We start from the raw sequence: 280,248 nt of genomic DNA on the forward strand, positions 1-280,248 counted from the left end.
GCGGAACTGCTTGAGCTGCAACAAGGGTGTGAAGGACCCTTTGGAAGTTCCAGTGTTTAGATGTGATTAGCCTCGAGAAGCCTCATCGGAAATGGGCCTCATCTCGCCTGGAAGGCAAAACCTCCTGGATTTTCTCGAGTTGCGGCAGGTGCTCTCGACTTACGACGGGGAACTCAGGGACCCGCCCTGGTGGCCTCAGGAAAGGCCAGTCCCCATGCGAGTTCCTCGGGGGCCTCTCGGGATTCCTCTCCCTTCGATGCCGTGGCCTAAGACCTTGTGTGGAGTCGGGGCCGGAACGTGAGGATTCCTCTCCAGGGCTGACATGGATCTTGGGGTACTTCTGGAGTCTCCCCAGGGGAGTCAGTCCTCGTCTCGAATGCAGGCATGCACTTGCGCTTTCCTCCAGAGCGGTAGCAGCAGTATCACGCAGTCCGCCGCGTGGATCAAAGGATCTATGGTTTTCCCTCGAGTCTTTCCCATGAGGCTTTCCCACGAGGCTTTCCCACAGGGCTGTCCCACGTGCACACGTGGTGGGAGTTGATCCTCGGCTTGAACGTCAAGGCAGTGCAGGGAAAACAGGTTCCTCTGTAATGGACTGACACATTTGGGGGTCTCTTGGAATGGTGACACGACCCTGGAGTTCCTCTCCCCTTTCCTGTGGAGAGCGCCTCCTCTTGAGATGCGACGGGAACGCCGGGAATTCTTTCCCTACGAAACAGGGTAAGGATCCCTCATCTCGAGCTAGGAGGCGGAAACGGGGCTCCCCTGGATGTGTGCGGGACCCCACGTGCTTCCTCTCGAGTGGAGACGGGTATGTCGGGGAACTTCTTGAGTTGCAGCAAGGGTGTGAAGGACCCTTAGGAAGTTCCAGTGGTTAGACGTGATTAGCATCGAGAAGCCTCAGCGGAAATGGGCCTCATCTCGCCTGGAGGGCAAAACCTCCTGGATTTTCTCGAGTTGCGGCAGGTGCTCTCGACTTACGACGGGGACCTCATGGACCCGCTCTGGTGGCCTCAGGAAAGGCCAGTCCCCATGCGAGTTCCTCGGGGGCCTCTCGGGATTCCTCTCCCGTCGATGCCGGGGCCTAAGACCTTGTGTGGAGTCGGGGCCGGAACCTGAGGATTCCTCTCCAGTGCTGACATGGATCTTGGGGTAATTCTGGAGTCTCCCCAGGGGAGTCAGTCCTCGTCTCGAATGCGGGCATGCACTTGCGCTTTCCTCCAGAGGGGTAGCAGCAGTGTCACGCAGTCCGCCGAGTTGGTCAAAGGATCTATGGTTTTCCCTCGAGTCTTTCCCACGAGGCTTTCCCACGAAGCTTTCCCACAGGGCTGTCCCACGTGCACACGTGGTGGGAGTCGATCCTCGGCTTGAACGTCAAGGCAGTGCAGGGAAAACAGGTTCCTCTGGAATGGACTGACACATCTGGAGGTCTGTTGGAATGGTGCCACGACCCTGGAGTTCCTCTGTCCTTTCCTGTGGAGAGCGCCTCCTCTTGAGATGCGACGGGAACGCCGGGAATTCGTTCCCTACTAAACAGGGAAATGATCCCTCATTTCGAACTAGGAGGCGGAAACGGGGCTCCCCTGGATGTGTGCGGGACCTCACGTGCTTCCTCTCGAGTGGAGACGGGTATGTCGCAGAACTGCTTGAGTTGCAGCAAGGGTGTGAAGGACCCTTTGGAAGTTCCAGTGGTTAGATGTGATTAGCCTCGAGAAGCCTCAGCGGAAATGGGCCTCATCTCGCCTGGAGGGCAAAACCTCCTGGATTTTCTCGAGTTGCGGCAGGTGCTCTCCACTTACGACGGGGACCACAGGGACCCGCTCTGGTGGCCTCAGGAAAGGCCAGTCCCCATGCGAGTTCCTCGGGGGCCTCACGGGATTCCTCTCCCGTCGATGCCGGGGCCTAAGACCTTGTGTGGAGTCGGGGCTGGAACCTGAAGATTCCTCTCCAGTGCTGACATGGATCTTGGGGTACTTCTGGAGTCTCCCCAGGGGAGTCAGTCCTCGTCTCGAATGCGGGCATGCACTTGCGCTTTCCTCCAGAGCGGTAGCAGCAGTGTCACGCAGTCCGCCGCGTGGATCAAAGGATCTATGGTTTTCCCTCGAGTCTTTCCCACGAGGCTTTCCCACGAGGCTTTCCCACAGGGCTGTCCCACGTGAACACGTGGTGGGAGTCGATCCTCGGCTTGAACGTCAAGGCAGTGCAGGGAAAACAGGTTCCTCTGGAATGGACTGACACATCTGGGGGTCTCTTGGAATGGTGCCACGACCCTGGAGTTCCTCTCGCCTTTCCTGTGGAGAGCGCCTCCTCTTGAGATGCGACGGGAACGCCGGGAATTCTTTCCCTACGAAACAGGGAAAGGATCCCTCATCTCGAGCTAGGAGGTGGAAACGGGGCTCCCCTGCATGTGTGCGGGACCCACGTGCTTCCTCTCGAGTGGAGACGGGTATGTCGGGGAACTTCTTGAGTTGCAGCAAGGGTGTGAAGGACCCTTGGGAAGTTCCAGTGGTTAGATGTGATTAGCCTCGAGAACCTCAGCGGAAATGGGCCTCATCTCGCCTGGAAAGCAAAACCTCCTGGATTTTCTCGAGTTGCGGCAGGTGCTCTCGACTTACGACGGGGACCTCAGGGACCCGCTCTGGTGGCCCCAGGAAAGGCCAGTCCCCATGCGAGTTCCTCGGGGGCCTCTCGGGATTCCTCTCCCGTGGATGCCCGGGCCTAAGACCTTATGTGGAGTCGGGGCCGGAACCTGAGGATTCCTCTCCAGTGCTGACATGGATCTTGGGGTAATTCTGGAGTCTCCCCAGGGGAGTCAGGCCTCGTCTCGAATGCGGGCATGCACTGTGCTTTCCTCCAGAGCGGTAGCAGCAATGTCACACAGTCCGCTGCGTGGATCAAAGGATCTATGGTTTTCCCTCGAGTCTTTCCCACGAGGCTGTCCCACGAGGCTTTCCCAAAGGGCTGTCCCACGTGCACACGTGGTGGGAGTCGATCCTCGGCTTGAACGTCAAGGCAGTGCAGGGAAAACAGGTTCCTCTGGAATGGACTGACACAACTGGGGGTCTCTTGGAATGGTGGCACGACCCTGGAGTTCCTCTCGCCTTTCCTGTGGAGAGCGCCTCCTCTTGAGATGCGACGGGAACGCCGGGAATTCTTTCCCTACGAAACAGGGATAGGATCCCTCATCTCGAACTAGGAGGAGGAAACGGGGCTCCCCTGGATGTGTGCGGCACACCACGTGCTTCCTCTCGAGTGGAGACGGGTATGTAGCGGAACTGCTTGAGCTGCAACAAGGGTGTGAAGGACCCTTTGGAAGTTCCAGTGGTTAGATGTGATTAGCCTCGAGAAGCCTCAGCGGAAATGGGCCTCATCTCGCCTGGAGGGCAAAACCTCCTGGATTTTCTCGAGTTGCGGCAGGTGCTCTCGACTTACGACGGGGACCTCAGGGACCCGCTCTGGTGGCCCCAGGAAAGGCCAGTCCCCATGCGAGTTCCTCGGGGGCCTCTCGGGATTCCTCTCCCGTCGATGCCCGGGCCTAAGACCTTGTGTGGAGTCGGGGCCGGAACCTGAGGATTCCTCTCCAGTGCTGACATGGATCTTGGGGTAATTCTGGAGTCTCCCCGGGGGAGTCAGTCCTCGTCTCGAATGCGGGCATGCACTTGCGCTTTCCTCCAGAGCGGTAGCAGCAGTGTCACGCAGTCCGCCGCGTGGATCAAAGGATCTATGGTTTTCCCTCGAGTCTTTCCCACGAGGCTTTCCCACGAGGCTTTCCCACAGGGCTGTCCCACGTGAACACGTGGTGGGAGTCGATCCTCGGCTTGAACGTCAAGGCAGTGCAGGGAAAACAGGTTCCTCTGGAATGGACTGACACATCTGGGGGTCTCTTGGAATGGTGCCACGACCCTGGAGTTCCTCTCGCCTTTCCTGTGGAGAGCGCCTCCTCTTGAGATGCGACGGGAACGCCGGGAATTCTTTCCCTACGAAACAGGGAAAGGATCCCTCATCTCGAGCTAGGAGGTGGAAACGGGGCTCCCCTGCATGTGTGCGGGACCCACGTGCTTCCTCTCGAGTGGAGACGGGTATGTCGGGGAACTTCTTGAGTTGCAGCAAGGGTGTGAAGGACCCTTGGGAAGTTCCAGTGGTTAGATGTGATTAGCCTCGAGAAGCCTCAGCGGAAATGGGCCTCATCTCGCCTGGAAAGCAAAACCTCCTGGATTTTCTCGAGTTGCGGCAGGTGCTCTCGACTTACGACGGGGACCTCAGGGACCCGCTCTGGTGGCCCCAGGAAAGGCCAGTCCCCATGCGAGTTCCTCGGGGGCCTCTCGGGATTCCTCTCCCGTGGATGCCCGGGCCTAAGACCTTATGTGGAGTCGGGGCCGGAACCTGAGGATTCCTCTCCAGTGCTGACATGGATCTTGGGGTAATTCTGGAGTCTCCCCAGGGGAGTCAGGCCTCGTCTCGAATGCGGGCATGCACTGTGCTTTCCTCCATAGCGGTAGCAGCAATGTCACACAGTCCGCTGCGTGGATCAAAGGATCTATGGTTTTCCCTCGAGTCTTTCCCACGAGGCTGTCCCACGAGGCTTTCCCAAAGGGCTGTCCCACGTGCACACGTGGTGGGAGTCGATCCTCGGCTTGAACGTCAAGGCAGTGCAGGGAAAACAGGTTCCTCTGGAATGGACTGACACAACTGGGGGTCTCTTGGAATGGTGGCACGACCCTGGAGTTCCTCTCGCCTTTCCTGTGGAGAGCGCCTCCTCTTGAGATGCGACGGGAACGCCGGGAATTCTTTCCCTACGAAACAGGGATAGGATCCCTCATCTCGAACTAGGAGGAGGAAACGGGGCTCCCCTGGATGTGTGCGGCACACCACGTGCTTCCTCTCGAGTGGAGACGGGTATGTAGCGGAACTGCTTGAGCTGCAACAAGGGTGTGAAGGACCCTTTGGAAGTTCCAGTGGTTAGATGTGATTAGCCTCGAGAAGCCTCAGCGGAAATGGGCCTCATCTCGCCTGGAGGGCAAAACCTCCTGGATTTTCTCGAGTTGCGGCAGGTGCTCTCGACTTACGACGGGGACCTCAGGGACCCGCTCTGGTGGCCCCAGGAAAGGCCAGTCCCCATGCGAGTTCCTCGGGGGCCTCTCGGGATTCCTCTCCCGTCGATGCCCGGGCCTAAGACCTTGTGTGGAGTCGGGGCCGGAACCTGAGGATTCCTCTCCAGTGCTGACATGGATCTTGGGGTAATTCTGGAGTCTCCCCAGGGGAGTCAGGCCTCGTCTCGAATGCGGGCTTGCACTTGTGCTTTCCTCCAGAGCGGTAGCAGCAATGTCACGCAGTCCGCCGCGTGGATCAAAGGATCTATGGTTTTCCCTCGAGTCTTTCCCACGAGGCTGTCCCACAAGGCTTTCCCAAAGGGCTGTCCCACGTGCACACGTGGTGGGAGTCGATCCTCGGCTTGAAGGTCAAGGCAGTGCAGGGAAAACAGGTTCCTCTGGAATGGACTGACACAACTGGGGGTCTCTTGGAATGGTGGCACGACCCTGGAGTTCCTCTCGCCTTTCCTGTGGAGAGCGCCTCCTCTTGAGATGCGACGGGAACGCCGGGAATTCTTTCCCTACGAAACAGGGAAAGGATCCCTCATCTCGAGCTAGGAGGCGGAAACGGGGCTCCCCTGGATGTGTGCGGCACACCATGTGCTTCCTCTCGAGTGGAGACGGGTATGTCGGGGAACTTCTTGAGTTGCAGCAAGGGTGTGAAGGACCCTTAGGAAGTTCCAGTGGTTAGACGTGATTAGCATCGAGAAGCCTCAGCGGAAATGGGCCTCATCTCGCCTGGAGGGCAAAACCTCCTGGATTTTCTCGAGTTGCGGCAGGTGCTCTCGACTTACGACGGGGACCTCATGGACCCGCTCTGGTGGCCTCAGGAAAGGCCAGTCCCCATGCGAGTTCCTCGGGGGCCTCTCGGGATTCCTCTCCCGTCGATGCCGGGGCCTAAGACCTTGTGTGGAGTCGGGGCCGGAACCTGAGGATTCCTCTCCAGTGCTGACATGGATCTTGGGGTAATTCTGGAGTCTCCCCAGGGGAGTCAGTCCTCGTCTCGAATGCGGGCATGCACTTGCGCTTTCCTCCAGAGCGGTAGCAGCAGTGTCACGCAGTCCGCCGAGTTGGTCAAAGGATCTATGGTTTTCCCTCGAGTCTTTCCCACGAGGCTTTCCCACGATGCTTTCCCACAGGGCTGTCCCACGGGCACACGTGGTGGGAGTCGATCCTCGGCTTGAACGTCAAGGCAGTGCAGGGAAAACAGGTTCCTCTGGAATGGACTGACACATCTGGGGGTCTGTTGGAATGGTGCCACGACCCTGGAGTTCCTCTGTCCTTTCCTGTGGAGAGCGCCTCCTCTTGAGATGCGACGGGAACGCCGGGAATTCGTTCCCTACTAAACAGGGAAATGATCCCTCATTTCGAGCTAGGAGGCGGAAACGGGGCTCCCCTGGATGTGTGCGGGACCTCACGTGCTTCCTCTCGAGTGGAGACGGGTATGTCGCAGAACTGCTTGAGTTGCAGCAAGGGTGTGAAGGACCCTTTGGAAGTTCCAGTGGTTAGATGTGATTAGCCTCGAGAAGCCTCAGCGGAAATGGGCCTCATCTCGCCTGGAGGGCAAAACCTCCTGGATTTTCTCGAGTTGCGGCAGGTGCTCTCCACTTACGACGGGGACCACAGGGACCCGCTCTGGTGGCCTCAGGAAAGGCCAGTCCCCATGCGAGTTCCTCGGGGGCCTCACGGGATTCCTCTCCCGTCGATGCCGGGGCCTAAGACCTTGTGTGGAGTCGGGGCCGGAACCTGAAGATTCCTCTCCAGTGCTGACATGGATCTTGGGGTACTTCTGGAGTCTCCCCAGGGGAGTCAGTCCTCGTCTCGAATGCGGGCATGCACTTGCGCTTTCCTCCAGAGCGGTAGCAGCAGTGTCACGCAGTCCGCCGCGTGGATCAAAGGATCTATGGTTTTCCCTCGAGTCTTTCCCACGAGGCTTTCCCACGAGGCTTTCCCACAGGGCTGTCCCACGTGAACACGTGGTGGGAGTCGATCCTCGGCTTGAACGTCAAGGCAGTGCAGGGAAAACAGGTTCCTCTGGAATGGACTGACACATCTGGGGGTCTCTTGGAATGGTGCCACGACCCTGGAGTTCCTCTCGCCTTTCCTGTGGAGAGCGCCTCCTCTTGAGATGCGACGGGAACGCCGGGAATTCTTTCCCTACGAAACAGGGAAAGGATCCCTCATCTCGAGCTAGGAGGTGGAAACGGGGCTCCCCTGCATGTGTGCGGGACCCACGTGCTTCCTCTCGAGTGGAGACGGGTATGTCGGGGAACTTCTTGAGTTGCAGCAAGGGTGTGAAGGACCCTTGGGAAGTTCCAGTGGTTAGATGTGATTAGCCTCGAGAAGCCTCAGCGGAAATGGGCCTCATCTCGCCTGGAAGGCAAAACCTCCTGGATTTTCTCGAGTTGCGGCAGGTGCTCTCGAATTACGACGGGGACCTCAGGGACCCGCTCTGGTGGCCCCAGGAAAGGCCAGTCCCCATGCGAGTTCCTCGGGGGCCTCTCGGGATTCCTCTCCCGTGGATGCCCGGGCCTAAGACCTTATGTGGAGTCGAGGCCGGAACCTGAGGATTCCTCTCCAGTGCTGACATGGATCTTGGGGTAATTCTGGAGTCTCCCCAGGGGAGTCAGTCCTCGTCTCGAATGCGGGCATGCACTGTGCTTTCCTCCAGAGCGGTAGCAGCAATGTCACGCAGTCCGCCGCGTGGATCAAAGGATCTATGGTTTTCCCTCGAGTCTTTCCCTCGAGGCTGTCCCACGAGGCTTTCCCAAAGGGCTGTCCCACGTGCACACGTGGTGGGAGTCGATCCTCGGCTTGAACGTCAAGGCAGTGCAGGGAAAACAGGTTCCTCTGGAATGGACTGACACAACTGGGGGTCTCTTGGAATGGTGGCACGACCCTGGAGTTCCTCTCGCCTTTCCTGTGGAGAGCGCCTCCTCTTGAGATGCGACGGGAACGCCGGAAATTCTTTCCCTACGAAACAGGGATAGGATCCCTCATCTCGAACTAGGAGGAGGAAACGGGGCTCCCCTGGATGTGTGCGGCACACCACGTGCTTCCTCTCGAGTGGAGACGGGTATGTAGCGGAACTGCTTGAGCTGCAACAAGGTGTGAAGGACCCTTTGGAAGTTCCAGTGGTTAGATGTGATTAGCCTCGAGAAGCCTCAGCGGAAATGGGCCTCATCTCGCCTGGAGGGCAAAACCTCCTGGATTTTCTCGAGTTGCGGCAGGTGCTCTCGACTTACGACGGGGACCTCAGGGACCCGCTCTGGTAGCCTCAGGAAAGGCCAGTCCCCATGCGAGTTCCTCGGGGGCCTCTCGGGATTCCTCTCCCGTCGATGCCGGGGCCTAAGACCTTGTGTGGAGTCGGGGCCGGAAACTGAGGATTCCTCTCCAGTGCTGACATGGATCTTGGGGTACTTCTGGAGTCTCCCCAGGGGAGTCAGTCCTCGTCTCGAATGCGGGCATGCACTTGCGCTTTCCTCCAGGGCGGTAGCAGCAGTGTCACGCAGTCCGACGCGTGGATCAAAGGATCTATGGTTTTCCCTCGAGTCTTTCCCAGGAGGCTTTCCCACGAGGCTTTCCCACAGGGCTGTCCCACGTGCACACTTGGTGGGAGTCGATCCTCGGCTTGAACGTCAAGGCAGTGCAGGGAAAACAGGTTCCTCTGGAATGGACTGACACATCTGGGGGACTCTTGGAATGGTGGCACGACCCTGGAGTTCCTCTCGCCTTTCCTGTGGAGAGCGCCTCCTCTTGAGATGCGACGGGAACGCCGGGAATTCTTTCCCTACGAAACAGGGAAAGGATCCCTCATTTCGAGCTAGCAGGCGGAAACGGGGCTCCTCTGGATGTGTGCGGGACCCTCGTGCTTCCTCTCGAGTGGAGACGGGTATGTCGGGGAACTTCTTGAGTTGCAGCAAGGGTGTGAAGGACCCTTTGGAAGTTCCAGTGGTTAGATGTGATTAGTCTCGAGAAGCCTCAGCGGAAATGGGCCTCATCTCGCCTGGAGGGCAAAACCTCCTGGATTTTCTCGAGTTGCGGCAGGTGCTCTCGACTTACGACGGGGACCTCAGGGACCCGCTCTGGTGGCCTCAGGAAAGGCCAGTCCCCATGCGTGTTCCTCGGGGGCCTCTCGGGATTCCTCTCCCGTCGATGCCGGGGCCTAAGACCTTGTGTGGAGTCGGGGCCGGAACCTGAGGATTCCTCTCCAGTGCTGACATGGATCTTGGGGTACTTCTGGAGTCTCCCCAGGGGAGTCAGTCCTCGTCTCGAATGCGGGCATGCACTTGCGCTTTCCTCCATAGCGGTAGCAGCAGTTTCACGCAGTCCGCCGCGTGGATCAAAGGATCTATGGTTTTCCCTCGAGTCTTTCCCACAAGGCTTTCCCACGAGGCTTTCCCAGAGGGCTGTCCCACGTGCACACGTGGTGGGAGTCGATCCTCGGCTTGAACGTCAAGGCAGTGCAGGGAAAACAGGTTCCTCTGGAATGGACTGACCCATCTGGGGGACTCTTGGAGTGGTGGCACGACCCTGGAGTTGCTCTCGACTTTCCTGTGGAGAGCGCCTCCTCTTGAGATGCGACGGGAACGCCGGGAATTCTTTCCCTACAAAACAGGGAAAGGATCCCTCATCTCGAGCTAGGAGGCGGAAACGGGGCTCCCTTGGATGTGTGCGGGACCCCACGTGCTTCCTCTCGAGTGGAGACGGGTATGTCGCGGAACTGCTTGAGTTGCAGCAAGGGTGTGAAGGACCCTTTGGAAGTTCCAGTGGTTAGATGTGATTAGCCTCGAGAAGCCTCAGCGGAAATGGGCCTCATCTCGCCTGGAGGGCAAAACCTCGTGGAATTTCTCGAGTTGCGGCAGGTGCTCTCGACTTACGACGGGGACCTCAGGGACCCGCTCTGGTGGCCTCAGGAAAGGCCAGTCCCCATGCGAGCTCTTCGGGGGCCTCTCGGGATTCCTCTCCCTTCGATGCCGGGGCCTAAGACCTTGTGTGGAGTCGAGGCCGGAACCTGAGGATTCCTCTCCAGTGCTGACATGGATCTTGGGGTACTTCTGGAGTCTCCCCAGGGGAGTCATACCTCGTCTCGAATGCGGGCATGCACTTGCGCTTTCCTCCAGAGCGGTGGCAGCAGTGTCACGTAGTCCGCCGCGTGGATCAAAGGATCTATGGTTTTCCCTCGAGTCTTTCCCACGAGGCTTTCCCACGAGGCTTTCCCACAGGGCTGTAACACGTGCACACGTGTGGGAGTCGATCCTCGGCTTGAACGTCAAGGCAGTGCAGGGAAAACAGGTTCCTCTGTAATGGACTGACACATCTGGGGGATTCATGGAATGGTGGCACGACCCTGGAGTTCCTCTCGCCTTTCCTGTGGAGAGGGCCTCCTCTTGAGATGCGACGGGAACGCCTGGAATCTTTCCCTACGAAACAGGGAAAGGATCCCTCATCTCCAGCTAGGAGGCAGAAACGGAGCTCCCCTCGATGTGTGCGGCACCCTCGTGCTTCCTCTCGAGTGGAGACGGGTATGTCGGGGAACTTCTTGAGTTGCAGCAAGGGTGTGAAGGACCCTTTGAAAGTTCCAGTGGTTAGATGTGATTAGCCTCGAGAAGCCTCAGCGGAATTGGGCCTCATCTCGGCTGGAGGGCAAAACCTCCTGGATTTTCTCGAGTTGCGGCAGGTGCTCTCGACTTACGACGGGGACCTCAGGGACCCGCTCTGGTGGCCTCAGGAAAGGCCAGTCCCCATGCGAGTTCCTCGGGGGCCTCTCGGGATTCCTCTCCCGTCGATGCCGGGGCCTAAGACCTTGTGTGGAGTCGGGGCCGGAACCTGAGGATTCCTCTCCAGTGCTGACATGGATCTTGGGGTACTTCTGGAGTCTCCCCAGGGGAGTCAGTCCTCGTCTCGAATGCGGGCATGCACTTGCGCTTTCCTCCAGAGCGGTAGCAGCAGTGTCACGCAGTCCGCCGCGTGGATCAAAGGATCTATGTTTTTCCCTCGAGTCTTTCCCACGAGGCTTTCCCACGAGGCTTTTCCACAGGGCTGTCCCACGTGCACACGTGGTGGGAGTCGATCCTCAGCTTGAACGTTAAGGCAGTGCAGGGAAAACAGGTTCCTCTGGAATGGACTGACCCATCTGGGGGACTCTTGGAATTGTGGCACGACCCTGGAGTTCCTCTCGGCTTTCATGTGGAGAGCGCCTCCTCTTGAGATGCGACGGGAACGCCGGGAATTCTTTCCCTACGAAACAGGGAAAGGATCCCTCATCTCGAGCTAGGAGGCGGAAACGGGGCTCCCCTGGATGTGTGCGGGACCCTCGTGCTTCCTCTCGAGTGGAGACGGGTATGTCGGGGAACTTCTTGAGTTGCAGCAAGGGTGTGAAGGACCCTTTGGAAGTTCCAGTGGTTAGACGTGATTAGCCTCGAGAAGCCTCAGCGGAAATGGGCCTCATCTCGCCTGGAGGGCAAAACCTCCTGGATTTTCTCGAGTTGCGGCAGGTGCTCTCGACTTACGACGGGGACCTCAGGGACCCGCTCTGGTGGCCTCAGGAAAGGCCAGTCCCCATGCGAGTTCCTCGGGGGCCTCTCGGGATTCCTCTCCCGTGGATGCCGGGGCCTAAGACCTTGTGTGGAGTCAGGCCCGGAACCTGAGGATTCCTCTCCAGTGCTGACGTGGATCTTGGGGTACTTCTGGAGTCTCCCCAGGGGAGTCAGTCCTCGTCTCGAATGCGGGCATGCACTTGCGCTTTCCTCCAGAGCGGTAGCAGCAGTGTCACGCAGTCCGCCGCGTGGATCAAAGGATCTATGGTTTTCCCTCGAGTCTTTCCCACGAGGCTTTCCCACGAGGCTTTCCCACAGGGCTGTCCCACGTGCACACGTGGTGGGAGTCGATCCTCGGCTTGAACGTCAAGGCAGTGCAGGGAAAACAGGTTCCTCTGGAATGGACTGACACATCTGGGGGACTCTTGGAATGGTGGCACGACCCTGGAGTTCCTCTCGCCTTTCCTGTGGAGAGCGCCTCCTCTTGAGATGCGACAGGAACGCCGGGAATTCTTTCCCTACGAAACAGGGAAAGGATCCCTCATCTCGACCTAGGAGGCGGAAACGGGGCTCCCCTGGATGTGTGCGGGACCCTCGTGCTTCCTCTCGAGTGGAGACGTGTATGTCCGGGAACTTCTTGAGTTGCAGCAAGGGTGAGAAGGACCCTTTGGATGTTCCAGTGTTTAGATGTGATTAGCCTCGAGAAGCCTCAGCGGAAATGGGCCTCATCTCGCCTGGAGGGCAAAACCTCCTGGATTTTCTCGAGTTGCGGCAGGTGCTCTCGACTTACGAAGGGGACCTCAGGGACCCGCTCTGGTGGCCTCAGGAAAGGCCAGTCCCCATGCGAGTTCCTCGGGGGCCTCTCGGGTTTCCTCTCCAGTCGATGCCGGGGCCTAAGACCTTGTGTGGAGTCGGGGCCGGAACCTGAGGATTCCTCTCCACTGCTGACATGGATCTTGGGGTACTTCTGGAGTCTCCCCAGGGGAGTCAGTCCTTGTCTCGAATGCGGGCATGCACTTGCGCTTTCCTCCAGAGCTGTAGCAGCAGTGTCACGCAGTCCGCCGCGTGGATCAAAGGATCTATGGTTTTCCCTCGAGTCTTTCCCACAAGGCTTTCCCACGAGGCTTTCCCACAGGGCTGTCCCACGTGCACACGTGGTGGGAGTCGATCCTCGGCTTGAACGTCAAGGCAGTGCGGGGAAAACATGTTCCTCTGGAATGGACTGACCCATCTGGGGGACTCTTGGAGTGGTGGCACGACCCTGGAGTTCCTCTCGCCTTTCCTGTGGAGAGCGCCTCCTCTTGAGATGCGATGGGAACGCCGGGAATTCTTTCCCTACGAAACTGGGAAAGGATCCCTCATCTCGAGATAGGAGGCGGAAACGGGGCTCCCTTGGATGTGTGCGGGACCCCACGTGCTTCCTCTCGAGTGGAGACGGGTATGTCGCGAAACTGCTTGAGTTGCAGCAAGGGTGTGAAGGACCCTTTGGAAGTTCCAGTGGTTAGATGTTATTAGCCTCGAGAAGCCTCAGCGGAAATGGGCCTCATCTCGCCTGGAGGGCAAAACCTCGTGGAATTTCTCGAGTTGCGGCAGGTGCTCTCGACTTACGACGGGGACCTCAGGGACCCGCTCTGGTGGCCTCAGGAAAGGCCAGTCCCCATGCGAGTTCTTCGGGGGCCTCTCGGGATTCCTCTCCCTTCGATGCCGGGGCCTAAGACCTTGTGTGGAGTCGAGGCCGGAACCTGAGGATTCCTCTCCAGTGCTGACATGGATCTTGGGGTACTTCTGGAGTCTCCCCAGGGGAGTCATACCTCGTCTCGAATGCGGGCATGCACTTGCGCTTTCCTCCAGATCGGTGGCAGCAGTGTCACGCAGTACGCCGCGTGGATCAAAGGATCTATGTTTTTCCCTCGAGTCTTTCCCACGAGGCTTTCCCACGAGGCTTTCCCACAGGGCTGTCCCACGTGCACACGTGGTGGGAGTCGATCCTCGGCTTGAACGTCAAGGCAGTGCAGGGAAAACAGGTTCCTCTGTAATGGACTGACACATCTGGGGGATTCATGGAATGGTGGCACGACCATGGAGTTCCTCTCGCCTTTCCTGTGGAGAGGGCCTCCTCTTGAGATGCGACGGGAATGCCAGGAATCTTTCCCTACGAAACAGGGAAAGGATCCCTCATCTCGAGCTAGGAGGCAGAACGGAGCTCCCCTCGATGTGTGCGGCACCCTCGTGCTTCCTCTCGAGTGGAGACGGGTATGCCGGGGAACTTCTTGAGTTGCAGCAACGGTGTAAAGGACCCTTTGAAAGTTCCAGTGGTTAGATGTGATTAGCCTCGAGAAGCCTCAGCGGAATTGGGCCTCATCTCGGCTGGAGGGCAAAACCTCGTGGAATTTCTCGAGTTGCGGCAGGTGCTCTCGACTTACGACGGGGACCTCAGGGACCCGCTCTTTTGGCCTCAGGAAAGGCCAGTCCCCATGCGAGTTCCTCGGGGGCCTCTTGGGATTCCTCTCCCGTCGATGCCGGGGCCTAAGACCTTGTGTGAAGTCGGGGCCGGAACCTGAGGATTCCTGTCCAGTGCTGACATGGATCTTGGGGTACTTCTGGAGTCTCCCCAGGGGAGTCAGTCCTCGTCTCGAATGCGGGCATGCACTTGCGCTTTCCTCCAGAGCGGGAGCAGCAGTGTCACGCAGTCCGCCGCGTGGATCAAAGTATCTATGGTTTTCCCTCGAGTCTTTCCCACGAGGCTTTCCCACGAGGCTTTCCCACAGGGCTGTCCCACGTGCACACGTGGTGGGAGTCGATCCTCGGCTTGAACGTCAAGGCAGTGCAGGGAAAACAGGTTCCTCTGGAATGGACTGACCCATCTCGGGACTCTTGGAATGGTGGCACGACCCTGGAGTTCCTCTCGCCTTTCCTGTGGAGAGCGCCTCCTCTTGAGATGCGACGGGAACGCCGGGAATTCTTTCCCTAGGAAACATGGAAAGGATCCCTCATCTCGAGCTAGGAGGCGGAAACGGGGCTCCCCTGGATGTGTGCGGGACCCCACGTGCTTCCTCTCGAGTGGAGACGGATATGACGGGGAACTTCTTGAGTTGCAGCAAGGGTGTGAAGGACCCTTTGGAAGTTCCAGTGGTTAGATGTGATTAGCCTCTAGAAGCCTCAGCGGAAATGGGCCTCATCTTGCCTGGAGGGCAAAACCTCCTGGATTTTCTCGAGTTGGGGCAGGTGCTCTCGACTTACGACGGGGACCTCAGGGACCCGCTCTGGTGGCCTCAGGAAAGGGCAGTCCCCATGCGAGTTCCTCGGGGGCCTCTCGGGATTCCTCTCCCGTCGATGCCGGGGCCTAAGACCTTGTGTGGAGTCGGGGCCGGAACCTGAGGATTCCTCTCCAGTGCTGACATGGATCTTGGGGTACTTCTGGAGTCTCCCCAGGGGAGTCAGTCCTCGTCTCGAATGTGGGCATGCACTTGCGCTTTCCTCCAGAGCGGTAGCAGCAGTGTCACGCAGTCCGCCGCGTGGATCAAAGGATCTATGGTTTTCCCTCGAGTCTTTCCCACGAGGCTTTCCCACGAGGCTTTCCCACAGGGCTGTCCCACGTGCACACGTGGTGGGAGTCGATCCTCGGCTTGAACGTCAAGGCAGTGCGGGGAAAACATGTTCCTCTGGAATGGACTGACCCATCTGGGGGACTCTTGGAGTGGTGGCACGACCCTGGAGTTCCTCTCGCCTTTCCTGTGGAGAGCGCCTCCTCTTGAGATGCGATGGGAACGCCGGGAATTCTTTCCCTACGAAACAGGGAAAGGATCCCTCATCTCGAGATAGGAGGCGGAAACGGGGCTCCCTTGGATGTGTGCGGGACCCCACGTGCTTCCTCTCGAGTGGAGACGGGTATGTCGCGAAACTGCTTGAGTTGCAGCAAGGGTGTGAAGGACCCTTTGGAAGTTCCAGTGGTTAGATGTTATTAGCCTCGAGAAGCCTCAGCGGAAATGGGCCTCATCTCGCCTGGAGGGCAAAACCTCGTGGAATTTCTCGAGTTGCGGCAGGTGCTCTCGACTTACGACGGGGACCTCAGGGACCCGCTCTGGTGGCCTCAGGAAAGGCCAGTCCCCATGCGAGTTCTTCGGGGGCCTCTCGGGATTCCTCTCCCTTCGATGCCGGGGCCTAAGACCTTGTGTGGAGTCGAGGCCGGAACCTGAGGATTCCTCTCCAGTGCTGACATGGATCTTGGGGTACTTCTGGAGTCTCCCCAGGGGAGTCATACCTCGTCTGGAATGCGGGCATGCACTTGCGCTTTCCTCCAGAGCGGTGGCAGCAGTGTCACGCAGTCCGCCGCGTGGATCAAAGGATCTATGTTTTTCCCTCGAGTCTTTCCCACGAGGCTTTCCCACGAGGCTTTCCCACAGGGCTGTCCCACGTGCACACGTGGTGGGAGTCGATCCTCGGCTTGAACGTCAAGGCAGTGCAGGGAAAACAGGTTCCTCTGTAATGGACTGACACATCTGGGGGATTCATGGAATGGTGGCACGACCATGGAGTTCCTCTCGCCTTTCCTGTGGAGAGGGCCTCCTCTTGAGATGCGACGGGAACGCCAGGAATCTTTCCCTACGAAACAGGGAAAGGATCCCTCATCTCGAGCTAGGAGGCAGAAACGGAGCTCCCCTCGATGTGTGCGGCACCCTCGTGCTTCCTCTCGAGTGGAGACGGGTATGCCGGGGAACTTCTTGAGTTGCAGCAACGGTGTAAAGGACCCTTTGAAAGTTCCAGTGGTTAGATGTGATTAGCCTCGAGAAGCCTCAGCGGAATTGGGCCTCATCTCGGCTGGAGGGCAAAACCTCCTGGATTTTCTCGAGTTACGGCAGGTGCTCTCGACTTACGACGGGGAACTCAGGGACCCGCTCTGGTGGCCTCAGGAAAGGCCAGTCCCCATGCGAGTTCCTCGGGGGGCTCTCGGGATTCCTCTCCCGTCGATGCCGGGGCCTAAGACCTTGTGTGGAGTCGGGGCCGGAACCTGAGGATTCCTCTCCAGTGCTGACATGGATCTTGGGGTACTTCTGGAGTCTCCCCAGGGGAGTCAGTCCTCGTCTCGAATGCGGGCATGCACTTGCGCTTTCCTCCAGAGCGGTAGCAGCAGTGTCACGCAGTCCGCCGCGTGGATCAAAGGATCTATGTTTTTCCCTCGAGTGTTTCCCACGAGGCTTTCCCACGAGGCTTTTCCACAGGGCTGTCCCACGTGCACACGTGGTGGGAGTCGATCCTCAGCTTGAACGTCAAGGCAGTGCAGGGAAAACAGGTTCCTCTGGAATGGACTGACCCATCTGGGGGACTCTTGGAATTGTGGCACGACCCTGGAGTTCCTCTCGGCTTTCCTGTGAAGAGCGCCTCCTCTTGAGATGCGACGGGAACGCCGGGAATTCTTTCCCTACGAAACAGGGAAAGGATCCCTCATCTCGAGCTAGGAGGCGGAAACGGGGCTCCCCTGGATGTGTGCGTGACCCTCGTGCTTCCTCTCGAGTGGAGACGGGTATATCAGGGAACTTCCGGAGTTGCAGCAAGGGTGTGAAGGACCCTTTGGATGTTCCAGTGGTTAGATGTGATTAGCCTCGAGAAGCCTCAGCGGAAATGGGCCTCATCTCGCCTGGAGGGCAAAACCTCCTGGATTTTCTCGAGTTGCGGCAGGTGCTCTCGACTTACGACGGGGACCTCAGGGACCCGCTCTGGTAGCCTCAGGAAAGGCCAGTCCCCATGCGAGTTCCTCGGGGGCCTCTCGGAATTCCTCTCCCGTCGATGCCGGGGCCTAAGACCTTGTGTGGAGTCGGGGCCGGAATCTGAGGATTCCTCTCCAGTGCTGACATGGATCTTGGGGTACTTCTGGAGTCTCCCCAGGGGAGTCAGTCCTCGTCTCGAATGCGGGCATGCACTTGCGCTTTCCTCCAGGGCGGTAGCAGCAGTGTCACGCAGTCCACCGCGTGGATCAAAGGATCTATGGTTTTCCCTCGAGTCTTTCCCACGAGGCTTTCCCACGAGGCTTTCCCACAGGGCTGTCCCAGGTGCACACTTGGTGGGAGTCGATCCTCGGCTTGAACGTCAAGGCAGTGCAGGGAAAACAGGTTCCTCTGGAATGGACTGACACATCTGGGGGACTCTTGGAATGGTGGCACGACCCTGGAGTTCCTCTCGCCTTTCCTGTGGAGAGCGCCTCCTCTTGAGATGCGACGGGAACGCCGGGAATTCTTTCCCTACGAAACAGGGAAAGGATCCCTCATTTCGGGCTAGCAGGCGGAAACGGGGCTCCTCTGGATGTGTGCGGGACCCTCGTGCTTCCTCTCGAGTGGAGACGGGTATGTCGGGGAACTTCTTGAGTTGCAGCAAGGGTGTGAAGGACCCTTTGGAAGTTCCAGTGGTTAGATGTGATTAGTCTCGAGAAGCCTCAGCGGAAATGGGCCTCATCTCGCCTGGAGGGCAAAACCTCCTGGATTTTCTCGAGTTGCGGCAGGTGCTCTCGACTTACGACGGGGACCTCAGGGACCCGCTCTGGTGGCCTCAGGAAAGGCCAGTCCCCATGCGTGTTCCTCGGGGGCCTCTCGGGATTCCTCTCCCGTCGATGCCGGGGCCTAAGTCCTTGTGTGGAGTCGGGGCCGGAACCTGAGGATTCCTCTCCAGTGCTGACATGGATCTTGGGGTACTTCTGGAGTCTCCCCAGGGGAGTCAGTCCTCGTCTCGAATGCGGGCATGCACTTGCGCTTTCCTCCAGAGCGGTAGCAGCAGTGTCACGCAGTCCGCCGCGTGGATCAAAGGATCTATGTTTTTCCCTCGAGTCTTTCCCACGAGGCTTTCCCACGAGGCTTTTCCACAGGGCTGTCCCACGTGCACACGTGGTGGGAGTCGATCCTCAGCTTGAACGTCAAGGCAGTGCAGGGAAAACAGGTTCCTCTGGAATGGACTGACCCATCTGGGGGACTCTTGGAATTGTGGCACGACCCTGGAGTTCCTCTCGGCTTTCCTGTGAAGAGCGCCTCCTCTTGAGATGCGACGGGAACGCCGGGAATTCTTTCCCTACGAAACAGGGAAAGGATCCCTCATCTCGAGCTAGGAGGCGGAAACGGGGCTCCCCTGGATGTGTGCGTGACCCTCGTGCTTCCACTCGAGTGGAGACGGGTATATCGGGGAACTTCTTGAGTTGCAGCAAGGGTGTGAAGGACCCTTTGGATGTTCCAGTGGTTAGATGTGATTAGCCTCGAGAAGCCTCATCGGAAATGGGCCTCATCTCGCCTGGAGGGCAAAACCTCCTGGATTTTCTCGAGTTGCGGCAGGTGCTCTCGACTTACGACGGGGACCTCAGGGACCCGCTCTGGTAGCCTCAGGAAAGGCCAGTCCCCATGCGATTTCCTCGGGGGCCTCTCGGGATTCCTCTCCCGTCGATGCCGGGGCCTAAGACCTTGTGTGGAGTCGGGGCCGGAAACTGAGGATTCCTCTCCAGTGCTGACATGGATCTTGGGGTACTTCTGGAGTCTCCCCAGGGGAGTCAGTCCTCGTCTCGAATGCGGGCATGCACTTGCGCTTTCCTCCAGGGCGGTAGCAGCAGTGTCACGCAGTCCGCCTCGTGGATCAAAGGATCTATGGTTTTCCCTCGAGTCTTTCCCACGAGGCTTTCCCACGAGGCTTTCCCACAGGGCTGTCCCACGTGCACACTTGGTGGGAGTCGATCCTCGGCTTGAACGTCAAGGCAGTGCAGGGAAAACAGGTTCCTCTGGAATGGACTGACACATCTGGGGGACTCTTGGAATGGTGGCACGACCCTGGAGTTCCTCTCGCCTTTCCTGTGGAGAGCGCCTCCTCTTGAGATGCGACGGGAACGCCGGGAATTCTTTCCCTATGAAACAGGGAAAGGATCCCTCATTTCGAGCTAGCAGGCTGAAACGGGGCTCCTCTGGATGTGTGCGGGACCCTCGTGCTTCCTCTCGAGTGGAGACGGGTATGTCGGGGAACTTCTTGAGTTGCAGCAAGGGTGTGAAGGACCCTTTGGAAGTTCCAGTGGTTAGATGTGATTAGTCTCGAGAAGCCTCAGCGGAAATGGGCCTCATCTCGCCTGGAGGGCAAAACCTCCTGGATTTTCTCGAGTTGCGGCAGGTGCTCTCGACTTACGACGGGGACCTCAGGGACCCGCTCTGGTGGCCTCAGGAAAGGCCAGTCCCCATGCGTGTTCCTCGGGGGCCTCTCGGGATTCCTCTCCCGTCGATGCCGGGGCCTAAGACCTTGTGTGGAGTCGGGGCCGGAACCTGAGGATTCCTCTCCAGTGCTGACATGGATCTTGGGGTACTTCTGGAGTCTCCCCAGGGGAGTCAGTCCTCGTCTCGAATGCGGGCATGCACTTGCGCTTTCCTCCATAGCGGTAGCAGCAGTTTCACGCAGTCCGCCGCGTGGATCAAAGGATCTATGGTTTTCCCTCGAGTCTTTCCCACAAGGCTTTCCCACGAGGCTTTCCCAGAGGGCTGTCCCACGTGCACACGTGGTGGGAGTCGATCCTCGGCTTGAACGTCAAGGCAGTGCAGGGAAAACAGGTTCCTCTGGAATGGACTGACCCATCTGGGGGACTCTTGGAGTGGTGGCACGACCCTGGAGTTCCTCTCGACTTTCCTGTGGAGAGCGCCTCCTCTTGAGATGCGACGGGAACGCCGGGAATTCTTTCCCTACAAAACAGGGAAAGGATCCCTCATCTCGAGCTAGGAGGCGGAAACGGGGCTCCCTTGGATGTGTGCGGGACCCCACGTGCTTCCTCTCGAGTGGAGACGGGTATGTCGCGGAACTGCTTGAGTTGCAGCAAGGGTGTGAAGGACCCATTGGAAGTTCCAGTGGTTAGATGTGATTAGCCTCGAGAAGCCTCAGCGGAAATGGGCCTCATCTCGCCTGGAGGGCAAAACCTCGTGGAATTTCTCGAGTTGCGGCAGGTGCTCTCGACTTACGACGGGGACCTCAGGGACCCGCTCTGGTGGCCTCAGGAAAGGCCAGTCCCCATGCGAGTTCTTCGGGGGCCTCTCGGGATTCCTCTCCCTTCGATGCCGGGGCCTAAGACCTTGTGTGGAGTCGAGGCCGGAACCTGAGGATTCCTCTCCAGTGCTGACATGGATCTTGGGGTACTTCTGGAGTCTCCCCAGGGGAGTCATACCTCGTCTCGAATGCGGGCATGCACTTGCGCTTTCCTCCAGAGCGGTGGCAGCAGTGTCACGCAGTCCGCCGCGTGGATCAAAGGATCTATGGTTTTCCCTCGAGTCTTTCCCACGAGGCTTTCCCACGAGGCTTTCCCACAGGGCTGTAACACGTGCACACGTGTGGGAGTCGATCCTCGGCTTGAACGTCAAGGCAGTGCAGGGAAAACAGGTTCCTCTGTAATGGACTGACACATCTGGGGGATTCATGGAATGGTGGCACGACCCTGGAGTTCCTCTCGCCTTTCCTGTGGAGAGGGCCTCCTCTTGAGATGCGACGGGAACGCCAGGAATCTTTCCCTACGAAACAGGGAAAGGATCCCTCATCTCCAGCTAGGAGGCAGAAACGGAGCTCCCCTCGATGTGTGCGGCACCCTCGTGCTTCCTCTCGAGTGGAGACGGGTATGTCGGGGAACTTCTTGAGTTGCAGCAAGGGTGTGAAGGACCCTTTGAAAGTTCCAGTGGTTAGATGTGATTAGCCTCGAGAAGCCTCAGCGGAATTGGGCCTCATCTCGACTGGAGGGCAAAACCTCCTGGATTTTCTCGAGTTGCGGCAGGTGCTCTCGACTTACGACGGGGACCTCAGGGACCCGCTCTGGTGGCCTCAGGAAAGGCCAGTCCCCATGCGAGTTCCTCGGGGGCCTCTCGGGATTCCTCTCCCGTCGATGCCGGGGCCTAAGACCTTGTGTGGAGTCGGGGCCGGAACCTGAGGATTCCTCTCCAGTGCTGACATGGATCTTGGGGTACTTCTGGAGTCTCCCCAGGGGAGTCAGTCCTTGTCTCGAATGCGGGCATGCACTTGCGCTTTCCTCCAGAGCGGTAGCAGCAGTGTCACGCAGTCCGCCGCGTGGATCAAAGGATCTATGTTTTTCCCTCGAGTCTTTCCCACGAGGCTTTCCCACGAGGCTTTTCCACAGGGCTGTCCCACGTGCACACGTGGTGGGAGTCGATCCTCAGCTTGAACGTTAAGGCAGTGCAGGGAAAACAGGTTCCTCTGGAATGGACTGACCCATCTGGGGGACTCTTGGAATTGTGGCACGACCCTGGAGTTCCTCTCGGCTTTCATGTGGAGAGCGCCTCCTCTTGAGATGCGACGGGAACGCCGGGAATTCTTTCCCTACGAAACAGGGAAAGGATCCCTCATCTCGAGCTAGGAGGCGGAAACGGGGCTCCCCTGGATGTGTGCGGGACCCTCGTGCTTCCTCTCGAGTGGAGACGGGTATGTCGGGGAACTTCTTGAGTTGCAGCAAGGGTGTGAAGGACCCTTTGGAAGTTCCAGTGGTTAGACGTGATTAGCCTCGAGAAGCCTCAGCGGAAATGGGCCTCATCTCGCCTGGAGGGCAAAACCTCCTGGATTTTCTCGAGTTGCGGCAGGTGCTCTCGACTTACGACGGGGACCTCAGGGACCCGCTCTGGTGGCCTCAGGAAAGGCCAGTCCCCATGCGAGTTCTTCGGGGGCCTCTCGGGATTCCTCTCCCTTCGATGCCGGGGCCTAAGACCTTGTGTGGAGTCGAGGCCGGAACCTGAGGATTCCTCTCCAGTGCTGACATGGATCTTGGGGTACTTCTGGAGTCTCCCCAGGGGAGTCATACCTCGTCTCGAATGCGGGCATGCACTTGCGCTTTCCTCCAAAGCGGTGGCAGCAGTGTCACGCAGTCCGCCGCGTGGATCAAAGGATCTATGTTTTTCCCTCGAGTCTTTCCCACGAGGCTTTCCCACGAGGCTTTCCCACAGGGCTGTCCCACGTGCACACGTGGTGGGAGTCGATCCTCGGCTTGAACGTCAAGGCAGTGCAGGGAAAACAGGTTCCTCTGGAATGGACTGACACATCTGGGGGATTCATGGAATGGTGGCACGACCCTGGAGTTCCTCTCGCCTTTCCTGTGGAGAGGGCCTCCTCTTGAGATGCGACGGGAACGCCAGGAATCTTTCCCTACGAAACAGGGAAAGGATCCCTCATCTCGAGCTAGGAGGCGGAAACAGGGCTCCCCTGGATGTGTGCGTGACCCTCGTGCTTCCACTCGAGTGGAGACGGGTATATCGGGGAACTTCTTGAGTTGCAGCAAGGGTGTGAAGGACCCTTTGGATGTTCCAGTGGTTAGATGTGATTAGCCTCGAGAAGCCTCAGCGGAAATGGGCCTCATCTCGCCTGGAGGGCAAAACCTCCTGGATTTTCTCGAGTTGCGGCAGGTGCTCTCGACTTACGACGGGGACCTCAGGGACCCGCTCTGGTAGCCTCAGGAAAGGCCAGTCCCCATGCGAGTTCCTCGGGGGCCTCTCGGGATTCCTCTCCCGTCGATGCCGGGGCCTAAGACCTTGTGTGGAGTCGGGGCCGGAAACTGAGGATTCCTCTCCAGTGCTGACATGGATCTTGGGGTACTTCTGGAGTCTCCCCAGGGGAGTCAGGCCTCGTCTCGAATGCGGGCATGCACTTGCGCTTTCCTCCAGGGCGGTAGCAGCAGTGTCACGCAGTCCGCCGCGTGGATCAAAGGATCTATGGTTTTCCCTCGAGTCTTTCCCACGAGGCTTTCCCACGAGGCTTTCCCACAGGTCTGTCCCACGTGCACACTTGGTGGGAGTCGATCCTCGGCTTGAACGTCAAGGCAGTGCAGGGAAAACAGGTTCCTCTGGAATGGACTGACACATCTGGGGGACTCTTGGAATGGTGGCACGACCCTGGAGTTCCTCTCGCCTTTCCTGTGGAGAGCGCCTCCTCTTGAGATGCGACGGGAACGCCGGGAATTCTTTCCCTACGAAACAGGGAAAGGATCCCTCATTTCGAGCTAGCAGGCTGAAACGGGGCTCCTCTGGATGTGTGCGGGACCCTCGTGCTTCCTCTCGAGTGGAGACGGGTATGTCGGGGAACTTCTTGAGTTGCAGCAAGGGTGTGAAGGACCCTTTGGAAGTTCCAGTGGTTAGATGTGATTAGTCTCGAGAAGCCTCAGCGGAAATGGGCCTCATCTCGCCTGGAGGGCAAAACCTCCTGGATTTTCTCGAGTTGCGGCAGGTGCTCTCGACTTACGACGGGGACCTCAGGGACCCGCTCTGGTGGCCTCAGGAAAGGCCAGTCCCCATGCGTGTTCCTCGGGGGCCTCTCGGGATTCCTCTCCCGTCGATGCCGGGGCCTAAGACCTTGTGTGGAGTCGGGGCCGGAACCTGAGGATTCCTCTCCAGTGCTGACATGGATCTTGGGGTACTTCTGGAGTCTCCCCAGGGGAGTCAGTCCTCGTCTCGAATGCGGGCATGCACTTGCGCTTTCCTCCATAGCGGTAGCAGCAGTTTCACGCAGTCCGCCGCGTGGATCAAAGGATCTATGGTTTTCCCTCGAGTCTTTCCCACAAGGCTTTCCCACGAGGCTTTCCCAGAGGGCTGTCCCACGTGCACACGTGGTGGGAGTCGATCCTCGGCTTGAACGTCAAGGCAGTGCAGGGAAAACAGGTTCCTCTGGAATGGACTGACCCATCTGGGGGACTCTTGGAGTGGTGGCACGACCCTGGAGTTCCTCTCGACTTTCCTGTGGAGAGCGCCTCCTCTTGAGATGCGACGGGAACGCCGGGAATTCTTTCCCTACAAAACAGGGAAAGGATCCCTCATCTCGAGCTAGGAGGCGGAAACGGGGCTCCCTTGGATGTGTGCGGGACCCCACGTGCTTCCTCTCGAGTGGAGACGGGTATGTCGCGGAACTGCTTGAGTTGCAGCAAGGGTGTGAAGGACCCTTTGGAAGTTCCAGTGGTTAGATATGATTAGCCTCGAGAAGCCTCAGCGGAAATGGGCCTCATCTCGCCTGGAGGGCAAAACCTCGTGGAATTTCTCGAGTTGCGGCAGGTGCTCTCGACTTACGACGGGGACCTCAGGGACCCGCTCTGGTGGCCTCAGGAAAGGCCAGTCCCCATGCGAGTTCTTCGGGGGCCTCTCGGGATTCCTCTCCCTTCGATGCCGGGGCCTAAGACCTTGTGTGGAGTCGAGGCCGGAACCTGAGGATTCCTCTCCAGTGCTGACATGGATCTTGGGGTACTTCTGGAGTCTCCCCAGGGGAGTCATACCTCGTCTCGAATGCGGGCATGCACTTGCGCTTTCCTCCAGAGCGGTGGCAGCAGTGTGACGCAGTCCGCCGCGTGGATCAAAGGATCTATGGTTTTCCCTCGAGTCTTTCCCACGAGGCTTTCCCACGAGGCTTTCCCACAGGGCTGTAACACGTGCACACGTGTGGGAGTCGATCCTCGGCTTGAACGTCAAGGCAGTGCAGGGAAAACAGGTTCCTCTGTAATGGACTGACACATCTGGGGGATTCATGGAATGGTGGCACGACCCTGGAGTTCCTCTCGCCTTTCCTGTGGAGAGGGCCTCCTCTTGAGATGCGACGGGAACGCCAGGAATCTTTCCCTACGAAACAGGGAAAGGATCCCTCATCTCCAGCTAGGAGGCAGAAACGGAGCTCCCCTCGATGTGTGCGGCACCCTCGTGCTTCCTCTCGAGTGGAGACGGGTATGTCGGGGAACTTCTTGAGTTGCAGCAAGGGTGTGAAGGACCCTTTGAAAGTTCCAGTGGTTAGATGTGATTAGCCTCGAGAAGCCTCAGCGGAATTGGGCCTCATCTCGGCTGGAGGGCAAAACCTCCTGGATTTTCTCGAGTTGCGGCAGGTGCTCTCGACTTACGACGGGGACCTCAGGGACCCGCTCTGGTGGCCTCAGGAAAGGCCAGTCCCCATGCGAGTTCCTCGGGGGCCTCTCGGGATTCCTCTCCCGTCGATGCCGGGGCCTAAGACCTTGTGTGGAGTCGGGGCCGGAACCTGAGGATTCCTCTCCAGTGCTGACATGGATCTTGGGGTACTTCTGGAGTCTCCCCAGGGGAGTCAGGCCTCGTCTCGAATGCGGGCATGCACTTGCGCTTTCCTCCAGAGCGGTAGCAGCAGTGTCACGCAGTCCGCCGCGTGGATCAAAGGATCTATGTTTTTCCCTCGAGTCTTTCCCACGAGGCTTTCCCACGAGGCTTTTCCACAGGGCTGTCCCACGTGCACACGTGGTGGGAGTCGATCCTCAGCTTGAACGTTAAGGCAGTGCAGGGAAAACAGGTTCCTCTGGAATGGACTGACCCATCTGGGGGACTCTTGGAATTGTGGCACGACCCTGGAGTTCCTCTCGGCTTTCATGTGGAGAGCGCCTCCTCTTGAGATGCGACGGGAACGCCGGGAATTCTTTCCCTACGAAACAGGGAAAGGATCCCTCATCTCGAGCTAGGAGGCGGAAACGGGGCTCCCCTGGATGTGTGCGTGACCCTCGTGCTTCCTCTCGAGTGGAGACGGGTATGTCGGGGAACTTCTTGAGTTGCAGCAAGGGTGTGAAGGACCCTTTGGAAGTTCCAGTGGTTAGACGTGATTAGCCTCGAGAAGCCTCAGCGGAAATGGGCCTCATCTCGCCTGGAGGGCAAAACCTCCTGGATTTTCTCGAGTTGCGGCAGGTGCTCTCGACTTACGACGGGGACCTCAGGGACCCGCTCTGGTGGCCTCAGGAAAGGCCAGTCCCCATGCGAGGTCCTCGGGGGCCTCTCGGGATTCCTCTCCCGTGGATGCCGGGGCCTAAGACCTTGTGTGGAGTCGGGCCCGGAACCTGAGGATTCCTCTCCAGTGCTGACGTGGATCTTGGGGTACTTCTGGAGTCTCCCCAGGGGAGTCAGTCCTCGTCTCGAATGCGGGCATGCACTTGCGCTTTCCTCCAGAGCGGTAGCAGCAGTGTCACGCAGTCCGCCGCGTGGATCAAAGGATCTATGGTTTTCCCTCGAGTCTTTCCCACGAGGCTTTCCCACGAGGCTTTCCCACAGGGCTGTCCCACGTGCACACGTGGTGGGAGTCGATCCTCGGCTTGAACGTCAAGGCAGTGCAGGGAAAACAGGTTCCTCTGGAATGGACTGACACATCTGGGGGACTCTTGGAATGGTGGCACGACCCTGGAGTTCCTCTCGCCTTTCCTGTGGAGAGCGCCTCCTCTTGAGATGCGACAGGAACGCCGGGAATTCTTTCCCTACGAAACAGGGAAAGGATCCCTCATCTCGACCTAGGAGGCGGAAACGGGGCTCCCCTGGATGTGTGCGGGACCCTCGTGCTTCCTCTCGAGTGGAGACGTGTATGTCCGGGAACTTCTTGAGTTGCAGCAAGGGTGAGAAGGACCCTTTGGATGTTCCAGTGTTTAGATGTGATTAGCCTCGAGAAGCCTCAGCGGAAATGGGCCTCATCTCGCCTGGAGGGCAAAACCTCCTGGATTTTCTCGAGTTGCGGCAGGTGCTCTCGACTTACGAAGGGGACCTCAGGGACCCGCTCTGGTGGCCTCAGGAAAGGCCAGTCCCCATGCGAGTTCCTCCGGGGCCTCTCGGGTTTCCTCTCCAGTCGATGCCGGGGCCTAAGACCTTGTGTGGAGTCGGGGCCGGAACCTGAGGATTCCTCTCCACTGCTGACATGGATCTTGGGGTACTTCTGGAGTCTCCCCAGGGGAGTCAGTCCTTGTCTCGAATGCGGGCATGCACTTGCGCTTTCCTCCAGAGCTGTAGCAGCAGTGTCACGCAGTCCGCCGCGTGGATCAAAGGATCTATGGTTTTCCCTCGAGTCTTTCCCACAAGGCTTTCCCACGAGGCTTTCCCACAGGGCTGTCCCACGTGCACACGTGGTGGGAGTCGATCCTCGGCTTGAACGTCAAGGCAGTGCGGGGAAAACATGTTCCTCTGGAATGGACTGACCCATCTGGGGGACTCTTGGAGTGGTGGCACGACCCTGGAGTTCCTCTCGCCTTTCCTGTGGAGAGCGCCTCCTCTTGAGATGCGATGGGAACGCCGGGAATTCTTTCCCTACGAAACTGGGAAAGGATCCCTCATCTCGAGATAGGAGGCGGAAACGGGGCTCCCTTGGATGTGTGCGGGACCCCACGTGCTTCCTCTCGAGTGGAGACGGGTATGTCGCGAAACTGCTTGAGTTGCAGCAAGGGTGTGAAGGACCCTTTGGAAGTTCCAGTGGTTAGATGTTATTAGCCTCGAGAAGCCTCAGCGGAAATGGGCCTCATCTCGCCTGGAGGGCAAAACCTCGTGGAATTTCTCGAGTTGCGGCAGGTGCTCTCGACTTACGACGGGGACCTCAGGGACCCGCTCTGGTGGCCTCAGGAAAGGCCAGTCCCCATGCGAGTTCTTCGGGGGCCTCTCGGGATTCCTCTCCCTTCGATGCCGGGGCCTAAGACCTTGTGTGGAGTCGAGGCCGGAACCTGAGGATTCCTCTCCAGTGCTGACATGGATCTTGGGGTACTTCTGGAGTCTCCCCAGGGGAGTCATACCTCGTCTCGAATGCGGGCATGCACTTGCGCTTTCCTCCAGATCGGTGGCAGCAGTGTCACGCAGTACGCCGCGTGGATCAAAGGATCTATGTTTTTCCCTCTAGTCTTTCCCACGAGGCTTTCCCACGAGGCTTTCCCACAGGGCTGTCCCACGTGCACACGTGGTGGGAGTCGATCCTCGGCTTGAACGTCAAGGCAGTGCAGGGAAAACAGGTTCTTCTGTAATGGACTGACACATCTGGGGGATTCATGGAATGGTGGCACGACCATGGAGTTCCTCTCGCCTTTCCTGTGGAGAGGGCCTCCTCTTGAGATGCGACGGGAATGCCAGGAATCTTTCCCTACGAAACAGGGAAAGGATCCCTCATCTCGAGCTAGGAGGCAGAACGGAGCTCCCCTCGATGTGTGCGGCACCCTCGTGCTTCCTCTCGAGTGGAGACGGGTATGCCGGGGAACTTCTTGAGTTGCAGCAACGGTGTAAAGGACCCTTTGAAAGTTCCAGTGGTTAGATGTGATTAGCCTCGAGAAGCCTCAGCGGAATTGGGCCTCATCTCGGCTGGAGGGCAAAACCTCCTGGATTTTCTCGAGTTGCGGCAGGTGCTCTCGACTTACGACGGGGACCTCAGGGACCCGCTCTTTTGGCCTCAGGAAAGGCCAGTCCCCATGCGAGTTCCTCGGGGGGCTCTCGGGATTCCTCTCCCGTCGATGCCGGGGCCTAAGACCTTGTGTGGAGTCGGGGCCGGAACCTGAGGATTCCTCTCCAGTGCTGACATGGATCTTGGGGTACTTCTGGAGTCTCCCCAGGGGAGTCAGTCCTCGTCTCGAATGCGGGCATGCACTTGCGCTTTCCTCCAGAGCGGTAGCAGCAGTGTCACGCAGTCCGCCGCGTGGATCAAAGGATCTATGTTTTTCCCTCGAGTCTTTCCCACGAGGCTTTCCCACGAGGCTTTTCCACAGGGCTGTCCCACGTGCACACGTGGTGGGAGTCGATCCTCAGCTTGAACGTCAAGGCAGTGCAGGGAAAACAGGTTCCTCTGGAATGGACTGACCCATCTGGGGGACTCTTGGAATTGTGGCACGACCCTGGAGTTCCTCTCGGCTTTCCTGTGAAGAGCGCCTCCTCTTGAGATGCGACGGGAACGCCGGGAATTCTTTCCCTACGAAACAGGGAAAGGATCCCTCATCTCGAGCTGGGAGGCGGAAACGGGGCTCCCCTGGATGTGTGCGTGACCCTCGTGCTTCCTCTCGAGTGGAGACGGGTATATCGGGGAACTTCCTGAGTTGCAGCAAGGGTGTGAAGGACCCTTTGGATGTTCCAGTGGTTAGATGTGATTAGCCTCGAGAAGCCTCAGTGGAAATGGGCCTCATCTCGCCTGGAGGGCAAAACCTCCTGGATTTTCTCGAGTTGCGGCAGGTGCTCTCGACTTACGACGGGGACCTCAGGGACCCGCTCTGGTAGCCTCAGGAAAGGCCAGTCCCCATGCGAGTTCCTCGGGGGCCTCTCGGAATTCCTCTCCCGTCGATGCCGGGGCCTAAGACCTTGTGTGGAGTCGGGGCCGGAATCTGAGGATTCCTCTCCAGTGCTGACATGGATCCTGGGGTACTTCTGGAGTCTCCCCAGGGGAGTCAGTCCTCGTCTCGAATGCGGGCATGCACTTGCGCTTTCCTCCAGGGCGGTAGCAGCAGTGTCACGCAGTCCACCGCGTGGATCAAAGGATCTATGGTTTTCCCTCGAGTCTTTCCCACGAGGCTTTCCCACGAGGCTTTCCCACAGGGCTGTCCCACGTGCACACTTGGTGGGAGTCGATCCTCGGCTTGAACGTCAAGGCAGTGCAGGGAAAACAGGTTCCTCTGGAATGGACTGACACATCTGGGGGACTCTTGGAATGGTGGCACGACCCTGGAGTTCCTCTCGCCTTTCCTGTGGAGAGCGCCTCCTCTTGAGATGCGACGGGAACGCCGGGAATTCTTTCCCTACGAAACAGGGAAAGGATCCCTCATTTCGGGCTAGCAGGCGGAAACGGGGCTCCTCTGGATGTGTGCGGGACCCTCGTGCTTCCTCTCGAGTGGAGACGGGTATGTCGGGGAACTTCTTGAGTTGCAGCAAGGGTGTGAAGGACCCTTTGGAAGTTCCAGTGGTTAGATGTGATTAGTCTCGAGAAGCCTCAGCGGAAATGGGCCTCATCTCGCCTGGAGGGCAAAACCTCCTGGATTTTCTCGAGTTGCGGCAGGTGCTCTCGACTTACGACGGGGACCTCAGGGACCCGCTCTGGTGGCCTCAGGAAAGGCCAGTCCCCATGCGTGTTCCTCGGGGGCCTCTCGGGATTCCTCTCCCGTCGATGCCGGGGCCTAAGACCTTGTGTGGAGTCGGGGCCGGAACCTGAGGATTCCTCTCCAGTGCTGACATGGATCTTGGGGTACTTCTGGAGTCTCCCCAGGGGAGTCAGTCCTCGTCTCGAATGCGGGCATGCACTTGCGCTTTCCTCCAGGGCGGTAGCAGCAGTGTCACGCAGTCCGCCTCGTGGATCAAAGGATCTATGGTTTTCCCTCGAGTCTTTCCCACGAGGCTTTCCCACGAGGCTTTCCCGCAGGGCTGTCCCACGTGCACACTTGGTGGGAGTCGATCCTCGGCTTGAACGTCAAGGCAGTGCAGGGAAAACAGGTTCCTCTGGAATGGACTGACACATCTGGGGGACTCTTGGAATGGTGGCACGACCCTGGAGTTCCTCTCGCCTTTCCTGTGGAGAGCGCCTCCTCTTGAGATGCGACGGGAACGCCGGGAATTCTTTCCCTACGAAACAGGGAAAGGATCCCTCATTTCGAGCTAGCAGGCTGAAACGGGGCTCCTCTGGATGTGTGCGGGACCCTCGTGCTTCCTCTCGAGTGGAGACGGGTATGTCGGGGAACTTCTTGAGTTGCAGCAAGGGTGTGAAGGACCCTTTGGAAGTTCCAGTGGTTAGATGTGATTAGTCTCGAGAAGCCTCAGCGGAAATGGGCCTCATCTCGCCTGGAGGGCAAAACCTCCTGGATTTTCTCGAGTTGCGGCAGGTGCTCTCGACTTACGACGGGGACCTCAGGGACCCGCTCTGGTGGCCTCAGGAAAGGCCAGTCCCCATGCGTGTTCCTCGGGGGCCTCTCGGGATTCCTCTCCCGTCGATGCCGGGGCGTAAGACCTTGTGTGGAGTCGGGGCCGGAACCTGAGGATTCCTCTCCAGTGCTGACATGGATCTTGGGGTACTTCTGGAGTCTCCCCAGGGGAGTCAGTCCTCGTCTCGAATGCGGGCATGCACTTGCGCTTTCCTCCATAGCGGTAGCAGCAGTTTCACGCAGTCCGCCGCGTGGATCAAAGGATCTATGGTTTTCCCTCGAGTCTTTCCCACAAGGCTTTCCCACGAGGCTTTCCCAGAGGGCTGTCCCACGTGCACACGTGGTGGGAGTCGATCCTCGGCTTGAACGTCAAGGCAGTGCAGGGAAAACAGGTTCCTCTGGAATGGACTGACCCATCTGGGGGACTCTTGGAGTGGTGGCACGACCCTGGAGTTCCTCTCGACTTTCCTGTGGAGAGCGCCTCCTCTTGAGATGCGACGGGAACGCCGGGAATTCTTTCCCTACAAAACAGGGAAAGGATCCCTCATCTCGAGCTAGGAGGCGGAAACGGGGCTCCCTTGGATGTGTGCGGGACCCCACGTGCTTCCTCTCGAGTGGAGACGGGTATGTCGCGGAACTGCTTGAGTTGCAGCAAGGGTGTGAAGGACCCTTTGGAAGTTCCAGTGGTTAGATATGATTAGCCTCGAGAAGCCTCAGCGGAAATGGGCCTCATCTCGCCTGGAGGGCAAAACCTCGTGGAATTTCTCGAGTTGCGGCAGGTGCTCTCGACTTACGACGGGGACCTCAGGGACCCGCTCTGGTGGCCTCAGGAAAGGCCAGTCCCCATGCGAGTTCTTCGGGGGCCTCTCGGGATTCCTCTCCCTTCGATGCCGGGGCCTAAGACCTTGTGTGGAGTGGAGGCCGGAACCTGAGGATTCCTCTCCAGTGCTGACATGGATCTTGGGGTACTTCTGGAGTCTCCCCAGGGGAGTCATACCTCGTCTCGAATGCGGGCATGCACTTGCGCTTTCCTCCAGAGCGGTGGCAGCAGTGTCACGCAGTCCGCCGCGTGGATCAAAGGATCTATGGTTTTCCCTCGAGTCTTTCCCACGAGGCTTTCCCACGAGGCTTTCCCACAGGGCTGTAACACGTGCACACGTGTGGGAGTCGATCCTCGGCTTGAACGTCAAGGCAGTGCAGGGAAAACAGGTTCCTCTGTAATGGACTGACACATCTGGGGGATTCATGGAATGGTGGCACGACCCTGGAGTTCCTCTCGCCTTTCCTGTGGAGAGGGCCTCCTCTTGAGATGCGACGGGAACGCCAGGAATCTTTCCCTACGAAACAGGGAAAGGATCCCTCATCTCCAGCTAGGAGGCAGAAACGGAGCTCCCCTCGATGTGTGCGGCACCCTCGTGCTTCCTCTCGAGTGGAGACGGGTATGTCGGGGAACTTCTTGAGTTGCAGCAAGGGTGTGAAGGACCCTTTGAAAGTTCCAGTGGTTAGATGTGATTAGCCTCGAGAAGCCTCAGCGGAATTGGGCCTCATCTCGGCTGGAGGGCAAAACCTCCTGGATTTTCTCGAGTTGCGGCAGGTGCTCTCGACTTACGACGGGGACCTCAGGGACCCGCTCTGGTGGCCTCAGGAAAGGCCAGTCCCCATGCGAGTTCCTCGGGGGCCTCTCGGGATTCCTCTCCCGTCGATGCCGGGGCCTAAGACCTTGTGTGGAGTCGGGGCCGGAACCTGAGGATTCCTCTCCAGTGCTGACATGGATCTTGGGGTACTTCTGGAGTCTCCCCAGGGGAGTCAGGCCTCGTCTCGAATGCGGGCATGCACTTGCGCTTTCCTCCAGAGCGGTAGCAGCAGTGTCACGCAGTCCGCCGCGTGGATCAAAGGATCTATGTTTTTCCCTCGAGTCTTTCCCACGAGGCTTTCCCACGAGGCTTTTCCACAGGGCTGTCCCACGTGCACACGTGGTGGGAGTCGATCCTCAGCTTGAACGTTAAGGCAGTGCAGGGAAAACAGGTTCCTCTGGAATGGACTGACCCATCTGGGGGACTCTTGGAATTGTGGCACGACCCTGGAGTTCCTCTCGGCTTTCATGTGGAGAGCGCCTCCTCTTGAGATGCGACGGGAACGCCGGGAATTCTTTCCCTACGAAACAGGGAAAGGATCCCTCATCTCGAGCTAGGAGGCGGAAACGGGGCTCCCCTGGATGTGTGCGTGACCCTCGTGCTTCCTCTCGAGTGGAGACGGGTATGTCGGGGAACTTCTTGAGTTGCAGCAAGGGTGTGAAGGACCCTTTGGAAGTTCCAGTGGTTAGACGTGATTAGCCTCGAGAAGCCTCAGCGGAAATGGGCCTCATCTCGCCTGGAGGGCAAAACCTCCTGGATTTTCTCGAGTTGCGGCAGGTGCTCTCGACTTACGACGGGGACCTCAGGGACCCGCTCTGGTGGCCTCAGGAAAGGCCAGTCCCCATGCGAGTTCCTCGGGGGCCTCTCGGGATTCCTCTCCCGTGGATGCCGGGGCCTAAGACCTTGTGTGGAGTCGGGCCCGGAACCTGAGGATTCCTCTCCAGTGCTGACGTGGATCTTGGGGTACTTCTGGAGTCTCCCCAGGGGAGTCAGTCCTCGTCTCGAATGCGGGCATGCACTTGCGCTTTCCTCCAGAGCGGTAGCAGCAGTGTCACGCAGTCCGCCGCGTGGATCAAAGGATCTATGGTTTTCCCTCGAGTCTTTCCCACGAGGCTTTCCCACGAGGCTTTCCCACAGGGCTGTCCCACGTGCACACGTGGTGGGAGTCGATCCTCGGCTTGAACGTCAAGGCAGTGCAGGGAAAACAGGTTCCTCTGGAATGGACTGACACATCTGGGGGACTCTTGGAATGGTGGCACGACCCTGGAGTTCCTCTCGCCTTTCCTGTGGAGAGCGCCTCCTCTTGAGATGCGACAGGAACGCCGGGAATTCTTTCCCTACGAAACAGGGAAAGGATCCCTCATCTCGACCTAGGAGGCGGAAACGGGGCTCCCCTGGATGTGTGCGGGACCCTCGTGCTTCCTCTCGAGTGGAGACGTGTATGTCCGGGAACTTCTTGAGTTGCAGCAAGGGTGAGAAGGACCCTTTGGATGTTCCAGTGTTTAGATGTGATTAGCCTCGAGAAGCCTCAGCGGAAATGGGCCTCATCTCGCCTGGAGGGCAAAACCTCCTGGATTTTCTCGAGTTGCGGCAGGTGCTCTCGACTTACGAAGGGGACCTCAGGGACCCGCTCTGGTGGCCTCAGGAAAGGCCAGTCCCCATGCGAGTTCCTCGGGGGCCTCTCGGGATTCCTCTCCAGTCGATGCCGGGGCCTAAGACCTTGTGTGGAGTCGGGGCCGGAACCTGAGGATTCCTCTCCACTGCTGACATGGATCTTGGGGTACTTCTGGAGTCTCCCCAGGGGAGTCAGTCCTTGTCTCGAATGCGGGCATGCACTTGCGCTTTCCTCCAGAGCTGTAGCAGCAGTGTCACGCAGTCCGCCGCGTGGATCAAAGGATCTATGGTTTTCCCTCGAGTCTTTCCCACAAGGCTTTCCCACGAGGCTTTCCCACAGGGCTGTCCCACGTGCACACGTGGTGGGAGTCGATCCTCGGCTTGAACGTCAAGGCAGTGCGGGGAAAACATGTTCCCCTGGAATGGACTGACCCATCTGGGGGACTCTTGGAGTGGTGGCACGACCCTGGAGTTCCTCTCGCCTTTCCTGTGGAGAGCGCCTCCTCTTGAGATGCGATGGGAACGCCGGGAATTCTTTCCCTACGAAACTGGGAAAGGATCCCTCATCTCGAGATAGGAGGCGGAAACGGGGCTCCCTTGGATGTGTGCGGGACCCCACGTGCTTCCTCTCGAGTGGAGACGGGTATGTCGCGAAACTGCTTGAGTTGCAGCAAGGGTGTGAAGGACCCTTTGGAAGTTCCAGTGGTTAGATGTTATTAGCCTCGAGAAGCCTCAGCGGAAATGGGCCTCATCTCGCCTGGAGGGCAAAACCTCGTGGAATTTCTCGAGTTGCGGCAGGTGCTCTCGACTTACGACGGGGACCTCAGGGACCCGCTCTGGTGGCCTCAGGAAAGGCCAGTCCCCATGCGAGTTCTTCGGGGGCCTCTCGGGATTCCTCTCCCTTCGATGCCGGGGCCTAAGACCTTGTGTGGAGTCGAGGCCGGAACCTGAGGATTCCTCTCCAGTGCTGACATGGATCTTGGGGTACTTCTGGAGTCTCCCCAGGGGAGTCATACCTCGTCTCGAATGCGGGCATGCACTTGCGCTTTCCTCCAGATCGGTGGCAGCAGTGTCACGCAGTACGCCGCGTGGATCAAAGGATCTATGTTTTTCCCTCGAGTCTTTCCCACGAGGCTTTCCCACGAGGCTTTCCCACAGGGCTGTCCCACGTGCACACGTGGTGGGAGTCGATCCTCGGCTTGAACGTCAAGGCAGTGCAGGGAAAACAGGTTCCTCTGTAATGGACTGACACATCTGGGGGATTCATGGAATGGTGGCACGACCATGGAGTTCCTCTCGCCTTTCCTGTGGAGAGGGCCTCCTCTTGAGATGCGACGGGAATGCCAGGAATCTTTCCCTACGAAACAGGGAAAGGATCCCTCATCTCGAGCTAGGAGGCAGAACGGAGCTCCCCTCGATGTGTGCGGCACCCTCGTGCTTCCTCTCGAGTGGAGACGGGTATGCCGGGGAACTTCTTGAGTTGCAGCAACGGTGTAAAGGACCCTTTGAAAGTTCCAGTGGTTAGATGTGATTAGCCTCGAGAAGCCTCAGCGGAATTGGGCCTCATCTCGGCTGGAGGGCAAAACCTCCTGGATTTTCTCGAGTTGCGGCAGGTGCTCTCGACTTACGACGGGGACCTCAGGGACCCACTCTTTTGGCCTCAGGAAAGGCCAGTCCCCATGCGAGTTCCTCGGGGGGCTCTCGGGATTCCTCTCCCGTCGATGCCGGGGCCTAAGACCTTGTGTGGAGTCGGGGCCGGAACCTGAGGATTCCTCTCCAGTGCTGACATGGATCTTGGGGTACTTCTGGAGTCTCCCCAGGGGAGTCAGTCCTCGTCTCGAATGCGGGCATGCACTTGCGCTTTCCTCCAGAGCGGTAGCAGCAGTGTCACGCAGTCCGCCGCGTGGATCAAAGGATCTATGTTTTTCCCTCGAGTCTTTCCCACGAGGCTTTCCCACGAGGCTTTTCCACAGGGCTGTCCCACGTGCACACGTGGTGGGAGTCGATCCTCAGCTTGAACGTCAAGGCAGTGCAGGGAAAACAGGTTCCTCTGGAATGGACTGACCCATCTGGGGGACTCTTGGAATTGTGGCACGACCCTGGAGTTCCTCTCGGCTTTCCTGTGAAGAGCGCCTCCTCTTGAGATGCGACGGGAACGCCGGGAATTCTTTCCCTACGAAACAGGGAAAGGATCCCTCATCTCGAGCTAGGAGGCGGAAACGGGGCTCCCCTGGATGTGTGCGTGACCCTCGTGCTTCCTCTCGAGTGGAGACGGGTATATCGGGGAACTTCCTGAGTTGCAGCAAGGGTGTGAAGGACCCTTTGGATGTTCCAGTGGTTAGATGTGATTAGCCTCGAGAAGCCTCAGTGGAAATGGGCCTCATCTCGCCTGGAGGGCAAAACCTCCTGGATTTTCTCGAGTTGCGGCAGGTGCTCTCGACTTACGACGGGGACCTCAGGGACCCGCTCTGGTAGCCTCAGGAAAGGCCAGTCCCCATGCGAGTTCCTCGGGGGCCTCTCGGAATTCCTCTCCCGTCGATGCCGGGGCCTAAGACCTTGTGTGGAGTCGGGGCCGGAATCTGAGGATTCCTCTCCAGTGCTGACATGGATCTTGGGGTACTTCTGGAGTCTCCCCAGGGGAGTCAGTCCTCGTCTCGAATGCGGGCATGCACTTGCGCTTTCCTCCAGGGCGGTAGCAGCAGTGTCACGCAGTCCACCGCGTGGATCAAAGGATCTATGGTTTTCCCTCGAGTCTTTCCCACGAGGCTTTCCCACGAGGCTTTCCCACAGGGCTGTCCCACGTGCACACTTGGTGGGAGTCGATCCTCGGCTTGAACGTCAAGGCAGTGCAGGGAAAACAGGTTCCTCTGGAATGGACTGACACATCTGGGGGACTCTTGGAATGGTGGCACGACCCTGGAGTTCCTCTCGCCTTTCCTGTGGAGAGCGCCTCCTCTTGAGATGCGACGGGAACGCCGGGAATTCTTTCCCTACGAAACAGGGAAAGGATCCCTCATTTCGGGCTAGCAGGCGGAAACGGGGCTCCTCTGGATGTGTGCGGGACCCTCGTGCTTCCTCTCGAGTGGAGACGGGTATGTCGGGGAACTTCTTGAGTTGCAGCAAGGGTGTGAAGGACCCTTTGGAAGTTCCAGTGGTTAGATGTGATTAGTCTCGAGAAGCCTCAGCGGAAATGGGCCTCATCTCGCCTGGAGGGCAAAACCTCCTGGATTTTCTCGAGTTGCGGCAGGTGCTCTCGACTTACGACGGGGACCTCAGGGACCCGCTCTGGTGGCCTCAGGAAAGGCCAGTCCCCATGCGTGTTCCTCGGGGGCCTCTCGGGATTCCTCTCCCGTCGATGCCGGGGCCTAAGACCTTGTGTGGAGTCGGGGCCGGAACCTGAGGATTCCTCTCCAGTGCTGACATGGATCTTGGGGTACTTCTGGAGTCTCCCCAGGGGAGTCAGTCCTCGTCTCGAATGCGGGCATGCACTTGCGCTTTCCTCCAGAGCGGTAGCAGCAGTGTCACGCAGTCCGCCGCGTGGATCAAAGGATCTATGGTTTTCCCTCGAGTCTTTCCCACAAGGCTTTCCCACGAGGCTTTCCCAGAGGGCTGTCCCACGTGCACACGTGGTGGGAGTCGATCCTCGGCTTGAACGTCAAGGCAGTGCAGGGAAAACAGGTTCCTCTGGAATGGACTGACCCATCTGGGGGACTCTTGGAGTGGTGGCACGACCCTGGAGTTCCTCTCGACTTTCCTGTGGAGAGCGCCTCCTCTTGAGATGCGACGGGAACGCCGGGAATTCTTTCCCTACAAAACAGGGAAAGGATCCCTCATCTCGAGCTAGGAGGCGGAAACGGGGCTCCCTTGGATGTGTGCGGGACCCCACGTGCTTCCTCTCGAGTGGAGACGGGTATGTCGCGGAACTGCTTGAGTTGCAGCAAGGGTGTGAAGGACCCTTTGTAAGTTCCAGTGGTTAGATGTGATTAGCCTCGAGAAGCCTTAGCGGAAATGGGCCTCATCTCGCCTGGAGGGCAAAACCTCGTGGAATTTCTCGAGTTGCGGCAGGTGCTCTCGACTTACGACGGGGACCTCAGGGACCCGCTCTGGTGGCCTCAGGAAAGGCCAGTCCCCATGCGAGTTCTTCGGGGGCCTCTCGGGATTCCTCTCCCGTCGATGCCGGGGCCTAAGACCTTGTGTGGAGTCGAGGCCGGAACCTGAGGATTCCTCTCCAGTGCTGACATGGATCTTGGGGTACTTCTGGAGTCTCCCCAGGGGAGTCATACCTCGTCTCGAATGCGGGCATGCACTTGCGCTTTCCTCCAGAGCGGTGGCAGCAGTGTCACGCAGTCCGCCGCGTGGATCAAAGGATCTATGGTTTTCCCTCGAGTATTTCCCACGAGGCTTTCCCACGAGGCTTTCCCACAGGGCTGTAACACGTGCACACGTGGTGGGAGTCGATCCTCGGCTTGAACGTCAAGGCAGTGCAGGGAAAACAGGTTCCTCTGTAATGGACTGACACATCTGGGGGATTCATGGAATGGTGGCACGACCCTGGAGTTCCTCTCGCCTTTCCTGTGGAGAGGGCCTCCTCTTGAGATGCGACGGGAACGCCGGGAATCTTTCCCTACGAAACAGGGAAAGGATCCCTCATCTCCAGCTAGGAGGCAGAAACGGAGCTCCCCTCGATGTGTGCGGCACCCTCGTGCTTCCTCTCGAGTGGAGACGGGTATGTCGGGGAACTTCTTGAGTTGCAGCAAGGGTGTGAAGGACCCTTTTAAAGTTCCAGTGGTTAGATGTGATTAGCCTCGAGAAGCCTCAGCGGAATTGGGCCTCATCTCGGCTGGAGGGCAAAAACTCCTGGATTTTCTCGAGTTGCGGCAGGTGCTCTCGACTTACGACGGGGACCTCAGGGACCCGCTCTGGTGGCCTCAGGAAAGGCCAGTCCCCATGCGAGTTCCTCGGGGGCCTCTCGGGATTCCTCTCCCGTCGATGCCAGGGCCTAAGACCTTGTGTGGAGTCGGGGCCGGAACCTGAGGATTCCTCTCCAGTGCTGACATGGATCTTGGGGTACTTCTGGAGTCTCCCCAGGGGAGTCAGTCCTCGTCTCGAATGCGGGCATGCACTTGCGCTTTCCTCCAGAGCGGTAGCAGCAGTGTCACGCAGTCCGCCGCGTGGATCAAAGGATCTATGTTTTTCCCTCGAGTCTTTCCCACGAGGCTTTCCCACGAGGCTTTTCCACAGGGCTGTCCCACGTGCAAACGTGGTGGGAGTCGATTCTCAGCTTGAACGTTAAGGCAGTGCAGGGAAAACAGGTTCCTCTGGAATGGACTGACCCATCTGGGGGACTCTTGGAATTGTGGCACGACCCTGGAGTTCCTCTCGGCTTTCATGTGGAGAGCGCCTCCTCTTGAGATGCGATGGGAACGCCGGGAATTCTTTCCCTACGAAACAGGGAAAGGATCCCACATCTCGAGCTAGGAGGCGGAAACGGGGCTCCCCTGGATGTGTGCGGGACCCTCGTGCTTCCTCTCGAGTGGAGACGGGTATGTCGGGGAACTTCTTGAGTTGCAGCAAGGGTGTGAAGGACCCTTTGGAAGTTCCAGTGGTTAGACGTGATTAGCCTCGAGAAGCCTCAGCGGAAATGGGCCTCATCTCGCCTGGAGGGCAAAACCTCCTGGATTTTCTCGAGTTGCGGCAGGTGCTCTCGACTTACGACGGGGACCTCAGGGACCCGCTCTGGTGGCCTCAGGAAAGGCCAGTCCCCATGCGAGTTCCTCGGGGGCCTCTCGGGATTCCTCTCCCGTGGATGCCGGGGCCTAAGACCTTGTGTGGAGTCGGGCCCGGAACCTGAGGATTCCTCTCCAGTGCTGACGTGGATCTTGGGGTACTTCTGGAGTCTCCCCAGGGGAGTCAGTCCTCGTCTCGAATGCGGGCATGCACTTGCGCTTTCCTCCAGAGCGGTGGCAGCAGTGTCACGCAGTCCGCCGCGTGGATCAAAGGATCTATGTTTTTCCCTCGAGTCTTTCCCACGAGGCTTTCCCACGAGGCTTTCCCACAGGGTTGTCCCACGTGCACACGTGGTGGGAGTCGATCCTCGGCTTGAACTCTAGGCAGTGCAGGGAAAACAGGTTCCTCTGGAATGGACTGACCCATCTGGGGGTCTCTTGGAATGGTGGCACGACCCTGGAGTTCCTCTCGCCTTTCCTGTGGAGAGCGCCTCCTCTTGAGATGCGACGGGAACGCCGGGAATTCTTTCCCTACGAAACAGGGAAAGGATCCCTCATCTCGAGCTAGGAGGTGGAAACGGGGCGCCCCTGGCTGTGTGCGGGACCCCACGTGCTTCCTCTCGAGTGGAGACGGGTATGTCGGGGAACTTCTTGAGTTGCAGCAAGGGTGTGAAGGACACTTTGCAAGTTCCAGTGGTTAGACGTGATTAGCCTCGAAAAGCCTCAGCGGAAATGGGCCTCATCTCGCCTGGAGGGCAAAACCTCCTGGATTTTCCCGAGTTGCGGCAGGTGCTCTCGACTTACGACGGGGACCTCAGGGACCCGCTCTGGTGGCCTCAGGAAAGGCCAGTCCCCATGCGAGTTCCTCGGGTGCCTCTCGGGATTCCTCACCCGTCGATGCCGGGACCTAAGACCTTGTGTGGAGTCGCGGCCGGAACCTGAGGATTCCTCTCCAGTGCTGACATGGATCTTGGGGTACTTCTGGAGTCTCCCCAGGGGAGTCAGTCCTCGTCTCGAATGCGGGCATGCACTTGCGCTTTCCTCCAGAGCGGTAGCAGCAGTGTTACGCAGTCCGCCGCGCGGATCAAAGGATCTATGGTTTTCCCTCGAGTCTTTCCCACGAGGCTTTCCCACGAGGCTTTCCCACAGGGCTGTCCCACGTGCACACGTGGTGGGAGTCGATCCTCGGCTTGAACGTCAAGGCAGTGCAGGGAAAACAGGTTCCTCTGTAATGGACTGACACATCTGGGGGTCTCTCGGAATGGTGCCACGACCCTGGAGTTCCTCTCCTCATTCCTGTGGAGAGCGCCTCCTCTTGAGATGCGACGGGATCGCCGGGAATTCTTTCCCTGCGAAACAGGGAAAGGATCCCTCATCTCGAGCTAGGAGGCCGAAACGGGGCTCCCCTGGATGTGTGCGGGTCCCTCGTGCTTCCTCTCGAGTGGAGACGGGTATGTCGGGGAACATCTTGAGTTGCAGCAAGGGTGTGAAGGACCCTTTGAAAGTTCCAGTGGTTAGATGTGATTAGCCTCGAGAAGACTCAGCGGAAATGGGCCTCATCTCGGCTGGAGGGCAAAACCTCCTGGATTTTCTCGAGTTGCGGCAGGTGCTCTCGTCTTACGACGGGGACCTCACGGACCCGCTCTGGTGGCCTCAGGAAAGGCCAGTCCCCATGTGAGTTCCTCGGGGGCCTCTTGGGATTCCTCTCCCGTCGATGCCGGGGCCTAAGACCTTGTGTGGAGTCGGGGCCGGAACCTGAGGATTCCTCTCCAGTGCTGACATGGATCTTGGGGTACTTCTGGAGTCTCCCCAGGGGAGTCAGTCCTCGTCTCGAATGCGGGCATGCACTTGCGCTTTCCTCCAGAGCGGTAGCAGCAGTGTCACGCAGTCCGCCGCGCGGATCAAAGGATCTATGGTTTTCCCTCGAGTCTTTCCCACGAGGCTTTCCCACGAGGCTTTCCCACAGGGCTGTCCCACGTGCACACGTGGTGGGAGTCGATCCTCGGCTTGAACGTCAAGGCAGTGCAGGGAAAACAGGTTCCTCTGTAATGGACTGACACATCTGGGGGTCTCTCGGAATGGTGCCACGACCCTGGAGTTCCTCTCCTCTTTCCTGTGGAGAGCGCCTCCTCTTGAGATGCGACGGGATCGCCGGGAATTCTTTCCCTGCGAAACAGGGAAAGGATCCCTCATCTCGAGCTAGGAGGCGGAAACGGGTCTCCCCTGGATGTGTGCGGGACCCTCGTGCTTCCTCTCGAGTGGAGACGGGTATGTCGGGGAACATCTTGAGTTGCAGCAAGGGTGTGAAGGACCCTTTGAAAGTTCCAGTGGTTAGATGTGATTAGCCTCGAGAAGCCTCAGCGGAAATGGGCCTCATCTCGCCTGGAGGGCAAAACCTCCTGGATTTTCTCGAGTTGCGGCAGGTGCTCTCGACTTACGACGGGGACCTCAGGGACCCGCTCTGGTGGCCTCAGGAAAGGCCAGTCCCCATGCGAGTTCCTCGGGGGCCTCTCGGGATTCCTCTCCCGTCGATGCCGGGGCCTAAGACCTTGTGTGGAGTCGGGGTCGGAACCTGAGGATTCCTCTCCAGTGCTGACATGGATCTTGGGGTACTTCTGGAGTCTGCCCAGGGGAGTCAGTCCTCGTCTCGAATGCGGGCATGCACTTGCGCTTTCCTCCAGAGCGGTAGCAGCAGTGTCACGCAGTCCGTCGCGTGGATCAAAGGATCTATGGTTTTCCCTCGAGTCTTTCCCACGAGGCTTTCCCACGAGGCTTTCCCACAGGGCTGTCCCTCGTGCACACGTGGTGGGCGTCGATCCTCGGCTTGAACGTCAAGGCAGTGCAGGGAAAACAGGTTCCTCTGGAATGGACTGACCCATCTGCGGGATTCGTGGAATCGTGGCACGACCCTGGAGTTCCTCTCGCCTTTCCTGTGGAGAGGGCCTCCTCTTGAGATGCGACGGGAACGCCGGGAATTCTTTCCCTACTAAACAGGGAAAGGATCCCTCTTCTCGAGCTAGGAGTCGGAAACGGGGCTCCCCTGGATGTGTGCGGGACCCCACGTGCTTCCTCTCGAGTGGAGATGGGTATGTCGGGGAACTTCTTGAGTTGCAGCAAGGATGTGAAGGACCCTTTGGAAGTTCCAGTGGTTAGATGTGATTAGCCTCGAGAAGCCTCAGCGGAAATGGGCCTCATCTTGCCTGGAGGGCAAAACCTCCTGGATTTTCTCGAGTTGCGGCAGGTGCTCTCGACTTACGACGGGGACCTCAGGGACCCGCTCTGGTGGCCTCAGGAAAGGCCAGTCCCCATGCGAGTTCCTCGGGGGCTTCTCGGGATTCCTCTCCCGTCGATGCCGGGGCCTAAGACCTTGTGTGGAGTCGGGGCCGGAACCTGAGGATTCCTCTCCAGTGCTGACATGGATCTTGGGCTACTTCTGGAGTCTCCCCAGGGGAGTCAGTCCTCGTCTCGAATGCGGGCATGCACTTGCGCTTTCCTCCAGAGCGGTAGCAGCAGTGTCACGCAGTCCTCCGCGTGGATCAAAGGATCTATGGTTTTCCCTCGAGTCTTTCCCACGAGGCTTTCCCACGGGGCTTTCCCACAGGGCTGTCCCACGTGCACACGTGGTGGGAGTCGATCCTCGGCTTGAACGTCAAGGCAGTGCAGGGAAAACAGGTTCCTCTGGAATGGACTGACACATCTGGGGGTCTCTTTGAATGGTGGCACAACCCTGGAGTTAATCTCCCCTTTCCTGTGGAGAGCGCCTCCTCTTGAGATGCGACGGGAACACCGGGAATTCTTTCCCTACGAAACAGGGAAAGAATCCCTCATCTCGAGCTAGGAGGCGGAAACGGGGCTCCCCTGGATGTGTGCGGGACCCCATGTGCTTCCTCTCGAGTGGAGACGGGTATGTCGGGGAACTTCTTGAGTTGCAGCAAGGGTGTGAAGGACCCTTTGAAAGTTCCAGTGGTTAGATGTGATTAGCCTCTAGAAGCCTCAGTTTAAATGGGCCTCATCTCGCCTGGAGGGCAAAACCTCCTGGATTTTCTCGAGTTGCGGCAGGTGCTCTCGACTTACGACGGGGACCTCAGGGACCCGCTCTGGTGGCCTCAGGAAAGGCCAGTCCCCATGCGAGTTCCTCGGGGCCTCTCGGGATTCCTCTCCCGTGGATGCCGGGGCCTAAGACCTTGTGTGGAGTCGGGGCCGGAACCTGAGGATTCCTCTCCAGTGCTGACATGGATCTTGGGGTACTTCTGGAGTCTGCCCAGGGGAGTCAGTCCTCGTCTCGAATGCGGGCATGCACTTGCGCTTTCCTCCAGAGCGGTAGCAGCAGTGTCACACAGTCCGCCGCGTGGATCAAAGGATCTATGGTTTTCCCTCGAGTCTTTCCCACGAGGCTGTCCCACGAGGCTTTCCCACAGGTCTGTCCCACGTGCACACGTGGTGGGAGTCGATCCTCGGCTTGAACGTCAAGGCAGTTCAGGGAAAACAGGTTCATCTGGAATGGACTGACACATCTGGGGGTCTCTTGTAATGGTGGCACGACCCTGGAGTTCCTCTCGCCTTTCCTGTGGAGAGCGCCTCCTCTTGAGATGCGACGGGAACGCCGGGAATTCTTTCCCTACGAAACAGGGATAGGATCCCTCATCTCGAACTAGGAGGCGGAAACGGGGCTCCCCTGGATGTGTGCGGCACCCCACGTGCTTCCTCTCGAGTGGAGACGGGTATGTCGCGGAACTGCTTGAGTTGCAGCAAGGGTGTGAAGGACCCTTTGGAAGTTCCAGTGGTTAGATGTGATTAGCCTCGAGAAGCCTCAGCGGAAATGGGCCTCATCTCGCCTGGAGGGCAAAACCTCCTGGAATTTCTCGAGTTGCGGCAGGTGCTCTCGACTTACGACGGGGACCTCAGGGACCCGCTCTGGTGGCCTCAGGAAGGCCAGTCCCCATGCGAGTTCTTCGGGGGCCTCTCGGGATTCCTCTCCCGTCGATGCCGGGGCCTAAGACCTTGTGTGGTGTCGAGGCCGGAACCTGAGGTTTCCTCTCCAGTGCTGACATGGATCTTGGGGTAATTCTGGAGTCTCCCCAGGGGAGTCAGTCCTCGTCTCGAATGCGGGCATGCACTTGCGCTTTCCTCCAGAGCGGTAGCAGCAGTGTCACGCAGTCTTCCGCGTGGATCAAAGGATCTATGGTTTTCCCTCTAGTCTTTCCCACGAGGCTTTCCCACAGGGCTGTCCCACGTGCACACGTGGTGGGAGTCGATCCTCGGCTTGAACGTCAAGGCAGTGCAGGGAAAACAGGTTCCTCTGTAATGGACTGACACATCTGGGGGATTCGTGGAATGGTGGCCCGACCCTGGAGTTCCTCTCGCCTTTCCTGTGGAGAGCGCCTCCTCTTGAGATGCGACGGGAACGCCGGGAATTCTTTCCCTACGAAACAGGGAAAGGATCCCACATCTCGAGCTAGGAGGCGGAAACGGGGCTCCCCTGGATGTGTGCGGGACCTCATGCTTCCTCTCGAGTGGAGACGGGTATGTCGGGGAACTTCTTGAGTTGCAGCAAGGGTGTGAAGGACCCTTTGAAAGTTCCAGTGGTTAGATGTGATTAGCCTCGAAAAGCCTCAGTGGAAATGGGCCTCATCTCGCCTGGAGGGCAAAATCTCCTGGATTTTCTCGAGTTGCGGCGGGTGCTCTCGACTTACGACGGGGACCTCAGGGACCCGCTCTGGTGTCCTCAGGAAAGGCCAGTCCCCATGCGAGTTCATCGGGGCCTCTCGGGATTCCTCTCCCGTGGATGCCGGGGCCTAAGACCTTGTGTGGAGTCGGGGTCGGAACCTGAGGATTCCTCTCCAGTGCTGACATGGATCTTGGGGTACTTCTGGAGTCTCCCCAGGGGAGTCAGTGCTCGTCTCGAATGCGGGCATGCACTTGCGCTTTCCTCCAGAGCGGTAGCAGCAGTGTCACGCAGTCCGTCGCGTGGATCAAAGGATCTATGGTTTTCCCTCGAGTCTTTCCAACGAGGCTTTCCCACGAGGCTTTCCCACAGGGCTGTCCCACGTGCACACGTGGTGGGAGTCGATCCTCGGCTTGAACGTCAAGGCAGTGCAGGGAAAACAGGTTCCTCTGGAATGGACTGACCCATCTGCGGGATTCGTGGAATCGTGGCACGACCCTGGAGTTCCTCTCGCCTTTCCTGTGGAGAGCGCCTCCTCTTGAGATGCGACGGGAACGCCGTGAATTCTTTCCCTACGAAACAGGGAAAGGATCCCTCATCTCGAGCTAGGAGGCGGAAACGGGGCTACCCTGGATGTGTGCGGGACCCTCGTGCTTCCTCTCGAGTGGAGACGGGTATGTCGGGGAACTTCTGGACTTGCAGCAAGGGTGTGAAGGACCCTTTGGAATTTCCAGTGGTTAGATGTGATTAGCCTCGAGAAGCCTCAGCGGAAATGGGCCTCATCTTGCCTGGAGGGCAAAACCTCCTGGATTTTCTCGAGTTGCAGCAGGTGCTCTCGACTTACGACGGGGACCTCAGGGACCCGCTCTGGTGGCCTCAGGAAAGGCCAGTCCCCATGCGAGTTCCTCGGGGGCCTCTCGGGATTCCTCTCCCGTCGATCCCGGGGCCTAAGACCTTGTGTGGAGTCGGGGCCGGAACCTGAGGATTCCTCTCCAGTGCTGACATGGATCTTGGGCTACTTCTGGAGTCTCCCCAGGGGAGTCAGTCCTCGTCTCGAATGCGGGCATGCACTTGCGCTTTCCTCCAGAGCGGTAGCAGCAGTGTCACGCAGTCCTCCGCGTGGATCAAAGGATCTATGGTTTTCCCTCGAGTCTTTCCCACGAGGCTTTCCCACGAGGCTTTCCCACAGGGCTGTCCCACGTGCACACGTGGTGGGAGTCGATCCTCGGCTTGAACGTCAAGGCAGTGCAGGGAAAACAGGTTCCTCTGGAATGGACTGACACATCTGGGGGTCTATTGGAATGGTGGCACAACCCTGGAGTTCCTCTCCCCTTTCCTGTGGAGAGCGCCTCCTCTTGAGATGCGACGGGAACACCGGGAATTCTTTCCCTACGAAACAGGGAAAGAATCCCTCATCTCGAGCTAGGAGGCGGAAACGGGGCTCCCCTGGATGTGTGCGGGACCCCATGTGCTTCCTCTCGAGTGGAGACGGGTATGTCGGGGAACTTCTTGAGTTGCAGCAAGGGTGTGAAGGACCCTTTGAAAGTTCCAGTGGTTAGATGTGATTAGCCTCGAGAAGCCTCAGCGGAAATGGGCCTCATCTCGCCTGGAGGGCAAAACCTCCTGGATTTTCTCGAGTTGCGGCAGGTGCTCTCGACTTACGACGGGGACCTCAGGGACCCGCTCTGGTGGCCTCAGGAAAGGCCAGTCCCCATGCGAGTTCCTCGGGGGCCTCTCGGGATTCCTCTCCCGTCGATGCCGGGGCCTAAGACCTTGTGTGGAGTCGGGGCCGGAACCTGAGGATTCCTCTCCAGTGCTGACATGGATCTTGGGGTGCTTCTGGAGTCTGCCCAGGGGAGTCAGTCCTCGTCTCGAATGCGGGCATGCACTTGCGCTTTCCTCCAGAGCGGTAGCAGCAGTGTCACACAGTCCGCCGCGTGGATCAAAGGATCTATGGTTTTCCCTCGAGTCTTTCCCACGAGGCTGTCCCACGAGGCTTTCCCACAGGGCTGTCCCACGTGCACACGTGGTGGGAGTCGATCCTCGGCTTGAACGTCAAGGCAGTGCAGGGAAAACAGGTTCCTCTGGAATGGACTGACACATCTGGGGGTCTATTGGAATGGTGGCACGACCCTGGAGTTCCTCTCGCCTTTCCTGTGGAGAGCGCCTCCTCTTGAGATGCGACGGGAACGCCGGGAATTCTTTCCCTACGAAACAGGGAAAGGATCCCTCATCTCGAGTTAGGAGGCGGAAACGGGGCTCCCATGGATGTGTGCGGCACCCCACGTGCTTCCTCTCGAGTGGAGACGGGTATGTCGGGGAACTGCTTGAGTTGCAGCAAGGGTGTGAAGGACCCTTTGGAAGTTCCAGTGTTTAGATGTGATTAGCCTCGAGAAGCCTCAGTGGAAATGGGCCTCATCTCGCCTGAAGGGCAAAATCTCCTGGATTTTCTCGAGTTGCGTCGGGTGCTCTCGACTTACGACGGGGACCTCACGGACCCTCTCTGGTGTCCTCAGGAAAGGCCAGTCCCCATGCGAGTTCCTCGGGGCCTCTCGGGATTCCTCTCCCGTGGATGCCGGGGACTAAGACCTTGTGTGGAGTTGGGGTCAGAACCTGAGGATTCCTCTCCAGTGCTGACATGGATCTTGGGGTACTTCTGGAGTCTCCCCAGGGAAGTCAGTCCTCGTCTCGAATGCGGGCATGCACTTGCGCTTTCCTCCAGAGCGGTAGCAGCAGTGTCACGCAGTCCGCCACGTGGATCAAAGGATCTATGGTTTTCCCTCGAGTCTTTCCCACGAGGCTTTCCCACGAGGCTTTCCCACAGGGCTGTCCCACGTTCACACGTGGTGGGAGTCGATCCTCGGCTTGAACGTCAAGGCAGTGCAGGGAAAACAGGTTCCTCTGGAATGGACTGACCCATCTGGGGGACTCTTGGAATGGTGGCACGACCCTGGAGTTCCTCTCGCCTTTCCTGTGGAGAGAGCCTCCTCTTGAGAGGCGACGGGAACGCTGGGAATTCTTTCCCTACGAAAGAGGGAAAGGATCCCTCATCTCGAGCTAGGAGGCGGAAACGGGGCTCCTCTGGATGTGTGCGGGACCCCACGTGCTTCCTCTCGAGTGGAGACGGGTATGTCGCGGAACTGCTTGAGTTGCAGCAAGGGTGTGAAGGACCCTTTGGAAGTAACAGTGGTTAGATGTGATTAGCCTCGAGAAGCCTCAGCGGAAATGGGCCTCATCTCGCCTGGAGGGCAAAACCTCCTGGATTTTCTCGAGTTGCGGCAGGTGCTCTCGACTTCCGACGGGGACCTCAGGGACCCGCTCTGGTGGCCTCAGGAACGGCCAGTCCCCATGCGAGTTCCTCGGGGGCCTCTCGGGATTCCTCTCCCGTCGATGCCGGGGCCTAAGATCTTGTGTGGATTCGGGGCCGGAACCTGAGGATTCCTCTCCAGTGCTGACATGGATCTTGGGGTATTTCTGGAGTCTCCCCAGGGATGTCAGTCCTCGTCTCGAATGCGGGCATGCACTTGCGCTTTCCTCCAGAGCGGTAGCAGCAGTATCACGCAGTCCGCCGCGTGGATCAAAGGACCTATGGTTTTCCCTCGAGTCTTTCCCACGAGGCTTTCCCACGAGGCTTTCCCACAGGGCTGTCCCACGTGCACACGTGGTGGGAGTTGATCCTCGGCTTGAACGTCAAGGCAGTGCAGGGAAACAGGTTCCTCTGGAATGGACTGACAGATCTGGGGGTCTCTTGGAATGCTGGCAAGACCCTGGAGTTCCTCTCCCCTTTCCTGTGGAGAGCGCCTCCTCTTGAGATGCGACGGGAACGCCGGGAATTCTTTCCCTAGGAAACAGGGAAAGGATCCCTCATTTCGGGCTAGGAGGCGGAAACGGGGTTCCTCTGGATGTGTGCGGGACCCTCGTGCTTCCTCTCGAGTGGAGACGGGTATGTCGGGGAACTTCTTGAGTTGCACCAAGGGTGTGAAGGACCCTTTGGAAGTTCCATTGGTTAGATGTGATTAGTCTCGAGAATCTCAGCGGAAATGGGCCTCATCTCGCCTGGAGGGCAAAACCTCCTGGATTTTCTCGAGTTGCGGCAGGTGCTCTCGACTTACGACGGGGACCTCAGGGACCCGCTCTGGTGGCCTCAGGAAAGGCCAGTTCCCATGCGAGTTCCTCGGGGGCCTCTCGGGATTCCTCTCCCGTCGATGCCGGGGCCTAAGACCTTGTGTGGAGTCGGGGCCGGAACCTGAGGATTCCTCTCCAGTGCTGACATGGATCTTGGGGTACTTCTGGAGTCTCCCTAGGGGAGTCAGTCCTCGTCTCGAATGCGGGCATGCACTTGCGCTTTCCTCCAGAGCGGTAGCAGCAGTGTCACGCAGTCCGCCGCGTGGATCAAAGGATCTATGGTTTTCCCTCGAGTCTTTCCCACGAGGCTTTCCCACAGGGCTGTCCCACGTGCACTCGTGGTGGGAATCGAACCTAGGCTTGAACGTCAAGGCAGTGCAGGGAAAACAGGTTCCTCTGGAATGGACTGACCCATTTGGGGGACTCTTGGAATGGTGGCACGACCCTGGTGTTACTCTCGTCTTTCCTGTGGAGAGCGCCTCCTCTTGAGATGCGACGGAAACGCCGGGAATTCTTTCCCTACGAAACAGGGAAAGAATCCCTCATCTCGAGCTAGGAGGCGGAAACGGGGCTCCCCTGGATGTGTGCGGGACCCCATGTGCTTCCTCTCGAGTGGAGACGGGTATGTCGGGGAACTTCTTGAGTTGCAGCAAGGGTGTGAAGGACCCTTTGAAAGTTCCAGTGGTTAGATGTGATTAGCCTCGAGAAGCCTCAGTGGAAATGGGCCTCATCTCGCCTGGAGGGCAAAACCTCCTGGATTTTCTCGAGTTGCGGCAGGTGCTCTCGACTTAGGACGGGGACCTCAGGGACCCGCTCTGGTGGCCTCAGGAAAGGCCATTCCCCATGCGAGTTCCTCGGGGGCCTCTCGGGATTCCTCTCCCGTCGATGCCGGGGCCTAAGACCTTGTGTGGAGTCGGGGCCGGAACCTGAGGATTCCTCTCCAGTGCTGACATGGATCTTGGGGTAATTCTGGAGTCTCCCCAGGGGAGTCAGTCCTCGTCTCGAATGCGGGCATGCACTTGCGCTTTCCTCCAGAGCGGTAGCAGCAGTGTCACGCAGTCCGTCGCGTGGATCAAAGGATCTATGGTTTTCCCTCGAGTCTTTCCCACGAGGCTTTCCCACGAGGCTTTCCCACAGGGCTGTCCCACGTGCACACGTGGTGGGAGTCGATCCTCGGCTTGAACGTCAAGGCAGTGCAGGGAAAACAGGTTCCTCTGGAATGGACTGACCCATCTGCGGGATTCGTGGAATCGTGGCACGACCCTGGAGTTCCTCTCGCCTTTCCTGTGGAGAGCGCCTCCTCTTGAGATGCGACGGGAACGCCGGGAATTCTTTCCCTACGAAACAGGGAAAGGATCCCTCATCTCGAGCTAGGAGGCGGAAACGGGGCTCCCCTGGATGTGTGCGGGACCCCACGTGCTTCCTCTCGAGTGGAGACGGGTATGTCGCGGAACTGCTTGAGTTGCAGCAAGGGTGTGAAGGACCCTTTGGAAGTTCCAGTGGTTAGATGTGATTAGCCTCGAGAAGCCTCAGCGGAAATGGGCCTCATCTCGCCTGGAGGGCAAAATCTCCTGGATTTTCTCGAGTTGCGGCAGGTGCTCTCGACTTACGACGGGGACCTCAGGGACCCGCTCTGGAGTCCTCAGGAAAGGCCAGGCCCTATGCGAGTTCCTCCAGGGCCTCTCGGGATTCCTCTCCCGTGGATGCCGGGGCCTAAGACCTTGTGTGGAGTCGGGGCCGGAACCTGAGGATTCCTCTCCAGTGCTGACATGGATCTTGGGGTACTTCTGGAGTCTCCCCAGGGGAGTCAGTCCTCGTCTCGAATGCGGGCATGCACTTGCGCTTTCCTCCAGGGCGGTAGCAGCAGTGTCACGCAGTCTGCCGCGTGGATAAAAGGATCTATGGTTTTCCCTCGAGTCTTTCCCACGAGGCTTTCCCACGAGGCTTTCCCACAGGGCTGTCCCACGTGCACACGTGGTGGGAGTCGATCATCGGCTTGAACGTCAAGGCAGTGCAGGGAAAAAAGGTTCCTCTGGAATGGACTGACACATCTGGGGGACTCCTGGAATGGTGGCACGACCCTGGAGTTCCTCTCGCCTTTCCTGTGGAGAGCGCCTCCTCTTGAGTTGCGACGGGAACGCCGGGAATTCTTTCCCTACGAAACAGGGAAAGGATCCCTCATCTCGAGCTAGGAGGCGGAAACGGGGCTCCCCTGGATGTGTGCGGGACCCCACGTGCTTCCTCTCGAGTGGAGATGGGTATGTCGGGGAACTTCTTGAGTTGCAGCAAGGATGTGAAGGACCCTTTGGAAGTTCCAGTGGTTAGATGTGATTAGCCTCGAGAAGCCTCAGCGGAAATGGGCCTCATCTTGCCTGGAGGGCAAAACCTCCTGGATTTTCTCGAGTTGCGGCAGGTGCTCTCGACTTACGACGGGGACCTCAGGGACCCGCTCTGGTGGCCTCAGGAAAGGCCAGTCCCCATGCGAGTTCCTCCGGGGCCTCTCGGGATTCCTCTCCCGTCGATGCCGGGGCCTAAGACCTTGTGTGGAGTCGGGGCCGGAACCTGAGGATTCCTCTCCAGTGCTGACATGGATCTTGGGCTACTTCTGGAGTCTCCCCAGGGGAGTCAGTCCTCGTCTCGAATGCGGGCATGCACTTGCGCTTTCCTCCAGAGCGGTAGCAGCAGTGTCACGCAGTCCTCCGCGTGGATCAAAGGATCTATGGTTTTCCCTCGAGTCTTTCCCACGAGGCTTTCCCACGAGGCTTTCCCACAGGGCTGTCCCACGTGCACACGTGGTGGGAGTCGATCCTCGGCTTGAACGTCAAGGCAGTGCAGGGAAAACAGGTTCCTCTGGAATGGACTGACACATCTGGGGGTCTATTGGAATGGTGGCACAACCCTGGAGTTCCTCTCCCCTTTCCTGTGCAGAGCGCCTCCTCTTGAGATGCGACAGGAACACCGGGAATTCTTTCCCTACGAAACAGGGAAAGAATCCCTCATCTCGAGCTAGGAGGCGGAAACGGGGCTCCCCTGGATGTGTGCGGGACCCCATGTGCTTCCTCTCGAGTGGAGACGGGTATGTCGGGGAACTTCTTGAGGTGCAGCAAGGGTGTGAAGGACCCTTTGAAAGTTCCAGTGGTTAGATGTGATTAGCCTCGAGAAGCCTCAGCGGAAATGGGCCTCATCTCGCCTGGAGGGCAAAACCTCCTGGATTTTCTCGAGTTGCGGCAGGTGCTCTCGACTTACGACGGGGACCTCAGGGACCCGCTCTGGTGGCCTCAGGAAAGGCCAGTCCCCATGCGAGTTCCTCGGGGGCCTCTCGGGATTCCTCTCCCGTCGATGCCGGGGCCTAAGACCTTGTGTGGAGTTGGGGCCGGAACCTGAGGATTCCTCTCCACTGCTGACATGGATCTTGGGGTACTTCTGGAGTCTCCCCAGGGGAGTCAGTCCTCGTCTCGAATGCGGGCATGCACTTGCGCTTTCCTCCAGAGCGGTAGCAGCAGTGTCACACAGTCCGCCGCGTGGATCAAAGGATCTATGGTTTTCCCTCGAGTCTTTCCCACGAGGCTGTCCCACGAGGCTTTCCCAAAGGGCTGTCCCACGTGCACACATGGTGGGAGTCGATCCTCGGCTTGAACGTCAAGGCAGTTCAGGGAAAACAGGTTCCTCTGGAATGGACTGACACATCTGGGGGACTCTTGTAATGGTGGCACGACCCTGGAGTTCCTCTCGCCTTTCCTGTGGAGAGCGCCTCCTCTTGAGATGCGACGGGAACGCCGGGAATTCTTTCCCTACGAAACAGGGATAGGATCCCTCATCTCGAACTAGGAGGCGGAAACGGGGCTCCCCTGGATGTGTGCGGCACCCCACGTGCTTCCTCTCGAGTGGAGACGGGTATGTCGCGGAACTGCTTGAGTTGCAGCAAGGGTGTGAAGGACCCTTTGGAAGTTCCTGTGGTTAGATGTGATTAGCCTCGAGAAGCCTCAGCGGAAATGGGCCTCATCTCGCCTGGAGGGCAAAACCTCCTGGAATTTCTCGAGTTGCGGCAGGTGCTCTCGACTTACGACGGGGACCTCAGGGACCCGCTCTGGTGGCCTCAGGAAGGCCAGTCCCCATGCGAGTTCTTCTTGGGCCTCTCGGGATTCCTCTCCCGTCGATGCCGGGGCCTAAGACCTTGTGTGGTGTCGAGGACGGAACCTGAGGTTTCCTCTCCAGTGCTGACATGGATCTTGGGGTAATTCTGGAGTCTCCCCAGCGGAGTCAGTCCTCGTCTCGAATGCGGGCATGCACTTGCGCTTTCCTCCAGAGCGGTGGCAGCAGTGTCACGCAGTCCGCCGCGTGGATCAAAGGATCTATGGTTTTCCCTCGAGTCTTTCCCACGAGGCTTTCCCACGAGGCTTTCCCACAGGGCTGTTCCAGGTGCACACGTGGTGGGAGAAGATCCTCGGCTTGAACGTCAAGGCAGTGCAGGGAAAACAGGTTCCTCTGTAATGGAATGACACATCTGTGGGATTCGTGGAATGGTGGCACGACCCTGGAGTTCCTCTCGCCTTTCCTGTGGAGAGCGCCTCCTCTTGAGATGTGACGGGAACGCCGGGAATTCTTTCCCTACGAAACAGGGAAAGGATCCCTCATCTCGAGCTAGGAGGCGGAAACGGGGCTCCCCTGGATGTGTGCGGCACCCCACGTGCTTCCTCTCGAGTGGAGACGGGTATGTCGGGGAACTTCTTGAGTTGCAGCAAGGGTGTGAAGGACCCTTTGGAAGTTCCAGTGGTTAGATGTGATTAGCCTCGAGAAGCCTCAGCGGAAATGGGCCTCATCTCGCCTGGAGGGCAAAACCTCCTAGATTTTCTCGAGTTGCGGCAGGTGCTCTCGACTTACGACGGGGACCTCAGGGACCCGCTCTGGAGTCCTCAGGAAAGGCCAGTCCCCATGCGACTTCCTCGGGGGCCTCTCGGGATTCTTCTCCCGTCGATTCCGGGGCCTAAGACCTTGTGTGGAGTCGGGGCCGGAACCTGAGGATTCCTCTCCAGTGCTGACATGGATCTTGGGGTACTTCTGGATTCTCCCCAGGGGAGTCAGTCCTCGTCTCGAATGCGGGCATGCACTGGCGCTTTCCTCCAGAGCGGTAGCAGCAGTGTCACGCAGTCCGCCGCGTGGATCAAAGGATCTATGGTTTTCCCTCGAGTCTTTCCCACGAGGCTTTCCCACGGGGCTTTCCCACAGGGCTGTCCCACGTGCACACGTGGTGGGAGTCGATCCTCGGCTTGAATGTCAAGGCAGTGCAGGGAAAACAGGTTCCTCTGGAATGGACTGACACATCTGGTGGACTCTGGAATGGTGGCACGACCCTGGAGTTCCTCTCGCCTTTCCTGTGGAGAGCGCCTCCTCTTGAGATGCGACGGGAACGCAGGGAATTCTTTCCCTACGAAACAGGGAAAGGATCCCTCATCTCGAGCTAGGAGGCGGAAACGGGGCTCCCCTGGATGTGTGCGGGACCCTCGTGCTTCCTCTCGAGTGGAGACGGGTATGTCGGGGAACTTCTTGAGTTGCAGCAAGGGTGTGAAGGACCCTTTGAAAGTTCCAGTGGTTAGATGTGATTAGCCTCGAGAAGCCTCAGCGGAAATGGGCCTCATCTCGCCTGGAGGGCAAAACCTCCTGGATTTTCTCGAGTTGCGGCAGGTGCTCTCGACTTACGACGGGGACCTCAGGGACCCGCTCTGGTGGCCTCAGGAAAGGCCAGTCCCCATGCGAGTTCCTCGGGGGCCTCTCGGGATTCCTCTCCCGTCGATGCCGGGGCCTAAGACCTTGTGTGGAGTCGGGGCCGGAACCTGAGGATTCCTCTCCAGCGCTGACATGGATCTTGGGGTACTTCTGGAGTCTCCCCAGGGGAGTCAGTCCTCGTCTCGAATGCGGGCATGCACTTGCGCTTTCCTCCAGAGCGGTAGCAGCAGTGTCACGCAGTCCGCCGCGTGGATCAAAGGATCCATGGTTTTCACTCGAGTCTTTCCCACGAGGCTTTCCGACGAGGCTTCCCCACAGGGCTGTCCCACGTGCACACGTGGTGGGAGTCGATCATCGGCTTGAACGTCAAGGCAGTGCAGGGAAAACAGGTTCCTCTGGAATGGACTGACCCATCTGGGGGACTCTTGGAATGGTGCCACGACCCTGGAGTTCCTCTCGCCTTTCCTGTGGAGAGCGCCTCCTCTTGAGATGCGACGGGAACGCCGGGAATTCTTTCCCTACGAAACAGGGAAAGGATCCCTCATCTCGAGCTAGGAGGCGGAAACGGGGCTCCCCTGGATATGTGCTGGACCCCACGTGCTTCCTCTCGAGTGGATACTGTTATGTCGGGGAACTTCTTGAGTTGCAGCAAGGGTGTGAAGGACCCTTTGGAAGTTCCAGTGGTCAGATGTGATTAGCCTCGAGAAGCCTCAGCGGAAATGGGCCTCATCTCGCCTGGAGGGCAAAACCTCCTGGATTTTCTCGAGTTGCGGCAGGTGCTCTCGAGTTACGACGGGGACCTCAGGGACCCGCTCTGGTGGCCTCAGGAAAGGCCAGTCCCCATGCCAGTTCCTTGGGGGCCTCTCGGGATTCCTCTCCCGTCGATGCCGGGGCCTAAGACCTTGTGTGGAGTCGGGGCCGGAACCTGAGGATTCCTCTCCAGTGCTGACATGGATCTTGGGGTACTTCTGGAGTCTCCCCAGGGGAGTCAGTCCTCGTCTCGAATGCGGGCATGCACTTGCGCTTTCCTCCAGAGTGGTAGCAGCAGTGTCACACAGTCCGCCGCGTGGATCAAAGGATCTATGGTTTTCCCTCGAGTCTTTCCCACGAGGCTTTCCCACGAGGCTTTCCCACAGGGCTGTCCCACGTTCACACGTGGTGGGAGTCGATCCTCGGCTTGAACATCAAGGCAGTGCAGGGAAAACAGGTTCCTCTGGAATGGACTGACACATCTGGGCGACTCTTGGATAGGTGGCACGACCCTGGAGTTCCTCTCTCCTTTCCAAGGAGAGCGCCTCCTCTTGAGATGCGACGGGAACGCCGGGAATTCTTTCCCTATGAAACAAGGAAAGGATCCCTCATCTCGAGCTAGGAGGCGGAAACGGGGCTCCCCTGGATGTGTGCGGGACCCGACGTGCTTCCTCTCGAGTGGAGACGGGTATGTCGGGGAACTTCTTGAGTTGCAGCAAGGGTGTGAAGGACCCTTTGGAAGTTCCAGTGGTTAGATGTGATTAGCCTCGACAAGCCTCAGCGGAAATGGTCCTCATCTCGCCTGGAGGGCAAAACCTCCTGGATTTTCTCGAGTTGCGGCAGGTGCTCTCGACTTACGACGGGGATCTCAGGGACCCGCTCTGTTGGCCTCAGGAAAGGCCAGTCCCCATGCGAGTTCCTCGGGGGCCTCTCGGGATTCCTCTCCCGTCGATGCCGGGGACTAGGACCTAGTGTGGAGTCGGGGCCGGAACCTGAATATTCCTCTCCAGTGCTGACATGGATCTTGGGGTACTTCTGGAGTCTCCCCAGGGGAGTCAGTCCTCGTCTCGAATGCGGGAATGCACTTGCGCTTTCCTCCAGAGCGGTAGCAGCAGTGTCACACAGTCCGCCTCGTGGATCAAAGGATCTATGGTTTTCCCTCGAGTCTTTCCCACGAGGCTTTCCCACGAGGCTTTTCCACAGGGTTGTACCACGTACACACTTTGTGGGACTCGATCTTCGGCTTGAACGTCAAGGCAGTGCAGGGAAATCAGGTTCCTCTGGAATGGACTGACACATCTGGGGGTCTCTTGGAATGGTGACACGACCCTGGATTTCCTCTCGCCTTTCCTGTTGAGAGTGCCTCCTCTTGAGATGCGACGGGAACGCCGGGAATTCTTTCCCTACGAAACAGGGAAAGGATCCCTCATCTCGAGCTAGGAGGCGGAAACGGGGCTCCCCTGGATATGTGCGGGACCCCATGTGCTTCCTCTCGAGTGGAGACGGGTATGTCGGGGAACTTGTTGAGTTGCAGCAAGGGTGTGAAGGACCCTTTGGAAGTTCCAGTGGTTAGATGTGATTAGCCTCGAGAAGCCTCAGCGGAAATGGGCCTCATCTCGCCTGGAGGGCAAAACCTCCTGGATTTTCTCGATTTGCGGCAGGTGCTCTCGACTCACGACGGGGACCTCAGGGACCCGCTCTGGTGGCCTCAGGAAAGGCCAGTCCCCATGCGAGTTCCTCGGGGGCCTCTCGGGATTCCTCTCCCGTCGATGCCGGGGCCTAAGACCTTGTGTGGAGTCGGGGCCGGAACCTGAGGATTCCTCTCCAGTGCTGACATGGATCTTGGGGTACTTCTGGAGTCTCCCCAGGGGAGTCAGTCCTCGTCTCGAATGCGGGCATGCACTTGCGCTTTCCTCCAGAGAGGTAGCAGCAGTGTCACGCAGTCCGCCGCGTGGATCAAAGGATCTATGGTTTTCCCTCGAGTCTTTCCCACGAGGCTTTCCCACGAGGCTTTCCCACAGGGCTGTCCCACGTGCACACGAGGTGGGAGTCTATCCTCGGCTTGAACGTCAAGGCAGTGCAGGGAAAACAGGTTCCTCTGGAATGGACTGACACATCTGGGGGACTCGTGGAATGGTGGCACGACCCTGGAGTTCCTCTCGCCTTTCCTGTGGAGAGTGCCTCCTCTTGAGATGCGACGGGAACGCCGGGAATTCTTTCCCTACGAAACAGGGAAAGGATCCCTCATCTCGAGCTAGGAGGCGGAAACGGGGCTCCCCTGGATGTGTGCGGGACCCTCGTGCTTCCTCTCGAGTGGAGACGGGTATGTCGGGGAACTTCTTGAGTTGCAGCAAGGGTGTGAGGACCCTTTGAAAGTTCCAGTGGTTAGATGTGATTAGCCTCGAGAAGCCTCAGCGGAAATGGGCCTCATCTCGCCTGGAGGGCAAAACCTCCTGGATTTTCTCGAGTTGCGGCAGGTGCTCTCGACTAACGACGGGGACCTCAGGGACCCGCTCTGGAGGCCTCAGGAAAGGCCAGTCCCCATGCGAGTTCCTCGGGGGCCTCTCGGGATTCCTCTCCCGTCGATGCCGAGGCCTAAGACCTTGTGTGGAGTCGGGGCCGGAACCTGAGGATTCCTCTCCAGTGCTGACATGGATCTTGGGGTACTTCTGGAGTCTCCCCAGGGGAGTCAGTCCTCGTCTCGAATGCGGGCATGCACTTGCGCTTTCCTCCAGAGCGGTAGCAGCAGTGTCACGCAGTCCGCCGCGTGGATCAAAGGATCCATGGTTTTCACTCGAGTCTTTCCCACGAGGCTTTCCGACGAGGCTTCTCCACAGGGCTGTCCCACGTGCACACGTGGTGGGAGTCGATTATCGGCTTCAACGTCAAGGCAGTGCAGGGAAAACAGGTTCCTCTGGAATGGACTGACCCATCTGGGCGACTCTTGGAATGGTGGCACGACCCTGGAGTTCCTCTCGCCTTTCCTGTGGAGAGCGCCTCCTCTTGAGATGCGACGGGAACGCCGGGAATTCTTTCCCTACGAAACAGGGAAAGGATCCCTCATCTCGAGCTAGGAGGCGGATACGGGGCTCCCTTGGATGTGTGCGGGACCCCACGTGCTTCCTCTCGAGTGGAGACGGGTATGTCGCGGAACTGCTTGAGTTGCAGCAAGGGTGTGAAGGACCCTTTGGAAGTTCCAGTGGTTAGATGTGATTAGCCTCGAGAAGCCTCAGCGGAAATGGGCCTCATCTCGCCTGGAGGGCAAAACCTCCTGGATTTTCCCGAGTTGCGGCAGGTGCACTCGACTTACGACGGGGACCTCAGGGACCCGCTCTGGTGGCCTCAGGAAAGGCCGGTCCCCATGCGAGTTCCTCGGGGGCCTCTCAGGATTCCTCTCCCGTCGATGCCGGGGCCTAAGACCTTGTGTGGAGTCGGGGCCGGAACCTGAGGATTCCTCTCCAGTGCTGACATGGATCTTGGGGTACTTCTGGAGTCTCCCCAGGGGAGTCAGTCCTCGTCTCTAATGCGGGCATGCACTTGCGCTTTCCTCCAGAGCGGTAGCAGCAGTGTCACACAGTCCGCCGCGTGGATCAAAGGATCTATGGTTTTCCCTCGAGTCTTTCCCACGAGGATTTCCCACGAGGCTTTCCCACAGGGCTGTCCCACGTGCACACGTGGTGGGAGTCGATCCTCGGCTTGAACGTCAAGGCAGTGCAGGGAAAACAGGTTCCTCTGGAATGGACTGACACATCTGGGGGACTCTTGGAATGGTTGCACGGCCCTGGAGTTCCTCTCGCCTTTCCTGTGGAGAGCGCCTCCTCTTGAGATGCGACGGGAACGCCGGGAATTCTTTCCCTACAAAACAGGGATAGGATCCCTCATCTCGAACTAGGAGGCGGAAACGGGGCTCCACAGGATGTGTGCGGCACCCCACGTGCTTCCTCTCGAGTGGAGACGGGTATGTCGCGGAACTGCTTATGTTGAAGCAAGGGTGTGAAGGACCCTTTGGAAGTTCCAGTGGTTAGATGTGATTAGCCTCGAAAAACCTCAGCGTAAATGGGCCTCATCTCGCCTGGAGCGAAAAATCTCATGGATTTTCTCGAGTTGCGGCAGGTGCTCTCGACTTAAGACGGGGACCTCAGGGACTCGCTCTGGTGGCCTCAGGAAAGGCCAGTCCCCATGCGAGTTCCTCGGGGGCCTCTCGGGATTCCTCTCCCGTCGATGCCGGGGCCTAAGACCTTGTGTGGAGTCGGGGCCGGAACCTGAGGATTCCTCTCCAGTGCTGACATGGATCTTGGGCTATTTCTGGAGTCTCCCCAGGGGAGTCAGTCCTCGTCTCGAATGCGGGCATGCACTTGCGCTTTCCTCCAGAGCGGTAGCAGCAGTGTCACGCAGTCCGCCACGTGGATCAAAGGATCTATGGTTTTCCCTCGAGTCTTTCCCACGAGGCTTTCCCACGAGGCTTTCCCACAGGGCTGTCCCACGTGCACACGTGGTGGGAGTCGATCCTCGGCTTGAACGTCAAGGCAGTGCAGGGAAAACAGGTTCCTCTGTAATGGACTGACACATCTGGGGGACTCTTGGAATGGTGGCAAGACCCTGGAGTTCCTCTCGCCTTTCCTGTGGAGAGCGCCTCCTCTTGAGATGCGACGGGAACGCCGGGAATTCTTTCCCTACGAAACAGGGAAAGGATCCCTCATCTCGAGCTAGGAGGCGGAAACGGGGCTACCCTGGATGTGTGCGGGACCCTCGAGCTTCCTCTCGAGTGGAGACGGGTATGTCGGGGAACTTCTTGAGTTGCAGCAAGGGTGTGAAGGACCCTTTGGAAGTTCCAGTGTTTAGATGTGATTAGCCTCGAGAAGCCTCAGCGGAAATGGGTCTCATCTCGCCTGGAGGGCAAAACCTCCTGGATTTTCTCGAGTTGCGGCAGGTGCTCTCGACTTACGACGGGGACCTCAGGGACCCGCTCTGGTGGCCTCAGGAAAGGCCAGTCCCCATGCGAGTTCCTCGGGGGCCTCTCGGGATTCCTCTCCCGTCGATGCCGTGGCCTAAGACCTTGTGTGGAGTCGGGGCCGGAACCTGAGGATTCCTCTCCAGTGCTGACATGGATCTTGGGGTACTTCTGGAGTCTCCCCAGGGGAGTCAGTCCTCGTCTCGAATGCGGGCATGCACTTGTGCTTTCCTCCAGAGCGGTAGCAGCAGAGTCACACAGTCCGCCGCGTGGATCAAAGGATCTATGGTTTTCCCTCGAGTCTTTCCCACGAGGCTTTCCCACGAGGCTTTCCCACAGGGCTGTCCCACGTGCACACGTGGTGGGAGTCGATCCTCGGCTTGAACGTCAAGGCAGTACAGGGAAAACAGGTTCCTCTGGAATGGACTGACACATCTGGGGTCTCTTGGAATGGTGGTACGACCCTGGAGTTCCTCTCGCCTTTCCTGTGGAGAGCTTCTCCTCTTGAGATGCGACGGGAACGCCGGGAATTCTTTCCCTACGAAACAGGGAAAGGATCCCTCATCTCGAGCTAGGAGGCGGAAACGGGGCTCCCCTGGATGTGTGCGGGACCCACGTGCTTCCTCTCGAGTGGAGACGGGTATGTCGGGGAACTTCTTGAGTTGCAGCAAGGGTGTGAAGGACCCTTTGGAAGTTCCAGTGGTTAGATGTGATTAGCCTCGAGAGCCTCAGCGGAAATGGGCCTCATCTCGCCTGGAGGGCAAAACCTCCTGGATTTTCTCGAGTTGCGGCAGGTGCTCTCGACTTATGACGGGGACCTCAGGGACCCGCTCTGGTGGCCTCAGGAAAGGCCAGTCCCCATGCGAGTTCCTCGGGGGCCTCTCGGGATTCCTCTCCCGTCGATGCCGGGGCCTAAGACCTTGTGTGGAGTCGGGGCCTGAACCTGAGGATTCCTCTCCAGTGCTGACATGGATCTTGGGGTACTTCTGGAGTCTCCCCAGGGGAGTCAGTCCTCGTCTCGAATGCGGGCATGCACTTGCGCTTTCCTCCAGAGCGGTAGCAGCAGTGTCACGCAGTCCACCGCGTGGATCAAAGGATCTATGGTTTTCCCTCGAGTTTTTCCCACGAGGCTTTCCCACAGGGCTGTCCCACGTGCACACGTGGTGAGAGTCGATCCTCGGCTTGAACGTCAAGGCAGTACAGGGAAAACAGGTTCCTCTGGAATGGACGGACACATCTGGGGTCTCTTGGAATGGTGGCACGACCCTGGAGTTCCTCTCGCCTTTCCTGTGGAGAGCGCCTCCTCTTGAGATGCGACGGGAACGCCGGGAATTCTTTCCCTACGAAACAGGGATAGGATCCCTCATCTCGAACTAGGAGGCGGAAACGGGGCTCAACTGGATGTGTGCGGCACCCCACGTGCTTCCTCTCGAGTGGATACGGGTATGTCGCGGAACTGCTTGAGTTGCAGCAAGGGTGTGAAGGACCCTTTGGAAGTTCCAGTGGTTAGATGTGATTAGCCTCGAGAAGCCTCAGCGGAAATGAGCCTCATCTCGCCGGGAGGGCAAAACCTCATGGATTTTCTCGAGTTGCGGCAGGTGCTCTCGAGTTACAATGGGGACCTCAGGGACCCGCTCTGGTGGCCTCAGGAAAGGCCAGTCCCCATGCGAGTTCCTCGGGGGCCTCTCGGGATTCCTCTCCCGTCGATGCCGGGGCCTAAGACCTTGTGTGGAGTCGGCGCCGGAACATGAGGATTCCTCTCCAGTGCTGACATGGATCTTGGGGTACTTCTGGAGTCTCCCCAGGGGAGTCAGTCCTCGTCTCGAATGCGGGCATGCACTTGCGCTTTCCTCCAGAGCGGTAGCAGCAGTGTCACGCAGTCCGCCACGTAGATCAAAGGATCTATGGTTTTCCCTCGAGTCTTTCCCACGAGGCTTTCCCACGAGGCTTTCCCACAGGGCTGTCCCACGTGCACACGTGGTGGGAGTCGATCCTCGGCTTGAACGTCAAGGCAGTGCAGGGAAAACAGGTTCCTCTGTAATGGACTGACACATCTGGGGGACTCTTGGAATGGTGGCACGAGCCTGGAGTTCCTCTCGCCTTTCCTGTGGAGAGCGCCTCCTCTTGAGATGCGACGGGAACGCCGGGAATTCTTTCCCTACGAAACAGGGAAAGGATCCCTCATCTCGAGCTAGGAGGCGGAAACGGGGCTACCCTGGATGTGTGCGGGACCCTCGTGCTTCCTCTCGAGTGGAGACGGGTATGTCGGGGAACTTCTGGACTTGCAGCAAGGGTGTGAAGGACCCTTTGGAAGTTCCAGTGGTTAGATGTGATTAGCCTCGAGAAGCCTCAGCGGAAATGGGTCTCATCTCGCCTGGAGGGCAAAACCTCCTGGATTTTCTCGAGTTGCGGCAGGTGCTCTCGACTTACGACGGGGACCTCAGGCACCCGCTCTGGTGGCCTCAGGAAAGGCCAGTCCCCATGCGAGTTCCTCGGGGGCCTCTCGGGATTCCTCTCCCGTCGATGCCGGGGCCTAAGTCCTTGTGTGGAGTCGGGGCCGGAACCTGAGGATTCCTCTCCAGTGCTGACATGGATCTTGGGGTACTTCTGGAGTCTCCCCAGGGGAGTCAGTCCTCGTCTCGAATGCGGGCATGCACTTGCGCTTTCCTCCAGAGCGGTAGCAGCAGTGTCACGCAGTCCGCCGCGTGGATCAAAGGATCTATGGTTTTCCCTCGAGTCTTTCCCACGAGGCTTTTCCACGAGGCTTTCCCAAAGGGCTGTACCACGTGCACACGTGGTGGGACTCGATCCTCGGCTTGAACGTCAAGGCAGTGCAGGAAAAACAGGTTCCTCTGGAATGGACTGACACATCTGGGGTCTCTTGGAATGGTGACACGACCCTGGAGTTCCTCTCGCCTTTCCTGTGGAGAGTGCCTCCTCTTGAGATGCGACGGGAACGCCGGGAATTCTTTCCCTACGAAACAGGGAAAGGATCCCTCATCTCGAGCTAGGAGGCGGAAACGGGGCTCCCCTGGATGTGTGCGGGACCCCACGTGCTTCTTCTCGAGTGGAGACGGGTATGTCGGGGAACTTCTGGACTTGCAGCAAGGGTGTGAAGGACCCTTTGTAAGTTCCAGTGGTTAGATGTGATTAGCCTCCAGAAGCCTCAGTGGAAATGGGCCTCATCTCGCCTGGAGGGCAAAACCTCCTGGATTTTCTCGAGTTGTGGCAGGTGCCCTCGACTTACGTCGGGGACCTCAGGGACCCGCACTGGTGGCCTCAGGAAAGGCCAGTCCCCATGCGAGTTCCTCGGGGGCCTCTCGGAATTCCTCTCCCGTTGATGCCGGGGCCTAAGACCTTGTGTGGAGTCGGGGCCGGAACCTGAGGATTCCTCTCCAGTGCTGACATGGATCTTGGGGTACTTCTGGAGTCTCCCCAGGGGAGTCAGTCCTCGGCTCGAATGCGGGCATGCACTTGCGCTTTCCTCCAGAGCGGTAGCAGCAGTGTCACGCAGTCCGCCGCGTGGATCAAAGGATCTATGGTTTTCCCTCGAGTCTTTCCCACGAGGCTTTCCTACGAGGCTTTCCCACAGGGCTGTCCCACGTGCTAACGTGGTGGGAGTCTATCTTCGGCTTGAACGTCAAGGCAGTAGAGGGAAAACAGGTTCCTCTGGAATGGACTGACACATCTGGGGTCTCTTGGAATGGTGGCACGACCCTGGAGTTCCTCTCGCCTTTCCTGTGGAGAGTGCCTCCACTTGAGATGCGACGGGAACGCCGGGAATTCTTTCCCTACGAAACAGGGAAAGGATCCCTCATCTCGAGATAGGAGGCGGAAACGGGGCTCCCCTGAATGTGTGCGGGACACTCGTGCTTCCTCTCGAGTGGAGACGGGTATGTTGGGGAACTTCTTGAGTTGCAGCAAGGGTGTGAAGGACCCTTTGGAAGTTCCATTGGTTAGATGTGATAAGCGTCGAGAAGGCTCAGCGGAAATGGGCCTCATCTCGCCTGGAGGGTAAAACCTCCTGGATTTTCTCGAGTTGCGGCAGGTGCTCTCGACTTACGACGGGGACCTCAGGGACCCGCTCTGGTGGCCTCAGGAAAGGCCAGTCCCCATGCGACTTCCTCGGGCGCCTCTCGGGATTCCTCTCCCGTCGATGACGGGGCCTAAGACCTTGTGTGGAGTCGGGGCCGGAACCTGAGGATTCCTCTCCAGTGCTGACATGGATCTTGGGGTACTTCTGGAGTCTCCCCAGGGGAGTCAGTCCTCGTCTCGAATGCGGGCATGCACTTGCGCTTTCCTCCAGAGCGGTAGCAGCAGTGTCACGCAGTCCGCCGCGTGGATCAAAGGATCTATGGTTTTCCCTCGAGTCTTTCCCACGAGGCTTTCCCACGGGGCTTTCCCACAGGGCTGTCCCATGTGCACACGTGGTGGGAGTCGATCCTCGGCTTGAACGTCAAGGCAGTGCAGGGAAAACAGGTTCCTCTGGAATGGACTGACACATCTGGGGGACTCTTGGAATGGTGGCACGACCCTGGAGTTCCTCTCGCCTTTCCTGTGGAGAGCGCCTCCTCTTGAGATGCGACGGGAACGCCGGGAATTCTTTCCCTTCTAAACAGGGAAAGGATCCCTCATCTCGAGCTAGGAGGCGTAACGGGGCACCCCTGGATGTGTGCATGACCCCACGTGCTTCCTCTCGAGTGGATACGGGTTTGTCGCGGAACTGCTTGAGTCGCAGCAAGGGTGTGAAGGACCCTTTGGAAGTTCCAGTGGTTAGATGTGATTAGCCTCGAGAAGCCTCAGCGGAAATGGGCCTCATCTCCCCTGGAGGGCAAAACCTCCTGGATTTCCTCGAGTTGTGGCAGGTGCTCTCGACTTACGTCGGGGACCTCAGGGACCCGCTCTGGTGGCCTCAGGAAAGGCCAGTCCCCATGCGAGTTCGTCGGGGGCCTCTCGGGATTCCTCTCCCGTCGATGCCGGGGCCTAAGTCCTTGTGTGGAGTCGGGGCCGGAACCTGAGGATTCCTCTCCAGTGCTGACATGGATCTTGGGGTAATTCTGGAGTCTCCCCAGGGGAGTCAGTCCTCGTCTCGAATGCGGGCATGCACTTGTGCTTTCCTCCAGAGTGGTAGCAGCAGTGTCACGCAGTCCGCCGCGTGGATCAAAGGATCTATGGTTTTCCCTCGAGTCTTTCCCACGAGGCTTTCCCACAGGGCTGTCCCACGTGCACACGTGGTGGGAGTCGATCCTCGGCTTGAACGTCAAAGCAGTGCAGGGAAAACAGGTTCCTCTGGAATGGACTGACACATCTGGGGTCTCTTGGAATGGTGCCACGACCCTGGAGTTCCTTTCGCCTTTCCTGTGGAGAGCGCCTGCTCTTGAGATGCGACGGGAACGCCGGGAATTCTTTCCCTGCGAAACAGGGAAAGGATCCCTCATCTCGAGCTAGGAGGCGGAAACGGGGCTCCCCTGGATGTGTGCGGGACCCTCGTGCTTCCTCTCGAGTGGAGACGGGTATGTCGGGGAACTTCTTGAGTTGCAGCAAGGGTGTGAAGGACTCTTTGGAAGTTCCAGTGGTTAGATGTGATTAGCCTCGGGAAGCCTCAGCGGAAATGGGCCTCATCTCGCCTGGAGGGCAAAACCTCCTGGATTTTCTCGAGTTGCGGCAGGTGCTCTCGACTTACGACGGGAACCTCAGGGACCCGCTCTGGTGGCCTCAGGAAAGGCCGGTCCCCATGCGAGTTCCTCGGGGGCCTCTCGGCATTCCTCTCTCGTCGATGCCGGGGCCTAAGACCTTGTGTGGAGTCGGGGCCGGAACCTGAGGATTCCTCTCCAGTGCTGACATGGATCTTGGGCGACTTCTGGAGTCTCCCCAGGGGAGTCAGTCCTCGTCTCGAATGCGGGCATGCACTTGCGCTTTCCTCCAGAGCAGTAGCAGCAGTGTCACGCAGTCCGCCACGTGGATCAAAGGATCTATGGTTTTCCCTCGAGTCTTTCCCACGAGGCTGTCCCACGAGGCTTTCCCACAGGGCTGTCCCACGTGCACACTTGGTGGGAGTCGATCCTCGGCTTGAACGTCAGGGCAGTGAAGGGAAAACAGGTTCCTCTGGAATGGACTGACACATCTGTGGGTCTCTTGGAATGGTGCCACGACCCTGGAGTTCCTCTCGCCTTTCCTGTGGAGAGCGCCTCCTCTTGAGATGCGACGGGAACGCCGGTAATTCTTTCCCAACTAAACAGGGAAAGGATCCCTCATCTCGAGCTAGGAGGCCGAAACGGGGCTCCCCTGGATGTGTGCGCGACCCCACGTGCTTCCTCTCTAGTGGAGACTGGTATGTCGGGGAACTGCTTGAGTTGCAGCAAGGGTGTGAAGGACCCTTTGAAAGTTCCAGTGGTTAGATGTGATTAGCCTCCAGAAGCCTCAGCGGAAATGGGCCTCATCTCGCCTGGAGGGCAAAACCTCCTGGATTTTCTCGAGTTGTGGCAGGTGCTCTCGACTTACGTCGGGGACCTCAGGGACCCGCTCTGGTGGCCTCAGGAAAGGCCAGTCCCCATGCGAGTTCGTCGGGGGCCTCTCGGGATTCCTCTCCCGTCGATGCCGGGGCCTAAGTCCTTGTGTGGAGTCGGGGCCGGAACCTGAGGATTCCTCTCCAGTGCTGACATGGATCTTGGGGTAATTCTGGAGTCTCCCCAGGGGAGTCAGTCCTCGTCTCGAATGCGGGCATGCACTTGTGCTTTCCTCCAGAGTGGTAGCAGCAGTGTCACACAGTCCGCCGCGTGGATCAAAGGATCTATGGTTTTCCCTCGAGTCTTTCCCACGAGGCTTTCCCACGAGGCTTTCCCACAGGGCTGTCCCACGTGCACACGTGGTGGGAGTCGATCCTCGGCTTCAACGTCAAGGCAGTGCAGGGAAAACATGTTCCTCTGGAATGGACTGACACAACTGGGGGTCTCTTGGAATGGTGGCACGACCCTGGAGTTCCTCTCGCCTTTCCTGTGGAGAGCGCCTCCTCTTGAGATGCGACGGGAACGCCGGGAATTCTTTCCCTACGAAACAGGGAAAGGATCCCTCATCTCGAACTAGGAGGCGGAAACGGGGCTCCCCTGGATGTGTGCGGGACCCCACATGGTTCCTCTCGAGTGAAGACGGGTATGTCGTGGAACTGCCTGAGTTGCAGCAAGGGTGTGAAGGACCCTTTGGAAGTTCCAGTGGTTAGATGTGATTGGCCTCGAGAAGCTTCAGCGGAAATGGGCCTCATCTCGCCTGGAGGGCAAAACCTCCTGGATTTTCTCGAGTTGCGGCAGGTGCTCTCGACTTACGACGGGGACCTCGGGGACCCGCTCTGGTGGCCTCAGGAAAGGCCAGTCCCCATGCGAGTTCCTCGGGGGCCTCTCGGGATTCCTCTCCCGTCGATGCCGGGGCCTAAGACCTTGTGTGGATTCGGGGCCAGAACCTGAGGATTCCTCTCAAGTGATGATATGGATATTGGGGTAATTCTGGAGTCTTCCCAGGGGAGTCAGTCCTCGTCTCGAATGCGGGCATGCACTTGCGCTTTCCTCCAGAGCGGTAGCAGCAGTGTCACGCAGTCCGCCGCGTGGATCAAAGGATCTATGGTTTTCCCTCGAGTCTTTCCCTCGAGTCTTTCCCTCGAGTCTTTCCCACGAGGCTTTCCCTTGAGGCTTTCCCACAGGGCTGTCCCACGTGCACACTTGGTGGGAGTCGATCCTCGGCTTGAACGTCAAGGCAGTGCAGGGAAAACAGGTACCTCTGGAATGGACTGACACATCTGGGGGTCTGTTGGAATGGGGGCACGACCCTGGAGTTCCTCTCGCCTTTCCTGTGGAGAGACCCTCCTCTTGAGATGCGACGGAAACGCCGGGAATTCTTTCCCTACTAAACAGGGAAATGATCCCTCATCTCGAGCTAGGAGGCGGAAACGGGGCTCCCCTGGATGTGTGCGGGACCCCACGTGCTTCCTCTCGAGTGGAGACGGGTATGTCGCCGAACTGCTTGTGTTTCAGCAAGGGTGTGAAGGACCCTTTGGAAGTTCAAGTGGTTAGATGTGATTAGCCTCGAGAAGCCTCAGCGGAAATGGGCCTCATCTCGCCTGGAGGGCAAAACCTCCTGGATTTTCTCGAGTTGCGGCAGGTGCTCTCGACTTACGACGGGGACCACAGGGACCCGCTCTGGTGGCCTCAGGAAAGGCCAGTCCCCATGCGAGTACTTCGGGGGCCTCTCGGGATTCCTCTCCCGTCGATTCCGGGGCCTAAGACCTTGTGTTTAATCGGGGTCGGAACCTGAGGATTCCTCTCCAGTGCTGACATGGATCTTGGGGTACTTCTGGATTCTCCCCAGGGGAGTCAGTCCTCGTCTCGAATGCGGGCATGCACTTGCGCTTTCCTCCAGAGCGGTAGCAGCAGTGTCACGCAGTCCGCCGCGTGGATCAAAGGATCTATGGTTTTCCCTCGAGTCTTTCCCACGAGGCTTTCCCACGAGGCTTTCCCACAGGGCTGTCCCACGTGCACACGTGGTGGGAGTCGATCCTCGGCTTGAACGTCAAGGCAGTGCAGGGAAAACAGGTTCCTCTGGAATGGACTGACACATCTGGGGGACTCTTGGAATGGTGGCACGACCCTGGAGTTCCTCTCGCCTTTCCTGTGGAGAGCGCCTCCTCTTGAGATGCGACGGGAACGCCGGGAATTCTTTCCCAACGAAACAGGGAAAGGATCCCTCATTTCGAGCTAGGAGACGGAAACGGGGCTCCCCTGGATGTGTGCGGGACCCTCGTGCTTCCTCTCGAGTGGAGACAGGTATGTCGGGGAACTTCTTGAGTTGCAGCAAGGGTGTGAAGGTCCCTTTGGAAGTTCCAGTGGTTAGATGTGATTAGCCTCGAGAAGCCTCAGCGGAAATGGGCCTCATCTCGCCTGGAGGGCAAAACCTTCTGGATTTTCTCGAGTTGCGGCAAGTGCTCTCGACTTACGACGGGGACCTCAGGGACCCGCTCTGGTGGCCTCAGGAAAGACCAGTCCCCATGCGAGTTCCTCGGGTGCCTCTTGGGATTCCTCTCCCGTCGATGCCGGGGCCTAAGAACTTGTGTGGAGTCAGGGCCGGAACCTGAAGATTCCTCTCCAGTGATGACATGGATCTTGGGGTACTTCTGGAGTCTCCCCAGGGGAGTCAGTCCTCGTCTCGAATGCGGGCATGCACTTGCGCTTTCCTCCAGAGCGGTAGCAGCAGTGTCACGCATTCTGCCGCGTGGATCAAAGGATCTATGGTTTTCCCTCGAGTCTTTCCCACTAGGCTTTCCCACGAGGCTTTCCCACAGGGCTGTCCCACGTGCACACGTGGTGGGAGTCGATCCTCGGCTTGAACGTCAAGGCAGTGCAGGGAAAACAGGTTCCTCTTGAATGGACTGACACATCTGGGGTCACTAGGAATGGTGGCAAGAGCCTGGAGTTCCTCTCGCCTTTCCTGTGGAGAGCGCCTCCTCTTGAGATGCGACGGGAACGCTGGGAATTCTTTCCCTACGAAACAGGGAAAGGATCCATCATCTCGAGCTAGTAGGCGGAAACGGGGCTCCCCTGGATGTGTGCGGGACCCTCGTGCTTCCTCTCGAGTGGAGTCGGGTATGTTGGGGAACTTCTTGAGTTGCAGCAAGGGTGTGAAGGACCCTTTGGAAGTTCCAGTGGTTAGATGTGATTAGCCTCGAGAAGCCTCAGCGGAAACGGGCCTCATCTCGCCTGGAGGGCAAAACCTCCTGGATTTTCTCGAGTTGCGGCAGGTGCTCTCGAATTACGACGGGGACCACAGGGACCCGCTCTGGTGGCCTCAGGAAAGGCCAGTCCCCATGCGAGTTCCTCGGGGGCCTCTCGGGATTCCTCTCCCGTCGATGCCGGGGCCTAAGACCTTGTGTGTAGTCGGGGTCGGAACCCGAGGATTCCTCTCCAGTGCTGACATGGATCTTGGGGAACTTCTGGAGTCTCCCCAGGGGAGTCAGTCCTCGTCTCCAATGCGGGCATGCACTTGCGCTTTCCTCCAGAGCGGTAGCAGCAGTGTCACGCAGTCCGCCGCGTGGATCAAAGGATCTATGGTTTTCCCTCGAGTCTTTCCCACGAGGCTTTCCCACGAGTCTTTCCCACAGGGCTGTCCCACGTGCACACGTGGTGGGAGTCGATCCTCGGCTTGAACGTCAAGGCAGTGCAGGGAAAACAGGTTCCTCTGGAATGGACTGACACATCTGGAGGACTCTTGGAATGGTGGCACGACCCTGGAGTTCCTCTCGCCTTTCCTGTGGAGAGCGCCTCCTCCTGAGATGCGTCGGGAACGCCGGGAATTCTTTCCCTACGAAACAGGGAAAGGATCCCTCATCTCGAGCTAGGAGGCGGAAACGGGGCTCCCCTGGATGTGTGCGGGACCCTCGTGCTTCCTCTTGAGTGGAGACAGGTATGTCGGGGAACTTCTTGAGTTGCAGGAAGGGTGTGAAGGACCCTTTGGAAGTTCCAGTGGTTAGACGTGATTAGCCTCGAGAAGCCTCAGCGGAAATGGGCCTCATCTCGCTTGGAGGGCAAAACCTCCTGGATTTTCTCGAGTTGCGGCAGGTGCTCTCGACTTACGCCGGGGACCTCAGGGACCCGCTCTGGTGGCCTCAGGAAAGGCCAGTCCCCATGCGAGTTCCTCGGGGGCCTCTCGGGATTCCTCTCCCGTCGATGCCGGGGCCTAAGACCTTGTGTGGAGTCGGGGCCGGAACCTGAGGATTCCTCTCCAGTGCTGACATGGATCTTGGGGTACTTCTGGAGTCTCCCCAGGGGAGTCAGTCCTCGTCTCGAATGCGGGCATGCACTTGCGCTTTCCTCCAGAGAGGTAGCAGCAGTGTCACGCAGTCCGCCGCGTGGATCAAAGATCTATGGTTTTCCCTCGAGTCTTTCCCACGAGGCTTTCCCACGAGGCTTTCCCACAGGGCTGTCCCACGTGCACACGTGGTGGGAGTCGATCCTCGGCTTGAACGTCAAGGCAGTGCAGGGAAAACAGGTTCCTCTGGAATGGACTGACACATCTGGGGGACTCTTGGAATGGTGGCACGACCCTGGAGTTCCTCTCGCCTTTCCTGTGGAGAACGCCTCCTCTTGAGATGCGACGGGAACGCCGGGAAACCTTTCCCTATGAAACAGGGAAAGGATCCCTCATCTCGAGCTAGGAGGCGGAAACGGGGCTCCCCTGGATGTGTGCGGGACACTCGTGCTTCCTCTCGAGTGGAGACGGGTATGTCGGGGAACTTCTTGAGTTGCAGCAAGGGTGTGAAGGACCCTTTGGAAGTTCCAGTGGTTAGACGTGATTAGCCTCGAGAAGCCTCAGCGGAAATGGGCCTCATCTCGCCTGGAGGGCAAACCTCCTGGATATTCTCGAGTTGCGGCAGGTGCTCTCGACTTACGACGGGGACCTCAGGGACCCGCTCTGGTGGCCTCAGGAAAGGCCAGTCCCCATGCGAGTTCCTCGGGTGCCTCTCGGGATTCCTCTCCCGTCGATGCCGGGGCCTAAGACCTTGTGTGGAGTCGGGGCCGGAACCTGAGGATTCCTCTCCAGTGCTGACATGGATCTTGGGGTACTTCTGGAGTCTCCCCAGGGGAGTCAGTCCTCGTCTCGAATGCGGGCATGCACTTGCGCTTTCCTCCAGAGAGGTAGCAGCAGTGTCACGCAGTCCGCCGCGTGGATCAAAGGATCTATGGTTTTCCCTCGAGTCTATCCCACGAGGCTTTCCCACGAGGCTTTCCCACAGGGCTGTCCCACGTGCACACGTGGTGGGAGTCGATCCTCGGCTTGAACGTCAAGGCAGTGCAGGGAAAACAGGTTCCTCTGGAATGGACTGAAACATGTGGGGGTTCATGGAATGGTGGCACGACCCTGGAGTTGCTCTCGCCTTTCCTGTGGAGAGCGCCTCCTCTTGAGATGCGACGGGAACGCCGGGAATTCTTTCCCTATGAAACAAGTTAAGGATCCCTCATCTCGATCTAGGCGGCGGAAACGGGGCTCCCCTGGATGTGTGCGCGACCCTCGTGCTTCCTCTCGAGTGGAGACGGGTATGTCGGGGAACTTCTTGAGTTGCAGCAAGGGTGTGAAGGACTCTTAGGAAGTTCCAGTGGTTAGACGTGATTAGCCTCGAGAAGCCTCAGCGGAAATGGGCCTCATCTCGCCTGGAGGGCAAAACCTCCTGTATTTTCTCGAGTTGCGGCAGGTGCTCTCGACTTACGACGGGGACCTCGGGGACCCGCTCTGGTGGCCTCAGGAAAGGCCAGTCCCCATGCGAGTTCCTCGGGGGCCTCTCGGGATTCCTCTCCCGTCGATGCCGGGGCCTAAGACCTTGTGTGGAGTCGGGGCCGGAACCTGAGGATTCCTCTCCAGTGCTGACATGGATCCTGGGGTACTTCTGGAGTCTCCCCAGGGGAGTCAGTCCTCGTCTCGAATGCGGGCATGCACTTGCGCTTTCCTCCAGAGCGGTAGCAGCAGTGTCACGCAGTCCGCCGCGTGGATCAAAGATCTATGGTTTTCCCTCGAGTCTTTCCCACGAGGCTTTCCCACGAGGCTTTCCCACAGGGCTGTCCCACGTGCACACGTGGTGGGAGTCGATCCTCGGCTTGAACGTCAAGGCAGTGCAGGGAAAACAGGTTCCTCTGGAAAGGACTGACACATCTGGGGGAATCTTGGAATGGTGGCACGACCCTGGAGTTCCTCTCGCCTTTCCTGTGGAGAGCGCCTCCTCTTGAGATGCGTCGGGAACGCCGGGAATTCTTTCCCTACGAAACAGGGAAAGGATCCCTCATCTCGAGCTAGGAGGCCGAAATGGGGCTCCCCAGGATGTGTGCGGGACCCTCGTGCTTCCTCTTGAGTGGAGACAGGAATGTCGGGGAACTTCTTGAGTTGCAGCAAGGGTGTGAAGGACCCTTTGGATGTTCCAGTGGTTAGATGTGATTAGCCTCGAGAAGCCTCAGCGGAAATGGGCCTCATCTCGCCTGGAGGGCAAAACCTCCTGGATTTTCTCGAGTTGCGGCAGGTGCTCTCGACTTACGACGGGGACCACAGGGACCCGCTCTGGTGGCCTCAGGAAAGGCCAGTCCCCATGCGAGTTCCTCGGGGGCCTCTCGGGATTCCTCTCCCGTCGATGCCGTGGCCTAAGACCTTGTGTGGAGTCAGGGCCGGAACCTGAGGATTCCTCTCCAGTGCTGACATGGATCTTGGGGTACTTCTGGAGTCTCCCCAGGGGAGTCAGTCCTCGTCTCGAATGCGGGCATGCACTTGCGCTTTCCTCCAGAGCGGTAGCAGCAGTGTCACTCAGTCTGCCGCGTGGATCAAAGGATCTATGGTTTTCCCTCGAGTCTTTCCCACGAGGCTTTCCCACGAGGCTTTCCCACAGGGCTGTCCCACGTGCACACGAGGTGGGAGTCGATCCTCGGCTTGAACGTCAAGGCAGTGCAGGGAAAACAGGATCCTCTGGAATGGACTGACACATCTGGGGGACTCTTGGAATGGTGGCACGACCCTGGAGTTCCTCTCGCCTTTCCTGTGGAGAGCGCCTCCTCTTGATATGCGACGGGAACGCCGGGAATTCTTTCCCTACGAAACAGGGAAAGGATCCCTCATCTCGAACTAGGAGGCGGAAACGGGGCTCCCCTAGATGTGTGCGGGACCCCACGTGCTTCCTCTCGAGTGGAGACGGGTATGTCGTGGAACTTCTTGAGTTGCAGCAAGGGTGTGAAGGACCCTTTGGAAGTTCCAGTGGTTAGATGTGATTGGCCTCGAGAAGCTTCAGCGGAAATGGGCCTCATCTCGCCTGGAGGGCAAAACCTCCTGGATTTTCTCGAGTTGCGGCAGGTGCTCTCGACTTACGACAGGGACCTCGGGGACCCGCTCTGGTGGCCTCAGGAAAGGCCAGTCCCCATGCGAGTTCCTCGGGGGCCTCTCGGGATTCCTCTCCCGTCGTTTCCGGGGCCTAAGACCTTGTGTGGATTCGGGGCCGGAAACTGAGGATTCCTCTCAAGTGCTGACATGGATCTTGGGGTACTTGTGGAGTCTGCCCAGGGGAGTCAGTCCTCGTCTCGAATGCGGGCATGCACTTGCGCTTTCCTCCAGAGCAGTAGCAGCAGTTTCACGCAGTCCGCCGCGTGGATCAAAGGATCTATGGTTTTCCCTCGAGTCTTTCCCACGAGGCTTTCCCACGAGGCTTTCCCACAGGGCTGTCTCACGTGCACACGTGTTAGGAGTCGATCCTCGGCTTGAACGTCAAGGCAGTGCAGGGAAAACAGGTTCCTCTGGAATGGACTGACACATCTGGGGGTCTCTTGGAATGGTGCCACGACCCTGGAGTTCCTCTCGCCTTTCCTGTGGAGAGTGCCTCCTCTTGAGATGCGACGGGAACGCCGGGAATTCTTTCCCTACTAAACAGGGAAAGCATCCCTCATCTCGAGCTAGGAGGCGGAAACGGGGCTCCCCTGGATGTGTGAGGGACCCCACGTGCTTCCTATCGAGTGGAGACGGGTATGTCGCGGAACTTCTTGAGTTGCAGCAAGGGTGTGAAGGACCCTTTGGAAGTTCCAGTGGTTAGATGTGATTAGCCTCGAGAAGCCTCAGCGGAAATGGGCCTCATCTCGCCTGGAGGGCAAAACCTCCTGGATTTTCTCGAGTTGCGGCAGGTGCTCTCGACTTACGACGGGGACCTCAGGGACCCGCTCTGGAGTCCTCAGGAAAGGCCAGTCCCCATGCGAGTTCCTCCAGGGCCTCTCGGGATTCCTCTCCCGTGGATGCCGAGGCCTAAGACCTTGTGTGGAGTCGGGGCCGGAACCTGAGGATTCCTCTCCAGTGCTGACATGGATCTTGGGGTACTTCTGGAGTTCCCCAGGGGAGTCAGTCCTCGTCTCGAATGCGGGCATGCACTTGCGCTTTCCTCCAGAGCGGTGGCAGCAGTGTCACGCAGTCCGCCGCATGGATCAAAGGATCTATGGTTTTCCCTCGAGTCTTTCCCACGAGGCTTTCCCACGAGGCTTTCCCACAGGGCTGTCCCACGTGCACACGTGGTGGGAGTCGATCCTCGGCTTGAACGTCAAGGCAGTGCAGGGAAAACAGGTTCCTCTGTAATGGAATGACACATCTGGGGGATTCGTGGAATGGTGGCACGACCCTGGAGTTCCTCTCGCCTTTCCTGTGGAGAGCGCCTCCTCTTGAGATGCGACGGGAACGCCGGGAATTCTTTCCCTACGAAACAGGGAAAGGATCCCTCACCTCGAGCTAGGAGGCGGAAACGGGGCTCCCCTGGATGTGTGCGGGACCCTCGTGCTTCCTCTCGAGTGGAGACGGGTATGTCGGGGAACTTCTTGAGTTGCAGCAAGGGTGTGAAGGACCCTTTGAAAGTTCCAGTGGTTAGATGTGATTAGCCTCGAGAAGCCTCAGCGGAAATGGGCCTCATCTCGGCTGGAGGGCAAAACCTCCTGGATTTTCTCGAGTTGCGGCAGGTGCCCTCGTCTTACGACGGGGACCTCACGGACCCGCTCTGGTGGCCTCAGGAAAGGCCAGTCCCCATGTGAGTTCCTCGGGGGCCTCTTGGGATTCCTCTCCCGTCGATGCCGGGGCCTAAGACCTTGTGTGGAGTCGGGGCCGGAACCTGAGGATTCCTCTCCAGTGCTGACATGGATCTTGGGGTACTTCTGGAGTCTCCCCAGGGGAGTCAGTCCTCGTCTCGAATGCGGGCATGCACTTGCGCTTTCCTCCAGAGCGGTAGCAGCAGTGTCACGCAGTCCGCCGCGTGGATTAAAGGATCTATGGTTTTCCCTCGAGTCTTTCCCAGGAGGCTTTCCCACGAGGCTTTCCCACAGGGCTGTCCCACGTGCACACGTGGTGGGAGTCGATCCTCGGCTTGAACGTCAAGGCAGTGCAGGGAAAACAGGTTCCTCTGGAATGGACTGACACATCTCGGGGACTCTTGGAATGGTGGCACGACCCTGGAGTTCCTCTCGCCTTTCCTGTGGAAAGCGCCTCCTCTTGAGATGCGACGGGAACGCCGGGAATTCTTTCCCTAGGAAACATGGAAAGGATCCCTCATCTCGAGCTAGGAGGCGGAAACGGGGCTCCCCTGGATGTGTGCGGGACCCCACGTGCTTCCTCTCGAGTGGAGACGGGTATGACGGGGAACTTCTTGAGTTGCAGCAAGGGTGTGAAGGACCCTTTGGAAGTTCCAGTGGTTAGATGTGATTAGCCTCTAGAAGCCTCAGCGGAAATGGGCCTCATCTTGCCTGGAGGGCAAAACCTCCTGGATTTTCTCGAGTTGCGGCAGGTGCTCTCGACTTACGACGGGGACCTCAGGGACCCGCTCTGGTGGCCTCAGGAAAGGGCAGTCCCCATGCGAGTTCCTCGGGGGCCTCTCGGGATTCCTCTCCCGTCAATGCCGGGGCCTAAGACCTTGTGTGGAGTCGGGGCCGGAACCTGAGGATTCCTCTCCAGTGCTGACATGGATCTTGGGGTACTTCTGGAGTCTCCCCAGGGGAGTCAGTCCTCGTCTCGAATGCGGGCATGCACTTGCGCTTTCCTCCAGAGCGGTAGCAGCAGTGTCACGCAGTCCGCCGCGTGGATCAAAGGATGTATGGTTTTCCTTCGAGTCTTTCCCACGAGGCTTTCACACGAGGCTTTCCCACAGGGATGTACCACGTGCACACGTGGTGGGAGTCGATCCTCGGCTTGAACGTCAAGGCAGTGCAGGGAAAATAGGTTCCTCTGGAATGGACTGACACATCTGGGGGTCTCTTGGAATGGTGGCACGACCCTGGAGTTCCTCTCGCCTTTCCTGTGGAGAGTGCCTCCTTTTGAGATGCGACGGGAACGCCGGGAAATCTTTCCCTATGAAACAGGGAAAGGATCCCTCATCTCGAGCTAGGAGGCGGAAACGGGGCTCCCCTGGATGTGTGCGGGACCCCGTGTGCTTCCTCTCAAGTGGAGACGGGTATGTCGGGGAACTTCTTGAGTTGCACCAAGGGTGTGAAGGACCCTTTGGAAGTTCCAGTGGTTAGATGTGATTAGCCTCGAGAAGCCTCAGCGGAAATGGGCCTCATCTCGCCTGGAGGGCAAAACCTCCTGGATTTTCACGAGTTGCGGCACGTGCTCTCGACTTACGACTGGGACCTCAGGGACCCGCTCTGGTGGCCTCAGGAAAGGCCAGTCCCCATGCGAGTTCCGCGAGGGCCTCTTGGGATTCCTCTCCCGTCGATGCCGGGGCCTAAGACCTTGTGTGGAGTCGGGGCCGGAACCTGAGGATTCCTCTCCAGTGCTGACATAGATCTTGGGGTACTTCTGGAGTCTCCCCAGGGGAGTCAGTCCTCGTCTCGAATGCGGGCATGCACTTGCGCATTCCTCCAGAGCGGTAGCAGCAGTGTCACGCAGTCCGCCGCGTGGATCAAAGGATCTATGGTTTTCCCTCGAGTCTTTCCCACGAGGCTTTCCCACGAGGCTTTCCCACAGGGCTGTCCCACGTGCACACGTGGTGGGAGTCGATCCTCGGCTTGAACGTCAAGGCAGTTCAGGGAAAACAGGTTCCTCTGGAATGGACTGACACATCTGGGGGACTCTTGTAATGGTGGCACGACCCTGGAGTTCCTCTCGACTTTCCTGTGGAGAGCGCCTCCTCTTGAGATGCGACGGGAACGCCGGGAATTCTTTACCTACGAAACAGGGATAGGATCCCTCATCTCGAACTAGGAGGCGGAAACGGGGCTCCCCTGGATGTGTGCGGCACCCCACGTGCTTCCTCTCGAGTGGAGACGGGTATGTCGGGGAACTGCTTGAGTTGCAGCAAGGGTGTGAAGGACCCTTTGGAAGTTCCAGTGGTTAGATGTGATTAGCCTCGAGAAGCCTCAGCGGAAATGGGCCTCATCTCGCCTGGAGGGCAAAACCTCCTGGAATTTTTCGAGTTGCGGCAGGTGCTCTCGACTTACGACGGGGACCACAGGGACCCGCTCTGGTGGCCTCAGGAAAGGCCAGTCCCAATGCGAGTTCCTTGGGGGCCTCTCGGGATTCCTCTCCCGTCGATGCCGTGGCCTAAGACCTTGTGTGGTGTCGAGGCCGGAACCTGAGGTTTCCTCTCCAGTGCTGACATGGATCTTGGGGTACTTCTGGAGTCTCCCCAGGGGAGTCAGTCCTCGTCTCGAATGCGGGCATGCACTTGCGCTTTCCTCCAGATCGGTGGCAGCAGTGTCACGCAGTCCGCCGCGTGGATCAAAGGATCTATGGTTTTCCCTCGAGTCTTTCCCACGAGGCTTTCCCACGAGGCTTTCCCACAGGGCTGTCCCACGTGCACACGTGGTGGGAGTCGATCCTCGGCTTGAACGTCAAGGCAGTGCAGGGAAAACAGGTTCCTCTGGAATGGACTGACACATCTGGGGGTCTCTTGGAATGGTGGCACGACCCTGGAGTTCCTCTCGACTTTCCTGTGGAGAGTGCCTCCTCTTGAGATGCGACGGGAACGCCGGGAATTCTTTCCCTACGAAACAGGGAAAGGATCCCTCATCTCGAGCTAGGAGGCGGAAACGGGGCTCCCCTGGATGTGTGCGGGACTCCATGTGCTTCCTCTCGAGTGGAGACGGGTATGTCAGGGAACTTCTTGAGTTGCAGCAAGGGTGTGAAGGACCCTTTTGAAGTTCCAGTGGTTAGATGTGATTAGCCTCGAGAAGCCTCAGCGGAAATGGGCCTCATCTCGCTTGGAGGGCAAAACCTCCTGGATTTTCTCGAGTTGCGGCAGGTGCTCTCGACTTACGACGGGGACCTCAGGGACCCGCTCTGGAGGCCTCAGGAAAGGCCAGTCCCCATGCGAGTTCCTCCAGGGCCTCTCGGGATTCTTCTCCCGTGGATGCCGGGGCCTAAGACCTTGTGTGGAGTCGAGGCCGGAACCTGAGGATTCCTCTCCAGTGCTGACATGGATCTTGGGGTACTTCTGGAGTCTCCCCAGGGGAGTCAGTCCTCGTCTCGAATGCGGGCATGCACTTGCGCTTTCCTCCAGGGCGGTAGCAGCAGTGTCACGCAGTCCGCCGCATGGATCAAAGGATCTATGGTTTTCCCTCGAGTCTTTCCCACGAGGCTTTCCCACGAGGCTTTCCCACAGGGCTGTCCCACGTGCACACGTGGTGGGAGTCGATCCTCGGCTTGAACGTCAAGGCAGTGCAGGGAAAACTGGTTCCTCTGTAATGGACTGACACATCTGGGGGATTCGTGGAATGGTGGCCCGACCCTGGAGTTCCTCTCGCCTTTCCTGTGGAGAGCGCCTCCTCTTGAGATGCGACGGGAACGCCGGGAATTCTTTCCCTACGAAACAGGGAAAGGATCCCACATCTCGAGCTAGGAGGCGGAAACGGGGCTCCCCTGGATGTGTGCGGGACCCTCGTGCTTCCTCTCGAGTGGAGACGGGTATGTCGGGGAACTTCTTGAGTTGCAGCAAGGGTGTGAAGGACCCTTTGAAAGTTCCAGTGGTTAGATGTGATTAGCCTCGAGAAGCCTCAGTGGAAATGGGCCTCATCTCGCCTGGAGGGCAAAATCTCCTGGATTTTCTCGAGTTGCGGCGGGTGCTCTCGACTTACGACGGGGACCTCAGGGACCCGCTCTGCTGGCCTCAGGAAAGGCCAGTCCCCATGCGAGTTCCTCGGGGCCTCTCGGGATTCCTCTCCCGTCGATGCCGGGGCCTAAGACCTTGTGTGGAGTCGGGGTCGGAACCTGAAGATTCCTCTCCAGTGCTGACATGGATCTTGGGGTACTTCTGGAGTCTCCCCAGGGGAGTCAGTCCTCGTCTCGAATGCGGGCATGCACTTGCGCTTTCCTCCAGAGCGGTAGCAGCAGTGTCACGCAGTCCGTCGCGTGGATCAAAGGATCTATGGTTTCCCCTCGAGTCTTTCCCACGAGGCTTTCCCACGAGGCTTTCCCACAGGGCTGTCCCACGTGCACACGTGGTGGGAGTCGATCCTCGGCTTGAACGTCAAGGCAGTGCAGGGAAAACAGGTTCCTCTGGAATGGACTGACCCATCTGTGGGATTCGTGGAATCGTGGCACGACCCTGGAGTTCCTCTCGCCTTTCCTGTGGAGAGCGCCTCCTCTTGAGATGCGACGGGAACGCTGGGAATTCTTTCCCTACTAAACAGGGAAAGGATCCCTCATCTAGAGCTAGGAGGCGGAAACGGGGCTCCCCTGGATGTGTGCGGCACCCCACGTGCTTCCTCTCGAGTGGAGACGGGTATGTCGCGGAACTGCTTGAGTTGCAGCAAGGGTGTGAAGGACCCTTTGGAAGTTCCAGTGGTTAGATGTGATTAGCCTCGAGAAGCCTCAGCGGAAATGGGCCTCATCTGGCCTGGAGGGCAAAATCTCCTGGATTTTCTCGAGTTGCGGCAGGTGCTCTCGACTTACGACGGGGACCTCAGGGACCCGCTCTGGAGTCCTCAGGAAAGGCCAGGCCCCATGCGAGTTCCTCCAAGGCCTCTCGGGATTCCTCTCCCGTCGATGCCGGGGCCTAAGACCTTGTGTGGAGTCGGGGACGGAACCTGAGGATTCCTCTCCAGTGCTGACATGGATCTTGGGGTACTTCTGGAGTCTCCCCAGGGGAGTCAGTCCTCGTCTCGAATGCGGGCATGCACTTGCGCTTTCCTCCAGAGCGGTAGCAGCAGTGTCACGCAGTCCGCCGCGTGGATCAAAGGATCTATGGTTTTCCCTCGAGTCTTTCCCACGAGGCTTTCCCACGAGGCTTTCCCACAGGGCTGTCCAACGTGCACACGTGGTGGGAGTCGATCATCGGCTTGAACGTCAAGGCAGTGCAGGGAAAAAAGGTTCCTCTGGAATGGACTGACACATCTGGGGGACTCCTCGAATGGTGGCACGACCCTGGAGTTCCTCTCGCCTTTCCTATGGAGAGCGCCTCCTCTTGAGATGCGACGGGTACGCCGGGAATTCTTTCCCTACGAAACAGGGAAAGGATCCCTCATCTCGAGCTAGGAGGCGGAAACGGGGCTCCCCTGGATGTGTGCGGGACCCCACGTGCTTCCTCTCGAGTGGAGATGGGTATGTCGGGGAACTTCTTGAGTTGCAGCAAGGATGTGAAGGACCCTTTGTAAGTTCCAGTGGTTAGATGTGATTAGCCTCGAGAAGCCTCAGCGGAAATGGGCCTCATCTTGCCTGGAGGGCAAAACCTCCTGGATTTTCTCGAGTTGCGGCAGGTGCTCTCGACTTACGACGGGGACCTCAGGGACCCGCTCTGGTGGCCTCAGGAAAGGCCAGTCCCCATGCGAGTTCCTCGGGGGCCTCTCGGGATTCCTCTCCCGTCGATGCCGGGGCCTAAGACCTTGTGTGGAGTCGGGGCCGGAACCTGAGGATTCCTCTCCAGTGCTGACATGGATCTTGGGCTACTTCTGGAGTCTCCCCAGGGGAGTCAGTCCTCGTCTCGAATGCGGGCATGCACTTGCGCTTTCCTCCAGAGCGGTAGCAGCAGTGTCACGCAGTCCTCCGCGTGGATCAAAGGATCTATGGTTTTCCCTCGAGTCTTTCCCACGAGGCTTTCCCACGAGGCTTTCCCACAGGGCTGTCCCACGTGCACACGTGGTGGGAGTCGATCCTCGGCTTGAACGTCAAGGCAGTGCAGGGAAAACAGGTTCCTCTGGAATGGACTGACACATCTGGGGGTCTCTTGGAATGGTGGCACAACCCTGGAGTTCCTCTCCCCTTTCCTGTGGAGAGCGCCTCCTCTTGAGATGCGACGGGAACACCGGGAATTCTTTCCCTACGAAACAGGGAAAGAATCCCTCATCTCGAGCTAGGAGGCGGAAACGGGGCTCCCCTGGATGTGTGCGGGGCCCCATGTGCTTCCTCTCGAGTGGAGACGGGTATGTCGGGGAACTTCTTGAGTTGCAGCAAGGGTGTGAAGGACCCTTTGAAAGTTCCAGTGGTTAGATGTGATTAGCCTCGAGAAGCCTCAGCGGAAATGGGCCTCATCTCGCCTGGAGGGCAAAACCTCCTGGATTTTCTCGAGTTGCGGCAGGTGCTCTCGACTTACGACGGGGACCTCAGGGACCCGCTCTGGTGGCCTCAGGAAAGGCCAGTCCCCATGCGAGTTCCTCGGGGGCCTCTCGGGATTCCTCTCCCATCGATGCCGGGGCCTAAGACCTTGTGTGGAGTCGGGGCCGGAACCTGAGGATTCCTCTCCAGTGCTGACATGGATCTTGGGGTACTTGTGGAGTCTGCCCAGGGGAGTCAGTCCTCGTCTCGAATGCGGGCATGCACTTGCGCTTTCCTCCAGAGCGGTAGCAGCAGTGTCACACAGTCCGCCGCTTGGATCAAAGGATCTATGGTTTTCCCTCGAGTCTTTCCCACGAGGCTGTCCCACGAGGCTTTCCCACAGGGCTGTCCCACGTGCACACGTGGTGGGAGTCGATCCTCCGCTTGAACGTCAAGGCAGTTCAGGGAAAACAGGTTCCTCTGGAATGGACTGACACATCTGGGGGACTCTTGTAATGGTGGCACGACCCTGGAGTTCCTCTCGACTTTCCTGTGGAGAGCGCCTCCTCTTGAGATGCGACGGGAACGCCGGGAATTCTTTCCCTACGAAACAGGGATAGGATCCCTCATCTCGAACTAGGAGGCGGAAACGGGGATCCCCTGGATGTGTGCGGCACCCCACGTGCTTCCTCTCGAGTGGAGACGGGTATGTCGCGGAACTGCTTGAGTTGCAGCAAGGGTGTGAAGGACCCTTTGGAAGTTCCAGTGGTTAGATGTGATTAGCCTCGAGAAGCCTCAGCGGAAATGGGCCTCATCTCGCCTGGAGGGCAAAACCTCCTGGAATTTCTCGAGTTGCGGCAGGTGCTCTCGACTTACGACGGGGACCTCAGGGACCCGCTCTGGTGGCCTCAGGAAGGCCAGTCCCCATGCGAGTTCTTCGGGGGCCTCTCGGGATTCCTCTCCCGTCGATGCCGGGGCCTAAGACCTTGTGTGGTGTCGAGGCCGGAACCTGAGGTTTCCTCTCCAGTGCTGACATGGATCTTGGGGTACTTCTGGAGTCTCCCCAGGGGAGTCAGTCCTCGTCTCGAATGCGGGCATGCACTTGCGCTTTCCTCCAGAGCGGTAGCAGCAGTGTCACGCAGTCCGCCACGTGGATCAAAGGATCTATGGTTTTCCCTCGAGTCTTTCCCACGAGGCTTTCCCACGAGGCTTTCCCACAGGGCTGTCCCACGTGCACACGTGGTGGGAGTCGATCCTCGGCTTTAACGTGAAGGCAGTGCAGGGAAAACAGGTTCCTCTGCAATGGACTGTCACATCTGGGGGTCTCTTGGAATGGTGGCACGACCCTGGAGTTCCTCTCGCCTTTCCTGTGGAGAGCGCCTCCTCTTGAGATGCGACGGGAACGCCGGGAATTCTTTCCCTACGAAACAGGGAAAGGATCCCTCATCTCGAGCTAGGAGGCGGAAACGGGGCTCCCCTGGATGTGTGCGGGACCCCATGTGCTTCCTCTCGAGTGGAGACGGGTATGTCGGGGAACTTCTTGAGTTGCAGCAAGGGTGTGAAGGACCCTTTTGAAGTTCCAGTGGTTAGATGTGATTAGCCTCGAGAAGCCTCAGCGGAAATGGGCCTCATCTCGCTTGGAGGGCAAAACCTCCTGGATTTTCTCGAGTTGCAGCAGGTGCTCTCGACTTACGACGGGGACCTCAGTGACCCGCTCTGGAGGCCTCAGGAAAGGCCAGTCCCCATGCGAGTTCCTCCAGGGCCTCTCGGGATTCTTCTCCCGTGGATGCCGGGGCCTAAGACCTTGTGTGGAGTCGGGGCCTGAACCTGAGGATTCCTCTCCAGTGCTGACATGGATCTTGGGGTACTTCTGGAGTCTCCCCAGGGGAGTCAGTCCTCGTCTCGAATGCGGGCATGCACTTGCGCTTTCCTCCAGGGCGGTAGCAGCAGTGTCACGCAGTCCGCCGCATGGATCAAAGGATCTATGGTTTTCCCTCGAGTCTTTCCCACGAGGCTTTCCCACGAGGCTTTCCCACAGGGCTGTCCCACGTGCACACGTGGTGGGAGTCGATCCTCGGCTTGAACGTCAAGGCAGTGCAGGGAAAACAGGTTCCTCTGGAATGGACTGACACATCTGGGGTCTCTTAGAATGTTGCCACGACCCTGGAGTTCCTTTCGCCTTTCCTGTGGAGAGCGCCTCCTCTTGAGATGCGACGGGAACGCCGGGAATTCTTTCCCTACGAAACAGGGAAAGGATCCCTCATCTCGAGCTAGGAGGCGGAAACGGGGCTCCCCTGGATGTGTGCGGGACCCCACGTGCTTCCTCTCGAGTGGAGATGGGTATGTCGGGGAACTTCTTGAGTTGCAGCAAGGATGTGAAGGACCCTTTGTAAGTTCCAGTGGTTAGATGTGATTAGCCTCGAGAAGCCTCAGCGGAAATGGGCCTCATCTTGCCTGGAGGGCAAAACCTCCTGGATTTTCTCGAGTTGCGGCAGGTGCTCTCGACTTACGACGGGGACCTCAGGGACCCGCTCTGGTGGCCTCAGGAAAGGCCAGTCCCCATGCGAGTTCCTCGGGGGCCTCTCGGGATTCCTCTCCCGTCGATGCCGGGGCCTAAGACCTTGTGTGGAGTCGGGGCCGGAACCTGAGGATTCCTCTCCAGTGCTGACATGGATCTTGGGCTACTTCTGGAGTCTCCCCAGGGGAGTCAGTCCTCGTCTCGAATGCGGGCATGCACTTGCGCTTTCCTCCAGAGCGGTAGCAGCAGTGTCACGCAGTCCTCCGCGTGGATCAAAGGATCTATGGTTTTCCCTCGAGTCTTTCCCACGAGGCTTTCCCACGAGGCTTTCCCACAGGGCTGTCCCACGTGCACACGTGGTGGGAGTCGATCCTCGGCTTGAACGTCAAGGCAGTGCAGGGAAAACAGGTTCCTCTGGAATGGACTGACACATCTGGGGGTCTCTTGGAATGGTGGCACAACCCTGGAGTTCCTCTCCCCTTTCCTGTGGAGAGCGCCTCCTCTTGAGATGCGACGGGAACACCGGGAATTCTTTCCCTACGAAACAGGGAAAGAATCCCTCATCTCGAGCTAGGAGGCGGAAACGGGGCTCCCCTGGATGTGTGCGGGGCCCCATGTGCTTCCTCTCGAGTGGAGACGGGTATGTCGGGGAACTTCTTGAGTTGCAGCAAGGGTGTGAAGGACCCTTTGAAAGTTCCAGTGGTTAGATGTGATTAGCCTCGAGAAGCCTCAGCGGAAATGGGCCTCATCTCGCCTGGAGGGCAAAACCTCCTGGATTTTCTCGAGTTGCGGCAGGTGCTCTCGACTTACGACGGGGACCTCAGGGACCCGCTCTGGTGGCCTCAGGAAAGGCCAGTCCCCATGCGAGTTCCTCGGGGGCCTCTCGGGATTCCTCTCCCGTCGATGCCGGGGCCTAAGACCTTGTGTGGAGTCGGGGCCGGAACCTGAGGATTCCTCTCCAGTGCTGACATGGATCTTGGGGTACTTGTGGAGTCTGCCCAGGGGAGTCAGTCCTCGTCTCGAATGCGGGCATGCACTTGCGCTTTCCTCCAGAGCGGTAGCAGCAGTGTCACACAGTCCGCCGCGTGGATCAAAGGATCTATGGTTTTCCCTCGAGTCTTTCCCACGAGGCTGTCCCACGAGGCTTTCCCACAGGGCTGTCCCACGTGCACACGTGGTGGGAGTCGATCCTCCGCTTGAACGTCAAGGCAGTTCAGGGAAAACAGGTTCCTCTGGAATGGACTGACACATCTGGGGGACTCTTGTAATGGTGGCACGACCCTGGAGTTCCTCTCGACTTTCCTGTGGAGAGCGCCTCCTCTTGAGATGCGACGGGAACGCCGGGAATTCTTTCCCTACGAAACAGGGATAGGATCCCTCATCTCGAACTAGGAGGCGGAAACGGGGATCCCCTGGATGTGTGCGGCACCCCACGTGCTTCCTCTCGAGTGGAGACGGGTATGTCGCGGAACTGCTTGAGTTGCAGCAAGGGTGTGAAGGACCCTTTGGAAGTTCCAGTGGTTAGATGTGATTAGCCTCGAGAAGCCTCAGCGGAAATGGGCCTCATCTCGCCTGGAGGGCAAAACCTCCTGGAATTTCTCGAGTTGCGGCAGGTGCTCTCGACTTACGACGGGGACCTCAGGGACCCGCTCTGGTGGCCTCAGGAAGGCCAGTCCCCATGCGAGTTCTTCGGGGGCCTCTCGGGATTCCTCTCCCGTCGATGCCGGGGCCTAAGACCTTGTGTGGTGTCGAGGCCGGAACCTGAGGTTTCCTCTCCAGTGCTGACATGGATCTTGGGGTACTTCTGGAGTCTCCCCAGGGGAGTCAGTCCTCGTCTCGAATGCGGGCATGCACTTGCGCTTTCCTCCAGAGCGGTAGCAGCAGTGTCACGCAGTCCGCCACGTGGATCAAAGGATCTATGGTTTTCCCTCGAGTCTTTCCCACGAGGCTTTCCCACGAGGCTTTCCCACAGGGCTGTCCCACGTGCACACGTGGTGGGAGTCGATCCTCGGCTTGAACGTCAAGGCAGTGCAGGGAAAACAGGTTCCTCTGCAATGGACTGTCACATCTGGGGGTCTCTTGGAATGGTGGCACGACCCTGGAGTTCCTCTCGCCTTTCCTGTGGAGAGCGCCTCCTCTTGAGATGCGACGGGAACGCCGGGAATTCTTTCCCTACGAAACAGGGAAAGGATCCCTCATCTCGAGCTAGGAGGCGGAAACGGGGCTCCCCTGGATGTGTGCGGGACCCCATGTGCTTCCTCTCGAGTGGAGACGGGTATGTCGGGGAACTTCTTGAGTTGCAGCAAGGGTGTGAAGGACCCTTTTGAAGTTCCAGTGGTTAGATGTGATTAGCCTCGAGAAGCCTCAGCGGAAATGGGCCTCATCTCGCTTGGAGGGCAAAACCTCCTGGATTTTCTCGAGTTGCAGCAGGTGCGCTCGACTTACGACGGGGACCTCAGTGACCCGCTCTGGAGGCCTCAGGAAAGGCCAGTCCCCATGCGAGTTCCTCCAGGGCCTCTCGGGATTCTTCTCCCGTGGATGCCGGGGCCTAAGACCTTGTGTGGAATCGGGGCCGGAACCTGAGGATTCCTCTCCAGTGCTGACATGGATCTTGGGGTACTTCTGGAGTCTCCCCAGGGGAGTCAGTCCTCGTCTCGAATGCGGGCATGCACTTGCGCTTTCCTCCAGGGCGGTAGCAGCAGTGTCACGCAGTCCGCCGCATGGATCAAAGGATCTATGGTTTTCCCTCGAGTCTTTCCCAGGAGGCTTTCCCACGAGGCTTTCCCACAGGGCTGTCCCACGTGCACACGTGTTGGGAGTCGATCCTCGGCTTGAACGTCAAGGCAGTGCAGGGAAAACAGGTTCCTCTGGAATGGACTGACACATCTGGGGTCTCTTAGAATGTTGCCACGACCCTGGAGTTCCTTTCGCCTTTCCTGTGGAGAGCGCCTCCTCTTGAGATGCGACGGGAACGCCGGGAATTCTTTCCCTACGAAACAGGGAAAGGATCCCTCATCTCGAGCTAGGAGGCGGAAACGGGGCTCCCCTGGATGTGTGCGGGACCCCACGTGCTTCCTCTCGAGTGGAGACGGGTATGTCGCGGAACTACTTGAGTTGCATCAAGGGTGTGAAGGTCCCTTTGGAAGTTCCAGTGGTTAGATGTGATTAGCCTCGGGAAGCCTCAGCGGAAATGGGCCTCATCTCTCCTCGAGGGCAAAACCTCCTGGATTTCCTCCAGTTGTGGCAGGTGCTCTCGACTTACGACTTGGACCTCAGGGACCCGCTCTGGTGGCCTCAGGAAAGGCCACTCCCCATGCGAGTTCCTCAGGGGCCTTTCGGGATTCCTCTCCCGTCGATGCCGGGGCCTAAGACCTTGTGTGGAGTCGGGGCCGGAACCTGAGGATTCCTCTCCAGTGCTGACATGGATCTTGGGGTACTTCTGGAGTCTCCCCAGGGGAGGTAGTCCTCGTCACGAATGCCGTCATGCACTTGCGCTTTCCTCCAGAGCGGTAGCAGCAGTGTCACACAGTCCGCCGCGTGGATCAAAGGATCTATGGTTTTCCCTCGAGTCTTTCCCAGGAGGCTTTCCCACGAGGCTTTCCCACAGGGCTGTCCCACGTGCACACGTGTTGGGAGTCGATCCTCGGCTTGAACGTCAAGGCAGTGCAGGGAAAACAGGTTCCTCTGGAATGGACTGACACATCTGGGGGACTCTTGGAATGGTGGCACGACCCTGGAGTTCCTCTCGCCTTTCCTGTGGAGAGCGCCTCCTCTTGAGATGCGACGGGAACGCCGGGAATTCTTTCCCTAGGAAACAGGGAAAGGATCCCTCATCTCGAGCTAGGAGGCGGAAACGGGGCTCCCCTGGATGTGTGCGGGACCCCACGTTCTTCCTCTCGAGTGGAGACGGGTATGTCGGGGAACTTCTTGAGTTACATCAAGGGTGTGAAGGACCCTTTGGAAGTTCCAGTGGTTAGACGTGATTAGCCTCGAGAAGCCTCAGCGGAAATGGGCCTCATCTCGCCTGGAGGGCAAAACCTCCTGGATTTTCTCGAGTTGCGGCAGGTGCTCTCGAGTTACGACGGGGACCTCAGGGACCCGCTCTGGTGGCCTCAGCAAAGGCCAGTCCCCATGCCAGTTCCTCGGGGGCCTCTCGGGATTCCTCTCCCGTCGATGCCGGGGCCTAAGCCCTTGTGTGGAGTCGGGGCCGGAACCTGAGGATTCCTCTCCAGTGCTGACATGGATCTTGGGGTACTTCTGGAGTCTCCCCAGGGGAGTCAGTCCTCGTCTCGAATGCGGGCATGCACTTGCGCTTTCCTCCAGAGCGGTGCAGCAGTGTCACGCAGTCCGCCGCGTGGATCAAAGGATCTATGGTTTTCCCTCGAGTCTTTCCCACGAGGCTTTCCCACGAGGCTTTCCCACAGGGCTGTCCCACGTGCACACGTGGTGGGAGTCGATCCTCGGCTTGAACGTCAAGGCAGTGCAGGGAAAACAGGTTCCTCTGGAATGGACTGACACATCTGGGGGACTCTTGGAATGGTGGCACGACCCTGGAGTTCCTCTCGCCTTTCCTGTGGAGAGCGCCTCCTCTTGAGATGCGACGGGAACGCCGGGAATTCCTTCCCTAGGAAACAGGGAAAGGATCCCTCATCTCGAGCTAGGAGGCGGAAACGGGGCTCCCCTGGATGTGTGTGGGACCCCACGTGCTTCCTCTCGAGTGGAGACGGGTATGTCGGGGAACTTCTGGACTTGCAGCAAGGGTGTGAAGGACCCTTTGGAAGTTCCAGTGGTTAGACGTGATTAGCCTCGAGAAGCCTCAGCGGAAATGGGCCTCATCTCGCCTGGAGGGCAAAACCTCCTGGATTTTCTCGAGTTGCGGCAGGTGCTCTCGACTTACGACGGGGACCTCAGGGACCCGCTCTGGTGGCCTCAGGAAAGGCCAGTCCCCATGCGAGTTCCTCGGGGGCCTCTCGGGATTCCTCTCCCGTCGATGCCGGGGCCTAAGACCTTGTGAGGAGTCGGGGCCGGAACCTGAGGATTCCTCTCCAGTGCTGACATGGATCTTGGGGTACTTCTGGAGCCTCCCCAGGGGAGTCAGTGCTCGTCTCGAATGCGGGCATGCACTTGCGCTTTCCTCCAGAGCGGTAGCAGCAGTGTCACGCAGTCCGCCGCGTGGATCAAAGGATCTATGGTTTTCCCTGGAGTCTTTCCCACGAGGCTTTCCCACGAGGCTTTCCCACAGGGCTGTCCCACGTGTACACGTGGTGGGAGTCGATCCTCGGCTTGAACGTCAAGGCAGTGCAGGGAAAACAGGTTCCTCTGGAATGGACTGACCCATCTTGGGGACTCTTGGAATGGTGGCACGACCCTAGAGTTCCTCTCGCCTTTCCTGTGGAAAGCGCCTCCTTTTGAGATGCGACGGGAACGCCGGGAATTCTTTCCCTACAATAGAGGGAAAGGATCCCTCATCTCGAGCTAGGAGGCCGAAACGGGGCTCCCCTGGATGTGTGCGGGACCCCACGTGCTTCCTCTCGAGTGGAGACGGGTATGTCGCGGAACTACTTGAGTTGCATCAAGGGTATGAAGGTCCCTTTGGAAGTTCCAGTGGATAGATGTGATTAGCCTCGGGAAGCCTCAGCGGAAATGGGCCTCATCTCTCCTAGAGGGCAAAACCTCCTGGATTTCCTCCAGTTGTGGCAGGTGCTCTCGACTTACGACTTGGACCTCAGGGACCCGCTCTGGTGGCCTCAGGAAAGGCCACTCCCCATGCGAGTTCCTCGGGGGCCTTTCGGGATTCCTCTCCCGTCGATGCCGGGGCCTAAGACCTTGTGTGGAGTCGGGGCCGGAACCTGAGGATTCCTCTCCAGTGCTGACATGGATCTTGGGGTACTTCTGGAGTCTCCCCAGGGGAGGTAGTCCTCGTCTCGAATGCGGTCATGCACTTGCGCTTTCCTCCAGAGCGGTAGCAGCAGTGTCACACAGTCCGCCGCGTGGATCAAAGGATCTATGGTTTTCCCTCGAGTCTTTCCCAGGAGGCTTTCCCACGAGGCTTTCCCACAGGGCTGTCCCACGTGCACACGTGTTGGGAGTCGATCCTCGGCTTGAACGTCAAGGCAGTGCAGGGAAAACAGGTTCCTCTGGAATGGACTGACACATCTGGGGGACTCTTGGAATGGTGGCACGACCCTGGAGTTCCTCTCGCCTTTCCTGTGGAGAGCGCCTCCTCTTGAGATGCGACGGGAACGCCGGGAATTCTTTCCCTAGGAAACAGGGAAAGGATCCCTCATCTCGAGCTAGGAGGCGGAAACGGGGCTCCCCTGGATGTGTGCGGGACCCCACGTTCTTCCTCTCGAGTGGAGACGGGTATGTCGGGGAACTTCTTGAGTTACATCAAGGGTGTGAAGGACCCTTTGGAAGTTCCAGTGGTTAGACGTGATTAGCCTCGAGAAGCCTCAGCGGATATGTGCCTCATCTCGCCTGGAGGGCAAAACCTCCTGGATTTTCTCGAGTTGCGGCAGGTGCTCTCGACTTACGACGGGGACCTCAGGGACCCGCTCTGGTGGCCTCAGGAAAGGCCAGTCCCCATGCGAGTTCCTCGGGGGCCTCTCGGGATTCCTCTCCGTCGATGCCGGGGCCTAAGACCTTGTGTGGAGTCGGGACCGGAACCTGAGGATTCCTCTCCAGTGCTGACATGGATCTTGGGGTACTTCTGGAGTCTCCCCAGGGGAGTCAGTCCTCGTCTCGAATGCGGGCATGCACTTGCGCTTTCCTCCAGAGCGGTTGCAGCAGTGTCACGCAGTCCGCCGCGTGGATCAAAGGATCTATGGTTTTCCCTCGAGTCTTTCCCACGAGGCTTTCCCACGAGGCTTTCCCACAGGGCTGTCCCACGTGCACACGTGGTGGGAGTCGATCCTCGGCTTGAACGTCAAGGCAGTGCAGGGAAAACAGGTTCCTCTGGAATGGACTGACACATCTGGGGGACTCTTGGAATGGTAGCACGACCCTGGAGTTCCTCTCGCCTTTCCTGTGGAGAGCGCCTCCTCTTGAGATGCGACGGGAACGCCGGGAATTCTTTCCCTAGGAAACAGGGAAAGGATCCCTCATCTCGAGCTAGGAGGCGGAAACGGGGCTCCCCTGGATGTGTGCGGGACCCCACGTGCTTCCTCTCGAGTGGAGACGGGTATGTCGGGGAACTTCTTGAGTTGCAGCAAGGGTGTGAAGGACCCTTTGGAAGTTCCAGTGGTTAGACGTGATTAGCCTCGAGAAGCCTCAGCGGAAATGGGCCTCATCTCGCCTGGAGGGCAAAACCTCCTGGATTTTCTCGAGTTGCGGCAGGTGCTCTCGACTTACGACGGGGACCTCAGGGACCCGCTCTGGTGGCCTCAGGAAAGGCCAGTCCCCATGCGAGTTCCTCGGGGGCCTCTCGGGATTCCTCACCCGGCGATGCCGGGGCCTAAGACCTTGTGTGGTGTCGGGCCGGAACCTGAGGATTCCTCTCCAGTGCTGACATGGATCTTGGGGTACTTCTGGAGTCTCCCCAGGGTAGTCAGTCCTCGTCTCGAATGCGGGCATGCACTTGCACTTTCCTCCAGAGCGGTAGCAGCAGTGTCACGCAGTCCGCCGCGTGGATCAAAGGATCTATGGTTTTCCCTGGAGTCTTTCCCACGAGGCTTTCCCACGAGGCTTTCCCCAGGGCTGTCCCACGTGCACATGTGGTGGGAGTCGATACTCGGCTTGAACGTCAAGGCAGTGCAGGGAAAACAGGTTCCTCTGGAATGGACTGACACATCTGGGCGACTCTTGGAATGGTGGCACGTCCCTGGAGTTCCTCTCGCCTTTCCTGTGGAGAGCGCCTCCTCTTGAGATGCGACGGGAACGCCGGGAATTCTTTCCCTACGAAACAGGGAAAGGATCCCTCATCTCGAGCTAGGAGGCGGAAACGGGGCTCCCCTGGATGTGTGCGGGACCCTCGTGCTTCCTCTCGAGTGGAGACGGGTATGTCGGGAACTTCTTGAGTTGCAGCATGGGTGTGAAGGACCCTTAGGAAGTTCCAGTGGTTAGACGTGAATAGTCTCGAGAAGCCTCAGCGGAAATGGGCCTCATCTCGCCTGGAGGGCAAAACCTCCTGGATTTTCTCGAGTTGCGGCAGGTGCTCTCGACTTACGACGGGGACCTCAGGGACCCGCTCTGGTGGCCTCAGGAAAGGCCAGTCCCCATGCGAGTTCCTCGGGGGCCTCTCGGGATTCCTCTCCCGTCGATGCCGGGGCCTAAGACCTTGTGTGGAGTCGGGGCCGGAACCTGAGAATTCCTCTCCAGTGCTGACATGGATCTTGGGGTACTTCTGGAGTCTCCCCAGGGGAGTCAGTCCTCGTCTCGAATGTGGGCATGCACTTGCGATTTCCTCCAGAGCGGTAGCAGCATTGTCACGTAGTCCGCCGCGTGGATCAAAGGATCTATGGTTTTCCCTCGAGTCTTTCCCACGAGGCTTTCCCACGAGGCTTTCCCACAGAGCTGTCCCAAGTGCACACGTGGTGGGAGTCGATCCTTGGCTTGAACGTCAAGGCAGTGCAGGGAAAACAGGTTCCTCTGGAATGGACTGACATATCTGGGGGTCTCTTGGAATGGTGCCACGATCCTGGAGTTCCTCTCGCCTTTCCTGTGGAGAGCGCCTCCTCTTGAGATGCGACGGGAACGCCGGGAATTCTTTCCCTAGGAAACAGGGAAAGGATCCCTCATCTCGAGCTAGGAGGCGGAAACGGGGCTCCCCTGGATGTGTGCGGGACCCCACGTGCTTCCTCTCGAGTGGAGACGGGTATGTCGCGGAACTGCTTGAGTTACATCAAGGGTGTGAAGGACCCTTTGGAAGTTCCAGTGGTTAGACGTGATTAGCCTCGAGAAGCCTCAGCGGATATGTGCCTCATTTCGCCTGGAGGGCAAAACCTCCTGGATTTTCTCGAGTTGCGGCAGGTGCTCTCGACTTACGACGGGGACCTCAGGGACCCGCTCTGGTGGCCTCAGGAAAGGCCAGTCCCCATGCGAGTTCCTCGGGGGCCTCTCGGGATTCCTCTCCCGTCGATGCCGGGGCCTAAGACCTTGTGTGGAGTCGGGACCGGAACCTGAGGATTCCTCTCCAGTGCTGACATGGATCTTCGGGTACTTCTGGAGTCTCCCCAGGGGAGTCAGTCCTCGTCTCTTATGCGGGCATGCACTTGCGCTTTCCTCCAGAGCGGTAGCAGCAGTGTCACGCAGTCCGCCGCGTGGATCAAAGGATCTATGGTTTTCCCTCGAGTCTTTCCCACGAGGCTTTCCCACGAGGCTTTCCCACAGGGCTGTCCCACGTGCACACGTGGTGGGAGTCGATCCTCGGCTTGAACGTCAAGGCACTGCAGGGAAAACAGGTTCCTCTGGAATGGACTGACCCATCTGGGGGACTCTTGGAATGGTGGCACGACCCTGGAGTTCCTCTCGACTTTCCTGTGGAGAGCGCCTCCTCTTGAGATGCGACGGGAACGCCGGGAATTCTTTCCCTACGAAACAGGGAAAGGATCCCTCATCTCGAGCTAGGAGGCGGAAACGGGGCTCCCCTGGATGTGTGCGGGACCCCACGTGCTTCCTCTCGAGTGGAGACGGGTATGTCGGGGAACTTCTTGAGTTGCAGCAAGGGTGTGAAGGACCCTTTGGAAGTTCCAGTGGTTAGACGTGATTAGCCTCGAGAAGCCTCAGTGGAAATGGGCCTCATCTCGCCTGGAGGGCAAAACCTCCTGGATTTTCTCGAGTTGCGGCAGGTGCTCTCGACATACGACGGGGACCTCAGGGACCCGCTCTGGTGGCCTCAGGAAAGGCCAGTCCCCATGCGAGTTCCTCGGGGGCCTCTCGGGATTCCTCTCCCGTCGATGCCGGGGCCTAAGACCTTGTGAGGAGTCGGGGCCGGAACCTGAGGATTCCTCTCCAGTGCTGACATGGATCTTGGGGTACTTCTGGAGCCTCACCAGGGGAGTCAGTGCTCGTCTCGAATGCGGGCATGCACTTGCGCTTTCCTCCAGAGCGGTAGCAGCAGTGTCACGCAGTCCGCCGCGTGGATCAAAGGATCTATGGTTTTCCCTGGAGTCTTTCCCACGAGGCTTTCCCACGAGGCTTTCCCACAGGGCTGTCCCACGTGCACACGTGGTGGGAGTCGATCCTCGGCTTGAACGTCAAGGCAGTGCAGGGAAAACAGGTTCCTCTGGAATGGACTGACCCATCTGGGGGACTCTTGGAATGGTGGCACGACCCTAGAGTTCCTCTCGCCTTTCCTGTGGAAAGCGCCTCCTTTTGAGATGCGACGGGAACGCCGGGAATTCTTTCCCTACAATAGAGGGAAAGGATCCCTCATCTCGAGCTAGGAGGCGGAAACGGGGCTCCCCTGGATGTGTGCGGGAACCCACGTGCTTCCTCTCGAGTGGAGACGGGTATGTCGGGGAACTTCTTTAGTTGCCGCAAGGGTGTGAAGGACCCTTTGGAAGTTCCAGTGGTTAGACGTGATTAGCCTCGAGAAGCCTCAGCGGAAATGGGCCTCATCTCGCCTGGAGGGCAAAACCTCCTGGATTTTCTCGAGTTGCGGCAGGTGCTCTCGACTTACGACGGGGACCTCAGGGACCCGCTCTGGTGGCCTCAGGAAAGGCCAGTCCCCATGCGAGTTCCTCGGGGGCCTCTCGGGATTCCTCACCCGGCGATGCCGGGGCCTAAGACCTTGTGTGGAGTCGGGGCCGGAACCTGAGGATTCCTCTCCAGTGCTGACATGGATCTTGGGGTAATTCTGGAGTCTCCCCAGGGTAGTCAGTCCTCGTCTCGAATGCGGGCATGCACTTGAGCTTTCCTCCAGAGCGGTAGCAGCAGTGTCACGCAGTCCGCCGCGTGGATCAAAGGATCTATGGTTTTCCCTGGAGTCTTTCCCACGAGGCTTTCCCACGAGGCTTTCCCCAGGGCTGTCCCACGTGCACATGTGGTGGGAGTCGATACTCGGCTTGAACGTCAAGGCAGTGCAGGGAAAACAGGTTCCTCTGGAATGGACTGACCCATCTGGGGGACTCTTGGAATGGTGGCACGACCCTGGAGTTCCTCTCGCCTTTCCTGTGGAGAGCGCCTCCTCTTGAGATGCGACGGGAACGCCGGGAATTCTTTCCCTACGAAACAGGGAAAGGATCCCTCATCTCGAGCTAGGAGGCGGAAACGGGGCTCCCCTGGATGTGTGCGGGACCCCACGTGCTTCCTCTCGAGTGGAGACTGGTATGTCGGGGAACTTCTTGAGTTGCAGCAAGGGTGTGAAGGACCCTTTGGAAGTTCCAGTGGTTAGACGTGATTAGCCTCGAGAAGCCTCAGTGGAAATGGGCCTCATCTCGCCTGGAGGGCAAAACCTCCTGGATTTTCTCGAGTTGCGGCAGGTGCTCTCGACTTACGACGGGGACCTCAGGGACCCGCTCTGGTGGCCTCAGGAAAGGCCAGTCCCCATGCGAGTTCCTCGGGGGCCTCTCGGGATTCCTCTCCCGTCGATGCCGGGGCCTAAGACCTTGTGTGGAGTCGGGGCCGGAACCTGAGGATTCCTCTCCAGTGCTGACATGGATCTTGGGGGTACTTCTGGAGTCTCCCCAGGGGAGTCAGTCCTCCTCTCGAATGCGGGCATGCACTTGCGCTTTCCTCCAGAGCGGTAGCAGCAGTGTCACTCAGTCTGCCGCGTGGATCAAAGGATCTATGGTCTTCCCTCGAGTCTTTCCCACGAGGCTTTCCCACGAGGCTTTCCCCAGGGATGTCCCACGTGCACATGTGGTGGGAGTCGATCCTCGGCTTGAACGTCAAGGCAGTGCAGGGAAAACAGGTTCCTCTGGAATGGACTGACACATCTGGGGGACTCTTGGAATGGTGGCACGACCCTGGAGTTCCTCTCGCCTTTCCTGTGGAGAGCGCCTCCTCTTGAGATGCGACGGGAACGCCGGGAATTCTTTCCCTACGAAACAGGGAAAGGATCCCTCATCTCGAGCTAGGAGGCGGAAACGGGGCTCCCCTGGATGTGTGCGGGACCCTCGTGCTTCCTCTCGAGTGGAGACGGGTATGTCGGGGAACTTCTTGAGTTGCAGCAAGGGTGAGAAGGACCCTTTGGATATTCCAGTGGTTAGATGTGATTAGCCTCGAGAAGCCTCAGCGGAAATGGGCCTCATCTCGCCTGGAGGGCAAAACCTCCTGGATTTTCTCGAGTTGCGGCAGGTGCTCTCGACTTACGACGGGGACCTCAGGGACCCGCTCTGGTGGCCTCAGGAAAGGCCAGTCCCCATGCGAGTTCCTCGGGGGCCTCTCGGGATTCCTCTCCCGTCGATGCCGGGGCCTAAGACCTTGTGTGGAGTCGGGGCCTGAACCTGAGGATTCCTCTCCAGTGCTGACATGGATCTTGGGGTACTTCTGGAGTCTCCCCAGGGGAGTCAGTCCTCGTCTCGAATGCGGGCATGCACTTGCGCTTTCCTGCAGAGCGGTAGCAGCAGTGTCACGCAGTCCGCCGCGTGGATCAAAGGATCTATGGTTTTCCCTCGAGTCTTTCCTACGAGGTTTCCCACGAGGCTTTCCCACAGGGCTGTCCCACGTGCACACGTTGTGGGAGTCGATCATCGGCTTGAACGTCAAGGCAGTGCAGGGAAAACAGCTTACTCTGTAATGGACTGACACATCTGGGGGTCTCATGGTATGGTGGCACGACCCTGGAGTTCCTCTCGCCTTTCCTGTGGAGAGCGCCTCCTCTTGAGATGCGACGGGAACGCCGGGAATTCTTTCCCTACGAAACAGGGAAAGGATCCCTCATCTCGAGCTAGGAGGCGGAAACGGGGCTCCCCTGGATGTGTGCGGGACCCCACGTGCTTCCTCTCGAGTGGAGACTGGTATGTCGGGGAACTTCTTGAGTTGCAGCAAGGGTGAGAAGGACCCTTTGGATGTTCCAGTGGTTAGATGTGATTAGCCTCGAGAAGCCTCAGCGGAAATGGGCCTCATCTCGCCTGGAGGGCAAAACCTCCTGGATTTTCTCGAGTTGCGGCAGGTGCTCTCGACTTATGACGGGGCCCTAGGTACCCGCTCTTGTGGCCTCAGGAAAGGCCAGTCCCCATGCGAGTTCCTCGGGGGCCTCCTGGGATTCCTCTCCCGTCGATGCCGGGGCCTAAGACCTTGTGTGGAATCGGGGCCGGAACCTGAGGATTCCTCTCCAGTGCTGACATGGATCTTGGGGTACTTCTGGAGTCTCCCCAGGGGAGTCAGTCCTCGTCTCGAATGCGGGCATGCACTTGCGCTTTCCTCCAGAGCGGTAGCAGCAGTGTCACGCAGTCCGCCGCGTGGATCAAAGGATCTATGGTTTTCCCTCGAGTCTTTCCCACGAGGCTTTCCCACGAGGCTTTCCCCAGGGCTGTCCCACGTGCACACGTGGTGGGAGTCGATCCTCGGCTTGAACGTCAAGGCAGTGCAGGGAAAATAGGTTCCTCTGCAATGGACTGACACATCTGGGGGACTCTTGGAATGGTGGCACGACCCTGGAGTTCCTCTCGCCTTTCCTGTGGAGAGCGCCTCCTCTTGAGATGCGACGGGAACGCCGGGAATTCTTTCCCTACGAAACAGGGAAAGGATCCCTCATCTCAAGCTAGGAGCCGGAAACGGGGCTCCCCTGGATGTGTGCCGGACCCCACGAGCTTCCTCTCGAGTGGAGACGGGTATGTCGGGGAACTTCTTGAGTTGCAGCATGGGTGTGAAGGACCCTTAGGAAGTTCCAGTGGTTAGACGTGATTAGTCTCGAGAAGCCTCAGCAGAAATGGGCCTCATCTCGCCTGGAGGGCAAAACCTCCTGGATTTTCTCGAGTTGCGGCAGGTGCTCTCGACTTACGACGGGGACCTCAGGGACCCTCTCTGGTGGCCTCAGGAAAGGCCAGTCCCCATGCGAGTTCCTCGGGGGCCTCTCCGGATTCCTCTCCCATCGATGCCGGGGCCTAAGACCTTGTGTGGAATCGGGGCCGGAACCTGAGGATTCCTCTCCAGTGCTGACATGGATCTTGGGTTACTTCTGGAGTCTCCCCAGGGGAGTCAGTCCTCGTCTCGAATGCGGGCATGCACTTGCCCTTTCCTCCAGAGCGGTGGCAGCAGTGTCACGCAGTCCGCCCCGTGGATCAAAGGATCTATGGTTTTCCCTCGAGTCTTTCCCACGAGGCTTTCCCACGAGGCTTTCCCACAGGGCTGTCCCACGTGCACACGTGGTGGGAGTCGATCCTCGGCTTGAACGTCAAGGCAGTGCAGGGAAAACAACTTCCTCTGGAATGGACTGACCCATCTGGGGGACTCTTGGAATGGTGGCACGACCCTGGTGTTCCTCTCGCCTTTCCTGTGGAGAGCGCCTCCTCTTGAGACGCGACGGGAACGCCGGGAATTCTTTCCCTACGAAAGAGGGAAAGGATCCCTCATCTCGAGCTAGGAGGCGGAAACGGGGCTCCCCTGGATGTGTGCGAGACCCCACGTGCTTCCTCTCGAGTGGAGACGGTTATGTCGGGGAACTTCTTGAGTTGCAGCAAGGGTGTGAAGGACCCTTTGGAAGTTCCAGTGGTTAGATATGATTAGCCTCGAGAAGCCTCAGCGGAAATGGGCCTCATCTCGCCTGGAGGGCAAAACCTCCTGGATTTTCTCGAGTTGCCGCAGGTGCTCTCGACTTACGACGGGGACCTCAGAGACCCGCTCTGGTGGCCTCAGGAAAGGCCAGTCCCCATGTGAGTTCCTCGGGGGCCTCTCGGGATTCCTCTCCCGTCGATGCCGGGGCCTAAGACCTTGTGTGGAGTCGGGGCCGGAACCTGAGGATTCCTCTCCAGTGCTGACATGGATCTTGGGGGTACTTCTGGAGTCTCCCCAGGGGAGTCAGTCCTCGTCTCGAATGCGGGCATGCACTTGCGCTTTCCTCCAGAGCGGTAGCAGCAGTGTCACTCAGTCTGCCGCGTGGATCAAAGGATCTATGGTTTTCCCTCGAGTCTTTCCCACGAGGCTTTCCCACGAGGCTTTCCCACAGGGCTTTCCCACGTGCACACGTGGTGGGAGTCGATCCTCGGCTTGAACGTCAAGGCAGTGCAGGGAAAACAGGTTCCTCTGGAATGGACTGACACATCTGGGGGACTCTTGGAATGGTGGCACGACCCTGGAGTTCCTCTCCCCTTTCCTGTGGAGAGCGCCTCCTCTTGAGATGCGACGGGAACGCCGAAAATTCTTTCCCTACGAAACAGGGAAAGGATCCCTCATCTCGAGCTAGGAGGCGGAAACGGGGCTCCCCTGGATGTGTGCGGGAACCCACGTGCTTCCTCTCGAGTGGAGACGGGTATGTCGGGGAACTTCTTTAGTTGCAGCAAGGGTGTGAAGGACCCTTTGGAAGTTCCAGTGGTTAGACGTGATTAGCCTCGAGAAGCCTCAGCGGAAATGGGCCTCATCTCGCCTGGAGGGCAAAACCTCCTGGATTTTCTCGAGTTGCGGCAGGTGCTCTCGACTTACGACGGGGACCTCAGGGACCCGCTCTGGTGGCCTCAGGAAAGGCCAGTCCCCATGCGAGTTCCTCGGGGGCCTCTCGGGATTCCTCACCCGTCGATGCCGGGGCCTAAGACCTTGTGTGGAGTCGGGGCCGGAACCTGAGGATTCCTCTCCAGTGCTGACATGGATCTTGGGGTAATTCTGGAGTCTCCCCAGGGGAGTCAGTCCTCGTCTCGAATGCGGGCATGCACTTGCGCTTTCCTGCAGAGCGGTAGCAGCAGTGTCACGCAGTCCGCCGCGTGGATCAAAGGATCTATGGTTTTCCCTCGAGTCTTTCCTACGAGGTTTCCCACGAGGCTTTCCCACAGGGCTGTCCCACGTGCACACGTGGTGGGAGTCGATCATCGGCTTGAACGTCAAGGCAGTGCAGGGAAAACAGCTTACTCTGTAATGGACTGACACATCTGGGGGTCTCTTGGTATGGTGGCACGACCCTGGAGTTCCTCTCGCCTTTCCTGTGGAGAGCGCCTCCTCTTGAGATGCGACGGGAACGCCGGGAATTCTTTCCCTACGAAACAGGGAAAGGATCCCTCATCTCGAGCTAGGAGGCGGAAACGGGGCTCCCCTGGATGTGTGCGGGACCCCACGTGCTTCCTCTCGAGTGGAGACTGGTATGTCGGGGAACTTCTTGAGTTGCAGCAAGGGTGAGAAGGACCCTTTGGATGTTCCAGTGGTTAGATGTGATTAGCCTCGAGAAGCCTCAGCGGAAATGGGCCTCATCTCGCCTGGAGGGCAAAACCTCCTGGATTTTCTCGAGTTGCGGCAGGTGCTCTCGACTTATGACGGGGCCCTAGGTACCCGCTCTTGTGGCCTCAGGAAAGGCCAGTCCCCATGCGAGTTCCTCGGGGGCCTCTCCGGATTCCTCTCCCATCGATGCCGGGGCCTAAGACCTTGTGTGGAATCGGGGCCGGAACCTGAGGATTCCTCTCCAGTGCTGACATGGATCTTGGGTTACTTCTGGAGTCTCCCCAGGGGAGTCAGTCCTCGTCTCGAATGCGGGCATGCACTTGCGCTTTCCTCCAGAGCGGTAGCAGCAGTGTCACGCAGTCCGCCGCGTGGATCAAAGGATCTATGGTTTTCCCTCGAGTCTTTCCCACGAGGCTTTCCCACGAGGCTTTCCCACAGGGCTGTCCCACGTGCACACGTGGTGGGAGTCGATCCTCGGCTTGAACGTCAAGGCAGTGCAGGGAAAACAACTTCCTCTGGAATGGACTGACCCATCTGGGGGACTCTTGGAATGGTGGCACGACCCTGGTGTTCCTCTCGCCTTTCCTGTGGAGAGCGCCTCCTCTTGAGACGCGACGGGAACGCCGGGAATTCTTTCCCTACGAAAGAGGGAAAGGATCCCTCATCTCGAGCTAGGAGGCGGAAACGGGGCTCCCCTGGATGTGTGCGAGACCCCACGTGCTTCCTCTCGAGTGGAGACGGGTATGTCGGGGAACTTCTTGAGTTGCAGCAAGGGTGTGAAGGACCCTTTGGAAGTTCCAGTGGTTAGATATGATTAGCCTCGAGAAGCCTCAGCGGAAATGGGCCTCATCTCGCCTGGAGGGCAAAACCTCCTGGATTTTCTCGAGTTGCGGCAGGTGATCTCGACTTACGACGGGGACCTCAGAGACCCGCTCTGGTGGCCTCAGGAAAGGCCAGTCCCCATGTGAGTTCCTCGGGGGCCTCTCGGGATTCCTCTCCCGTCGATGCTGGGGCCTAAGACCTTGTGTGGAGTCGGGGCCGGAACCTGAGAATTCCTCTCCATTGCTGACATGGATCTTGGGGTACTTCTGGAGTCTCCCCAGGGGAGTCAGTCCTCGTCTCGAATGTGGGCATGCACTTGCGATTTCCTCCAGAGCGGTAGCAGCATTGTCACGCAGTCCGCCGCGTGGATCAAAGGATCTATGGTTTTCCCTCGAGTCTTTCCCACGAGGCTTTCCCACGAGGCTTTCCCACAGGGCTGTCCCACGTGCACACGTGGTGGGAGTCGATCCTCGGCTTGAACGTCAAGGCAGTGCAGGGAAAACAGGTTCCTCTGGAATGGACTGACATATCTGGGGGTCTCTTGGAATGGTGCCACGACCCTGGAGTTACTCTCGCCTTTCCTGTGGAGAGCGCCTCCTCTTGAGATGCGACGGGAACGCCGGGAATTCTTTCCCTACGAAACAGGGAAAGGATCCATCATCTCGAGCTAGGAGGCGGAAACGGGGCTCCCCTGGATGTGTGCGGGACCCCACGAGCTTCCTCTCGAGTGGAGACGGGTATGTCGGGGAACTTCTTGAGTTGCAGCAAGGGTGTGAAGGACCCTTTGGAAGTTCCAGTGGTTAGATGTGATTAGCCTCGAGAAGCCTCAGCGGAAATGGGCCTCATCTTGCCTGGAGGGCAAAACCTCCTGGATTTTCTCGAGTTGCGGCAGGTGCTCTCGACTTACGACTGAGACCTCAGGGACCCGCTCTGGTGGCCTCAGGAAAGGCCAGTCCCCATGCGAGTTCCTCGGGGGCCTCTCGGGATTCCTCTCCCGTTGATGCCGGGGACTAAGACCTTGTGTGGAGTCGGGGCCGGAACCTGAGGATTCCTCTCCAGTGCTGACATGGATCTTGGGGTACTTCTGGAGTCTCCCCAGGGGAGTCAGTCCTTGTCTCGAATGCGGGCATGCACTTGCGCTTTCCTCCAGAGCGGTGGCAGCAGTGTCACGCAGTCCGCCGCGTGGATCAAAGGATCTATGGTTTTCCCTCGAGTCTTTCCCACTAGGCTTTCCCACGAGGCTTTCCCACAGGGCTGTCCAACGTGCACACGTGGTGGGAGTCGATCCTCGGCTTGAACATCAAGGCAGTGCAGGGAAAAAAGGTTCCTCTGTAATGGACTGACACATCTGGGGGATTCGTGGAATGGTGGCACGACCCTGGAGTTCCTCTCGCCTTTCCTGTGGAGAGCGCCTCCTCTTGAGATGCGAAGGGAACGCCGGGAATTCTTTCCCTACGAAACAGGGAAAGGATCCCTCATCTCAAGCTAGGAGGCGGAAACGGGGCTCCCGTGGATGTGTGCGGGACCCTCGTGCTTCCTCTCGAGTGGAGACGGGTATATCGGGGAACTTCTTGAGTTGCAGCAAGGGTGTGAAGGACCCTTTGGAAGTTCCAGTGGTTAGATGTGATTAGCCTCGAGAAGCCTCAGCGGAAATGGGCCTCGTCTCGCCTGGAGGGCAACACCTCCTGGATTTTCTCGAGTTGCGACAGGTGCTCTCGACTTACGACGGGGACCTCAGGGACCCGCTCTGGTGGCCTCAGGAAAGGCCAGTCCCCATGCGACTTCCTCTGGGGCCTCTTGGGATTCCTCTCCCGTCGATGCCGGGGCCTAAGACCTTGTGTGGAGTCGGTCCCGGAACCTGAGGATTCCTCTCCAGTGCTGACATGGATCTTGGGGTACTTCTGGAGTCTCCCCAGGTGAGTCAGTCCTCGTCTCGAATGCGGGCATGCACTTGCGCTTTCCTCCAGAGCGGTAGCAGCAGTGTCACGCAGTCCGCTGTGTGGATCAAAAGATCTATGGTTTTCCCTCGAGTCTTTCACACGAGGCTTTCCTACGAGGCTTTCCCACAGGGCTGTCCCACGTGCACACGTGGTGGGAGTCTATCTTCGGCTTGAACGTCAAGGCAGTACATGGAAATCAGGTTCCTCTGGAATGGACTGACACATCTGGGGTCTCTTGGAATGGTGGCACGACCCTGGAGTTCCTCTCGCCTTTCCTGTGGAGAGCGCCTCCTCTTGAGATGCGACGGGAACGCCGGGAATTCTTTCCCTACGAAACAGGGAAAGGATCCCTCATCTCGACCTAGGAGGCGGAAACGGGGCTCCCCTGGATGTGTGCGGGAACCCACGGGCTTCCTCTCGAGTGGAGACGGGTATGTCGGGGAACTTCTTGAGTTGCAGCAAGGGTGTGAAGGACCCTTAGGAAGTTCCAGTGGTTAGACGTGATTAGCCTCGAGAAGCCTCAGGGGAAATGGGCCTCATCTCGCCTGGAGGGCAAAACCTCCTGGATTTTCTCGAGTTGCGGCAGGTGCTCTCGACTTACGACGGGGACCTCAGGGACCCGCTCTGGTGGCCTCAGGAAAGGCCAGTCCCCATGCGAGTTCCTCGGGGGCTTCTCGGATTCCTCTCCCGTCGATGAAGGGGACTAAGACCTTGTGTGAATTCGGGGCCGGAACCTGAGGATTCCTCTCCAGTGCTGACATGGATCTTGGGGTACTTCTGAAGTCTCCCCAGGGGAGTCAGTCCTCGTCTCGAATGCGGGCCTCCACTTGCGCTTTCCTCCAGAGCGGTAGCAGCACTGTCACGCAGTCCGCCGCGTGGATCATAGGATCTATGGTTTTCCCTCGAGTCTTTCCCACGAGGCTTTCCCACGAGGCTTTCCCACAGGGCTGTCCCACGTGCACACGTGGTGGGAGTCGATCCTCGGCTTGAACGTCAAGGCAGTGCAGGAAAACAGGTTCCTCTGGAATGGACTGACACATCTGGGGGTCTCTTGGAATGGTGGCACGACTCTGGAGTTCCTCTCCCCTTTCCTGTGGAGAGCGCCTCCTCTTGAGATGCGACTGGAACGCCGGGAATTCTTTCCCTACGAAACAGGGAAAGGATCCCTCATCTCGAGCTAGGAGGCGGAAACGGGGCTCCCCTGGATGTGTGCGGGACCCTCGTGCTTCCTCTCGAGTGGAGACGGGTATGTCGGGGAACTTCTTGAGTTGCAGCAAGGGTGTGAAGGACCCTTTGGAAGTTCCAGTTGTTAGATGTGATTAGCCTCCAGAAGCCTCAGCGGAAATGGGCCTCATCTCGCCTGGAGGACAAAACCTCCTGGATTTTCTCGAGTTGCGGCAGGTGCTCTCGACTTACGACGGGGACCTCAGGGACCCGCTCTGGAGGCCTCAGGAAAGGCCAGTCCCCATGCGAGTTTCCGGGGGCCTCTCGGGATTCATCTCCCGTCGATGCCGGGGCCTAAGACCTTGTGTGGAGTCGGGGGCGGAACCTGAGGATTCCTCTCCAGTGCTGACATGGATCTTGGGGTACTTCTGGAGTCTCCCCAGGGGAGTCAGTCCTCGTCTCGCATGCGGGCATGCACTTGCGCTTTCCTCCAGAGCGGTAGCGGCAGTGTCACGCAGTCCGCCGCGTGGATCAAAGGATCTATGGTTTTCCCTCGATTCTTTCCCACGAGGCTTTCCCACGAGGCTTTCCCACAGGGCTGTCCCACGTGCACACGTGGTGAGAGTCGATCCTCGGCTTGAACGTCAAGGCAGTGCAGGGAAAACAGGTTCCTCTGGAATGGACTGACACATCTGGGGTCTCTTGGAATGGTGGTACGACCCTGGAGTTCCTCTCGCCTTTCCTGTGGAGAGCGCCTCCTTTTGAGATGCGACGGGAACGCCGGGAATTCTTTCCCTACGAAACAGGGAAAGGATCCCTCATCTCGAGCTAGGAGGCGGAAACGGGGCTCCCCTGGATGTGTGCGGGACCCTCGTGCTTCCTCTCGAGTGGACACGGGTATGTCGGGGAACTTCTTGAGTTGCAGCAAGGGTGTGAAGGACCCTTTGGAAGTTCGAGTGGTTAGATGTGATTAGCCTCGAGAAGCCTCAGCGGAAATGAACCTCATCTCGCCTGGAGGGCAAAACCTCCTGGATTTTCTCGAGTTGTGTCAGGTGCTCTCGACTTACGTCGGGGACCTCAGGGACCCGCTTTGGTGGCCTCAGGAAAGGCCAGTCCCCATGCGAGTTCCTCGGGGGCCTCTCGGGATTCCTCTCCCGTCGATGCCGGGGCCTAAGACCTTGTGTGGAGTCGGGGCCGGAACCTGAGGATTCCTCTCCAGTGCTGACATGGATCTTGGGGTACTTCTGGAGTCTCCCCAGGGGAGTCAGTCCTCGTCTCGAATGCGGGCATGCACTTGCGCTTTCTTCCAGAGCGGTAGCAGCAGTGTCACGCAGTCCGCCGCGTGGATCAAAGGATCTATGGTTTTCCCTCGCGTCTTTCCCACGAGGCTTTCCCACAGGGCTGTCCCACGTGCACACGTGGTGGGAGTCGATCCTCGGCTTGAACGTCAATGCAGTGCAGGGAAAACAGGTTCCTCTGGAATGGAATGACACATCTGGGGTCTCTTGGAATGGTGGTACGACCCTGGAGTTCCTCTCGCCTTTCCTGTGGAGAGCGCCTCCTCTTGAGATGCGACGGGAACGCCGGGAATTCTTTCCCTACGAAACAGGGAAAGGATCCCTCATCTCGAGCTAGGAGGCGGAAACGGGGCTCCCCTGGATGTGTGCTGGACCCTCGTGCTTCCTCTCGAGTGGAGACGGGTATGTCGCGGAACTGCTTGAGTTGCAGCAAGGGTGTGAAGGACCCTTTGGAAGTTCCAGTGGTTAGATGTGATTAGCCTCGAGAAGCCTCAGCGGAAATGGGCCTCATCTCGCCTGGAGGGAAAAACCTCCTGAATTTTCTCGAATTGCGGCAGGTGCTCTCGACTTACGACGGCTACCTCAGCGACCCGCTCTGGAGGCCTCAGGAAAGGCCAGTCCCCGTGCGAGTTCCTCGGGGGCCCCTCGGGATTCCTCTCCCGTCGATGCCGGGGCCTAAGACCTTGTGTGGATTCGGGGCCGGAACCTGAGGATTCCTCTCCATTGCTGACATCGATCTTGGGGTAATTCTGGAGTCTCCCCAGGGGAGTCAGTCCTCGTCTCGAATGCGGGCATGCACTTGCGCTTTCCTCCAGAGCGGTAGCAGCAGTGTCACACAGTCCGCCGCGTGTATCAAAGGATCTATGGTTTTCCCTCGAGTCGTTCCCACGAGGCTTTCTCACGAGGCTTTCCCTCAGGGCTGTCCCACGTGCACACGTGGTTGGAGTCGATCCTCGGCTTGAACGTCAAGGCAGTGCAGGGAAAACAGGTTCCTCTGAAATGGACTGACACATCTGGGGGACTCTTGGAATGGTGGCACGACCCTAGAGTTCCACTCGCCTTTCCTGTGGAGAGCGCCTCCTCTTGAGATGCCTCGGGAACGCCGGGAATTCTTTCCCTACGAAACAGGGAAAGGATCCCTCATCTCGAGCTAGGTGGCGGCAACGGGGTTTCCCTGGATGTGTGCGGGACCCCCGTGCTTCCTCTCGAGTGGAGACGGGTATGTCGGGGAACTTCTTGAGTTGCAGCAAGGGTGTGAAGGACCCTTTGGAAGTTCGAGTGGTTAGATGTGATTAGCCTCGAGAAGCCTCAGCGGAAATGGGCCTCATCTCGCCTGGAGGGCAAAACCTCCTGGATTTTCTCGAGTTGCGGCAGGTGATCTCGACTTACGACGGGGACCTCGGGGACCCGCTCTGGTGGCCTCAGGAAAGGCCAGTCCCCATGCGAGTTCCTCGGGGGCCTCTCAGGTTTCCTCTCCCGGCGATGCCAGAGCCTAAGACCTTGTGTGGAGTCGGGGCCGGAACCTGAGGATTCCTCTCCAGTGCTGACATGGATCTTGGGGTACTTTTGGAGTCTCCCCAGGGGAGTCAGTCCTCGTCTCGAATTCGGGCATGCACTTGCGCTTTCCCCCAGAGCGGTAGCAGCAGTGTCACGCAGTCCGCCGCGTGGATCAAAGGATCTATGGTTTTCCCTCGAGTCTTTCCCACGAGGCTTTCCCACAGGGCTGTCCCACGTGCACACGTGGTGGGAGTCGATCCTCGGCTTGAACGTCAAGGCAGTGCAGGGAAAACAGGTTCCTCTGGAATGGACTGACACATCTGGGGGACTCTTGGAATGGTGGCACGACCCTGGAGTTCCTCTCGCCTTTCCTGTGGAGTGCGCCTCCTCTTGAGATGCGACGGGAACGCCGGGAATTCTTTCCCTACGAAACAGGGAAAGGATCACTCATCTCGAGCTAGGAGGCGGAAACGGGGCTCCCCTGGATGTGTGCGGGACCCCACGTGCTTCCTCTCGAGTGGAGACGGGTATGTCGGGGAACTTCTGGACTTGCAGGAAGGGTGTGAAGGACCCTTTGGAAGTTCCAGTGGTTAGATGTGATTAGCCTCGAGAAGCCTCAGCGGAAATGGGCCTCATCTCCCCTGGAGGGCAAAACCTCCTTGATTTTGTCGAGTTGCGGCAGGTGCTCTCGACTTACGACGGGGACCTCAGGGACCCGCTCTGGTGGCCTCAGGAAAGGCCAGTCCCCATGCGAGTTCCTCGGGGGCCTCTCGGGATTCCTCTCCCGTCGATGCTGGGGCCTATGACCTTGTGTGGAGTCGAGGCCGGAACCTGAGGATTCCTCTCCAATGCTGACATGGATCTTGGGGTACTTCTGGAGTCTCCCCAGGGGAGTCAGTCCTCGTCTCGAATACGGGCATGCACTTGCGCTTTCCTCCAGAGCGGTAGCAGCAGTGTCACGCAGTCCGCCGCGTGGATCAAAGGATCCATGGTTTTCCCTCGAGTCTTTCCCACGAGGCTTCCCACGAGGCTTTCCCACAGGGCTGTCCCACGTGCACACGTGGTGGGAGTCGATCCTCGGCTTGAACGTCAAGGAAGTGCAGGGAAAACAGGTTCCTCTGTAATGGACTGACACATCTGGGGGACTCGTGGAATGGTGGAACGACCCTGGAGTTCCTCTCGCCTTTCCTGTGGAGAGCGCCTCCTCTTGAGATGCGACGGGAACGCCGGGAATTCTTTCCCTACGAAACAGGGAAAGGATCCCTCATCTCGAGCTAGGAGGCGGATACGGGGCTCCCCTGGATGTGTGCTGGACCCTCGTGCTTCCTCTCGAGTGGAGACGGGTATGTCGGGGAACTTCTTGAGTTGCAGCAAGGGTGTGAAGGACCCTTTGGAAGTTCCAGTGGTTAGATGTGATTAGCCTCGAGAAGCCTCAGCGGAAATGGGCCTCATCTCGCCTGGAGGACAAAACCTCCTGGATTTTCTCGAGTTGCGGCAGGTGCTCTCGACTTACGACGGGGACCTCAGGGACCCGCTCTGGAGGCCTCAGGAAAGGCCAGTCCCCATGCGAGTTTCCGGGGGCCTCTCGGGATTCCTCTCCCGTCGATGCCGGGGCCTAAGACCTTGTGTGGAGTCGGGGCCGGAACCTGAGGATTCCTCTCCAGTGCTGACATGGATCTTGGGGTACTTCTGGAGTCTCCCCAGGGGAGTCAGTCCTCGTCTCGAATGCGGGCATGCACTTGCGCTTTCCTCCAGAGCGGTAGCAGCAGTGTCAGGCAGTCCGCCGCGTGGATCAAAGGATCTATGGTTTTCCCTCGAGTCTTTCCCACGAGGCTTTCCCAAGAGGATTTCCCACAGGGCTGTCCCACGTGCACACGTGGTGAGAGTCGATCCTCGGCTTGAACGTCAAGGCAGTACAGGGAAAACAGGTTCCTCTGGAATGGACTGACACATCTGGGGTCTCTTGGAATGGTGGCACGACCCTGGAGTTCCTCTCGCCTTTCCTGTGGAGAGCGCCTCCTCTTGAGATGCGACGCTAACGCCGGGAATTCTTTCCCTACGAAACAGGGATAGGATCCCTCATCTCGAACTAGGAGGCGGAAACGGGGCTCCCCTGGATGTGTGCGGCACCCCACGTGCTTCCTCTCGAGTGGACACGGGTATGTCGGGGAACTTCTTGAGTTGCAGCAAGGGTGTGAAGGACCCTTTGGAAGTTCGAGTGGTTAGATGTGATTAGCCTCGAGAAGCCTCAGCGGAAATGGGCCTCATCTCGCCTGGAGGTCAAAACCTCCTGGATTTTCTCGAGTTGCGGCAGGTGATCTCGACTTACGACGCGGACCTCGGGGACCCGCTCTGGTGGCCTCAGGAAAGGCCAGTCCCCATGCGAGTTCCTCGGGGGCCTCTCAGGTTTCCTCTCCCGGCGATGCCGGGGCCTAAGACCTTGTGTGGAGTCGGGGCCGGAACCTGAGGATTCCTCTCCAGTGCTGACATGGATCTTGGGGTACTTCTGGAGTCTCCCCAGGGGAGTCAGTCCTCGTCTCGAATGCGGGCATGCACTTGCGCTTTCCCCCAGAGCGGTAGCAGCAGTTTCACGCATTCCGCCGCTTGGTCAAAGGATCTATGGTTTTCCCTCGAGTCTTTCACACGAGGCTTTCCCACGAGGCTTTCCCACAGGGCTGTCCCACGTGCACAAGTGTTGGGAGTCGATCCTCGGCTTGAACGTCAAGGCAGCGCAGGGAAAACAGGTTCCTCAGGAATGGACTGACACATCTGGGGGACTCTTGGAATGGTGGCATGACCCTGGAGTTCCTCTCGCCTTTCCTGTGGAGAGCGCCTCCTCTTGAGATGCGACGGGAACGCCGGGAATTCTTTCCCTACGAAACAGGGAAAGGATCCCTCATCTCGAGCTAGGAGGCGGAAACGGGGCTCCCCTGGATGTGTGCGGGACCCTCGTGCTTCCTCTCGAGTGGAGACGGGTATGTCGGGGAACCTCTTGAGTTGCAGCAAGGGTGTGAAGGACCTTTTGGAAGTTCCAGTGGTTAGATGTGATTAGCCACGAGAAGCCTCAGCGGAAATGGGCCTCATCTCGCCTGGAGGGCAAACCTCCTGGATTTTCTCGAGTTGGGGCAGGTGCTCTCGACTTACGACGGGGACCTCAGGGACCCGCTCTGGTGGCCTCAGGAAAGGCCAGTCCCCATGCGAGTTCCTCGGGGGCCTCTCGGGATTCCTCTCCCGTCGATGCCGGGGCCTAAGACCTTGTGTGGAGTCGGGGCCGGAACCTGAGGATTCCATTCCAGTGCTGACATGGATCTTGGGGTACTTCTGGAGTCTCCCCAGGGGAGTCAGTCCTCGTCTCGAATGCGGCATGCACTTGCGCTTTCCTCCAGAGCGGTAGCAGCAGTGTCAGGCAGTCCGCCTCTTAGATCAAAGGATCTATGGTTTTCCCTCGAGTCTTTCCCACGATGCTTTCCCACGAGGCTTTCCCACAGGGCTGTCCCACGTTCACACGTGGTGGGAGTCGATCCTCGGCTTGAACGTCAAGGCAGTGCAGGGAAAACAGGTTCCTCTGGAATGGACTGACACATCTGGGGGACTCTTGGAATGGTGGCAGGACCCTGGAGTTCCTCTCGCCTTTCCTGTGGAGTGCGCCTCCTCTTGAGATGCGACGGGAACGCCGGAAATTCTTTCCCTACGAAACAGGGAAAGGATCACTCATCTCGAGCTAGGAGGCGGAAACGGGGCTCCCCTGGATGTGTGCGGGACCCCACGGGCTTCCTCTCGAGTGGAGACGAGTATGTCGGGGAACTTCTTGAGTTGCAGCAAGGGTGTGAAGGACCCTTAGGAAGTTCCAGTGGTTAGATGTGATTAGCCTCGAGAAGCCTCAGCAGAAATGGGCCTCATCTCGCCTGGAGGGAAAAAAATTCCTGGATTTTCTCGAGTTGCGGCAGGTGCTCTCGACTTACAACGGGGACCTCAGGGACCCGCTCTGGTGGACTCAGGAAAGGCCAGTCCCCATGCGAGTTCCTCGGGGGCCGCTCGGGATTCCTCTCCCGTCGATGCCGGGGCCTAAGACCTTGTGTGGAGTCGGGGCCGGAACCTGAGGATTCCTCTCCAGTGCTGACATGGATCTTGGGGTACTTCTGGAGTCTCCCCAGGGGAGTCAGTCCTCGTCTCGAATGCGGGCATGCACTTGCGCTTTCCTCCAGAGCGGTAGCAGCAGTGTCACGCAGTCCGCCGCGTGGATCAAAGGATCTATGGTTTTCCCTCGAGTCTTTCCCACGAGGCTTTCCCACGAGGCTTTCCCACAGGGCTGTCCCACGTGCACACGTGGTGGGAGTCGATCCTCGGCTTGAACGTCAAGGCAGTGCAGGGAAAACAGGTTCCTCTGGAATGGACTGACACATCTGGGGGACTCTTGGAATGGTGGCACGACCCTGGAGTTCCTCTCGCCTTTCCTGTGGAGAGCGCCTCCGCTTGAGATGCGACGGGAACGCCGGGAATCTTTCCCTAGGAATCAGGGAAAGGATCCGTCATCCGGAGCTAGGAGGCGGAAACGGGGCTCCCTTAGATGTGTGCGGGACTCCACGTGTTTCCTCTCGAGTGGAGACGGGTAGGTCGGGGAACTTCTTGAATTGCAGTAAGGGTGTGAAGGACCCTTTGGAAGTTCCAGTGGTTAGACGTGATTGGCCTCGAGAAGCCTCAGGGAAAATGGGCCTCATCTCGCCTGGAGGGCAAAACCTCCTGGATTTTCTCGAGTTGCGGCAGGTGCTCTCGACTTACGACGGGGACCTCAGGGACCCGCTCTGGTGGCCTCAAGAAAGGCCAGTCCCCATGCCAGTTTCTCGGGGGCCTCTCCGGATTCCTCTCCCATCGATGCCGGGGCCTAAGACCTTGTGTGGAGTGAGGGCCGAAACCTGAGTATTCCTCTCCAGTGCTGAAATGGATCTTGGGGTACTTCTGGAGTCTCCCCAGGGGAGTCAGTCCTCGTCTCGAATGCGGGCATGCACTTGCGCTTTCCTCCAGAGCGGTAGCAGCAGTGTCACGCAGTCCGCCGCGTGGATCAAAGGATCTATGGATTTCCCTCGAGTCTTTCCCACGAGGCTTTCCCACGAGCCTTTCCACAGGGCTGTCCCACGTGCACACGTGGTGGGAGTCGATCCTCGGCTTGAACGTCAAGGCAGTGCAGGGAAAACAGGTTCCTCTGGAATGGACTGACACATCAGGGGGACTCTTTGAATGGTGGCACGACCCAGGAATTCCTCTCGCCTTTCCTGTGGAGAGCGCCTCCTCTTGAGATGCGACGGGAACACCGGGAATTCTTTCCCTACGAAAGAGAGAAGGATCCCTCATCTCGAGCTAGGCGGCGGAAACGGTGCTCCCCTGGATGTGTGCGGGACCCTCGTGCTTCCTCTCGAGTGGAGACGGGTATGTCGGGGAACTTCGTGAGTTGCAGCAAGGGTGTGAAGGACCCTTTGGAAGTTCCAGTGGTTAGATGTGATTAGCCTCGAGAAGCCTCAGCGGAAATGGGCCTCATCTCGCCTGAAGGGCAAAACCTCCTGGATTTTCTCGAGTTGCGGCAGGTGCTCTCGACTTACGACGGGGACCAGAGGGACCCGCTCTGGAGGCCTCAGGAAAGGGCAGTCCCCATGCGAGTTCCTCGGGGGCCTCTCGGGATTCCTCTCCCGTCGATGCCGGGGCCTAAGACCTTGTGTGGAGTCGGGGCCGGAACCTGAGGATTCCTCTCCAGTGCTGACATGGATCTTGGGGTACTTCTGGAGTCTCCCCAGGGGAGTCAGTCCTCGTCTCGAATGCGGGCATGCACTTGCGCTTTCCTCCAGAGCGGTAGCAGCAGTGTCACGCAGTCCGCCGCGTGCATCAAAGGATCTATGGTTTTCCCTCGAGTCTTTCCCACGAGGCTTTCCCACGAGGCTTTCCCACAGGGCTGTCCCACGTGCACACGTGGTGGGAGTCGATCCTCGGCTTGAACGTCAAGGCAGTGCAGGGAAAACAGGTTCCTCTGGAATGGACTGACACATCTGGGGGACTCTTGGAATGGTGGCACGACCCTGGAGTTCCTCTCGCCTTTCCTGTGGAGAGCGCCTCCTCTTGAGATGCGACGGGAACGCCGGGAATCTTTCCCTAGGAATCAGGGAAAGGATCCGTCATCCGGAGCTAGGAGGCGGAAACGGGGCTCCCCTGGATGTGTGCGGGACTCCACGTGTTTCCTCTCGAGTGGAGACGGGTAGGTCGGGGAACTTCTTGAATTGCAGCAAGGGTGTGAAGGACCCTTTGGAAGTTCCAGTGGTTAGACGTGATTGGCCTCGAGAAGCCTCAGCGGAAATGGGCCTCATCTCGCCTGGAGGGCAAAACCTCCTGGATTTTCTCGAGTTGCGGCAGGTGCTCTCGACTTACGACGGGGACCTCAGGGACCCGCTCTGGTGGCCTCAGGAAAGGCCAGTCCCCATGCCAATTCCTCGGGGGCCTCTCGGGATTCCTTTCCCGTCGATGCCGGGGCCTAAGACCTTGTGTGGTGTCGGGGCCGGAACCTGAGGATTCCTCTCCAGTGCTGACATGGATCTTGGGGTACTTCTGGAGTCTCCCCAGGGGAGTCAGTCCTCGTCTCGAATGCGGGCATGCACTTGCGCTTTCCTCAAGAGCGGTAGCAGCAGTGTCACGCAGTCCGCCGCGTGGATCAAAGAATCTATGGATTTCCCTCGAGTCTTTCCCACGAGGCTTTCCCACAGGGCTGTCCCACGTGCACACGTGGTGGGAGTCGATCCTCGGCTTGAACGTCAAGGCAGTGCAGGGAAAACAGGTTCCTCTGGAATGGACTGACACATCTGGGGGACTCTTGGAATGGTGGCACGACCCTGGAGTTCCTCTCGCCTTTCCTGTGGAGAGCGCCTCCTCTTGAGATGCGACGGGAACGCCGGGAATTCTTTCCCTACGAAACAGGGAAAGGATCCCTCATCTCGAGCTAGGAGGCGGAAACGGGGCTCCCCTGGATGTGTGCGGGACCCCACGTGCTTCCTCTCGAGTGGAGACGGGTATGTCGGGGAACTTCTTGAGTTGCAGCAAGGGTGTGAACGACCCTTTGGAAGTTCCAGTGGTTAGACGTGATTAGCCTCGAGAAGCCTCAGCGGAAATGGGCCTCATCTCGCCTGGAGGGCAAAACCTCCTGGATTTTCTCGAGTTGCGGCAGGTGCTCTCGACTTACGACGGGGACCTCAGGGACCCTTTCTGGTGGCCTCAGGAAAGGCCAGTCCCCATGCGAGTTCCTCAGGGGCCTCTCGGGATTCCTCTCCCGTCGATGCCGGGCCCTAAGACCTTGTGTGGAGTCGGGGCCGGAACCTGAGGATTCCTTTCCAGTGCTGACATGGATCTTGGGGTACTTCTGGAGTCTCCCCAGGGGAGTCAGTCCTCGTCTCGAATGCGGCATGCACTTGCGCTTTCCTCCAAGCGGTAGCAGCAGTGTCAGGCAGTCCGCCTCTTAGATCAAAGGATCTATGGTTTCCCCTCGAGTCTTTCCCACGATGCTTTCCCACGAGGCTTTCCCACAAGGCTGTCCCACGTGCACACGTGGTGGGAGTCGATCCTCGGCTTGAACGTCAAGGCAGTGCAGGGAAAACAGGTTCCTCTGGAATGGACTGACACATCTGGGGGACTCTTGGAATGGTGGCAGGACCCTGGAGTTCCTCTCGCCTTTCCTGTGGAGAGCGCCTCCTCTTGAGATGCGACGGGAACGCCGGGAATTCTTTCCCTACGAAACAGGGAAAGGATCACTCATCTCGAGCTAGGAGGCGGAAACGGAGCTCCCCTGGATGTGTGCGGGACCCCACGGGCTTCCTCTCGAGTGGAGACGAGTATGTCGGGGAACTTCTTTAGTTGCAGCTAGGGTGTGAAGGACCCTTTGGAAGTTCCAGTGGTTAGATGTGATTAGCCTCGAGAAGCCTCAGCGGAAATGGGCCTCATCTCGCCTGGAGGGCAAAACCTCCTGGATTTCCTCGAGTTGGGGCAGGTGCTCTCGACTTACGACGGGGACCTCAGGGACCCGCTCTGGTGGCCTCAGGAAAGGCCAGTCCCCATGCGAGTTCCTCGGGGGCCTCTCGGGATTCCTCTCCCGTCGATGCCGGGGCCTAAGACCTTGTGTGGAGTCGGGGCCGGAACCTGAGGATTCCTCTCCAGTGCTGACATGGATCTTGGGCTACTTCTGGAGTCTCCCCAGGGGAGTCAGTCCTCGTCTCGAATGCGGGCATGCACTTGCGCTTTCCTCCAGAGCGGTAGCAGCAGTGTCACGCAGTCCGCCGCGTGGATCAAAGGATCTATGGTTTTCCCTCGAGTCTTTCCCACGAGGCTTTCCCACGAGGCTTTCCCACAGGGCTGTCCCACGTGCACACGTGGTGGGAGTCGATCCTCGGCTTGAACGTCAAGGCAGTGCAGGGAAAACAGGTTCCTCTGGAATGGACTGACACATCTGGGGGACTCTTGGAATGGTGGAACGACCCTGGAGTTCCTCTCGCCTTTCCTGTGGAAAGCGCCTCCACTTGAGATGCGACGGGAACGCCGGGAATTCTTTCCCTACGAAACAGGGAAAGGATCCCTCATCTCGAGCTAGGAGGCGGAAACGGGGCTCCCCTGGATGTGTGCGGACCCTCTTGCTTCCTCTCGAGTGGAGACGGGTATGTCGGGGAACTTCTTGAGTTGCAGCAAGGGTGTGAAGGACACTTTGGAAGTTCCAGTGGTTAGATTTGATTAGCCTCGAGAAGCCTCAGCGGAAATGGGCCTCATCTCGCCTGGAGGGCAAAACCTCCTGGATTTTCTCGAGTTGCGGCAGGTGCTCTCGACATACGACGGGGACCTCAGGGACCCGCTCTGGTGGCCTCAGGAAAGGCCAGTCCCCATGCGAGTTCCTCGGGGGCCTCTCGGGATTCCTCTCCCTTCGATGCCGGGGCCTAAGACCTTGTGTGGAGTCGGGGCCGGAACCTGAGGATTCCTCTCCAGTGCTGACATGGATCTTGGGGTACTTCTGGAGTCTCCCCAGGGGAGTCAGTCCTCGTCTCGAATGCGGGCATGCACTTGCACTTTCCTCCAGAGCGGTAGCAGCAGTGTCACGCAATCCGCCGCGTGGATCAAAGGATCTATGGTTTTCCCTCGAGTCTTTCCCACGAGGCTTTCCCACGAGGCTTTCCCACAGGGCTGTCCCACGTGCACACGTGGTGGGAGTCGATCCTCATCTTGAACGTCAAGGCAGTGCAGGGAAAACAGGTTCCTCTGGAATGGACTGACACATCTGGGGGACTCTTGGAATGGTGGCACGACCCTGGAGTTCCTCTCCACTTTCCTGTGGAGAGCGCCTCCTCTTGAGATGCGACGGGAACGCCGGGAATTCTTTCCCTACGAAACAGGGAAAGGATCCCTCATCTCGAGCTAGGAGGCGGAAACGGGGCTCCCCTGGATGTGTGCGGGACCCTCGTGCTTCCTCTCGAGTGGAGACGGGTATGTCGGGGAACTTCTTGAGTTGCAGCAAGGGTGAGAAGGACCCTTTGGATGTTCCAGTGGTTAGATGTGATTAGCCTCGAGAAGCCTCAGCGGAAATGGGCCTCATCTCGCCTGGAGGGCAAAACCTCCTGGATTTTCTCGAGTTGCGGCAGGTGCTCTCGACTTACGACGGGGACCTCAGGGACCCGCTCTGGTGGACTCAGGAAAGGCCAGTCCCCATGCGAGTTCCTCGGGGGCCTCTCGGGATTCCTCTCCCGTCGATGCCGGGGCCTAAGACCTTGTGTGGAGTCGGGGCCGGAACCTGAGGATTGCTCTCCAGTGCTGACATGGATCTTGGGGTACTTCTGGAGTCTCCCCAGGGGAGTCAGTCCTCGTCTCGAATGTGGGCATGCACTTGCGCTTTCCTCCAGAGCGGTAGCAGCAGTGTCACGCAGTCCGCCGCGTGGATCAAAGGATCTATGGTTTTCCCTCGAGTCTTTCCCACGAGGCTTTCCCACGAGGCTTTCCCACAGGGCTGTCCCACGTGCACACGTAGTGGGAGTCGATCCTCGGCTTGAACTCAAGGCAGTGCAGGGAAAACAGGTTCCTCTGGAATGGACTGACACATCTGGGGGACTCTTGGAATGGTGGCACGACCCTGGAGTTCCTCTCGCCTTTCCTGTGGAGAGCGCCTCCTCTTGAGATGCGACAGGAACGCCGGGAATTCTTTCCCTACGAAACAGGGAAAGGATCCCTCATCTCGACCTAGGAGGCGGAAACGGGGCTCCCCTGGATGTGTGCGGGACCCTCGTGCTTCCTCTCGAGTGGAGATGGGTATGTCGCGGAACTGCTTGAGTTGCAGCAAGGGTGTGAAGGACCCTTTGGAAGTTCCAGTGGTTAGATGTGATTAGGCTCGAGAAGCCTCAGCGGAAATGGGCCTCATCTCGCCTGAAGGGCAAAACCTCCTGGATTTTCTCGAGTTGCGGCAGGTGCTCTCGACTTACGACGGGGACCTCAGGGACCCGCTCTGGAGGCCTCAGGAAAGGCCAGTCCCCATACGAGTTCCTCGGGGGCCTCTCGGGATTCCTCTCCCGTCGATTCCGGGGCCTAAGACCTTGTGTGGAGTCGGGGCCGGAACCTGAGGATTCCTCTCCAGTGCTGACATGGATCTTGGGGTACTTCTGGAGTCTCCCCAGGGGAGTCAGTCCTCGTCTCAAATGCGGGCATGCACTTGCGCTTTGCTCCAGAGCGGTAGCAGCAGTGTCACGCAGTCCGCCGCGTGGATCAAAGGATCTATGGTTTTCCCTCGAGTCTTTCCCACGAGGCTGTCCCACGCGGTTTTCCCAAGGGCTGTCCCACGTACACACGTGGTGGGAGTCGATCCTCGGCTAGAACGTCAAGGCAGTTTAGGGAAAACAGGTTCCTCTGGAATGGACTGACACATCTGGGGTACTCTTGGAATGGTGGCACGACCCTGGAGTTCCTGTCGCCTTTCCTGTGGAGAGCGCCTCCTCTTGAGATGCGATGGGAACCCCGGGAATTCTTTCCCTACGAAACAGGGATAGGATCCTTCACCTCGAACTAGGAGGCGGATACGGGGCTCCCCTGGATGTGTGCGGCACCCCACGTGCTTCCTTTCGAGTGGAGACGGGTATGTCGCGGAACTGCTTGCAGCTAGGGTGTGAAGGACCCTTTGGAAGTTCCAGTGGTTAGATGTGATTAGCCTCGAGAAGCCTCAGCGGAAATGGGCATCATCTCGCCTGGAGGGCAAAACCTCCTGGATTTTCTCGAGTTGGGGCAGGTGCTCTCGACTTACGACGGGGACCTCAGGGACCCGCTCTGGTGGCCTCAGGAAAGGCCAGTCCCCATGCGAGTTCCTCGGGGGCCTCTCGGGATTCCTCTCCCGTCGATGCCGGGGCCTAAGACCTTGTGTGGAGTCGGGGCCGGAACCTGAGGATTCCTCTCCAGTGCTGACATGGATCTTGGGCTACTTCTGGAGTCTCCCCAGGGGAGTCAGTCCTCGTCTCGAATGCGGGCATGCACTTGCGCTTTCCTCCAGAGCGGTAGCAGCAGTGTCACGCAGTCCGCCGCGTGGATCAAAGGATCTATGGTTTTCCCTCGAGTCTTTCCCACGAGGCTTTCCCACGAGGCTTTCCCACAGGGCTGTCCCACGTGCACACGTGGTGGGAGTCGATCCTCGGCTTGAACGTCAAGGCAGTGCAGGGAAAACAGGTTCCTCTGGAATGGACTGACACATCTGGGGGACTCTTGGAATGGTGGAACGACCCTGGAGTTCCTCTCGCCTTTCCTGTGGAAAGCGCCTCCACTTGAGATGCGACGGGAACGCCGGGAATTCTTTCCCTACGAAACAGGGAAAGGATCCCTCATCTCGAGCTAGGAGGCGGAAACGGGGCTCCCCTGGATGTGTGCGGACCCTCTTGCTTCCTCTCGAGTGGAGACGGGTATGTCGGGGAACTTCTTGAGTTGCAGCAAGGGTGTGAAGGACACTTTGGAAGTTCCAGTGGTTAGATTTGATTAGCCTCGAGAAGCCTCAGCGGAAATGGGCCTCATCTCGCCTGGAGGGCAAAACCTCCTGGATTTTCTCGAGTTGCGGCAGGTGCTCTCGACATACGACGGGGACCTCAGGGACCCGCTCTGGTGGCCTCAGGAAAGGCCAGTCCCCATGCGAGTTCCTCGGGGGCCTCTCGGGATTCCTCTCCCTTCGATGCCGGGGCCTAAGACCTTGTGTGGAGTCGGGGCCGGAACCTGAGGATTCCTCTCCAGTGCTGACATGGATCTTGGGGTACTTCTGGAGTCTCCCCAGGGGAGTCAGTCCTCGTCTCGAATGCGGGCATGCACTTGCGCTTTCCTCCAGAGCGGTAGCAGCAGTGTCACGCAATCCGCCGCGTGGATCAAAGGATCTATGGTTTTCCCTCGAGTCTTTCCCACGAGGCTTTCCCACGAGGCTTTCCCACAGGGCTGTCCCACGTGCACACGTGGTGGGAGTCGATCCTCATCTTGAACGTCAAGGCAGTGCAGGGAAAACAGGTTCCTCTGGAATGGACTGACACATCTGGGGGACTCTTGGAATGGTGGCACGACCCTGGAGTTCCTCTCCACTTTCCTGTGGAGAGCGCCTCCTCTTGAGATGCGACGGGAACGCCGGGAACTCTTTCCCTACGAAACAGGGAAAGGATCCCTCATCTCGAGCTAGGAGGCGGAAACGGGGCTCCCCTGGATGTGTGCGGGACCCTCGTGCTTCCTCTCGAGTGGAGACGGGTATGTCGGGGAACTTCTTGAGTTGCAGCAAGGGTGAGAAGGACCCTTTGGATGTTCCAGTGGTTAGATGTGATTAGCCTCGAGAAGCCTCAGCGGAAATGGGCCTCATCTCGCCTGGAGGGCAAAACCTCCTGGATTTTCTCGAGTTGCGGCAGGTGCTCTCGACTAACGACGGGGACCTCAGGGACCCGCTCTGGTGGCCTCAGGAAAGGCCAGTCCCCATGCGAGTTCCTCGGGGGCCTCTCGGGATTCCTCTCCCGTCGATGCCGGGGCCTAAGACCTTGTGTGGAGTCGGGGCCGGAACCTGAGGATTGCTCTCCAGTGCTGACATGGATCTTGGGGTACTTCTGGAGTCTCCCCAGGGGAGTCAGTCCTCGTCTCGAATGCGGGCATGCACTTGCGCTTTCCTCCAGAGCGGTAGCAGCAGTGTCACGCAGTCCGCCGCGTGGATCAAAGGATCTATGGTTTTCCCTCGAGTCTTTCCCACGAGGCTTTCCCACGAGGCTTTCCCACAGGGCTGTCCCACGTGCACACGTGGTGGGAGTCGATCCTTGGCTTGAACTCAAGGCAGTGCAGGGAAAACAGGTTCCTCTGGAATGGACTGACACATCTGGGGGACTCTTGGAATGGTGCCACGACCCTGGAGTTCCTCTCGCCTTTCCTGTGGAGAGCGCCTCCTCTTGAGATGCGACGGGAACGCCGGGAATTCTTTCCCTACGAAACAGAGAAAGGATCCCTCATCTCGACCTAGGAGGCGGAAACGGGGCTCCCCTGGATGTGTGCGGGACCCTCGTGCTTCCTCTCGAGTGGAGACGGGTATGTCGCGGAACTGCTTGAGTTGCAGCAAGGGTGTGAAGGACCCTTTGTAAGTTCCAGTGGTTAGATGTGATTAGCCTCGAGAAGCCTCAGCGGAAATGGGCCTCATCTCGCCTGGAGGGCAAAACCTCCTGGATTTTCTCGAGTTGCGGCAGGTGCTCTCGACTTACGACGGGGACCTCAGGGACCCGCTCTGGTGGCCTCAGGAAAGGCCAGTCCCCATGCGAGTTCCTCGGGGGCCTCTCGGGATTCCTCTCCCGTCGATGCCGGGGCCTAAGACCTTGTGTGGAGTCGGGGCCGGAACCTGAGGATTGCTCTCCTGTGCTGACATGGATCTTGGGGTACTTCTGGAGTCTCCCCAGGGGTGTCAGTCCTCGTCTCGAATGCGGGCATGCACTTGCGCTTTCCTCCAGAGCGGTAGCAGCAGTGTCACGCAGTCCGCCGTGTGGATCAAAGGATCTATGGTTTTCCCTCGAGTCTTTCCCACGAGGCTTTCCAACGAGGCTTTCCCACAGGGCTGTCCCACGTGCACACGTGGTGGGAGTCGATCCTCGGCTTGAACGTCAAGGCAGTGCAGGGAAAACAGGTTCCTCCGGAATGGACTGACACATCTGGGGGTCTCTTGGAATGGTGGCACGACCCTGGAGTTCCTCTCGCCTTTCCTGTGGAGAGCGCCACCTCTTGAGATGCGACGGGAACGCCGGGAATTCTTTCCCTAGGAAACAGGGAAAGGATCCCTCATCTCGAGCTAGGAGGCGGAAACGGGGCTCCCCTGGATGTGTGCGGGACCCCACGTGCTTCCTCTCGAGTGGAGACGGGTATGTCGGGGAACAACTTGAGTTGCAGCAAGGGTGTGAAGGACCCTTTGGAAGTTCCAGTGGTTAGACGTGATTAGCCTCGAGAAGCCTCAGCGGAAATGGGCCTCATCTCGCCTGGAGGGCAAAACCTCCTGGATTTTCTCGAGTTGCGGCAGGTGCTCTCGACTTACGACGGGGACCTCAGGGACCCGCTCTGGTGGCATCAGGAAAGGCCAGTCCCCATGCGAGTTCCACGGGGGCCTCTCGGGATTCCTCTCCCGTCGATGCCGGGGCCTAAGACCTTGTGTGGAGTCGGGGCCGGAACCTGAGGATTCCTCTCCAGTGCTGACATGGATCTTGGGGTACTTCTGGAGTCTCCCCAGGGGAGTCAGTCCTCGTCTCAAATGCGGGCATGCACTTGCGCTTTCCTCCAGAGCGGTAGCAGCAGTGTCACGCAGTCCGCCGCGTGGATCAAAGGATCTATGGTTTTCCCTCGAGTCTTTCCCACGAGGCTTTCCAACGAGGCTTTCCCACAGGGCTGTCCCACGTGCACACGTGGTGGGAGTGGATCCTCGGCTTGAACGTCATGGCAGTGCAGGGAAAACAGGCTCCTCTGGAATGGACTGACACATCTGGGGGACTCTTGGAATGGTGGCACGACCCTGGAGTTCCTTTCGCCTTTCCTGTGGAGAGCGCCACCTCTTGAGATGCGACGGGAACGCCGGGAATTCTTTCCCTACGAAACAGGGAAAGGATCCCTCATCTCCAACTAGGAGGCGGAAACGGGGCTCCACTGGATGTGTGCGGGACCCCACGTGCTTCCTCTCTATTAGAGACGGGTATGTCGGGGAACATCTTGAGTTGCAGCAAGGGTGTGAAGGACCCTTTGGAAGTTCCAGTGGTTAGACGTGCTTAGCCTCGAGAAGCCTCAGCGGAAGTGTGCCTCATCTCGCCTGGAGGGCAAAACCTCCTGGATTTTCTCGAGTTGCGGCAGGTGCTCTCGACTTACGACGGGGACCTCAGGGACCCGCTCTGGTGGCCTCAGGAAAGGCCAGTCCCCATGCGAGTTCCTCGGGGGCCTCTCGGGATTCCTCTCCCGTCGATGCCGGGGCCTAAGACCTTGTGTGGAGTCGGGGCCGGAACCTGAGGATTCCTCTCCAGTGCTGACATGGATCTTGGGGTACTTCTGGAGTCTCCCCAGGGGAGTCAGTCCTCGTCTCGAATGCGGGCATGCACTTGCACTTTCCTCCAGAGCGGTAGCAACAGTGTCACGCAGTCCGCCGCGTGGATCAAAGGATCTATGGTTTTCCCTCGAGTCTTTCCCACGAGGCTTTCCCACGAGGCTTTCCCACAGGGCTGTCCCACGTGCACACGTGGTGGGAGTCGATCCTCGGCTTGAACGTCAAGGCAGTCCAGGGAAAACAGGTTCCTCTGGAATGGACTGACACATCTGGGGGACTCGTGGAATGGTGGCACGACCCTGGAGTTCCTCTCGCCTTTCCTGTGGAGAGCGCCTCCACTTGAGATGCGACGGGAACGCCGGGAATTCTCTCCCTACGAAACAGGGAAAGGATCCCTCATCTCGAGCTAGGAGGCGGAAACGGGGCTCCCCTGGCTGTGTGCGGGACCCCTCGTGCTTCCTCTCGAGTGGAGACGGGTATGTCGGGGAACAACTTGAGTTGCAGCAAGGGTGTGAAGGACCCTTTGGAAGTTCCAGTGGTTAGACGTGATTAGCCTCGAGAAGCCTCAGCGGAAATGGGCCTCATCTCGCCTGGAGGGCAAAACCTCCTGGATTTTCTCGAGTTGCGGCAGGTGCTCTCGACTTACGACGGGGACCTCAGGGACCCGCTCTGGTGGCCTCAGGAAAGGCCAGTCCCCATGCGAGTTCCTCGGGGGCCTCTCGGGATTCCTCTCCCGTCGATGCCGGGGCCTAAGACCTCGTGTGGAGTCGGGGCCGGAACCTGAGGATTCCTCTCCAGTGCTGACATGGATCTTGGGGTACTTCTGGAGTCTCCCCAGGGGAGTCAGTCCTCGTCTCGAATGCGGGCATGCACTTGCGCTTTCCTCCAGAGCGGTAGCAGCAGTGTCACGCAGTCCGCCGCGTGGATCAAAGGATCTATGGTTTTCCCTCGAGTCTTTCCCACGAGGCTTTCCCACGAGGCTTTCCCACAGGGCTGTCCCACGTGCACACGTGGTGGGAGTCGATCCTCGGCTTGAACGTCAAGGCAGTGCAGGGAAAACAGGTTCCTCTGGAATGGACTGACACATCTGGGGGACTCTTGGAATGGTGGCACGACCCTGGAGTTCCTCCCGCCTTTCCTGTGGAGAGCGCCTCCTCTTGAGATGCGACGGGAACTCCGGGAATTCTTTCCCTACGAAACAGGGAAAGGATCCCTCATCTCGAGCTAGGAGGCGGAAACGGGGCTCCCCTGGATGTGTGCGGGACACCACGTGCTTCCTCTCGAGTGGAGACGGGTATGTCGGGGAACTTCTTGAGTTGCAGCAAGGGTGTGAAGGACCCTTTGGAAGTTCCAGTGGTTAGATGTGATTAACCTCGAGAAGCCTCAGCGGAAATGGGCCTCATCTCGCCTGGAGGGCAAAACCTCCTGGATTTTCTCGAGTTGCGGCAGGTGCTCTCGACTTACGACGGGGACCTCAGGGACCCGCTCTGGTGGCGTCAGGAAAGGCCAGTCCCCATGCGAGTTCCTCGGGGGCCTCTCGGGATTCCTCTCCCGTCGATGCCGGGGCCTAAGACCTTGTGTGGAGTCGGGGCCGGAACCTGAGGATTCCTCTCCAGTGCTGACATGGATCTTGGGGTACTTCTGGAGTCTCCCCAGGGGAGTCAGTCCTCGTCTCGAATGTGGGCATGCACTTGCGCTTTCCTCCAGAGCGGTAGCAGCAGTGTCATGCAGTCCACCGCGTGGATCAAAGGATATATGCTTTTCCCTCGAGTCTTTCCCACGAGGCTTTCCCACGAGGCTTTCCCACAGGGCTGTCCCACGTGCACACGTGGTGGGAGTCGATCCTCGGCTTGAACGTCAAGGCAGTGCAGGGAAAACAGGTTCCTCTGGAATGGACTGACACATCTGGGGGACTCTTGGAATGGTGGCACGACCCTGGAGTTCCTCTCGCCTTTCCTGTGGAGAGCGCCTCCTCTTGAGATGCGACGGGAACGCCGGGAATTCTTTCCCTACGAAACAGGGAAAGGATCCCTCATCTCGAGCTAGGAGGCGGAAACGGGGCTCCCCTGGATGTGTGCGGGACCCCACGTGCTTCCTCTCGAGTGGAGACGGGTATATCGGGGAACTTCTTGAGTTGCAGCAAGGGTGTGAAGGACCCTTTGGAAGTTCCAGTGGTTAGACGTGATTAGCCTCGAGAAGCCTCAGCGGAAATGGGCCTCATCTCGCCTGGAGGGCAAAACCTCCTGGATTTTCTCGAGTTGCGGCAGGTGCTCTCGACTTACGACGGGGACCTCGGGGACCCGCTCTGGTGGCCTCAGGAAAGGCCAGTCCCCATGCGAGTTCCTCGGGGGCCTCTCGGGATTCCTCTCCCGTCGATGCCGGGGCCTAAGACCTTGTGTGGAGTCGGGGCTGGAACCTGAGGATTCCTCTCCAGTGCTGACATGGATCTTGGGGTACTTCTGGAGTCTCCCCAGGGGAGTCAGTCCTCGTCTTGAATGCGGGCATGCACTTGCGCTTTCCTCCAGAGCGGTAGCAGCAGTGTCACGCAGTCCGCCGCGTGGATCAAAGGATCTATGGTTTTCCCTCGAGTCTTTCCCACGAGGCTTTCCAACGAGGCTTTCCCACAGGGCTGTCCCACGTGCACACGTGGTGGGAGTCGATCCTCGGCTTGAACGTCAAGGCAGTGCAGGGAAAACAGGTTCCTCTGGAATGGACTGACACATCTGGGGGACTCTTGGAATGGTGGCACGACCCTGGAGTTCCTCTCGCCTTTCCTGTGGAGAGCGCCACCTCTTGAGATGCGACGGGAACGCCGGGAATTCTTTCCCTACGAAACAGGGAAAGGATCCCTCATCTCGAGCTAGGAGGCGGAAACGGGGTTCCCCTGGATGTGTGCGGGACCCCACGTGCTTCCTCTCGAGTGGAGACGGGTATGTCGGGGAACTTCTTGAGTTGCAGCAAGGGTGTGAAGGACCCTTTGGAAGTTCCAGTGGTTAGACGTGATTAGCCTCGAGAAGCCTCAGCGGAAATGGGCCTCATCTCGCCTGGAGGGCAAATCCTCCTGGATTTTCTCGAGTTGCGGCAGGTGCTCTCGACTTACGACGGGGAACTCACGGACCCGCTCTGGTGGCGTCAGGAAAGGCCAGTCCCCATGCGAGTTCCTCGGGGGCCTCTCGGGATTCCTCTCCCGTCGATGCCGGGGCCTAAGACCTTGTGTGGAGTCGGGGCCGGAACCTGAGGATTCCTCTCCAGTGCTGACATGGATCTTGGGGTACTTCTGGAGTCTCCCCAGGGGAGTCAGTCCTCGTCTCGAATGCGGGCATGCACTTGCGCTTTCCTCCAGAGCGGTAGCAGCAGTGTCACGCAGTCCGCCGCGTGGATCAAAGGATCTATGGTTTTCCCTCGAGTCTTTCCCACGAGGCTTTCCCACGAGGCTTTCCCACAGGGCTGTCCCACGTGCACACGTGGTGGGAGTCGATCCTCGGCTTGAACGTCAAGGCAGTGCAGGGAAAACAGGTTCCTCTGGAATGGACTGACACATCTGGGGGACTCTTGGAATGGTGGCCCGACCCTGGAGTTCCTCTCGCCTTTCCTGTGGAGAGCGCCTCCTCTTGAGATGCGACGGGAACGCCGGGAATTCTTTCCCTAGGAAACAGGGAAAGGATCCCTCATCTCGAGGTAGGAGGCGGAAACGGGGCTCCCCTGGATGTGTGCGGGACCCCACGTGCTTCCTCTCGAGTGGAGACTGGTATGTCGGGGAACAACTTGAGTTGCAGCAAGGGTGTGAAGGACCCTTTGGAAGTTCCAGTGGTTAGACGTGATTAGCCTCGAGAAGCCTCAGCGGAAATGGGCCTCATCTCGCCTGGAGGGCAAAACCTCCTGGATTTTCTCGAGTTGCGGCAGGTGCTCTCGACTTACGACGGGGACCTCAGGGACCCGCTCTGGTGGCCTCAGGAAAGGCCAGTCCCCATGCGAGTTCCTCGGGGGCCTCTCGGGATTCCTCTCCCGTCGATGCCGGGGCCTAAGACCTTGTGTGGAGTCGGGGCCGGAACCTGAGGATTCCTCTCCAGTGCTGACATGGATCTTGGGGTACTTCTGGAGTCTCCCCAGGGGAGTCAGTCCTCGTCTCGAATGCGGGCATGCACTTGCGCTTTCCTCCAGAGCGGTAGCAGCAGTGTCACGCAGTCCCCCGCGTGGATCAAAGGATCTATGGTTTTCCCTCGAGTCTTTCCCACGAGGCTTTCCCACAGGGCTGTCCCACGTGCACACGTGGTGGGAGTCGATCCTCGGCTTGAACGTCAAGGCAGTGCAGGGAAAACAGGTTCCTCTGGAATGGACTGACACATCTGGGGGACTCTTGGAATGGTGCCACGACCCTGGAGTTCCTCTCGCCTTTCCTGTGGAGAGCGCCTCCTCTTGAGATGCGACGGGAACGCCGGGAATTCTTTCCCTACGAAACAGGGAAAGGATCCCTCATCTCGAGCTAGGAGGCGGAAACGGGGCTCCCCTGGATGTGTGCGGGACACCACGTGCCTCCTCTCGAGTGGAGACGGGTATGTCGGGGAACTTCTTGAGTTGCAGCAAGGGTGTGAAGGACCCTTTGGAAGTTCCAGTGGTTAGACGTGATTAGCCTCGAGAAGCCTCAGCGGAAATGGGCCTCATCTCGCCTGGAGGGCAAAACCTCCTGGATTTTCTCGAGTTGCGGCAGGTGCTCTCGACTTACGACGGGGACCTCAGGGACCCGCTCTGGTGGCCTCAGGAAAGGCCAGTCCCCATGCGAGTTCCTCGGGGGCCTCTCGGGATTCCTCTCGCGTCGATGCCGGGGCCTAAGGCCTTGTGTGGAGTCGGGGCAGGAACCTGAGGATTCCTCTCCAGTGCTGACATGGATCTGGGGGTACTTCTGGAGTCTCCCCAGGGGAGTCAGTCCTCGTCTCGAATGCGGGCATGCACTTGCGCTTTCCTCCAGAGCGGTAGCAGCAGTGTCACGCAGTCCGCCGCGTGGATCAAAGGATCTATGGTTTTCCCTCGAGACTTTCCCACGAGGCTTTCCCACGAGGCTTTCCCACAGGGCTGTCCCACGTGCACACGTGGTGGGAGTCGATCCTCGGCTTGAACTCAAGGAAGTGCAGGGAAAACAGGTTCCTCTGGAATGGACTGACAGATCTGGGGGACTCGTGGAATGGTGGCACGACCCTGGAGTTCCTCTCGCCTTTCCTGTGGAGAGCGCCTCCACTTGAGATGCGACGGGAACGCCGGGAATTCTTTCCCTTCGAAACAGGGAAAGGATCCCTCATCTCGAGCTAGGAGGCGGAAACGGGGCTCCCCTGGATGTGTGCGGGACCCCACGTGCTTCCTCTCGAGTGGAGACTGGTATGTCGGGGAACAACTTGACTTGCAGCAAGGGTGTGAAGGACCCTTTGGAAGTTCCAGTGGTTAGACGTGATTAGCCTCGAGAAGCCTCAGCGGAAATGGGCCTCATCTCGCCTGGAGGGCAAAACCTCCTGGATTTTCTCGAGTTGCGGCAGGTGCTCTCGACTTACGACGGGGACCTCAGGGACCCGCTCTGGTGGCCTCAGGAAAGGCCAGTCCCCATGCGAGTTCCTCGGGGGCCTCTCGGGATTCCTCTCCCGTCGATGCCGGGGCCTAAGACCTTGTGTGGAGTCGGGGCCGGAACCTGAGGATTCCTCTCCAGTGCTGACATGGATCTTGGGGTACTTCTGGAGTCTCCCCAGGGGAGTCAGTCCTCGTCTCGAATGCGGGCATGCACTTGCGCTTTCCTCCAGAGCGGTAGCAGCAGTGTCACGCAGTCCGCCGCGTGGATCAAAGGATCTATGGTTTTGCCTCGAGTCTTTCCCACGAGGCTTTCCCACGAGGCTTTCCCACAGGGCTGTCCCACGTGCACACGTGGTGGGAGTCGATCCTCTGCTTGAACTCAAGGCAGTGCAGGGAAAACAGGTTCCTCTGGAATGGACTGACACATCTGGGGGACTCGTGGAATGGTGGCACGAGCCTGGAGTTCCTCTCGCCTTTCCTGTTTAGAGCGCCTCCACTTGAGATGCGACGGGAACGCCGGGAATTCTCTCCCTTCGAAACAGGGAAAGGATCCCTCATCTCGAGCTAGGAGGCGGAAACGGGGCTCCCCTGGATGTGTGCGGGACCCCACGTGCTTCCTCTCGAGTGGAGATGGGTATGTAGGGGAACAACTTGAGTTGCAGCAAGGGTGTGAAGGACCCTTTGAAAGTTCCAGTGGTTAGACGTGATTAGCCTCGAGAAGCCTCAGCGGAAATGGGCCTCATCTCGCCTGGAGGGCAAAACCTCCTGGATTTTCTCGAGTTGCGGCAGGTGCTCTCGACTTACGACGGGGACCTCAGGGACCCGCTCTGGTGGCCTCAGGAAAGGCCAGTCCCCATGCGAGTTCCTCGGGGGCCTCTCGGGATTCCTCTCCCGTCGATGCCGGGGCCTAAGACCTTGTGTGGAGTCGGGGCCGGAACCTGAGGATTCCTCTCCAGTGCTGACATGGATCTTGGGGTACTTCTGGAGTCTCCCCAGGGGAGTCAGTCCTCGTCTCGAATGCGGGCATGCACTTGCGCTTTCCTCCAGAGCGGTAGCAGCAGTGTCACGCAGTCCGCCGCGTGCATCAAAGGATCTATGGTTTTCCCTCGAGTCTTTCCCACGAGGCTTTCCCACGAGGCTTTCCCACAGGGCTGTCCCACGTGCACACGTGGTGGGAGTCGATCCTCGGCTTGAACGTCAAGGCAGTGCAGGGAAAACAGGTTCCTCTGGAATGGACTGACACATCTGGGGGACTCTTGGAATTGTGGCACGACCCTGGAGTTCCTCTCGCCTTTCCTGTGGAGAGCGCCTCCTCTTGAGATGCGACGGGAACGCCGGGAATTCTTTCCCTACGAAACAGGGAAAGGATCCCTCATCTCGAGCTAGGAGGCGGAAACGGGGCTCCCCTGGATGTGTGCGGGACACCACGTGCTTCCTCTCGAGTGGAGACGGGTATGTCGGGGAACTTCTTGAGTTGCAGCAAGGGTGTGAAGGACCCTTTGGAAGTTCCAGTGGTTAGACGTGATTAGCCTCGAGAAGCCTCAGCGGAAATGGGCCTCATCTCGCCTGGAGGGCAAAACCTCCTGGATTTTCTCGAGTTGCGGCAGGTGCTCTCGACTTACGACGGGGACCTCAGGGACCCGCTCTGGTGGCGTCAGGAAAGGCCAGTCCCCATGCGAGTTCCTCGGGGGCCTCTCGGGATTCCTCTCCCGTCGATGCCGGGGCCTAAGACCTTGTGTGGAGTCGGGGCCGGAACCTGAGGATTCCTCTCCAGTGCTGACATGGATCTTGGGGTACTTCTGGAGTCTCCCCAGGGGAGTCAGTCCTCGTCTCGAATGTGGGCATGCACTTGCGCTTTCCTCCAGAGCGGTAGCAGCAGTGTCATGCAGTCCACCGCGTGGATCAAAGGATCTATGCTTTTCCCTCGAGTCTTTCCCACGAGGCTTTCCCACGAGGCTTTCCCACAGGGCTGTCCCACGTGCACACGTGGTGGGAGTCGATCCTCGGCTTGAACGTCAAGGCAGTGCAGGGAAAACAGGTTCCTCTGGAATGGACTGACACATATGGGGGACTCTTGGAATGGTGGCACGACCCTGGAGTTCCTCTCGCCTTTCCTGTGGAGAGCGCCTCCTCTTGAGATGCGACGGGAACGCCGGGAATTCTTTCCCTACGAAACAGGGAAAGGATCCCTCATCTCGAGCCAGGAGGCGGAAACGGGGCTCCCCTGGATGTGTGCGGGACCCCACGTGCTTCCTCTCGAGTGGAGACGGGTATATCGGGGAACTTCTTGAGTTGCAGCAAGGGTGTGAAGGACCCTTTGGAAGTTCCAGTGGTTAGACGTGATTAGCCTCGAGAAGCCTCAGCGGAAATGGGCCTCATCTCGCCTGGAGGGCAAAACCTCCTGGATTTTCTCGAGTTGCGGCAGGTGCTCTCGACTTACGACGGGGACCTCGGGGACCCGCTCTGGTGGCCTCAGGAAAGGCCAGTCCCCATGCGAGTTCCTCGGGGGCCTCTCGGGATTCCTCTCCCGTCGATGCCGGGGCCTAAGACCTTGTGTGGAGTCGGGGCTGGAACCTGAGAATTCCTCTCCAGTGCTGACATGGATCTTGGGGTACTTCTGGAGTCTCCCCAGGGGAGTCAGTCCTCGTCTCGAATGCGGGCATGCACTTGCGCTTTCCTCCAGAGCGGTAGCAGCAGTGTCACGCAGTCCGCCGCGTGGATCAAAGGATCTATGGTTTTCCCTCGAGTCTTTCCCACGAGGCTTTCCAACGAGGCTTTCCCACAGGGCTGTCCCACGTGCACACGTGGTGGGAGTCGATCCTCGGCTTGAACGTCAAGGCAGTGCAGGGAAAACAGGTTCCTCTGGAATGGACTGACACATCTGGGGGACTCTTGGAATGGTGGCACGACCCTGGAGTTCCTCTCGCCTATCCTGTGGAGAGCGCCACCTCTTGAGATGCGACGGGAACGCCGGGAATTCTTTCCCTAGGAAACAGCGAAAGGATCCCTCATCTCGAGCTGGGAGGCGGAAACGGGGCTTCCCTGGATGTGTGCGGGACCCCACGTGCTTCCTCTCGAGTGGAGACGGGTATGTCGGGGAACAACTTGAGTTGCAGCAAGGGTGTGAAGGACCCTTTGGAAGTTCCAGTGGTTAGACGTGATTAGCCTCGAGAAGCCTCAGCGGAAATGGGCCTCATCTCGCCTGGAGGGCAAAACCTCCTGGATTTTCTCGAGTTGCGGCAGGTGCTCTCGACTTACGACGGGGACCTCAGGGACCCGCTCTGGTGGCCTCAGGAAAGGCCAGTCCCCATGCGAGTTCCTCGGGGGCCTCTCGGGATTCCTCTCCCGTCGATGCCGGGGCCTAAGACCTTGTGTGGAGTCGGGGCCGGAACCTGAGGATTCCTCTCCAGTGCTGACATGGATCTTGGGGTACTTCTGGAGTCTCCCCAGGGGAGTCAGTCCTCGTCTCGAATGCGGGCATGCACTTGCGCTTTCCTCCAGAGCGGTAGCAGCAGTGTCACGCAGTCCGCCGCGTGGATCAAAGGATCTATGGTTTTCCCTCGAGTCTTTCCCACGAGGCTTTCCCACAGGGCTGTCCCACGTGCACACGTGGTGGGAGTCGATCCTCGGCTTGAACGTCAAGGCAGTGCAGGGAAAACAGGTTCCTCTGGAATGGACTGACACATCTGGGGGACTCTTGGAATGGTGGCACGAGCCTGGAGTTCCTCTCGCCTTTCCTGTTTAGAGCGCCTCCTCTTGAGATGCGACGGGAACGCCGGGAATTCTTTCCCTACGAAACAGGGAAAGGATCCCTCATCTCGAGCTAGGAGGCGGAAACGGGGCTCCCCTGGATGTGTGCGGGACACCACGTGCTTCCTCTCGAGTGGAGACGGGTATGTCGGGGAACTTCTTGAGTTGCAGCAAGGGTGTGAAGGACCCTTTGGAAGTTCCAGTGGTTAGACGTGATTAGCCTCGAGAAGCCTCAGCGGAAATGGGCCTCATCTCGCCTGGAGGGCAAAACCTCCTGGATTTTCTCGAGTTGCGGCAGGTGCTCTCGACTTACGACGGGGACCTCAGGGACCCGCTCTGGTGGCCTCAGGAAAGGCCAGTCCCCATGCGAGTTCCTCGGGGGCCTCTCGGGATTCCTCTCCCGTCGATGCCGGGGCCTAAGACCTTGTGTGGAGTCGGGGCCGGAACCTGAGGATTCCTCTCCAGTGCTGACATGGATCTTGGGGTACTTCTGGAGTCTCCCCAGGGGAGTCAGTCCTCGTCTCGAATGCGGGCATGCACTGGCGCTTTCCTCCAGAGCGGTAGCAGCAGTGTCATGCAGTCCACCGCGTGGATCAAAGGATCTATGCTTTTCCCTCGAGTCTTTCCCACGAGGCTTTCCCACGAGGCTTTCCCACAGGGCTGTCCCACGTGCACACGTGGTGGGAGTCGATCCTCGGCTTGAACGTCAAGGCAGTGCAGGGAAAACAGGTTCCTCTGGAATGGACTGACACATCTGGGGGACTCTTGGAATGGTGGCACGAGCCTGGAGTTCCTCTCGCCTTTCCTGTTTAGAGCGCCTCCTCTTGAGATGCGACGGGAACGCCAGGAATTCTTTCCCTACGAAACAGGGAAAGGATCCCTCATCTCGAGCTAGGAGGCGGAAACGGGGCTCCCCTGGATGTGTGCGGGACACCACGTGCTTCCTCTCGAGTGGAGACGGGTATGTCGGGGAACTTCTTGAGTTGCAGCAAGGGTGTGAAGGACCCTTTGGAAGTTCCAGTGGTTAGACGTGATTAGCCTCGAGAAGCCTCAGCGGAAATGGGCCTCATCTCGCCTGGAGGGCAAAACCTCCTGGATTTTCTCGAGTTGCGGCAGGTGCTCTCGACTTACGACGGGGACCTCAGGGACCCGCTCTGGTGGCCTCAGGAAAGGCCAGTCCCCATGCGAGTTCCTCGGGGGCCTCTCGGGATTCCTCTCCCGTCGATGCCGGGGCCTAAGACCTTGTGTGGAGTCGGGGCAGGAACCTGAGGATTCCTCTCCAGTGCTGACATGGATCTTGGGGTACTTCTGGAGTCTCCCCAGGGGAGTCAGTCCTCGTCTCGAATGCGGGCATGCACTGGCGCTTTCCTCCAGAGCGGTAGCAGCAGTGTCATGCAGTCCACCGCGTGGATCAAAGGATCTATGGTTTTCCCTCGAGTCTTTCCCACGAGGCTTTCCCACGAGCCTTTCCCACAGGGCTGTCCCACGTGCACACGTGGTGGGAGTCGATCCTCGGCTTGAACGTCAAGGCAGTGCAGGGAAAACAGGTTCCTCTGGAATGGACTGACACATTTGGGGGACTCTTGCAATGGTGGCACGAGCCTGGAGTTCCTCTCGCCTTTCCTGTTTAGAGCGCCTCCTCTTGAGATGCGACGGGAACGCCGGGAATTCTTTCCCTACGAAACAGGGAAAGGATCCCTCATCTCGAGCTAGGAGGCGGAAACGGGGCTCCCCTGGATGTGTGCGGGACCCTCTTGCTTCCTCTCGAGTGGAGACGGGTATGTCGGGGAACTTCTTGAGTTGCAGCAAGGGTGTGAAGGACACTTTGGAAGTTCCAGTGGTTAGATTTGATTAGCCTCGAGAAGCCTCAGCGGAAATGGGCCTCATCTCGCCTGGAGGGCAAAACCTCCTGGATTTTCTCGAGTTGCGGCAGGTGCTCTCGACTTACGACGGGGACCTCAGGGACCCGCTCTGGTGGCCTCAGAAAAGGCCAGTCCCCATGCGAGTTCCACGGGGGCCTCTCGGGATTCCTCTCCCGTCGATGCCGGGGCCTAAGACCTTGTGTGGAGTCGGGGCCGGAACCTGAGGATTCCTCTCCAGTGCTGACATGGATCTTGGGGTACTTCTGGAGTCTCCCCAGGGGAGTCAGTCCTCGTCTCGAATGCGGGCATGCACTTGCGCTTTCCTCCAGAGCGGTAGCAGCAGTGTCACGCAATCCGCCGCGTGGATCAAAGGATCTATGGTTTTCCCTCGAGTCTTTCCCACGAGGCTTTCCCAAGAGGCTTTCCCACAGGGCTGTCCCACGTGCACACGTGGTGGGAGTCGATCCTCAGCTTGAACGTCAAGGCAGTGCAGGGAAAACAGGTTCCTCTGGAATGGACTGACACATCTGGGGGACTCTTGGAATGGTGGCACGACCCTGGAGTTCCTCTCGCCTTTCCTGTGGAGAGCGCCTCCTCTTGAGATGCGACGGGAACGCCGGGAATTCTTTCCCTACGAAACAGGGAAAGGATCCCTCATCTCGAGCTAGGAGGCGGAAACGGGGCTCCCCTGGATGTGTGCGGGACCCTCGTGCTTCCTCTCGAGTGGAGACGGGTATGTCGGGGAATTCTTGAGTTGCAGCAAGGGTGAGAAGGACCCTTTGGATCTTCCAGTGGTTAGATGTTATTAGCCTCGAGAAGCCTAAGCGGGAATGGGCCTCATCTCGCCTGGAGGGCAAAACCTCCTGGATTTTCTCGAGTTGCGGCAGGTGCTCTCGACTTATGACGGGGACCTCAGGGACCCGCTCTGGTGGCCTCAGGAAAGGCCAGTCCCCATGCGAGTTCCTCGGGGGCCTCTCGGGATTCCTCTCCCGTCGATGCCGGGGCCTAAGACCTTGTGTGCAGTCGGGGCTGGAACCTGAGGATTGCTCTCCAGTGCTGACATGGATCTTGGGGTACTTCTGGAGTCTCCCCAGGGGAGTCAGTCCTCGTCTCGAATGCGGGCATGCACTTGCGCTTTCCTCCAGAGCGGTAGCAGCAGTGTCACGCAGTCCGCCGCGTGGATCAAAGGATCTATGGTTTTCCCTCGAGTCTTTCCCACGAGGCTTTCCCACGAGGCTTTCCCACAGGGCTGTCCCACGTGCACACGTGGTGGGAGTCGATCCTCGGCTTGAACGTCAAGGCAGTGCAGGGAAAACAGGTTCCTCTGGAATGGACTGACACATCTGGGGGACTCTTGGAATGGTGGCACGACCCTGGAGTTCCTCTCGCCTTTCCTGTGGAGAGCGCCTCCTCTTGAGATGCGACGGGAACGCCGGGAATTCTTTCCCTACGAAACAGGGAAAGGATCCCTCATCTCGAGCTAGGAGGCGGAAACGGGTCTCCCCTGGATGTGTGCGGGACCCTCGTTCTTCCTCTCGAGTGGAGACGGGTATGTCGGGGAACTTCTTGAGTTGCAGCAAGGGTGTGAAGGACCCTTTGGAAGTTCCAGTGGTTAGACGTGATTAGCCTCGAGAAGCCTCAGCGGAAATGGGCCTCATCTCGCCTGGAGGGCAAAACCTCCTGGATTTTCTCGAGTTGCGGCAGGTGCTCTCGACTTACGACCGGGACCTCAGGGACCCAATCTGGTGGCCTCAGGAAAGGCCAGTCCCCATGCGAGTTCCTCGGGGGCCTCTCGGGATTCCTCTCCCGTCGATGCCGGGGCCTAAGACCTTGTGTGGAGTCGGGGCCGGAACCTGAGGATTCCTCTCCAGTGCTGACATGGATCTTCGGGTACTTCTGGAGTCTCCCCAGGGGAGTCAGTCCTCGTCTCGAATGCGGGCATGCACTTGCGCTTTCCTCCAGAGCGGTAGCAGCAGTGTCACGCAGTCCGCCGCCTGGATCAAAGGATCTATGGTTTTCCCTCGAGTCTTTCCCACGAGGCTTTCCCAAGAGGCTTTCCCACAGGGCTGTCCCACGTGTACACGTGGTGGGAGTCGATCCTCGGCTTGAACGTCAAGGCAGTGCAGGGAAAACAGGTTCCTCTGGAATGGACTGACACATCTGGGGGTCTCTTGGAATGGTGGCACGACCCTGGAGTTCCTCGCCCCTTTCCTGTGGAGAGCGCCTCCTCTTGAGATGCGACGGGAACGCCGGGAATTCTTTCCCTACTAAACAGGGAAAGGATCCCTCATCTCAAGCTAGGAAGCGGAAACGGGGCACACCTGGATGTGTGCGGGACCCCACGTGCTTCCTCACGGGTGGAGACGGGTTGTCGGGGAACTTCTCGACTTGCAGCAAGGGTGTGAAGGACCCTTTGGAAGTTCCAGTGGTTAGATGTGATTGGCCTCGAGAAGCCTCAGCGGAAATGGGCCTCATCTCGCCAGGAGGGCAAAACCTCCTGGATTTTCTCGAGTTGCGGCAGGTGCTCTCGACTTACGACGGGGACCTCAGGGACCCGCTCTGGAGGCCTCAGGAAAGGCCAGTCCCCATGCGAGTTCCTCGGGGGCCTCTCGGGATTCCTCTCCCGTCGATGCCGGGGCCTAAGACCTTGTGTGGAGTCGGGGCCGGAACCTGAGGATTCCTCTCCAGTGCTGACATGGATCTTGGGGTACTTCTGGAGTCTCCCCAGGGGAGTCAGTCCTCGTCTCGAATGCGGGCATGCACTTGCGCTTTCCTCCAGAGCGGTAGCAGCAGTGTCACGCAGTCCGCCGCGTGGATCAAAGGATCTATGGTTTTCCCTCGAGTCTTTCCCACGAGGCTTTCCCACGAGGTTTTCCCACAGGGCTGTCCCACGTGCACACGTGGTGGGAGTCGATCCTCGGCTTGAACGTCAAGGCAGTGCAGGGAAAACAGGTTCCTCTGGAATGGACTGACACATCTGGGGGACTCTTGGAATGGTGGCACGACCCTGGAGTTCCTCTCGCCTTTCCTGTGGAGAGCGCCTCCTCTTGAGATGCGACGGGAACGCCGGGAATTCTTTCCCTACGAAACAGGGAAAGGATCCCTCATCTCGGGTTAGGAGGCGGAAACGGGGCTCCCCTGGATGTGTGCGCGACCCTCGTGCTTCCTCTCGAGTGCAGACGGGTATATCGGGGAACTTCTTGAGTTGCAGCAAGGGTGTGAAGGACCCTTTGGAAGTTCCAGTGGTTAGATGTGATTAGCCTCGAGAAGCCTCAGCGGAAATGTGCCTCATCTCGCCTGGAGGGCAAAACCTCCTGGATTTTCTCGAGTTGCGGCAGGTGCTCTCGACTTACGACGGGGACCTCAGGGACCCGCTCTGTTGGCCTCAGGAAAGGCCAGTCCCCATGCGAGTTCCTCGGGGGCCTCTCGGGATTCCTCTCCCGTCGATGCCGGGGCCTGAGACCTTGTGTGGAGTCGGGGCCGGAACCTGAGGATTCCTCTCCAGTGCTGACATGGATCTTGGGGTACTTCTGGAGTCTCCCCAGGGGAGTCAGTCCTCGTCTCGAATGCGGGCATGCACTGGCGCTTTCCTCCAGAGCGGTAGCAGCAGTGTCATGCAGTCCACCGCGTGGATCAAAGGATCTATGGTTTTCCCTCGAGTCTTTCCCACGAGGCTTTCCCACGAGCCTTTCCCACAGGGCTGTCCCACGTGCACACGTGGTGGGAGTCGATCCTCGGCTTGAACGTCAAGGCAGTGCAGGGAAAACAGGTTCCTCTGGAATGGACTGACACATTTGGGGGACTCTTGGAATGGTGGCACGAGCCTGGAGTTCCTCTCGCCTTTCCTGTTTAGAGCGCCTCCTCTTGAGATGCGACGGGAACGCCAGGAATTCTTTCCCTACGAAACAGGGAAAGGATCCCTCATCTCGAGCTAGGAGGCGGAAACGGGGCTCCCCTGGATGTGTGCGGGACACCACGTGCTTCCTCTCGAGTGGAGACGGGTATGTCGGGGAACTTCTTGAGTTGCAGCAAGGGTGTGAAGGACCCTTTGGAAGTTCCAGTGGTTAGACGTGATTAGCCTCGAGAAGCCTCAGCGGAAATGGGCCTCATCTCGCCTGGAGGGCAAAACCTCCTGGATTTTCTCGAGTTGCGGCAGGTGCTCTCGACTTACGACGGGGACCTCAGGGACCCGCTCTGGTGGCGTCAGGAAAGGCCAGTCCCCATGCGAGTTCCTCGGGGGCCTCTCGGGATTCCTCTCCCGTCGATGCCGGGGCCTAAGACCTTGTGTGGAGTCGGGGCCGGAACCTGAGGATTCCTCTCCAGTGCTGACATGGATCTTGGGGTACTTCTGGAGTCTCCCCAGGGGAGTCAGTCCTCGTCTCGAATGTGGGCATGCACTTGCGCTTTCCTCCAGAGCGGTAGCAGCAGTGTCATGCAGTCCACCGCGTGGATCAAAGGATCTATGCTTTTCCCTCGAGTCTTTCCCACGAGGCTTTCCCACGAGGCTTTCCCACAGGGCTGTCCCACGTGCACACGTGGTGGGAGTCGATCCTCGGCTTGAACGTCAAGGCAGTGCAGGGAAAACAGGTTCCTCTGGAATGGACTGACACATCTGGGGGACTCTTGGAATGGTGGCACGACCCTGGAGTTCCTCTCGCCTTTCCTGTGGAGAGCGCCTCCTCTTGAGATGCGACGGGAACGCCGGGAATTCTTTCCCTACGAAACAGGGAAAGGATCCCTCATCTCGAGCTAGGAGGCGGAAACGGGGCTCCCCTGGATGTGTGCGGGACCCCACGTGCTTCCTCTCGAGTGGAGACGGGTATATCGGGGAACTTCTTGAGTTGCAGCAAGGGTGTGAAGGACCCTTTGGAAGTTCCAGTGGTTAGACGTGATTAGCCTCGAGAAGCCTCAGCGGAAATGGGCCTCATCTCGCCTGGAGGGCAAAACCTCCTGGATTTTCTCGAGTTGCGGCAGGTGCTCTCGACTTACGACGGGGACCTCGGGGACCCGCTCTGGTGGCCTCAGGAAAGGCCAGTCCCCATGCGAGTTCCTCGGGGGCCTCTCGGGATTCCTCTCCCGTCGATGCCGGGGCCTAAGACCTTGTGTGGAGTCGGGGCTGGAACCTGAGGATTCCTCTCCAGTGCTGACATGGATCTTGGGGTACTTCTGGAGTCTCCCCAGGGGAGTCAGTCCTCGTCTCGAATGCGGGCATGCACTTGCGCTTTCCTCCAGAGCGGTAGCAGCAGTGTCACGCAGTCCGCCGCGTGGATCAAAGGATCTATGGTTTTCCCTCGAGTCTTTCCCACGAGGCTTTCCAACGAGGCTTTCCCACAGGGCTGTCCCACGTGCACACGTGGTGGGAGTCGATCCTCGGCTTGAACGTCAAGGCAGTGCAGGGAAAACAGGTTCCTCTGGAATGGACTGACACATCTGGGGGACTCTTGGAATGGTGGCACGACCCTGGAGTTCCTCTCGCCTATCCTGTGGAGAGCGCCACCTCTTGAGATGCGACGGGAACGCCGGGAATTCTTTCCCTAGGAAACAGCGAAAGGATCCCTCATCTCGAGCTAGGAGGCGGAAACGGGGCTTCCCTGGATGTGTGCGGGACCCCACGTGCTCCCTCTCGAGTGGAGACGGGTATGTCGGGGAACAACTTGAGTTGCAGCAAGGGTGTGAAGGACCCTTTGGAAGTTCCAGTGGTTAGACGTGATTAGCCTCGAGAAGCCTCAGCGGAAATGGGCCTCATCTCGCCTGGAGGGCAAAACCTCCTGGATTTTCTCGAGTTGCGGCAGGTGCTCTCGACTTACGACGGGGACCTCAGGGACCCGCTCTGGTGGCCTCAGGAAAGGCCAGTCCCCATGCGAGTTCCTCGGGGGCCTCTCGGGATTCCTCTCCCGTCGATGCCGGGGCCTAAGACCTTGTGTGGAGTCGGGGCCGGAACCTGAGGATTCCTCTCCAGTGCTGACATGGATCTTGGGGTACTTCTGGAGTCTCCCCAGGGGAGTCAGTCCTCGTCTCGAATGCGGGCATGCACTTGCGCTTTCCTCCAGAGCGGTAGCAGCAGTGTCACGCAGTCCGCCGCGTGGATCAAAGGATCTATGGTTTTCCCTCGAGTCTTTCCCACGAGGCTTTCCCACAGGGCTGTCCCACGTGCACACGTGGTGGGAGTCGATCCTCGGCTTGAACGTCAAGGCAGTGCAGGGAAAACAGGTTCCTCTGGAATGGACTGACACATCTGGGGGACTCTTGGAATGGTGGCACGAGCCTGGAGTTCCTCTCGCCTTTCCTGTTTAGAGCGCCTCCTCTTGAGATGCGACGGGAACGCCAGGAATTCTTTCCCTACGAAACAGGGAAAGGATCCCTCATCTCGAGCTAGGAGGCGGAAACGGGGCTCCCCTGGATGTGTGCGGGACACCACGTGCTTCCTCTCGAGTGGAGACGGGTATGTCGGGGAACTTCTTGAGTTGCAGCAAGGGTGTGAAGGACCCTTTGGAAGTTCCAGTGGTTAGACGTGATTAGCCTCGAGAAGCCTCAGCGGAAATGGGCCTCATCTCGCCTGGAGGGCAAAACCTCCTGGATTTTCTCGAGTTGCGGCAGGTGCTCTCGACTTACGACGGGGACCTCAGGGACCCGCTCTGGTGGCCTCAGGAAAGGCCAGTCCCCATGCGAGTTCCTCGGGGGCCTCTCGGGATTCCTCTCCCGTCGATGCCGGGGCCTAAGACCTTGTGTGGAGTCGGGGCCGGAACCTGAGGATTCCTCTCCAGTGCTGACATGGATCTTGGGGTACTTCTGGAGTCTCCCCAGGGGAGTCAGTCCTCGTCTCGAATGCGGGCATGCACTGGCGCTTTCCTCCAGAGCGGTAGCAGCAGTGTCACGCAATCCGCCGCGTGGATCAAAGGATCTATGGTTTTCCCTCGAGTCTTTCCCACGAGGCTTTCCCAAGAGGCTTTCCCACAGGGCTGTCCCACGTGCACACGTGGTGGGAGTCGATCCTCGGCTTGAACGTCAAGGCAGTGCAGGGAAAACAGGTTCCTCTGGAATGGACTGACACATTTGGGGGACTCTTGGAATGGTGGCACGAGCCTGGAGTTCCTCTCGCCTTTCCTGTGGAGAGCGCCTCCTCTTGAGATGCGACGGGAACGCCGGGAATTCTTTCCCTACGAAACAGGGAAAGGATCCCTCATCTCGAGCTAGGAGGCGGAAACGGGGCTCCCCTGGATGTGTGCGGGACCCTCTTGCTTCCTCTCGAGTGGAGACGGGTATGTCGGGGAACTTCTTGAGTTGCAGCAAGGGTGTGAAGGACACTTTGGAAGTTCCAGTGGTTAGATTTGATTAGCCTCGAGAAGCCTCAGCGGAAATGGGCCTCATCTCGCCTGGAGGGCAAAACCTCCTGGATTTTTTCTAGTTGCGGCAGGTGCTCTCGACTTACGACGGGGACCTCAGGGACCCGCTCTGGTGGCCTCAGGAAAGGCCAGTCCCCATGCGAGTTCCACGGGGGCCTCTCGGGATTCCTCTCCCGTCGATGCCGGGGCCTAAGACCTTGTGTGGAGTCGGGGCCGGAACCTGAGGATTCCTCTCCAGTGCTGACATGGATCTTGGGGTACTTCTGGAGTCTCCCCAGGGGAGTCAGTCCTCGTCTCGAATGCGGGCATGCACTTGCGCTTTCCTCCAGAGCGGTAGCAGCAGTGTCACGCAATCCGCCGCGTGGATCAAAGGATCTATGGTTTTCCCTCGAGTCTTTCCCACGAGGCTTTCCCAAGAGGCTTTCCCACAGGGCTGTCCCACGTGCACACGTGGTGGGAGTCGATCCTCAGCTTGAACGTCAAGGCAGTGCAGGGAAAACAGGTTCCTCTGGAATGGACTGACACATCTGGGGGACTCTTGGAATGGTGCCACGACCCTGGAGTTCCTCTCGCCTTTCCTGTGGAGAGCGCCTCCTCTTGAGATGCGACGGGAACGCCGGGAATTCTTTCCCTACGAAACAGGGAAAGGATCCCTCATCTCGAGCTAGGAGGCGGAAACGGGGCTCCCCTGGATGTGTGCGGGACCCTCGTGCTTCCTCTCGAGTGGAGACGGGTATGTCGGGGAATTCTTGAGTTGCAGCAAGGGTGAGAAGGACCCTTTGGAAGTTCCAGTGGTTAGAAGTGATTAGCCTCGAGAAGCCTAAGCGGGAATGGGCCTCATCTCGCCTGGAGGGCAAAACCTCCTGGATTTTCTCGAGTTGCGGCAGGTGCTCTCGACTTACGACGGGGACCTCAGGGACCCGCTCTGGTGGCCTCAGGAAAGGCCAGTCCCCATGCGAGTTCCTCGGGGGCCTCTCGGGATTCCTCTCCCGTCGATGCCGGGGCCTAAGACCTTGTGTGCAGTCGGGGCTGGAACCTGAGGATTGCTCTCCAGTGCTGACATGGATCTTGGGGTACTTCTGGAGTCTCCCCAGGGGAGTCAGTCCTCGTCTCGAATGCGGGCATGCACTTGCGCTTTCCTCCAGAGCGGTAGCAGCAGTGTCACGCAGTCCGCCGCGTGGATCAAAGGATCTATGGTTTTCCCTCGAGTCTTTCCCACGAGGCTTTCCCACGAGGCTTTCCCACAGGGCTGTCCCACGTGCACACGTGGTGGGAGTCGATCCTCGGCTTGAACGTCAAGGCAGTGCAGGGAAAACAGGTTCCTCTGGAATGGACTGACACATCTGGGGGACTCTTGGAATGGTGGCACGACCCTGGAGTTCCTCTCGCCTTTCCTGTGGAGAGCGCCTCCTCTTGAGATGCGACGGGAACGCCGGGAATTCTTTCCCTACGAAACAGGGAAAGGATCCCTCATCTCGAGCTAGGAGGCGGAAACGGGGCTCCCCTGGATGTGTGCGGGACCCTCGTTCTTCCTCTCGAGTGGAGACGGGTATGTCGGGGAACTTCTTGAGTTGCAGCAAGGGTGTGAAGGACCCTTTGGAAGTTCCAGTGGTTAGACGTGATTAGCCTCGAGAAGCCTCAGCGGAAATGGGCCTCATCTCGCCTGGAGGGCAAAACCTCCTGGATTTTCTCGAGTTGCGGCAGGTGCTCTCGACTTACGACCGGGACCTCAGGGACCCAATCTGGTGGCCTCAGGAAAGGCCAGTCCCCATGCGAGTTCCTCGGGGGCCTCTCGGGATTCCTCTCCCGTCGATGCCGGGGCCTAAGACCTTGTGTGGAGTCGGGGCCGGAACCTGAGGATTCCTCTCCAGTGCTGACATGGATCTTGGGGTACTTCTGGAGTCTCCCCAGGGGAGTCAGTCCTCGTCTCGAATGCGGGCATGCACTTGCGCTTTCCTCCAGAGCGGTAGCAGCAGTGTCACGCAGTCCGCCGCCTGGATCAAAGGATCTATGGTTTTCCCTCGAGTCTTTCCCACGAGGCTTTCCCAAGAGGCTTTCCCACAGGGCTGTCCCACGTGTACACGTGGTGGGAGTCGATCCTCGGCTTGAACGTCAAGGCAGTGCAGGGAAAACAGGTTCCTCTGGAATGGACTGACACATCTGGGGGTCTCTTGGAATGGTGGCACGACCCTGGAGTTCCTCGCCCCTTTCCTGTGGAGAGCGCCTCCTCTTGAGATGCGACGGGAACGCCGGGAATTCTTTCCCTACTAAACAGGGAAAGGATCCCTCATCTCAAGCTAGGAAGCGGAAACGGGGCACACCTGGATGTGTGCGGGACCCCACGTGCTTCCTCACGAGTGGAGACCGGTTGTCGGGGAACTTCTCGACTTGCAGCAAGGGTGTGAAGGACCCTTTGGAAGTTCCAGTGGTTAGATGTGATTGGCCTCGAGAAGCCTCAGCGGAAATGGGCCTCATCTCGCCAGGAGGGCAAAACCTCCTGGATTTTCTCGAGTTGCGGCAGGTGCTCTCGACTTACGACGGGGACCTCAGGGACCCGCTCTGGAGGCCTCAGGAAAGGCCAGTCCCCATGCGAGTTCCTCGGGGGCCTCTCGGGATTCCTCTCCCGTCGATGCCGGGGCCTAAGACCTTGTGTGGAGTCAGGGCCGGAACCTGAGGATTCCTCTCCAGTGCTGACATGGATCTTGGGGTACTTCTGGAGTCTCCCCAGGGGAGTCAGTCCTCGTCTCGAATGCGGGCATGCACTTGCGCTTTCCTCCAGAGCGGTAGCAGCAGTGTCACGCAGTCCGCGGCGTGGATCAAAGGATCTATGGTTTTCCCTCGAGTCTTTCCCACGAGGCTTTCCAACGAGGTTTTCCCACAGGGCTGTCCCACGTGCACACGTGGTGGGAGTCGATCCTCGGCTTGAACGTCAAGGCAGTGCAGGGAAAACAGGTTCCTCTGGAATGGACTGACACATCTGGGGGACTCTTGGAATGGTGGCACGACCCTGGAGTTCCTCTCGCCTTTCCTGTGGAGAGCGCCTCCTCTTGAGATGCGACGGGAACGCCGGGAATTCTTTCCCTACGAAACAGGGAAAGGATCCCTCATCTCGGGTTAGGAGGCGGAAACGGGGCTCCCCTGGATGTGTGCGCGACCCTCGTGCTTCCTCTCGAGTGCAGACGGGTATATCGGGGAACTTCTTGAGTTGCAGCAAGGGTGTGAAGGACCCTTTGGAAGTTCCAGTGGTTAGATGTGATTAGCCTCGAGAAGCCTCAGCGGAAATGTGCCTCATCTCGCCTGGAGGGCAAAACCTCCTGGATTTTCTCGAGTTGCGGCAGGTGCTCTCGACTTACGACGGGGACCTCAGGGACCCGCTCTGTTGGCCTCAGGAAAGGCCAGTCCCCATGCGAGTTCCTCGGGGGCCTCTCGGGATTCCTCTCCCGTCGATGCCGGGGCCTGAGACCTTGTGTGGAGTCGGGGCCGGAACCTGAGGATTCCTCTCCAGTGCTGACATGGATCTTGGGGTACTTCTGGAGTCTCCCCAGGGGAGTCAGTCCTCGTCTCGAATGCGGGCATGCACTTGTGCTTTCCTCCAGAGCGGTAGCAGCAGTGTCACGCAGTCCGCCGCGTGGATCAAAGGATCTATGTTTTTCCCTCGAGTCTTTCCCACGAGGCTTTCCCACGAGGCTTTCCCACAGGGCTGTCCCACGTGCACACGTGGTGGGAGTCGATCCTCGGCTTGAACGTCAAGGCAGTGCAGGGAAAACAGGTTCCTCTGGAATGGACTGACACATCTGGGGGACTCTTGGAATGGTGGCACGAGCCTGGAGTTCCTCTCGCCTTTCCTGTTTAGAGCGCCTCCTCTTGAGATGCGACGGGAACGCCAGGACTTCTTTCCCTACGAAACAGGGAAAGGATCCCTCATCTCGAGCTAGGAGGCGGAAACGGGGCTCCCCTGGATGTGTGCGGGACACCACGTGCTTCCTCTCGAGTGGAGACGGTTATGTCGGGGAACTTCTTGAGTTGCAGCAAGGGTGTGAAGGACCCTTTGGAAGTTCCAGTGGTTAGACGTGATTAGCCTCGAGAAGCCTCAGCGGAAATGGGCCTCATCTCGCCTGGAGGGCAAAACCTCCTGGATTTTCTCGAGTTGCGGCAGGTGCTCTCGACTTACGACGGGGACCTCAGGGACCCGCTCTGGTGGCCTCAGGAAAGGCCAGTCCCCATCCGAGTTCCTCGGGGGCCTCTCGGGATTCCTCTCCCGTCGATGCCGGGGCCTAAGACCTTGTGTGGAGTCGGGGCAGGAACCTGAGGATTCCTCTCCAGTGCTGACATGGATCTTGGGGTACTTCTGGAGTCTCCCCAGGGGAGTCAGTCCTCGTCTCGAATGCGGGCATGCACTGGCGCTTTCCTCCAGAGCGGTAGCAGCAGTGTCATGCAGTCCACCGCGTGGATCAAAGGATCTATGCTTTTCCCTCGAGTCTTTCCCACGAGGCTTTCCCACGAGGCTTTCCCACAGGGCTGTCCCACGTGCACACGTGGTGGGAGTCGATCCTCGGCTTGAACGTCAAGGCAGTGCAGGGAAAACAGGTTCCTCTGGAATGGACTGACACATCTGGGGGACTCTTGGAATGGTGGCACGACCCTGGAGTTCCTCTCGCCTTTCCTGTGGAGAGCGCCTCCTCTTGAGATGCGACGGGAACGCCGGGAATTCTTTCCCTACGAAACAGGGAAAGGATCCCTCATCTCGAGCTAGGAGGCGGAAACGGGGCTCCCCTGGATGTGTGCGGGACCCTCGTGCTTCCTCTCGAGTGGAGACGGGTATGTCGGGGAATTCTTGAGTTGCAGCAAGGGTGAGAAGGACCCTTTGGATCTTCCAGTGGTTAGATGTTATTAGCCTCGAGAAGCCTAAGCGGGAATGGGCCTCATCTCGCCTGGAGGGCAAAACCTCCTGGATTTTCTCGAGTTGCGGCAGGTGCTCTCGACTTACGACGGGGACCTCAGGGACCCGCTCTGGTGGCCTCAGGAAAGGCCAGTCCCCATGCGAGTTCCTCGGGGGCCTCTCGGGATTCCTCTCCCGTCGATGCCGGGGCCTAAGTCCTTGTGTGCAGTCGGGGCTGGAACCTGAGGATTGCTCTCCAGTGCTGACATGGATCTTGGGGTACTTCTGGAGTCTCCCCAGGGGAGTCAGTCCTCGTCTCGAATGCGGGCATGCACTTGCGCTTTCCTCCAGAGCGGTAGCAGCAGTGTCACGCAGTCCGCCGCGTGGATCAAAGGATCTATGGTTTTCCCTCGAGTCTTTCCCACGAGGCTTTCCCACGAGGCTTTCCCACAGGGCTGTCCCACGTGCACACGTGGTGGGAGTCGATCCTCGGCTTGAACGTCAAGGCAGTGCAGGGAAAACAGGTTCCTCTGGAATGGACTGACACATCTGGGGGACTCTTGGAATGGTGGCACGACCCTGGAGTTCCTCTCGCCTTTCCTGTGGAGAGCGCCTCCTCTTGAGATGCGACGGGAACGCCGGGAATTCTTTCCCTACGAAACAGGGAAAGGATCCCTCATCTCAAGCTAGGAAGCGGAAACGGGGCACACCTGGATGTGTGCGGGACCCCACGTGCTTCCTCACGAGTGGAGACGGGTTGTCGGGGAACTTCTCGACTTGCAGCAAGGGTGTGAAGGACCCTTTGGAAGTTCCAGTGGTTAGATGTGATTGGCCTCGAGAAGCCTCAGCGGAAATGGGCCTCATCTCGCCAGGAGGGCAAAACCTCCTGGATTTTCTCGAGTTGCGGCAGGTGCTCTCGACTTACGACGGGGACCTCAGGGACCCGCTCTGGAGGCCTCAGGAAAGGCCAGTCCCCATGCGAGTTCCTCGGGGGCCTCTCGGGATTCCTCTCCCGTCGATGCCGGGGCCTAAAACCTTGTGTGGAGTCGGGGCCGGAACCTGAGGATTCCTCTCCAGTGCTGACATGGATCTTGGGGTACTTCTGGAGTCTCCCCAGGGGAGTCAGTCCTCGTCTCGAATGCGGGCATGCACTTGCGCTTTCCTCCAGTGCGGTAGCAGCAGTGTCACGCAGTCCGCCGCGTGGATCAAAGGATCTATGGTTTTCCCTCGAGTCTTTCCCACGAGGCTTTCCCACGAGGTTTTCCCACAGGGCTGTCCCACGTGCACACGTGGTGGGAGTCGATCCTCGGCTTGAACGTCAAGGCAGTGCAGGGAAAACAGGTTCCTCTGGAATGGACTGACACATCTGGGGGACTCTTGGAATGGTGGCACGACCCTGGAGTTCCTCTCGCCTTTCCTGTGGAGAGCGCCTCCTCTTGAGATGCGACGGGAACGCCGGGAATTCTTTCCCTACGAGACAGGGAAAGGATCCCTCATCTCGGGTTAGGAGGCGGAAACGGGGCTCCCCTGGATGTGTGCGCGACCCTCGTGCTTCCTCTCGAGTGCAGACGGGTATATCGGGGAACTTCTTGAGTTGCAGCAAGGGTGTGAAGGACCCTTTGGAAGTTCCAGTGGTTAGATGTGATTAGCCTCGAGAAGCCTCAGCGGAAATGTGCCTCATCTCGCCTGGAGGGCAAAACCTCCTGGATTTTCTCGAGTTGCGGCAGGTGCTCTCGACTTACGACGGGGACCTCAGGGACCCGCTCTGTTGGCCTCAGGAAAGGCCAGTCCCCATGCGAGTTCCTCGGGGGCCTCTCGGGATTCCTCTCCCGTCGATGCCGGGGCCTGAGACCTTGTGTGGAGTCGGGGCCGGAACCTGAGGATTCCTCTCCAGTGCTGACATGGATCTTGGGGTACTTCTGGAGTCTCCCCAGGGGAGTCAGTCCTCGTCTCGAATGCGGGCATGCACTTGTGCTTTCCTCCAGAGCGGTAGCAGCAGTGTCACGCAGTCCGCCGCGTGGATCAAAGGATCTATGTTTTTCCCTCGAGTCTTTCCCACGAGGCTTTCCCACGAGGCTTTCCCACAGGGCTGTCCCACGTGCACACGTGGGGGAGTCGATCCTCGGCTTGAACGTCAAGGCAGTGCAGGGAGAACAGGTTCCTCTGGAATGGACTGACACATCTGGGGGACTCTTGGAATGGTGGCACGACCCTGGAGTTCCTCTCGCCTTTCCTGTGGAGAGCGCCTCCTCTTGAGATGCGACGGGAACGCCGGGAATTCTTTCCCTACGAAACAGGGAAAGGATCCCTCATCTCAAGCTAGGAAGCGGAAACGGGGCACACCTGGATGTGTGCGGGACCCCACGTGCTTCCTCACGAGTGGAGACGGGTTGTCGGGGAACTTCTCGACTTGCAGCAAGGGTGTGAAGGACCCTTTGGAAGTTCCAGTGGTTAGATGTGATTGGCCTCGAGAAGCCTCAGCGGAAATGGGCCTCATCTCGCCAGGAGGGCAAAACCTCCTGGATTTTCTCGAGTTGCGGCAGGTGCTCTCGACTTACGACGGGGACCTCAGGGACCCGCTCTGGAGGCCTCAGGAAAGGCCAGTCCCCATGCGAGTTCCTCGGGGGCCTCTCGGGATTCCTCTCCCGTCGATGCCGGGGCCTAAAACCTTGTGTGGAGTCGGGGCCGGAACCTGAGGATTCCTCTCCAGTGCTGACATGGATCTTGGGGTACTTCTGGAGTCTCCCCAGGGGAGTCAGTCCTCGTCTCGAATGCGGGCATGCACTTGCGCTTTCCTCCAGTGCGGTAGCAGCAGTGTCACGCAGTCCGCCGCGTGGATCAAAGGATCTATGGTTTTCCCTCGAGTCTTTCCCACGAGGCTTTCCCACGAGGTTTTCCCACAGGGCTGTCCCACGTGCACACGTGGTGGGAGTCGATCCTCGGCTTGAACGTCAAGGCAGTGCAGGGAAAACAGGTTCCTCTGGAATGGACTGACACATCTGGGGGACTCTTGGAATGGTGGCACGACCCTGGAGTTCCTCTCGCCTTTCCTGTGGAGAGCGCCTCCTCTTGAGATGCGACGGGAACGCCGGGAATTCTTTCCCTACGAAACAGGGAAAGGATCCCTCATCTCGGGTTAGGAGGCGGAAACGGGGCTCCCCTGGATGTGTGCGCGACCCTCGTGCTTCCTCTCGAGTGCAGACGGGTATATCGGGGAACTTCTTGAGTTGCAGCAAGGGTGTGAAGGACCCTTTGGAAGTTCCAGTGGTTAGATGTGATTAGCCTCGAGAAGCCTCAGCGGAAATGTGCCTCATCTCGCCTGGAGGGCAAAACCTCCTGGATTTTCTCGAGTTGCGGCAGGTGCTCTCGACTTACGACGGGGACCTCAGGGACCCGCTCTGTTGGCCTCAGGAAAGGCCAGTCCCCATGCGAGTTCCTCGGGGGCCTCTCGGGATTCCTCTCCCGTCGATGCCGGGGCCTGAGACCTTGTGTGGAGTCGGGGCCGGAACCTGAGGATTCCTCTCCAGTGCTGACATGGATCTTGGGGTACTTCTGGAGTCTCCCCAGGGGAGTCAGTCCTCGTCTCGAATGCGGGCATGCACTTGTGCTTTCCTCCAGAGCGGTAGCAGCAGTGTCACGCAGTCCGCCGCGTGGATCAAAGGATCTATGTTTTTCCCTCGAGTCTTTCCCACGAGGCTTTCCCACGAGGCTTTCCCACAGGGCTGTCCCACGTGCACACGTGGGGGAGTCGATCCTCGGCTTGAACGTCAAGGCAGTGCAGGGAGAACAGGTTCCTCTGGAATGGACTGACACATCTGGGGGACTCTTGGAATGGTGGCACGACCCTGGAGTTCCTCTCGCCTTTCCTGTGGAGAGCGCCTCCTCTTGAGATGCGACGGGAACGCCGGGAATTCTTTCCCTACGAAACAGGGAAAGGATCCCTCATCTCGAGCTAGGAGGCGGAAACGGGGCTCCCCTGGATGTTTGCGGGACCCTCGTGCTTCCTCTCGAGTGGAGACGGGTATGTCGGGGAACTTCTTGAGTTGCAGCAAGGGTGGGAAGGACCCTTTGGATGTTCCAGTGGTTAGATGTGTTTAGCCTCGAGAAGCCTCAGCGGAAATGGGCCTCATCTCGCCTGGAGGGCAAAACCTCCTGGATTTTCTCGAGTTGCGGCAGGTGCTCTCGACTTACGACGGGGACCTCAGGGACCCGCTCTGGTGGCCTCAGGAAAGGCCAGTCCCCATGCGAGTTCCTCGGGGCCTCTCGGGATTCCTCTCCCGTCGATGCCGGGGCCTAAGATCTTGTGTGGAGTCGGGGCCGGATCCTGAGGATTCCTCTCCAGTGCTGACATGGATCTTGGGGTACTTCTGGAGTCTCCCCAGGGGAGTCAGTCCTCGTCTCGAATGCGGGCATGCACTTGCGCTTTCCTCCAGAGCGGTAGCAGCAGTGTCACGCAGTCCGCCGCGTGGATCAATGGATCTATGGTTTTCCCTCGAGTCTTTCCCACGAGGCTTTCCCACGAGGCTTTCCCACGAGGCTTTCACACAGGGCTGTCCCACGTGCATACGTGGTGGGAGTCGATCCTCGGCTTGAACGTCAAGGCAGTGCAGGGAAAACAGGTTCCTCTGGAATGGACTGACACATCTGGGGGACTCTTGGAATGGTGCCACGACCCTGGAGTTCCTCTCCCCTTTCCTGTGGAGAGCGCCTCCTCTTGAGATGCGACGGGAACGCCGGGAATTCTTTCCCTACGAAACAGGGAAAGGATCCCTCATCTCGAGCTAGGAGGCGGAAACGGGGCTCCCCTGGATGTGTGCGGCACCCCACGTGCTTCCTCTCGAGTGGACACGGGTATGTCGGGGAACTTCTTGAGTTGCAGCAAGGGTGTGAAGGACCCTTTGGAAGTTCGAGTGGTTAGATGTGATTAGCCTCGAGAAGCCTCAGCGGAAATGGGCCTCATCTCGCCTGGAGGTCAAAACCTCCTGGATTTTCTCGAGTTGCGGCAGGTGATCTCGACTTACGACGGGGACCTCGGGGACCCGCTCTGGTGGCCTCAGGAAAGGCCAGTCCCCATGCGAGTTCCTCGGGGGCCTCTCAGGTTTCCTCTCCCGGCGATGCCGGGGCCTAAGACCTTGTGTGGAGTCGGGGCCGGAACCTGAGGATTCCTCTCCAGTGCTGACATGGATCTTGGGGTACTTCTGGAGTCTCCCCAGGGGAGTCAGTCCTCGTCTCGAATGCGGGCATGCACTTGCGCTTTCCCCCAGAGCGGTAGCAGCAGTTTCACGCATTCCGCCGCTTGGTCAAAGGATCTATGGTTTTCCCTCGAGTCTTTCACACGAGGCTTTCCCACGAGGCTTTCCCACAGGGCTGTCCCACGTGCACAAGTGTTGGGAGTCGATCCTCGGCTTGAACGTCAAGGCAGCGCAGGGAAAACAGGTTCCTCAGGAATGGACTGACACATCTGGGGGACTCTTGGAATGGTGGCATGACCCTGGAGTTCCTCTCGCCTTTCCTGTGGAGAGCGCCTCCTCTTGAGATGCGACGGGAACGCCGGGAATTCTTTCCCTACGAAACAGGGAAAGGATCCCTCATCTCGAGCTAGGAGGCGGAAACGGGGCTCCCCTGGATGTGTGCGGGACCCTCGTGCTTCCTCTCGAGTGGAGACGGGTATGTCGGGGAACCTCTTGAGTTGCAGCAAGGGTGTGAAGGACCTTTTGGAAGTTCCAGTGGTTAGATGTGATTAGCCACGAGAAGCCTCAGCGGAAATGGGCCTCATCTCGCCTGGAGGGCAAACCTCCTGGATTTTCTCGAGTTGGGGCAGGTGCTCTCGACTTACGACGGGGACCTCAGGGACCCGCTCTGGTGGCCTCAGGAAAGGCCAGTCCCCATGCGAGTTTCTCGGGGGCCTCTCGGGATTCCTCTCCCGTCGATGCCGGGGCCTAAGACCTTGTGTGGAGTCGGGGCCGGAACCTGAGGATTCCATTCCAGTGCTGACATGGATCTTGGGGTACTTCTGGAGTCTCCCCAGGGGAGTCAGTCCTCGTCTCGAATGCGGCATGCACTTGCGCTTTCCTCCAGAGCGGTAGCAGCAGTGTCAGGCAGTCCGCCTCTTAGATCAAAGGATCTATGGTTTTCCCTCGAGTCTTTCCCACGATGCTTTCCCACGAGGCTTTCCCACAGGGCTGTCCCACGTTCACACGTGGTGGGAGTCGATCCTCGGCTTGAACGTCAAGGCAGTGCAGGGAAAACAGGTTCCTCTGGAATGGACTGACACATCTGGGGGACTCTTGGAATGGTGGCAGGACCCTGGAGTTCCTCTCGCCTTTCCTGTGGAGTGCGCCTCCTCTTGAGATGCGACGGGAACGCCGGAAATTCTTTCCCTACGAAACAGGGAAAGGATCACTCATCTCGAGCTAGGAGGCGGAAACGGGGCTCCCCTGGATGTGTGCGGGACCCCACGGGCTTCCTCTCGAGTGGAGACGAGTATGTCGGGGAACTTCTTGAGTTGCAGCAAGGGTGTGAAGGACCCTTAGGAAGTTCCAGTGGTTAGATGTGATTAGCCTCGAGAAGCCTCAGCAGAAATGGGCCTCATCTCGCCTGGAGGGAAAAAAATTCCTGGATTTTCTCGAGTTGCGGCAGGTGCTCTCGACTTACAACGGGGACCTCAGGGACCCGCTCTGGTGGACTCAGGAAAGGCCAGTCCCCATGCGAGTTCCTCGGGGGCCGCTCAGGATTCCTCTCCCGTCGATGCCGGGGCCTAAGACCTTGTGTGGAGTCGGGGCCGGAACCTGAGGATTCCTCTCCAGTGCTGACATGGATCTTGGGGTACTTCTGGAGTCTCCCCAGGGGAGTCAGTCCTCGTCTCGAATGCGGGCATGCACTTGCGCTTTCCTCCAGAGCGGTAGCAGCAGTGTCACGCAGTCCGCCGCGTGGATCAAAGGATCTATGGTTTTCCCTCGAGTCTTTCCCACGAGGCTTTCCCACGAGGCTTTCCCACAGGGCTGTCCCACGTGCACACGTGGTGGGAGTCGATCCTCGGCTTGAACGTCAAGGCAGTGCAGGGAAAACAGGTTCCTCTGGAATGGACTGACACATCTGGGGGACTCTTGGAATGGTGGCACGACCCTGGAGTTCCTCTCGCCTTTCCTGTGGAGAGCGCCTCCGCTTGAGATGCGACGGGAACGCCGGGAATCTTTCCCTAGGAATCAGGGAAAGGATCCGTCATCCGGAGCTAGGAGGCGGAAACGGGGCTCCCTTGGATGTGTGCGGGACTCCACGTGTTTCCTCTCGAGTGGAGACGGGTAGGTCGGGGAACTTCTTGAATTGCAGTAAGGGTGTGAAGGACCCTTTGGAAGTTCCAGTGGTTAGACGTGATTGGCCTCGAGAAGCCTCAGGGAAAATGGGCCTCATCTCGCCTGGAGGGCAAAACCTCCTGGATTTTCTCGAGTTGCGGCAGGTGCTCTCGACTTACAACGGGGACCTCAGGGACCCGCTCTGGTGGCCTCAAGAAAGGCCAGTCCCCATGCCAGTTTCTCGGGGGCCTCTCCGGATTCCTCTCCCATCGATGCCGGGGCCTAAGACCTTGTGTGGAGTGAGGGCCGAAACCTGAGTATTCCTCTCCAGTGCTGACATGGATCTTGGGGTACTTCTGGAGTCTCCCCAGGGGAGTCAGTCCTCGTCTCGAATGCGGGCATGCACTTGCGCTTTCCTCCAGAGCGGTAGCAGCAGTGTCACGCAGTCCGCCGCGTGGATCAAAGGATCTATGTTTTTCCCTCGAGTCTTTCCCACGAGGCTTTCCCACGAGGCTTTCCCACAGGGCTGTCCCACGTGCACACGTGGTGGGAGTCGATCCTCGGCTTGAACGTCAAGGCAGTGCAGGGAAAACAGGTTCCTCTGGAATGGACTGACACATCTGGGGGACTCTTGGAATGGTGGCACGACCCTGGAGTTCCTCTCGCCTTTCCTGTGGAGAGCGCCTCCTCTTGAGATGCGACGGGAACGCCGGGAATTCTTTCCCTACGAAACAGGGAAAGGATCCCTCATCTCGGGTTAGGAGGCGGAAACGGGGCTCCCCTGGATGTGTGCGCGACCCTCGTGCTTCCTCTCGAGTGCAGACGGGTATATCGGGGAACTTCTTGAGTTGCAGCAAGGGTGTGAAGGACCCTTTGGAAGTTCCAGTGGTTAGATGTGATTAGCCTCGAGAAGCCTCAGCGGAAATGTGCCTCATCTCGCCTGGAGGGCAAAACCTCCTGGATTTTCTCGAGTTGCGGCAGGTGCTCTCGACTTACGACGGGGACCTCAGGGACCCGCTCTGTTGGCCTCAGGAAAGGCCAGTCCCCATGCGAGTTCCTCGGGGGCCTCTCGGGATTCCTCTCCCGTCGATGCCGGGGCCTGAGACCTTGTGTGGAGTCGGGGCCGGAACCTGAGGATTCCTCTCCAGTGCTGACATGGATCTTGGGGTACTTCTGGAGTCTCCCCAGGGGAGTCAGTCCTCGTCTCGAATGCGGGCATGCACTTGTGCTTTCCTCCAGAGCGGTAGCAGCAGTGTCACGCAGTCCGCCGCGTGGATCAAAGGATCTATGTTTTTCCCTCGAGTCTTTCCCACGAGGCTTTCCCACGAGGCTTTCCCACAGGGCTGTCCCACGTGCACACGTGGGGGAGTCGATCCTCGGCTTGAACGTCAAGGCAGTGCAGGGAGAACAGGTTCCTCTGGAATGGACTGACATATCTGGGGGACTCTTGGAATGGTGGCACGACCCTGGAGTTCCTCTCGCCTTTCCTGTGGAGAGCGCCTCCTCTTGAGATGCGACGGGAACGCCGGGAATTCTTTCCCTACGAAACAGGGAAAGGATCCCTCATCTCGAGCTAGGAGGCGGAAACGGGGCTCCCCTGGATGTTTGCGGGACCCTCGTGCTTCCTCTCGAGTGGAGACGGGTATGTCGGGGAACTTCTTGAGTTGCAGCAAGGGTGGGAAGGACCCTTTGGATGTTCCAGTGGTTAGATGTGTTTAGCCTCGAGAAGCCTCAGCGGAAATGGGCCTCATCTCGCCTGGAGGGCAAAACCTCCTGGATTTTCTCGAGTTGCGGCAGGTGCTCTCGACTTACGACGGGGACCTCAGGGACCCGCTCTGGTGGCCTCAGGAAAGGCCAGTCCCCATGCGAGTTCCTCGGGGCCTCTCGGGATTCCTCTCCCGTCGATGCCGGGGCCTAAGATCTTGTGTGGAGTCGGGGCCGGATCCTGAGGATTCCTCTCCAGTGCTGACATGGATCTTGGGGTACTTCTGGAGTCTCCCCAGGGGAGTCAGTCCTCGTCTCGAATGCGGGCATGCACTTGCGCTTTCCTCCAGAGCGGTAGCAGCAGTGTCACGCAGTCCGCCGCGTGGATCAATGGATCTATGGTTTTCCCTCGAGTCTTTCCCACGAGGCTTTCCCACGAGGCTTTCCCACGAGGCTTTCACACAGGGCTGTCCCACGTGCATACGTGGTGGGAGTCGATCCTCGGCTTGAACGTCAAGGCAGTGCAGGGAAAACAGGTTCCTCTGGAATGGACTGACACATCTGGGGGACTCTTGGAATGGTGCCACGACCCTGGAGTTCCTCTCCCCTTTCCTGTGGAGAGCGCCTCCTCTTGAGATGCGACGGGAACGCCGGGAATTCTTTCCCTACGAAACAGGGAAAGGATCCCTCATCTCGAGCTAGGAGGCGGAAACGGGGCTCCCCTGGATGTGTGCGGCACCCCACGTGCTTCCTCTCGAGTGGACACGGGTATGTCGGGGAACTTCTTGAGTTGCAGCAAGGGTGTGAAGGACCCTTTGGAAGTTCGAGTGGTTAGATGTGATTAGCCTCGAGAAGCCTCAGCGGAAATGGGCCTCATCTCGCCTGGAGGTCAAAACCTCCTGGATTTTCTCGAGTTGCGGCAGGTGATCTCGACTTACGACGGGGACCTCGGGGACCCGCTCTGGTGGCCTCAGGAAAGGCCAGTCCCCATGCGAGTTCCTCGGGGGCCTCTCAGGTTTCCTCTCCCGGCGATGCCGGGGCCTAAGACCTTGTGTGGAGTCGGGGCCGGAACCTGAGGATTCCTCTCCAGTGCTGACATGGATCTTGGGGTACTTCTGGAGTCTCCCCAGGGGAGTCAGTCCTCGTCTCGAATGCGGCATGCACTTGCGCTTTCCTCCAGAGCGGTAGCAGCAGTGTCAGGCAGTCCGCCTCTTAGATCAAAGGATCTATGGTTTTCCCTCGAGTCTTTCCCACGATGCTTTCCCACGAGGCTTTCCCACAGGGCTGTCCCACGTTCACACGTGGTGGGAGTCGATCCTCGGCTTGAACGTCAAGGCAGTGCAGGGAAAACAGGTTCCTCTGGAATGGACTGACACATCTGGGGGACTCTTGGAATGGTGGCAGGACCCTGGAGTTCCTCTCGCCTTTCCTGTGGAGTGCGCCTCCTCTTGAGATGCGACGGGAATGCCGGAAATTCTTTCCCTACGAAACAGGGAAAGGATCACTCATCTCGAGCTAGGAGGCGGAAACGGGGCTCCCCTGGATGTGTGCGGGACCCCACGGGCTTCCTCTCGAGTGGAGACGAGTATGTCGGGGAACTTCTTGAGTTGCAGCAAGGGTGTGAAGGACCCTTAGGAAGTTCCAGTGGTTAGATGTGATTAGCCTCGAGAAGCCTCAGCAGAAATGGGCCTCATCTCGCCTGGAGGGAAAAAAATTCCTGGATTTTCTCGAGTTGCGGCAGGTGCTCTCGACTTACAACGGGGACCTCAGGGACCCGCTCTGGTGGACTCAGGAAAGGCCAGTCCCCATGCGAGTTCCTCGGGGGCCGCTCGGGATTCCTCTCCCGTCGATGCCGGGGCCTAAGACCTTGTGTGGAGTCGGGGCCGGAACCTGAGGATTCCTCTCCAGTGCTGACATGGATCTTGGGGTACTTCTGGAGTCTCCCCAGGGGAGTCAGTCCTCGTCTCGAATGCGGGCATGCACTTGCGCTTTCCTCCAGAGCGGTAGCAGCAGTGTCACGCAGTCCGCCGCGTGGATCAAAGGATCTATGGTTTTCCCTCGAGTCTTTCCCACGAGGCTTTCCCACGAGGCTTTCCCACAGGGCTGTCCCACGTGCACACGTGGTGGGAGTCGATCCTCGGCTTGAACGTCAAGGCAGTGCAGGGAAAACAGGTTCCTCTGGAATGGACTGACACATCTGGGGGACTCTTGGAATGGTGGCACGACCCTGGAGTTCCTCTCGCCTTTCCTGTGGAGAGCGCCTCCGCTTGAGATGCGACGGGAACGCCGGGAATCTTTCCCTAGGAATCAGGGAAAGGATCCGTCATCCGGAGCTAGGAGGCGGAAACGGGGCTCCCTTGGATGTGTGCGGGACTCCACGTGTTTCCTCTCGAGTGGAGACGGGTAGGTCGGGGAACTTCTTGAATTGCAGTAAGGGTGTGAAGGACCCTTTGGAAGTTCCAGTGGTTAGACGTGATTGGCCTCGAGAAGCCTCAGGGAAAATGGGCCTCATCTCGCCTGGAGGGCAAAACCTCCTGGATTTTCTCGAGTTGCGGCAGGTGCTCTCGACTTACGACGGGGACCTCAGGGACCCGCTCTGGTGGCCTCAAGAAAGGCCAGTCCCCATGCCAGTTTCTCGGGGGCCTCTCCGGATTCCTCTCCCATCGATGCCGGGGCCTAAGACCTTGTGTGGAGTGAGGGCCGAAACCTGAGTATTCCTCTCCAGTGCTGACATGGATCTTGGGGTACTTCTGGAGTCTCCCCAGGGGAGTCAGTCCTCGTCTCGAATGCGGGCATGCACTTGCGCTTTCCTCCAGAGCGGTAGCAGCAGTGTCACGCAGTCCGCCGCGTGGATCAAAGAATCTATGGATTTCCCTCGAGTCTTTCCCACGAGGCTTTCCCACAGGGCTGTCCCACGTGCACACGTGGTGGGAGTCGATCCTCGGCTTGAACGTCAAGGCAGTGCAGGGAAAACAGGTTCCTCTGGAATGGACTGACACATCTGGGGGACTCTTGGAATGGTGGCACGACCCTGGAGTTCCTCTCGCCTTTCCTGTGGAGAGCGCCTCCTCTTGAGATGCGACGGGAACGCCGGGAATTCTTTCCCTACGAAACAGGGAAAGGATCCCTCATCTCGAGCTAGGAGGCGGAAACGGGGCTCCCCTGGATGTGTGCGGGACCCCACGTGCTTCCTCTCGAGTGGAGACGGGTATGTCGGGGAACTTCTTGAGTTGCAGCAAGGGTGTGAACGACCCTTTGGAAGTTCCAGTGGTTAGACGTGATTAGCCTCGAGAAGCCTCAGCGGAAATGGGCCTCATCTCGCCTGGAGGGCAAAACCTCCTGGATTTTCTCGAGTTGCGGCAGGTGCTCTCGACTTACGACGGGGACCTCAGGGACCCTTTCTGGTGGCCTCAGGAAAGGCCAGTCCCCATGCGAGTTCCTCAGGGGCCTCTCGGGATTCCTCTCCCGTCGATGCCGGGCCCTAAGACCTTGTGTGGAGTCGGGGCCGGAACCTGAGGATTCCTTTCCAGTGCTGACATGGATCTTGGGGTACTTCTGGAGTCTCCCCAGGGGAGTCAGTCCTCGTCTCGAATGCGGCATGCACTTGCGCTTTCCTCCAGAGCGGTAGCAGCAGTGTCAGGCAGTCCGCCTCTTAGATCAAAGGATCTATGGTTTTCCCTCGAGTCTTTCCCACGATGCTTTCCCACGAGGCTTTCCCACAAGGCTGTCCCACGTGCACACGTGGTGGGAGTCGATCCTCGGCTTGAACGTCAAGGCAGTGCAGGGAAAACAGGTTCCTCTGGAATGGACTGACACATCTGGGGGACTCTTGGAATGGTGGCAGGACCCTGGAGTTCCTCTCGCCTTTCCTGTGGAGAGCGCCTCCTCTTGAGATGCGACGGGAACGCCGGGAATTCTTTCCCTACGAAACAGGGAAAGGATCACTCATCTCGAGCTAGGAGGCGGAAACGGAGCTCCCCTGGATGTGTGCGGGACCCCACGGGCTTCCTCTCGAGTGGAGACGAGTATGTCGGGGAACTTCTTTAGTTGCAGCAAGGGTGTGAAGGACCCTTTGGAAGTTCCAGTGGTTAGATGTGATTAGCCTCGAGAAGCCTCAGCGGAAATGGGCCTCATCTCGCCTGAAGGGCAAAACCTCCTGGATTTCCTCGAGTTGCGGCAGGTGCTCTCGACTTACGACGGGGACCTCAGGGACCCGCTCTGGAGGCCTCAGGAAAGGCCAGTCCCCATACGAGTTCCTCGGGGGCCTCTCGGGATTCCACTCCCGTCGATTCCGGGGCCTAAGACCTTGTGTGGAGTCGGGGCCGGAACCTGAGGATTCCTCTCCAGTGCTGACATGGATCTTGGGGTACTTCTGGAGTCTCCCCAGGGGAGTCAGTCCTCGTCTCGAATGCGGGCATGCACTTGCGCTTTGCTCCAGAGCGGTAGCAGCAGTGTCACGCAGTCCGCCGCGTGGATCAAAGGATCTATGGTTTTCCCTCGAGTCTTTCCCACGAGGCTGTCCCACGCGGTTTTCCCAAGGGCTGTCCCACGTACACACGTGGTGGGAGTCGATCCTCGGCTAGAACGTCAAGGCAGTTTAGGGAAAACAGGTTCCTCTGGAATGGACTGACACATCTGGGGTACTCTTGGAATGGTGGCACGACCCTGGAGTTCCTGTCGCCTTTCCTGTGGAGAGCGCCTCCTCTTGAGATGCGATGGGAACCCCGGGAATTCTTTCCCTACGAAACAGGGATAGGATCCTTCACCTCGAACTAGGAGGCGGATACGGGGCTCCCCTGGATGTGTGCGGCACCCCACGTGCTTCCTTTCGAGTGGAGACGGGTATGTCGCGGAACTGCTTGCAGCTAGGGTGTGAAGGACCCTTTGGAAGTTCCAGTGGTTAGATGTGATTAGCCTCGAGAAGCCTCAGCGGAAATGGGCCTCATCTCGCCTGGAGGGCAAAACCTCCTGGATTTTCTCGAGTTGGGGCAGGTGCTCTCGACTTACGACGGGGACCTCAGGGACCCGCTCTGGTGGCCTCAGGAAAGGCCAGTCCCCATGCGAGTTCCTCGGGGGCCTCTCGGGATTCCTCTCCCGTCGATGCCGGGGCCTAAGACCTTGTGTGGAGTCGGGGCCGGAACCTGAGGATTCCTCTCCAGTGCTGACATGGATCTTGGGCTACTTCTGGAGTCTCCCCAGGGGAGTCAGTCCTCGTCTCGAATGCGGGCATGCACTTGCGCTTTCCTCCAGAGCGGTAGCAGCAGTGTCACGCAGTCCGCCGCGTGGATCAAAGGATCTATGGTTTTCCCTCGAGTCTTTCCCACGAGGCTTTCCCACGAGGCTTTCCCACAGGGCTGTCCCACGTGCACACGTGGTGGGAGTCGATCCTCGGCTTGAACGTCAAGGCAGTGCAGGGAAAACAGGTTCCTCTGGAATGGACTGACACATCTGGGGGACTCTTGGAATGGTGGAACGACCCTGGAGTTCCTCTCGCCTTTCCTGTGGAAAGCGCCTCCACTTGAGATGCGACGGGAACGCCGGGAATTCTTTCCCTACTAAACAGGGAAAGGATCCCTCATCTCGAGCTAGGAGGCGGAAACGGGGCTCCCCTGGATGTGTGCGGGACCCTCTTGCTTCCTCTCGAGTGGAGACGGGTATGTCGGGGAACTTCTTGAGTTGCAGAAAGGGTGTGAAGGACACTTTGGAAGTTCCAGTGGTTAGATTTGATTAGCCTCGAGAAGCCTCAGCGGAAATGGGCCTCATCTCGCCTGGAGGGCAAAACCTCCTGGATTTTCTCGAGTTGCGGCAGGTGCTCTCGACATACGACGGGGACCTCAGGGACCCGCTCTGGTGGCCTCAGGAAAGGCCAGTCCCCATGCGAGTTCCTCGGGGGCCTCTCGGGATTCCTCTCCCTTCGATGCCGGGGCCTAAGACCTTGTGTGGAGTCGGGGCCGGAACCTGAGGATTCCTCTCCAGTGCTGACATGGATCTTGGGGTACTTCTGGAGTCTCCCCAGGGGAGTCAGTCCTCGTCTCGAATGCGGGCATGCACTTGCGCTTTCCTCCAGAGCGGTAGCAGCAGTGTCACGCAATCCGCCGCGTGGATCAAAGGATCTATGGTTTTCCCTCGAGTCTTTCCCACGAGGCTTTCCCACGAGGCTTTCCCACAGGGCTGTCCCACGTGCACACGTGGTGGGAGTCGATCCTCATCTTGAACGTCAAGGCAGTGCAGGGAAAACAGATTCCTCTGGAATGGACTGACACATCTGGGGGACTCTTGGAATGGTGGCACGACCCTGGAGTTCCTCTCCACTTTCCTGTGGAGAGCGCCTCCTCTTGAGATGCGACGGGAACGCCGGGAATTCTTTCCCTACGAAACAGGGAAAGGATCCCTCATCTCGAGCTAGGAGGCGGAAACGGGGCTCCCCTGGATGTGTGCGGGACCCTCGTGCTTCCTCTCGAGTGGAGACGGGTATGTCGGGGAACTTCTTGAGTTGCAGCAAGGGTGAGAAGGACCCTTTGGATGTTCCAGTGGTTAGATGTGATTAGCCTCGAGAAGCCTCAGCGGAAATGGGCCTCATCTCGCCTGGAGGGCAAAACCTCCTGGATTTTCTCGAGTTGCGGCAGGTGCTCTCGACTAACGACGGGGACCTCAGGGACCCGCTCTGGTGGCCTCAGGAAAGGCCAGTCCCCATGCGAGTTCCTCGGGGGCCTCTCGGGATTCCTCTCCCGTCGATGCCGGGGCCTAAAACCTTGTGTGGAGTCGGGGCCGGAACCTGAGGATTCCTCTCCAGTGCTGACATGGATCTTGGGGTACTTCTGGAGTCTCCCCAGGGGAGTCAGTCCTCGTCTCGAATGCGGGCATGCACTTGCGCTTTCCTCCAGTGCGGTAGCAGCAGTGTCACGCAGTCCGCCGCGTGGATCAAAGGATCTATGGTTTTCCCTCGAGTCTTTCCCACGAGGCTTTCCCACGAGGTTTTCCCACAGGGCTGTCCCACGTGCACACGTGGTGGGAGTCGATCCTCGGCTTGAACGTCAAGGCAGTGCAGGGAAAACAGGTTCCTCTGGAATGGACTGACACATCTGGGGGACTCTTGGAATGGTGGCACGACCCTGGAGTTCCTCTCGCCTTTCCTGTGGAGAGCGCCTCCTCTTGAGATGCGACGGGAACGCCGGGAATTCTTTCCCTACGAAACAGGGAAAGGATCCCTCATCTCGGGTTAGGAGGCGGAAACGGGGCTCCCCTGGATGTGTGCGCGACCCTCGTGCTTCCTCTCGAGTGCAGACGGGTATATCGGGGAACTTCTTGAGTTGCAGCAAGGGTGTGAAGGACCCTTTGGAAGTTCCAGTGGTTAGATGTGATTAGCCTCGAGAAGCCTCAGCGGAAATGTGCCTCATCTCGCCTGGAGGGCAAAACCTCCTGGATTTTCTCGAGTTGCGGCAGGTGCTCTCGACTTACGACGGGGACCTCAGGGACCCGCTCTGTTGGCCTCAGGAAAGGCCAGTCCCCATGCGAGTTCCTCGGGGGCCTCTCGGGATTCCTCTCCCGTCGATGCCGGGGCCTGAGACCTTGTGTGGAGTCGGGGCCGGAACCTGAGGATTCCTCTCCAGTGCTGACATGGATCTTGGGGTACTTCTGGAGTCTCCCCAGGGGAGTCAGTCCTCGTCTCGAATGCGGGCATGCACTTGTGCTTTCCTCCAGAGCGGTAGCAGCAGTGTCACGCAGTCCGCCGCGTGGATCAAAGGATCTATGTTTTTCCCTCGAGTCTTTCCCACGAGGCTTTCCCACGAGGCTTTCCCACAGGGCTGTCCCACGTGCACACGTGGGGGAGTCGATCCTCGGCTTGAACGTCAAGGCAGTGCAGGGAGAACAGTTTCCTCTGGAATGGACTGACACATCTGGGGGACTCCTGGAATGGTGGCACGACCCTGGAGTTCCTCTCGCCTTTCCTGTGGAGAGCGCCTCCTCCTGAGATGCGACGGGAACGCCGGGAATTCTTTCCCTACGAAACAGGGAAAGGATCCCTCATCTCGAGCTAGGAGGCGGAAACGGGGCTCCCCTGGATGTTTGCGGGACCCTCGTGCTTCCTCTCGAGTGGAGACGGGTATGTCGGGGAACTTCTTGAGTTGCAGCAAGGGTGGGAAGGACCCTTTGGATGTTCCAGTGGTTAGATGTGTTTAGCCTCGAGAAGCCTCAGCGGAAATGGGCCTCATCTCGCCTGGAGGGCAAAACCTCCTGGATTTTCTCGAGTTGCGGCAGGTGCTCTCGACTTACGACGGGGACCTCAGGGACCCGCTCTGGTGGCCTCAGGAAAGGCCAGTCCCCATGCGAGTTCCTCGGGGCCTCTCGGGATTCCTCTCCCGTCGATGCCGGGGCCTAAGATCTTGTGTGGAGTCGGGGCCGGATCCTGAGGATTCCTCTCCAGTGCTGACATGGATCTTGGGGTACTTCTGGAGTCTCCCCAGGGGAGTCAGTCCTCGTCTCGAATGCGGGCATGCACTTGCGCTTTCCTCCAGAGCGGTAGCAGCAGTGTCACGCAGTCCGCCGCGTGGATCAATGGATCTATGGTTTTCCCTCGAGTCTTTCCCACGAGGCTTTCCCACGAGGCTTTCCCACGAGGCTTTCACACAGGGCTGTCCCACGTGCATACGTGGTGGGAGTCGATCCTCGGCTTGAACGTCAAGGCAGTGCAGGGAAAACAGGTTCCTCTGGAATGGACTGACACATCTGGGGGACTCTTGGAATGGTGCCACGACCCTGGAGTTCCTCTCCCCTTTCCTGTGGAGAGCGCCTCCTCTTGAGATGCGACGGGAACGCCGGGAATTCTTTCCCTACGAAACAGGGAAAGGATCCCTCATCTCGAGCTAGGAGGCGGAAACGGGGCTCCCCTGGATGTGTGCGGCACCCCACGTGCTTCCTCTCGAGTGGACACGGGTATGTCGGGGAACTTCTTGAGTTGCAGCAAGGGTGTGAAGGACCCTTTGGAAGTTCGAGTGGTTAGATGTGATTAGCCTCGAGAAGCCTCAGCGGAAATGGGCCTCATCTCGCCTGGAGGTCAAAACCTCCTGGATTTTCTCGAGTTGCGGCAGGTGATCTCGACTTACGACGGGGACCTCGGGGACCCGCTCTGGTGGCCTCAGGAAAGGCCAGTCCCCATGCGAGTTCCTCGGGGGCCTCTCAGGTTTCCTCTCCCGGCGATGCCGGGGCCTAAGACCTTGTGTGGAGTCGGGGCCGGAACCTGAGGATTCCTCTCCAGTGCTGACATGGATCTTGGGGTACTTCTGGAGTCTCCCCAGGGGAGTCAGTCCTCGTCTCGAATGCGGGCATGCACTTGCGCTTTCCCCCAGAGCGGTAGCAGCAGTTTCAAGCATTCCGCCGCTTGGTCAAAGGATCTATGGTTTTCCCTCGAGTCTTTCACACGAGGCTTTCCCACGAGGCTTTCCCACAGGGCTGTCCCACGTGCACAAGTGTTGGGAGTCGATCCTCGGCTTGAACGTCAAGGCAGCGCAGGGAAAACAGGTTCCTCAGGAATGGACTGACACATCTGGGGGACTCTTGGAATGGTGGCATGACCCTGGAGTTCCTCTCGCCTTTCCTGTGGAGAGCGCCTCCTCTTGAGATGCGACGGGAACGCCGGGAATTCTTTCCCTACGAAACAGGGAAAGGATCCCTCATCTCGAGCTAGGAGGCGGAAACGGGGCTCCCCTGGATGTGTGCGGGACCCTCGTGCTTCCTCTCGAGTGGAGACGGGTATGTCGGGGAACCTCTTGAGTTGCAGCAAGGGTGTGAAGGACCTTTTGGAAGTTCCAGTGGTTAGATGTGATTAGCCTCGAGAAGCCTCAGCGGAAATGGGCCTCATCTCGCCTGGAGGGCAAACCTCCTGGATTTTCTCGAGTTGGGGCAGGTGCTCTCGACTTACGACGGGGACCTCAGGGACCCGCTCTGGTGGCCTCAGGAAAGGCCAGTCCCCATGCGAGTTCCTCGGGGGCCTCTCGGGATTCCTCTCCCGTCGATGCCGGGGCCTAAGACCTTGTGTGGAGTCGGGGCCGGAACCTGAGGATTCCATTCCAGTGCTGACATGGATCTTGGGGTACTTCTGGAGTCTCCCCAGGGGAGTCAGTCCTCGTCTCGAATGCGGCATGCACTTGCGCTTTCCTCCAGAGCGGTAGCAGCAGTGTCAGGCAGTCCGCCTCTTAGATCAAAGGATCTATGGTTTTCCCTCGAGTCTTTCCCACGATGCTTTCCCACGAGGCTTTCCCACAGGGCTGTCCCACGTTCACACGTGGTGGGAGTCGATCCTCGGCTTGAACGTCAAGGCAGTGCAGGGAAAACAGGTTCCTCTGGAATGGACTGACACATCTGGGGGACTCTTGGAATGGTGGCAGGACCCTGGAGTTCCTCTCGCCTTTCCTGTGGAGTGCGCCTCCTCTTGAGATGCGACGGGAACGCCGGAAATTCTTTCCCTACGAAACAGGGAAAGGATCACTCATCTCGAGCTAGGAGGCGGAAACGGGGCTCCCCTGGATGTGTGCGGGACCCCACGGGCTTCCTCTCGAGTGGAGACGAGTATGTCGGGGAACTTCTTGAGTTGCAGCAAGGGTGTGAAGGACCCTTAGGAAGTTCCAGTGGTTAGATGTGATTAGCCTCGAGAAGCCTCAGCAGAAATGGGCCTCATCTCGCCTGGAGGGAAAAAAATTCCTGGATTTTCTCGAGTTGCGGCAGGTGCTCTCGACTTACAACGGGGACCTCAGGGACCCGCTCTGGTGGACTCAGGAAAGGCCAGTCCCCATGCGAGTTCCTCGGGGGCCGCTCGGGATTCCTCTCCCGTCGATGCCGGGGCCTAAGACCTTGTGTGGAGTCGGGGCCGGAACCTGAGGATTCCTCTCCAGTGCTGACATGGATCTTGGGGTACTTCTGGAGTCTCCCCAGGGGAGTCAGTCCTCGTCTCGAATGCGGGCATGCACTTGCGCTTTCCTCCAGAGCGGTAGCAGCAGTGTCACGCAGTCCGCCGCGTGGATCAAAGGATCTATGGTTTTCCCTCGAGTCTTTCCCACGAGGCTTTCCCACGAGGCTTTCCCACAGGGCTGTCCCACGTGCACACGTGGTGGGAGTCGATCCTCGGCTTGAACGTCAAGGCAGTGCAGGGAAAACAGGTTCCTCTGGAATGGACTGACACATCTGGGGGACTCTTGGAATGGTGGCACGACCCTGGAGTTCCTCTCGCCTTTCCTGTGGAGAGCGCCTCCGCTTGAGATGCGACGGGAACGCCGGGAATCTTTCCCTAGGAATCAGGGAAAGGATCCGTCATCCGGAGCTAGGAGGCGGAAACGGGGCTCCCTTGGATGTGTGCGGGACTCCACGTGTTTCCTCTCGAGTGGAGACGGGTAGGTCGGGGAACTTCTTGAATTGCAGTAAGGGTGTGAAGGACCCTTTGGAAGTTCCAGTGGTTAGACGTGATTGGCCTCGAGAAGCCTCAGGGAAAATGGGCCTCATCTCGCCTGGAGGGCAAAACCTCCTGGATTTTCTCGAGTTGCGGCAGGTGCTCTCGACTTACGACGGGGACCTCAGGGACCCGCTCTGGTGGCCTCAAGAAAGGCCAGTCCCCATGCCAGTTTCTCGGGGGCCTCTCCGGATTCCTCTCCCATCGATGCCGGGGCCTAAGACCTTGTGTGGAGTGAGGGCCGAAACCTGAGTATTCCTCTCCAGTGCTGACATGGATCTTGGGGTACTTCTGGAGTCTCCCCAGGGGAGTCAGTCCTCGTCTCGAATGCGGGCATGCACTTGCGCTTTCCTCCAGAGCGGTAGCAGCAGTGTCACGCAGTCCGCCGCGTGGATCAAAGGATCTATGGATTTCCCTCGAGTCTTTCCCACGAGGCTTTCCCACGAGCCTTTCCACAGGGCTGTCCCACGTGCACACGTGGTGGGAGTCGATCCTCGGCTTGAACGTCAAGGCAGTGCAGGGAAAACAGGTTCCTCTGGAATGGACTGACACATCAGGGGGACTCTTTGAATGGTGGCACGACCCAGGAATTCCTCTCGCCTTTCCTGTGGAGAGCGCCTCCTCTTGAGATGCGACGGGAACACCGGGAATTCTTTCCCTACGAAAGAGAGAAGGATCCCTCATCTCGAGCTAGGAGGCGGAAACGGTGCTCCCCTGGATGTGTGCGGGACCCTCGTGCTTCCTCTCGAGTGGAGACGGGTATGTCGGGGAACTTCGTGAGTTGCAGCAAGGGTGTGAAGGACCCTTTGGAAGTTCCAGTGGTTAGACGTGATTAGCCTCGAGAAGCCTCAACGGAAATGGGCCTCATCTCGCCTGAAGGGCAAAACCTCCTGGATTTTCTCGAGTTGCGGCAGGTGCTCTCGACTTACGACGGGGACCAGAGGGACCCGCTCTGGAGGCCTCAGGAAAGGGCAGTCCCCATGCGAGTTCCTCGGGGGCCTCTCGGGATTCCTCTCCCGTCGATGCCGGGGCCTAAGACCTTGTGTGGAGTCGGGGCCGGAACCTGAGGATTCCTCTCCAGTGCTGACATGGATCTTGGGGTACTTCTGGAGTCTCCCCAGGGGAGTCAGTCCTCGTCTCGAATGCGGGCATGCACTTGCGCTTTCCTCCAGAGCGGTAGCAGCAGTGTCACGCAGTCCGCCGCGTGCATCAAAGGATCTATGGTTTTCCCTCGAGTCTTTCCCACGAGGCTTTCCCACGAGGCTTTCCCACAGGGCTGTCCCACGTGCACACGTGGTGGGAGTCGATCCTCGGCTTGAACGTCAAGGCAGTGCAGGGAAAACAGGTTCCTCTGGAATGGACTGACACATCTGGGGGACTCTTGGAATGGTGGCACGACCCTGGAGTTCCTCTCGCCTTTCCTGTGGAGAGCGCCTCCTCTTGAGATGCGACGGGAACGCCGGGAATCTTTCCCTAGGAATCAGGGAAAGGATCCGTCATCCGGAGTTAGGAGGCGGAAACGGGGCTCCCCTGGATGTGTGCGGGACTCCACGTGTTTCCTCTCGAGTGGAGACGGGTAGGTCGGGGAACTTCTTGAATTGCAGCAAGGGTGTGAAGGACCCTTTGGAAGTTCCAGTGGTTAGACGTGATTGGCCTCGAGAAGCCTCAGCGGAAATGGGCCTCATCTCGCCTGGAGGGCAAAACCTCCTGGATTTTCTCGAGTTGCGGCAGGTGCTCTCGACTTACGACGGGGACCTCAGGGACCCGCTCTGGTGGCCTCAGGAAAGGCCAGTCCCCATGCCAATTCCTCGGGGGCCTCTCGGGATTCCTTTCCCGTCGATGCCGGGGCCTAAGACCTTGTGTGGTGTCGGGGCCGGAACCTGAGGATTCCTCTCCAGTGCTGACATGGATCTTGGGGTACTTCTGGAGTCTCCCCAGGGGAGTCAGTCCTCGTCTCGAATGCGGGCATGCACTTGCGCTTTCCTCCAGAGCGGTAGCAGCAGTGTCACGCAGTCCGCCGCGTGGATCAAAGAATCTATGGATTTCCCTCGAGTCTTTCCCACGAGGCTTTCCCACAGGGCTGTCCCACGTGCACACGTGGTGGGAGTCGATCCTCGGCTTGAACGTCAAGGCAGTGCAGGGAAAACAGGTTCCTCTGGAATGGACTGACACATCTGGGGGACTCTTGGAATGGTGGCACGACCCTGGAGTTCCTCTCGCCTTTCCTGTGGAGAGCGCCTCCTCTTGAGATGCGACGGGAACGCCGGGAATTCTTTCCCTACGAAACAGGGAAAGGATCCCTCATCTCGAGCTAGGAGGCGGAAACGGGGCTCCCCTGGATGTGTGCGGGACCCCACGTGCTTCCTCTCGAGTGGAGACGGGTATGTCGGGGAACTTCTTGAGTTGCAGCAAGGGTGTGAACGACCCTTTGGAAGTTCCAGTGGTTAGACGTGATTAGCCTCGAGAAGCCTCAGCGGAAATGGGCCTCATCTCGCCTGGAGGGCAAAACCTCCTGGATTTTCTCGAGTTGCGGCAGGTGCTCTCGACTTACGACGGGGACCTCAGGGACCCTTTCTGGTGGCCTCAGGAAAGGCCAGTCCCCATGCGAGTTCCTCAGGGGCCTCTCGGGATTCCTCTCCCGTCGATGCCGGGCCCTAAGACCTTGTGTGGAGTCGGGGCCGGAACCTGAGGATTCCTTTCCAGTGCTGACATGGATCTTGGGGTACTTCTGGAGTCTCCCCAGGGGAGTCAGTCCTCGTCTCGAATGCGGCATGCACTTGCGCTTTCCTCCAGAGCGGTAGCAGCAGTGTCAGGCAGTCCGCCTCTTAGATCAAAGGATCTATGTTTTTCCCTCGAGTCTTTCCCACGATGCTTTCCCACGAGGCTTTCCCACAAGGCTGTCCCACGTGCACACGTGGTGGGAGTCGATCCTCGGCTTGAACGTCAAGGCAGTGCAGGGAAAACAGGTTCCTCTGGAATGGACTGACACATCTGGGGGACTCTTGGAATGGTGGCAGGACCCTGGAGTTCCTCTCGCCTTTCCTGTGGAGAGCGCCTCCTCTTGAGATGCGACGGGAACGCCGGGAATTCTTTCCCTACGAAACAGGGAAAGGATCACTCATCTCGAGCTAGGAGGCGGAAACGGAGCTCCCCTGGATGTGTGCGGGACCCCACGGGCTTCCTCTCGAGTGGAGACGAGTATGTCGGGGAACTTCTTTAGTTGCAGCAAGGGTGTGAAGGACCCTTTGGAAGTTCCAGTGGTTAGATGTGATTAGCCTCGAGAAGCCTCAGCGGAAATGGGCCTCATCTCGCCTGAAGGGCAAAACCTCCTGGATTTCCTCGAGTTGCGGCAGGTGCTCTCGACTTACGACGGGGACCTCAGGGACCCGCTCTGGAGGCCTCAGGAAAGGCCAGTCCCCATACGAGTTCCTCGGGGGCCTCTCGGGATTCCACTCCCGTCGATTCCGGGGCCTAAGACCTTGTGTGGAGTCGGGGCCGGAACCTGAGGATTCCTCTCCAGTGCTGACATGGATCTTGGGGTACTTCTGGAGTCTCCCCAGGGGAGTCAGTCCTCGTCTCGAATGCGGGCATGCACTTGCGCTTTGCTCCAGAGCGGTAGCAGCAGTGTCACGCAGTCCGCCGCGTGGATCAAAGGATCTATGGTTTTCCCTCGAGTCTTTCCCACGAGGCTGTCCCACGCGGTTTTCCCAAGGGCTGTCCCACGTACACACGTGGTGGGAGTCGATCCTCGGCTAGAACGTCAAGGCAGTTTAGGGAAAACAGGTTCCTCTGGAATGGACTGACACATCTGGGGTACTCTTGGAATGGTGGCACGACCCTGGAGTTCCTGTCGCCTTTCCTGTGGAGAGCGCCTCCTCTTGAGATGCGATGGGAACCCCGGGAATTCTTTCCCTACGAAACAGGGATAGGATCCTTCACCTCGAACTAGGAGGCGGAAACGGGGCTCCCCTGGATGTGTGCGGCACCCCACGTGCTTCCTTTCGAGTGGAGACGGGTATGTCGCGGAACTGCTTGCAGCTAGGGTGTGAAGGACCCTTTGGAAGTTCCAGTGGTTAGATGTGATTAGCCTCGAGAAGCCTCAGCGGAAATGGGCCTCATCTCGCCTGGAGGGCAAAACCTCCTGGATTTTCTCGAGTTGGGGCAGGTGCTCTCGACTTACGACGGGGACCTCAGGGACCCGCTCTGGTGGCCTCAGGAAAGGCCAGTCCCCATGCGAGTTCCTCGGGGGCCTCTCGGGATTCCTCTCCCTTCGATGCCGGGGCCTAAGACCTTGTGTGGAGTCGGGGCCGGAACCTGAGGATTCCTCTCCAGTGCTGACATGGATCTTGGGGTACTTCTGGAGTCTCCCCAGGGGAGTCAGTCCTCGTCTCGAATGCGGGCATGCACTTGCGCTTTCCTCCAGAGCGGTAGCAGCAGTGTCACGCAATCCGCCGCGTGGATCAAAGCATCTATGGTTTTCCCTCGAGTCTTTCCCACGAGGCTTTCCCACGAGGCTTTCCCACAGGGCTGTCCCACGTGCACACGTGGTGGGAGTCGATCCTCATCTTGAACGTCAAGGCAGTGCAGGGAAAACAGGTTCCTCTGGAATGGACTGACACATCTGGGGGACTCTTGGAATGGTGGCACGACCCTGGAGTTCCTCTCCACTTTCCTGTGGAGAGCGCCTCCTCTTGAGATGCGACGGGAACGCCGGGAATTCTTTCCCTACGAAACAGGGAAAGGATCCCTCATCTCGAGCTAGGAGGCGGAAACGGGGCTCCCCTGGATGTGTGCGGGACCCTCGTGCTTCCTCTCGAGTGGAGACGGGTATGTCGGGGAACTTCTTGAGTTGCAGCAAGGGTGAGAAGGACCCTTTGGATGTTCCAGTGGTTAGATGTGATTAGCCTCGAGAAGCCTCAGCGGAAATGGGCCTCATCTCGCCTGGAGGGCAAAACCTCCTGGATTTTCTCGAGTTGCGGCAGGTGCTCTCGACTAACGACGGGGACCTCAGGGACCCGCTCTGGTGGCCTCAGGAAAGGCCAGTCCCCATGCGAGTTCCTCGGGGGCCTCTCGGGATTCCTCTCCCGTCGATGCCGGGGCCTAAAACCTTGTGTGGAGTCGGGGCCGGAACCTGAGGATTCCTCTCCAGTGCTGACATGGATCTTGGGGTACTTCTGGAGTCTCCCCAGGGGAGTCAGTCCTCGTCTCGAATGCGGGCATGCACTTGCGCTTTCCTCCAGTGCGGTAGCAGCAGTGTCACGCAGTCCGCCGCGTGGATCAAAGGATCTATGGTTTTCCCTCGAGTCTTTCCCACGAGGCTTTCCCACGAGGTTTTCCCACAGGGCTGTCCCACGTGCACACGTGGTGGGAGTCGATCCTTGGCTTGAACGTCAAGGCAGTGCAGGGAAAACAGGTTCCTCTGGAATGGACTGACACATCTGGGGGACTCTTGGAATGGTGGCACGACCCTGGAGTTCCTCTCGCCTTTCCTGTGGAGAGCGCCTCCTCTTGAGATGCGACGGGAACGCCGGGAATTCTTTCCCTACGAAACAGGGAAAGGATCCCTCATCTCGGGTTAGGAGGCGGAAACGGGGCTCCCCTGGATGTGTGCGCGACCCTCGTGCTTCCTCTCGAGTGCAGACGGGTATATCGGGGAACTTCTTGAGTTGCAGCAAGGGTGTGAAGGACCCTTTGGAAGTTCCAGTGGTTAGATGTGATTAGCCTCGAGAAGCCTCAGCGGAAATGTGCCTCATCTCGCCTGGAGGGCAAAACCTCCTGGATTTTCTCGAGTTGCGGCAGGTGCTCTCGACTTACGACGGGGACCTCAGGGACCCGCTCTGTTGGCCTCAGGAAAGGCCAGTCCCCATGCGAGTTCCTCGGGGGCCTCTCGGGATTCCTCTCCCGTCGATGCCGGGGCCTGAGACCTTGTGTGGAGTCGGGGCCGGAACCTGAGGATTCCTCTCCAGTGCTGACATGGATCTTGGGGTACTTCTGGAGTCTCCCCAGGGGAGTCAGTCCTCGTCTCGAATGCGGGCATGCACTTGTGCTTTCCTCCAGAGCGGTAGCAGCAGTGTCACGCAGTCCGCCGCGTGGATCAAAGGATCTATGTTTTTCCCTCGAGTCTTTCCCACGAGGCTTTCCCACGAGGCTTTCCCACAGGGCTGTCCCACGTGCACACGTGGGGGAGTCGATCCTCGGCTTGAACGTCAAGGCAGTGCAGGGAGAACAGGTTCCTCTGGAATGGACTGACACATCTGGGGGACTCTTGGAATGGTGGCACGACCCTGGAGTTCCTCTCGCCTTTCCTGTGGAGAGCGCCTCCTCTTGAGATGCGACGGGAACGCCGGGAATTCTTTCCCTACGAAACAGGGAAAGGATCCCTCATCTCGAGCTAGGAGGCGGAAACGGGGCTCCCCTGGATGTTTGCGGGACCCTCGTGCTTCCTCTCGAGTGGAGACGGGTATGTCGGGGAACTTCTTGAGTTGCAGCAAGGGTGGGAAGGACCCTTTGGATGTTCCAGTGGTTAGATGTGTTTAGCCTCGAGAAGCCTCAGCGGAAATGGGCCTCATCTCGCCTGGAGGGCAAAACCTCCTGGATTTTCTCGAGTTGCGGCAGGTGCTCTCGACTTACGACGGGGACCTCAGGGACCCGCTCTGGTGGCCTCAGGAAAGGCCAGTCCCCATGCGAGTTCCTCGGGGCCTCTCGGGATTCCTCTCCCGTCGATGCCGGGGCCTAAGATCTTGTGTGGAGTCGGGGCCGGATCCTGAGGATTCCTCTCCAGTGCTGACATGGATCTTGGGGTACTTCTGGAGTCTCCCCAGGGGAGTCAGTCCTCGTCTCGAATGCGGGCATGCACTTGCGCTTTCCTCCAGAGCGGTAGCAGCAGTGTAACGCAGTCCGCCGCGTGGATCAATGGATCTATGGTTTTCCCTCGAGTCTTTCCCACGAGGCTTTCCCACGAGGCTTTCCCACGAGGCTTTCACACAGGGCTGTCCCACGTGCATACGTGGTGGGAGTCGATCCTCGGCTTGAACGTCAAGGCAGTGCAGGGAAAACAGGTTCCTCTGGAATGGACTGACACATCTGGGGGACTCTTGGAATGGTGCCACGACCCTGGAGTTCCTCTCCCCTTTCCTGTGGAGAGCGCCTCCTCTTGAGATGCGACGGGAACGCCGGGAATTCTTTCCCTACGAAACAGGGAAAGGATCCCTCATCTCGAGCTAGGAGGCGGAAACGGGGCTCCCCTGGATGTGTGCGGCACCCCACGTGCTTCCTCTCGAGTGGACACGGGTATGTCGGGGAACTTCTTGAGTTGCAGCAAGGGTGTGAAGGACCCTTTGGAAGTTCGAGTGGTTAGATGTGATTAGCCTCGAGAAGCCTCAGCGGAAATGGGCCTCATCTCGCCTGGAGGTCAAAACCTCCTGGATTTTCTCGAGTTGCGGCAGGTGATCTCGACTTACGACGGGGACCTCGGGGACCCGCTCTGGTGGCCTCAGGAAAGGCCAGTCCCCATGCGAGTTCCTCGGGGGCCTCTCAGGTTTCCTCTCCCGGCGATGCCGGGGCCTAAGACCTTGTGTGGAGTCGGGGCCGGAACCTGAGGATTCCTCTCCAGTGCTGACATGGATCTTGGGGTACTTCTGGAGTCTCCCCAGGGGAGTCAGTCCTCGTCTCGAATGCGGGCATGCACTTGCGCTTTCCCCCAGAGCGGTAGCAGCAGTTTCACGCATTCCGCCGCTTGGTCAAAGGATCTATGGTTTTCCCTCGAGTCTTTCACACGAGGCTTTCCCACGAGGCTTTCCCACAGGGCTGTCCCACGTGCACAAGTGTTGGGAGTCGATCCTCGGCTTGAACGTCAAGGCAGCGCAGGGAAAACAGGTTCCTCAGGAATGGACTGACACATCTGGGGGACTCTTGGAATGGTGGCATGACCCTGGAGTTCCTCTCGCCTTTCCTGTGGAGAGCGCCTCCTCTTGAGATGCGACGGGAACGCCGGGAATTCTTTCCCTACGAAACAGGGAAAGGATCCCTCATCTCGAGCTAGGAGGCGGAAACGGGGCTCCCCTGGATGTGTGCGGGACCCTCGTGCTTCCTCTCGAGTGGAGACGGGTATGTCGGGGAACCTCTTGAGTTGCAGCAAGGGTGTGAAGGACCTTTTGGAAGTTCCAGTGGTTAGATGTGATTAGCCACGAGAAGCCTCAGCGGAAATGGGCCTCATCTCGCCTGGAGGGCAAACCTCCTGGATTTTCTCGAGTTGGGGCAGGTGCTCTCGACTTACGACGGGGACCTCAGGGACCCGCTCTGGTGGCCTCAGGAAAGGCCAGTCCCCATGCGAGTTCCTCGGGGGCCTCTCGGGATTCCTCTCCCGTCGATGCCGGGGCCTGAGACCTTGTGTGGAGTCGGGGCCGGAACCTGAGGATTCCTCTCCAGTGCTGACATGGATCTTGGGGTACTTCTGGAGTCTCCCCAGGGGAGTCAGTCCTCGTCTCGAATGCGGGCATGCACTTGTGCTTTCCTCCAGAGCGGTAGCAGCAGTGTCACGCAGTCCGCCGCGTGGATCAAAGGATCTATGTTTTTCCCTCGAGTCTTTCCCACGAGGCTTTCCCACGAGGCTTTCCCACAGGGCTGTCCCACGTGCACACGTGGGGGAGTCGATCCTCGGCTTGAACGTCAAGGCAGTGCAGGGAGAACAGGTTCCTCTGGAATGGACTGACACATCTGGGGGACTCTTGGAATGGTGGCACGACCCTGGAGTTCCTCTCGCCTTTCCTGTGGAGAGCGCCTCCTCTTGAGATGCGACGGGAACGCCGGGAATTCTTTCCCTACGAAACAGGGAAAGGATCCCTCATCTCGAGCTAGGAGGCGGAAACGGGGCTCCCCTGGATGTTTGCGGGACCCTCGTGCTTCCTCTCGAGTGGAGACGGGTATGTCGGGGAACTTCTTGAGTTGCAGCAAGGGTGGGAAGGACCCTTTGGATGTTCCAGTGGTTAGATGTGTTTAGCCTCGAGAAGCCTCAGCGGAAATGGGCCTCATCTCGCCTGGAGGGCAAAACCTCCTGGATTTTCTCGAGTTGCGGCAGGTGCTCTCGACTTACGACGGGGACCTCAGGGACCCGCTCTGGTGGCCTCAGGAAAGGCCAGTTCCCATGCGAGTTCCTCGGGGCCTCTTGGGATTCCTCTCCCGTCGATGCCGGGGCCTAAGATCTTGTGTGGAGTCGGGGCCGGATCCTGAGGATTCCTCTCCAGTGCTGACATGGATCTTGGGGTACTTCTGGAGTCTCCCCAGGGGAGTCAGTCCTCGTCTCGAATGCGGGCATGCACTTGCGCTTTCCTCCAGAGCGGTAGCAGCAGTGTCACGCAGTCCGCCGCGTGGATCAATGGATCTATGGTTTTCCCTCGAGTCTTTCCCACGAGGCTTTCCCACGAGGCTTTCCCACGAGGCTTTCACACAGGGCTGTCCCACGTGCATACGTGGTGGGAGTCGATCCTCGGCTTGAACGTCAAGGCAGTGCAGGGAAAACAGGTTCCTCTGGAATGGACTGACACATCTGGGGGACTCTTGGAATGGTGCCACGACCCTGGAGTTCCTCTCCCCTTTCCTGTGGAGAGCGCCTCCTCTTGAGATGCGACGGGAACGCCGGGAATTCTTTCCCTACGAAACAGGGAAAGGATCCCTCATCTCGAGCTAGGAGGCGGAAACGGGGCTCCCCTGGATGTGTGCGGCACCCCACGTGCTTCCTCTCGAGTGGACACGGGTATGTCGGGGAACTTCTTGAGTTGCAGCAAGGGTGTGAAGGACCCTTTGGAAGTTCGAGTGGTTAGATGTGATTAGCCTCGAGAAGCCTCAGCGGAAATGGGCCTCATCTCGCCTGGAGGTCAAAACCTCCTGGATTTTCTCGAGTTGCGGCAGGTGATCTCGACTTACGACGGGGACCTCGGGGACACGCTCTGGTGGCCTCAGGAAAGGCCAGTCCCCATGCGAGTTCCTCGGGGGCCTCTCAGGTTTCCTCTCCCGGCGATGCCGGGGCCTAAGACCTTGTGTGGAGTCGGGGCCGGAACCTGAGGATTCCTCTCCAGTGCTGACATGGATCTTGGGGTACTTCTGGAGTCTCCCCAGGGGAGTCAGTCCTCGTCTCGAATGCGGGCATGCACTTGCGCTTTCCCCCAGAGCGGTAGCAGCAGTTTCACGCATTCCGCCGCTTGGTCAAAGGATCTATGGTTTTCCCTCGAGTCTTTCACACGAGGCTTTCCCACGAGGCTTTCCCACAGGGCTGTCCCACGTGCACAAGTGTTGGGAGTCGATCCTCGGCTTGAACGTCAAGGCAGCGCAGGGAAAACAGGTTCCTCAGGAATGGACTGACACATCTGGGGGACTCTTGGAATGGTGGCATGACCCTGGAGTTCCTCTCGCCTTTCCTGTGGAGAGCGCCTCCTCTTGAGATGCGACGGGAACGCCGGGAATTCTTTCCCTACGAAACAGGGAAAGGATCCCTCATCTCGAGCTAGGAGGCGGAAACGGGGCTCCCCTGGATGTGTGCGGGACCCTCGTGCTTCCTCTCGAGTGGAGACGGGTATGTCGGGGAACCTCTTGAGTTGCAGCAAGGGTGTGAAGGACCTTTTGGAAGTTCCAGTGGTTAGATGTGATTAGCCACGAGAAGCCTCAGCGGAAATGGGCCTCATCTCGCCTGGAGGGCAAACCTCCTGGATTTTCTCGAGTTGGGGCAGGTGCTCTCGACTTACGACGGGGACCTCAGGGACCCGCTCTGGTGGCCTCAGGAAAGGCCAGTCCCCATGCGAGTTCCTCGGGGGCCTCTCGGGATTCCTCTCCCATCGATGCCGGGGCCTAAGACCTTGTGTGGAGTCGGGGCCGGAACCTGAGGATTCCATTCCAGTGCTGACATGGATCTTGGGGTACTTCTGGAGTCTCCCCAGGGGAGTCAGTCCTCGTCTCGAATGCGGCATGCACTTGCGCTTTCCTCCAGAGCGGTAGCAGCAGTGTCAGGCAGTCCGCCTCTTAGATCAAAGGATCTATGGTTTTCCCTCGAGTCTTTCCCACGATGCTTTCCCACGAGGCTTTCCCACAGGGCTGTCCCACGTTCACACGTGGTGGGAGTCGATCCTCGGCTTGAACGTCAAGGCAGTGCAGGGAAAACAGGTTCCTCTGGAATGGACTGACACATCTGGGGGACTCTTGGAATGGTGGCAGGACCCTGGAGTTCCTCTCGCCTTTCCTGTGGAGTGCGCCTCCTCTTGAGATGCGACGGGAACGCCGGAAATTCTTTCCCTACGAAACAGGGAAAGGATCACTCATCTCGAGCTAGGAGGCGGAAACGGGGCTCCCCTGGATGTGTGCGGGACCCCACGGGCTTCCTCTCGAGTGGAGACGAGTATGTCGGGGAACTTCTTGAGTTGCAGCAAGGGTGTGAAGGACCCTTAGGAAGTTCCAGTGGCTAGATGTGATTAGCCTCGAGAAGCCTCAGCAGAAATGGGCCTCATCTCGCCTGGAGGGAAAAAAATTCCTGGATTTTCTCGAGTTGCGGCAGGTGCTCTCGACTTACCACGGGGACCTCAGGGACCCGCTCTGGTGGCCTCAGGAAAGGCCAGTCCCCATGCGAGTTCCTCGGGGGCCGCTCGGGATTCCTCTCCCGTCGATGCCGGGGCCTAAGACCTTGTGTGGAGTCGGGGCCGGAACCTGAGGATTCCTCTCCAGTGCTGACATGGATCTTGGGGTACTTCTGGAGTCTCCCCAGGGGAGTCAGTCCTCGTCTCGAATGCGGGCATGCACTTGCGCTTTCCTCCAGAGCGGTAGCAGCAGTGTCACGCAGTCCGCCGCGTGGATCAAAGGATCTATGGTTTTCCCTCGAGTCTTTCCCACGAGGCTTTCCCACGAGGCTTTCCCACAGGGCTGTCCCACGTGCACACGTGGTGGGAGTCGATCCTCGGCTTGAACGTCAAGGCAGTGCAGGGAAAACAGGTTCCTCTGGAATGGACTGACACATCTGGGGGACTCTTGGAATGGTGGCACGACCCTGGAGTTCCTCTCGCCTTTCCTGTGGAGAGCGCCTCCGCTTGAGATGCGACGGGAACGCCGGGAATCTTTCCCTAGGAATCAGGGAAAGGATCCGTCATCCGGAGCTAGGAGGCGGAAACGGGGCTCCCTTGGATGTGTGCGGGACTCCACGTGTTTCCTCTCGAGTGGAGACGGGTAGGTCGGGGAACTTCTTGAGTTGCAGCAAGGGTGTGAAGGACCCTTTGGAAGTTCCAGTGGTTAGATGTGATTAGCCTCGAGAAGCCTCAGCGGAAATGTGCCTCATCTCGCCTGGAGGGCAAAACCTCCTGGATTTTCTCGAGTTGCGGCAGGTGCTCTCGACTTACGACGGGGACCTCAGGGACCCGCTCTGTTGGCCTCAGGAAAGGCCAGTCCCCATGCGAGTTCCTCGGGGGCCTCTCGGGATTCCTCTCCCGTCGATGCCGGGGCCTGAGACCTTGTGTGGAGTCGGGGCCGGAACCTGAGGATTCCTCTCCAGTGCTGACATGGATCTTGGGGTACTTCTGGAGTCTCCCCAGGGGAGTCAGTCCTCGTCTCGAATGCGGGCATGCACTTGTGCTTTCCTCCAGAGCGGTAGCAGCAGTGTCACGCAGTCCGCCGCGTGGATCAAAGGATCTATGTTTTTCCCTCGAGTCTTTCCCACGAGGCTTTCCCACGAGGCTTTCCCACAGGGCTGTCCCACGTGCACACGTGGGGGAGTCGATCCTCGGCTTGAACGTCAAGGCAGTGCAGGGAGAACAGGTTCCTCTGGAATGGACTGACACATCTGGGGGACTCTTGGAATGGTGGCACGACCCTGGAGTTCCTCTCGCCTTTCCTGTGGAGAGCGCCTCCTCTTGAGATGCGACGGGAACGCCGGGAATTCTTTCCCTACGAAACAGGGAAAGGATCCCTCATCTCGAGCTAGGAGGCGGAAACGGGGCTCCCCTGGATGTTTGCGGGACCCTCGTGCTTCCTCTCGAGTGGAGACGGGTATGTCGGGGAACTTCTTGAGTTGCAGCAAGGGTGGGAAGGACCCTTTGGATGTTCCAGTGGTTAGATGTGTTTAGCCTCGAGAAGCCTCAGCGGAAATGGGCCTCATCTCGCCTGGAGGGCAAAACCTCCTGGATTTTCTCGAGTTGCGGCAGGTGCTCTCGACTTACGACGGGGACCTCAGGGACCCGCTCTGGTGGCCTCAGGAAAGGCCAGTCCCCATGCGAGTTCCTCGGGGCCTCTCGGGATTCCTCTCCCGTCGATGCCGGGGCCTAAGATCTTGTGTGGAGTCGGGGCCGGATCCTGAGGATTCCTCTCCAGTGCTGACATGGATCTTGGGGTACTTCTGGAGTCTCCCCAGGGGAGTCAGTCCTCCTCTCGAATGCGGGCATGCACTTGCGCTTTCCTCCAGAGCGGTAGCAGCAGTGTCACGCAGTCCGCCGCGTGGATCAATGGATCTATGGTTTTCCCTCGAGTCTTTCCCACGAGGCTTTCCCACGAGGCTTTCCCACGAGGCTTTCACACAGGGCTGTCCCACGTGCATACGTGGTGGGAGTCGATCCTCGGCTTGAACGTCAAGGCAGTGCAGGGAAAACAGGTTCCTCTGGAATGGACTGACACATCTGGGGGACTCTTGGAATGGTGCCACGACCCTGGAGTTCCTCTCCCCTTTCCTGTGGAGAGCGCCTCCTCTTGAGATGCGACGGGAACGCCGGGAATTCTTTCCCTACGAAACAGGGAAAGGATCCCTCATCTCGAGCTAGGAGGCGGAAACGGGGCTCCCCTGGATGTGTGCGGCACCCCACGTGCTTCCTCTCGAGTGGACACGGGTATGTCGGGGAACTTCTTGAGTTGCAGCAAGGGTGTGAAGGACCCTTTGGAAGTTCGAGTGGTTAGATGTGATTAGCCTCGAGAAGCCTCAGCGGAAATGGGCCTCATCTCGCCTGGAGGTCAAAACCTCCTGGATTTTCTCGAGTTGCGGCAGGTGATCTCGACTTACGACGGGGACCTCGGGGACCCGCTCTGGTGGCCTCAGGAAAGGCCAGTCCCCATGCGAGTTCCTCGGGGGCCTCTCAGGTTTCCTCTCCCGGCGATGCCGGGGCCTAAGACCTTGTGTGGAGTCGGGGCCGGAACCTGAGGATTCCTCTCCAGTGCTGACATGGATCTTGGGGTACTTCTGGAGTCTCCCCAGGGGAGTCAGTCCTCGTCTCGAATGCGGGCATGCACTTGCGCTTTCCCCCAGAGCGGTAGCAGCAGTTTCACGCATTCCGCCGCTTGGTCAAAGGATCTATGGTTTTCCCTCGAGTCTTTCACACGAGGCTTTCCCACGAGGCTTTCCCACAGGGCTGTCCCACGTGCACAAGTGTTGGGAGTCGATCCTCGGCTTGAACGTCAAGGCAGCGCAGGGAAAACAGGTTCCTCAGGAATGGACTGACACATCTGGGGGACTCTTGGAATGGTGGCATGACCCTGGAGTTCCTCTCGCCTTTCCTGAGGAGAGCGCCTCCTCTTGAGATGCGACGGGAACGCCGGGAATTCTTTCCCTACGAAACAGGGAAAGGATCCCTCATCTCGAGCTAGGAGGCGGAAACGGGGCTCCCCTGGATGTGTGCGGGACCCTCGTGCTTCCTCTCGAGTGGAGACGGGTATGTCGGGGAACCTCTTGAGTTGCAGCAAGGGTGTGAAGGACCTTTTGGAAGTTCCAGTGGTTAGATGTGATTAGCCACGAGAAGCCTCAGCGGAAATGGGCCTCATCTCGCCTGGAGGGCAAACCTCCTGGATTTTCTCGAGTTGGGGCAGGTGCTCTCGACTTACGACGGGGACCTCAGGGACCCGCTCTGGTGGCCTCAGGAAAGGCCAGTCCCCATGCGAGTTCCTCGGGGGCCTCTCGGGATTCCTCTCCCGTCGATGCCGGGGCCTAAGACCTTGTGTGGAGTCGGGGCCGGAACCTGAGGATTCCATTCCAGTGCTGACATGGATCTTGGGGTACTTCTGGAGTCTCCCCAGGGGAGTCAGTCCTCGTCTCGAATGCGGCATGCACTTGCGCTTTCCTCCAGAGCGGTAGCAGCAGTGTCAGGCAGTCCGCCTCTTAGATCAAAGGATCTATGGTTTTCCCTCGAGTCTTTCCCACGATGCTTTCCCACGAGGCTTTCCCACAGGGCTGTCCCACGTTCACACGTGGTGGGAGTCGATCCTCGGCTTGAACGTCAAGGCAGTGCAGGGAAAACAGGTTCCTCTGGAATGGACTGACACATCTGGGGGACTCTTGGAATGGTGGCAGGACCCTGGAGTTCCTCTCGCCTTTCCTGTGGAGTGCGCCTCCTCTTGAGATGCGACGGGAACGCCGGAAATTCTTTCCCTACGAAACAGGGAAAGGATCACTCATCTCGAGCTAGGAGGCGGAAACGGGGCTCCCCTGGATGTGTGCGGGACCCCACGGGCTTCCTCTCGAGTGGAGACGAGTATGTCGGGGAACTTCTTGAGTTGCAGCAAGGGTGTGAAGGACCCTTAGGAAGTTCCAGTGGTTAGATGTGATTAGCCTCGAGAAGCCTCAGCAGAAATGGGCCTCATCTCGCCTGGAGGGAAAAAAATTCCTGGATTTTCTCGAGTTGCGGCAGGTGCTCTCGACTTACAACGGGGACCTCAGGGACCCGCTCTGGTGGACTCAGGAAAGGCCAGTCCCCATGCGAGTTCCTCGGGGGCCGCTCGGGATTCCTCTCCCGTCGATGCCGGGGCCTAAGACCTTGTGTGGAGTCGGGGCCGGAACCTGAGGATTCCTCTCCAGTGCTGACATGGATCTTGGGGTACTTCTGGAGTCTCCCCAGGGGAGTCAGTCCTCGTCTCGAATGCGGGCATGCACTTGCGCTTTCCTCCAGAGCGGTAGCAGCAGTGTCACGCAGTCCGCCGCGTGGATCAAAGGATCTATGGTTTTCCCTCGAGTCTTTCCCACGAGGCTTTCCCACGAGGCTTTCCCACAGGGCTGTCCCACGTGCACACGTGGTGGGAGTCGATCCTCGGCTTGAACGTCAAGGCAGTGCAGGGAAAACAGGTTCCTCTGGAATGGACTGACACATCTGGGGGACTCTTGGAATGGTGGCACGACCCTGGAGTTCCTCTCGCCTTTCCTGTGGAGAGCGCCTCCGCTTGAGATGCGACGGGAACGCCGGGAATCTTTCCCTAGGAATCAGGGAAAGGATCCGTCATCCGGAGCTAGGAGGCGGAAACGGGGCTTCCTTGGATGTGTGCGGGACTCCACGTGTTTCCTCTCGAGTGGAGACGGGTAGGTCGGGGAACTTCTTGAATTGCAGTAAGGGTGTGAAGGACCCTTTGGAAGTTCCAGTGGTTAGACGTGATTGGCCTCGAGAAGCCTCAGGGAAAATGGGCCTCATCTCGCCTGGAGGGCAAAACCTCCTGGATTTTCTCGAGTTGCGGCAGGTGCTCTCGACTTACGACGGGGACCTCAGGGACCCGCTCTGGTGGCCTCAAGAAAGGCCAGTCCCCATGCCAGTTTCTCGGGGGCCTCTCCGGATTCCTCTCCCATCGATGCCGGGGCCTAAGACCTTGTGTGGAGTGAGGGCCGAAACCTGAGTATTCCTCTCCAGTGCTGACATGGATCTTGGGGTACTTCTGGAGTCTCCCCAGGGGAGTCAGTCCTCGTCTCGAATGCGGGCATGCACTTGCGCTTTCCTCCAGAGCGGTAGCAGCAGTGTCACGCAGTCCGCCGCGTGGATCAAAGGATCTATGGATTTCCCTCGAGTCTTTCCCACGAGGCTTTCCCACGAGCCTTTCCACAGGGCTGTCCCACGTGCACACGTGGTGGGAGTCGATCCTCGGCTTGAACGTCAAGGCAGTGCAGGGAAAACAGGTTCCTCTGGAATGGACTGACACATCAGGGGGACTCTTTGAATGGTGGCACGACCCAGGAATTCCTCTCGCCTTTCCTGTGGAGAGCGCCTCCTCTTGAGATGCGACGGGAACACCGGGAATTCTTTCCCTACGAAAGAGAGAAGGATCCCTCATCTCGAGCTAGGAGGCGGAAACGGGGCTCCCCTGGATGTGTGCGGGACCCTCGTGCTTCCTCTCGAGTGGAGACGGGTATGTCGGGGAACTTCTTGAGTTGCAGCAAGGGTGAGAAGGACCCTTTGGATGTTCCAGTGGTTAGATGTGATTAGCCTCGAGAAGCCTCAGCGGAAATGGGCCTCATCTCGCCTGGAGGGCAAAACCTCCTGGATTTTCTCGAGTTGCGGCAGGTGCTCTCGACTAACGACGGGGACCTCAGGGACCCGCTCTGGTGGCCTCAGGAAAGGCCAGTCCCCATGCGAGTTCCTCGGGGGCCTCTCGGGATTCCTCTCCCGTCGATGCCGGGGCCTAAAACCTTGTGTGGAGTCGGGGCCGGAACCTGAGGATTCCTCTCCAGTGCTGACATGGATCTTGGGGTACTTCTGGAGTCTCCCCAGGGGAGTCAGTCCTCGTCTCGAATGCGGGCATGCACTTGCGCTTTCCTCCAGTGCGGTAGCAGCAGTGTCACGCAGTCCGCCGCGTGGATCAAAGGATCTATGGTTTTCCCTCGAGTCTTTCCCACGAGGCTTTCCCACGAGGTTTTCCCACAGGGCTGTCCCACGTGCACACGTGGTGGGAGTCGATCCTCGGCTTGAACGTCAAGGCAGTGCAGGGAAAACAGGTTCCTCTGGAATGGACTGACACATCTGGGGGACTCTTGGAATGGTGGCACGACCCTGGAGTTCCTCTCGCCTTTCCTGTGGAGAGCGCCTCCTCTTGAGATGCGACGGGAACGCCGGGAATTCTTTCCCTACGAAACAGGGAAAGGATCCCTCATCTCGGGTTAGGAGGCGGAAACGGGGCTCCCCTGGATGTGTGCGCGACCCTCGTGCTTCCTCTCGAGTGCAGACGGGTATATCGGGGAACTTCTTGAGTTGCAGCAAGGGTGTGAAGGACCCTTTGGAAGTTCCAGTGGTTAGATGTGATTAGCCTCGAGAAGCCTCAGCGGAAATGTGCCTCATCTCGCCTGGAGGGCAAAACCTCCTGGATTTTCTCGAGTTGCGGCAGGTGCTCTCGACTTACGACGGGGACCTCAGGGACCCGCTCTGTTGGCCTCAGGAAAGGCCAGTCCCCATGCGAGTTCCTCGGGGGCCTCTCGGGATTCCTCTCCCGTCGATGCCGGGGCCTGAGACCTTGTGTGGAGTCGGGGCCGGAACCTGAGGATTCCTCTCCAGTGCTGACATGGATCTTGGGGTACTTCTGGAGTCTCCCCAGGGGAGTCAGTCCTCGTCTCGAATGCGGGCATGCACTTGTGCTTTCCTCCAGAGCGGTAGCAGCAGTGTCACGCAGTCCGCCGCGTGGATCAAAGGATCTATGTTTTTCCCTCGAGTCTTTCCCACGAGGCTTTCCCACGAGGCTTTCCCACAGGGCTGTCCCACGTGCACACGTGGGGGAGTCGATCCTCGGCTTGAACGTCAAGGCAGTGCAGGGAGAACAGGTTCCTCTGGAATGGACTGACACATCTGGGGGACTCTTGGAATGGTGGCACGACCCTGGAGTTCCTCTCGCCTTTCCTGTGGAGAGCGCCTCCTCTTGAGATGCGACGGGAACGCCGGGAATTCTTTCCCTACGAAACAGGGAAAGGATCCCTCATCTCGAGCTAGGAGGCGGAAACGGGGCTCCCCTGGATGTTTGCGGGACCCTCGTGCTTCCTCTCGAGTGGAGACGGGTATGTCGGGGAACTTCTTGAGTTGCAGCAAGGGTGGGAAGGACCCTTTGGATATTCCAGTGGTTAGATGTGTTTAGCCTCGAGAAGCCTCAGCGGAAATGGGCCTCATCTCGCCTGGAGGGCAAAACCTCCTGGATTTTCTCGAGTTGCGGCAGGTGCTCTCGACTTACGACGGGGACCTCAGGGACCCGCTCTGGTGGCCTCAGGAAAGGCCAGTCCCCATGCGAGTTCCTCGGGGCCTCTCGGGATTCCTCTCCCGTCGATGCCGGGGCCTAAGATCTTGTGTGGAGTCGGGGCCGGATCCTGAGGATTCCTCTCCAGTGCTGACATGGATCTTGGGGTACTTCTGGAGTCTCCCCAGGGGAGTCAGTCCTCGTCTCGAATGTGGGCATGCACTTGCGCTTTCCTCCAGAGCGGTAGCAGCAGTGTCACGCAGTCCGCCGCGTGGATCAATGGATCTATGGTTTTCCCTCGAGTCTTTCCCACGAGGCTTTCCCACGAGGCTTTCCCACGAGGCTTTCACACAGGGCTGTCCCACGTGCATACGTGGTGGGAGTCGATCCTCGGCTTGAACGTCAAGGCAGTGCAGGGAAAACAGGTTCCTCTGGAATGGACTGACACATCTGGGGGACTCTTGGAATGGTGGCAGGACCCTGGAGTTCCTCTCGCCTTTCCTGTGGAGAGCGCCTCCTCTTGAGATGCGACGGGAACGCCGGGAATTCTTTCCCTACGAAACAGGGAAAGGATCCCTCATCTCGAGCTAGGAGGCGGAAACGGGGCTCCCCTGGATGTGTGCGGCACCCCACGTGCTTCCTCTCGAGTGGACACGGGTATGTCGGGGAACTTCTTGAGTTGCAGCAAGGGTGTGAAGGACCCTTTGGAAGTTCGAGTGGTTAGATGTGATTAGCCTCGAGAAGCCTCAGCGGAAATGGGCCTCATCTCGCCTGGAGGTCAAAACCTCCTGGATTTTCTCGAGTTGCGGCAGGTGATCTCGACTTACGACGGGGACCTCGGGGACCCGCTCTGGTGGCCTCAGGAAAGGCCAGTCCCCATGCGAGTTCCTCGGGGGCCTCTCAGGTTTCCTCTCCCGGCGATGCCGGGGCCTAAGACCTTGTGTGGAGTCGGGGCCGGAACCTGAGGATTCCTCTCCAGTGCTGACATGGATCTTGGGGTACTTCTGGAGTCTCCCCAGGGGAGTCAGTCCTCGTCTCGAATGCGGGCATGCACTTGCGCTTTCCCCCAGAGCGGTAGCAGCATTTTCACGCATTCCGCCGCTTGGTCAAAGGATCTATGGTTTTCCCTCGAGTCTTTCACACGAGGCTTTCCCACGAGGCTTTCCCACAGGGCTGTCCCACGTGCACAAGTGTTGGGAGTCGATCCTCGGCTTGAACGTCAAGGCAGCGCAGGGAAAACAGGTTCCTCAGGAATGGACTGACACATCTGGGGGACTCTTGGAATGGTGGCATGACCCTGGAGTTCCTCTCGCCTTTCCTGTGGAGAGCGCCTCCTCTTGAGATGCGACGGGAACGCCGGGAATTCTTTCCCTACGAAACAGGGAAAGGATCCCTCATCTCGAGCTAGGATGCGGAAACGGGGCTCCCCTGGATGTGTGCGGGACCCTCGTGCTTCCTCTCGAGTGGAGACGGGTATGTCGGGGAACCTCTTGAGTTGCAGCAAGGGTGTGAAGGACCTTTTGGAAGTTCCAGTGGTTAGATGTGATTAGCCACGAGAAGCCTCAGCGGAAATGGGCCTCATCTCGCCTGGAGGGCAAACCTCCTGGATTTTCTCGAGTTGGGGCAGGTGCTCTCGACTTACGACGGGGACCTCAGGGACCCGCTCTGGTGGCCTCAGGAAAGGCCAGTCCCCATGCGAGTTCCTCGGGGGCCTCTCGGGATTCCTCTCCCGTCGATGCCGGGGCCTAAGACCTTGTGTGGAGTCGGGGCCGGAACCTGAGGATTCCATTCCAGTGCTGACATGGATCTTGGGGTACTTCTGGAGTCTCCCCAGGGGAGTCAGTCCTCGTCTCGAATGCGGCATGCACTTGCGCTTTCCTCCAGAGCGGTAGCAGCAGTGTCAGGCAGTCCGCCTCTTAGATCAAAGGATCTATGGTTTTCCCTCGAGTCTTTCCCACGATGCTTTCCCACGAGGCTTTCCCACAGGGCTGTCCCACGTTCACACGTGGTGGGAGTCGATCCTCAGCTTGAACGTCAAGGCAGTGCAGGGAAAACAGGTTCCTCTGGAATGGACTGACACATCTGGGGGACTCTTGGAATGGTGGCAGGACCCTGGAGTTCCTCTCGCCTTTCCTGTGGAGTGCGCCTCCTCCTGAGATGCGACGGGAACGCCGGAAATTCTTTCCCTACGAAACAGGGAAAGGATCACTCATCTCGAGCTAGGAGGCGGAAACGGGGCTCCCCTGGATGTGTGCGGGACCCCACGGGCTTCCTCTCGAGTGGAGACGAGTATGTCGGGGAACTTCTTGAGTTGCAGCAAGGGTGTGAAGGACCCTTAGGAAGTTCCAGTGGTTAGATGTGATTAGCCTCGAGAAGCCTCAGCAGAAATGGGCCTCATCTCGCCTGGAGGGAAAAAAATTCCTGGATTTTCTCGAGTTGCGGCAGGTGCTCTCGACTTACAACGGGGACCTCAGGGACCCGCTCTGGTGGACTCAGGAAAGGCCAGTCCCCATGCGAGTTCCTCGGGGGCCGCTCGGGATTCCTCTCCCGTCGATGCCGGGGCCTAAGACCTTGTGTGGAGTCGGGGCCGGAACCTGAGGATTCCTCTCCAGTGCTGACATGGATCTTGGGGTACTTCTGGAGTCTCCCCAGGGGAGTCAGTCCTCGTCTCGAATGCGGGCATGCACTTGCGCTTTCCTCCAGAGCGGTAGCAGCAGTGTCACGCAGTCCGCCGCGTGGATCAAAGGATCTATGGTTTTCCCTCGAGTCTTTCCCACGAGGCTTTCCCACGAGGCTTTCCCACAGGGCTGTCCCACGTGCACACGTGGTGGGAGTCGATCCTCGGCTTGAACGTCAAGGCAGTGCAGGGAAAACAGGTTCCTCTGGAATGGACTGACACATCTGGGGGACTCTTGGAATGGTGGCACGACCCTGGAGTTCCTCTCGCCTTTCCTGTGGAGAGCGCCTCCGCTTGAGATGCGACGGGAACGCCGGGAATCTTTCCCTAGGAATCAGGGAAAGGATCCGTCATCCGGAGCTAGGAGGCGGAAACGGGGCTCCCTTGGATGTGTGCGGGACTCCACGTGTTTCCTCTCGAGTGGAGACGGGTAGGTCGGGGAACTTCTTGAGTTGCAGCAAGGGTGTGAAGGACCCTTTGGAAGTTCCAGTGGTTAGATGTGATTAGCCTCGAGAAGCCTCAGCGGAAATGTGCCTCATCTCGCCTGTAGGGCAAAACCTCCTGGATTTTCTCGAGTTGCGGCAGGTGCTCTCGACTTACGACGGGGACCTCAGGGACCCGCTCTGTTGGCCTCAGGAAAGGCCAGTCCCCATGCGAGTTCCTCGGGGGCCTCTCGGGATTCCTCTCCCGTCGATGCCGGGGCCTGAGACCTTGTGTGGAGTCGGGGCCGGAACCTGAGGATTCCTCTCCAGTGCTGACATGGATCTTGGGGTACTTCTGGAGTCTCCCCAGGGGAGTCAGTCCTCGTCTCGAATGCGGGCATGCACTTGTGCTTTCCTCCAGAGCGGTAGCAGCAGTGTCACGCAGTCCGCCGCGTGGATCAAAGGATCTATGTTTTTCCCTCGAGTCTTTCCCACGAGGCTTTCCCACGAGGCTTTCCCACAGGGCTGTCCCACGTGCACACGTGGGGGAGTCGATCCTCGGCTTGAACGTCAAGGCAGTGCAGGGAGAACAGGTTCCTCTGGAATGGACTGACACATCTGGGGGACTCTTGGAATGGTGGCACGACCCTGGAGTTCCTCTCGCCTTTCCTGTGGAGAGCGCCTCCTCTTGAGATGCGACGGGAACGCCGGGAATTCTTTCCCTACGAAACAGGGAAAGGATCCCTCATCTCGAGCTAGGAGGCGGAAACGGGGCTCCCCTGGATGTTTGCGGGACCCTCGTGCTTCCTCTCGAGTGGAGACGGGTATGTCGGGGAACTTCTTGAGTTGCAGCAAGGGTGGGAAGGACCCTTTGGATGTTCCAGTGGTTAGATGTGTTTAGCCTCGAGAAGCCTCAGCGGAAATGGGCCTCATCTCGCCTGGAGGGCAAAACCTCCTGGATTTTCTCGAGTTGCGGCAGGTGCTCTCGACTTACGACGGGGACCTCAGGGACCCGCTCTGGTGGCCTCAGGAAAGGCCAGTCCCCATGCGAGTTCCTCGGGGCCTCTCGGGATTCCTCTCCCGTCGATGCCGGGGCCTAAGATCTTGTGTGGAGTTGGGGCCGGATCCTGAGGATTCCTCTCCAGTGCTGACATGGATCTTGGGGTACTTCTGGAGTCTCCCCAGGGGAGTCAGTCCTCGTCTCGAATGCGGGCATGCACTTGCGCTTTCCTCCAGAGCGGTAGCAGCAGTGTCACGCAGTCCGCCGCGTGGATCAATGGATCTATGGTTTTCCCTCGAGTCTTTCCCACGAGGCTTTCCCACGAGGCTTTCCCACGAGGCTTTCACACAGGGCTGTCCCACGTGCATACGTGGTGGGAGTCGATCCTCGGCTTGAACGTCAAGGCAGTGCAGGGAAAACAGGTTCCTCTGGAATGGACTGACACATCTGGGGGACTCTTGGAATGGTGGCAGGACCCTGGAGTTCCTCTCGCCTTTCCTGTGGAGAGCGCCTCCTCTTGAGATGCGACGGGAACGCCGGGAATTCTTTCCCTACGAAACAGGGAAAGGATCCCTCATCTCGAGCTAGGAGGCGGAAACGGGGCTCCCCTGGATGTGTGCGGCACCCCACGTGCTTCCTCTCGAGTGGACACGGGTATGTCGGGGAACTTCTTGAGTTGCAGCAAGGGTGTGAAGGACCCTTTGGAAGTTCGAGTGGTTAGATGTGATTAGCCTCGAGAAGCCTCAGCGGAAATGGGCCTCATCTCGCCTGGAGGTCAAAACCTCCTGGATTTTCTCGAGTTGCGGCAGGTGATCTCGACTTACGACGGGGACCTCGGGGACCCGCTCTGGTGGCCTCAGGAAAGGCCAGTCCCCATGCGAGTTCCTCGGGGGCCTCTCAGGTTTCCTCTCCCGGCGATGCCGGGGCCTAAGACCTTGTGTGGAGTCGGGGCCGGAACCTGAGGATTCCTCTCCAGTGCTGACATGGATCTTGGGGTACTTCTGGAGTCTCCCCAGGGGAGTCAGTCCTCGTCTCGAATGCGGGCATGCACTTGCGCTTTCCCCCAGAGCGGTAGCAGCAGTTTCACGCATTCCGCCGCTTGGTCAAAGGATCTATGGTTTTCCCTCGAGTCTTTCACACGAGGCTTTCCCACGAGGCTTTCCCACAGGGCTGTCCCACGTGCACAAGTGTTGGGAGTCGATCCTCGGCTTGAACGTCAAGGCAGCGCAGGGAAAACAGGTTCCTCAGGAATGGACTGACACATCTGGGGGACTCTTGGAATGGTGGCATGACCCTGGAGTTCCTCTCGCCTTTCCTGTGGAGAGCGCCTCCTCTTGAGATGCGACGGGAACGCCGGGAATTCTTTCCCTACGAAACAGGGAAAGGATCCCTCATCTCGAGCTAGGAGGCGGAAACGGGGCTCCCCTGGATGTGTGCGGGACCCTCGTGCTTCCTCTCGAGTGGAGACGGGTATGTCGGGGAACCTCTTGAGTTGCAGCAAGGGTGTGAAGGACCTTTTGGAAGTTCCAGTGGTTAGATGTGATTAGCCACGAGAAGCCTCAGCGGAAATGGGCCTCATCTCGCCTGGAGGGCAAACCTCCTGGATTTTCTCGAGTTGGGGCAGGTGCTCTCGACTTACGACGGGGACCTCAGGGACCCGCTCTGGTGGCCTCAGGAAAGGCCAGTCCCCATGCGAGTTCCTCGGGGGCCTCTCGGGATTCCTCTCCCGTCGATGCCGGGGCCTAAGACCTTGTGTGGAGTCGGGGCCGGAACCTGAGGATTCCATTCCAGTGCTGACATGGATCTTGGGGTACTTCTGGAGTCTCCCCAGGGGAGTCAGTCCTCGTCTCGAATGCGGCATGCACTTGCGCTTTCCTCCAGAGCGGTAGCAGCAGTGTCAGGCAGTCCGCCTCTTAGATCAAAGGATCTATGGTTTTCCCTCGAGTCTTTCCCACGATGCTTTCCCACGAGGCTTTCCCACAGGGCTGTCCCACGTTCACACGTGGTGGGAGTCGATCCTCGGCTTGAACGTCAAGGCAGTGCAGGGAAAACAGGTTCCTCTGGAATGGACTGACACATCTGGGGGACTCTTGGAATGGTGGCAGGACCCTGGAGTTCCTCTCGCCTTTCCTGTGGAGTGCGCCTCCTCTTGAGATGCGACGGGAACGCCGGAAATTCTTTCCCTACGAAACAGGGAAAGGATCACTCATCTCGAGCTAGGAGGCGGAAACGGGGCTCCCCTGGATGTGTGCGGGACCCCACCGGCTTCCTCTCGAGTGGAGACGAGTATGTCGGGGAACTTCTTGAGTTGCAGCAAGGGTGTGAAGGACCCTTAGGAAGTTCCAGTGGTTAGATGTGATTAGCCTCGAGAAGCCTCAGCAGAAATGGGCCTCATCTCGCCTGGAGGGAAAAAAATTCCTGGATTTTCTCGAGTTGCGGCAGGTGCTCTCGACTTACAACGGGGACCTCGGGACCCGCTCTGGTGGACTCAGGAAAGGCCAGTCCCCATGCGAGTTCCTCGGGGGCCGCTCGGGATTCCTCTCCCGTCGATGCCGGGGCCTAAGACCTTGTGTGGAGTCGGGGCCGGAACCTGAGGATTCCTCTCCAGTGCTGACATGGATCTTGGGGTACTTCTGGAGTCTCCCCAGGGGAGTCAGTCCTCGTCTCGAATGCGGGCATGCACTTGCGCTTTCCTCCAGAGCGGTAGCAGCAGTGTCACGCAGTCCGCCGCGTGGATCAAAGGATCTATGGTTTTCCCTCGAGTCTTTCCCACGAGGCTTTCCCACGAGGCTTTCCCACAGGGCTGTCCCACGTGCACACGTGGTGGGAGTCGATCCTCGGCTTGAACGTCAAGGCAGTGCAGGGAAAACAGGTTCCTCTGGAATGGACTGACACATCTGGGGGACTCTTGGAATGGTGGCACGACCCTGGAGTTCCTCTCGCCTTTCCTGTGGAGAGCGCCTCCGCTTGAGATGCGACGGGAACGCCGGGAATCTTTCCCTAGGAATCAGGGAAAGGATCCGTCATCCGGAGCTAGGAGGCGGAAACGGGGCTCCCTTGGATGTGTGCGGGACTCCACGTGTTTCCTCTCGAGTGGAGACGGGTAGGTCGGGGAACTTCTTGAATTGCAGTAAGGGTGTGAAGGACCCTTTGGAAGTTCCAGTGGTTAGACGTGATTGGCCTCGAGAAGCCTCAGGGAAAATGGGCCTCATCTCGCCTGGAGGGCAAAACCTCCTGGATTTTCTCGAGTTGCGGCAGGTGCTCTCGACTTACGACGGGGACCTCAGGGACCCGCTCTGGTGGCCTCAAGAAAGGCCAGTCCCCATGCCAGTTTCTCGGGGGCCTCTCCGGATTCCTCTCCCATCGATGCCGGGGCCTAAGACCTTGTGTGGAGTGAGGGCCGAAACCTGAGTATTCCTCTCCAGTGCTGACATGGATCTTGGGGTACTTCTGGAGTCTCCCCAGGGGAGTCAGTCCTCGTCTCGAATGCGGGCATGCACTTGCGCTTTCCTCCAGAGCGGTAGCAGCAGTGTCACGCAGTCCGCCGCGTGGATCAAAGGATCTATGGATTTCCCTCGAGTCTTTCCCACGAGGCTTTCCCACGAGCCTTTCCACAGGGCTGTCCCACGTGCACACGTGGTGGGAGTCGATCCTCGGCTTGAACATCAAGGCAGTGCAGGGAAAACAGGTTCCTCTGGAATGGACTGACACATCAGGGGGACTCTTTGAATGGTGGCACGACCCAGGAATTCCTCTCGCCTTTCCTGTGGAGAGCGCCTCCTCTTGAGATGCGACGGGAACACCGGGAATTCTTTCCCTACGAAAGAGAGAAGGATCCCTCATCTCGAGCTAGGAGGCGGAAACGGTGCTCCCCTGGATGTGTGCGGGACCCTCGTGCTTCCTCTCGAGTGGAGACGGGTATGTCGGGGAACTTCGTGAGTTGCAGCAAGGGTGTGAAGGACCCTTTGGAAGTTCCAGTGGTTAGATGTGATTAGCCTCGAGAAGCCTCAGCGGAAATGGGCCTCATCTCGCCTGAAGGGCAAAACCTCCTGGATTTTCTCGAGTTGCGGCAGGTGCTCTCGACTTACGACGGGGACCAGAGGGACCCGCTCTGGAGGCCTCAGGAAAGGGCAGTCCCCATGCGAGTTCCTCGGGGGCCTCTCGGGATTCCTCTCCCGTCGATGCCGGGGCCTAAGACCTTGTGTGGAGTCGGGGCCGGAACCTGAGGATTCCTCTCCAGTGCTGACATGGATCTTGGGGTACTTCTGGAGTCTCCCCAGGGGAGTCAGTCCTCGTCTCGAATGCGGGCATGCACTTGCGCTTTCCTCCAGAGCGGTAGCAGCAGTGTCACGCAGTCCGCCGCGTGCATCAAAGGATCTATGGTTTTCCCTCGAGTCTTTCCCACGAGGCTTTCCCACGAGGCTTTCCCACAGGGCTGTCCCACGTGCACACGTGGTGGGAGTCGATCCTCGGCTTGAACGTCAAGGCAGTGCAGGGAAAACAGGTTCCTCTGGAATGGACTGACACATCTGGGGGACTCTTGGAATGGTGGCACGACCCTGGAGTTCCTCTCGCCTTTCCTGTGGAGAGCGCCTCCTCTTGAGATGCGACGGGAACGCCGGGAATCTTTCCCTAGGAATCAGGGAAAGGATCCGTCATCCGGAGCTAGGAGGCGGAAACGGGGCTCCCCTGGATGTGTGCGGGACTCCACGTGTTTCCTCTCGAGTGGAGACGGGTAGGTCGGGGAACTTCTTGAATTGCAGCAAGGGTGTGAAGGACCCTTTGGAAGTTCCAGTGGTTAGACGTGATTGGCCTCGAGAAGCCTCAGCGGAAATGGGCCTCATCTCGCCTGGAGGGCAAAACCTCCTGGATTTTCTCGAGTTGCGGCAGGTGCTCTCGACTTACGACGGGGACCTCAGGGACCCGCTCTGGTGGCCTCAGGAAAGGCCATCCCCATGCCAATTCCTCGGGGGCCTCTCGGGATTCCTTTCCCGTCGATGCCGGGGCCTAAGACCTTGTGTGGTGTCGGGGCCGGAACCTGAGGATTCCTCTCCAGTGCTGACATGGATCCTGGGGTACTTCTGGAGTCTCCCCAGGGGAGTCAGTCCTCGTCTCGAATGCGGGCATGCACTTGCGCTTTCCTCCAGAGCGGTAGCAGCAGTGTCACGCAGTCCGCCGCGTGGATCAAAGAATCTATGGATTTCCCTCGAGTCTTTCCCACGAGGCTTTCCCACAGGGCTGTCCCACGTGCACACGTGGTGGGAGTCGATCCTCGGCTTGAACGTCAAGGCAGTGCAGGGAAAACAGGTTCCTCTGGAATGGACTGACACATCTGGGGGACTCTTGGAATGGTGGCACGACCCTGGAGTTCCTCTCGCCTTTCCTGTGGAGAGCGCCTCCTCTTGAGATGCGACGGGAACGCCGGGAATTCTTTCCCTACGAAACAGGGAAAGGATCCCTCATCTCGAGCTAGGAGGCGGAAACGGGGCTCCCCTGGATGTGTGCGGGACCCCACGTGCTTCCTCTCGAGTGGAGACGGGTATGTCGGGGAACTTCTTGAGTTGCAGCAAGGGTGTGAACGACCCTTTGGAAGTTCCAGTGGTTAGACGTGATTAGCCTCGAGAAGCCTCAGCGGAAATGGGCCTCATCTCGCCTGGAGGGCAAAACCTCCTGGATTTTCTCGAGTTGCGGCAGGTGCTCTCGACTTACGACGGGGACCTCAGGGACCCTTTCTGGTGGCCTCAGGAAAGGCCAGTCCCCATGCGAGTTCCTCAGGGGCCTCTCGGGATTCCTCTCCCGTCGATGCCGGGCCCTAAGACCTTGTGTGGAGTCGGGGCCGGAACCTGAGGATTCCTTTCCAGTGCTGACATGGATCTTGGGGTACTTCTGGAGTCTCCCCAGGGGAGTCAGTCCTCGTCTCGAATGCGGCATGCACTTGCGCTTTCCTCCAGAGCGGTAGCAGCAGTGTCAGGCAGTCCGCCTCTTAGATCAAAGGATCTATGGTTTTCCCTCGAGTCTTTCCCACGATGCTTTCCCACGAGGCTTTCCCACAAGGCTGTCCCACGTGCACACGTGGTGGGAGTCGATCCTCGGCTTGAACGTCAAGGCAGTGCAGGGAAAACAGGTTCCTCTGGAATGGACTGACACATCTGGGGGACTCTTGGAATGGTGGCAGGACCCTGGAGTTCCTCTCGCCTTTCCTGTGGAGAGCGCCTCCTCTTGAGATGCGACGGGAACGCCGGGAATTCTTTCCCTACGAAACAGGGAAAGGATCACTCATCTCGAGCTAGGAGGCGGAAACGGAGCTCCCCTGGATGTGTGCGGGACCCCACGGGCTTCCTCTCGAGTGGAGACGAGTATGTCGGGGAACTTCTTTAGTTGCAGCAAGGGTGTGAAGGACCCTTTGGAAGTTCCAGTGGTTAGATGTGATTAGCCTCGAGAAGCCTCAGCGGAAATGGGCCTCATCTCGCCTGAAGGGCAAAACCTCCTGGATTTCCTCGAGTTGCGGCAGGTGCTCTCGACTTACGACGGGGACCTCGGGGACCCGCTCTGGAGGCCTCAGGAAAGGCCAGTCCCCATACGAGTTCCTCGGGGGCCTCTCGGGATTCCACTCCCGTCGATTCCGGGGCCTAAGACCTTGTGTGGAGTCGGGGCCGGAACCTGAGGATTCCTCTCCAGTGCTGACATAGATCTTGGGGTACTTCTGGAGTCTCCCCAGGGGAGTCAGTCCTCGTCTCGAATGCGGGCATGCACTTGCGCTTTCCTCCAGAGCGGTAGCAGCAGTGTCACGCAGTCCGCCGCGTGGATCAAAGGATCTATGGTTTTCCCTCGAGTCTTTCCCACGAGGCTGTCCCACGCGGTTTTCCCAAGGGCTGTCCCACGTACACACGTGGTGGGAGTCGATCCTCGGCTAGAACGTCAAGGCAGTTTAGGGAAAACAGGTTCCTCTGGAATGGACTGACACATCTGGGGTACTCTTGGAATGGTGGCACGACCCTGGAGTTCCTGTCGCCTTTCCTGTGGAGAGCGCCTCCTCTTGAGATGCGATGGGAACCCCGGGAATTCTTTCCCTACGAAACAGGGATAGGATCCTTCACCTCGAACTAGGAGGCGGATACGGGGCTCCCCTGGATGTGTGCGGCACCCCACGTGCTTCCTTTCGAGTGGAGACGGGTATGTCGCGGAACTGCTTGCAGCTAGGGTGTGAAGGACCCTTTGGAAGTTCCAGTGGTTAGATGTGATTAGCCTCGAGAAGCCTCAGCGGAAATGGGCCTCATCTCGCCTGGAGGGCAAAACCTCCTGGATTTTCTCGAGTTGGGGCAGGTGCTCTCGACTTACGACGGGGACCTCAGGGACCCGCTCTGGTGGCCTCAGGAAAGGCCAGTCCCCATGCGAGTTCCTCGGGGGCCTCTCGGGATTCCTCTCCCGTCGATGCCGGGGCCTAAGACCTTGTGTGGAGTCGGGGCCGGAACCTGAGGATTCCTCTCCAGTGCTGACATGGATCTTGGGCTACTTCTGGAGTCTCCCCAGGGGAGTCAGTCCTCGTCTCGAATGCGGGCATGCACTTGCGCTTTCCTCCAGAGCGGTAGCAGCAGTGTCACGCAGTCCGCCGCGTGGATCAAAGGATCTATGGTTTTCCCTCGAGTCTTTCCCACGAGGCTTTCCCACGAGGCTTTCCCACAGGGCTGTCCCACGTGCACACGTGGTGGGAGTCGATCCTCGGCTTGAACGTCAAGGCAGTGCAGGGAAAACAGGTTCCTCTGGAATGGACTGACACATCTGGGGGACTCTTGGAATGGTGGAACGACCCTGGAGTTCCTCTCGCCTTTCCTGTGGAAAGCGCCTCCACTTGAGATGCGACGGGAACGCCGGGAATTCTTTCCCTACTAAACAGGGAAAGGATCCCTCATCTCGAGCTAGGAGGCGGAAACGGGGCTCCCCTGGATGTGTGCGGACCCTCTTGCTTCCTCTCGAGTGGAGACGGGTATGTCGGGGAACTTCTTGAGTTGCAGCAAGGGTGTGAAGGACACTTTGGAAGTTCCAGTGGTTAGATTTGATTAGCCTCGAGAAGCCTCAGCGGAAATGGGCCTCATCTCGCCTGGAGGGCAAAACCTCCTGGATTTTCTCGAGTTGCGGCAGGTGCTCTCGACATACGACGGGGACCTCAGGGACCCGCTCTGGTGGCCTCAGGAAAGGCCAGTCCCCATGCGAGTTCCTCGGGGGCCTCTCGGGATTCCTCTCCCTTCGATGCCGGGGCCTAAGACCTTGTGTGGAGTCGGGGCCGGAACCTGAGGATTCCTCTCCAGTGCTGACATGGATCTTGGGGTACTTCTGGAGTCTCCCCAGGGGAGTCAGTCCTCGTCTCGAATGCGGGCATGCACTTGCGCTTTCCTCCAGAGCGGTAGCAGCAGTGTCACGCAATCCGCCGCGTGGATCAAAGGATCTATGGTTTTCCCTCGAGTCTTTCCCACGAGGCTTTCCCACGAGGCTTTCCCACAGGGCTGTCCCACGTGCACACGTGGTGGGAGTCGATCCTCATCTTGAACGTCAAGGCAGTGCAGGGAAAACAGGTTCCTCTGGAATGGACTGACACATCTGGGGGACTCTTGGAATGGTGGCACGACCCTGGAGTTCCTCTCCACTTTCCTGTGGAGAGCGCCTCCTCTTGAGATGCGACGGGAACGCCGGGAATTCTTTCCCTACGAAACAGGGAAAGGATCCCTCATCTCGAGCTAGGAGGCGGAAACGGGGCTCCCCTGGATGTGTGCGGGACCCTCGTGCTTCCTCTCGAGTGGAGACGGGTATGTCGGGGAACTTCTTGAGTTGCAGCAAGGGTGAGAAGGACCCTTTGGATGTTCCAGTGGTTAGATGTGATTAGCCTCGAGAAGCCTCAGCGGAAATGGGCCTCATCTCGCCTGGAGGGCAAAACCTCCTGGATTTTCTCGAGTTGCGGCAGGTGCTCTCGACTTACGACGGGGACCTCAGGGACCCGCTCTGGTGGACTCAGGAAAGGCCAGTCCCCATGCGAGTTCCTCGGGGGCCTCTCGGGATTCCTCTCCCGTCGATGCCGGGGCCTAAGACCTTGTGTGGAGTCGGGGCCGGAACCTGAGGATTGCTCTCCAGTGCTGACATGGATCTTGGGGTACTTCTGGAGTCTCCCCAGGGGAGTCAGTCCTCGTCTCGAATGTGGGCATGCACTTGCGCTTTCCTCCAGAGCGGTAGCAGCAGTGTCACGCAGTCCGCCGCGTGGATCAAAGGATCTATGGTTTTCCCTCGAGTCTTTCCCACGAGGCTTTCCCACGAGGCTTTCCCACAGGGCTGTCCCACGTGCACACGTAGTGGGAGTCGATCCTCGGCTTGAACTCAAGGCAGTGCAGGGAAAACAGGTTCCTCTGGAATGGACTGACACATCTGGGGGACTCTTGGAATGGTGGCACGACCCTGGAGTTCCTCTCGCCTTTCCTGTGGAGAGCGCCTCCTCTTGAGATGCGACAGGAACGCCGGGAATTCTTTCCCTACGAAACAGGGAAAGGATCCCTCATCTCGACCTAGGAGGCGGAAACGGGGCTCCCCTGGATGTGTGCGGGACCCTCGTGCTTCCTCTCGAGTGGAGATGGGTATGTCGCGGAACTGCTTGAGTTGCAGCAAGGGTGTGAAGGACCCTTTGGAAGTTCCAGTGGTTAGATGTGATTAGGCTCGAGAAGCCTCAGCGGAAATGGGCCTCATCTCGCCTGAAGGGCAAAACCTCCTGGATTTTCTCGAGTTGCGGCAGGTGCTCTCGACTTACGACGGGGACCTCAGGGACCCGCTCTGGAGGCCTCAGGAAAGGCCAGTCCCCATACGAGTTCCTCGGGGGCCTCTCGGGATTCCTCTCCCGTCGATTCCGGGGCCTAAGACCTTGTGTGGAGTCGGGGCCGGAACCTGAGGATTCCTCTCCAGTGCTGACATGGATCTTGGGGTACTTCTGGAGTCTCCCCAGGGGAGTCAGTCCTCGTCTCGAATGCGGGCATGCACTTGCGCTTTGCTCCAGAGCGGTCGCAGCAGTGTCACGCAGTCCGCCGCGTGGATCAAAGGATCTATGGTTTTCCCTCGAGTCTTTCCCACGAGGCTGTCCCACGCGGTTTTCCCAAGGGCTGTCCCACGTACACACGTGGTGGGAGTCGATCCTCGGCTAGAACGTCAAGGCAGTTTAGGGAAAACAGGTTCCTCTGGAATGGACTGACACATCTGGGGTACTCTTGGAATGGTGGCACGACCCTGGAGTTCCTGTCGCCTTTCCTGTGGAGAGCGCCTCCTCTTGAGATGCGATGGGAACCCCGGGAATTCTTTCCCTACGAAACAGGGATAGGATCCTTCACCTCGAACTAGGAGGCGGATACGGGGCTCCCCTGGATGTGTGCGGCACCCCACGTGCTTCCTTTCGAGTGGAGACGGGTATGTCGCGGAACTGCTTGCAGCTAGGGTGTGAAGGACCCTTTGGAAGTTCCAGTGGTTAGATGTGATTAGCCTCGAGAAGCCTCAGCGGAAATGGGCCTCATCTCGCCTGGAGGGCAAAACCTCCTGGATTTTCTCGAGTTGGGGCAGGTGCTCTCGACTTACGACGGGGACCTCAGGGACCCGCTCTGGTGGCCTCAGGAAAGGCCAGTCCCCATGCGAGTTCCTCGGGGGCCTCTCGGGATTCCTCTCCCGTCGATGCCGGGGCCTAAGACCTTGTGTGGAGTCGGGGCCGGAACCTGAGGATTCCTCTCCAGTGCTGACATGGATCTTGGGCTACTTCTGGAGTCTCCCCAGGGGAGTCAGTCCTCGTCTCGAATGCGGGCATGCACTTGCGCTTTCCTCCAGAGCGGTAGCAGCAGTGTCACGCAGTCCGCCGCGTGGATCAAAGGATCTATGGTTTTCCCTCGAGTCTTTCCCACGAGGCTTTCCCACGAGGCTTTCCCACAGGGCTGTCCCACGTGCACACGTGGTGGGAGTCGATCCTCGGCTTGAACGTCAAGGCAGTGCAGGGAAAACAGGTTCCTCTGGAATGGACTGACACATCTGGGGGACTCTTGGAATGGTGGAACGACCCTGGAGTTCCTCTCGCCTTTCCTGTGGAAAGCGCCTCCACTTGAGATGCGACGGGAACGCCGGAAATTCTTTCCCTACTAAACAGGGAAAGGATCCCTCATCTCGAGCTAGGAGGCGGAAACGGGGCTCCCCTGGATGTGTGCGGACCCTCTTGCTTCCTCTCGAGTGGAGACGGGTATGTCGGGGAACTTCTTGAGTTGCAGCAAGGGTGTGAAGGACACTTTGGAAGTTCCAGTGGTTAGATTTGATTAGCCTCGAGAAGCCTCAGCGGAAATGGGCCTCATCTCGCCTGGAGGGCAAAACCTCCTGGATTTTCTCGAGTTGCGGCAGGTGCTCTCGACATACGACGGGGACCTCAGGGACCCGCTCTGGTGGCCTCAGGAAAGGCCAGTCCCCATGCGAGTTCCTCGGGGGCCTCTCGGGATTCCTCTCCCTTCGATGCCGGGGCCTAAGACCTTGTGTGGAGTCGGGGCCGGAACCTGAGGATTCCTCTCCAGTGCTGACATGGATCTTGGGGTACTTCTGGAGTCTCCCCAGGGGAGTCAGTCCTCGTCTCGAATGCGGGCATGCACTTGCGCTTTCCTCCAGAGCGGTAGCAGCAGTGTCACGCAATCCGCCGCGTGGATCAAAGGATCTATGGTTTTCCCTCGAGTCTTTCCCACGAGGCTTTCCCACGAGGCTTTCCCACAGGGCTGTCCCACGTGCACACGTGGTGGGAGTCGATCCTCATCTTGAACGTCAAGGCAGTGCAGGGAAAACAGGTTCCTCTGGAATGGACTGACACATCTGGGGGACTCTTGGAATGGTGGCACGACCCTGGAGTTCCTCTCCACTTTCCTGTGGAGAGCGCCTCCTCTTGAGATGCGACGGGAACGCCGGGAATTCTTTCCCTACGAAACAGGGAAAGGATCCCTCATCTCGAGCTAGGAGGCGGAAACGGGGCTCCCCTGGATGTGTGCGGGACCCTCGTGCTTCCTCTCGAGTGGAGACGGGTATGTCGGGGAACTTCTTGAGTTGCAGCAAGGGTGAGAAGGACCCTTTGGATGTTCCAGTGGTTAGATGTGATTAGCCTCGAGAAGCCTCAGCGGAAATGGGCCTCATCTCGCCTGGAGGGCAAAACCTCCTGGATTTTCTCGAGTTGCGGCAGGTGCTCTCGACTTACGACGGGGACCTCAGGGACCCGCTCTGGTGGACTCAGGAAAGGCCAGTCCCCATGCGAGTTCCTCGGGGGCCTCTCGGGATTCCTCTCCCGTCGATGCCGGGGCCTAAGACCTTGTGTGGAGTCGGGGCCGGAACCTGAGGATTGCTCTCCAGTGCTGACATGGATCTTGGGGTACTTCTGGAGTCTCCCCAGGGGAGTCAGTCCTCGTCTCGAATGTGGGCATGCACTTGCGCTTTCCTCCAGAGCGGTAGCAGCAGTGTCACGCAGTCCGCCGCGTGGATCAAAGGATCTATGGTTTTCCCTCGAGTCTTTCCCACGAGGCTTTCCCACGAGGCTTTCCCACAGGGCTGTCCCACGTGCACACGTAGTGGGAGTCGATCCTCGGCTTGAACTCAAGGCAGTGCAGGGAAAACAGGTTCCTCTGGAATGGACTGACACATCTGGGGGACTCTTGGAATGGTGGCACGACCCTGGAGTTCCTCTCGCCTTTCCTGTGGAGAGCGCCTCCTCTTGAGATGCGACAGGAACGCCGGGAATTCTTTCCCTACGAAACAGGGAAAGGATCCCTCATCTCGACCTAGGAGGCGGAAACGGGGCTCCCCTGGATGTGTGCGGGACCCTCGTGCTTCCTCTCGAGTGGAGATGGGTATGTCGCGGAACTGCTTGAGTTGCAGCAAGGGTGTGAAGGACCCTTTGGAAGTTCCAGTGGTTAGATGTGATTAGGCTCGAGAAGCCTCAGCGGAAATGGGCCTCATCTCGCCTGAAGGGCAAAACCTCCTGGATTTTCTCGAGTTGCGGCAGGTGCTCTCGACTTACGACGGGGACCTCAGGGACCCGCTCTGGAGGCCTCAGGAAAGGCCAGTCCCCATACGAGTTCCTCGGGGGCCTCTCGGGATTCCTCTCCCGTCGATTCCGGGGCCTAAGACCTTGTGTGGAGTCGGGGCCGGAACCTGAGGATTCCTCTCCAGTGCTGACATGGATCTTGGGGTACTTCTGGAGTCTCCCCAGGGGAGTCAGTCCTCGTCTCGAATGCGGGCATGCACTTGCGCTTTGCTCCAGAGCGGTAGCAGCAGTGTCACGCAGTCCGCCGCGTGGATCAAAGGATCTATGGTTTTCCCTCGAGTCTTTCCCACGAGGCTGTCCCACGCGGTTTTCCCAAGGGCTGTCCCACGTACACACGTGGTGGGAGTCGATCCTCGGCTAGAACGTCAAGGCAGTTTAGGGAAAACAGGTTCCTCTGGAATGGACTGACACATCTGGGGTACTCTTGGAATGGTGGCACGACCCTGGAGTTCCTGTCGCCTTTCCTGTGGAGAGCGCCTCCTCTTGAGATGCGATGGGAACCCCGGGAATTCTTTCCCTACGAAACAGGGATAGGATCCTTCACCTCGAACTAGGAGGCGGATACGGGGCTCCCCTGGATGTGTGCGGCACCCCACGTGCTTCCTTTCGAGTGGAGACGGGTATGTCGCGGAACTGCTTGCAGCTAGGGTGTGAAGGACCCTTTGGAAGTTCCAGTGGTTAGATGTGATTAGCCTCGAGAAGCCTCAGCGGAAATGGGCATCATCTCGCCTGGAGGGCAAAACCTCCTGGATTTTCTCGAGTTGGGGCAGGTGCTCTCGACTTACGACGGGGACCTCAGGGACACGCTCTGGTGGCCTCAGGAAAGGCCAGTCCCCATGCGAGTTCCTCGGGGGCCTCTCGGGATTCCTCTCCCTTCGATGCCGGGGCCTAAGACCTTGTGTGGAGTCGGGGCCGGAACCTGAGGATTCCTCTCCAGTGCTGACATGGATCTTGGGGTACTTCTGGAGTCTCCCCAGGGGAGTCAGTCCTCGTCTCGAATGCGGGCATGCACTTGCGCTTTCCTCCAGAGCGGTAGCAGCAGTGTCACGCAATCCGCCGCGTGGATCAAAGGATCTATGGTTTTCCCTCGAGTCTTTCCCACGAGGCTTTCCCACGAGGCTTTCCCACAGGGCTGTCCCACGTGCACACGTGGTGGGAGTCGATCCTCATCTTGAACGTCAAGGCAGTGCAGGGAAAACAGGTTCCTCTGGAATGGACTGACACATCTGGGGGACTCTTGGAATGGTGGCACGACCCTGGAGTTCCTCTCCACTTTCCTGTGGAGAGCGCCTCCTCTTGAGATGCGACGGGAACGCCGGGAATTCTTTCCCTACGAAACAGGGAAAGGATCCCTCATCTCGAGCTAGGAGGCGGAAACGGGGCTCCCCTGGATGTGTGCGGGACCCTCGTGCTTCCTCTCGAGTGGAGACGGGTATGTCGGGGAACTTCTTGAGTTGCAGCAAGGGTGAGAAGGACCCTTTGGATGTTCCAGTGGTTAGATGTGATTAGCCTCGAGAAGCCTCAGCGGAAATGGGCCTCATCTCGCCTGGAGGGCAAAACCTCCTGGATTTTCTCGAGTTGCGGCAGGTGCTCTCGACTAACGACGGGGACCTCAGGGACCCGCACTGGTGGCCTCAGGAAAGGCCAGTCCCCATGCGAGTTCCTCGGGGGCCTTTCGGGATTCCTCTCCCGTCGATGCCGGGGCCTAAAACCTTGTGTGGAGTCGGGGCCGGAACCTGAGGATTCCTCTCCAGTGCTGACATGGATCTTGGGGTACTTCTGGAGTCTCCCCAGGGGAGTCAGTCCTCGTCTCGAATGCGGGCATGCACTTGCGCTTTCCTCCAGTGCGGTAGCAGCAGTGTCACGCAGTCCGCCGCGTGGATCAAAGGATCTATGGTTTTCCCTCGAGTCTTTCCCACGAGGCTTTCCCACGAGGTTTTCCCACAGGGCTGTCCCACGTGCACACGTGGTGGGAGTCGATCCTCGGCTTGAACGTCAAGGCAGTGCAGGGAAAACAGGTTCCTCTGGAATGGACTGACACATCTGGGGGACTCTTGGAATGGTGGCACGACCCTGGAGTTCCTCTCGCCTTTCCTGTGGAGAGCGCCTCCTCTTGAGATGCGACGGGAACGCCGGGAATTCTTTCCCTACGAAACAGGGAAAGGATCCCTCATCTCGGGTTAGGAGGCGGAAACGGGGCTCCCCTGGATGTGTGCGCGACCCTCGTGCTTCCTCTCGAGTGCAGACGGGTATATCGGGGAACTTCTTGAGTTGCAGCAAGGGTGTGAAGGACCCTTTGGAAGTTCCAGTGGTTAGATGTGATTAGCCTCGAGAAGCCTCAGCGGAAATGTGCCTCATCTCGCCTGGAGGGCAAAACCTCCTGGATTTTCTCGAGTTGCGGCAGGTGCTCTCGACTTACGACGGGGACCTCAGGGACCCGCTCTGTTGGCCTCAGGAAAGGCCAGTCCCCATGCGAGTTCCTCGGGGGCCTCTCGGGATTCCTCTCCCGTCGATGCCGGGGCCTGAGACCTTGTGTGGAGTCGGGGCCGGAACCTGAGGATTCCTCTCCAGTGCTGACATGGATCTTGGGGTACTTCTGGAGTCTCCCCAGGGGAGTCAGTCCTCGTCTCGAATGCGGGCATGCACTTGTGCTTTCCTCCAGAGCGGTAGCAGCAGTGTCACGCACTCCGCCGCGTGGATCAAAGGATCTATGTTTTTCCCTCGAGTCTTTCCCACGAGGCTTTCCCACGAGGCTTTCCCACAGGGCTGTCCCACGTGCACACGTGGGGGAGTCGATCCTCGGCTTGAACGTCAAGGCAGTGCAGGGAGAACAGGTTCCTCTGGAATGGACTGACACATCTGGGGGACTCTTGGAATGGTGGCACGACCCTGGAGTTCCTCTCGCCTTTCCTGTGGAGAGCGCCTCCTCTTGAGATGCGACGGGAACGCCGGGAATTCTTTCCCTACGAAACAGGGAAAGGATCCCTCATCTCGAGCTAGGAGGCGGAAACGGGGCTCCCCTGGATGTTTGCGGGACCCTCGTGCTTCCTCTCGAGTGGAGACGGGTATGTCGGGGAACTTCTTGAGTTGCAGCAAGGGTGGGAAGGACCCTTTGGATGTTCCAGTGGTTAGATGTGTTTAGCCTCGAGAAGCCTCAGCGGAAATGGGCCTCATCTCGCCTGGAGGGCAAAACCTCCTGGATTTTCTCGAGTTGCGGCAGGTGCTCTCGACTTACGACGGGGACCTCAGGGACCCGCTCTGGTGGCCTCAGGAAAGGCCAGTCCCCATGCGAGTTCCTCGGGGCCTCTCGGGATTCCTCTCCCGTCGATGCCGGGGCCTAAGATCTTGTGTGGAGTCGGGGCCGGATCCTGAGGATTCCTCTCCAGTGCTGACATGGATCTTGGGGTACTTCTGGAGTCTCCCCAGGGGAGTCAGTCCTCGTCTCGAATGCGGGCATGCACTTGCGCTTTCCTCCAGAGCGGTAGCAGCAGTGTCACGCAGTCCGCCGCGTGGATCAATGGATCTATGGTTTTCCCTCGAGTCTTTCCCACGAGGCTTTCCCACGAGGCTTTCCCACGAGGCTTTCACACAGGGCTGTCCCACGTGCATACGTGGTGGGAGTCGATCCTCGGCTTGAACGTCAAGGCAGTGCAGGGAAAACAGGTTCCTCTGGAATGGACTGACACATCTGGGGGACTCTTGGAATGGTGCCACGACCCTGGAGTTCCTCTCCCCTTTCCTGTGGAGAGCGCCTCCTCTTGAGATGCGACGGGAACGCCGGGAATTCTTTCCCTACGAAACAGGGAAAGGATCCCTCATCTCGAGCTAGGAGGCGGAAACGGGGCTCCCCTGGATGTGTGCGGGACCCCACTTGCTTCCTCTCGAGTGGCGACGGGTATGTCGGGGAACTTCTTGAGTTGCAGCAAGGGTTTGAAGGACCCTTTGGAAGTTCCAGTGGTTAGATGTGATTAGCCTCCAGAAGCCTCAGTGGAAATGGGCCTCATCTCGCCTGGAGGGCAAAACCTCCTGGATTTTCTCGAGTTGCGGCAGGTGCTCTCGACTTACGACGGGGACCTCAGGGACCCGCTCTGGTGGCCTCAGGAAAGGCCAGTCCCCATGCGAGTTCCTCGGGGGCCTCTCGGGATTCCTCTCCCGTCGATGCCGGGGCCTAAGACCTTGTGTGGAGTCGGGGCCGGAACCTGAGGATTCCTCTCCAGTGCTGACATGGATCTTGGGGTACTTCTGGAGTCTCCCCAGGGGAGTCAGTCCTCGTCTCGAATGCGGGCATGCACTTGCGCTTTCCTCCAGAGCGGTAGCAGCAGTGTCACGCAATCCGCCTCGTGGATCAAAGGATCTATGGTTTTCCCTCGAGTCTTTCCCACGAGGCTTTCCCACGAGGCTTTCCCACAGGGCTGTCCCACGTGCACACGTGGTAGGAGTCGATCCTCAGCTTGAACGTCAAGGCAGTGCAGGGAAAACAGGTTCCTCTGGAATGGACTGACACATCTGGGCGACTCTTGGAATGGTGGCACGACCGTGGAGTTCCTCTCGCCTTTCCTGTGGAGAGCGCCTCCTCTTGAGATGCGACGGGAACGCCGGGAATTCTTTCCCTACGAAACAGGGAAAGGATCCCTCATCTCGAGCTAGGAGGCGGAAACGGGGCTCCCCAGGATGTGTGCGGGACCCTCGTGCTTCCTCTCGAGTGTAGTCGGGTATGTCGGGGAACTTCTTGAGTTGCAGCAAGGGTGGGAAGGACCCTTTGGATGTTCCAGTGGTTAGATGTGTTTAGCCTCGAGAAGCCTCAGCGGAAATGGGCCTCATCTCGCCTGGAGGGCAAAACCTCCTGGATTTTCTCGAGTTGCGGCAGGTGCTCTCGACTTACGACGGGGACCTCAGGGACCCGCTCTGGTGGCCTCAGGAAAGGCCAGTCCCCATGCGAGTTCCTCGGGGCCTCTCGGGATTCCTCTCCCGTCGATGCCGGGGCCTAAGATCTTGTGTGGAGTCGGGGCCGGATCCTGAGGATTCCTCTCCAGTGCTGACATGGATCTTGGGGTACTTCTGGAGTCTCCCCAGGGGAGTCAGTCCTCCTCTCGAATGCGGGCATGCACTTGCGCTTTCCTCCAGAGCGGTAGCAGCAGTGTCACGCAGTCCGCCGCGTGGATCAATGGATCTATGGTTTTCCCTCGAGTCTTTCCCACGAGGCTTTCCCACGAGGCTTTCCCACGAGGCTTTCACACAGGGCTGTCCCACGTGCATACGTGGTGGGAGTCGATCCTCGGCTTGAACGTCAAGGCAGTGCAGGGAAAACAGGTTCCTCTGGAATGGACTGACACATCTGGGGGACTCTTGGAATGGTGGCACGACCCTGGAGTTCCTCTCGCCTTTCCTGTGGAGAGCGCCTCCTCTTGAGATGCGACGGGAACGCCGGGAATTCTTTCCCTACGAAAAAGGGAAAGGATCCCTCATCTCGAGCTAGGAGGCGGAAACGGGGCTCCCCTGGATGTGTGCAGGACCCTCGTGCTTCCTCTCGAGTGGCGACGGGTATGTCGGGGAACTTCTTGAGTTGCAGCAAGGGTGTGAAGGACCCTTTGGAAGTTCCAGTGCTTAGACGTGATTAGCCTCGAGAAGCCTCAGCGGAAATGGGCCTCATCTCACGTGGAGGGCAAAACCTCCTGGATTTTCTCGAGTTGCGGCAGGTGCTCTCGACTTACGACGGGGACCTCAGGGACCCGCTCTGGTGGCCTCAGGAAAGGCCAGTCCCCATGCGAGTTCCTCGGGGGCCTCTCGGGATTCCTCTCCCGTCGATGCCGGGGCCTAAGACCTTGTGTGGAGTCGGGGCCGGAACCTGAGGATTCCTCTCCAGTGCTGACATGGATCTTGGGGTACTTCTGGAGTCTCCCCAGGGGAGTCAGTCCTCGTCTCGAATGCGGGCATGCACTTGCGCTTTCCTCCAGAGCGGTAGCAGCAGTGTCACGCAATCCGCCTCATGGATCAAAGGATCTATGGTTTTCCCTCGAGTCTTTCCCACGAGGCTTTCCCACGAGGCTTTCCCACAGGGCTGTCCCACGTGCACACGTGGTGGGAGTCGATCCTCAGCTTGAACGTCAAGGCAGTGCAGGGAAAACAGGTTCCTCTGGAATGGACTGACACATTTGGGGGACTCTTGGAATGGTGGCACGACCCTGGAGTTCCTCTCGCCTTTCCTGTGGAGAGCGCCTCCTCTTGAGATGCGACGGGAACGCCGGGAATTCTTTCCCTACGAAACAGGGAAAGGATCCCTCATCTCGAGCTAGGAGGCGGAAACGGGGCTCCCCTGGATGTGTGCAGGACCCTCGTGCTTCCTCTCGAGTGGCGACGGGTATGTCGGGGAACTTCTTGAGTTGCAGCAAGGGTGTGAAGGACCCTTTGGAAGTTCCAGTGGTTAGACGTGATTAGCCTCGAGAAGCCTCAGGGGAAATGGGCCTCATCTCACGTGGAGGGCAAAACCTCCTGGATTTTCTCGAGTTGCGGCAGGTGCTCTCGACTTACGATGGGGACCTCAGGGACCCGCTCTGGTGGCCTCAGGAAAGGCCAGTCCCCATGCGGGTTCCTCGGGGGCCTCTCGGGATTCCTCTCCCGTCGATGCCGGGGCCTAAGACCTTGTGTGGAGTCGGGGCCGGAACCTGAGGATTCCTCTCCAGTGCTGACATGGATCTTGGGGTACTTCTGGAGTCTCCCCAGGGGAGTCAGTCCTCGTCTCGAATGCGGGCATGCACTTGCGCTTTCCTCCAGAGCGGTAGCAGCAGTGTCACGCAGTCCACCGCGTGGATCAAAGGATCTATGGTTTTCCCTCGAGTCTTTCCCACGAGGCTTTCCCACGAGGCTTTCCCACAGGGCTGTCCCACGTGCACACGTGGTGGGAGTCGATCCTCGGCTTGAAAGTCAAGGCAGTGCAGGGAAAACAGGTTCCTCTGGAATGGACTGACACATCTAGGGGTCTCTTGGAATGGTGCCACGACCCTGGAGTTCCTCTCGCCTTTCCTGTGGAGAGCGCCTCCTCTTGAGATGCGACGGGAACGCCGGGAATTCTTTCCCTACGAAACAGGGAAAGGATCCCTCATCTCGAGCTAGGAGGCGGAAACGGGGCTCCCCTGGATGTGTGCGGGACCCCACGTGCTTCCTCTCGAGTGCAGACGGGTATGTCGGGGAACTTCTTGAGTTGCAGCAAGGGTGTGAAGGACCCTTTGGATGTTCCAGTGGTTAGACGTGATTAGCCTCGAGAAGCCTCAGCGGAAATGTGCCTCATCTCGCCTGGAGGGAAAAACCTCGTGGAATTTCTCGAGTTGCGGCAGGTGCTCTCGACTAACGACGGGGACCTCAGGGACCTGCTCTGGTGGCCTCAGGAAAGGCCAGTCCCCATGCGAGTTCCTCGGGGGCCTCTCGGGATTCCTCTCCCGTCGATGCCGGGGCCTAAGACCTTGTGTGGAGTCGGGGCCGGAACCTGAGGATTCCTCTCCAGTGCTGACATGGATCTTGGGGTACTTCTGGAGTCTCCCCAGGGGAGTCAGTCCTCGTCTCGAATGCGGGCATGCACTTGCGCTTTCCTCTAGAGCGGTAGCAGCAGTGTCACGCAATCCGCCGCGTGGATCAAAGGATCTATGGTTTTCCCTCGAGTCTTTCCCACGAGGCTTTCCCACAGGGCTGTCCCACGTGCACACGTGGTGGGAGTCGATCCTCGGCTTGAACGTCAAGGCAGTGCAGGGAAAACAGGTTCCTCTGGAATGGACTGACACATCTGGGGGACTCTTGGAATGGTGGCACGACCGTGGAGTTCCTCTCGCCTTTCCTGTGGAGAGCGCCTCCTCTTGAGATGCGACGGGAACGCCGGGAATTCTTTCCCTACGAAACAGGGAAAGGATCCCTCATCTCGAGCTAGGAGGCGGAAACGGGGCTCCCCAGGATGTGTGCGGGACCCTCGTGCTTCCTCTCGAGTGGAGACGTGTATGTCGGGGAACTTCTTGAGTTGCAGCAAGGGTGAGAAAGACCCTTTGGATGTTCCAGTGGTTAGATGTGATTAGCCTCGAGAAACCTCAGCGGAAATGGGCCTCATCTCGCCTGGAGGGCAAAACCTCCTGGATTTTCTCGAGTTGCGGCAGGTGCTCTCGACTTACGACGGGGACCTCAGGGACCCGCTCTGGTGGCCTCAGGAAAGGCCAGTCCCCATGCGAGTTCCTCGGGGGCCTCTCGGGATTCCTCTCCCGTCGATGCCGGGGCCTAAGACCTTGTGTGGAGTCGGGGCCGGAACCTGAGGATTCCTCTCCAGTGCTGACATGGATCTTGGGGTACTTCTGGAGTCTCCATAGGGGAGTCAGTCCTCGTCTCGAATGCGGGCATGCACTTGCGCTTTCCTCCAGAGCGGTAGCAGCAGTGTCACGCAATCCGCCGCGTGGATCAAAGGATCTATGGTTTTCCCTCGAGTCTTTCCCACGAGGCTTTCCCACGAGGCTTTCCCACAGGGCTGTCCCACGTGCACACGTGGTGGGAGTCGATCCTCAGCTTGAACGTCAAGGCAGTGCAGGGAAAACAGGTTCCTCTGGAATGGACTGACACATTTGGGGGACTCTTGGAATGGTGGCACGACCCTGGAGTTCCTTTCGCCTTTCCTGTGGAGAGCGCCTCCTCTTGAGATGCGACGGGAACGCCGGGAATTCTTTCCCTACGAAATAGGGAAAGGATCCCTCATCTCGAGCTAGGAGGCGGAAACGGGGCTCCCCTGGATGTGTGCAGGACCCTCGTGCTTCCTCTCGAGTGGCGACGGGTCTGTCGGGGAACTTCTTGAGTTGCAGCAAGGGTGTGAAGGACCCTTTGGAAGTTCCAGTGGTTAGACGTGATTAGCCTCGAGAAGCCTCAGCGGAAATGGGCCTCATCTCACGTGGAGGGCAAAACCTCCTGGATTTTCTCGAGTTGCGGCAGGTGCTCTCGACTTACGATGGGGACCTCAGGGACCCGCTCTGGTGGCCTCAGGAAAGGCCAGTCCCCATGCGGGTTCCTCGGGGGCCTCTCGGGATTCCTCTCCCGTCGATGCCGGGGCCTAAGACCTTGTGTGGAGTCGGGGCCGGAACCTGAGGATTCCTCTCCAGTGCTGACATGGATCTTGGGGTACTTCTGGAGTCTCCCCAGGGGAGTCAGTCCTCGTCTCGAATGCGGGCATGCACTTGCGCTTTCCTCCAGAGCGGTAGCAGCAGTGTCACGCAATCCGCCGCGTGGATCAAAGGATCTATGGTTTTCCCTCGAGTCTTTCCCACGAGGCTTTCCCACAGGGCTGTCCCACGTGCACACGTGGTGGGAGTCGATCCTCGGCTTGAACGTCAAGGCAGTGCAGGGAAAACAGGTTCCTCTGGAATGGACTGACACATCTGGGCGACTCTTGGAATGGTGGCAAGACCGTGGAGTTCCTCTCGCCTTTCCTGTGGAGAGCGCCTCCTCTTGAGATGCGACGGGAACGCCGGGAATTCTTTCCCTACGAAACAGGGAAAGGATCTCTCATCTCGAGCTAGGAGGCGGAAACGGGGCTCCCCAGGATGTGTGCGGGACCCTCGTGCTTCCTCTCGAGTGGAGACGGGTATGTCGGGGAACTTCTTGAGTTGCAGCAAGGGTGGGAAGGACCCTTTGGATGTTCCAGTGGTTAGATGTGTTTAGCCTCGAGAAGCCTCAGCGGAAATGGGCCTCATCTCGCCTGGAGGGCAAAACCTCCTGGATTTTCTCGAGTTGCGGCAGGTGCTCTCGACTTACGACGGGGACCTCAGGGACCCGCTCTGGTGGCCTCAGGAAAGGCCAGTCCCCATGCGAGTTCCTCGGGGGCCTCTCGGGATTCCTCTCCCGTCGATGCCGGGGCCTAAGACCTTGTGTGGAGTCGGGGCCGAAACCTGAGGATTCCTCTCCAGTGCTGACATGGATCTTGGGGTACTTCTGGAGTCTCCCCAGGGGAGTCAGTCCTCGTCTCGAATGCGGGCATGCACTTGCGCTTTCCTCCAGAGCGGTAGCAGCAGTGTCACGCAATCCGCCGCGTGGATCAAAGGATCTATGGTTTTCCCTCGAGTCTTTCCCACGAGGCTTTCCCACGAGGCTTTCCCACAGGGCTGTCCCACGTGCACACGTGGTGGGAGTCGATCCTCAGCTTGAACGTCAAGGCAGTGCAGGGAAAACAGGTTCCTCTGGAATGGACTGACACATTTGGGGGACTCTTGGAATGGTGGCACGACCCTGGAGTTCCTCTCGCCTTTCCTGTGGAGAGCGCCTCCTCTTGAGATGCGACGGGAACGCCGGGAATTCTTTCCCTACGAAACAGGGAAAGGATCCCTCATCTCGAGCTAGGAGGCGGAAACGGGGCTCCCCTGGATGTGTGCAGGACCCTCGTGCTTCCTCTCGAGTGGCGACGGGTATGTCGGGGAACTTCTTGAGTTGCAGCAAGGGTGTGAAGGACCCTTTGGAAGTTCCAGTGGTTAGACGTGATTAGCCTCGAGAAGCCTCAGCGGAAATGGGCCTCATCTCACGTGGAGGGCAAAACCTCCTGGATTTTCTCGAGTTGCGGCAGGTGCTCTCGACTTACGATGGGGACCTCAGGGACCCGCTCTGGTGGCCTCAGGAAAGGCCAGTCCCCATGCGGGTTCCTCGGGGGCCTCTCGGGATTCCTCTCCCGTCGATGCCGGGGCCTAAGACCTTGTGTGGAGTCGGGGCCGGAACCTGAGGATTCCTCTCCAGTGCTGACATGGATCTTGGGGTACTTCTGGAGTCTCCCCAGGGGAGTCAGTCCTCGTCTCGAATGCGGGCATGCACTTGCGCTTTCCTCCAGAGCGGTAGCAGCAGTGTCACGCAGTCCACCGCGTGGATCAAAGGATCTATGGTTTTCCCTCGAGTCTTTCCCACGAGGCTTTCCCACGAGGCTTTCCCACAGGGCTGTCCCACGTGCACACGTGGTGGGAGTCGATCCTCGGCTTGAACGTCAAGGCAGTGCAGGGAAAACAGGTTCCTCTGGAATGGACTGACACATCTGGGCGACTCTTGGAATGGTGGCACGACCCTGGAGTTCCTCTCGCCTTTCCTGTGGAGAGCGCCTCCTCTTGAGATGCGACGGGAACGCCGGGAATTCTTTCCCTACGAAACAGGGAAAGGATCCCTCATCTCGAGCTAGGAGGCGGAAACGGGGCTCCCCAGGATGTGTGCGGGACCCTCGTGCTTCCTCTCGAGTGGAGACGGGTATGTCGGGGAACTTCTTGAGTTGCAGCAAGGGTGAGAAAGACCCCTTGGATGTTCCAGTGGTTAGATGTGATTAGCCTCGAGAAACCTCAGCGGAAATGGGCCTCATCTCGCCTGGAGGGCAAAACCTCCTGGATTTTCTCGAGTTGCGGCAGGTGCTCTCGACTTACGACGGGGACCTCAGGGACCCGCTCTGGTGGCCTCAGGAAAGGCCAGTCCCCATGCGAGTTCCTCGGGGGCCTCTCGGGATTCCTCTCCCGTCGATGCCGGGGCCTAAGACCTTGTGTGGAGTCGGGGCCGGAACCTGAGGATTCCTCTCCAGTGCTGACATGGATCTTGGGGTACTTCTGGAGTCTCCCCAGGGGAGTCAGTCCTCGTCTCGAATGCGGGCATGCACTTGCGCTTTCCTCCAGAGCGGTAGCAGCAGTGTCACGCAGTCCGCCGCGTGGATCAAAGGATCTATGGTTTTCCCTCGAGTCTTTCCCACGAGGCTTTCCCACGAGGCTTTCCACAGGGCTGTCCCACGTGCACACGTGGTGGGAGTCGATCCTCGGCTTGAACGTCAAGGCAGTGCAGGGAAAACAGGTTCCTCTGGAATGGACTGACACATCTGGGGGACTCTTGGAATGGTGCCACGACCCTGGAGTTCCTCTCGCCTTTCCTGTGGAGAGCGCCTCCTCTTGAGATGCGACGGGAACGCCGGGAATTCTTTCCCTACGAAACAGGGAAAGGATCCCTCATCTCGAGCTAGGAGGCGGAAACGGGGCTCCCCTGGATGTGTGCAGGACCCTCGTGCTTCCTCTCGAGTGGCGACGGGTATGTCGGGGAACTTCTTGAGTTGCAGCAAGGGTGTGAAGGACCCTTTGGAAGTTCCAGTGGTTAGACGTGATTAGCCTCGAGAAGCCTCAGCGGAAATGGGCCTCATCTCGCCTGGAGGGAAAAACCTCGTGGAATTTCTCGAGTTGCGGCAGGTGCTCTCGACTAACGACGGGGACCTCAGGGACCAGCTCTGGTGGCCTCACGAAAGGCCAGTCCCCATGCGAGTTCCTCGGGGGCCTCTCGGGATTCCTCTCCCGTCGATGCCGGGGACTAAGACCTTGTGTGGAGTCGGGGCCGGAACCTGAGGATTCCTCTCCAGTGCTGACATGGATCTTGGGGTACTTCTGGAGTCTCCCCAGGGGAGTCAGTCCTCGTCTCGAATGCGGGCATGCACTTGCGCTTTCCTCTAGAGCGGTAGCAGCAGTGTCACGCAATCCGCCGCGTGGATCAAAGGATCTATGGTTTTCCCTCGAGTCTTTCCCACGAGGCTTTCCCACAGGGCTGTCCCACGTGCACACGTGGTGGGAGTCGATCCTCGGCTTGAACGTCAAGGCAGTGCAGGGAAAACAGGTTCCTCTGGAATGGACTGACACATCTGGGGGTCTCTTGGTATGGTGCCACGACCCTGGAGTTCCTCTCGCCTTTCCTGTGGAGAGCGCCTCCTCTTGAGATGCGACGGGAACGCCGGGAAGTCTTTCCCTACGAAACAGGGAAAGGATCCCTCATCTCGACCTAGGAGGCGGAAACGGGGCTCCCCTGTATGTGTGCGGGACCCTCGTGCTTCCTCTCGAGTGGAGACGGGTATGTCGCGGAACTGCTTGAGTTGTAGCAAGGGTGTGAAGGACCCTTTGGAAGTTCCAGTGGTTCGATGTGATTAGCCTCGAGAAGCCTCAGCGGAAATGGGCCTCATCTCGCCTGGAGGGCAAAACCTCCTGGATTTTCTCGAGTTGCGGCAGGTGCTCTCGAGTTACGACGGGGACCTCAGGGACCCGCTCTGGTGGCCTCAGGAAAGGCCAGTCCCCATGCGAGTTCCTCGGGGGCCTCTCGGGATTCCTCTCCCGTCGATGCCGGGGCCTAAGACCTTGTGTGAAGTCGGGGCCGGAACCTGAGGTTTGCTCTCCAGTGCTGACATGGATCTTGGGGTACTTCTGGAGTCTCCCCAGGGGAGTCAGTCCTCGTCTCGAATGCGGGCATGCACTTGCGCTTTCCTCCAGAGCGGTAGCAGCAGTGTCACGCAGTCCGCCGCGTGGATCAAAGGACCTATGGTTTTCCCTCGAGTCTTTCCCACGAGGCTTTCCCACGAGGCTTTCCCACAGGGCTGTCCCACGTGCACACCTGGTGGGAGTCGATCCTCGGCTTGAACTCAAGGCAGTGCAGGGAAAACAGGCTCCTCTGGAATGGACTGACACATCTGGGGGACTCTTGGAATGGTGGCACGACCCTGGAGTTCCTCTCGCCTTTCCTGTGGAGAGCGCCTCCTCTTGAGATGCGACGGGAACGCCGGGAATTCTTTCCATACGAAACAGGGAAAGGATCCCTCATCTCGAGCTAGGAGGTGGAAACGGGGCTCCCCTGGATGTGTGCGGGACCCCACGTGCTTCCTCTCGAGTGGAGACGGGTATGTCGGGGAACTTCTTGAGTTGCAGCAAGGGTGTGAAGGACCCTTTGGAAGTTCCAGTGGTTAGACGTGAATAGCCTCGAGAAGCCTCAGCGGAAATGGGCCTCATCTCGACTGGAGGGCAAAACCTCCTGGATTTTCTCGAGTTGCGGCAGGTGCTCTCGACTTATGACAGGGACCTCAGGGACCCGCTCTGGTGGCCTCAGGAAAGGCCAGTCCCCATGCGAGTTCCTCGGGGGCCTCTCGGGATTCCTCTCCCGTCGATGCCGGTTCCTAAGACCTTGTGTGGAGTCGGGGCCGGAACCTGAGGATTCCTCTCCAGTGCTGACATGGATCTTGGGGTACTTCTGGAGTCTCCCCAGGGGAGTCAGTCCTCTTCTCGAATGCGGGCATGCACTTGCGCTTTCCTCCAGAGCGGTAGCAGCAGTGTCACGCAGTCCGCCGCGTGGATCAAAGGATCTATGGTTTTCCCTCGAGTCTTTCCCACGAGGCTTTCCCACGAGGCTTTCCCACAGGGCTGTCCCACGTGCACACGTGGTGGGAGTCGATCCTCGGCTTGAACGTCAAGGCAGTGCAGGGAAAACAGGTTCCTCTGGAATGGACTGACACATCTGGGGGACTCTTGGAATGGTGGTACGACCCTGGAGTTCCTCTCGCCTTTCCTGTGGAGAGCGCCTCCTCTTGAGATGCGACGGGAACGCCGGGAATTCTTTCCCTAAGAAACAGGGAAAGGATCCCTCATCTCGACCTAGGAGGCGGAAACGGGGCTCCCCTGGATGTGTGCGGGACCCTCGTGCTTCCTCTCGAGTGGAGACGGGTATGTCGGGGAGCTTCTTGAGTTGCAGCAAGGGTGAGAAGGACCCTTTGGATGTTCCAGTGGTTAGATGTGATTAGCCTCGAGAAGCCTCAGCGGAAATGGGCCTCATCTCGCCTGGAGGGCAAAACCTCCTGGATTTTCTCGAGTTGCGGCAGGTGCTCTCGACTAACGACGGGGACCTCAGGGACCCGCTCTGGTGGCCTCAGGAAAGGCCAGTCCCCATGCGAGTTCCTCGGGGGCCTCTCGGGATTCCTCTCCCGTCGATGCCGGGGCCTAAGACCTTGTGTGGAGTCGGGGCCGGAACCTGAGGATTGCTCTCCAGTGCTGACATGGATCTTGGGGTACTTCTGGAGTCTCCCAGAGGAGTCAGTCCTCGTCTCGAATGCGGGCATGCACTTGCGCTTTCCTCCAGAGCGGTAGCAGCAGTGTCACGCAGTCCGCCGCGTGGATCAAAGGATCTATGGTTTTCCCTCGAGTCTTTCCCACGAGGCTTTCCCACGAGGCTTTCCCACAGGGCTGTCCCACGTGCACACGTAGTGGGAGTCGATCCTCGGCTTGAACTCAAGGCAGTGCAGGGAAAACAGGTTCCTCTGGAATGGACTGACACATCTGGGGGACTCTTGGAATGGTGGCACGACCCTGGAGTTCCTCTCGCCTTTCCTGTGGAGAGCGCCTCCTCTTGAGATGCGACGGGAACGCCGGGAATTCTTTCCCTACGAAACAGGGAAAGGATCCCTCATCTCGACCTAGGAGGCGGAAACGGGGCTCCCCTGTATGTGTGCGGGACCCTCGTGCTTCCTCTCGAGTGGAGACGGGTATGTCGCGGAACTGCTTGAGTTGCAGCAAGGGTGTGAAGGACCCTTTGGAAGTTCCAGTGGTTAGATGTGATTAGCCTCGAGAAGCCTCAGCGGAAATGGGCCTCATCTCGCCTGGAGGGCAAAACCTCCTGGATTTTCTCGAGTTGCGGCAGGTGCTCTCGACTTACGACGGGGACCTCAGGGACCCGCTCTGGTGGCCTCAGGAAAGGCCAGTCCCCATGCGAGTTCCTCGGGGGCCTCTCGGGATTCCTCTCCCATCGATGCCGGGGCCTAAGACCTTGTGTGGAGTCGGGGCCGGAACCTGAGGATTCCTCTCCAGTGCTGACATGGATCTTGGGGTACTTCTGGAGTCTCCCCAGGGGAGTCAGTCCTCGTCTCGAATGCGGGCATGCACTTGCGCTTTCCTCCAGAGCGGTAGCAGCAGTGTCACGCAGTCCGCCGCGTGGATCAAAGGATCTATGGTTTTCCCTCGAGTCTTTCCCACGAGGCTTTCCCACGAGGCTTTCCCACAGGGCTGTCCCACGTGCACACGTGGTGGGAGTCGATCCTCGGCTTGAACGTCAAGGCAGTGCAGGGAAAACAGGTTCCTCTGGAATGGACTGACACATCTGGGGGACTCTTGGAATTGTGGCACGACCCTGGAGTTCCTCTCGCCTTTCCTGTGGAGAGCGCCTCCTCTTGAGATGCGACGGGAACGCCGGGAATTCTTTCCCTAGGAAACAGGGAAAGGATCCCTCATCTCGAGCTAGGAGGCGGAAACGGGGCTCCACTGGATGTGTGCGGGACCCCACGTGCTTCCTCTCGAGTGGAGACGGGTTGTCGGGGAACAACTTGAGTTGCAGCAAGGGTGTGAAGGACCCTTTGGAAGTTCCAGTGGTTAGACGTGATTAGCCTCGAGAAGCCTCAGCGGAAATGGGCCTCATCTCGCCTGGAGGGCAAAACCTCCTGGATTTTCTCGAGTTGCGGCAGGTGCTCTCGACTTACGACGGGGACCTCAGGGACCCGCTCTGGTGGCCTCAGGAAAGGCCAGTCCCCATGCGAGTTCCTCGGGGGCCTCTCGGGATTCCTCTCCCGTCAATGCCGGGGCCTAAGACCTTGTGTGGAGTCGGGGCCGGAACCTGAGGATTCCTCTCCAGTGCTGACATGGATCTTGGGGTACTTCTGGAGTCTCCCCAGGGGAGTCAGTCCTCGTCTCGAATGCGGGCATGCACTTGCGCTTTCCTCCAGAGCGGTAGCAGCAGTGTCACGCAGTCCGCCGCGTGGATCAAAGGATCTATGGTTTTCCCTCGAGTCTTTCCCACGAGGCTTTCCCACGAGGCTTTCCCACAGGGCTGTCCCACGTGCACACGTGGTGGGAGTCGATCCTCGGCTTGAACGTCAAGGCAGTGCAGGGAAAACAGTTTCCTCTGGAATGGACTGACACATCTGGGGGACTCTTGGAATGGTGGCACGACCCTGGAGTTCCTCTCGCCTTTCCTGTGGAGAGCGCCTCCACTTGAGATGCGACGGGAACGCCGGGAATTCTTTCCCTACGAAACAGGGAAAGGATCCCTCATCTCGAGCTAGGAGGCGGAAACGGGGCTCCCCTGGATGTGTGCGGGACCCTCTTGCTTCCTCTCGAGTGGAGACGGGTATGTCGGGGAACTTCTTGAGTTGCAGCAAGGGTGTGAAGGACACTTTGGAAGTTCCAGTGGTTAGATTTGATTAGCCTCGAGAAGCCTCAGCGGAAATGGGCCTCATCTCGCCTGGAGGGCAAAACCTCCTGGATTTTCTCGAGTTGCGGCAGGTGCTCTCGTCTTACGACGGGGACCTCAGGGACCCGCTCTGGTGGCCTCAGGAAAGGCCAGTCCCCATGCGAGTTCCTCGGGGGCCTCTCGGGATTCCTCTCCCGTCGATGCCGGGGCCTAAGACCTTGTGTGGAGTCGGGGCCGGAACCTGAGGATTCCTCTCCAGTGCTGACATGGATCTTGGGGTACTTCTGGAGTCTCCCCAGGGGAGTCAGTCCTCGTCTCGAATGCGGGCATGCACTTGCGCTTTCCTCCAGAGCGGTAGCAGCAGTGTCACGCAGTCCGCCGCGTGGATCAAAGGATCTATGGTTTTCCCTCGAGTCTTTCCCACGAGGCTTTCCCACGAGGCTTTCCCACAGGGCTGTCCCACGTGCACACGTGGTGGGAGTCGATCCTCGGCTTGAACGTCAAGGCAGTGCAGGGAAAACAGGTTCCTCTGGAATGGACTGACACATCTGGGGGACTCTTGGAATGGTGGCACGACCCTGGAGTTCCTCTCGCCTTTCCTGTGGAGAGCGCCTCCTCTTGAGATGCGACGGGAACGCCGGGAATTCTTTCCCTAGGAAACAGGGAAAGGATCCCTCATCTCGAGCTAGGAGGCGGAAACGGGGCTCCCCTGGATGTGTGCGGGACCCTCGTGCTTCCTCTCGAGTGGAGACGGGTATGTCGGGGAACTTCTTGAGTTGCAGCAAGGGTGAGAAGGACCCTTTGGATGTTCCAGTGGTTAGATGTGATTAGCCTCGAGAAGCCTCAGCGGAAATGGGCCTCATCTCGCCTGGAGGGCAAAACCTCCTGGATTTTCTCGAGTTGCGGCAGGTGCTCTCGACTAACGACGGGGACCTCAGGGACCCGCTCTGGTGGCCTCAGGAAAGGCCAGTCCCCATGCGAGTTCCTCGGGGGCCTCTAGGGATTCCTCTCCCGTCGATGCCGGGGCCTAAGACCTTGTGTGGAGTCGGGGCCGGAACCTGAGGATAGCTCTCCAGTGCTGACATGGATCTTGGGGTACTTCTGGAGTCTCCCCAGGGGAGTCAGTCCTCGTCTCGAATGCGGGCATGCACTTGCGCTTTCCTCCAAGCGGTAGCAGCAGTGTCACGCAGTCCGCCGCGTGGATCAAAGGATCTATGGTTTTCCCTCGAGTCTTTCCCACGAGGCTTTCCCACGAGGCTTTCCCACAGGGCTGTCCCACGTGCACACGTGGTGGGAGTCGATCCTCGGCTTGAACGTCAAGGCAGTGCAGGGACAACAGGTTCCTCTGGAATGGACTGACACATCTGGGGGACTCTTGGAATGGTGGCACGACCCTGGAGTTCCTCTCGCCTTTCCTGTGGAGAGAGCCTCCTCTTGAGATGCTACGGGAACGCCGGGAATTCTTTCCCTACGAAACAGGGAAAGGATCCCTCATCTCGAGCTCGGAGGCGGAAACGGGGCTCCCCTGGATGTGTGCGGGACCCTCGTGCTTCCTCTCGAGTGCAGACGGGTATGTCGGGGAACTTCTTGAGTTGCAGCAAGGGTGTGAAGGACCCTTTGGAAGTTCCAGTGGTTAGATGTGATTAGCCTCGAGAAGCCTCAGCGGAAATGGGCCTCATCTCGCCTGGAGGGCAAAACCTCCCGGATTTTCTCGAGTTGCGGCAGGTGCTCTCGACTTACGACGGGGACTTCAGGGACCCGCTCTGGTGGCCTCAGGAAAGGCCAGTCCCCATGCGAGTTCCTCGGGGGGCTCTCGGGATTCCGCTCCCGTCGATGCCGGGGCCTAAGACCTTGTGTGGAGTCGGGCCGGAACCTGAGGATTCCTCTCCAGTGCTGACATGGGTCTTCGGGTACTTCTGGAGTTTCCCCAGGGGAGTCAGTCCTCGTCTCGAATGCGGTCATGCACTTGCGCTTTCCTCCAGAGCGGTAGCAGCAGTGTCACGCAGTCCGCCGCGTGGATCAAAGGATCTATGGTTTTCCCTCGAGTCTTTCCCACGAGGCTTTCCCACGAGGCTTTCCCACAGGGCTGTCCCACGTGCACACGTGGTGGGAGTCGATCCTCGGCTTGAACGTCAAGGCAGTGCAGGGAAAACAGGTTCCTCTGGAATGGACTGACACATCTGGGGGACTCTTGGAATGGTGGCACGACCCTGGAGTTCCTCTCGCCTTTCCTGTGGAGAGCGCCTCCTCTTGAGATGCGACGGGAACGCCGGGAATTCTTTCCCTACGAAACAGGGAAAGGATCCCTCATCTCGGGCTAGGAGGCGGAAACGGGGCTCCCCTGGATGTGTGCGCGACCCTCGTGCTTCCTCTCGAGTGCAGACGGGTATATCGGGGAACTTCTTGAGTTGCAGCAAGGGTGTGAAGGACCCTTTGGAAGTTCCAGTGGTTAGATGTGATTAGCCTCTAGAAGCCTCAGCGGAAATGTGCCTCATCTCGCCTGGAGGGCAAAAACTCCTGGATTTTCTCGAGTTGCGGCAGGTGCTCTCGACTTACGACGGGGACCTCAGGGACCCGCTCTGTTGGCCTCAGGAAAGGCCAGTCCCCATGCGAGTTCCTCGGGGGCCTCTCGGGATTCCTCTCCCGTCGATGCCGGGGCCTGAGACCTTCTGTGGAGTCGGGGCCGGAACCTGAGGATTCCTCTCCAGTGCTGACATGGATCTTGGGGTACTTCTGGAGTCTCCCCAGGGGAGTCAGTCCTCGTCTCGAATGCGGGCATGCACTTGTGCTTTCCTCCAGGGCGGTAGCAGCAGTGTCACGCAGTCCGCCGCGTGGATCAAAGGATCTATGGTTTTCCCTCGAGTCTTTCCCACGAGGCTTTCCCACGAGGCTTTCCCACAGGGCTGTCCCACCTGCACACGTGGTGGGAGTCGATCCTCGGCTTGAACGTCAAGGCAGTGCAGGGAAAACAGGTTCCTCTGGAATGGACTGACACATCTGGGGGACTCTTGGAATGGTGGCACGACCCTGGAGTTCCTCTCGCCTTTCCTGTGGAGAGCACCTGCTCTTGAGATTCGACGGGAATGCCGGGAATTCTTTCCCTACGAAACAGGGAAAGGATCCCTCATCTCGAGTTAGGAGGCGGAAACGGGGCTCCCCTGGATGTGTGCGGGACACAACGTGCTTCCTTTCGAGTGGAGACGGGAATGTCGGGGAACTTCTTGAGTTGCAGCAAGGGTGTGAAGGACCCTTTGGAAGTTCCAGTGGTTAGATGTGATTAGCCTCGAGAAGCCTCAGCGGAAATGGGCCTCATCTCGCCTGGAGGGCAAAACCTCCTGGATTTTCTCGAGTTGCGGCTGGTGCTCTCGACTTACGACGGGGACCTTAGGGACCCGCTCTGGTGGCCTCAGGAAAGGCTAGTCCCCATGCGAGTTCCTCGGGGGCCTCTCGGGATTCCTCTCCCGTCGATGCCGGGGCCTAAGACCTTGTGTGGAGTCGGGGCCGGAACCTGAGGATTCCTCTCCAGTGCTGACATGGATCTTGGGGTACTTCTGGAGTCTCCCCAGGAGTCAGTCCTCGTCTCGAATGCGGGCATGCACTTGGGCTTTCCTCCAGAGCGGTAGCAGCAGTGTCACGCAGTCCGCCGCGTGGATCAAAGGATCTATGGTTTTCCCTCGAGTCTTTCCCACGAGGCTTTCCCACGAGGCTTTCCCACAGGGCTGTCCCACGTGCACACGTGGTGGGAGTCGATCCTCGGCTTGAACGTCAATTCTGTGCAGGGAAAACAGGTTCCTCTGGAATGGACTGAAACATCTGGGGGACTCTTGGAATGGTGGCACGACCCTGGAGTTCCTCTCGCCTGTCCTGTGGAGAGCGCCTCCTCTTGAGATGCGACGGGAACGCCGGGAATTCTTTCCCGACGAAACAGGGAAAGGATCACTCATCTCAAGCTAGGAGGCGGAAACGGGGCTCTCCTGGATGTGTGCGGGACCCTCGCGCTTCCTCTCGTGTGGAGACGGGTATGTCAGGGAACTTCTTGAGTTGCAGGAAGGGTGTGAAGGACCCTTTGGAAGTTCCAGTGGTTAGATGTGATTAGCCTCGAGAAGCCTCAGCGGAAATGGGCCTCATCTCGCCTGGAGGGCAAAACCTCCTGGATTTTCTCGAGTTGCGGCAGGTTCTCTCGACTTACGACTGGGACCTGAGGTACCCGCTCTGGTGGCCTCAGGAAAGGCCAGTCCCCATGGGAGTTCCTCGGGGGCCTCTCGGGATTCCTCTCCCGTCGATGCCGGGGCCTAAGACCTTGAGTGGTGTCGGGGCCGGAACCTGAGGATTCCTCTCCAGTGCTGACATGGATCTTGGGGTAATTCTGGGGTCTCCCCAGGGAAGTCAGTCCTAGTCTCGAATGCGGGCATGCACTTGGGCTTTCCTCCAGAGCGGTAGCAGCAGTGTCACGCAGTCCGCCGCGTGGATCAAAGCATCTATGTTTTTCCCTCGAGTCTTTCCCACGAGGCTTTCCCACGAGGCTTTCCCACAGGGCTGTCCCACGTGCACACGTGGTGGGAGTCGATCCTCGGCTTGAACGTCAAGGCAGTGCAGGGAAAACAGGTTCCTCTGGAATGGACTGACACATCTGGGGGACTCTTGGAATGGTGGTACGACCCTGGAGTTCCTCTCGCCTTTCCTGTGGAGAGCGCCTCCTCTTGAGATGCGACGGGAACGCCGGGAATTCTTTCCCTACGAAACAGGGAAAGGATCCCTCATCTCGAGCTAGGAGGCGGAAACGGGGCTCCCCTGGATGTGTGCGGGACCCTCGTGCTTCCTCTCGAGTGGAGACGGGTATGTCGGGGAACTTCTTGAGTTGCAGCAAGGGTGAGAAGGACCCTTTGGATGTTCCAGTGGTTAGATGTGATTAGCCTCGAGAAGCCTCAGCGGAAATGGGCCTCATCTCACGTGGAGGGCAAAACCTCCTGGATTTTCTCGAGTTGCGGCAGGTGCTCTCGACTAACGACGGGGACCTCAGGGACCCGCTCTGGTGGCCTCAGGAAAGGCCAGTCCCCATGCGAGTTCCTCGGGGGCCTCTCGGGATTCCTCTCCCGTCGATGCCGGGGCCTAAGACCTTGTGTGGAGTCGGGGCCGGAACCTGAGGATTGCTCTCCAGTGCTGACATGGATCTTGGGGTACTTCTGGAGTCTCCCAGAGGAGTCAGTCCTCGTCTCGAATGCGGGCATGCACTTGCGCTTTCCTCCAGAGCGGTAGCAGCAGTGTCACGCAGTCCGCTGCGTGGATCAAAGGATCTATGGTTTTCCCTCGAGTCTTTCCCACGAGGCTTTCCCACGAGGCTTTCCCACAGGGCTGTCCCACGTGCACACGTAGTGGGAGTCGATCCTCGGCTTGAACTCAAGGCAGTGCAGGGAAAACAGGTTCCTCTGGAATGGACTGACACATCTGGGGGACTCTTGGAATGGTGGCACGACCCTGGAGTTCCTCTCGCCTTTCCTGTGGAGAGCGCCTCCTCTTGAGATGCGACGGGAACGCCGGGAATTCTTTCCCTACGAAACAGGGAAAGGATCCCTCATCTCGAGCTAGGAGGCGGAAACGGGGCTCCCCTGGATGTGTGCGGGACCCTCGTGCTTCCTCTCGAGTGGAGACGGGTATGTCGCGGAACTGCTTGAGTTGCAGCAAGGGTGTGAAGGACCCTTTGGAAGTTCCAGTGGTTAGATGTGATTAGCCTCGAGAAGCCTCAGCGGAAATGGGCCTCATCTCGCCTGGAGGGCAAAACCTCCTGGATTTTCTCGAGTTGCGGCAGGTGCTCTCGACTTACGACGGGGACCTCAGGGACCCGCTCTGGTGGCCTCAGGAAAGGCCAGTCCCCATGCGAGTTCCTCGGGGGCCTCTCGGGATTCCTCTCCCATCGATGACGGGGCCTAAGACCTTCTGTGGAGTCGGGGCTGGAACCTGAGGATTCATCTCCAGTGCTGACATGGATCTTGGGGTACTTCTGGAGTCTCCCCAGGGGATTCAGTCCTCGTCTCGAATGCGGGCATGCACTTGCGCTTTCCTCCAGAGCGGTAGCAGCAGTGTCACGCAGTCCGCCGCGTGGATCAAAGGATCTATGGTTTTCCCTCGAGTCTTTCCCACGAGGCTTTCCCACGAGGCTTTCCCACAGGGCTGTCCCACGTGCACACGTGGTGGGAGTCGATCCTCGGCTTGAACGTCAAGGCAGTGCAGGGAAAACAGGTTCCTCTGGAATGGACTGACACATCTGGGGGACTCTTGGAATGGTGGCACGACCCTGGAGTTCCTCTCGCCTTTCCTGTGGAGAGCGCCACCTCTTGAGATGCGACGGGAACGCTGGGAATTCTTTCCCTAGGAAACAGGGAAAGGATCCCTCATCTCGAGCTAGGAGGCGGAAACGGGGCTCCCCTGGATGTGTGCGGGACCCCACGTGCTTCCTCTCGAGTGGAGACGGGTATGTCGGGGAACAACTTGAGTTGCAGCAAGGGTGTGAAGGACCCTTTGGAAATTCCAGTGGTTAGACGTGATTAGCCTCGAGAAGCCTCAGCGGAAATGGGCCTCATCTCGCCTGGAGGGCAAAACCTCCTGGATTTTCTCGAGTTGCGGCAGGTGCTCTCGACTTACGACGGGGACCTCAGGGACCCGCTCTGGTGGCCTCAGGAAAGGCCAGTCCCCATGCGAGTTCCTCGGGGGCCTCTCGGGATTCCTCTCCCGTCGATGCCGGGGCCTAAGACCTTGTGTGGAGTCGGGGCCGGAACCTGAGGATTCCTCTCCAGTGCTGACATGGATCTTGGGGTACTTCTGGAGTCTCCCCAGGGGAGTCAGTCCTCGTCTCGAATGCGGGCATGCACTTGCGCTTTCCTCCAGAGCGGTAGCAGCAGTGTCACGCAGTCCGCCGCGTGGATCAAAGGATCTATGGTTTTCCCTCGAGTCTTTCCCACGAGGCTTTCCCACGAGGCTTTCCCACAGGGCTGTCCCACGTGCACACGTGGTGGGAGTCGATCCTCGGCTTGAACGTCAAGGCAGTGCAGGGAAAACAGGTTCCTCTGGAATGGACTGACAAATCTGGGGGACTCTTGGAATAGTGGCACGACCCTGGAGTTCCTCTCGCCTTTCCTGTGGAGAGCGCCTCCTCTTGAGATGCGACGGGAACGCCGGGAATTCTTTCCCTAGGAAACAGGGAAAGGATCCCTCATCTCGAGCTAGGAGGCGGAAACGGGGCTCCACTGGATGTGTGCGGGACCCCACGTGCTTCCTCTCGAGTGGAGACGGGTATGTCGGGGAACAACTTGAGTTGCAGCAAGGGTGTGAAGGACCCTTTGGAAGTTCCAGTGGTTAGACGTGATTAGCCTCGAGAAGCCTCAGCGGAAATGGGCCTCATCTCGCCTGGAGGGCAAAACCTCCTGGATTTTCTCGAGTTGCGGCAGGTGCTCTCGACTTACGACGGGGACCTCAGGGACCCGCTCTGGTGGCCTCAGGAAAGGCCAGTCCCCATGCGAGTTCCTCGGGGGGCTCTCGGGATTCCGCTCCCGTCGATGCCGGGGCCTAAGACCTTGTGTGGAGTCGGGCCGGAACCTGAGGATTCCTCTCCAGTGCTGACATGGGTCTTCGGGTGCTTCTGGAGTTTCCCCAGGGGAGTCAGTCCTCGTCTCGAATGCGGTCATGCACTTGCGCTTTCCTCCAGAGCGGTAGCAGCAGTGTCACGCAGTCCGCCGCGTGGATCAAAGGATCTATGGTTTTCCCTCGAGTCTTTCCCACGAGGCTTTCCCACGAGGCTTTCCCACAGGGCTGTCCCACGTGCACACGTGGTGGGAGTCGATCCTCGGCTTGAACGTCAAGGCAGTGCAGGGAAAACAGGTTCCTCTGGAATGGACTGACACATCTGGGGGACTCTTGGAATGGTGGCACGACCCTGGAGTTCCTCTCGCCTTTCCTGTGGAGAGCGCCTCCTCTTGAGATGCGACGGGAACGCCGGGAATTCTTTCCCTAAGAAACAGGGAAAGGATCCCTCATCTCGAGTTAGGAGGCGGAAACGGGGCTCCCCTGGATGTGTGCGGGACACAACGTGCTTCCTTTCGAGTGGAGACGGGAATGTCGGGGAAATTCTTGAGTTGCAGCAAGGGTGTGAAGGACCCTTTGGAAGTTCCAGTGGTTAGATGTGATTAGCCTCGAGAAGCCTCAGCGGAAATGGGCCTCATCTCGCCTGGAGGGCAAAACCTCCTGGATTTTCTCGAGTTGCGGCAGGTTCTCTCGACTTACGACTGGGACCTGAGGTACCCGCTCTGGTGGCCTCAGGAAAGGCCAGTCCCCATGGGAGTTCCTCGGGGGCCTCTCGGGATTCCTCTCCCGTCGATGCCGGGGCCTAAGACCTTGAGTGGTGTCGGGGCCGGAACCTGAGGATTCCTCTCCAGTGCTGACATGGATCTTGGGGTAATTCTGGGGTCTCACCAGGGAAGTCAGTCCTAGTCTCGAATGCGGGCATGCACTTGGGCTTTCCTACAGAGCGGTAGCAGCAGTGTCACGCAGTCCGCCGCGTGGATCAAAGCATCTATGGTTTTCCCTCGAGTCTTTCCCACGAGGCTTTCCGACGAGACTTTCCCACAGTGCTGTCCCACGTGCACTCGTGGTGGGAGTCGATCCTCGGCTTGAATGTCAAGGCAGTGCAGGGAAAACAGGTTCCTCTGGAATGGACTGACACATCTGGGGGACTCTTGGAATGGTGGCACGACCCTGGAGTTCCTCTCGCCTTTCCTGTGGAGAGCGCCTCCTCTTGAGATGCGACGGGAACGCCGGGAATTCTTTCCCTACGAAACAGGGAAAGGATCCCTCATCTCGAGCTAGGAGGCGGAAACGGGGCTCCCCTGGATGTGTGCGGGACCCTCGTGCTGCCTCTCGAGTGGAGACGGGTATGTCGGGGAACTTCTTGAGTTGCAGCAAGGGTGTGAAGGACCCTTTGGAAGTTCCAGTGGTTAGATGTGATTAGCCTCGAGAAGCCTCAGCGGAAATGGGCCTCATATCGCCTGGAGTGCAAAACTTCCTGGATTTTCTCGAGTTGCGGCAGGTGCTCTCGACTTACGATGGGGACCTCAGGGACCCGCTCTGGTGGCCTCAGGAAAGGCTGTGCCCATGCGAGTTCCTCGGTGGCCTCTCGGGAATCCTCTCCCGTCGATGCCGGGGCCTAAGACCTTGTGTGGAGTCGGGGCCGGAACCTGAGGATTCCTCTCCAGTGCTGACATGGATCTTGGGGTACTTCTGGAGTCTCCCCAGGGGAGTCAGTCCTCGTCTCGAATGCGGGCATGCACTTGCGCTTTCCTCCAAAGCGGTAACAGCAATGTCACGCAGTCCGCCGCCTGGATCAAAGGATCTATGGTTTTCCCTCGAGTCTTTCCCAGGAGGCTTTCCCACGAGGCTTTCCCACAGGGCTGTCCCACGTGCACACGTGGTGGGAGTCGATCCTCGGCTTGAACGTCAAGGCTCTGCAGGGAAAACAGGTTCCTCTGGAATGGACTGACAGATCTGGGGGACTCTTGGAATGGTGGCACGACCCTGGAGTTCCTCTCGCCTTTCCTGTGGAGAGCGCCTGCTATTGAGATTTGACGGGAACGCCGGGAATTCTTTCCCTACGAAACAGGGAAAGGATCCCTCTTCTCGAGTTAGGAGGCGGAAACGGGGCTCCACTGGATGTGTGCGGGACCCCACGTGCTTCCTCTCGTGTGGAGACGGGTATGTCGGGGAACTTCTTGAGTTGCAGCAAGGGTGTGAAGGACCCTTTGGAAGTTCCAGTGGTTAGATGTGATTAGCCTCGAGAAGCCTCAGCTAAATGGGCCTCATCTCGCCTGGAGGGCAAAACCTCCTGGATTTTCTCGAGTTGCGGCAGGTGCTCTCGACTTACGATGGGGACCTCAGGGACCCGCTCTGGTGGCCTCAGGAAAGGCCAGTCCCCATGCGAGTTCCTCGGGGGCCTCTCGGGATTTCTCTCCCGTCGATGCCGGGGCCTAAGACCTTGTGTGGAGTCGGGGCCGGAACCTGAGGATTCCTCTCCAGTGCTGACATGGATCTTGGGGTACTTCTGGAGTCTCCCAAGGGGAGTCAGTGCTCGTCTCGAATGCGGGCATGCACTTGCGCTTTCCTCCAGAGCGGTAGCATCAGTGTCACGCAGTCCACCGCGTGGATCAAAGGATCTATGGTTTTCCCTCGAGTCTTTCCCACGAGGCTTTCCCACGAGGCTTTCCCACAGGGCTGTCCCACGTGCACACGTGGTGGGAGTCGATCCTGGGCTTTAACGTCAAGGCTGTGCAGGGAAAACAGTTTCCTCTGGAATGGACTGACACATCTGGGGGACTCTTGGAATGGTGGCACGACCCTGGAGTTCCTCTCGCCTTTCCTGTGGAGAGCGCCTCCTTTTGAGATGCGACGGGAACGCCGGGAATTCTTTCCCTACGAAACAGCGAATGGATCCCTCATCTCGAGCTAGGAGGCGGAAACGGGGCTCCCCTGGATGTGTGCGGGACCCTCGTGCTTCCTCTCGAGTGGAGACGTGTATGTCGGGGAACTTCTTGAGTTGCAGCAAGGGTGTGAAGGACCCTTTGGAAGTTCCAGTGGTTAGATATGATTAGCCTTGAGAAGCCTCAGGGGAAATGGGCCTCATCTCGCCTGGAGAGCATAACCTCCTGGATTTTCTCGAGTTGCGGCAGGTGCTCTCGACTTACGACGGGGACCTCAGGGACCCGCTCTGGTGGCCTCAGGAAAGGCCAGTCCCCATGCGAGTTCCTCGGGGGCCTCTCGGGATTCCTCTCCCGTCGATGCCGGGGCCTAAGACCTTGTGTGGAGTCGGGGCCGGAACCTGAGGATTCCTCTCCAGGGCTGACATGGATCTTGGGGTACTTCTGGAGTCTCCCCAGGGGAGTCAGTGCTCGTCTCGAATGCGGGCATGCACTTGCGCTTTCCTCCAGAGCGGTAGCAGCAGTGTCACACAGTCCGCCGCGTGGATCAAAGGATCTATGGTTTTCCCTCGAGTCTTTCCCACGAGGCTTTCCCACGAGGCTTTCCCACAGGGCTGTCCCACGTGCACACGTGGTGGGAGTCGATCCTCGGCTTGAAAGTCAAGGCAGTTCAGGGAAAACAGGTTCCTCTGGAATGGACTGACACATCTGGGGGACTCTTGGAATGGTGGCACGACCCTGGAGTTCCTCTCGCCTTTCCTGTGGAGAGCGCCTGCTCTTGAGATTCGACGGGAATGCCGGGAATTCTTTCCCTACGAAACAGGGAAAGGATCCCTCATCTCGAGTTAGGAGGCGGAAACGGGGCTCCCCTGGATGTGTGCGGGACACAACGTGCTTCCTTTCGAGTGGAGACTGGAATGTCGGGGAACTTCTTGAGTTGCAGCAAGGGTGTGAAGGACCCTTTGGAAGTTCCAGTGGTTAGATGTGATTAGCCTCGAGAAGCCTCAGCAGAAATGGGCCTCATCTCGCCTGGAGGGCAAAACCTCCTGGATTTTCTCGAGTTGAGGCTGGTGCTCTCGACTTACGACGGGGACCTTAGGGACCCGCTCTGGTGGCCTCAGGAAAGGCTAGTCCCCATGCGAGTTCCTCGGGGGCCTCTCGGGATTCCTCTCCCGTCGATGCCGGGGCCTAAGACCTTGTGTGAAGTCGGGGCCGGAACCTGAGGATTCCTCTCCAGTGCTGACATGGATCTTGGGGTACTTCTGGAGTCTCCCCAGGAGTCAGTCCTCGTCTCGAATGCGGGCATGCACTTGGGATTTCCTCCAGAGCGGTAGCAGCAGTGTCACGCAGTCCGCCGCGTGGATCAAAGGATCTATGGTTTTCCCTCGAGTCTTTCCCACGAGGCTTTCCCACGAGGCTTTCCCACAGGGCTGTCCCACGTGCACACGTGGTGGGAGTCGATCCTCGGCTTGAACTCAAGGCAGTGCAGGGACAACAGGTTCCTCTGGAATGGACTGACACATCTGGGGGACTCTTGGAATGGTGGCACGACCCTGGAGTTCCTCTCGCCTTTCCTGTGGAGAGAGCCTCCTCTTGAGATGCTACGGGAACGCCGGGAATTCTTTCCCTACGAAACAGGGAAAGGATCCCTCATCTCGAGCTAGGAGGCGGAAACGGGGCTCCCCTGGATGTGTGCGGGACCCTCGTGCTTCCTCTCGAGTGCAGACGGGTATGTCGGGGAACTTCTTGAGTTGCAGCAAGGGTGTGAAGGACCCTTTGGAAGTTCCAGTGGTTAGATGTGATTAGCCTCGAGAAGCCTCAGCGGAAATGGGCCTCATCTCGCCTGGAGGGCAAAACCTCCCGGATTTTCTCGAGTTGCGGCAGGTGCTCTCGACTTACGACGGGGACTTCAGGGACCCGCTCTGGTGGCCTCAGGAAAGGCCAGTCCCCATGCGAGTTCCTCGGGGGGCTCTCGGGATTCCGCTCCCGTCGATGCCGGGGCCTAAGACCTTGTGTGGAGTCGGGCCGGAACCTGAGGATTCCTCTCCAGTGCTGACATGGGTCTTCGGGTACTTCTGGAGTTTCCCCAGGGGAGTCAGTCCTCGTCTCGAATGCGGTCATGCACTTGCGCTTTCCTCCAGAGCGGTAGCAGCAGTGTCACGCAGTCCGCCGCGTGGATCAAAGGATCTATGGTTTTCCCTCGAGTCTTTCCCACGAGGCTTTCCCACGAGGCTTTCCCACAGGGCTGTCCCACGTGCACACGTGGTGGGAGTCGATCCTCGGCTTGAACGTCAAGGCAGTGCAGGGAAAACAGGTTCCTCTGGAATGGACTGACACATCTGGGGGACTCTTGGAATGGTGGCACGACCCTGGAGTTCCTCTCGCCTTTCCTGTGGAGAGCGCCTCCTCTTGAGATGCGACGGGAACGCCGGGAATTCTTTCCCTACGAAACAGGGAAAGGATCCCTCATCTCGGGCTAGGAGGCGGAAACGGGGCTCCCCTGGATGTGTGCGCGACCCTCGTGCTTCCTCTCGAGTGCAGACGGGTATATCGGGGAACTTCTTGAGTTGCAGCAAGGGTGTGAAGGACCCTTTGGAAGTTCCAGTGGTTAGATGTGATTAGCCTCTAGAAGCCTCAGCGGAAATGTGCCTCATCTCGCCTGGAGGGCAAAAACTCCTGGATTTTCTCGAGTTGCGGCAGGTGCTCTCGACTTACGACGGGGACCTCAGGGACCCGCTCTGTTGGCCTCAGGAAAGGCCAGTCCCCATGCGAGTTCCTCGGGGGCCTCTCGGGATTCCTCTCCCGTCGATGCCGGGGCCTGAGACCTTCTGTGGAGTCGGGGCCGGAACCTGAGGATTCCTCTCCAGTGCTGACATGGATCTTGGGGTACTTCTGGAGTCTCCCCAGGGGAGTCAGTCCTCGTCTCGAATGCGGGCATGCACTTGTGCTTTCCTCCAGGGCGGTAGCAGCAGTGTCACGCAGTCCGCCGCGTGGATCAAAGGATCTATGGTTTTCCCTCGAGTCTTTCCCACGAGGCTTTCCCACGAGGCTTTCCCACAGGGCTGTCCCACCTGCACACGTGGTGGGAGTCGATCCTCGGCTTGAACGTCAAGGCAGTGCAGGGAAAACAGGTTCCTCTGGAATGGACTGACACATCTGGGGGACTCTTGGAATGGTGGCACGACCCTGGAGTTCCTCTCGCCTTTCCTGTGGAGAGCACCTGCTCTTGAGATTCGACGGGAATGCCGGGAATTCTTTCCCTACGAAACAGGGAAAGGATCCCTCATCTCGAGTTAGGAGGCGGAAACGGGGCTCCCCTGGATGTGTGCGGGACACAACGTGCTTCCTTTCGAGTGGAGACGGGAATGTCGGGGAACTTCTTGAGTTGCAGCAAGGGTGTGAAGGACCCTTTGGAAGTTCCAGTGGTTAGATGTGATTAGCCTCGAGAAGCCTCAGCGGAAATGGGCCTCATCTCGCCTGGAGGGCAAAACCTCCTGGATTTTCTCGAGTTGCGGCTGGTGCTCTCGACTTACGACGGGGACCTTAGGGACCCGCTCTGGTGGCCTCAGGAAAGGCTAGTCCCCATGCGAGTTCCTCGGGGGCCTCTCGGGATTCCTCTCCCGTCGATGCCGGGGCCTAAGACCTTGTGTGGAGTCGGGGCCGGAACCTGAGGATTCCTCTCCAGTGCTGACATGGATCTTGGGGTACTTCTGGAGTCTCCCCAGGGGAGTCAGTGCTCGTCTCGAATGCGGGCATGCACTTGCGCTTTCCTCCAGAGCGGTAGCATCAGTGTCACGCAGTCCACCGCGTGGATCAAAGGATCTATGGTTTTCCCTCGAGTCTTTCCCACGAGGCTTTCCCACGAGGCTTTCCCACAGGGCTGTCCCACGTGCACACGTGGTGGGAGTCGATCCTGGGCTTTAACGTCAAGGCTGTGCAGGGAAAACAGTTTCCTCTGGAATGGACTGACACATCTGGGGGACTCTTGGAATGGTGGCACGACCCTGGAGTTCCTCTCGCCTTTCCTGTGGAGAGCGCCTCCTTTTGAGATGCGACGGGAACGCCGGGAATTCTTGCCCTACGAAACAGCGAAAGGATCCCTCATCTCGAGCTAGGAGGCGGAAACGGGGCTCCCCTGGATGTGTGCGGGACCCTCGTGCTTCCTCCCGAGTGGAGACGTGTATGTCGGGGAACTTCTTGAGTTGCAGCAAGGGTGTGAAGGACCCTTTGGAAGTTCCAGTGGTTAGATATGATTAGCCTTGAGAAGCCTCAGGGGAAATGGGCCTCATCTCGCCTGGAGAGCATAACCTCCTGGATTTTCTCGAGTTGCGGCAGGTGCTCTCGACTTACGACGGGGACCTCAGGGACCCGCTCTGGTGGCCTCAGGAAAGGCCAGTCCCCATGCGAGTTCCTCGGGGGCCTCTCGGGATTCCTCTCCCGTCGATGCCGGGGCCTAAGACCTTGTGTGGAGTCGGGGCCGGAACCTGAGGATTCCTCTCCAGGGCTGACATGGATCTTGGGGTACTTCTGGAGTCTCCCCAGGGGAGTCAGTGCTCGTCTCGAATGCGGGCATGCACTTGCGCTTTCCTCCAGAGCGGTAGCAGCAGTGTCACACAGTCCGCCGCGTGGATCAAAGGATCTATGGTTTTCCCTCGAGTCTTTCCCACGAGGCTTTCCCACGAGGCTTTCCCACAGGGCTGTCCCACGTGCACACGTGGTGGGAGTCGATCCTCGGCTTGAAAGTCAAGGCAGTTCAGGGAAAACAGGTTCCTCTGGAATGGACTGACACATCTGGGGGACTCTTGGAATGGTGGCACGACCCTGGAGTTCCTCTCGCCTTTCCTGTGGAGAGCGCCTGCTCTTGAGATTCGACGGGAATGCCGGGAATTCTTTCCCTACGAAACAGGGAAAGGATCCCTCATCTCGAGTTAGGAGGCGGAAACGGGGCTCCCCTGGATGTGTGCGGGACACAACGTGCTTCCTTTCGAGTGGAGACTGGAATGTCGGGGAACTTCTTGAGTTGCAGCAAGGGTGTGAAGGACCCTTTGGAAGTTCCAGTGGTTAGATGTGATTAGCCTCGAGAAGCCTCAGCAGAAATGGGCCTCATCTCGCCTGGAGGGCAAAACCTCCTGGATTTTCTCGAGTTGAGGCTGGTGCTCTCGACTTACGACGGGGACCTTAGGGACCCGCTCTGGTGGCCTCAGGAAAGGCTAGTCCCCATGCGAGTTCCTCGGGGGCCTCTCGGGATTCCTCTCCCGTCGATGCCGGGGCCTAAGACCTTGTGTGAAGTCGGGGCCGGAACCTGAGGATTCCTCTCCAGTGCTGACATGGATCTTGGGGTACTTCTGGAGTCTCCCCAGGAGTCAGTCCTCGTCTCGAATGCGGGCATGCACTTGGGATTTCCTCCAGAGCGGTAGCAGCAGTGTCACGCAGTCCGCCGCGTGGATCAAAGGATCTATGGTTTTCCCTCGAGTCTTTCCCACGAGGCTTTCCCACCAGGCTTTCCCACAGGGCTGTCCCACGTGCACACGTGGTGGGAGTCGATCCTCGGCTTGAACGTCAAGGCTGTGCAGGGAAAACAGTTTCCTCTGGAATGGACTGAAACATCTGGGGGACTCTTGGAATGGTGGCACGACCCTGGAGTTCCTCTCGCCTTTCCTGTGGAGAGCGCCTCCTCTTGAGATGCGACGGGAACGCCGGGAATTCTTTCCCTACGAAACAGGGAAAGGATCCCTCATCTCAAGCTAGGAGGCGGAAACGGGGCTCCCCTGGATGTGTGCGGGACCCTCGGGCTTCCTCTCGAGTGGAGATGGGTATGTCAGGGAACTTCTTGAGTTGCAGGAAGGGTGTGAAGGACCCTTTGGAAGTTCCAGTGGTTAGATGTGATTAGCCTCGAGAAGCCTCAGGGGAAATGGGCCTCATCTCGCCTGGAGGGCAAAACCTCCTGGATTTTCTCGAGTTGCGGCAGGTTCTCTCGACTTACGACTGGGACCTGAGGTACCCGCTCTGGTGGCCTCAGGAAAGGCCAGTCCACATGGGAGTTCCTCGGGGGCCTCTCGGGATTCCTCTCCCGTCGATGCCGGGGCCTAAGACCTTGAGTGGTGTCGGGGCCGGAACCTGAGGATTCCTCTCCAGTGCTGACATGGATCTTGGGGTAATTCTGGGGTCTCCCCAGGGAAGTCAGTCCTAGTCTCGAATGCGGGCATGCACTTGGGCTTTCCTCCAGAGCGGTAGCAGGAGTGTCACGCAGTCCGCCGCGTGGATCAAAGCATCTATGTTTTTCCCTCGAGTCTGTCCCACGAGGCTTTCCGACGAGACTTTCCCACAGTGCTGTCCCACGTGCACTCGTGGTGGGAGTCGATCCTCGGCTTGAATGTCAAGGCAGTGCAGGGACAACAGGTTCCTCTGGAATGGACTGACACATCTGGGGGACTCTTGGAATGGTGGCACGACCCTGGAGTTCCTCTCGCCTTTCCTGTGGAGAGCGCCTCCTCTTGAGATGCGACGGGAACGCCGGGAATTCTTTCCCTACGAAACAGGGAAAGGATCCCTCATTTCGAGCTAGGAGGCGGAAACGGGGCTCCCCTGGATGTGTGCGGGACCCTCGTGCTGCCTCTCGAGTGGAGACGGGTATGTCGGGGAACTTCTTGAGTTGCAGCAAGGGTGTGAAGGACCCTTTGGAAGTTCCAGTGGTTAGATGTGATTAGCCTCGAGAAGCCTCAGCAGAAATGGGCCTCATATCGCCTGGAGTGCAAAACTTCCTGGATTTTCTCGAGTTGCGGCAGGTGCTCTCGACTTACGATGGGGACCTCAGGGACCCGCTCTAGTGGCCTCAGGAAAGGCTGTGCCCATGCGAGTTCCTCGGTGGCCTCTCGGGAATCCTCTCCCGTCGATGCCGGGGCCTAAGACCTTGTGTGGAGTCGGGGCCGGAACCTGAGGATTCCTCTCCAGTGCTGACATGGATCTTGGGGTACTTCTGGAGTCTCCCCAGGGGAGTCAGTGCTCGTCTCGAATGCGGGCATGCACTTGCGCTTTCCTCCAGAGCGGTAGCATCAGTGTCACGCAGTCCACCGCGTGGATCAAAGGATCTATGGTTTTCCCTCGAGTCTTTCCCACGAGGCTTTCCCACGAGGCTTTCCCACAGGGCTGTCCCACGTGCACACGTGGTGGGAGTCGATCCTCGGCTTGAACGTCAAGGCTGTGCAGGGAAAACAGTTTCCTCTGGAATGGACTGACACATCTGGGGGACTCTTGGAATGGTGGCACGACCCTGGAGTTCCTCTCGCCTTTCCTGTGGAGAGCGCCTCCTTTTGAGATGCGACGGGAACGCCGGGAATTCTTTCCCTACGAAACAGCGAAAGGATCCCTCATCTCGAGCTAGGAGGCGGAAACGGGGCTCCCCTGGATGTGTGCGGGACCCTCGTGCTTCCTCTCGAGTGGAGACGTGTATGTCGGGGAACTTCTTGAGTTGCAGCAAGGGTGTGAAGGACCCTTTGGAAGTTCCAGTGGTTAGATATGATTAGCCTCGAGAAGCCTCAGGGGAAATGGGCCTCATCTCGCCTGGAGAGCATAACCTCCTGGATTTTCTCGAGTTGCGGCAGGTGCTCTCGACTTACGACGGGGACCTCAGGGACCCGCTCTTGTGGCCTCAGGAAAGGCTGTGCCCATGCGAGTTCCTCGGTGGCCTCTCGGGAATCCTCTCCCGTCGATGCCGGGGCCTAAGACCTTGTGTGGAGTCGGGGCCGGAACCTGAGGATTCCTCTCCAGTGCTGACATGGATCTTGGGGTACTTCTGGAGTCTCCCCAGGGGAGTCAGTCCTCGTCTCGAATGCGGGCATGCACTTGCGCTTTCCTCCAGAGCGGTAACAGCAATGTCACGCAGTCCGCCGCCTGGATCAAAGGATCTATGGTTTTCCCTCGAGTCTTTCCCAGGAGGCTTTCCCACGAGGCTTTCCCACAGGGCTGTCCCACGTGCACACGTGGTGGGAGTCGATCCTCGGCTTGAACGTTAAGGCTGTGCAGGGAAAACAGGTTCCTCTGGAATGGACTGACAGATCTGGGGGACTCTTGGAATGGTGGCACGACCCTGGAGTTCCTCTCGCCTTTCCTGTGGAGAGCGCCTGCTATTGAGATTTGACGGGAACGCCGGGAATTCTTTCCCTTTGAAACAGGGAAAGGATCCCTCATCTCGAGTTAGGAGGCGGAAACGGGGCTCCACTGGATGTGTGCGGGACCCCATGTGCTTCCTCTCGTGTGGAGACGGGTATGTCGGGGAACTTCTTGAGTTCCAGCAAGGGTGTGAAGGACCCTTTGGAAGTTCCAGTGGTTAGATGTGATTAGCCTCGAGAAGCCTCAGCTAAATGGGCCTCATCTCGCCTGGAGGGCAAAACCTCCTGGATTTTCTCGAGTTGCGGCAGGTGCTCTCGACTTACGACGGGGACCTCAGGAACCCGCTCTGGTGGCCTCAGGAAAGGCCAGTCCCCATGCGAGTTCCTCGGGGGCCTCTCGGGATTTCTCTCCCGTCGATGCCGGGGCCTAAGACCTTGTGTGGAGTCGGGGCCGGAACCTGAGGATTCCTCTCCAGTGCTGACATGGATCTTGGGGTACTTCTGGAGTCTCCCCAGGCCAGTCAGTCCTCGTCTCGAATGCGGGCATGCACTTGCGCTTTCCTCCAGAGCGGTAGCATCAGTGTCACGCAGTCCACCGCGTGGATCAAAGGATCTATGGTTTTCCCTCCAGTCTTTCCCACGAGGCTTTCCCACGAGGCTTTCCCACAGGGCTGTCCCACGTGCACACGTGGTGGGAGTCGATCCTCGGCTTGAACATCAAGGCTGTGCAGGGAAAACAGTTTCCTCTGGAATGGACTGACACATCTGGGGGACTCTTGGAATGGTGGCACGACCCTGGAGTTCCTCTCGCCTTTCCTGTGGAGAGCGCCTCCTTTTGAGATGCGACGGGAACGCCGGGAATTCTTTCCCTACGAAAAATGGAAAGGATCCCTCATCTCGAGCTAGGAGGCGGAAACGGGGCTCCCCTGGATGTGTGCGGGACCCTCGTGCTTCCTCTCGAGTGGAGACGTGTATGTCGGGGAACTTCTTGAGTTGCAGCAAGGGTGTGAAGGACCCTTTGGAAGTTCCAGTGGTTAGATGTGATTAGCCTCGAGAAGCCTCAGCGGAAATGGGCCTCATCTCGCCTGGAGGGCAAAACCTACCGGATTTTCTCGAGTTGCGGCAGGTGCTCTCGACTTACGACGGGGACCTTAGGGACCCGCTCTGGTGGCCTCAGGAAAGGCCAGTCCCCATGCGAGTTCCTCGGGGGGCTCTCGGGATTCCGCTCCCGTCGATGCCGGGGCCTAAGACCTTGTGTGGAGTCGGGCCGGAACCTGAGGATTCCTCTCCAGTGCTGACATGGGTCTTCGGGTACTTCTGGAGTTTCCCCAGGGGAGTCAGTCCTCGTCTCGAATGCGGTCATGCACTTGCGCTTTCCTCCAGAGCGGTAGCAGCAGTGTCACGCAGTCCGCCGCGTGGATCAAAGGATCTATGGTTTTCCCTCGAGTCTTTCCCACGAGGCTTTCCCACGAGGCTTTCCCACAGGGCTGTCCCACGTGCACACGTGGTGGGAGTCGATCCTCGGCTTGAACGTCAAGGCAGTGCAGGGAAAACAGGTTCCTCTGGAATGGACTGACACATCTGGGGGACTCTTGGAATGGTGGCACGACCCTGGAGTTCCTCTCGCCTTTCCTGTGGAGAGCGCCTCCTCTTGAGATGCGACGGGAACGCCGGGAATTCTTTCCCTACGAAACAGGGAAAGGATCCCTCATCTCGGGCTAGGAGGCGGAAACGGGGCTCCCCTGGATGTGTGCGCGACCCTCGTGCTTCCTCTCGAGTGCAGACGGGTATATCGGGGAACTTCTTGAGTTGCAGCAAGGGTGTGAAGGACCCTTTGGAAGTTCCAGTGGTTAGATGTGATTAGCCTCTAGAAGCCTCAGCGGAAATGTGCCTCATCTCGCCTGGAGGGCAAAAACTCCTGGATTTTCTCGAGTTGCGGCAGGTGCTCTCGACTTACGACGGGGACCTCAGGGACCCGCTCTGTTGGCCTCAGGAAAGGCCAGTCCCCATGCGAGTTCCTCGGGGGCCTCTCGGGATTCCTCTCCCGTCGATGCCGGGGCCTGAGACCTTCTGTGGAGTCGGGGCCGGAACCTGAGGATTCCTCTCCAGTGCTGACATGGATCTTGGGGTACTTCTGGAGTCTCCCCAGGGGAGTCAGTCCTCGTCTCGAATGCGGGCATGCACTTGTGCTTTCCTCCAGGGCGGTAGCAGCAGTGTCACGCAGTCCGCCGCGTGGATCAAAGGATCTATGGTTTTCCCTCGAGTCTTTCCCACGAGGCTTTCCCACGAGGCTTTCCCACAGGGCTGTCCCACCTGCACACGTGGTGGGAGTCGATCCTCGGCTTGAACGTCAAGGCAGTGCAGGGAAAACAGGTTCCTCTGGAATGGACTGACACATCTGGGGGACTCTTGGAATGGTGGCACGACCCTGGAGTTCCTCTCGCCTTTCCTGTGGAGAGCACCTGCTCTTGAGATTCGACGGGAATGCCGGGAATTCTTTCCCTACGAAACAGGGAAAGGATCCCTCATCTCGAGTTAGGAGGCGGAAACGGGGCTCCCCTGGATGTGTGCGGGACACAACGTGCTTCCTTTCGAGTGGAGACGGGACTGTCGGGGAACTTCTTGAGTTGCAGCAAGGGTGTGAAGGACCCTTTGGAAGTTCCAGTGGTTAGATGTGATTAGCCTCGAGAAGCCTCAGCGGAAATGGGCCTCATCTCGCCTGGAGGGCAAAACCTCCTGGATTTTCTCGAGTTGCGGCTGGTGCTCTCGACTTACGACGGGGACCTTAGGGACCCGCTCTGGTGGCCTCAGGAAAGGCTAGTCCCCATGCGAGTTCCTCGGGGGCCTCTCGGGATTCCTCTCCCGTCGATGCCGGGGCCTAAGACCTTGTGTGGAGTCGGGGCCGGAACCTGAGGATTCCTCTCCAGTGCTGACATGGATCTTGGGGTACTTCTGGAGTCTCCCCAGGGGAGTCAGTGCTCGTCTCGAATGCGGGCATGCACTTGCGCTTTCCTCCAGAGCGGTAGCATCAGTGTCACGCAGTCCACCGCGTGGATCAAAGGATCTATGGTTTTCCCTCGAGTCTTTCCCACGAGGCTTTCCCACGAGGCTTTCCCACAGGGCTGTCCCACGTGCACACGTGGTGGGAGTCGATCCTGGGCTTTAACGTCAAGGCTGTGCAGGGAAAACAGTTTCCTCTGGAATGGACTGACACATCTGGGGGACTCTTGGAATGGTGGCACGACCCTGGAGTTCCTCTCGCCTTTCCTGTGGAGAGCGCCTCCTTTTGAGATGCGACGGGAACGCCGGGAATTCTTGCCCTACGAAACAGCGAAAGGATCCCTCATCTCGAGCTAGGAGGCGGAAACGGGGCTCCCCTGGATGTGTGCGGGACCCTCGTGCTTCCTCCCGAGTGGAGACGTGTATGTCGGGGAACTTCTTGAGTTGCAGCAAGGGTGTGAAGGACCCTTTGGAAGTTCCAGTGGTTAGATATGATTAGCCTTGAGAAGCCTCAGGGGAAATGGGCCTCATCTCGCCTGGAGAGCATAACCTCCTGGATTTTCTCGAGTTGCGGCAGGTGCTCTCGACTTACGACGGGGACCTCAGGGACCCGCTCTGGTGGCCTCAGGAAAGGCCAGTCCCCATGCGAGTTCCTCGGGGGCCTCTCGGGATTCCTCTCCCGTCGATGCCGGGGCCTAAGACCTTGTGTGGAGTCGGGGCCGGAACCTGAGGATTCCTCTCCAGGGCTGACATGGATCTTGGGGTACTTCTGGAGTCTCCCCAGGGGAGTCAGTGCTCGTCTCGAATGCGGGCATGCACTTGCGCTTTCCTCCAGAGCGGTAGCAGCAGTGTCACACAGTCCGCCGCGTGGATCAAAGGATCTATGGTTTTCCCTCGAGTCTTTCCCACGAGGCTTTCCCACGAGGCTTTCCCACAGGGCTGTCCCACGTGCACACGTGGTGGGAGTCGATCCTCGGCTTGAAAGTCAAGGCAGTTCAGGGAAAACAGGTTCCTCTGGAATGGACTGACACATCTGGGGGACTCTTGGAATGGTGGCACGACCCTGGAGTTCCTCTCGCCTTTCCTGTGGAGAGCGCCTGCTCTTGAGATTCGACGGGAATGCCGGGAATTCTTTCCCTACGAAACAGGGAAAGGATCCCTCATCTCGAGTTAGGAGGCGGAAACGGGGCTCCCCTGGATGTGTGCGGGACACAACGTGCTTCCTTTCGAGTGGAGACTGGAATGTCGGGGAACTTCTTGAGTTGCAGCAAGGGTGTGAAGGACCCTTTGGAAGTTCCAGTGGTTAGATGTGATTAGCCTCGAGAAGCCTCAGCAGAAATGGGCCTCATCTCGCCTGGAGGGCAAAACCTCCTGGATTTTCTCGAGTTGAGGCTGGTGCTCTCGACTTACGACGGGGACCTTAGGGACCCGCTCTGGTGGCCTCAGGAAAGGCTAGTCCCCATGCGAGTTCCTCGGGGGCCTCTCGGGATTCCTCTCCCGTCGATGCCGGGGCCTAAGACCTTGTGTGAAGTCGGGGCCGGAACCTGAGGATTCCTCTCCAGTGCTGACATGGATCTTGGGGTACTTCTGGAGTCTCCCCAGGAGTCAGTCCTCGTCTCGAATGCGGGCATGCACTTGGGATTTCCTCCAGAGCGGTAGCAGCAGTGTCACGCAGTCCGCCGCGTGGATCAAAGGATCTATGGTTTTCCCTCGAGTCTTTCCCACGAGGCTTTCCCACCAGGCTTTCCCACAGGGCTGTCCCACGTGCACACGTGGTGGGAGTCGATCCTCGGCTTGAACGTCAAGGCTGTGCAGGGAAAACAGTTTCCTCTGGAATGGACTGAAACATCTGGGGGACTCTTGGAATGGTGGCACGACCCTGGAGTTCCTCTCGCCTTTCCTGTGGAGAGCGCCTCCTCTTGAGATGCGACGGGAACGCCGGGAATTCTTTCCCTACGAAACAGGGAAAGGATCCCTCATCTCAAGCTAGGAGGCGGAAACGGGGCTCCCCTGGATGTGTGCGGGACCCTCGGGCTTCCTCTCGAGTGGAGATGGGTATGTCAGGGAACTTCTTGAGTTGCAGGAAGGGTGTGAAGGACCCTTTGGAAGTTCCAGTGGTTAGATGTGATTAGCCTCGAGAAGCCTCAGGGGAAATGGGCCTCATCTCGCCTGGAGGGCAAAACCTCCTGGATTTTCTCGAGTTGCGGCAGGTTCTCTCGACTTACGACTGGGACCTGAGGTACCCGCTCTGGTGGCCTCAGGAAAGGCCAGTCCACATGGGAGTTCCTCGGGGGCCTCTCGGGATTCCTCTCCCGTCGATGCCGGGGCCTAAGACCTTGAGTGGTGTCGGGGCCGGAACCTGAGGATTCCTCTCCAGTGCTGACATGGATCTTGGGGTAATTCTGGGGTCTCCCCAGGGAAGTCAGTCCTAGTCTCGAATGCGGGCATGCACTTGGGCTTTCCTCCAGAGCGGTAGCAGGAGTGTCACGCAGTCCGCCGCGTGGATCAAAGCATCTATGTTTTTCCCTCGAGTCTGTCCCACGAGGCTTTCCGACGAGACTTTCCCACAGTGCTGTCCCACGTGCACTCGTGGTGGGAGTCGATCCTCGGCTTGAATGTCAAGGCAGTGCAGGGAAAACAGGTTCCTCTGGAATGGACTGACACATCTGGGGGACTCTTGGAATGGTGGCACGACCCTGGAGTTCCTCTCGCCTTTCCTGTGGAGAGCGCCTCCTCTTGAGATGCGACGGGAACGCCGGGAATTCTTTCCCTACGAAACAGGGAAAGGATCCCTCATTTCGAGCTAGGAGGCGGAAACGGGGCTCCCCTGGATGTGTGCGGGACCCTCGTGCTGCCTCTCGAGTGGAGACGGGTATGTCGGGGAACTTCTTGAGTTGCAGCAAGGGTGTGAAGGACCCTTTGGAAGTTCCAGTGGTTAGATGTGATTAGCCTCGAGAAGCCTCAGCAGAAATGGGCCTCATATCGCCTGGAGTGCAAAACTTCCTGGATTTTCTCGAGTTGCGGCAGGTGCTCTCGACTTACGATGGGGACCTCAGGGACCCGCTCTAGTGGCCTCAGGAAAGGCTGTGCCCATGCGAGTTCCTCGGTGGCCTCTCGGGAATCCTCTCCCGTCGATGCCGGGGCCTAAGACCTTGTGTGGAGTCGGGGCCGGAACCTGAGGATTCCTCTCCAGTGCTGACATGGATCTTGGGGTACTTCTGGAGTCTCCCCAGGGGAGTCAGTGCTCGTCTCGAATGCGGGCATGCACTTGCGCTTTCCTCCAGAGCGGTAGCATCAGTGTCACGCAGTCCACCGCGTGGATCAAAGGATCTATGGTTTTCCCTCGAGTCTTTCCCACGAGGCTTTCCCACGAGGCTTTCCCACAGGGCTGTCCCACGTGCACACGTGGTGGGAGTCGATCCTCGGCTTGAACGTCAAGGCTGTGCAGGGAAAACAGTTTCCTCTGGAATGGACTGACACATCTGGGGGACTCTTGGAATGGTGGCACGACCCTGGAGTTCCTCTCGCCTTTCCTGTGGAGAGCGCCTCCTTTTGAGATGCGACGGGAACGCCGGGAATTCTTTCCCTACGAAACAGCGAAAGGATCCCTCATCTCGAGCTAGGAGGCGGAAACGGGGCTCCCCTGGATGTGTGCGGGACCCTCGTGCTTCCTCTCGAGTGGAGACGTGTATGTCGGGGAACTTCTTGAGTTGCAGCAAGGGTGTGAAGGACCCTTTGGAAGTTCCAGTGGTTAGATATGATTAGCCTCGAGAAGCCTCAGGGGAAATGGGCCTCATCTCGCCTGGAGAGCATAACCTCCTGGATTTTCTCGAGTTGCGGCAGGTGCTCTCGACTTACGACGGGGACCTCAGGGACCCGCTCTTGTGGCCTCAGGAAAGGCTGTGCCCATGCGAGTTCCTCGGTGGCCTCTCGGGAATCCTCTCCCGTCGATGCCGGGGCCTAAGACCTTGTGTGGAGTCGGGGCCGGAACCTGAGGATTCCTCTCCAGTGCTGACATGGATCTTGGGGTACTTCTGGAGTCTCCCCAGGGGAGTCAGTCCTCGTCTCGAATGCGGGCATGCACTTGCGCTTTCCTCCAGAGCGGTAACAGCAATGTCACGCAGTCCGCCGCCTGGATCAAAGGATCTATGGTTTTCCCTCGAGTCTTTCCCAGGAGGCTTTCCCACGAGGCTTTCCCACAGGGCTGTCCCACGTGCACACGTGGTGGGAGTCGATCCTCGGCTTGAACGTTAAGGCTGTGCAGGGAAAACAGGTTCCTCTGGAATGGACTGACAGATCTGGGGGACTCTTGGAATGGTAGCACGACCCTGGAGTTCCTCTCGCCTTTCCTGTGGAGAGCGCCTGCTATTGAGATTTGACGGGAACGCCGGGAATTCTTTCCCTTTGAAACAGGGAAAGGATCCCTCATCTCGAGTTAGGAGGCGGAAACGGGGCTCCACTGGATGTGTGCGGGACCCCATGTGCTTCCTCTCGTGTGGAGACGGGTATGTCGGGGAACTTCTTGAGTTCCAGCAAGGGTGTGAAGGACCCTTTGGAAGTTCCAGTGGTTAGATGTGATTAGCCTCGAGAAGCCTCAGCTAAATGGGCCTCATCTCGCCTGGAGGGCAAAACCTCCTGGATTTTCTCGAGTTGCGGCAGGTGCTCTCGACTTACGACGGGGACCTCAGGAACCCGCTCTGGTGGCCTCAGGAAAGGCCAGTCCCCATGCGAGTTCCTCGGGGGCCTCTCGGGATTTCTCTCCCGTCGATGCCGGGGCCTAAGACCTTGTGTGGAGTCGGGGCCGGAACCTGAGGATTCCTCTCCAGTGCTGACATGGATCTTGGGGTACTTCTGGAGTCTCCCCAGGCCAGTCAGTCCTCGTCTCGAATGCGGGCATGCACTTGCGCTTTCCTCCAGAGCGGTAGCATCAGTGTCACGCAGTCCACCGCGTGGATCAAAGGATCTATGGTTTTCCCTCCAGTCTTTCCCACGAGGCTTTCCCACGAGGCTTTCCCACAGGGCTGTCCCACGTGCACACGTGGTGGGAGTCGATCCTCGGCTTGAACATCAAGGCTGTGCAGGGAAAACAGTTTCCTCTGGAATGGACTGACACATCTGGGGGACTCTTGGAATGGTGGCACGACCCTGGAGTTCCTCTCGCCTTTCCTGTGGAGAGCGCCTCCTTTTGAGATGCGACGGGAACGCCGGGAATTCTTTCCCTACGAAACAGCGAAAGGATCCCTCATCTCGAGCTAGGAGGCGGAAACGGGGCTCCCCTGGATGTGTGCGGGACCCTCGTGCTTCCTCTCGAGTGGAGACGTGTATGTCGGGGAACTTCTTGAGTTGCAGCAAGGGTGTGAAGGACCCTTTGGAAGTTCCAGTGGTTAGATGTGATTAGCCTCGAGAAGCCTCAGCGGAAATGGGCCTCATCTCGCCTGGAGGGCAAAACCTACCGGATTTTCTCGAGTTGCGGCAGGTGCTCTCGACTTACGACGGGGACCTTAGGGACCCGCTCTGGTGGCCTCAGGAAAGGCCAGTCCCCATGCGAGTTCCACGGGGGCCTCTCGGGATTCCTCTCCCGTCGATGCCGGGGCCTAAGACCTTGTGTGGAGTCGGGGCCGGAACCTGAGGATTCCTCTCCAGTGCTGACATGGATCGTGGGGTACTTCTGGAGTCTCCCCAGGGGAGTCAGTGCTCGTCTCGAATGGGGGCATGCACCCGCGCTTTCCTCCAGAGCGGTAGCAGCAGTGTCACGCAGTCCGCCGCGTGGATCAAAGGATCTATGGTTTTCCCTCGAGTCTTTCCCACGAGGCTTTCCCAAGAGGCTTTCCCACAGGGCTGTCCCAAGTGCACACGTGCTGGGAGTCGATCCTCGGCTTGAACGTCAAGCCAGTGCAGGGAAATCAGGTTCCTCTGGAATGGACTGACACATCTGGGGGACTCTTGGAATGGTGGCACGACCCTGGAGTTCCTCTCGCCTTTCCTGTGGAGACCGCCTCCTCCTGAGATGCGACGGGAACGCCGGGAATTCTTTCCCTACGAAACAGGGAAAGGATCCCTCATCTCGAGCTAGGAGGCGGAAACGGGGCTCCCCTGGATGTGTGCGGGACCCCACGTGCTTCCTCTCGAGTGGAGACGGGTATGTCGGGGAACTTCTTGAGTTGCAGCAAGGGTGTGCAGGACCCTTTGGAAGTTCCAGTGGTTAGATGTGATTAGCCTCGAGAAACCTCAGCGGAAATGGGCCTCATCTCGCCTGGAGGGCAAAACCTACCGGATTTTCTCGAGTTGTGGCAGGTGATCTCGACTTACGACGGGGACCTCAGGGACCCGCTCTGGTGGCCTCAGGAAAGGCCAGTCCCCATGCGAGTTCCTCGGGGGCCTCTCGGGATTCCTCTCCCGTCGATGCCGGGGCCTAAGACCTTGTGTGGAGTCGGGGCCGGAACCTGAGGATTCCTCTCCAGTGCTGACATGGATCTTGGGGTACTTCTGGAGTCTCCCCAGGAGAGTCAGTGCTCGTCTCGAATGCGGGCATGCACTTGCGATTTCCTCCAGAGCGGTAGCAGCAGTGTCACGCAGTCCGCCGCGTGAATCAAAGAATCTATGCTTTTCCCTCGAGTCTTTCCCACGAGGCTTTCCGACGAGGCTTTCCCACAGGGCGGTTCCACGTGCACACGTGGTGGGAGTCGATCCTCGGCTTGAACGTGAAGGCAGTGCAGGGAAAACAGGTTCCTCTGGAATGGACTGACACATCTGGGGGACTCTTGGAATGGTGGCACGACCCTGGAGTTCCTCTCGTCTTTCCTGTGGAGAGCGCCTCCTCTTGAGATGCGACGGGAACGCCGGGAATTCTTTCCCTACGAAACAGGGAAAGGATCCCTCATCTCGAGCTAGGAGGCGGAAACGGGGCTCCCCTGGATGTGTGCGGGACCCTCGTGCTTCCTCTCGAGTGGAGACGGGTATGTCGGGGAACTTCTTGAGTTGCAGCAAGGGTGTGAAGGACCCTTTGGAAGTTCCAGTGGTTAGATGTGATTAGCCTCGAGAAGCCTCAGCGGAAATGGGCCTCATCTCGCCTGGAGGGCAAAACCTACCGGATTTTCTCGAGTTGCGGCAGGTGCTCTCGACTTACGACGGGGACCTCAGGGACCCGCTCTGGTGGCCTCAGGAAAGGCCAGTCCCCATGCGAGTTCCACGGGGGCCTCTCGGGATTCCTCTCCCGTCGATGCCGGGGCCTAAGACCTTGTGTGGAGTCGGGGCCGGAACCTGAGGATTCCTCTCCAGTGCTGACATGGATCGTGGGGTACTTCTGGAGTCTCCCCAGGGGAGTCAGTGCTCGTCTCGAATGGGGGCATGCACTTGCGCTTTCCTCCAGAGCGGTAGCAGCAGTGTCACGCAGTCCGCCGCGTGGATCAAAGGATCTATGGTTTTCCCTCGAGTCTTTCCCACGAGGCTTTCCCAAGAGGCTTTCCCACAGGGCTGTCCCAAGTGCACACGTGCTGGGAGTCGATCCTCGGCTTGAACGTCAAGCCAGTGCAGGGAAATCAGGTTCCTCTGGAATGGACTGACACATCTGGGGGACTCTTGGAATGGTGGCACGACCCTGGAGTTCCTCTCGCCTTTCCTGTGGAGAGCGCCTCCTCTTGAGATGCGACGGGAACGCCGGGAATTCTTTCCCTACGAAACAGGGAAAGGATCCCTCATCTCGAGCTAGTAGGCGGAAGCGGGGTCCCCTGGATGTGTGCGGGACCCCACGTGCTTCCTCTCGAGTGGAGACGGGTATGTCGGGGAACTTCTTGAGTTGCAGCAAGGGTGTGAAGGACGCTTTGGAAGTTCCAGTGTTTAGATGTGATTAGCCTCGAGAAGCCTCAGCGGAAATGGGCCTCATCTCGCCTGGAGGGCAAAACCTCCTGGATTTTCTCGAGTTGCGGCAGGTGCTCTCGACTTACGACGGGGACCTCAGGGACCCACTCTGGTGGCCTCAGGAAAGGCCAGTCCCCATGCGAGTTCCTCGGGGGACTCTCGGGATACCTCTCCCGTCGATGTCGGGGCCTAAGTCCTTGTGTGGAGTCGGGGCCGCAACCTGAGGATTCTTCTCCATTGCTGACATGGATCTTGGGGTACTTCTGGAGTCTCCCCAGGGGAGTCAGTGCTCGTCTCGAATGCGGGCATGCACTTGCGCTTTCCTCCAGAGCGGTAGCAGCAGTGTCACGCAGTCCGCCGCGTGGATCAAAGGATCTATGGTTTTCCCTCGAGTTTTTCCCACGAGGCTTTCAGACGAGGCTTTCCCACAGGGCGGTCCCACGTGCACACGTGGTGGGAGTCGATCCTCGGCTTGAACGTCAAGGCAGTGCAGGGAAAACAGGTTCCTCTGGAATGGACTGACACTTCTGGGGGACTCTTGGAATGGTGGCACGACCCTGGAGTTCCTCTCGCCTTTCCTGTGGAGAGCGCCTCCTCTTGAGATGCGACGGGAACGCCGGGAATTCTTTCCCTACGAAACAGGGAAAGGATCCCTCATCTCGAGCTAGGAGGCGGAAACGGGGCTCCCCTGGATGTGTGCGGGACCCCACGTGCTTCCTCTCCAGTGGAGACGGGTATGTCGGGGAACTTCTTGAGTTGCAGCAAGGGTGTGAAGGACCCTTTGGAAGTTCCAGTGTTTAGATGTGATTAGCCTCGAGAAGCCTCAGCGGAAATGGGCCTCATCTCGTCTGGAGGGCAAAACCTACCGGATTTTCTCGAGTTGCGGCAGGTGCTCTCGACTTACGACGGGGACCTCAGGGACCCGCTCTGGTGGCCTCAGGAAAGACCAGTCCCCACGCGAGTTCCTCGGTGGCCTCTCGGGATTCCTCTCCCGTCGATGCCGGGGCCTAAGACCTTGTGTGGAGTCGGGGCCGGAACCTGAGGATTCCTCTCCAGTGCTGACATGGATCTTGGGGTACTTCTGGAGTCTCCCCAGTGGAGTCAGTGCTCGTCTCGAATGCGGGAATGCACTTGCGCTTTCCGCCAGAGCGGTACCAGCAGTGTCACGCAGTCCGCCGCGTGGATCAAAGGATCTATGGTTTTCCCTCGAGTCTTTCCGACGAGGCTTTCCCACAGGGCGGTCCCACGTGCACACGTGGTGGGAGTCGATCCTCGGCTTGAACGTCAAGGCAGTGCAGGGAAAACAGGTTCCTCTGGAATGGACTGACACATCTGGGGGACTCTTGGAATGGTGGCACGACCCTGGAGTTCCTCTCGCCTTTCCTGTGGTGAGCGCCTCCTTTTGAGATGCGACGGGAACGCCGTGAATTCTTTCCCTACGAAACAGGGAAAGGATCCCTCATCTCGAGCTAGGAGGCAGAAACGGGGCTCCACTGGATGTGTGCGGGACCCCAAGTACTTCCTCTCGAATGGAGACGGGTATGTCGGGGAACTTCTTGAGTTGCAGCAAGGGTGTGAAGGACCCTTTGGAAGTTCCCGTGGTTAGATGTGATTAGCCTCGAGAAGCCTCAGCGGAAATGGGCCTCATCTCGCCTGGAGGGCAAAACCTCCTGTATTTTCTCGAGTTGCGGCAGGTGCTCTCGACTTACGACTTGGACCTCAGGGACCTGCTCTGGTGGCCTCAGAAAAGGCCAGTCCCCAAGGGAGTTCCTCGGGGGCCTCTCGGGATTCCTCTCCCGTCGATGCCGGGGCCTAAGACCTTGTGTGGAGTCGGGGCCGGAACGTGAGGATTCCTCTCCAGTGCTGACATGGATCTTGGGGTACTTCTGGAGTCTCCCCAGGGGAGTCAGTGCTCGTCTCGAATGCGGGCATGCACTTGCGCTTTCCTCCAGAGCGGTAGCAGCAGTGTCACGCAGTCCGCCGCGTGGATCAAAGGAACTATGGTTTTCCCTCGAGTCTTTCCCACGAGGCTTTCCGAGGAGGCTTTCCCACAGGGCGGTCCCACGTGCACACGTGGTGGGAGTCGATCCTCGGCTTGAACGTGAAGGCAGTGCAGGGAAAACAGGTTCCTCTGGAATGGACTGACACATCTGGGGGACTCTTGGAATGGTGGCACGACCCTGGAGTTCCTCTCGCCTTTCCTGTGGAGAGCGCCTCCTCTTGAGATGCGACGGGAACGCCGGGAATTTTTTCCCTACGAAACAGGGAAAGGATCCCTCATCTCGAGCTAGGAGGCGGAAACGGGGCTCCCCTGGATGTGTGCGAGACCCTCGTGCTTCCTCTCGGGTGGAGACGGGTATGTCGGGGAACTTCTTGAGTTGCAGCAAGGGTGGGAAGGACCCTTTGGAAGTTCCAGTGGTTAGATGTGATTAGCCTCGAGAAGCCTCAGCCGAAATGGGCCTCATCTCGCCTGGAGGGCAAAACCTCCTGGATTTTCTCGAGTTGCGGCAGGTGCTCTCGACTTACAACGGGGACCTCAGGGACCCGCTCTGGTGGCCTCAGGAAAGGCCAGTCCCCATGCGAGTTCCTCGGGGGCCTCTCGGGATTCCTCTCCCGTCGATGCCGGGGCCTAAGACCTTGTGTGGAGTCGGGGCCGGAACGTGAGGATTCCTCTCCAGTGCTGACATGGATCTTGTGGTACTTCTGGAGACTCCCCAGGGGAGTCAGTGCTCGTCTCGAATGCGGGCATGCACTTGCGATTTCCTCCAGAGCGGTAGCAGCAGTGTCACGCAGTCTGCCGCGTGGATCAAAGGATCTATGGTTTTCCCTCGAGTCTTTCCCACTAGGCTTTCCAACGAGGCTTTCCCACAGGGCTGTCCCACGTGCACACGTTGTGGGAGTCGATCCGCGGCTTGAACGTCAAGGCAGTGCAGGGAAAACAGGTTCCTCTGGAATGGACTGACACATCTGGGGGACTCTTGGAATGGTGGCACGACCCTGGAGTTCCTCTCGCCTTTCCTTTGGAGAGCGCCTCCTCTTGAGATGCGACGGGAACGCCGGGAATTCTTTCCTTACGAAACAGGGAAAGGATCCCTCATCTCGAGCTAGGAGGCGGAAACGGGGCTCCCCTTGATGTGTGCGGGACCCTCGTGCTTCCTCTCGAGTGGAGACGGGTACGTCGGGGAACTTCTTGAGTTGCAGCAAGGGTGTGAAGGACCCTTTGGAAGTTCCAGTGGTTAGATGTGATTAGCCTCGAGAAGCCTCAAGGGAAATGGGCCTCATCTCGCCTGGAGGGCAAAACCTCCTGGATTTTCTCGAGTTGCGGCAGGTGCTCTCGACTTACGACGGGGACCTCATGGACCCGCTCTGTTGGCCTCAGGAAAGGCCAGTCCCCATGAGAGTTCCTCGGGGGCCTCTCGAGATTCCTCTCCCGTCGATGCCGGGGCCTAAGACCTTGTGTGGAGTCGGGGCCGGAACGTGAGGATTCCTCTCCAGTGCTGACATGGATCTTGGGGTACTTCTGGAGTCTCCCCAGGGGAGTCAGTGCTCGTCTCGAATGCGGGCATGCACTTGCGCTTTCCTCCAGAGCGGTAGCAGCAGTGTCACGCAGTCAGCCCCGTGGATCAAAGGATCTATGGTTTTCCCTCGAGTCTTTCCCACGAGGCTTTCCGACGAGGCTTTCCCACAGGGCGGTCCCACGTGCACACGTGGTGGGAGTCGATCCTCGGCTTGAACGTGAAGGCAGTGCAGGGAAAACAGGTTCCTCTGGAATGGACTGACACATCTGGGGGACTCTTGGAATGGTGGCACGACCCTGGAGTTCCTCTCGCCTTTCCTGTGGAGACCGCCTCCTCCTGAGATGCGACGGGAACGCCGGGAATTCTTTCCCTACGAAACAGGGAAAGGATCCCTCATCTCGAGCTAGGAGGCGGAAACGGGGCTCCCCTGGATGTGTGCGGGACCCTCGTGCTTCCTCTCGAGTGGAGACGGGTATGTCGGGGAACTTCTTGAGTTGCAGCAAGGGTGTGCAGGACCCTTTGGAAGTTCCAGTGGTTAGATGTGATTAGCCTCGAGAAACCTCAGCGGAAATGGGCCTCATCTCGCCTGGAGGGCAAAACCTACCGGATTTTCTCGAGTTGTGGCAGGTGATCTCGACTTACGACGGGGACCTCAGGGACCCGCTCTGGTGGCCTCAGGAAAGGCCAGTCCCCATGCGAGTTCCTCGGGGGCCTCTCGGGATTCCTCTCCCGTCGATGCCGGGGCCTAAGACCTTGTGTGGAGTCGGGGCCGGAACCTGAGGATTCCTCTCCAGTGCTGACATGGATCTTGGGGTACTTCTGGAGTCTCCCCAGGAGAGTCAGTGCTCGTCTCGAATGCGGGCATGCACTTGCGATTTCCTCCAGAGCGGTAGCAGCAGTGTCACGCAGTCCTCCGCGTGAATCAAAGAATCTATGCTTTTCCCTCGAGTCTTTCCCACGAGGCTTTCCGACGAGGCTTTCCCACAGGGCGGTTCCACGTGCACACGTGGTGGGAGTCGATCCTCGGCTTGAACGTCAAGGCAGTGCAGGGAAAACAGGTTCCTCTGGACTGGACTGACACATATGGGGGACTCTTGGAATGGTGGCACGACCCTGGAGTTCCTCTCGTCTTTCCTGTGGAGAGCGCCTCCTCTTGAGATGCGACGGGAACGCCGGGAATTCTTTCCCTACGAAACAGGGAAAGGATCCCTCATCTCGAGCTAGGAGGCGGAAACGGGGCTCCCCTGGATGTGTGCGGGACCCTCGTGCTTCCTCTCGAGTGGAGACGGGTATGTCGGGGAACTTCTTGAGTTGCAGCATGGGTCTGAAGGACCCTTTGGAAGTTCCAGTGGTTAGATGTGATTAGCCTCTAGAAGCCTCAGTTGAAATGGGCCTCATCTCGCCTGGAGGGCAAAACCTACCGGTTTTTCTCGAGTTGCGGCAGGTGCTCTCGACTTACGACGGGGACCTCAGGGACCCGCTCTGGTGGCCTCAGGAAAGACCAGTCCCCATGCGAGTTCCTCGGGGGCCTCTCGGGATTCCTCTCCCGTCGATGCCGGGGCCTAAGACCTTGTGTGGAGTCGGGGCCGGAACCTGAGGATTCCTCTTCAGTACTGACATGGATCTTGTGGTACTTCTGGAGTCTCCCCAGGGGAGTCAGTGCTCGTCTCGAATGCGGGCATGCACTTGCGATTTCCTCCAGAGCAGTAGCAGCAGTGTCACGCAGTCTGCCGCGTGGATCAAAGGATCTATGGTTTTCCCTCGAGTCTTTCCCACTAGGCTTTCCAACGAGGCTTTCCCACAGGGCTGTCCCACGTGCACACGTGGTGGGAGTCGATCCTCGGCTTGAACGTCAAGGCAGTGCAGGGAAAACAGGTTCCTCTGGAATGGACTGACACATCTGGGGGACTCTTGGGATGGTGGCACGACCCTGGAGTTCCTCTCGCCTTTCCTGTGGAGAGCGCCTCCTCTTGAGATGCGACGGGAACGCCGGGAATTCTTTCCCTACGAAACAGGGAAAGGATCCCTCATCTCGAGCTAGGAGGCGGAAACGGGGCTCCCCTGGATGTGTGCGGGACCCTCGTGCTTCCTCTCGAGTGGAGACGGGTATGTCGGGGAACTTCTTGAGTTGCAGCAAGGGTCTGAAGGACCCTTTGGAAGTTCCAGTGGTTAGATGTGATTAGCCTCGAGAAGCCTCAAGGGAAATGGGCCTCATCTCGCCTGGAGGGCAAAACCTCCTGGATTTTCTCGAGTTGCGGCAGGTGCTCTCGACTTACGACGGGGACCTCATGGACCCGCTCTGTTGGCCTCAGGAAAGGCCAGTCCCCATGAGACTTCCTCGGGGGCCTCTCGAGATTCCTCTCCCGTCGATGCCGGGGCCTAAGACCTTGTGTGGAGTCGGGGCCGGAACGTGAGGATTCCTCTCCAGTGCTGACATGGATCTTGGGGTACTTCTGGAGTCTCCCCAGGGGAGTCAGTGCTCGTCTCGAATGCGGGCATGCACTTGCGCTTTCCTCCAGAGAGGTAGCAGCAGTGTCACGCAGTCCGCCGCGTGGATCAAAGGATCTATGGTTTTCCCACGAGTCTTTCCCACGAGGCTTTCCGACGAGGCTTTCCCACAGGGCGGTCCCACGTGCACACGTGGTGGGAGTCGATCCTCTGCTTGAACGTGAAGGCAGTGCAGGGAAAACAGGTTCCTCTGGAATGGACTGACACATCTGGGGGACTCTTGGAATGGTGGCACGACCCTGGAGTTCCTCTCGCCTTTCCTGTGGAGACCGCCTCCTCTTGAGATGCGACGGGAACGCCGGGAATTCTTTCCCTACGAAAGAGGGAAAGGATCCCTCATCTCGAGCTAGGAGGCGGAAACGGGGCTCCCCTGGATGTGTGCGGGACCCTCGTGCTTCCTCTCGAGTGGAGACGGGTATGTCGGGGAACTTCTTGAGTTGCAGCAAGGGTGTGCAGGACCCTTTGGAAGTTCCAGTGGTTAGATGTGATTAGCCTCGAGAAACCTCAGCAGAAATGGGCCTCATCTCGCCTGGAGGGCAAAACCTACCGGATTTTCTCGAGTTGCGGCAGGTGCTCTCGACTTAAGACGGGGACCACAGGGACCCGCTCTGGTGGCCTCAGGAAAGGCCAGTCCCCATGCGAGTTCCTCGGGGGCCTGTCGGGATTCCTCTCCCGTCGATGCCGGGGCCTAAGACCTTGTGTGGAGTCGGGGCCGGAACCTGAGGATTCCTCTCCAGTGCTGACATGGATCTTGGGGTACTTCTGGAGTCTCCCCAGGAGAGTCAGTTCTCGTCTCGAATGCGAGCATGCACTTGCGATTTCCTCCAGAGCGGTAGCAGCAGTGTCACGCAGTCCGCCGCGTGGATCAAAGGATCTATGCTTTTCCCTCGAGTCTTTCCCACGAGGCTTTCCGACGAGGCTTTCCCACAGGGCGGTTCCACGTGCACACGTGGTGGGAGTCGATCCTCGGCTTGAACGTCAAGGCAGTGCAGGGAAAACAGGTTCCTCTGGAATGGACTGACACATCTGGGGGACTCTTGGAATGGTGGCACGACCCTGGAGTTCCTCTCGTCTTTCCTGTGGAGAGTGCCTCCTCTTGAGATGCGACGGGAACGCCGGGAATTCTTTCCCTACGAAACAGGGAAAGGATCCCTCATCTCGAGCTAGGAGGCGGAAACGGGGCTCCCCTGGATGTGTGCGGGACCGCACGTGCTTCCCCTCGAGTGGAGACGGGTATGTCGGGGAACTTCTTGAGTTGCAGCAAGGGTGTGAAGGACGCTTTGGAAGTTCCAGTGGTTAGATGTGATTAACCTCGAGAAGCCTCAGCGGAAATGGGCCTCATCTCGCCTGGAGGGCACAACCTCCTGGATTTTCTCGAGTTGCGGCAGGTGCTCTCGACTTACGATGGGGACCTCAGGGACCCGCTCTGGTGGCCTCAGGAAAGGCCAGTCCCCATGCGAGTTCCTCGGGGGCCTCTCGGGATTCCTCTCCCGTCGATGCCGGGGCCTAAGACCTTGTGTGGAGTCGGGGCCGGAACCTGAGGATTCCTCTCCAGTGCTGACATGGATCTTGGGGTACTTCTGGAGTCTCCCCAGAGGAGTCAGTCCTCGTCTCGAATGCGGGCATGCACTTGCGCTTTCCTCCAGAGCGGTAGCAGCAGTGTCACGCAGTCCACCGCGTGGATCAAAGGATCTATGGTTTTCCCTCGAGTCTTTCCCACGAGGCTTTCCAACGAGGCTTTCCCACAGGGCGGTCCCACGTGCACACGTGGTGGGAGTCGATCCTTGGCTTGAACGTGAAGGCAGTGCAGGGAAAACAGGTTCCTCTGGAATGGACTGACACATCTGGGGGACTCGTGGAATGGTGGCACGACCCTGGAGTTCCTCTCGCCTTTCCTGTGGAGAGCGCCTCCTCTTGAGATGCGACGGGAACGCCGGGAATTCTTTCCCTACGAAACAGGGAAAGGATCCCTCATCTCGAGCTAGGAGGCGGAAACGGGGCTCCCCTGGATGTGTGCGGGACCCTCGTGCTTCCTCTCGAGTGGAGACGGGTATGTCGGGGAACTTCTTGAGTTGCAGCAAGGGTGTGAAGGACCCTTTGGAAGTTCCAGTGGTTAGATGTGATTAGCCTCGAGAAGCCTCAGCGGAAATGGGCCTCATCTCGCCTGGAGGGCAAAACCTACCGGATTTTCTCGAGTTGCGGCAGGTGCTCTCGACTTACGATGGGGACCTCAGGGACCCGCTCTGGTGGCCTCAGGAAAGGCCAGTCCCCATGCGAGTTCCTCGGGGGCCTCTCGGGATTCCTCTCCCGTCGATGCCGGGGCCTAAGACCTTGTGTGGGGTCGGGGCCGGAACCTGAGGATTCCTCTCCAGTGCTGAAATGGATCTTGGGGTACTTCTGGAGTCTCCCCAGGAGAGTCAGTGCTCGTCTCGAATGCGGGCATGCACTTGCGATTTCCTCCAGAGCGGTAGCAGCAGTGTCACGCAGTCCGCCGCGTGGATCAAAGGATCTATGGTTTTCCCTCGAGTCTTTCCCACGAGGCTTTCCGACGAGGCTTTCCCACAGGGCTGTCCCACGTGCACACGTGGTGGGAGTCGATCCTCGGCTTGAACGTCAAGGCAGTGCAGGGAAAACAGGTTCCTCTGGAATGGACTGACACATCTGGGGGACTCTTGGAATGGTGGCACGACCCTGGAGTTCCTCTCGTCTTTCCTGTGGAGAGCGCCTCCTCTTGAGATGCGACGGGAACGCCGGGAATTCTTTCCCTACGAAACAGGGAAAGGATCCCTCATCTCGAGCTAGGAGGCGAAAACGGGGCTCCCCTGGATGTGTGCGGGACCGCACATGCTTCCCCTCGAGTGGAGACGGGTATGTCGGGGAACTTCTTGAGTTGCAGCAAGGGTGTGAAGGACGCTTTGGAAGTTCCAGTGGTTAGATGTGATTAACCTCGAGAAGCCTCAGCGGAAATGGGCCTCATCTCGCCTGGAGGGCACAACCTCCCGGATTTTCTCGAGTTGCGGCAGGTGCTCTCGACTTACGATGGGGACCTCAGGGACCCGCTCTGGTGGCCTCAGGAAAGGCCAGTCCCCAGGCGAGTTCCTCGGGGGCCTGTCGGGATTCCTCTCCCGTCGATGCCGGGGCCTAAGACCTTGTGTGGAGTCGGGGCCGGAACCTGAGGATTCCTCTCCAGTGCTGACATGGATCTTGGGGTACTTCTGGAGTCTCCCCAGGGGAGTCAGTCCTCGTCTCGAATGCGGGCATGCACTTGCGCTTTCCTCCAGAGCGGTAGCAGCAGTGTCACGCAGTCCACCGCGTGGATCAAAGGATCTATGGTTTTCCCTCGAGTCTTTCCCACGAGGCTTTCCCACGAAGCTTTCCCACAGGGCTGTCCCAGGTGCACACGTGGTGGGCGTCGATCCTCGGCTTGAACGCCAAGGCAGTGCATTGAAGACAGGTTCCTCTGGAATGGACTGACACGTCTGAGGAACTCTTCGAATGGTGGCACGATCCTGGAGTTCCTCTCGCCTTTCCTGTGGGGAGCGCCTCCTCTTGAGATACGACGGGAACGCCGGGAATTCTTTCCCTACGAAACAGGGAAAGGATCCCTCATCTCGAGCTAGGAGGCGGAAACGGGGCTCCCCTGGATGTGTGCGGGACCCTCGTGCTTCCTCTCGAGTGGAGACGGGTATGTCGGGGAACTTCTTGAGTTGCAGCAAGGGTGTGAAGGACCCTTTGGAAGTTCCAGTGGTTAGATGTGATTAGCCTCGAGAAGCCTCAGCGGAAATGGGCCTCATCTCGCCTGGAGGGCAAAACCTACCGGATTTTCTCGAGTTGCGGCAGGTGCTCTCGACTTACGACGGGGACCTCAGGGACCCGCTCTGGTGGCCTCAGGAAAGGCCAGTCCCCATGCGAGTTCCTCGGGGGCCTCTCGGGATTCCTCTCCCGTCGATGCCGGGGCCTAAGACCTTGTGTGGAGTCGGGGCCGGAACCTAAGGATTCATCTCCAGTGCTGACATGGATCTTGGGGTACTTCTGGAGTCTCCCCAGGGGAGTCAGTGCTCGACTCGAATGCGGGCATGCACTTGCGCTTTCCTCCAGAGCGGTAGCAGCAGTGTCACGCAGTCCGCCGCGTGGATCAAAGATCTATGGTTTTCCCTCGAGTCTTTCCCACGAGGCTTTCCGACGAGGCTTTCCTACAGGGCGGTCCCACTTGCACACGTGGTGGGAGTCGATCCTCGGCTTGAACGTCAAGGCAGTGCAGGGAAAACAGGTTCCTCTGGAATGGACTGACACATCTGGGGGACTCTTGAAATGGGGGCACGACCATGGAGTTCCTCTCGCCTTTCCTGTGGAGAGCGCCTCCTCTTGAGATGCGACGGGAACGCCGGGAATTCTTTCCCTACGAAACAGGGAAAGGATCCCTCATCTCGAGCTAGGAGGCGGAAACGGGGCTCCCCTGGATGTGTGCGGGACCCTCGTGCTTCCTCTCGAGTGGAGACGGGTATGTCGGGGAACTTCTTGAGTTGCAGCAAGGGTGTGAAGGACCCTTTGGAAGTTCCAGTGGTTAGATGTGATTAGCCTCGAGAAGCCTCAGCGGAAATGGGCCTCATCTCGCCTGGAGGGCAAAACCTCCTGGATTTTCTCGAGTTGCGGCAGGTGCTCTCGACTTACGATGGGGACCTCAGGGACCCGCTCTGGTGGCCTCAGGAAAGGCCAGTCCCCATGCGAGTTCCTCGGGGGCCTCTCGGGATTCCTCTCCCGTCGATGCCGGGGCCTAAGACCTTGTGTGGAGTCGGGGCCGGAACCTGAGGATTCCTCTCCAGTGCTGAAATGGATCTTGGGGTACTTCTGGAGTCTCCCCAGGAGAGTCAGTGCTCGTCTCGAATGCGGGCATGCACTTGCGATTTCCTCCAGAGCGGTAGCAGCAGTGTCACGCAGTCCGCCGCGTGGATCAAAGGATCTATGGTTTTCCCTCGAGTCTTTCCCACGAGGCTTTCCGACGAGGCTTTCCCACAGGGCAGTTCCACGTGCACACGTGGTGGGAGTCGATCCTCGGCTTGAACGTCAAGGCAGTGCAGGGAAAACAGGTTCCTCTGGAATGGACTGACACATCTGGGGGACTCTTGGAATGGTGGCACGACCCTGGAGTTCCTCTCGTCTTTCCTGTGGAGAGCGCCTCCTCTTGAGATGCGACGGGAACGCCGGGAATTCTTTCCCTACGAAACAGGGAAAGGATCCCTCATCTCGAGCTAGGAGGCGAAAACGGGGCTCCCCTGGATGTGTGCGGGACCGCACATGCTTCCCCTCGAGTGGAGACGGGTATGTCGGGGAACTTCTTGAGTTGCAGCAAGGGTGTGAAGGACGCTTTGGAAGTTCCAGTGGTTAGATGTGATTAACCTCGAGAAGCCTCAGCGGAAATGGGCCTCATCTCGCCTGGAGGGCACAACCTCCCGGATTTTCTCGAGTTGCGGCAGGTGCTCTCGACTTACGATGGGGACCTCAGGGACCCGCTCTGGTGGCCTCAGGAAAGGCCAGTCCCCAGGCGAGTTCCTCGGGGGCCTGTCGGGATTCCTCTCCCGTCGATGCCGGGGCCTAAGACCTTGTGTGGAGTCGGGGCCGGAACCTGAGGATTCCTCTCCAGTGCTGACATGGATCTTGGGGTACTTCTGGAGTCTCCCCAGGGGAGTCAGTCCTCGTCTCGAATGCGGGCATGCACTTGCGCTTTCCTCCAGAGCGGTAGCAGCAGTGTCACGCAGTCCACCGCGTGGATCAAAGGATCTATGGTTTTCCCTCGAGTCTTTCCCACGAGGCTTTCCCACGAAGCTTTCCCACAGGGCTGTCCCAGGTGCACACGTGGTGGGCGTCGATCCTCGGCTTGAACGCCAAGGCAGTGCATTGAAGACAGGTTCCTCTGGAATGGACTGACACGTCTGAGGAACTCTTCGAATGGTGGCACGATCCTGGAGTTCCTCTCGCCTTTCCTGTGGGGAGCGCCTCCTCTTGAGATACGACGGGAACGCCGGGAATTCTTTCCCTACGAAACAGGGAAAGGATCCCTCATCTCGAGCTAGGAGGCGGAAACGGGGCTCCCCTGGATGTGTGCGGGACCCTCGTCCTTCCTCTCGAGTGGAGACGGGTATGTCGGGGAACTTCTTGAGTTGCAGCAAGGGTGTGAAGGACCCTTTGGAAGTTCCAGTGGTTAGATGTGATTAGCCTCGAGAAGCCTCAGCGGAAATGGGCCTCATCTCGCCTGGAGGGCAAAACCTACCGGATTTTCTCGAGTTGCGGCAGGTGCTCTCGACTTACGACGGGGACCTCAGGGACCCGCTCTGGTGGCCTCAGGAAAGGCCAGTCCCCATGCGAGTTCCTCGGGGGCCTCTCGGGATTCCTCTCCCGTCGATGCCGGGGCCTAAGACCTTGTGTGGAGTCGGGGCCGGAACCTAAGGATTCATCTCCAGTGCTGACATGGATCTTGGGGTACTTCTGGAGTCTCCCCAGGGGAGTCAGTGCTCGACTCGAATGCGGGCATGCACTTGCGCTTTCCTCCAGAGCGGTAGCAGCAGTGTCACGCAGTCCGCCGCGTGGATCAAAGATCTATGGTTTTCCCTCGAGTCTTTCCCACGAGGCTTTCCGACGAGGCTTTCCTACAGGGCGGTCCCACTTGCACACGTGGTGGGAGTCGATCCTCGGCTTGAACGTCAAGGCAGTGCAGGGAAAACAGGTTCCTCTGGAATGGACTGACACATCTGGGGGACTCTTGAAATGGGGGCACGACCATGGAGTTCCTCTCGCCTTTCCCGTGGAGAGCGCCTCCTCTTGAGATGCGACGGGAACGCCGGGAATTCTTTCCCTACGAAACAGGGAAAGGATCCCTCATCTCGAGCTAGGAGGCGGAAACGGGGCTCCCCTGGATGTGTGCGGGACCCTCGTGCTTCCTCTCGAGTGGAGACGGGTATGTCGGGGAACTTCTTGAGTTGCAGCAAGGGTGTGAAGGACCCTTTGGAAGTTCCAGTGGTTAGATGTGATTAGCCTCGAGAAGCCTCAGCGGAAATGGGCCTCATCTCGCCTGGAGGGCAAAACCTCCTGGATTTTCTCGAGTTGCGGCAGGTGCTCTCGACTTACGATGGGGACCTCAGGGACCCGCTCTGGTGGCCTCAGGAAAGGCCAGTCCCCATGCGAGTTCCTCGGGGGCCTCTCGGGATTCCTCTCCCGTCGATGCCGGGGCCTAAGACCTTGTGTGGAGTCGGGGCCGGAACCTGAGGATTCCTCTCCAGTGCTGAAATGGATCTTGGGGTACTTCTGGAGTCTCCCCAGGAGAGTCAGTGCTCGTCTCGAATGCGGGCATGCACTTGCGATTTCCTCCAGAGCGGTAGCAGCAGTGTCACGCAGTCCGCCGCGTGGATCAAAGGATCTATGGTTTTCCCTCGAGTCTTTCCCACGAGGCTTTCCGACGAGGCTTTCCCACAGGGCGGTTCCACGTGCACACGTGGTGGGAGTCGATCCTCGGCTTGAACGTCAAGGCAGTGCAGGGAAAACAGGTTCCTCTGGAATGGACTGACACATCTGGGGGACTCTTGGAATGGTGGCACGACCCTGGAGTTCCTCTCGTCTTTCCTGTGGAGAGCGCCTCCTCTTGAGATGCGACGGGAACGCCGGGAATTCTTTCCCTACGAAACAGGGAAAGGATCCCTCATCTCGAGCTAGGAGGCGAAAACGGGGCTCCCCTGGATGTGTGCGGGACCGCACATGCTTCCCCTCGAGTGGAGACGGGTATGTCGGGGAACTTCTTGAGTTGCAGCAAGGGTGTGAAGGACGCTTTGGAAGTTCCAGTGGTTAGATGTGATTAACCTCGAGAAGCCTCAGCGGAAATGGGCCTCATCTCGCCTGGAGGGCACAACCTCCCGGATTTTCTCGAGTTGCGGCAGGTGCTCTCGACTTACGATGGGGACCTCAGGGACCCGCTCTGGTGGCCTCAGGAAAGGCCAGTCCCCAGGCGAGTTCCTCGGGGGCCTGTCGGGATTCCTCTCCCGTCGATGCCGGGGCCTAAGACCTTGTGTGGAGTCGGGGCCGGAACCTGAGGATTCCTCTCCAGTGCTGACATGGATCTTGGGGTACTTCTGGAGTCTCCCCAGGGGAGTCAGTCCTCGTCTCGAATGCGGGCATGCACTTGCGCTTTCCTCCAGAGCGGTAGCAGCAGTGTCACGCAGTCCACCGCGTGGATCAAAGGATCTATGGTTTTCCCTCGAGTCTTTCCCACGAGGCTTTCCCACGAAGCTTTCCCACAGGGCTGTCCCAGGTGCACACGTGGTGGGCGTCGATCCTCGGCTTGAACGCCAAGGCAGTGCATTGAAGACAGGTTCCTCTGGAATGGACTGACACGTCTGAGGAACTCTTCGAATGGTGGCACGATCCTGGAGTTCCTCTCGCCTTTCCTGTGGGGAGCGCCTCCTCTTGAGATACGACGGGAACGCCGGGAATTCTTTCCCTACGAAACAGGGAAAGGATCCCTCATCTCGAGCTAGGAGGCGGAAACGGGGCTCCCCTGGATGTGTGCGGGACCCTCGTGCTTCCTCTCGAGTGGAGACGGGTATGTCGGGGAACTTCTTGAGTTGCAGCAAGGGTGTGAAGGACCCTTTGGAAGTTCCAGTGGTTAGATGTGATTAGCCTCGAGAAGCCTCAGCGGAAATGGGCCTCATCTCGCCTGGAGGGCAAAACCTACCGGATTTTCTCGAGTTGCGGCAGGTGCTCTCGACTTACGACGGGGACCTCAGGGACCCGCTCTGGTGGCCTCAGGAAAGGCCAGTCCCCATGCGAGTTCCTCGGGGGCCTCTCGGGATTCCTCTCCCGTCGATGCCGGGGCCTAAGACCTTGTGTGGAGTCGGGGCCGGAACCTAAGGATTCATCTCCAGTGCTGACATGGATCTTGGGGTACTTCTGGAGTCTCCCCAGGGGAGTCAGTGCTCGACTCGAATGCGGGCATGCACTTGCGCTTTCCTCCAGAGCGGTAGCAGCAGTGTCACGCAGTCCGCCGCGTGGATCAAAGATCTATGGTTTTCCCTCGAGTCTTTCCCACGAGGCTTTCCGACGAGGCTTTCCTACAGGGCGGTCCCACTTGCACACGTGGTGGGAGTCGATCCTCGGCTTGAACGTCAAGGCAGTGCAGGGAAAACAGGTTCCTCTGGAATGGACTGACACATCTGGGGGACTCTTGAAATGGGGGCACGACCATGGAGTTCCTCTCGCCTTTCCTGTGGAGAGCGCCTCCTCTTGAGATGCGACGGGAACGCCGGGAATTCTTTCCCTACGAAACAGGGAAAGGATCCCTCATCTCGAGCTAGGAGGCGGAAACGGGGCTCCCCTGGATGTGTCCGCGACCCCACGTACTTCCTCTCGAGTGGAGACGGGTATGTCGGGGAACTTCTCGAGTTGCAGCAAGGGTGTGAAGGACCCTTTGGAAGTTCCAGTGGTTAGATGTGATTAGCCTCGAGGAGCCTCAGTGGAAATGGGCCTCATCTCGCCTGGAGGGCAAAACCTCCTGGATTTTCTCGAGTTGCGGCAGCTGCTCTCGACTTACGACGGGGACCTCAGGGACCCGCTCTGGTGGCCTCAGGAAAGGCCCGTCCCCATGCGAGTTCCTCGGGGGCCTGTCGGGATTCCTCTCCCGTCAATGCCGGGGCCTAAGACCTTGTGTGGAGTCGGGGCCGGAACCTGAGGATTCCTCTCCAGTGCTGACATGGATCTTGGGGTACTTCTGGAGTCTCCCCAGGGGAGTCAGTGCTCGTCTCGAATGCGGGCATGCACTTGCGCTTTCCTCCAGAGCGGTAGCAGCAGTGTCACGCAGTCCGCCGCGTGGATCAAAGATCTATGGTTTTCCCTAGAGTCTTTCCCACGAGGCTTTCCGAAGAGGCTTTCCTACAGGGCGGTCCCACTTGCACACGTGGTGGGAGTCGATCCTCGGCTTGAACGTCAAGGCAGTGCAGGGAAAACAGGTTCCTCTGGAATGGACTGACACATCTGGGGGACTCTTGAAATGGGGGCACGACCATGGAGTTCCTCTCGCCTTTCCTGTGGAGAACGCCTCCTGTTGAGATGCGAAGGGAACGCCGGGAATTCTTTCCCTACGAAACAGGGAAAGGATCCCTCATCTCGAGCTAGGAGGCGGAAACGGGGCTCCCCTGGATGTGTGCGGGACGATCATGCTTCCTCTCGAGTGGAGACGGGTATGTCGGGGAACTTCTTGAGTTGCAGCAAGGGTGTGAAGGACCCTTTGGAAGTTCCAGTGGTTAGATGTGATTAGCCTCGAGAAGCCTCAGCGGAAATGGGCCTCATCTCGCCTGGAGGGCAAAACCTCCTGGATTTTCTCGAGTTGCGGCAGGTGCTCTCGACTTACGACGGGGACCTCAGGGACCCGCTCTGGTGGCCTCAGGAAAGGCCAGTCCCCAGGCGAGTTCCTCGGGGGCCTCTCGGGATTCCTCTCCCGTCGATGCCGGGGCCTAAGACCTTGTGTGGAGTCGGGGCCGGAACCTGAGGATTCCTCTCCAGTGCTGACATGGATCTTGGGGTACTTCTGGAGTCTCCGCAGGGGAGTCAGTGCTCGTCTCGAATGCGGGCATGCACTTGCGCTTTCCTCCAGAGCGGTAGCAGCAGTTTCACGCAGTCCGCTGCATGGATCAAAGGATCTATGGTTTTCCCTCTAGTCTTTCCCACGAGGCTTTCCGACGAGGCTTTCCCACAGGGCGGTCCCACGTGCACACGTGGTGGGAGTCGATCCTCGGCTTGAACGTCAAGGCAGTGCAGGGAAAACAGGTTCCTCTGGAATGGACTGACACATCTGGGGGACTCTTGGAATGGTGGCACGACCCTGGAGTTCCTCTCTCCTTTCCTGTGGAGAGCGCCTCCTCTTGAGATGCGTCGGGAACGCCGGGAATTCTTTCCCTATGAAACAGGGAAAGGATCCCTCATCTCGAGCTAGGAGGCGGAAACGGGGCTCCCCTGGATGTGTGCGGGACCCTTGTGCTTCCTCTCGAGTGGAGACGGGTATGTCGGGGAACTTCTTGAGTTGCAGCAAGGGTGTGAAGGACCCTTTGGAAGTTCCAGTGGTTAGATGTGATTAGCCTCGAGAAGCCTCAAGGGAAATGGGCCTCATCTCGCCTGGAGGGCAAAACCTACCGGATTTACTCGAGTTGCGGCAGGTGCTCTCGACTTACCACGGGGACCTCAGGGACCCGCTCTGGTGGCCTCAGGAAAGGCCAGTCCCCATGCGAGTTCCTCGGGGGCCTGTCGGGATTCCTCTCCCGTCGATGCCGGGGCCTAAGACCTTGTGTGGAGTCGGGGCCGGAACCTGAGGATTCCTCTCCAGTCCTGACATTGATCTTGGGGTTCTTCTGGAGTCTCCCCAGGGGAGTCAGTCCTCGTCTCGAATGCGGGCATGCACTTGCGCTTTCCTCCAGAGCGGTAGCAGCAGTGTCACGCAGTCCGCCGCGTGGATCAAAGGATCTATGGTTTTCTCTCGAGTCTTTCCCACGAGGCTTTCCAACGAGGCTTTCCCACAGGGCTGCCCCACGTGCACACGTGCTGGGAGTCGATCCTCGGCTTCAACGTCAAGGCAGTGCAGGGAAAACAGGTTCCTCTGGATTGGACTGACACATCTGGGGGACTCTTGGAATGTTGGCACTACCCTGGAGTTCCTCTCGCCTTTCCTGTGGAGTGCGCCTCCTCTTGAGATGCGACGGGAACGCCGGGAATTCTTTCCCTACGAAACAGGGAAAGGATCCCTCATCTCGAGCTAGGAGGAGGAAACGGGGCTACCCTGGATGTGTGCGGGACCTTCGTGCTTCCTCTCGAGTGGAGACGCGTAGGTCGGGGAACTTCGTGAGTTGGAGCAAGGGTGTGAAGGACCCTTTGGAAGTTCCAGTGGTTAGATGTGATTAGCCTCGAGAAGCCTCAGCGGAAATGGGCCTCATCTCGCCTGGAGGGCAAAACCTCCTGGATTTTCTCGAGTTGCGGCAGGTGCTCTCGACTTACAACGGGGACCTCAGGGACCCGCTCTGGTGGCCTGAGGAAAGGCCAGTCCCCATGCGAGTTCCTCGGGGGCCTCTCGGGATTCCTTTCCCGTCGATGCCTGGGCATAAGACCTTGTGTGGAGTCGGGGCCGGAACCTGAGGATTCCTCTCCAGTGCTGACATGGATCTTGGTGTACTTCTGGACTCTCCCCAGGAGTCAGTCCTCGTCTCGAATGCGGGCATGCACTTGCGCTTTCCTCCAGAGCGGTAGCAGCAGTGTCACGCAGTCCGCCGCGTAGATCAAAGGATCTATGGTTTTCCCTCGAGTCTTTCCCACGAGGCTTTCCCACCAGGCTTTCCCACAGGGCGGTCCCACGTGCACACGTGGTGGGAGTCGATCCTCGGCTTGAACGTCGAGGCAGTGCAGGGAAAACAGGTTCCTCTGGAATGGACTGACACATCTGGGGGACTCTTGGAATGGTGGCACGACCCTGGAGTTCCTCTCGCCTTTCCTGTGGAGAGCGCCTCCTCTTGAGATGCGACGGGAACGCCGGGAATTCTTTCCCTACGAAACAGGGAAAGGATCCCTCATCTCGAGCTAGCAGGCGGAAACGGGGCTCCCCTGGATGTGTGCGGGACCCCACGTGCTTCCTCTCGAGTGGAGACGGGTATGTCGGGGAACTTCGTGAGTTGCAGCAAGGGTGTGAAGGACCCTTTGGAAGTTCCAGTGGTTAGATGTGATTAGCCTCGAGAAGCCTCAGCGGAAATGGGCCTCATCTCGCCTGGAGGGCAAAACCTCCTGGATTTTCTCGAGTTGCGGCAGGTGCTCTCGACTTACGACGGGGACCTCAGGGACCCGCTCTGGTGGCCTCAGGAAAGGCCAGTCCCGAGGCGAGTTCCTCGGGGGCCTCTCGGGATTCCTCTCCCGTCGATGCCAGGGCCTAAGACCTTGTGTGGAGTCGGGGCCGGAACCTGAGGATTCCTCTCCAGTGCTGACATGGATCTTGGTGTACTTCTGGACTCTCCCCAGGAGTCAGTCCTCGTCTCGAATGCGGGCATGCACTTGCGCTTTCCTCCAGAGCGGTAGCAGCAGTGTCATGCAGTCCGCCACGTGGATCAAAGGATCTATGGTTTTCCCTCGAGTCTTTCCCAGGAGGCTTTCCGACGAGGCTTTCCCACAGGGCGGTCCCACGTGCACACGTGGTGGGAGTCGATCCTCGGCTTGAACGTCAAGGCAGTGCAGGGAAAACAGGTTCCTCTGGAATGGACTGACACATCTGGGGGACTCTTGGAATGGTGGCACGACCCTGGAGTTCCTCTCGCCTCTCCTGTGGAGAGCGCCTCCTCTTGAGATGCGACGGGAACGCCGGGAATTCTTTCCCTACGAAACAGGGAAAGGATCCCTCATCTCGAGCTAGGAGGCGGAAACGGGGCTCCCCTGGATGTGTGCGGGACCCTCGTGCTTCCTCTCGAGTGGAGACGGGTATGTCGGGGAACTTCTTGAGTTGCAGCTAGGGTGTGAAGGACCTTTGGAAGTTCCAGTCGTTAGATGTGATTAGCCTCGAAAAGCCTCAGCCGAAATGGGCCTCATCTCGCCTGGAGGGCAAAACCTCCTGATTTTTTCGAGTTGCGGCAGGTGCTCTCGACTTACGACGGGGATCTCAGGGACCCGCTCTGGTGGCCTCAGGAAAGGCCAGTCCCCATGCGAGTTCCACGGGGGCCTGTCGGGATTCCTCTCCCGTCGATGCCGGGGCCTAAGACCTTGTGTGGAGTCGGGGCCGGAACCTGAGGATTCCTCTCCAGTGCTGACATGGACCTTGAGGTAATTCTGGAGTCTCGCCACGGGAGTCAGTCCTCGTCTCGAATGCGGGCATGCACTTGCGCTTTCCTCCAGAGCGGTAGCAGCAGTGTCATGCAGTCCGCCGCGTGGATCAAAGGATCTATGGTTTTCCCTCGAGTCTTTCCCACGAGGCTTTCCCACGAGGCTTTCCCTCAGGGCTGTCCCACGTGCACACGTGGTGGGAGTCGATCCTCGGCTTGAACGTCAAGGCAGGGCAGGGAAAACAGGTTCCTCTGGAATGGACTGACACTTCTGGGGGACTCTTGGAATGGTGGCACGACCCTGGAGTTCCTCTCGCCTTTCCTGTGGAGAGCGCCTCCTCTTGAGATGCGACGGGAACGACGGGAATTCTTTCCCTACGAAACAGGGAAAGGATCCCTCATCTCGAGCTTGGAGGCGGAAACGGGGCTCCCCTGGATATGTGCGGGACGATCATGCATCCTCTCGAGTGGAGACGGGTATGTCGGGGAAATTCTTGAGTTGCAGCAAGGGTGTGAAGGACCCTTTGGAAGTTCCAGTGGTTAGATGTGATTAGCCTCGAGAAGCCTCAGCGGAAATGGGCCTCATCTCGCCTGGGGGGCAAAACCTCCTGGATTTTCTCGAGTTGCGGCAGGTGCTCTCGTCTTACGACGGGGACCTCCGGGACACGCTCTGGTGGCCTCAGGAAAGGCCAGTCCCCATGCGAGTTCCTCGGGGGCCTCTCGGGATTCCTCTCCCGTCGATGCCTGGGCCTAAGACCTTGTGTGGAGTCGGGGCCTGAACCTGAGGATTCCTCTCCAGTGCTGACATCGATCTTGGGGTACTTCTGGAGTCTCCCCAGGGGACTCAGTGCTCGTCTCGAATGCGGGCATGCACTTGCGCTTTCCTCCAGAGCGGTAGCAACAGTGTCACGCAGTCCGCCGCGTGGATCAAAGGATCTATGGTTTTCCCTCGAGTCTTTCCCACGAGGCTTTCCGACGAGGCTTTCCCACAGGGCGGTCCCACGTGCACACGTGGTGGGAGTCGATCCTCGGCTTGAAAGTCAAGGCAGTGCAGGGAAAACAGGTTCCTCTGGAATGGACTGACACATCTGGGGGACTCTTGGAATGGTGGCACGACCCTGGAGTTCCTCTCGCCTTTCCTGTGGAGAGCGCCTCCTCTTGAGATGCGACGGGAACGCCGGGAATTCTTTCCCTATGAAACAGGGAAAGGATCCCTCATCTCGAGCTAGGAGGCGGAAACGGGGCTCCCCTGGATGTTTGCGGGACCCTCGTGCTTCCTCTCGAGTGGTGACGGGTATGTCGGGGAACTTCTTGGGTTGCAGCAAGGGTGTGAAGGACCCTTTGGAAGTTCCAGTGGTTAGATGTGATAGCCTCGAGAAGCCTCAGTGGAAATGGGCCTCATCTCGCCTGGAGGGCAAAACCTCCTGGATTTTCTCGAGTTGCGGCAGGTGCTCTCGACTTACAACGGGGACCTCAGGGACCCGCTGTGGTGGCCTCAGGAAAGGCCAGTCCCCATGCGAGTTCCTCGGGGGCCTCTCGGGATTCCTCTCCCGTCGATGCCGGGGCCTAAGACCTTGTGTGGTGTCGGGGCCGGAACCTGAGGATTCCTCTTCAGTACTGACATGGATCTTGTGGTACTTCTGGAGTCTCCCCAGGGGAGTCAGTGCTCGTCTCGAATGCGGGCATGCACTTGCGCTTTCCTCCAGAGCAGTAGCAGCAGTGTCACGCAGTCTGCCGCGTGGATCAAATGATCTATGGTTTTCCCTCGAGTCTTTCCCACTAGGCTTTCCGACGAGGCTTTCCCACAGGGCGGTCCCACGTGCACACGTGGTGGGAGTCGATCCTCGGCTTGAACGTCAAGGCAGTGCAGGGAAAACAGGTTCCTCTTGAATGGACTGACACATCTGGGGGACTCTTGGAATGGTGGCACGACCCTGGAGTTCCTCTCGCCTTTCCTGTGGAGAGCGCCTCCTCTTGAGATGCGACGGGAACGCCGGGAATTCTTTCCCTACGAAACAGGGAAAGGATCCCTCATCTCGAGCTAGGAGGCGGAAACGGGGCTCCCCTGGATGTGTGCGGGACCCTCGTGCTTCCTCTCGAGTGGAGACGGGTATGTCGGGGAACATCTTGAGATGCAGAAAGGGTGTGAAGGACCCTTTGGAAGTTTCAGTGGTTAGATGTGATTAGCCTGGAGAAGCCTCAGCGGAAATGGGCCTCATCTCGCCTGGAGGGCAAAACCTCCTGGATTTTCTCGAGTTGCGGCAGGTGCTCTCGACTTACGACGGGGACCTCAGGGACCCGCTCTGGTGGCCTCAGGAAAGGCCAGTCCCCATGCGAGTTCCTCGGGGGCCTCTCGGGATTCCTCTCCCGTCGATGCCGGGGCCTAAACCTTGTGTGGAGTCGGGGCCGGAACCTGAGGATTCCTCTCCAGTGCTGACATGGATCTTGGGGTACTTCTGGAGTCTCCCCAGGGGAGTCAGTCCTCGTCTCGAATGCGGGCATGCACTTGCGCTTTCCTCCAGAGCGGTAGCAGCAGTGTCACGCAGTCCGCCGCGTGGATCAAAGGATCTATGGTTTTCCCTCGAGTCTTTCCCACGAGGCTTTCCGACGAGGCTTTCCCACAGGGCGGTCCCACGTGCACACGTGGTGGGAGTCGATCCTCGGCTTGAACGTGAAGGCAGTGCAGGGAAAACAGGTTCCTCTGGAATGGACTGACACATCTGGGGGACTCTTGGAATGGTGGCACGACCGTGGAGTTCCTCTCGCCTATCCTGTGGAGAGCGCCTCCTCTTGAGATGCGACGGGAACGCCGGGAATTCTTTCCCTACGAAACAGGGAAAGGATCCCTCATCTCGAGCTAGGAGGCGGAAACGGGGCTCCCCTGGATGTGTGCGGGACCGCACATGCTTCCCCTCGAGTGGAGACGGGTATGTCGGGGAACTTCTTGAGTTGCAGCAAGGGTGTGAAGGACGCTTTGGAAGTTCCAGTGGTTAGATGTGATTAACCTCGAGAAGCCTCAGCGGAAATGGGCCTCATCTCGCCTGGAGGGCACAACCTCCCGGATTTTCTCGAGTTGCGGCAGGTGCTCTCGACTTACGATGGGGACCTCAGGGACCCGCTCTGGTGGCCTCAGGAAAGGCCAGTCCCCAGGCGAGTTCCTCGGGGGCCTGTCGGGATTCCTCTCCCGTCGATGCCGGGGCCTAAGACCTTGTGTGGAGTCGGGGCCGGAACCTGAGGATTCCTCTCCAGTGCTGACATGGATCTTGGGGTACTTCTGGAGTCTCCCCAGGGGAGTCAGTCCTCGTCTCGAATGCGGGCATGCACTTGCGCTTTCCTCCAGAGCGGTAGCAGCAGTGTCACGCAGTCCACCGCGTGGATCAAAGGATCTATGGTTTTCCCTCGAGTCTTTCCCACGAGGCTTTCCCACGAAGCTTTCCCACAGGGCTGTCCCAGGTGCACAAGTGGTGGGAGTCGATCCTCGGCTTGAACGTCAAGGCAGTGCAGGGAAAACAGGTTCCTCTGGAATGGACTGACACATCTGGGGGACTCTTGGAATGGTGGCACGACCCTGGAGTTCCTCTCGCCTTTCCTGTGGAGAGCGCCTCCTCTTGAGATGCGACGGGAACACCGGGAATTCTTTCCCTAAGAAACAGGGAAAGGATCCCTCATCTCGAGCTAGGAGGCGGAAACGGGGCTCCCCTGGATGTGTGCGGGACCCTCGTGCTTCCTCTCGAGTGGAGACGGGTATGTCGGGGAACTTCTTGAGTTGCAGCAAGGGTCTAAAGCACCCTTTGGAAGTTCCAGTGGTTAGATGTGATTAGCCTCTAGAAGCCTCAGTTGAAATGGGCCTCATCTCGCCTGGAGGGCAAAACCTACCGGATTTTCTCGAGTTGCGGCAGGTGCTCTCGACTTACGACGGGGACCTCAGGGACCCGCTCTGGTGGCCTCAGGAAAGGCCAGTCCCCATGCGAGTTCCTCGGGGGCCTCTCGGGATTCCTCTCCCGTCGATGCCGGGGCCTAAGACCTTGTGTGGAGTCGGGGCCGGAACCTGAGGATTCCTCTCCAGTGCTGACATGGATCTTGGGATACTTCTGGAGTCTCCCCAGGGGAGTCAGTGCTCGTCTCGAATGCGGGCATGCACTTGCGCTTTCCTCCAGAGCGGTATCAGCAGTGTCACGCAGTCCGCCGCGTGGAGCAAAGGATTTATGGTTTTCCCTCGAGTCTTTACCACGAGGCTTTCCCACGAAGCTTTCCCACAGGGCTGTCCCAGGTGCACAAGTGGTGGGAGTCGATCCTCGGCTTGAACGTCAAGGCAGTGCAGGGAAAACAGGTTCCTCTGGAATGGACTGACACATCTGGGGGACTCTTGGAATGGGGGCACGACCCTCGAGTTCCTCTCGCCTTTCCTGTGGAGAGCGCCTCCTCTTGAGATGCGACGGGAACGCCGGGAATTCTTTCCCTACGAAACAGGGAAAGGATCCCTCATCTCGAGCTATGAGGCGGAAACGGGGCTCCCCTGGATGTGTGCGGGACTCTCGTGCTTCCTCTCAAGTGGAGACGCGTATGTCGGGGAACTTCTTGAGTTGCAGGAACGATGTGAAGGACCCTTTGGAAGTTCCAGTGGTTAGATGTTATTAGCCTCGAGAAGCCTCAGCCGAAATGGGCCTCATCTCGCCTGGAGGGCAAAACCTCCTGGATTTTCTCGAGTTGCGACAGGTGCTCTCGCCTTACGACGGGGACCTCAGGACCCGCTCTGGTGGCCTCAGTAAAGGCCAATCCCCATGCGAGTTCCTCGGGGGCCTCTCGGGAATCCTCTCCCGTCAATGCCGGGGCCTAAGACCTTGTGTGGAGTCGGGGCCGGAACCTGAGGATTCCTCTCCAGTGCTGGCATGGATCTTGGGGTACTTCTGGAGTCTCCCCAGCGGAGTCAGTCCTCGTCTCGAATGCGGGCATGCACTTGCGCTTTCCTCCAGTGAGGTAGCAGAAGTGTCACGCAGTCCGCCGCGTGGATCAAAGGATCTATGGTTTTTCCTCGAGTCTTTCCCACGAGGCTTTCCGACGAGGCTTTCCCACAGGGCGGTCCCACTTGCACACGTGGTGGGAGTCGATCCTCGGCTTGAACGTCAAGGCAGTGCCGGGAAAACAGGTTCCTCTGGAATGGACTGACACATCTGGGGGACTCTTGAAATGGGGGCACGACCATGGAGTTCCTCTCGCCTTTCCTGTGGAGAGCGCCTCCTCTTGAGATGCGACGGGAACGCCGGGAATTCTTTCCCTACGAAACAGCGAAAGGATCCCTCATCTCGAGCTAGGAGGCGGAAACGGGGCTCCCCTGAATGTGTCCGGGACCCCTCGTACTTCCTCTCGAGTGGAGACGGGTATGTCGGGGAACTTCTCAAGTTGCAGCAAGGGTGTGAAGGACCCTTTGGAAGTTCCAGTGGTTAGATGTGATTAGCCTCGAGGAGCCTCAGTGGAAATGGGCCTCATCTCGCCTGGAGTGCAAAACCTCCTGGATTTTCTCGAGTTGCGGCAGGTGCTCTCGACTTTCGACGGGGAACACAGGACCCGCTCTGGTGGCCTCAGGAAAGCCCAGACCCCATGCGAGTTCCTCGGGGGCCTCTTGGGATTCCTCTCCCGTCGATGCCGGGGCCTAAGACCTTCTGTGGAGTCGGGGCCGGAACCTAAGGATTCCTCTCCAGTGCTGACATGGATCTTGGGGTACTTCTGGAGTCTCCCCAGGAGAGTCAGTGCTCGTCTCGAGTGCGGGCATGCACTTGCGCTTTCCTCCAGAGCGGTAGCAGCAGTGTCACGCAGTCCGCCGCGTGGAGCAAAGGATCTATGGTTTTCCCTCGAGTCTTTCCCATGAGGCTTTCCCACGAGGCTTTCCCACAGGGCGGTCCCACGTGCACACGTGGTGGGAGTCGATCCTCGGCTTTAACGTCAAGGCAGTGCAGGGAAAACAGGTTCCTCTGGAATGGACTGACACATCTGGGGGACTCTTGGAATGGTGGCACGACCCTGGAGTTCCTCTCGCCTTTCCTGTGGAGAGCGCCTCCTCTTGAGATGCGACGGGAACGCCGGGAATTCTTTCCCTAGAAACAGGGAAAGGATCCCTCATCTCGAGCTAGGAGGCTGAAACGGGGCTCCACTGGATGTGTGCGGGACCCCACGTACTTCCTCTCGAATGGAGACGGGTATGTCGGGGAACTTCTTGAGTTGCAGCAAGGGTGTGAAGGACCCTTTGGAAGTTCCAGTGGTTAGATGTGATTAGCCTCGAGAAGCCTCAGTGGAAATGGGCCTCATCTCGCCTGGAGGGCAAAACCTCCTGGATTTTCTCGAGTTGCGGCTGGTGTTCTCGCCTTACGACGGGGACCTCAGGGACCCGCTCTAGTGGCCTCAGGAAAGGCCCGTCCCCATGCGAGTTCCTCGGGGGCCTCTCGGGATTCCTCTCCCGTCGATGCCGGGGCCTAAGACCTTGTGTGTAGTCGGGGCCGGAACCTGAGTTTTCCTCTCCAGTGCTGACATGGATCTTGGGGTACTTCTGGAGTCTCCCCAGGGGAGTCAGTCCTCGTCTTGAATGCTGGCATGCACGTGCGCTTTCCTCCAGAGCGGTAGCAGCAGTGTCACGCAGTCCGCCGCGTGGATCAAAGGATCTATGGTTTTCCCTCGAGTCTTTACCACGAGGCTTTCCCACGAGGCTTTCCCACAGGGCGGTCCCACGTGCACACGTGGAGGGAGTCGGTCCTCGGCTTGAACGTCAAGGCAGTGCAGGGAAAACAGGTTCCTCTGGAATGGACTGACACATCTGGGGGACTCTTGGAATGGTGGCACGACCCTGGAGTTCCTCTCGCCTTTCCTGTGGAGAGTGCCTCCTCTTGAGATGCGACGGGAATGCCGGGAATTCTTTCCCTACGAAACAGGGAAAGGATCCCTCATCTCGAGCTAGGAGGCGGAAACGGGGCTCCCCTGGATGTGTGCGTGACCCTTGTGCTTCCTCTCGAGTGGAGACGGGTATGTCGCGGAACTTCTTTAGTTGCAGCAAGTGTGTGAAGGACCCTTTGGAAGTTCCAGTGGTTAGATGTGATTAGCCTCGAGAAGCCTCAGCGGAAATGGGCCTCATCTCGCCTGGAGGGCAAAACCTACCGGATTTTCTCGAGTTGCGGCAGGTGCTCTCGACTTACGACGGGGACCTCAGGGACCCGCTCTGGTGGCCTCAGGAAAGGCCAGTCCCCATGCGAGTTCCTCGGGGGCCTGTCGGGATTCCTCTCCCTTCGATGCCGGGGCCTAAGACCTTGTGGGGAGTCGGGGCTGGAACCTGAGGATTCCTCTCCAGTGCTGACATGGATCTTGGGGTACTTCTGGAGTCTCCCCAGGGGACTCAGTGCTCGTCTCCAATGCGGGCATGCACTTGCGCTTTCCTCCAGAGCGGTAGCAGCAGTGTCACGCAGTCCGCCCTGTGGATCAAAGGATCTATGGGTTTCCCTCGAGTCTTTCCCACGAGGCTTTCTCACGAGGCTTTCCCACAGGGCTGTCCCACGTGCACACGTGGTGGGAGTCGATCCTCGGCTTGAACGTCAAGGCAGTGCAGGGAAAACAGGTTCCTCTGGAATGGACTGACACATCTGGGGGACTCTTGGAATGGTGGCACGACCCTGGAGTTCCTCTCGCCTTTCCTGTGGAGAGCGCCTCCTCTTGAGATGCGACGGGAACGCCGGGAATTCTTTCCCTACGAAACAGGGAAAGGATCCCTCATCTCGAGCTAGGAGGCGGAAACGGGGCTCCCCTGGATGTGTGCGGGACCCTCGTGCTTCCTCTCGAGTGGAGACGGGTATGTCGGGGAACTTCTTGAGTTGCAGCAAGGGTGTGAAGGACGCTTTGGAAGTTCCAGTGGTTAGATGTGATTAGCCTCGAGAAGCCTCAGCGGAAATGGGCCTCATCTCGCCTGGAGGGCAAAACCTCCTGGATTTTCTCCAGTTGCGGCAGGTGCTCTCGACTTAAGATGGGGACCTCAGGGACCCGCTCTGGTGGCCTCAGGAAAGGCCAGTCCCCATGCGAGTTCCTCTGGGGCCTCTCGGGATTCCTCTCCCGTCGATGGCGGGGCCTAAGACCTTGTGTGGAGTCGGGGCCGGAACCTGAGGATTCCTCTCCAGTGCTGACATGGATCTTGGGGTACTTCTTGAGTCTTCCCATGGGAGTCAGTGCTCGTCTCGAATGCGGGCATGCACTTGCGCTTTCCTCCAGAGCGGTAGCAGCAGTGTCACGCAGTCCGCCGCGTGGAACAAAGGATCTATGGTTTTCCCTCGAGTCTTTCCCACGAGGCTTTCCGACGAGGCTTTCCCACAGGGCGGTCCCACGTGCACACGTGGTGGGAGTCGATCCTCGGCTTGAACGTCAAGGCAGTGCAGGGAAAACAGGTTCCTCTGGAATGGACTGACACATCTGGGGGACTCTTGGAATGGTGGCACGACCCTGGAGTTCCTCTCGCCTTTCCTGTGGAGAGCGCCTCCTCTTGAGATGCGACGGGAACGCCGGGAATTCTTTCCCTACGAAACAGGGAAAGGTTCCCTCACCTCGAGCTAGGAGGCGGAAACGGGGCTCCCCTGGATGTGTGCGGGACACTCCTGCTTCCTCTCGAGTGGTGACGGGTATGTCGGGGAACTTCTTGAGTTGCAGCAAGGGTGTGAAGGACCCTTTGGAAGTTCCAGTGGTTAGATGTGATTAGCCTCGAGAAGCCTCAGCAGAAATGGGCCTCATCTCGCCTGGAGGGCAAAACCTCCTTGATTTTCTCTAGTTGCGGCAGGTGCTCTCGACTTACGATGGGGACCTCAGGGACCCGCTCTGGTGGCCTCAGGAAAGGCCAGTCCCCATGCGAGTTCCTCGGGGGCCTCTCGGGATTCCTCTCCCGTCGATGCCGGGGCCTAAGACCTTGTGGGGAGTCGGGGCTGGAACCTGAGGATTCCTCTCCAGTGCTGACATGGATCTTGGGGTACTTCTGGAGTCTCCCCAGGGGACTCAGTGCTCGTCTCCAATGCGGGCATGCACTTGCGCTTTCCTCCAGAGCGGTAGCAGCAGTGTCACGCAGTCCGCCCTGTGGATCAAAGGATCTATGGGTTTCCCTCGAGTCTTTCCCACGAAGCTTTCTCACGAGGCTTTCCCACAGGGCTGTCCCACGTGCACACGTGGTGGGAGTCGATCCTCGGCTTGAACGTCAAGGCAGTGCAGGGAAAACAGGTTCCTCTGGAATGGACTGACACATCTGGGGGACTCTTGGAATGGTGGCACGACCCTGGAGTTCCTCTCGCCTTTCCTGTGGAGAGCGCCTCCTCTTGAGATGCGATGGGAACGCCGGGAATTCTTTCCCTACGAAACAGGGAAAGGATCCCTCATCTCGAGCTAGGAGGCGGAAACGGGGCTCCCCTGGATGTGTGCGGGACCCTCGTGCTTCCTCTCGAGTGGAGACGGGTATGTCGGGGAACTTCTTGAGTTGCAGCAAGGGTGTGAAGGACGCTTTGGAAGTTCCAGTGGTTAGATGTGATTAGCCTCGAGAAGCCTCAGCGGAAATGGGCCTCATCTCGCCTGGAGGGCAAAACCTCCTGGATTTTCTCCAGTTGCG

The sequence above is a fragment of the Ovis canadensis genome, chromosome 19 (genome assembly GCF_042477335.2).
Source record: "Ovis canadensis isolate MfBH-ARS-UI-01 breed Bighorn chromosome 19, ARS-UI_OviCan_v2, whole genome shotgun sequence".
Taxonomy (NCBI): Eukaryota; Metazoa; Chordata; class Mammalia; order Artiodactyla; family Bovidae; genus Ovis; species Ovis canadensis.